The sequence below is a fragment of the Tauraco erythrolophus genome, chromosome 6 (assembly GCF_009769465.1).
Source record: "Tauraco erythrolophus isolate bTauEry1 chromosome 6, bTauEry1.pri, whole genome shotgun sequence".
In the NCBI taxonomy this organism is placed as follows: domain Eukaryota; kingdom Metazoa; phylum Chordata; class Aves; order Musophagiformes; family Musophagidae; genus Tauraco; species Tauraco erythrolophus.
In genome coordinates, this window is record NC_141470.1 from 63,007,142 (window position 1) to 63,295,499 (window position 288,358).

Below are 288,358 nucleotides of genomic sequence, written 5' to 3' on the forward strand. Positions count from 1 at the left end.
TGCCCTCGTGAGACCTCACTTGGAGTACTGCGTCCAGTTCTGGAGTCCCCAACATAAGAAGGACATGGACCAGTTGGAGAGGGTCCAGAGGAGGGCCACGAAGATGATAAGAGGGCTGGAGCACCTTTCCTATGAGGACAGGCTGAAAGAGTTGGGGCTGTTCAGCCTGGAGAAGAGGAGGCTCCGGGGTGACCTTATAGCGGTCTTCCAGTACCTCAAGGGGGCCTACAGGAAAGATGGGGAGAGGCTGTTCAGGAGGGCCAGTTATGATAGGACAAGGGGTAACGGTTTTAAAATAGAGGGAGGTAGGTTCAGGTTGGATATTAGGAAAAAATTTTTTACCATGAGAGTGGTAGAACACTGGAACAGGTTGCCCAGAGAGGTGGTGGATGCTCCATCCCTGGAGACGTTCAAGGCCAGGTTGGACAAGGCCCTGAGCAACCTGATCTAGTTGGAGATATCCCTGTTCCTTGCAGGGGGGTTGGACTAGATGACCTTTGAAGGTCCCTTCCAGCCCTAACCATTCTATGATTCTATGATTCTATGCAACCTGCCTGTCATCTCTCATGCCTATTCCATGATGCTAGTGGATTTAGATTTCTCTTTCATCTTTCTCCAAAACCAGTGCTTCAAACTCTGCCCGTGTTTCCCTGCTAGGCCAGTTTGCGTAGGGCAATCCCAGATGCTTCTCGTACTTGTTACTGCAGAATAGTTTAGGGACTCCACAGTTTTAGGTCCAGATGTCTCGTACCACTTCTACCTACTCCCAGCCACAATTGGATGAGTGAGATACTAACAAAAAGCTCCAGTAGCACGCAGGCTAATTAGAATGACAAATATTCTCATATCAGTGAACTACTCAAGTGCCATGTACACAGCCTGAGGTGAGGCGTCTAAACCGAACCAGAGGTCTTTGCTGGCCCCTTCCCTCGTTTAGTCAGTGTTTCCCCTGCTTAGTCAGCAGCTGGGAATGGGAGAAGAGTTGGGATGTATTTTGAAAAGTTGTCTTCAGCACTTCTATGCCATTCATAATTCATCTTGAATAATTCTTATTTGTGCTGTGCCACCAGCTGCTTGGTTTTTTATAGCAGTGTCGTTAGCTCGCGACCAGAAAATGACAATGAACACCAAATACAGCTGGGGTGTTAGTGTAGTAACATAATGCATAGAAAGAGATTGAGATCAAGTGAATATACAGAACCACTTGCTCTAGGGTATCCTAAACAATTAATGGCATCCTGGAGAGCGTTATTCTAATGAAACACTTAAGCCTTGTTGCAAGTTTTGAACATTTAAGAAGACAGTCTGCATTTCTTCTCACCTTCAAGACTGTGTAGGCATTCAGTATTTACTTTTTTTTTGTGCTGCACCTCAGTCATCACCAATGCTTGTTCAGTAAAAAGCTTATTTTTATTTTTTGTCCCAGCTCATATTGAGTGATGGGTCTTCCCATGTTGGCTTTCACCACACAGAAGACTTGCTCTTCTGTCTCTGCAGATAATTGATGAAAACCATCCGAAAATGCAAAACAGGCAGATAGTCCGTTCACACTGATTATTAGCATGACCATGTCCTACCTCAGTCTGTTTTGTCCCCAGCTGGTCCGCCACTCTGCTTTAGCCTCTAAGTCTAAGCTCTAATAAGGTATTTTCAAAGTCGTGCCAAGACAGGACTCACTATGTCTTCCTGGTTGTAGCCTCTCAGTACTGACCATGCTTCTCAGTTTCCCATGTGTGTTGTTATTTCCCCATCTCCAAGGTCATAAATAAAGCTGTCCTTACTGCTCTATGTCAATAGTACTCTTCATTTTACATAGAGCACTTCTATTTACATGAGAGGTGTTTTTTTCTTAAAAAAAAAATTTTGCAATGCCTTACTGTAAATAATGCAATGTGAGACCATATGCTAACATCTGGGTAGCGGCGTCCCCTAGCAGTTTGCTCTGAAATGGATGCTACCCAGCCTGGCAGTTTGTGCAAAATTTAGCTGATGATAAGTCTATTTATCCTTTTGCATTTCCAGCTGAGAATCTCAATACTCGCTTTTAATCAGAATTTAAAGTGAGTGACATGCAATCAGGAAGGGTTTTTAGAGAACAGTAAGATGCTTGTCGTTTTACTTGTGCACTTAACATGGTTTCGTTTTTTTTCACAAAATAACAATGGCACTCACAAGTGTAAGGAGCTACCAGGAAACACTCAGCCAGGCTGTCTAATGTCGAGCAGGACATTTTGCTGGAGAAAATTTGCGGTATTTCCCTATAGCTGCAGATTGACTACAACTTGGTGTAGTCACCTGGCACTCTGGGGCTGATGAGAGCTCATTGCTATCCATACGTTCTTTTGTTCCCAGTAGTTAGAAGATTAAAAGTGTTTTACAGGGTAATGGCTACTTCTGTTGCCATCTCACTTTAGAAGTCTGATTTTCAAGCTTTTTCGGTATTCAATGCCAAGAAGTAGGTATTTGAGCTGTGAAAGGAATGTGATCTCCAGGATGGAAAGAAAGGGTTTCAGCACTGTTATGGCAAAGCAACCACCCTTCAGAGGTAACCAGCCTTCAGAGCTGCATACCTAAATCCTCTGAAGGCTCCTAAGTGCAAAATATGTGTCACAGGGATCATAATAGAAAGGGAGAGGAGAGGTCTGAACAGAGGTTTCAGGAAAGATATACCAATGACTTGACTGGGGTCTACTGCCACACTGCATGGGCTCCCCCATGGCGGTTGAGGGTCAGTGAGCAGCACATTAGCCTTCACCGTCTCTGTAGGTTTGTTTCATCCCAGAGGGATTCAGGTTACCCAGCAATTCATGTGGTGGACAGAGTGGTCATCCTCGTCACTGACATGGCAGTAGTTGGATAGCCTTAGCTTTGCCGTCTGTGTGATGTGCTTGTCCTTGCTGCCCTGAAAGCCTCTCTCTTCTGGGAGATGCATAATGTGTATCGGAGTCAAAAGCAGCAAAGCAACAATACAGGCAAAGCAGACAGCACAGCACATATCCTTGAGTCTGTCTTGAAAAATGTCAGGCACCTCCTAGACTTTTAAAGATACAATGCATGGTAAGGAAACTCACAGCAATTTCATGTGCCACGTGAACTGGGGTTTGTATTTATGAAAGCAATTGTTGTGTTGCGCTTTCTTCGAAACTTCTTTTAAGTGTGTTTCAAGCACACTGTATAATTTGAGTCTATGCAGCTCATTTTCCCCATCGACCAAGCTGTAGATGTATACAACAGCATATTACAAGGAATCATACTTAAACCTATCAATATTTCCCAGTGAACCTGTATATTAATTCAAATTAGACCTCCTACTGGTTTAATTCTGTAACCTGAGTAAAACATTGTCCCAATGCATCATGTACTATAAAAGATACATATCCAAGATGCTGTTAAGCTAATCACTATTATTTTTCACTTGACACGCTGCATTTATATTTTTGATAAGACTTTGTATCATCTGCCTGTTTTCTAGAGCTTTGAGAAATACATAGATGAGATACATAATATCTCCAGAATCTGTATTTTTCATATATTGTTTTAAACTTCTGGAATATTTTAATGTTCTGATTAACTTTTTGGGGGGTCTTTTGGATCTTGGTGTATGTGTGAAGGTCTGGTAAGAATGAAATTAAAATAGTTTACTTAGAATTAATACTTCTCCTTCAGATGTATGGATACTGAAATTATTTGAAAAATCATGTTTCTTTCCTGGAAAAAAAAAGACAGTAGAACATATAGTTGCTGATTTCTGTGTATTAAGGAAAAATAGCCCTTTTCCTGGTTGGCCAAGTGACTTAGGAGCTTAAATTATAATTTTAAATCAGTAAAATTTATTCAGTGTTCAACACATAGTATATTCCAGATAAGAATTTTCAAAGGGTTTAAGAGAGCTCAGTTAATATTTGCCTAACTTTAACTCTTCTGCCTATAGGTATGTAAGTACATTGGGATGTCTCACAGTAGCTATTTTTGAAGGACATGTCTGCTCAATACACTTCTGTGGAAACCTTGGCTGCATTGACATGCATAAGATTACAAGAGGAACATGATTCAGGTAAGGCCACTCAAGGAAGACAAAATCAGCCAAAAACATATGTACATAATGCTGCATAAAACTTCCAACATGATTTTTTTCAACATATTTTGCTCCTAGCAATGTCAATCTTTATTCTCTATTTTCAATATTTTACCTCCCTCAGCTATTTATCTCCTTGCTCCTTGTGATGTAGAAAACTTTCTTTTCTTTTTTTTTTTTTTTGTGTTTAGAGCTTGGAAATATGGTGAGGATTGAACTGAGATCTCATCAGTCGTAAGGCAGCAAGTGAATCTCTGCAAGGATACAGAACCATACCAACCTGTGTCATTACACTGTGAGTTGATATTGCACAATGGGTTCTCTTAAGCTATATAAAAAAGGTTGTGGCAATGTCACATATGGATCACAGATTTTCTAAACCTAGTGTGGCTTTCTGCCTTTAGATAAAGGAAAGTGGAGGTGCAGGAGGATGAAGGGCCAAATAGGACAAAACAGAAAGCAAATTTGAATTGCAGGTAGGAATTGAAAAGCCCATAAAATCTGTTTAAAAATCCAAAGACAGAGGGGACAGAAAGTGACGAGTTTTTAACAGTAGACAGATTTTATGGCAAAGCAGCAAAGCATTTCTGTGTTTAACTGTGCTTACAATTAATCAACTCTTAATTCTGTTCATTAAGCTTCATTATTAAGAAGCAGTGTATTATAGTCACAAAGGAGTGGATTTGATTAAAATTTGAAGTGGAGCAATTCAGAAATAGTACTGCCACCTAACAGAGCTAAGATTCACACACAGGGGTTCTGCCACATTAAATCCAATAGAGATGCTCCCTCTTAATCAGATCAGAATTTGGCTCTAGTTCCTGGGACCTTCTTATTTGTCTTATGTGTATGTGTGGTGAATATGTGTGTGTTTATAAAACTATGTAGCATGGTTTCATACACAGCTAAAACATTGATTTTCCCTATTGCAAAGCAGCTCAGGTGGTAGTGCGATGGTGTTACGTTGTTGTGATACACGAACAATTTTAGTCAGCCCAACAAAAAAAGGTAAAGGGGCAATTGTCTCAAGGTTTATTTCCAGCAGGAAATTTCCTGCTTCAAGGGATAATTTCTGATGCATTCTCCTTTGATTAAAGCCAGTCTACATGTGAGTTTTCTTAGTGCCTCATTCAGTTTTCACTAGATCAAAAAACCCCAAACAAACCTGGACAGAGTATATGTGTTGACTTTCCTCACTCAGGGGTGTGATTAGCCAGCTTTGAGTTCCATTTCCAACTACTAATAAAGGACTTGCTATAACATTAAGGCAAGGCAAAGTATTTTGTTGATTCTTGATCCTATGATGAATCTGAATCCAAGCCCAGCCAGTACCTTGTTCCATTCTTATTGGGTATGTTACCACATCGGCCAGCTTTAATTGCTTTCACTCTTAATGCTCCTTGACTTGTTTCAGAGTTGTCCTACAGACTTGGTTCTTCTCATTAACAGTGCCCTGATCATGGAAATTCCCCTTGCAACGCACACATTTATTTGTCTGTTATCCAGAGAAAACCAAAAGTTGACCATTCTGGGATTTTCTTTTCCACCGCATGTTCCGTATTGTGTAGGATGAGACACTGGACAGTTTTTTAGGACTTGTTTCAAATCCTGTTTGCTTCCTGAACTTTATGCCTTTCAAGTGAATGCCGCAATTAAGAATGCACTTGGATGTTTGAAGCCAAACATAGAGTCTGGCCTCAGGAAATCCATGGCTCTCGTTTCCTCTGGATCCCTTGGGAAAATGTGCCTGTTGTGAAATCTTAATGATGTCCTGCCTTTAGGAATTGCTCCTGCTGCCTTTGTCTCACTTACATAATTACATCTGCTCTGTCGCAATCTGTAATGAACAATATTCAGGACAGGCCAAAACTTGTTTGCCTTATTGACACAAACAGTCTGATGGAAAGCCCTGGATTATTCATGTGAAGGAACTCAGCAGGGTGTAGCCCACTCTCTCACTGCTGTAGCACTCAATTTTGGGGCATATTCACAGTGTTTCACAGATTCATGTGCGCCTGAGAAGCATTCTCTGAGTGCACATACGTATTTCTCCATCTACTTCTTGTCTGTGAGTTCAGTTCGCTAGTCAGAAGATGCTGTTATTTGCTAAAAAATTGTTTTCTAAAGCAAAACCTGACTTCGTATCATGCCTTCAGATGGTGGTTATGGTCTTTCAAATAGTGCTGAAGGGGCAGGATCAGATCTCTCCTCTTTTGAGTTTGCAGTGGAGTCAAATATGTGTCTGTCGGCCCAGGTCAGTGCTGTCAAGCAAGGCAGTGGAGGCAGAGCTGGCTGTGAACTGCTGAATATTGAGATGGGTAACAAAGTGGACCGGCTCCAGCAAAAGCTCAGGAGGCTGACTGCTCCACCTAGTACCGTCATGCTCCTAACCCAGGGATGTTGCCATCCATATCGTTTTGTTAATTCTTGTCCGACTGGGCTGTCCTAGTTTTGACAGGACTCTCTTTCCAGAGAATTTTGTTTAGTGTCAAGAATGTGTGATCAAAACTTGTTCATTTCTGACAAATGGCAGTTTTTCTGGAAATGTGGTAGCAAATACACCTTTCAACCAGTTTTCCTACTTGCTATATGCTTTGAAACTAGTTCTGTCAGTACGCTTTGAAACTAGTTCCTTAAAGCCAAATTCTTCTCCCAGTTTAACAACAACAAAGCATTGGCATTTTTATGCCTAGATAGTTCAAAGCTATGAGGACTTTTAGATTAGCTTAGACTTTTTTCTGATTTTAGAAGCCCATGTCTGACTATATGTGCTATACTATAAGAGATTGCGGGTCTTTTATCCATGTTGGATGCAATAGAGGGCTGCATTGTACTGCCAAGACATCTGGGAAGAACTTGTTCTCAGGGAAATCTGTTTCCTTGTTGAACAAGTAGGCAAGCCTTCATGAGGTCTTGGGACATCTAAGGGGCAGAGTATAATACCTTATATGAGAAATAAGGAATAGTAGGAAGTTTTAACAACATGACTATTAAAAGATCAATATGTTTTCATGACATATTATTTTTATAATCTGCCATGAAAAAAAACAGTGGAAAATTGCCTTTTTCAACTCAGGTAAGATGACCTGGAGTTGAACTTGCACATTAGCACTAATGACTGGTACAAGCTAAGTCTTTCTTTGAACAACAACTAAAAAAGCATACAAAAGTAATGACACAGAAATTATTTTAGGGCTGAATTGTTGGTCAGGATGTATGGGATATTCAGTGTTCATGAAATCTCTTTCCTTGGATTTGTAACATGAAAGTAGAAGCAGGAATGGTAAACTATGAACACTCAGTTTATCCTTTGAAATCAGGGTGGCGAAGTTAGTTAAAGTAGTGTTATGGAACAATTTCCCCCCTCCCTAAATTACAGGGGGAAAAAAAAGAACATGAACGCACACAAAAAACAAAACACAGAATAAGATTCCCTTATAACTCCCTCCTTTCCCCCAGGACAAAAATGAAAACCACTTTAGAGGAAATTCTTATATTTATATAAAATAAGGAAATTTTTTTTCTACTACCATCTAATTTCCAATGAATAAGAATTACTTTCATGCTATGTCAAAGTCAGACGGGATTTTAGTGGAATTTACCCTGAGCTATATGAGTATTAGAAAGTGAAACCTTTTTTCCATAGATATGAGTCTGTTCATGGCTTGTATATTACAGTTTGCCTTATTACGTCTCATGGATTGAAAGCCTAAGGCTCTGTAAGTGAGTTGCCCAAAACTGAAGGACCCTTACAAGCTTTGACAACCAACAACCTGTATTAACAAATGATGTGGATATTTCATTTGAAGTGGGAAGAATAAAGAACACTGCTTTAAGTCAGTGAGGAAAATGAAAGACTTAATATAGGTTGAGTACAAAAGATGAGTCCAAACCTGATTGCTTTTGGTAAGAATAATTAAAAAGAAGCACTCTAAAAAAGATACACTGTTTAACAAGTTCCTTCTTCAAGTGTTTTTCATTTATTTTATCCGTTTCTTCTCATCTCTCAGCACACGCTGATCCACTGACTGCTGCCTTCATTAGAAGTTCAATTAATATAGTCTGACCAGGACATTTTTGCTGAAAAAAAATCTTGGTAGACTGTGAGCTGGTTTTGCATGGTGGTCACTTGGAAAAGTGATGTTCCTGTTTTCACATAAGATATTTGTACAGTGGGAGATTTTCATAAACTGCAGTTGTTGAGACATAAGACTTTTAGAGAAGTTTTGGGCATCTTCATTATTTGTCATGATTTTCACACAGGTTGAGTACCCCACTGCTTCCTTACTTGTGTCCTCTGCAGTCACCATCTCTGAAAACTGCATGAGATTTTGATGTGTCCTGCTATAATCCTAGAGGTCTCGTGGCACAAAACCTGAACTCCATTCTCAGTGACATTTAGAAATATGTTAGCTGTCCTTTCAAATAAGTGTATGATGTTCTAATTTCTCACGGAAAAAGCAAGGAGCTGGAATGGCTGTGAAAAATCCAGAAATTTTGAGGAATGAGGTGTATCAATCATCAAAATGGACCAACACACAAGAAGTAGAAGATGAATAAGGTGCTCCCCTGAGATTATGGAATAATCAGGTTCAGTTCATATACCATGAACTATGAAATGTGGTCACTGGTTGGTATTATCTGACAATTATTTTGATAAAATAGATGCTTTCTGTAAGAAAAAAACCTACATAGTGGGAAACATGTATTACTCTTATTTTAAGGGATCCCAGGATTCTGTTTTATATCAACTCTTTAATCACTCTTGCTGGAATGAACTCCACTCTGCTAGCACACAAGACCTACAAGTAACCGGAGCTAGGGAAGCGTTTCTGATTTTTAAGTGGAGTGTCAGAGCTCTCTATTTATTGATACAAGACACAGTTTTTTATAGCTCTTTGAAACAAAGAACTACTTTGTCTTTGAGGTTTCCTTTTCATGAGAAGCATGAGACATGAGATTCTTCCTGTGTAACATAAATAGTTGTCAAAAGGTTGTATTTTTTAAAAACAGAGCTGACAAACTGCCACGAGCACAACTAGGCCTAGGCAACTCAAGAGAGGGAGAATCTTCAGGACAGAAGATCCTTGTCAGGCAGCAGAGGATCTGCTTGTGTTTAGCTATTGTGGCCCAGGATACGGAGAACTGTACATAACGAATGTGTGCCAGGATTATAAACTCCTCTGAACATTCATTTTGAGGTACCATTTAACCCCGCTTTTTTTATTGGACCAGGTTTTTAAAAGATGTAAAAGAAATGTAAAGATATAGATAAATCCTGAGAATGATGTTTAGAAACAGCCAGGTGCCAAACTTCTATCGAATTTGGTAGTTGCTAAATACTGAAGTGCTTTATTTAGGTTCCTAAGAACTACTACAAATCTGACTTTTTGGATTAGGCTCTGCAACAACTCAAGTCAACAAGAGCATAGATCCAGAACTATAACCTCCTGGTTTCGTCATAACCAAGTACCAGTGGATGGAAGAAGGCTAACAGTAAAAAGCAGTATTTGAGCTTCAATCACGTAATTCTTGTGGGTTTTAATGACTTATAAAAGTTTATCCTAGTTTGTAGTCTAGGGAGAACCCAAACATCCAACAGCAAACCTCATTACCTTCGCCTCATTCTCCATCATACTCCTGAAAAGCGCTTTTGACTCTCAGCATCTCAGAGACCTAGTCCAGTGTTTTTGCTTCTCATCTCTTGTTCCCTGCCTTTGGAGGATCTTGTGTATATTTTTCCTCTAATCTTTTTTTCTGTCTCTATCTTTGATGTCACTGGCTACTGTGGTTTCTAGTAATGCTAATTTATGTGGCTGAGTATTGCAGGGAGATGGGTTTTGGCATGATTTTGCCTATATGGCTTAGATACGGTTAGTTTGTTTTATTTTTAAGAATGGAACCAACTTCTAGAGAAGAAATTCTTTGACACGCTTTAGGAAGTATCACAATAATGGAAAAGTTATGACTTGTTTATTATTCAGGATTATTTATGTCTTATATTATATATTCAGGAAGCAAGGACAGGTAGCCTGGGAGAAATACAGAGAAATTGTCTGAGCAGCCAGGGATCAGGATAGGAAAGCTAAAGCCCTGATAGAATTAAATCTGGCCAGGGACATCAAAGGCAACAAGAAAAGCTTCCATAGGTACATCAGTAATAAAAGGAGGACTGGGGAAAATGGGAAAATGTGGACCCTCTCCAGAAGGAAGCGAGAGACTTTGTTACCCAGGATATGGAGAAGGCTGAGGTTCTCAATGACTTTTTTCGCTCAGTTTTCACTGGCAAGTGCTCTAGTTGCACTGCCCAAGTCGCAGAGGGCAAAGGCAGGGACTGGGAGAATGAAGAACCACCTACTGTAGGAGAAGATCAGGTTTGAGACCATCTAAGGAACCTGAAGGCATTCGCGAGTCCTGAGGGAACTGGCAGATGAAGTTGCTAAGCCAGTATCCATCATATTTGATAAGTCGTGGCAATCTGGTGAAGTTCCCACCAACTGGAAAAGGGGAAACAGCCCCTATTTTTAAAAAGGGAAAAAAGGAAGTTCCAGGGAACTACAGGCCAGTCAGTCTTACCTCTGTGCCCGGCAAGATCATGGAGCAGATCCTCCTGGTGACTATGTTAAGGCACATGAAAAAAGAAGAGGTGGCTGGTGACAGCCATCAGGCTTCACTCTCCTATGAAGACAGGCTGAGAGAGTTGGGGTTGTTTAGCCTGGAGAAGGCTCTGGGAAGACCTTCTAGCAGACTTCCTAAAGGAGGCATCCAAGAAAGCTGGAGAGGGGCTTTTTACAAGGACATGTAGTAATAGGATAAGGGCTAATGGCTTTAAACTGAAAGAGGATAGATTTAGATTAGATCTAAGGAAGAAAATCTTCACTCTCAGGATGGTGAGGCACTGGAACATGTTGCCCAGAGAAGTTGTGGATGCCCCATCCCTTGAAGTATCCAGGGCCAGGTTGGATTAGTCTTTGAGCAACCTGGTGTAGGGGAAGGTGTCCCTGCCCATGGCAATGGGGTTGGAACTAGATGATCTTTAAGATATCTTCCAACCCAAACCTATCTATGATTCTATGAGTATTTTGCCAAGTGAGTAGGAAAAGCTTTCAGGCACTAGCTTGTTTTTCAGTCAGATCACATAATACGTTACCTCAATTATCACCAGCAACAATGTCTCTTTCTTTAAAAAGACATTTTTACATTTATCAGTTCCCATTGTTTAGTATTATTTCCTATTCTACACTGTAGTTTAAAGGCCAATGATAAAGTCATTTGATAAGTCATCCTAATGTTTTGGTAGTTTAACTTGACAAAAATGATTAAGAATTTGAAGTTGTTGAAAAGTATGAGAAAAAAAATGGTTCTTGGTTCTATTTTCATGTTCAGAACAGGATTTTGGTGAGGGTTTTTTGTGAGTGTTTTGTTTTGGTTGATGTTTTTTGTTTTGTTTTGTTTGTTTGTTGTTTGTTGGGTTTTTTTGCCCTCTTGAGTGGCAAAAAAGAATTTCGGAGCATTCTGAAAATTCAAAATATATACTGGTGGGACTTTTTCAAATTATTTTGTGAGCTTATCAGGATTTAACAAAGTTAACCTTCTGAACAGAACTGATAATTCAAAAACAATGAAGGACTCATGAGCTGCTGAAACAATTGAATATTCTGCACTCCTAGTGCATTTTAGGTAATGCTCAAGTTCTTTTTGAGGCAAAATCATAGCCTTGGGGAAAAAAAATACACTGAAAACTGGAAATATGGAGTATTTCAACCATCTCTTTACATTCCCACTTATGTTCATAGAAGATACAACCTGAATTCCAGATTTTTGTATTAACCTTAAGTATTGTTCTTTTGTTCCCTTAGAACTTGCCCCTAATTGTAACCATTTTACAACTATTCCATAGGAAAACATAGGTAAAGTAAAGATGGCACAGATTAGAGTACAAAATAGAAAGAAAGAGAGAAGGTGAGAGGACTAATAAGGAAGAGATGTGGACCAACCAGCAAAATTAATGTGTTGCAAAAGGCCAAATGGATGTAACTCTTGCCACTGTTGCATTATCACGTTGTACCTCAATCTCTTTATTTGGAAAATGGAGAGAGTGTTATGTTTTTTGCATAGCTAAAAAATATTGTCAATTTGGTGCACAGACAATTCATCTTCAATGACAGTCATCAAAGGGAAGGTATGATAAATGGGAGTTTTAAAGGATGTAGATATTGCTGGTAGGTCTAATTGCTGTCAAACTGTTCACCTGTAATTTGGGAGTAAATAGGAAAAATCTTGCTTTTAGAGTTGTGAGTTACAGAAATTCCACTTTATTCTATAGTAGTAAAAAAATACTGGAATTCTGAAGACTTAACAAAACACAGGTCTTGTTTCCAGTCAGCCCTATTTATAATAATAGATCTTCAAGAGCTGAATCTTATCAGAGTAGGATAAAGATGACTTCATTGCAGTGTATAAGTACCTTCACAAGGAGAAAATGAAGATACTAAAGAACTCTTGAACCAATCTAAGAAAAGTCTGAGAAGAATCAATTTCTGGAAACTGAAGCCAGATGAATTTAGATTGAATATAATGTTTTTAACTACCAGTATGTTGGAATATGCTCCTGGGACATACTGATTCTCCATTTCCCAAGATTTGCAGACCAAGGTGAAAAATCTTTTGAGAATCTCTGTTTTAGCTGGATATAAGCTATTTCTTAGACAATCACTAGGTATTTGGTGTAGTAACTGGATAAAATTTAATGGAAGGGATGGTCAAGCAATGTAATGATCCCCTCCAACCTCAAACAGTATAAGCCTTGGAAAAAAAAACCACTTCGAGCTGTGCAGATGAAAGCTCCTACATAGATTAGGACACAGCTAGGTTTACAACTGTGTTTTGATTGTGGCTAACACTGCTAACAGAAGATCCTGCTGCCACATATTGGTCTCAAACAAGCATTTATATTGGTACAGCAACTGTTTTTATCTTCTGTACAATGAAAACAAAATCTTTGAGTCTTTTTCTTTATTTCCTAGGTTTTCTCTGTCTTGTGTTTCACTTAGAGGATTTTACCTAATTGTCTTCTGATCTCCCTGACTCTCTGAGTTGTGCTCCTATCACTCATGATGCTACTGATCTCTGCTCTGATCTACCCAGCCACCACTGGATCAGTGGTGGGACTTTCAGAGGCTTTTCACCTTTTCCTTGAATTGCATGTTATCCAAAGGTGTCTTAAAAAAACGTCTAGATGTTTCATTAAGCACGAGGAAACCCCAGAGCCCTACCTCGCCTTTCCCAAAGTCTTAGCTGTTCCTAGACTTAACCCAGGTAAGGATGAACAGTGCTAAAATTGGTAAGTTTACCCCAGTTTCTGTGCCCTGCCATCCTGCATCATTTTTGTTCACCTGCCACTGTCTCTTTTTAGGCTGTTACCATCTTCTATGCTTTTTGCTGACTGGAGGAATGAATTGCATGTAACCAACGGCAGTCTTTTTTTTTTTTCTCATCAGCTAAACATGGGGTAATAAAAGAATTTATGAGTGAATTTGAGTTTCTTTCCCAAACATTTCTATTTTTTATGATACTACTTCATTTAAAATCACTATAATAATTGTGAAAGATTACTAGAATGCCATGACTAAGAGAAAGTTAGAAGGATTCTTTTTTTCCTTTACCTTGTTCATCTGTTACTTTAGATAGCTCAGCAGAGCTCATTACCATAATCAGGTTTCTATGCTAGGTTTGTAACTGTAGAGTTGCTGGAGTGCCATGCCCTGGGATAAGAGCAAGCGCCTCCAGGCTCCACAGTTCTTTTAGCAACAATCTAGTATCATTCTGCGCTGTTCTGAAAGGTTTGTTACACAAAACGACATCACATTTGCTAGGTAAGATAGAAAGCACAGCTTTGATTCTTCTTGGTAAAGGAGAAAGAAGAGATGACATAATTTACTGAAACGCTGATGTTTAATTATGTCAGTAAGAACAGCCGTGCCATCCTGTTGTGCCATGAAATGAGAATGCTGTCTGCTAAGCAGCACGCTTCACACATGCCTGCCCAGCTTTTGATCTTATTTACGTCAGTCTTACCCAGAGACTCTTTCTTGGCTTTACTGATGCTTCCTGAATGAAGAGTGCCACTTCTGCACCTAGAAAGTAAATTTCAACCTATGTTTTAAAAGTACAGATCTTTTCTTTCTGAAAAGCATTATGGGTGTAATTCCTCTTGCTGACTTCTGTCATTTACAAGCAAGTGTCTTGCAGAAAATGATTGCTAAGGATCTATTCCCAGATTGAGCTGCAGACACAGCACTCTGCGAACAATTGTACCACCCATTCAGTTTCCCTTACAGTTGTCAATGACTTTTACAGCAGCCCATTTTCTCTAATACCAGTGTCTGCTCTCCTGCAATAGAAGGCATTAGCATATTCAAAGCATCTCCTTTTATTGTTTTGTAAGACGACCTTAACAAAACCTCCCATCCTAAATGTGATGCAAGGGCTGAAAGAGCTTACTGAACAACTAAGGATCATTGCAACAGACACTACAAATACTTTAATTCACTGTTTAGAGCTACTTTGTTGCCTTCAAATGCTTGGTTTCTAAGAGTACAATAGGTCTGATTCTCTTCTGTTGATGGTTTTACATTGATAAACCATAACTGAACACAATTACCGATTTACTGAGTGTGAGTGAGCAGAAAGCACAGGTTCTATATAGTTAAAACAGGAGAATTCTTTTCATTTGTAAAGCTAAAACGAGTCTCCTATTTGACATGATTTATAGCAGTGAGGGCAGGTCTGATAACCACCCAGGTTCAGTCTATAGCTCCTAGAATGGATAGATTATTATCTTCTTTTATTAAATTCATGCATGGCTTGATATTGAAGCTGTATATTAAAAGGAAAACAAATACTGTATAGCTATATCCTGCTATCAATTCAATGAATAGACTTCCTACCATGCCTGATCAATAGGGAATTCGGTGTGAAATCGATGTCCAGCTCTGGCCCATAGCAGTCAGTTCTCCTGAGAACAGTATATCCATGTTAATGTCACATTCAAATAAGAGCAAATTCCTATTACCCTGGAAATCAGTGAACCCTTTACTGTTGATTTAAAGGTGGGGTGGCTGTGGGGGGTGAGGCCCTGACACTTTGAGCAGAGTTTAAAAGGCTGTTATTCTCTTTATCCTTAAAGGTATGACAACTTTGGTTTTGCGATTTGTCAGAGAGCTGAAAACAGCTGTATCACAGATCTGTTCCTCTGTGAAGTCAGGCAAAAGAAATAGGTTTTCTACCCTGTTGGTAATTTCCCGGTATCTGCTTTACTTGCTGACTGTAAAAGCTTTTTCCTTTTTAGATTCATACATCTAACAACACCTTTGCTAATACTTTTTTTTATTATGGATTGGAGGGACTCACAACGTTTACATGTCAATATCTGCTTCATTTCTTTTCTGACTGCGTGTACCCAGCCTGAATAGAAACCATGGCACCAGATGCAAACTCTCAGCCCTCTGTTTATTTTGACAGGTTGCTTCAGTGATACACACATGACATCATTCCTTAGGCTGTTCATTTCCTGGCCGGGAGGAGCAGAGCAGATAGGACTGCAGGGCAGTGACTAGTAGTCAGCTGGAATATCTTCTGCACATCTTCTGTTTCAAGTGACACCCTAGGCAGACTTGTACGGGTGTCATTCTGGGACTGTAACAGTACAGGTCACAGGAATATTGGAAAGGCTGACACATGAGCAGTGAAAACATGGCTTTCTAGGCCTTTGGCTAGAATATTAAATAGATTTCTTAAGCTCTCAAAATTAGCTAATTAGATACATATGCATGGCCTTTGCATTATTCCCTAGCACTCTGGTGTTCAAAGCACTATTGTGTGGGTTGAGCTGGTTATGGCCCTGTAGATTTTAAATGCTGTGTATTAGAATATATTTAAACAGCAGTAATCACAGGCCTGTGCTCAGTGACTTGGAAATATGAAAACTTCATGGGGGAAAAATGGGGAGATACACAATGTTAAACTACTGTCTTGAGGGTGTTGAAAATAACTAAAAATCAGCTTTAATGACAAAAGCTTGAAACCCTGATGCTATTATTCAACATTCCAGGTAACACAGGAGACAACAGTGAAGTTTTAATTACCATCATTAAAAAATATAGCCAATATTCAATATATTGTGCTTTCCTTTTTAGCAGTGCAAGCTTAAAGAAACTCCCGAGTGGATCCTCCACCTGTTTATCTCCCTCTGTTTCTTGACATCTAAGTATGAAGGCTTAGGAAGGTTGTGACCAAAGCTAGACGTGGTGTTAGGTTGCTTTAGTGCATCTCTGCTTACCTCTGCACGCAGAAGCAGTACAGATAAAAAGAGGAGTGGGAGCAGCTCAGACAAAAGAGAACAGAGAAAGAGAAAAAGCAGAAACACCGAGTCAAAAGCAGGCTTTGAGTGAAGACACTGCCAAAGCACTAGAGAGCACAACATTGAAACGTCCAGAGGAAAATACAATACAGGTTTTCAATAAACATACTCGTGGCCTTGGGTCTAGAAAAGGGACACAATGCGATGTCCAGTGCCTTTGACATCCCCATCCACACCACGTGCTGCAGCCTCCTGCTAATGAGCCCCATTTTAGGGTGCAATAGGTAGAGCCATTCAAAGCCTCATGCTTGATTAGTCAGTTGCCTTTGACACTGCTGATCATGAGACACTGCTGACCCGATGGTGAGGCCATGCAAAATAATGGGCAGCTGCTCCTCCCCTTCCTCAAGGTCTCTGACACAAGAAATCCCACAGGACTTGCCAGTCTTGTTTGATGTCGGTGGTCTACAATTAAGGGACACTGAAAGCAAGGGACATGACAAAGGAAGAGGTCTCTTGAGGTATAAGTCTGATCCTTTGCTACTGCAGATCTCCTCCCCATGTTATTCCTTTCACAGGCTGATGAAGGATCAGCTTAGAACTACTTTTTTCCCTTCCTGCTCCAAACAGAAAGCTCCTCCAGAATCAAATTCTTCTGAAGATTAGCAAGTCCAGCCTGAGGATATTTCTGGTTAGTCTCTGCTCATTAGTTCTTGTGACAACATTTTCCTTTAGCTTAATTACCTCATCTTCCTCCTCTGACATTTACCTCACTAATAAGTTTATAGAGAACAAATTATCTCTTCTCTCAGGCTTTCTTTGGCTGAGCTGACCTACACATACTTTTTTAGTTTTACCTCCTAATTTAAACTCTCCATTCCCTGGTACACTCATTTAAGCTACTTTTTTTTTGACTAAAGTTGAGGAGAGCTGAATGTAGATCTCACTAGTGCTTCATATGGTAGTACTACATCTTCTGGAAATATTGTCCTTTATGTGAGGCTTCATATTCCGTACTGCATTTGTGGCTGATACAGTAATCCTCAGTCCCAGCTGCTGCATTTTTAACTTTTATATTGTTTCATTGTTGTTAGAAATAACAAGAATAGTTTGTTTTCCTTTGCATTTCTAACTCTGACTCAGACTGACTTTGGCAGTTACCACTTCCTCTATAGTGGGATCAAATCAACACCACATTTTGATTTCTAAGACTAGTGTTCTTACGCCTTTTGAGTTGATTTTTAAGTACGTAAGAAATAGATCTGAGCTGCTGTTCATCTCACCAAAGGCTGTGTCTCCAGCAGTGGAGAGTGTGTTTAGAGGGAGCACCGGAGCCTGCCATCTTCTGCAGTCTGCCTCTGCTCCTCCTCTTCCGGATCTGTTCTGTCAGGGAAGTTAGAAGATATGTCCTTGCCCAGAATTTTTGGATCCACTTGTGGATGTGTCTGTCATCCATGAATTTTCCTAATCCCTCTCTAAACCTGTTGACACCTTTGCATCCACAGCCCCCTGTGTAGCAGATTCCATGAGTTCGGTGCCCTGGTGCAAAGCATACTCGTTGTCTTTCATCTCTTTTGTACTGATACCCTGTTAGTTTCACTGAATGTCCCCTAGCCCTCGTACTGCAGGTATGGGTGAACAGGATCTGCGTTCATCTTATCCACCACCTTTATGACTTTGAAATCCTCATTACATCTCCCTCAGCCTTCCCCTCCCCAAACCCAGAGTCTCAGCCTATTTCATCTCTCCCTTGACCACTTACCTGCCCATTTTTACCTTTTCCCTAACTCTGTGACACCCTTCTAGAGATGCAGGACCACACCAGTTGTAGCACCTGGTACTCACGATGGGGACTCACCACGGGCTTCTGTAGCAGCAAAATGACTCCCCTTGTCTTGTTCTCAATAACCTTCTTCATGGTGCCCAAGATTTGCTTGGTATTTTCACTTGCTGCTGCACACTGAGCTGACGATTTCAAGGATTAATCTTAAACTGATTCATCCAGTTAAACTAGATCAATCAAGCCTGAATACATATAAACATTTTTTCCTCTCTGCTTTGATTGCCTGTATTTTTGCGCATTTCTTACATTCCGTCAGCCTGCAAACTCTTGAGCTTGCCTGTTTAATTAGTTTCAGTCACTCTCTCCCTTTTTTCCTCAGTGTTAACCCTTTGGAAAATAAAAACTTGGCAGTCTTATTTGTTTTAGCTGGCCATTAATTCAAATTGAATTATATCTTACAGTTATTCATGCTCCATTATGTACTTTTGTTATTTCCAGAGGAGAAAATACTGCCTATGCCCATCTGGTGGTTGTCTGGTGTTTAGTGTGTTTTGTTTCTCTTATAATTTGGCACTAAATTGCTTCGTGGGAAAAGCTAAGAAATGTTGAAGACAACCTCAGAGTAAGAAAGTGTATAGCAAGAGTACAACTACAAATGTATATCAGACTGCAATTACCAGATCCCCAGCATCAGATGAGTGTACTACAAGCAAAGAGTTCACGACAACAGACCCTGAATTTTGGAATACCCAAGGTCAATCAGGAAGCATCCTTCCTATTTGACACTGTCAGCTACATCCTATGGAGTAGATTCATTTTTGAGCATGCAAGAGGGTATTCACAAATTTGCTCTTTGTCTCCTTCCAGCAGCGTCAGGTCTCATTCTTGTTTTTCCCTTCCCCAGGTCTCGCTCCTGCTGTTGCTACTCCTTCCATCCCTGCTTTCTCCACTGACAACATGAATGCCTGTCAGCATTATTGTTTTCCCACTGCCTCTAATTCCCAGACCCAAGGTAGAGCCATTTCCATGTTTGAGAGATCTCTGTGTATCTTTTTGCCTATTTAGCAAGTAACATTGACACAACACTAAGCAATAAAATGGTGTGAGCCATGCCTCAGAGGTAGTTTCCCTGTAAGTAAGGACTGACCTCGTGCAGAACACTCACCACTTTTCTATCAATTGTCCAGCCAATTCTGTATGATCAGGTCTGTATTACTCTCTTCCTTCTGAACAGGTCAACTGAATTTAAATGCATGCGAAGAAGGTCTTGTAGGACTGGCCCTCAGAACTCAGTTCAATCTTTGGTTACATAAAGCAGCTTTTATTCATTCTGGGTTGGAATAACAAACCTGTAACTGAGATCAAAATTAAGCTCCTTGTGTGAGGGCAAATTATGCATTTTAGCAACAAGCTTTGCTAACAATGCAGAGGCAGAACAAAATGATGGAGGGAGTAGAGAGCTCATTCTTCCATCTTTTCAGAATTTCTTTAGAAAATGATTGTACAAGTCCTAGTCTTTGACCTCTGTGCTGAAGTGGCAATCTTTAATTACAATAAATTGGCCTGCATGAAGAAGGGTAAATCAGTCACTTAGTATAACATGTTATCATCTTCCTGATATTTTCCTATCAGGAGCCGATTTTTGCTAGACAGAAGGATCACTAATTGTTCTTCTCATAATAATAATAAAAGAGCACCTAACATAATAAAAGAATCTAATGATAATAATTTTAAACCAAGATCTTTAGCCCATAGGTGCAGAAAAATCAACCCAAAAATTCTGAAAATTATTTCCAGATTTCAATGTTTCCTGGAGCCAGTCTAATGTTCTTGTATTTATGTCAGAGTTTTGGGTTCTTCTTTAGTAAGTCTTTGTTGCCTAGCACAAATGGATTTAACCTGCAAGCACAAGCCTCATTATTATAATAATGACCAATAATGCCCTTCCCCTCTCTACCTTTTTAAACATAAATCTTATTTCCAGGCATCTCAAAATGAACAACAAAAGCTTATTCTGGGGTGAAATACTTATTATGTAATGTCTTAGGGCAGGAATATTGTTTACTATTACTAGATTCGAGTTTCTGTCACGTTAAATTTTTGGAAAGAAAAAGAATCAAAAAAAGGTCTTTCAAGATCTTCTTCAAAAGAACCTGTCTGTTTTCTTCATATATATCTGATTGGGAAGTCTTCAAGTTGTGCAGTTGTCAATTTGATCCTTATGTTTATTTTAATCATTGCCACCCATTGCTGGACACAGAGGGAGGTAACTCAAGAGCTGATCGCTGCTCCCTATTTCACTACATCTGTACAGGGAACCTGCTCCATCCCTGGAAGTGTTCAAGGCCAGGTTAGAGGAGGCTTTGGGCAACCTGGTGTAGTGGAGGATTTCTCTGCCCATGGCAGGGGAGTTGGAACTAGATAATCTTTAAGGTCCCTTCCAACCCTAAGCATTCTATATGACAGTACTCAGTTTTTGGTCCTCAGTCTTTTACTGTTTCTTTCCTGGCCTTCCTAGTCTTCGCTTGCATTTGGGTTGAAGGCTTCTGCAGTTCCTTTCTCTTCTTAGGCACCAACAACCAAACCTGTTGTTAGGAGCAGTGGAAGAGGGAGACAGCTGGAAGGACAGCTTGGTAGAGGCTGCACAGCTGAAGCTGCATTAATCCCCAGTGGTCCCTCACCAGTGGTCTCTGACTATGGGAACAACAGCGTCTGGATAGTAGGAACACAGGTGGAGCAGTTCAGGGTACAAATAAATAATCCTTCTCTGAGGACCAAGAGAGGAGATCTGAGGAGAAGGAGGAACTGGAGAGCAACTGGGAACAAGATTGGCTGGAAGGTCTGACATGCAAACTGATATGGGGATGAGAGACACTCTGAAGGAAGAGGAGGAAAAGGAGGAACTGGGAGAAAATGCTTCACTGAAATTCTCAAGACGTCATTCCAGTGGGATCCAAGTACATTCCTCACTACTTTTCTAGATAGGATGAACATGGACATATATTTAAGAGCTTTGCTGAATTTGGGATCATGTAATCTATGGCTAAATAAAATAAATCAGGGCCAAGAAAAGAAGACAGTGAAAATGACAGAAATGTAAAGCTGGAAGAAACCTCAAGACATCTTCTCCAACTTCCTGCCTGAGGCAGCACCAGACACAGCCAGACTCTCTCAGGTGGTTTTTGCTATTTCGTCACACAGCCGGGGTAGGCAACTGAAGGGAAAGTTTAATGAGCCTTGAAAAAAACCAATGAATTGAGCAACAGGATAAAGCCACTGAAAATAAAAAAAGAGCAGACGATTCTTCAAGATATACCATAGAAGGCAAGGAAGAGAAAAATGCGTCCAAGGGGCAAGAAGATTTTAAAACAATGGAAAACCAGGCATCTGTGTTGAATCAAAACTTGAGGAAACTGTTCATAAGGAGTTGATTCTCAGTTGCTGCAAGAAGCTGCTGAGGATGAACTAAAGTTTTGGACAGCCATCACCTATGACCTCAGGGGAAGATGCTAGGAGAGGAACAAAAAATGTTTTCTGTATACTTTTACAGCAATGTGGGTTGCTCTTATTTGATTTTTTATTTTTTTTGTGTGTTTTAATTTTTAGAGTGAGTATTTTTTGTTTTGGATTTTTTTTAATCATAATTTTTAAAGCAAAAGAAGTTATTAATACTGAGCTCCAGCAGGTCAAGGACCTTCTGTTCATATGGTTTCATGGATTTCTTGCCAAATATGCCAAACTAAAGACCTTGCTTAATGTAGACAAGTGGAGTTATACCCATTTCCTTGAAGTTATGCTAGTTTACACCAAGGGGGGGCTACAGTAAGCTTTACATCTGGATACTACGAGCCAACACTAAATCTAAAGACCAGTTTGTGAATAGGAGATTGTAGTTTTTGTGTTTTCCAAGAGTGCGCCATTGTTTCAGCAGATGGAAACTTGCAAAATAATTCCCTTGTGGAATATTCTAAATTAGTTTAAGGAATTTAATATTTTGCTGAAAACTTTTATTTCTGACATTTCTCTGAGTAGACAATAAGCTGTTCCTTGAGAAGAATTGATAAAGCATGGTTTCCTGCACCTTTATGGTGGATTCTCTGCTGTTTTTCAAGATGGTCACCTAGAGAAACATAATTTGTTGTAGGAAAATACCTAAAGCCATTTTCCTTGTTTAGTGAGAGTTTAATTCATATTTCTGTCATTTTTCCAGTGGAAGCGTGACGGAGATCTTTGTTTACCTGGCTACCTTTGGTGATCATACCTGTGGAAGTGTATCTTTAAGGTCTCTACCCATCAGGCAAATTTGCTTGAAGATATCTAGTAGGTTCAGTGTGGAGAAAGACAGACAAATTCATGCACACACACGCAAATGACACAATTAAATAAGCCTCCATTCTTATAGAAATCGGATGAAAACAATTCTCTGATTTCATTCTGTTGTTTATTGCATCTCTGTTTTAAAAGATTTTTCCGCAGCGTTCCTTGAACTTCACTGTCACGCATTGCATTAGAGATGAAAAAAAACTGTTCTTATCAGAACACTCCTGCAAATTTTTCCTCTAGTGGCAATAAGTTTTTTCTGTTTGATTGTAGACTATAGCAAGGGAGTGAAACCCAGTCTGCAGCCTAGCACATAGAGCAGTGCAAACTCGTGTCTGACCTGTACCAAATGCAACTAAGCCAACGGTGAGGAGAGGTCCGAGAACAGAGTGTGTGTACATGTATGTGGGCTCCACAATAGCAACAAAAGGGTACTGTAGAATAATTTATGAAATATCTCTTGAATAGAGTACAGCCATGAAGTGGGCAGTCTCTTCTGCTGTGAAATGGAGTGTGTAGCAAGCAGTGCTAGCACGTGTATACGTGGAGAAAAGCGGGAGAGTAGAAAATTGCTCCATGCACCTTTGTATAGCCCCGTAAATCTCAAACTTGGATGGATGCACAATGCACAAATAATACTCTCTTGAGACCATTTAGCATAAGGGCCTACTGTGCACAGGCAGCAGAGTACATAGACTGCACACAGCATTTTTTTTTCAAATGGGCACTGCTCTGCTGCATCAAGATTCAGTAGAAGAAAGGTCTTTAGCAGCCACTGGCACTGCTCAGAGCCGTTATTCTCTATCCTGCCAACAGCCTGTGATTTCTAAGATAGCCCCAAATATTTCTCCTCATACTATTTTCCCTTTTCTTTAAAGCCCAAGGCCAAGCAAATACACAAAGTCCCACAGATATTTAGAGGAGAAATTCATTTTACTGTGCCCTGAAATCATGTGAAGGATGTAGCACTATTCAGCGGAACTGGAAACTTATGGAAAGGTTTCTGCTCGCTTCTTTCCTTGATGTGAAAATACATTACTGCCAGGCATTTGTGGATTTTAAATCAAACCATTCATGTTACTTTAATGTAGTTTGATGTGTGTTAATAATGTATACATGCCTAATTCAATGGGAACAGTACCACGTTTAAACTTGGAGAACATTAAATATATGCATGTTATTAATTTCTAGTTTATGAGAACAAAGAACTAGCTATTTTTTAAATTTTTTGACCTATCCCTAATATTTCATTTCTCTTGGTTCATTTTCTGAACTTACTTTTAGGGGTTTCAGTCCTTCTTTATTCCATTTCATATTGAACATATTATTTCCCCCTGTTGTAAGGTGCTTTCACATTTTTGTTATGTCTTTTTTTTTTTTCTGAATAGAACCAAGGCACTTCTGTTATGCCACAGCTTTACTGTTGGCAGAATGCCACAGTTACTTAGCCTGTAACTACAAACCAGATAAAACCCAAGTCTTCCAACAGCTTACAATGTACCTTTTGTTTCTTACTAGGTTTGTTTTCTGCTTCTTAATTCCTCAAACAATTCACATTTATGTTAACTGCTCCCATGTTTGAACACTGTATTTAGGGCAGCAAAGATTAATTGAAGCCAAAATGCTGATTTAGAAGCTTTGACCAGGCCATCAACTGTTCTAAACCAGCAGAGCTGGAATGGGTTTGGCTTACAGCTGATGGAGGTCTGGTTTATTAGATCCAGAAGTGGAAGGGAAAAAAGAAATGGGTGAAAGAAAACTGTTTTCTTTGGAGACTTCATCAGATTTCGGCATAAGTAGCACCATTGGGATGTGGTGAGTTTCGTGGGGAATCTCTTTAAACAACTGCTGTTGTCCTTTAAGGTACAGGATACTGAGCACTGGGCAGATGATACTGCACAGGGATTTACTGTATCTGGCTATCTAAAACTTTGACAGCCAGGGTGGGACTGTTGACCAGACAAAAGCGTAAGATGTTAGAGATGCCTGTGGCATCCTGCCTTACAGTGGCCACCACAAAAGGGTGCCGCATGACATGGGTAGGCTGTCCTGGGTAGTTCTAATACTCAACAAAGTCTTAGCCATGACACCTCAATCCCACTCTAGGCTAAGCTAGTTGTCCAAGAATAATCATGGCCAGTGGAGAGAGACAAACAAGCATATCCAGGAGGATAGATGGATCGAGTCATCTCCTGCATGCAAGGAGCACAGATGATCTACTTAGCAATGCTTCACTTTTAGATCAAGTTAGGTGAGATAAAATGTGTGCTGTATGTAATATTGCCCTGGTCCATCAAGACATTTGCTATTAGTTCACAGTTATGAAGTCATGGAGGTCTGATTTTCTTCTTACTGGTTATTTGTGAGACTCAGTGGGAAATGAAAGAAGTCTGGTACATGTTGAAGGAAGTATTTAGCACTGGGTTACATCAGGCTCAAATGAATATAGATTTGTCACATTAAACTCAAATTCTTGAAGTGGGGAAGGACCAATAAAGGTTTGTTAATTAAGATCTATGAATTCGAACTCACCATCAGGTATGTTTGTGAACACACTCAAGAGAAAGAATTTGGCGATGTTTGGACCTTATTGTGAATTCAGCTTACATCAGACTACAGCCAGCAAGGTGATTCATGGGCATCTGCAAATTTCTTCTGACCCTCATACCTCCTCTCTGTCTAGTTGTGCAGTTGTCAGTGAAGCAGCTTGGATGCAACAGTGCAGGTTACTGTGCTTAATATCACAGGTGTAGCTTCTTTGACATACAATCCTTCTTCGTCATAGGTGCTTCTAACAAATGTAAATTAAAAAGCCTCCCTCTTCAAGCAGAATGTGCTGTGCATAAAATGCATTTGCCAAATACTTTCAGCACTGCAATAATCCATTTCATGATTTAAAAGCCTTGTAAACATGTCAAAATGGTTGGTTGGTTCTACCATCTTTGTGCCATCTATTGCACTGAATAAATAAAGGGAAATGCAATTTATTCAGTGCTTTGGAAGCTCGACATTTCTCTCACTGATGTGTGACAACTATTATCATATTTATTGTCAGCATTACACTCCTAAGCATGCAGGTGATGCATTGTGAGTATTTCATACTGATAAAGCCATCAATAACTTCCTACTGGACCTTATTTGCTCAGTTGAATCTGTACAGCTGGCTGGGGTATTGGGAGGTAAGTGATGAGACATTCAGACAAAACAAAATAAAGATAAACCAGGAAATGCCATGTTGCCTCCTAGAATCTTAACTGAAAAACAAACAAACAAATAAAAAGTTTGTTGGGGCTTTTGAGGGACTAGCAGGAGCCAAAATTTGCAAGTCCTCTGTCTTCTCTGCTGCATGGGAATTCAGCGGCCTCTGGAAAGATGACAACATCAGGCTACAGGCGGCACCATGTGATTCTGAATAGGCTGCAAAAATATCTTGCAGCAGCTAATATAAACCATTTACCACCTAATCATTCTGACGTATTTATATTTTCAAAGGCACCACTGAAATGAAAATGAAATTAAAAAAGGCCTCTCTCACAGGATATAGTCTAGTGGAGGAAGCAGCTCTGCAAAGTCCCAGGGGTTTACTAAGTCACCGGTCTCTGAGACACTGAGGAAGAAGCTCTGCTTTTGCAGCCTGTCAGCTTTATGTTGAATGTTTGTACGGGATCTTTGATCTCTTATTTATACATATTTCTCCAGGACAGGGAAGCAAGCAGAAATAGAAATTCTGTTTATATAACTCTTTCTATATCCCAGAGGTCAAGAACAGCATTTCAAACAAAGTGAGGGAATTTATCTTTGCCTCTTAGTTTGCAGGAGAGATGCATATTTTAGATCACACCTCCAGAATGAGGCTCAGGCATACCAATATATGACTGAATGTGTTTTGTAGGTGACACCACTGTAAATTTTCTGGGTAAACTCGTGTATGTGACCCTGGGACACATTTTGGGTTGTCTCCAGAGTCTCCTGGTTGCCTCAGCTATTTTCAACCAGATTTCACCTGTTTCCTGACCCAGCAAAGAGATGAGCTAATGAACCAAATATAGGATGTTTAAAACTAGATCTTAAATAGTCAGTTTAGCTTCATCATTCCTGTAGTCACTGTAGCCAATTAGCAATTGGGATTAAGATCAATTGAAGTAAAGCTTCAAAAATTCCTCAGGAATTTCCTTGTTTCCTGGAAATAATTTCATTACACTGTGAGGACAAAGTAGCCAAGTGTCGTGGTTCTGTAATAAAAGGACTGAGGGTCAAGACAAGAACAGAGGGAGCACCCACCAACCATGGTCCTGGGCAAAACAGACTCATTTTTTTTAAAACCAAAACAATTTATTAACAGTTGCTTAAAAAGGACAAAGGGAAACAAAACCGGTTACTTGAGAGAATAAAGAGAAAACAAGGCCAGATCTTAAAAACAACACCTCCCCACCCCCCTTTCCCTTTTCTTCCTGGCTCTACCTCCTTCCCCAGTGGTGCAGGGGGACAGGGAATGGGGGAGTGCAGGTCAGTTTATCCCATGTTGTTACTGCCGCTCCTTTCTTAAAGGAGGAGGAGTCCTTACACCATTTTCCCTTGCTCCAATGGATCCCCTACTCACGAGGAAAACTCCACAAACTTCTCCAGCGTGAGTCCTACCTGCAGGACACAATCCTTCCCCATCGGATTGCTCCAGTGTGGGCTTTACCACAGTCTTGGATTCTTAGGGAGTTGTGGCCACTCGCTTCGGCGTGGGTCGTCCCACGGACTCTAGATGCCTCATGACCTTGTTGTGCATCCCAAGCTCCATTATTAACGGTTACTTGTCATGCATCCCATGCTCCACGACGTCTCCAGGGCTCAGGCATCTCTTCCCCGACGTGGGCTTCTCCACGGGCCGCGAGTGGGTCTCTGCTCCGCTGAGTCCATCCTGGCTGCAGGGGGGCCGCCTGCCATCTCGCCACCGCTTGCAAGGGGAACTCAGCTCCAGCACACCTCGTCACGTTCCATCGGCACTGACCTGGTGTCTGTGTGCCCGTTTCTCTCAGATCTCAGTCCTCTCTGGGTGAACTCGGTCCAGCGGGCACCCCGGGAGCAGGGCGCTCCCCGAGTTCCCCAAGTGGCTCCGTCGCCGCCATCTTGAGCACATGGTGCCAGCCCGGCACTGGCAGCCGTCCGGCTGGGACCAGGGAGCGGGGGCAGCGCCCTCCTCCCCTCTCCTTGCTCCTGGGCAAAAGCACCTTTTCTGTTCCTTTTTCCCAACTTAAATAGGGCAATTCACAGAGACACTGATTGGCTCAACCCCGAGGGGGATGGGAGTCCGATCTGGTGGCACAGGGACCACCAGAACCCCCTCCCCCACATCGAACTATCACACCAAGTTGCAAAAAATACCTAAATTCTTTGTTTCCTATATGAGCCGAACCTGAAGTGTGCTTCTGACAAGTCTTTCAAGTTGTCTGACTTCCGTAATTTTAATCAGGCAGGGATATACTGTCCTGAAGGGTTATCTTATTAAAAAAAAGAAACATAGAAAGCAGCCAGTAGCTCCTGTGGAAAATAACAATCTATCAGACTGGTCCTATTTTCAAACATTACCCGAAAATCCAAAGGAGGCTTCTGGAGCACTTTTTAAATAGGTAAATATAAAAATATGCACTGTTTTATTTTTAAGATACTTGTAGATCTTAAAGAAGTTCATGGGAAGTGTTGTTTAGGCTTTTTTAATTGCTGTTGGAAATGTCTATATTGGTGTGCATTCACTCTTTTTTTTTAGTAGTATCATATTTTCCCCAAATTTTGACTTGAAAAGTTGCTTTATTAAAAAGTTAACAAATGCTGATTTAGGTTTTCTTACAAAGGCCCTTCATGTTTTCTTGCAAACTGGATGTATCATAGAATCATAGAATGGTTTGGGTTGGAAGGGACCTCAAAGATCATCTAGTTCCAACCCCCCCTGTTTCGGTAAGATTCATTCTCATTTGAAAAATCTTTTTAAAAATAAAGAAGGAAAACTATTTGGATACAATTTTTTTAAGGCTGTCTAGGTTGTCGTGGAAATAGCTCATGGAGATGAGACAATATTCAATCCAAACAGTTATGATCACATGATGATAATTGAGGTGTCACATATACAAATATATAATAATTAGCAATTAATACAGTGAAAAATTGGCAATTAAAACAAAATGGACTAACATTGCTGAAGATCATAAAAACATCCCATCACAGGATGACATAATGCCATTGTTTTAGACGATAAAATAAACCATGAAGAGAATATTTCTATCATTTATGTGAAATCAAGTAGGTTAATCATTTACGATTTTTATGCTTCAAAGCTTATGTGTGCTACATGCTGTAGAGAGATCTAAACCATTACTCTAAAGCCCAATGTACCATGCATGCTCCCTGCTGCAGAGTCAGCCTCATCAAATTGGGCTTTGTCTAAAAGATATTTTAAATACATTATAGGATGAAAGGTGCTGCTTGATTATGCAAAACCAGCATAAGAATGCTAGTGAGCAAAGGTACATAGCTCTTGGCATTTATTTCCTCTGAGAGCTCAGATAATCAAACCTGGGAATACATATACAGATATGTGATGCAAACCATGTATTCCAGACGAGATGTCACCGAGGTTCTGGGAAGATGAAACATGAAGCTGCACTAAACATTTCCACTCAAATTGCTCATCTGAAGCAATCACTAGCTATTATATGCACCCTTGTCTCTAGCCGGGTAGCAAGACCAGGAAAAATTTCATAAAGGTGGAGGAGGAGAATGTAAACTGTATTAATGCACCAAACTTATAAAGTCAGATGGAATAAGTGGAAAAATCCTGGTGTAGTGGAGGGTGCCCCTGCCTATGGCAGGGGGGTTGGAACTAGATAATCTTTGAGGTCCCTTCCAACCCTAACCATTCTGATTCTATGAAACATTGGAAAAACATACAACACTCTCCTATATCTAGCTGGAGAATTTAGAAGCTTCCTTCACTGAGCTGACAGTCAGGTATTGCCTGTAGGTGAGCACTGATCCATGGCTCAGATCGAGCTGAATGATCATGTGAAGTGGCTCATGTTCCAGTGAGCAGGAACCTCTCCTCTCTCTGATCACATCTGTGTAAAGGGGATCTAAATTATTCCTGACCAATGTCCACCTAGCATTTTATTGATCTTCCGTGGTGGAAATTTCCTGGTGTTTGAGAGAAGTGTTCCATGACCAGTCTTCCACTCCGACAGGAAGGTTTCCCACTGACTTGACTAAGACTTGATCAAAACATTAGGTAGAATCTAATCCCCCGTCAGCTCCATACTCATTGTAGCTATCAGCAAAGGAAGAAAGACTTTTGCTTGGGTGACGGAGCGAGAAGGTGAGAAGGAGGCTGGAATCAAGCATAAAACAACTGAAATGCCAAGTAAAACCAGGTGGCTACAGTTCTTTTCAGGGTTACCTCTGGAGCAACCTGTATACAGAATGCAACTGCATACAGTGACATACACATGCCATAAATAATAATGGATCTTAAAAATGTAATTTTCTATCAGGAGTTTGCATGCTTGCGAAAGCTCATAAATAACTGGTGTTCGTTCTCCACACGGCACTTTTGCAGTAGCTGATAATAGCTGAGTAAATGGTAGAGGGGATGAATTCCTTCACTGATTTCAAATAAACCTTATGAGTTGGAGCAATAAAGAATGTTAAACAGTGTGCACAAAATAACATGCTGTTACATACCATATATGCTGCTTCAGTAAACACTAAAGCATTTTAATCTTGGTTCCAACATAGTAAACAGCAAGATAATAAGCTAGGGAAGAATACTGTTCTTTAAAAGTCTTTCAAATGCTTGTGCATACTGTTGCCCTGTGCTTGAGACTGCTGGCAGATGCTTCTGTGACTTTATTTCTGTGTCACTGCGATGAAATTGGCCTGAAGTTCAGATGAACATATTAATTTGTGCTGAAATGTATTAGTGTCACTTAAATCCCGGCTGGGTGAGCGCAGTTGCAAGTGTAGTTCACAGCACACTCAGGTCCTGTCAGGAACAAATGATAAAGAGGACCATGTCAGCAGCTAGTAGAAATTTTTTTTGTCTCACTTATGTCACTTGTTTTAAAAGAGCCCCCCACCGTCGCCCCAAGTACGCTTGCACAAACAGCCTATAGACAAAACCTCTCCAAGGCAGCAAGAATGAGGGGGACTGACTTGGCCAGGGGCTGGTCCGACCAGTTTTGGAGCCCAGAAAGCTTCTTACAGGGGTTATCTCTGCAGCCCCTCCTGTGCTACCACAACCTCGTCACGTAAATCCAGCACACACCCGCAACGAGTATGATGTGAGCAAGCCTCTTCATCCTCTCAGACGAGGCTGAAGGCTGCCAGATAGCATGTTTTTGTCTTGCTCTGTGGATTAGATCTCTCTGCTTGGCACTGTACCAGAGGAATGATGCAGGGAATAGGACCTCCTACTCTTCCACCTTTAACTGATGGAGGCTGAGATCCAAGCAAGCCAACAGCTTTGGCTCCAGCACAAGGACAGCAGATAGCATTACCATGATGTAGGAACAGGTATTACTGGGCAGCCTGAGGGTGAGTTTTGTGGTTAGGATACTGCTCTGGCAGGAAGAAGCCTGGATCTTCTCTCTGTGATAAAATCCAGCATAGCAGCAAAGATCAGAGCCCACCTGTAACCTCAAAATTATAGCCTAGGGCCCTCTTGCTTGTGCTTTTTTAGCCCAGGAATCCTATACTGTGCCTGATGGCCCACTTGCAACAGGAAGATTTTTCTAGAGCCTATGGTCAAGTGCGATCTTCTGAGGAGTCCAAATATTTGGTGTCCTAGTTCCCAGGCAAGTGCCCTAATCCCATAGTCAGGGATACCAATGCTCCTGAAAACCAGCAGGAGTTCAGATATGCTCTGAGCTCAGCATTTCCTATTGCCTAGCACCAGGCAGCTCCAGCTCAGCACCTATCTCTCTTCCCTATTTTGATTTCCCCTGCACACATAGGAGTTTTCCAGCTTTCCTCCTTGGCTTTATGATATGCTTCATGTTCTGATCTCCACACCCTCGAATCACCCTGTTGAGGTCAGCTGCCCCACTTTAGACACTGTGCTGTGAAAGTTGAGGATGATTAAGACACTTTTCTGACTCTCTTCCAACTCCAGCCTATCTTTCTGAAACTCTGAAGTGCCACAGGAAGATGTAGGAACCAAAAAGCTGGATGGAAGTCCCTTGACCTGATAAGAAAGTCGCTGGGAACACTGTGCCTGCTGCAGCTGGTAAGATGTTCCTCAGGTCCCCATGTATCAACACATACGCAGCTCTGGTGCCTGTGTACTGTAGAGGGCAGTGAGAAAGAAGATGTTTTGCCCTTAGGGCTCCACTGGTAGCTCTGACTGAGCAAGGAGTATGTCCTGTACATAGAAAGTGAAATGGAAACCATTTGGACTGCCACACACAAGAACCATGGATGGTGTTTGCAGCTCAGAGAAAAGCTGCTGTGTGCTGTAGCGTTTAGCACAGGAAAAAAAGGGGGAGGGAGGTGTTTAAGTCATTAAGTACTACTGGCTCTAGAGGTTGTAATATTTAAAAATTTTAATGGAGTAGTGACACTATTAGCCTTGTAATATGATGTGAGTGAGGTTCAAAGAATTGAGCTCATTTTCTGGGTCTTTGCCATTCTCATTAGCAGAAGTTCTTGAAAGTACTTGTGTTAATAAAGTAGAAATAGTGGTAGATGCATAAGGCTAATGACCACTGCCTATCCATTGAAGTGAATGAACCAAAACTCTTATAGAGTCAAAAGTACATGGCAAATACGTTAATCTCCAAGCAAAGTGGAATGCTTCAAAGCATTAGCATAACTTAAGGTGCAGTGTGAAAGGACACCTTGAAAATATGTGGGATGAATACTCCTTTACAAAATCTAGGAGATCTTGTACGTCACTGAGTTTATTGCAGGTTCTCAGCTCAGCTGGGCTTTACAACAGCATGGTTTGGCACCGGATTTAAAATTAACTCAAGAAGCAACCATGTGAGCTTTGTGCAGCACGCTACCGAGCAAATGCACTGACCTGCTGTGACGTGCGTTGAAATCTGTTCCCCTCTCTGATTTCATTATGCTGCAGTAATGGAGCATGTTCCTGGGCCTGAACTGAGACATGTGGTGGCCTCTCGTTCACTGAAATGGTGAAGGGTTGCCCCCTATAGGGAAGGAAAAATATAATTCAACCACCTTCTGTTTACATCAGGTTTCTTCTGCCGATGTCTGGGTGGAGCCTGGCAGGGGCTGAGCTTGGGAGTCCCTGAAGTAGCCTGTTGTAGGAGCATGCCTTGTAGGATCTGCCAGGCATTGAGAACAGAGGGAAGAGCCAGGGGAAAATTATTTCAATGCCCTAGATTTTTTTTATGGTCATCCATAATAAATAAGCAACTTTTTATTTATTTAAGGTGCACGAGAAATTCATAGATCGAAGATGTTTGCGAAAGCGGTGTAATGTCTTCAGTCAGAATAGCATGACTTCACAAAAATCTGGACCTTGGATTTAAGTGTCAAGCATGATAGCGAAGACACATAGGTTTCAATGTCTGCAATACTATATCCTACTTTAAAAAAGGTTGTCTCAAAGGAAATGGTCTTTACAGTTCAACTATCCCTATTCCTTTTGCATGATATTTGGCCAGCAAATGGTCTCAATAGTCCACTTTCATGACAGCTCTTTGAGAAAACCAGTCTGCGGGAGTGATGTCTTTTTAGTCCCCAACAGTAAGATGACCCTAAGTGTTTTAACCACATTCATATGTTGCCAGCAATTTTTATGTTATTGATACAGATGGTATGGATAAGATTCTCTTTATTCTTCCTTTACAGCTAAAACCTGTGCTGGTATCCGCAGTGTTTGAATAGTCTGGTTTTAATAGAAACATGAAAACACCATATGGAGCCAGACAACCATTTCCTTCCTTCAGTGTGTTTGGTGAATTTGAGTTTACTTTAACATGACATCTTATAAATCATGTATCATGTAGTGACCATATAAGGTTACCTTTTATTGAAAGGATATTGGTGTTGAGAGCCTGCTATGCTTGGGTATTTATTAAGGAAATGAAAGATCTCTAGAACATATTATACACCTTATGTTGCTAAGCATTATTAGTTTACCAATAGAAAAGTGTTTCTTTCTCTCACCTCTCTGAGCCTACAAGATAAACTATTGAAATAAAATTTGCCCTTGGATTAAAGTCTGATACTGTGTACATCCTGTTGGAGTCACAGACTATTTGACAGTGTGTTTTGAAATCACTCCCAGCTTCATGTTTTATGCAGGAAGGAAACATACCTGTGGAGATAGCCTCAGGCAGTGGTAATTAAAATATGACTGTGTGCCACATGACCTTAAGGCATACTACTGCTTCAACCCTTCACCTTGCAGTCGTTAAAATACTGGGCTTGGCTTATTAACAAAGCATCATCTCTACGTAAGAAATGTGCTGGGGGAAACAGGTCTATCTTCTTCCCCTTTGTAGGAAGGAAGCAGTAAGCGATAGCTCAGTTAGTTCAGTGACAGTGTAATATCTGTCCATTTTCTGGTGTGGCAGCTGCAGAATGCCTAAAGCAGGTGGTGCAACATAATGAATCCATCAGTTTTGGAGAGAAAACACAAATATAAAGGTAGTGGCAGAATAGAAATAGCGTAGTATAGGTTCCCATGCACCCAGTCTCCTAGTCCCCACAATTTTCTCTGAGGTCTCACAATAATCAAATCTGAAAAATGTGTCCCTGGCTTTTCCTATGTGTGATGGGCTGTTAACCAGAGAGGTCCACTAACTGTTTCAGGAAGAAAATCCTGATTATCTCCTGGGAGAACCTGCCACCTTGCAGGGAGAGGGGCTACTTTCATCTGTGACCCTCTTACCACCCATGAAACCATTTAGATACACATCTCTCAACCTGTATCTCATCAGGGTGTGTAATGTAAAGTGACAAGGCTTTTGCAACATGTTGGAATTGACTGTACCATGACAGCAATATTTGATTTCCTGGAGCTGCTTTTTAAGAAAACAGGATTTCTAAGCACCTCTCGCAGGCACTAAACTCATCACAATAGGAGAAAAAAAAAAGCCAAGACAAATAAGATTTTTCCTTTTGGTATCAATTAGAAATGTTCTTTACTAGATCGCTATTGTGTACGAGTAATCCTTGAAGTAGCTCCTAATGCTCACAAGGTAATAAATATCGTCTCTCTTTACAAACTGGGAAGTAAAGGCTTAAGAGAGCTCCCCAGGTACGTATCCCAACAGTATCAGAGCCACATGGTCAGGCACTGAGCCCAAACTTTTCAAAAGACTCAAATACAGGTCTTACAGATGCCCAGAACTTGGTAGCTCCCGGAGGGAGTGTTTTGGGCAGATCTTCCCAGGTTCCCCACACAGCTCGATGTATGCTCATGAGGAATGGTCTTGAGGAAAATCTGGATGAAGCAGGACTTGGTGCTGGGGTTGATCGGTCTGTGGGGTTTGCACTGTGTGGCAGTGCTGAATGCGGAAGGGTCTTGTGTGCGTTGCACTGATAGAGCACGTTTGCTTATGAATGGGCACGCTCTGGAAGAGCCCTTGTTTGGTTCCACATATACACTCACACTACAGCCATAAAGAGTGTAAATAGACTTGACAGAACAGAAGGGTAACCAGAGACAAAAGTGGCAACAGAATAAATAAATCATCTACTACCACAGCCTCTCTGTAGACAAATCCTTGATGTTTGCAGAATCTGAGGCCAGCAAATAAAGGGCATTCAGAAATACAAAGCATGGTTAATGACCGTATTACAAATGCTGACTGTGCTTTCCTTACACTCCTGTTTGTTTGCTTTGTCTTCTTTTGTTTTCTTGCTATTTCATGGAAGCTCATCTCATTTCGTTTACATTTGATTTCCTATAAATAGCTGTGCTCTGTTTTATGTATTCATGTTTAAAGTCATGTTTACTTCAAAGGCAGAGGGACTTCAGAAATCCTTAGTTTACTTCTGGCAGGGTACTTCAGAGCTAGGAGCTCCCAGGCATTAACTCAGACCACTGAACTACCTGCTTGAAGGTCGCACCTCTTTCTGAGATTGCCTTCTTCATCTATCCTTACCTCACTCACTTACTTTTCTGTTAGTTATCAGTCTGTCTTCACTCGTACAGCACCTTACAAGGACTGCAACCTGTGCAGTGACTCTGTGGTTAGACACAGATGAGCTAGAAGTCCAATCCCTTATTCTGTGACATCCCTTGAACATCACTTCTCCACCTGTGATGATTAAAATTTTCCCTTATTCAAGCATGGATGGAGCATGGACTTTCCTTACAATTTCTGAGCTTCTAAAGTGTCCCAGTTGAGGCAGATTCAACAGACTGTGTAAACTTGCACAAAGAACACCATCTTCTTAGCAGCTGATTAAATATCATACTTTTGCACTTGGGAAACTGCTAAGTGATTGTAAGTGCAGAGTCCAATTTAGCCTTGGATAGTTGTCACACTTTTTGGTTTAAAATCACTTTTGGAGGTGATTTTAGCTTCATTTGGACTGAGAATAAATCAAGTAATTTCCTGCAGAAGCTGAATTAAATGACGTGGGATTCATCAATCAACATGATTTTAAAATGCTCATTAGAACTAGAGACCATTGGAGGACAGTGGCCAGAGGTTATGTTCTGGAGCCATGATTAAGTCTGGCCTGACATACAGATATGCAAATCATAACTCAGGATTTCACAGTTTAAGTAGATGTACACCAGCTGAGGATCTAGCCGCCTTCTTTTGTAACATTTGCCATAACTGTCACGGCTGAAACATAGTAGATAACTCTAAAAAACTTTTGAAAGTAAAAATATCAGTCATTGCACCTGTTTGTGTTTGTCATCAGATTTACTAAGTCTGTCATTCCAGCAGTACGATTTCCTGATTTGCTCATGTGAGGTACCGAGATCCCCATAGCCCTAGGCAGTTCAGGGTAAACAAAGTGTTAAATGTGCAAAAATTGTTTCCCTCTTACTCCTCATATTCTAATAGAGCAAAAGGGCAGTGAAGAGAAGATTGAAAAATAAGAACCAATCCTTAAAACAGAGTTGTGATCAGTAGAGCGTAAGCGGCAGCTCAGAGTAAATTTTATAGAATTACAGGCAAAAATTCCATTCAGATATGCATCACAGATTAAACAGAAAACAAAAAAGCATACAATGAGCATAGAGTTATATTTTCCAAGGGAAAATATATTACCACAGCTTAAAATGACAAAATATCAGAAAGATTTCCACTTCATGGTATATTATTTTATATTAGAAAACTTTAAAAGCGCTTTGGGCTGAGTTCAGAAGGGAAATACTTGGATTCATTATTTGATACCACCTTATATCCTGTGGTAGTAAAACAGGGCTCACATTATCCTCTTGAGACTACTTGGAACAAATGTAGCTTGTGTGAACCCCATGAACTGCTGGGGGACAGGTTTTTACAAGGGCGGTTCATTCTGACCTTATTTTCTCTGAAGCTGAAACTCATTGAGTGAATTGGATAGTTTCACTCCAGACAGAACATAGTTGGTGGCTTTTGTTTCCCTCCACCAGGTTTTGCTCATCAAAATGAGCAAGAGGGCTGATTCCCCTATAACACAGTAGCAAACCCAAGTGAAAAAGAATAAAACCAAGGCATTTATATGAAAATGTATTATGGAGTCTGCTTGGTAATGCAAAAAGAAAATTAAACTCCTGGTTGATAATTTGGATTGCTTTGCTGGTATAACATTTTACAGCAATAATTATTCTTTTCCTTGAAATCACACTTTCTTAGGAAGATTTTAATTAGAAAGTTTCTCTTTCTCTCTGTTGTACTCATGGTATAGAAAGGAAAGCCCTCAGGGCCCCTTCCATCAACTTATAGATGAAGTGCTTTCTGCTTTACATAAAAAATGGATGTCTAACACTGAAGAAGAGTACAGTTTTGTGTTGTTTTCTGATTAGCTGATGAGGCCATACCACACCTTGTCTGCATTATGTTTATTTTAATTCTGGTAGTAGGGTATTTGTATGTTATAGCGAGAAGCTGTGAGTATAGGAATAGGATGAAAATAATTCCAAATGCCCTTTAAAAGTGGTCTGGAGTTGTGTTTTTGCTGTTCAAGACATATGAGGATTTATAAAGAGACATTTTGGAGACACGTATAGCTCAGAAGATTGACCTAACCTGTATTTCTGATGCAACCAATTTGTTTCTATAAACATAAACTACTTCTTCCAGAATATGAATCAAAGAATCTGCCAGTGTGTTGGAGTTACTTAACTATTAGAGGAGGCTTTCGGTATGTTAGTCTTTGTGGCAATGAAGTTTCCTTAGGGAACGAAAGCAAATTTACGGCCTATTAATACAACATGTTTAGTGTTTTCAGACATAGCTCTGGGTCTAGGGGATTATTTTTCTTCCCTACAGTTTAATTTATTAAACATAGCTAGATTGTGGTATTCATAGAATTCAAGGGATTATAAAAATGGATTGGAAGTGGATTGGAAGGGAGTGTCTAGAGGTCATCTAGTCCCTTCTCTACTCCAGGACAACATCAGGCTGTACATGGATCTTCTCTCAGTGATGGAGACTCCATAGCATCCCTAAGGAGTCTGTTCCATTGTTCAACTCTCTATAACACTGGACATTTTTTCCTAATGCCCATTCCTAAATTATAAGCCATTTGTTTCTTGTGCTGGTCACAGAGAAGACACTGTTCATTTTCTCTTTACAACAATCACTTACAGGTTCAAAGACCACTGCTGTGTTTTGGATCAGTCTTTTTCTCTCCAGACTATGCAGGCCCAGCTCTTTCTCCTAGATGCCCAGATTTTTGGTCATTTCTGTTAATCTCCTTTGGACCTCATTGGTATATATGTTCCTTAAAGTTAGGTGGCCAAAACCTAGTCTGGATGCAGCACCCTGAGATCTCACACGTGTTGATTATTTTTTATTCTTCTTAAGTTTTCGTGTTCATCTTCTGGTCAACTGTAACACACAGACTCTTGCCTATAAAGCTGTCGTGCCAAGTCAATTATTCTTAACTTTTAATGCATGTAGCAGACTACTGCTGGTTCATTGTATAATGTGTCAGTCACTTTTTTGACTTGCATCCTATTTTTCCTATTCTGGAACACTAGTCCTTTCCTGCAGCAGATGTGGAACCTTTCCCAGTAACGGACAATGTGCGATTTAATATCACCACAATCTCTTCGATCATCCAGTTCATTAGCAATAAATGCTATCAGGCCAAGAGAGACCTCTGTGGAATCCACTTGATGCAGCCCTTGACAGGGAGCCATTGATAATTATTCTCTTCAATATGGTTTTCTAACCAGTTGTGCACTCACTCTTTAATAGGTTTCTCCTAGTCCACATTTTCTTCTCTTATTTATCAGAATGTTATATGAGACAGTGTCAGAAAACTTACTAGGCTCAAGATATACGAGTTCTACTGCTTCTTCCATGTCCACAAGGTCTATTATCCTGTGGGGGAAGGAAATTACATTAGTGTGACACAATTTGTTCTTGAGAAATCCATGCTGGCCATAACTCATCTCCTCCTTATCTTCGAGATGGTTGCAAATAGTTTCTTTGATTATTTGTTCCAGCATTTAAAGTAATACAATTAGACGAATTGTCAATTAAACCTCTTCTTTTTGCATCTTGTGGCACATTCATTACCTGAAACTGAACTAAGATGTGAATTTTGTCAGTTTGTCCTTGTCCTAATAATGGTTGAACTAAAGCTGCAGATCTATTTCCTTCTTGCCTTGTGCACCGCTGCACATTCCCAATGGGAAAGTGCTGGTTCTCTGCATGTGCTAACTAGCAGCGAGAACATCCAGTTGCTGCCAGTGGAGGACCTGGCAGCCGTGTTCCAGGAACAGGGCTACTGGGATTGCGGGAAGGGTCAAGAGGAATCAGAAGGGGAGGGAAAAGTAAGGGTAGATAAAGCCCTGAATCATTTCACTTCCTTTGCGACACAGCTTGGAATGAAACATATGAGATTTCATCTGGCAGACTCATTCTTTCCTAACCCTGCTTTTCTTTAATCATCTAACAAGATACATACAAGCTGTAAGGCTTGTAAGAGCTCTTTGTTATTTATTTCTTTGCATTCAATAATCATCTCCGGTTAATATTTATAGCATGATGTGGCAGGCAGAACAGAGTGAAGAACAGAGTGACCTTCCTGCTCCCCTCTCTGCCCTCAGCCTCCCCTTGGAAGGAGGCAGACGTGGTACGTCCCCTGACGAAGAACTTTCCTCCAGCCCCCAGCCAACTTCAAAAGCCACTTGCTGTGATCTAAGAGGTTACTACCAAAACCACAGTGTAACCCTTGCCAATAAATCTCCACTAACTGGTCTTAATCAAGTACAGAAATGTTCTGCCTTTTCTCTGCACAAAGGAAAAAAAAATAAAGAGAGGCAACAGAGAAATTGTATAATGTACAACTTTATCAGTTTTCAGGGACTTTTATTGGGTGCTGTCCTGTATACAAACTTCTAAATTGAATACACTGGTATGCGTCCCAGCATCAGTCTCAAGGAGATAAGCAACAAGCCAATTACACACAATCCTTTTTGATAGGGCATATTAGGGTATATTTTTAAATGCAAATACTCAGAAAAAGTAAACGTAAAAGATAATCCATGTGGTCTACTCCACAGCCAGGCAAACTGAATGAAGATTTCTCTTCACCACCTCTCCCTTACACTTCCCAAACCTTCCCCACAAATTAGATTCTAGATTGTACCAGGTTTAAGATGTACGTCTAGACAAAGGGAGAGTAAGAAGCATCCTGCATGGTCATGTGTCTGAAGCTTTCTATTATTTAGCAGAAATCATTAACTATTCCTTTGTTAGACCACGCTGTCTGTGAAAACAAGTTCAAGCAAATTGGCCGCTATATCCAGTATGTTTTACACAAGGGACCTACAGCTGTTTGTGCAGATGCCATTGTACAAGCACTGAGTTGCTACCATTAAAGCTTTAGGCAGCTGTAAAAATAAGAAGAAACTGCATTTAGGGTTTTTTAATTTTTTTTTTTTATTTGTCTGTTTAATTGAAATAATTCCTGTGCCTTTTTGGCTACACCTTATAAAATTTATCTTCCTATTCCTCCACTTTCCCTATTTTTTTCCTCCAAGGCTTTGCAGATAACATGAAGTAGAGCTACTTCCATGTTCAGATATCTGAGGTGTCCCATGAACAGACTGAGCAAACAAGAATCTTGGAGACATATCAACTACTCTGCTTTTAGTTTTGCGAAAACTACCTTCCAGTAGAGGAAATCAAATATGCTTTCTTGAAGTTTATGTTGAGCTGCAGATTTGCATCTTCTAAAGGAGGCTAATGAGCTTCCTGGTTTTCTTTGGAAAAATATGCCAGACTGTTTAGGGCATAGATGGATTGCAATGAGAATTTTGGATGAATGTCAAAATGGAAAAGAATAGACAGGCCAACGCAATACATGGTCAAATTGACATGTTTGCTGTTGCATTTGGATTCTCCATCATATTTTAGTGGTACACAGCAGCACTTCTCTGACTCACATCTTGTTGGTGCGTTGGGCTTTTGAAGGAATGGAGTAATGTCTGGATCAGTCTTTGATAAGCATTGATTGCATTAGCTTGCTGTTTGGAAAGGACCTTCCAAATAGCCCCTTGCAGTTGTTAAGAAGTTTACCATAGCAGAACTGGACTTTTTTTTTGGCTTAAGGCTTGGTACATGAGCTGCAAGGAATCATTCCCTGGAGAAAAATGTTACCTTTTACTTTGAAAACAAGCTGCTGTGAGTAGATCACTATTTGAAAGTATTTGCTGTGTCACGTTTTAGATACTTGTGGTGTGCACATCACTTGTGAGGAGATAACCAGATCTCCATCATCTAGAGCTCTCCTTGCCCAGTTAAACAGGACCTAACTCCACCCGATAGCTAAGATGGTATCTTTGCCTTGGAGAATTGTACTCAGGACTACAGGTGGGATGTAAACCACTCTTTTTTCCTGTAGTCTGCTGTCTGAAATAGGTTTGCATCTGGCTCAGATGCACTGGTATGCCATAGCTGAAGAGCAAACAAAAAGATGAGACAGATCCTTTCATGGAACTGTCAGCACTATTGCGTCCAGGTGTCATCTGGGCCTCTTCAGGGAGTCGAAAGCTTACTGACTGCCAAAAGCTGTGAGGATGCTGTAGGAAAAGACCATCCTTAGCTTGCCTAGTCTTTTACTTGCCTCCTCTGGCACAGGAGAGGAACTCTCTTCTTGAATCTTCCTCCCACTCAGGGTAGCGTAGTTCTCACCGGAATATGAATGATCAAATATAGGAGCTCAGCCTTCCCTTCCTGCAAGTATTGCTGTGAGCAATTCATGAGCTTGCCTGCATGCTTGCAGAAAGCCAGTGTTCCCTGGGCTAAAATGCATGGGAAAATAATTTTTAAATTGAAGTTAATGTTAGTTAATGTTAGTTATTTTTTGCTGAGTTCATCATGTTCTTTTTCACATGCAAATCTCTCTCCTCAGTTCATGTAAAGCAGTTGGTTTTTTAACTTTCTTTTTCAGTAGGTATTTTCTCTCATTTCTTGTATATCTGACACACCTGACCACAGTTCCTCGTTATGACTAACGTAACACTTATAATCATGGTAATAACTCTTGTCTTCATTCACACAGCACCATTAGCTAAGCCTCCCAACCAGTCAGGGAAGGAATTAGGTCTTCTCATTAGGACGCTAACAAACTGAAGGCGTGACAGGACACACTATAATAACTAGAATATCACCAGCCTGGGAAGTGAATAGGTAAGCAGTGTACAGTGATTAGTCCCGGAGAGCTCATGCAGGGGGATTTCTCTGGAACTTCTCCCCAGGAAAAGAGAGAGGCCATTGAGAAACACACTGTCTGACATAGGGCAGTGCATGTCTGTGTATGTCTTCAAAGAGTAACTAAATGGCCAGCACTCCTCAGTTTAGTGGAAGTTAGATACTGAACTGTTCTTTGAACTGTTTGCAGGATGCCTGCTTGGGAGGATCGAGGGACACAGCCACGGCTCCGGCAGGTAAGTTCAAGAGCACATGAACCAGTTATATTTATGTGTTTGGATTTTCATTAGTGTCCCACGTAGGTTCAATGTTTGGACATGACAGTGCAGAAGCTTAATTCAATGAATATGAATGTTCCTGCCTGCTTTCGTTCACTCCTCTGGTCGGGATGACCTCTTTCCTTGTTTCTGCGTGACACCTTGTGTACTCTTTGGTTGTTCAGTAATTACGTTACAGGCTTTACACAGACAGCCAAGCCTTTGTTACCGTCATTAAAAAAAATTCCCATGCTGTTTCCTGCAATGCTTTAAGGCTATTTGCAAATTAAAGTCGGTGGAGAATGCAACAGGCTGCTTGCTCAGCAGCCTTAGCGGTGGGGAGCAAAGCGGAGGCTTCCTCGGCACGGTCCGTGCCGGCTCCGCACGGCCGGGGTGTGATAGCGGGAGCCGCTGCGCTTCCAGATTTCCCCGGGGCCTTGTCTCCTCCTTCTCGGCTTTGGCATCTCCTGCGGTGCTCGTTTATGCCCTCTGGGTGCACGTAGCCATAGGGCAGGGGCTATGAAGGCAATTAAGAGTGACACAGTAAATTAATATTTGGAAGAGTCACATCTAGGTCAAAGCTCTGCAGAGGTCAGCTCCTTGCGGGTTAGCAGCTCCTTCCTGCAGTGCTGCAAAGACCACCTTTGAATATTTTTTTCATGCTACATCAGAGGTCGAGGACAGCTTCCTTCTGCTCTGCAAAAGGGATTTTTTCCACCACCCATAGAAATAACTGCAGCACTTTTGTCTTTCTTCCTCAAAGTCACCCCTTGGTGTTCTGTTCTTCCCTTGCCTTCCTGCACCCGGCTCTTCTAGAATTGCTGGCTCCCAGTTTTACTCCCTGTCAGCATATTGCCTGCCTGTGCATTTTGTCTAGCTAGAGCCAAACTTATTATTCAATCAAAACTCAGCAGGAGTTTTGCTGAATTGTTGTAAACTCACTGGGGCAAAAGCTGTGCCTTCCTATTCAACACTGAGATACCATGCATATTGATTGTGGCTGAGAGAAAATAAAAATGAATACATTCATATTGATTACATGTGTTCTTACTCACTATTAGACTCACTGCATGGCCCCAGTAGATTTATGGTTTCCCTTTATGACTATTAGCAATAAATCAATTTCCTTTTTTTTTTTCCCCCTTTCGTTTTCTCTTCCTTTTTCTTTAAGTAATCTCGTGTTCTGCAGAATGAATTTGAATAAAGAGAGTCAATTGTAAAATAACTTGTGGGAAAGTTTGATGAGTTGCCTTTAATTTCCTGCTCACTTTGAAAAATCCCTCCTTGACACGTCTGAAACCCGAACATTCTTCCCACGTGCAGTTCAGATGCTCCGGGCTCACCAGGCGCAAGTTTTGTGCACCAGTGCACTTTTTCTAATAAGCATCTGATTTCTTCCCCAATATAATTACGACAGATACTACAACTGGGGACCAGACATGCAGAGTGATGCTACTCTTCCAACCCGGGAAACCACAGATATTTGCATAATTCCAGGTATGTATTGGAAATATCAATACGACCTTGCTTATTACTTTATTTTCGAAGGCTCTGTTCCATATCATAGATTTGCTGCAGTGAACAGCCTTGTGAAGTTTAGGCACACTGTGCAGACTTAATTTCTAGACCTTTGGAGAGCAAGGCTTTGGTTCATGAGCAGGAATTGAACAATCCAAGTGCGTTGTGCCTATATTGCAAAAATTAAATTGATGGCATAGAGCTCTGAGCCCTAAGCAAGGGTGACATTTCTGCCTGTCAACCACACATGACAGATTTGAACTGAATTGGCAAACTGGAGGGAGGCAGAAAAGGGTGAAAAGGGTGCTCTCCTAAAGCAGAAAGGAAGCGGATGGCATGGCACCAAAGATAGAATGACAGAGCTACGGTTTATGGGACTGAGCAATGGCTCTGGAGAAAGAAGCAGAAATACTAAAGGGTGTGAATATTGATGGAGGTACACTTACATAAAAAAGAACATAGCAAAAAGGAATGGACAAGGCAAAGAGTAAGTTCATGCCCAGTATTGCACAAAAGATATCCTGCTGTTGACATCTGCTTGGCTCAGGAGGAGTCTCCCTCAGAAAGATGGTGAAATCCCCTCACTCAACATGGTTAAAATTAAACTAAACACAGCCCATGGGCCGTAACTCACTACAGCAGTTGTCCTCCCGAAGCCTGGAAACACTTGCAGAATGAGATGGCTTCAGCTGAACGCAAGGCAGAAATCTGGTCCCAGTGATCCTGCATTGTAGCAGACATGGATGAGATGGACTATCAGCTGTTTTCATGACTGGAGCACTGTGTGGGCACATCTTCTTGGTATATACCTTCCTGCGTATGCATGAACTCTGGGGAAAGACTTAAAGCAAAGCATATACTAAAGTTCAGGACCTGGAGGGCTGCATACAGCAAAATATAGGAGTGCTCCATCTCACTTCCATTCAACCTCAACAGGGCTATGAAAAATGTATAAACTAACTTTCCTCCTTCTTACACAGTTCTGAGTGATGACAGTATCTTTATGATCTTCAAGAGGAAGTAACCATTTGCTGATAAACATCTCCTCTCCAAATGTACTTAGTATAAAGACACATTCTTTTGTATACATTTAATTACAGGAGAACAGATTTCGTCCAAATAATTAGGTAATTTAAACCATGCAGTCTTTCCCAAAGAACTATATTTAACCTTTGTTTGAATTTAATTTACACATCACAGTGCCCCTTAAGCAGTTCTGTAAGCCAAAACACTGGTCAAATATTTTTTAAATGTCAAATGTTGCTTAATTGTGGATAGCACTGAATTTGTTTTTAGAGACAGCTGCTTTTGATCTGCTGCTATTTTTCATCTTTCCCATTGTCATGTTCCTCTTCATCAGAAGTTGCCTTCAACTGTTTAATCCATACAACACCAGAGTTTCTAGACAACTGAAGAATTCAAAGAATATATATGGGGAACTCTTCAAAAGTTTCATGGAGTATTAAACAGGATACAGATTAGTGTCTTGCCACTACAGTCCCCAGCAGTTGGAAGAAAAAAAAAAAAAAAGCATTTTTAAGTTTAAGTATTATTAAAGGATTATAAAATTTTTGCATGAATTAAGAGGAGTGCTGTGAAAGATAATCTTATAGCACTAATATATGTCTGCATAGCTTTATCGGCTTTAGTGCATGCACCATGCACCTATTCTGATGAACACAACTCAGGATCTGGCTCTGTATATCTAAATGTATCTTACATGGCAGCGACATAGATAATTTTTTCCTGACTTGCTCTTTCCTATTGTCTTGGACCTGTAAATTATATATATTAGGTTCACAAGCAGTGCAGTAAAAGTAAACAGCAAGAGATGGAGTCTCACAGTTTCAATGAATTATAACACAAACTACAGTAGGTCTGACCTACATTAAACTAGTTCAGTAGAACAAGCTTTGCACGAAGTGGCTTGTATTTCAAGGTTGTCTCTAAGGTTCATTCTTAGTAAAAAAATAGGAATGATTGCAAACAATTGTCAGAGTGTTACTGGTCTCTTTGGAACAAACAAAAGCTAAAGTGTGCTCCACAGCTCAGCCATAAAAACAATAGTGCAGGAAGACTTTCCTGTAGCATCTCCCACTGGGTGGTAGCAGTTGGAAGTACTTACGATGATTATGATTAATTTCATTAGTGCTCGATTCACTTTAATACTTTTCTCCCTCTATCTCTGAATGCAGATAATTTTTCCCTGCAAGTAAATCCAGGGTGACAGTTTAATAGGCTCAGACATGCTTAGATCTGAAATGAGACTGTAATATTAATATACTATTGACCAGTTATGGATTAAGCAAACTGAGGGCACACTTAAGTAAATGACTTCAGAGGGACAAGTTAATGTGCTAAGTGGTTCACAGGCAATGATTAAAAATATTCTTCATTTGCTTGGAAATTAATAGGTTTCTTTAATTAATCTAATAAAGCTGGCCTATGATATGTTACAAATTTGGTGCATACTTTAAAGGAAGATGCCGGGTTACTGAATCTGGAAATCCCTGTGTTGCTTGTCAAAGAAAGGAAACAGTCATACATAAAGCCATCCTTGCAGACGGCTGGAGTTTCCAACAGGCCATCTTCTTCTCTACAAGTATTTATTCATTAAGGGCATTATGAATTTAGAAATTAAAAAATCAACATCATCAACAGTCCTATATACGAATTCAGGATTCAACCAAGTATCTTTGGGGATTATTAATATATTTCACAACTGTATCTAGTCAACTGAGCAGCTTTTTCCTCCATCAGCCTTGAATCTTTCAAATCCAATTGAACAACAAATTATAAAAAAATTAACTGCAACAAATTTTTTCCAACAACAGCAGCCTATATGCAAAGAAGTGTTAAAGCCTTGCGAAGGGAAAAGAGGCAGCGAGATGATGAAATAAGCTAAAAACTTTGCATGAGTTTGATATACCCAGAAGATGCTCAGATAATGTGGTTATCTGAAATAAATTAATGGTCCACCACTGCCAACTTTATGCTCTAGAGATTAATTTCAAAGGTAGTGTCTCATTAATAGGCTTACGGTGGTTTGTGTTGGAAAGGCACTGAGAGAATCCATTTGTTGAAAGTTGTACATATGTCAGAACAGGATCGTCCTGGCCCCCAGAGCTGTATAAACTCAGAAAATGACTCTATATGTTCTTGTACCTGGACAGTTATAAGGGAGTTCACACAGAACTCACTAGAAGCTCAGAGGTGCTCTGAATTTGCAGTAGATGATGGAGTGGCCAGCATTCATGGTCTTTCCTTGCGTTCTTCATGGCATGTTCACCTCACCCAGCCCAACTGCAGTTCCTCTAGTGGAAAGTGGTACTATTTCCAGAGTAAAGATAGGTTTATTCGACTTGACTTCATCATTTCCTGCTCTAGTGATTACCTTCTCTTTAGCACATCAAAACAGAAGCCTTTGTTATCTTTTGACACCTTTTCCCAGCATCGTATCATGCGATCATTCCCACTTCAATGATGTTGTCTGATCTGAGAGGGATGTTGTTGTAGTTCTGAAACTCAGAAGCTCTTTGATTTAGCCACTTCAAGGCCCAAAGCAACTACGAAACAAGGACCAAAGGTTCCACCTTCTCCATCTCCCCCCCTTTTTTCCCCTTGCCCTAAATACCATGAGATAGCATTCTTTCTTTCTGGTTTTCCCATTAGTTTTCACATGCACACAGCCAAGCAGGAGATGCTTCTCTGACATGTCTTACCTGTTCCTCAGCGAACCACACAAACTAGGGAAAATGGCAGTCTTCCCCTGACTCACTGGGGGAAAGTCATTATCAAAAATGTCAGACCAGCACATTTGTACTTCCCTGACAGAAGCTCCACATATTCAGTGACCTGGCAGCCACGAGGAGTGTCTGATGGAGCCATGCACGGATGTGTACAGTTCACAATAGCCATAGGAGGGAAAGAAGAGGAGGAGGAAGGGACGCTTGGGTTAGAACTCCACATTGAAAGTTCTTGCAGAACCAAGCTCTAGCTATTGTTTACATTCAGCCCTCTTGCCCCAAGAACGTTTGCATAGGAAAGCTTTCAAAATTCATTCATTCCAAGACAGTTTGAAAAAAAAATGCTACCAGACTTGAGAAAAAATGTTTGGACTCATTTAATTTATCATGTATGTGGATACATGTGTGGATGTTTGTGTAGCAGGCAGGGAAGGGGAGAGGGAAGGGCTTTCAACTTGCAGACAGATTCTCCAGTGGCTGGAGAAGGTGTTTGAAATCCATGGAGCCAGGTTGGGTTGCAACTGCCGGGGATCTGGCCCAGGCAGCTGTAATGTTGTGCAGAGCTGTGACTTGGAGAAAACTGAGCGTAGCTGTACAGAAGGAAAGGCTGAATGAGATGTTTGGTAGCCAGACCTGTTTCTTTCATGTGTGAAGGACAGCTGTGCAGCTGCAAGGAGCGATGCCTTCGATCTCGTTGTATATGTGCATTTTCTCTCTCTTTTGTGGGTCAGATCACAACAATTAACTTCTCTGAATGTTTGTGGTGAGTTTAATCTGAGGCGTGTCTGCTCCTTTGCATTTGCAGCTGAAGGTGGCAAATAAAATGGCTTAGTATGGCTCTAGGCAATTTTGTCACCAAGCCTGGAATGCCACTCTTCTGAAGTAGACCACAGGTAGACAGGGCTTGCTGCAGGCAGGCTTTGCAAATACGCCTTCCTTTTGGAAAAAGAAAAAAAGAGAGAATCACAGTATCTTGTTTCCTTCATGCCTGAAATAAACTGAAACTGGATGGCTTTGCATTCCTGTGTTTACAAACATGGCTATTGTGAAGACAGTTTATCCTTAGAGTTAGCATCATGGTTGTGATTCTTCAAGACTTTTACTCCAAATGATTGCTTCCTGCGCACGTTAGGGTTGCAAGGCCCTGCTTGATTGCAAGAGGCATGAAAGTCCATATATCAATGGCATGCGAAAACCGCATGAATGGGAGGCAAATTCTGGATTAGAGTCCTAATGACAGCTGTGTGTCTTCAGGGGACCAGCAGAAAATGTTAATTTGAAAACTGTGTTAAATACCATCTCTCATTCCTTGTCATCTCATTTGCGTCTCTGGAAAGCCATGCTGGTATAATGAAGAGGGAGAAAAGATGAGACTTCAGGTTTTGTTCGCAGCTCTGCTACTAACCTACACATGGACTTCATCAAGTCTCTGTCTGAGAGAATCTTTCCATAGAATTGGTATCCCTGTAAAACAGAGCTCTCCATTTTTAGTATGCCATTTATCTAGCATAATTTCTGTATCATATAACTATTCTTAGATACATGGCATTTCTTAGAATAAGTCTTCTTCATTAAAGATATCACAAGATATCATATTCTTGTCTTATAAATGAAGTGTGCAGACAACAAAAGCTGCAAACTCAGTGCAGTTTACTTCAGGTGATGATTTGGCCTTAACCTTAAAACCCCTTTTTCTAATTTGGTCAAGTAGAAAAGGCATTGCTTGTCCAGCATCATCTGACACACTCAGTTCCTCACCAGCTCAGGAATCCAGGCTTTACTAATGCTTCGGATTTGATTATGCTCACATGGCTAGTTTCTGAGAGGAGCTGGTAAACTTCGTTTTGCTTCAGTTATTAGTTTTTAAGGCTATGAAAGGTTAGGATAAACTGTCCATAAATGCAGCAGTGATTAAAACCTCGCTTAGCTTATTGCACAGTACGCAATTGTTCATCCTGTGTCACACAATAAAATCTGAGGGAGATAACTGCCTGGCATTTCCTTTCATTTAAAGAAACAGGCATACACTACATGTACTGTTGCCTATGTGCACATCAGTGCTGTTTCTGTTTAGATACAGCTGTATATTAGAATGAGATATTTGAATCTGGATGCTGTAGTGGTCTGTCACTCCGCTATTGCTAATTTTGTCTTATAGTTCTCAGGAGAAGGAAATAGAAGAACAAATGTAATAATAGTCTGCCTGCTGGCCATATCTTTAAAAGATGGCTGATGGCATTGCTTTGTGGCTTACAGGTTCTTCTAGTTGTGAGCAAAGTTGAGAAATGTCATCCAAGCATTTAGAGGTCCCATTTTCCTAAGAGCTCAGCTTTCAATTACTGCCAAAAAGTAGGAGCCAATTTTCCAAAGAGCTCCATATACTGAGTGATTCTGACATAACGTTGGCTTGAAAATGTGGCTATGATAATCCTGTTAGGAGCTATGCCGAATGGGTTTAGAAAAGCTGGGTGTGCCCAGAGCACCCAGAGCTGTTAAAAGTCTGCCATTGTGATACTCCTGTGCCATCCCCTCCTAAGTATGTGCCACTACTGTATGATTCGTTGCCTCTTTATGCCCTGTATGCTTCCATTAAAAACTGGCACTGTATTTGCTATCCAAATGCCCTCTGGTATTGCCTGCCCTCTCCCAGGTGAACTGGAATCCGGCTTCCCTCAGCCTCCTGTTGCTATGTAGATCATCACAGCCATAATCTCTCTCTTCTCTTTGTGTCTTTAGCAAGACAGTCTGCAAATGCAGAATCTAAACATTGCAGAAAGAAATCTGCCTCTTTTGTTCCCTGGACTCCTCTGACTTAGTCTGCCACTCTGCCAAAGCTAGTTACCAGCCTGGCAGCTGATAAATAAAGAACAGGCTGCCGTTCTCTCCGCGCTGTAAGTACTCTGTAGCTGTTAATGTATCCCTTGCTGCTGAGGCCACTCTCTTTTAATAAGTTCTCTGAAATAGCCAGGCGCTAACGTGGCTGCTACTGAGTGCCCACCTTTTGAAAGTTCATTTGCACTGCTTGCTTTGAAATCACTACTTCTGCTGCCAAAACCCACAGGGCAGGATATACCAAGGAAAGGAAGTCAAAAGGAAAGCTGCCAGCATTTCCAAAGGGGCTCTCGGCCAGCAGACAAACTGCTCTCCTTGTTGAGAGCTGGAGCAGAAAAGCGAATGTCAAACCCTGCCTTATGATGTTAGCGAGTGGCTGGTGACTTGCAAGGCAGGGGAGTTTTGTGGCTAATGTCTAGTTTGGTTTGCTGTAAGCAGTATCCTTCTCACAATGTGTCACCTTCTATTCAGCCTTCCCATGGAGATGTCTGCCTAAAGTCCCCTTTTCTCCCTCTTCACAAGTGTATCTCATGTCTGATGTTCTGTGTAGTCTGGAAGAAGGCCTTTTCTAGATCCTCACCCAAACCCAATGACCCAGCAGAGCTCTACCTAAGCAGATCAGAACCAAAGATCATAGAATCATAGAATCATAGAATGGTTAGGGCTGGAAGGGACCTTCAAAGGTCATCTAGTCCAACCCCCCTGCAAGGAACAGGGATATCTCCAACTAGATCAGGTTGCTCAGGGCCTTGTCCAACCTGGCCTTGAACGTCTCCAGGGATGGAGCATTCACCACCTCTCTGGGCAACCTGTTCCAGTGTTCTACCACTCTCATGGTAAAAAATTTTTTCCTAATATCCAACCTGAACCTACCTCCCTCTATTTTAAAACCGTTACCCCTTGTCCTATCATAACTGGCCCTCCTGAACAGCCTCTCCCCATCTTTCCTGTAGGCCCCCTTGAGGTACTGGAAGACCGCTATAAGGTCACCCCGGAGCCTCCTCTTCTCCAGGCTGAACAGCCCCAACTCTTTCAGCCTGTCCTCATAGGAAAGGTGCTCCAGCCCTCTTATCATCTTCGTGGCCCTCCTCTGGACCCTCTCCAACTGGTCCATGTCCTTCTTACGTTGGGGACTCCAGAACTGGACGCAGTACTCCAAGTGAGGTCTCACGAGGGCAGAGTAGAGGGGGAGAATCACCTCCCTCGACCTGCTGGCCACGCTCCTCTTGATGCAGCCCAGGACGCGGTTGGCCTTCTGGGCCGCAAGAGCACATAAGATACTCTAAAAGAGTGTAAATATTCTTGCAAAGTCTTTTATAGGTTAGTTCTGCTATACTCCAGAGTAGGAGTACTGCCATCTTGGCCAAGAGGAAGATGTCTACCTCCTACGTACGCTTGGTTGAATTTACAAAAGTATATGCTTCTCAGTTCCAAAATCCCCTGTGCCGCAGGCCTTAGTTCAACTAAACATACTCAAAACACACCTACCACTCTGCTACAGAGAGCTAACAATGCAAAACCACCTTTTGCATAATATGCTGATGCTAGCAAACTTTGCAGCCAGGCAGGAAACAGTTAGGAGGCTATCTGAAGAGCAAGCAAAAGAGAGTGCAACTCTGGACAAGTGTGTAACACTGTCATATTGGAGTGGAAAGACTTCTGCCTTAGCCATGGTCTTGAGAAAATTCAAGGAGCAGGAGCTGGAAAGTCAGCTCCTTCTCTTCCAACTGCTTACCCTAGTCTTAGGTGCTGGGCTTGGATTTCATCTGGCTTGTCCTCCCATGCCATGGCTTAACCATGAGGCAGACAATAGTGTGAAATATCCATGCTGCTTCCTGTGCCCCTAAATGCATGACTTGGGCATTTAAACAGGAGAAGGATTTAAGGATTTAAGTCACAGAGACATCCAAACCTCAGCTCTGGACTGGGTCCTTCTGCCTGGGAGAAATGCACACACCCCTCACACACCCCTCAGCTGGGCTTGCTAATATTTTCCTGTGAATCCCATTTCTCGGTGCGCAACGTGTTACACAACATAGTCATGCCAATTAGATTTTTCCGCTCCATTCCTGAACTGGATACCTGAATTCTGCGTTGTATCATGAAGCCCAAGTTCCTTCCTTAGGTTTAACCCAGAATTACCATTTCATACTCAGTCTTTGTCATCGATACCTCTTGATGAGTCCTGAGGTGAACAGCAGCTGTTCACAGAGGACTGGGGCAGCAGCTACAACAACTGTTATAAAAAGGTAGTTCAGGTGAGTGGCTGATGGCTACAGCTGGGCCCTAAAGGAAAAATGGACCTGGAGTGGAAACAAAACCTGCAGCAGTGAAAGCACCACAGAAACAGAACCTGCAAGATCTGATTAAGGCTTAGGGGCCACAGAGAGATTTGGAGGGACAATGGGCATCTGGGGACAGGGTGTGCCAAAAAAAGGAGATCAAGAAAATCATCAATTATCAGGAAGGAGCCTTGACACATTAGATCAATTGCAACTGTAGGATTTAATTTCCCCCCATGACAAAAACAATGAGGAAAACAGATGAGAGAGCCTAATATTTTGGCAGCACCTGCAGTCTTCTGAAGAGGCAGATGCTGCCAAAATGTCAGCTTCTTATCCTCTTTCCTCTTTCCTTTTGTTTTTCTGATGGATTGAACTAAATCTGAGGCTTAACACTGGATGCCCGTGCCAGGGCTCTCTGTTGACCATTTCATGCAGCTTGGGTTTGCACTCACATTTTTTCCCAAACTCCCTATTGCATAACCTGGCAAATGTTTTTTTCTTCTACAGCTCAGCTAAAGGACACATATGAGCAACATTTCTGAAGTGCAAATAGAGTTGAGGGACGTGAGCAAGAGAGAAGGGCAGAATATACGTGGCAGTAAAAGATGTTTTTTACTGCAAAACCTCTCTGACACCGTGTGGTAGTGGGGCCAGGATCTGTGTTCCATGGGGGTATGCGTGAGCCCCTTCATTTGTGGATGTGGCTTTATATGACTCCTCCGGGGCCACACAAGGATCCCAGTTAGGGCTGATGTTGGACAGAAGTTCCCCAGACCCTCTGAGCTGAACCAGTTCTGTACTTGCTTCCCAGCCTTGAAACCAATGCTGAAAACATAAGGGCTACTTTTTCAAACGGATGTCATTGCTGGAAGCTGGAGTTAGAAATGTCTCAAATCCATGTCTATAAACATTTCATACCATGTTGCATTTATATGATGTACAGCAGCAGAAATCCTTTTTGTTTCTCCCGTGAATGGGGAGTACTCATATGGAGTAGGTGAACAGACTATAGTACAATACTGAACCTAAAATACTTCTTTCTGTTGAGCTGGGCTAAGCCCCGGAATGACCTTTTATGGAATTCACAAGTATCCTGAAGTTTGGATTTGCCTTGAAAGAACCTAGAGGGGGGAACATGTCGCTGTGATTTTTTTAAAAAATAATTCTTTTCTGTTGTTCTGCAAAGAATAAGAAATTACTTATGCTTTTTAGATACAAAAGAAATCCCATAAACTTAATTTGAGGCACTGGGGTATCACTTGAAACAGTGGACTCTGGTGCAGATGTAGTATTTGCACTAGGCTGTGAAATAAATAGGCATTTGAAACTGTGTTAGGATGTGAATTTCCATAGTGCCTTGAGGGACGTAATTTTTGCATTATGTGAACAGTTTGGATGAGAAGACCACGCAGTGAAGCTGAACAGCTGTATCCTGCCCACACATTGTGAAGTGAGGGAGAGGTTGGGAGCCTGAGGGAATCCTTATAAGACACTGTGCCCCTGAAGTTTCTCAACAAAGAAGTTGTGCAAAGATGTGCTATCTAGAAGCGGAGCTGGTGGGACTAGCCCTCCCCCCACACTGCGCAGTGCAGCATAAACATCAGCTTCTGTCTATGTGCTTATTTATTATTATATGTCATGTTTATTTATTTTGACATTAAATACCGCCTGTTGCTTTGAAGTCCTGGGAGTGATTGGTTTCGTGCCTATTTTATATCCATCTCATGTTTTATTGCCAAGAGAGTAATGCCTGGCGAGGAGACAGTAACAGGTTGATGGAGCTGTGGGGTGGCACCAGGTCCCTCCTGTCCCTCCTTTGGTGAGCTGAGGGGCTGGTGGGGAACTGATTCCCTGAGCCCCACTCCATCAAACTGACTTCTACAGACTTTTCCACTTGATGGAGCATGGAGGAAATCTCATGAAAAGGGAAGCAAACTTTTAGCAATCCTGGCACTTCTTAGAGCTTGGGATAGATTTGTCACTGTGCATCTGGCAGCTGATTTGGGTTTAAGACTCTGAGCAGACCATAGCATGCTCTCTGTGAGTTAATTTGTTTAATTGAAGGATCGTTTTTAAACTAGGTGATAGATAAGCTTCCTGCCATTTGCAAGGGCTACTTCTCTGTGAAAGAAACCACCGGAACAGCAACAACAACAACAAAAGACAAGATTCTCTGAATTATTTAGAGTTGCCAAAGGTGTTGAGATAGGAGCTAATTAAAAAAAGCTATCTGCAATGAAATGCTATAAAAGAATAATAAAATTCAAATCTCATTTGTTCCACTCCACGTTCCTTGTATGCATAAACCTCTATAAAAGGCAGCATCTGTGTTCACATTGTATGCTGAAAAGATATCACACAACCACTAATTCAATTGGCATTTTTAGCTGTTCATTGTACCATATATTTCCATTTACCAGGGTTTTTTTAAGTCCTTTTAAGTGCATCATGTATAGAACAGGATAAAATAAGATAGAGCCGTTTACTTCCATAATGAGATTGGCAATGGGAACTGACAGAGCATTGAGCTGTCAGTTTGAGCACAAGCCATACTTGCAGGATTTAAAATAGTATTTGAAGCTTTTATACCAGCCAGTGATTGTATTTGTACTCTGCTAGTTACGTGGACTTGTGTTGCAAAGGAAAGCGTGATGGAGTATTATCTCATTTGAACCAACAATTTAGAGATCACTCATCTGTTATGATTTGAAATGATATATATTATAACATCAATGATGCCCACAAACCAATTGTTAAATAATAACGTTTTTCAGCTTTGGTGACAAAACTGAGGCTTTCTTTTAATTTTCAGTGGGAGGTGCTCAAGGGTGATTTTAACATGCCAAGATGCTTATCTAATGCAAAGGAGAGTTGAGGGTTCCTTTTTTACTGTTTTTGGTTGTTTGTTTTTTAGTGGGTTTTTTTGGTGAAGGGAGGTTCAGTTTTGGTTTTTTTCTACTTACAGCTACAAGGCAACCTTTTCTTCTGACTGTTGTTCCACATGGCAAATTCACAATGAAATCAATAGGAATGATTAGTTTTTAGATCCATGGCAGGATTGACTTCAAGCATACAAATGAAGCTGGAGAACAAAGTCACCTGAGCTGTCTCACAGGGAGGAGATACAAACACACAAGGCTCAGAAGTGGTCTCACTGTCTCCTTTGCTCTTTCTGTGTTGCCCCAAGGCGAAAGGAGGAAAAGCGTAGTGGAGACCAGCAGTACCTGCAGCTGGGGGCCAGGTCCAGGTTCTGCCGCCCCGGGTGCCAGCACCGAACAAAAGCTTTTCAAAGAAACCCTTTGTCAATCTTGGAAAAAGAGGCGGCTTTATAGAAAACGCAGTGATTTGATGGGTGGGGGAAATAGCAAAACATCTTTTGTGGTGAAAATAAAAGTGATTCTTTTTGTTTGTATATTTACTTTTTTCCACTTATAAACCAGGGCAAATTTCCCAGCTACTTTTTCGAAAGTCTTTTTCTTTTCCTCCGAAACAGGGGCAGGTTTAGAAAACAAACAAACAGCCCGACTGAGAAGACATTCATGCTCCTCTGTTTAAGCCTGAGGTGAGCAGCGTAAGTTTGGTGTGGAAATAAAACTCCCTGGAGTCCCTCCACAGTCCCAGGGGCGGTGCTGGAGCCCAGGGGAGGGAAGAGCTGGTGTCCTATCTACCCATCTCTGCAGCGGGTAGCTGTAGCATCTGAGGCAGCTTCCTACACAACTGCTTTTTGAAGCACTTAACTTGCTCAGTGCTCCCTGTGAGGAACCACAGGTTGCAGCCAGACCACCCACCAGCGTGATTGCACTTGGTTATCACATGGCTGCTTGAAAGAGCTGTGAGAAGAGACAGCCCAGCTGCTCTCCAGTCACCCACAGCCAGCCCCTGGCGAGGTCAATGGGGAGAAGAAATCGCATGGTCTGCATGGGACAATGACAGCAGCTGGCCCAGGGCAGCAGCGGGTTCTGCTCGGCAGTAACTCCAAAAAAACAGCCTGAAGCTGGGTGAGAGGGAGGAGAGGAGGCTCCTGCATTCTGTGAGAGAGCTGAGATTTCACAGAATCATAGAATGGTTAGGGTTGGAAGGGACCTCAATGATCATCTGGTTCCAACTCCCCTGCCATGGGCAGGGAAACCCTCCACTACACCAGGTTGCCCAAAGCCTCATCCAACCTGGCCTTGAACACCTCCAGGGATGGGGCATCCACAACTTCTCTGGGCAACCTGTTCCAGTACCTCACCATCCTCAGAGTGAAAAATTTCTTTCTTATATCTAATCGAAATCTCCCCTCTTTCAGTTTAAATCCATTGCCCCTTGTCCAGTCACTACATGCCTTTGTAAAAAGTCCCTCTCCAGCTTTCCTGTAGGGCCCCTTTAGGTACTGGAAAGCTGCTATAAGATCACCCCAGAGCCTTCTCTTCTCCAGGCTGAACAGCCCCAACTCTCTCAGCCTGTCTTTATAGCAGAGGTGCTCCATACCTCGGCTCATCTTCGTGGCCCTTTTCTGGACTCGCTCCAGCGGCTCCATGTCCTTCTTGTGTTGGGGACTCCAGAGCTGAACACAGTATTCCAGGTGCGGTCTCATGAGAGCAGAGCAGAGAGGCAGAATCACCTCCCTCGACCTGCTGGCCACGCTCCTTTTGATACAGCCCAGGATACGGTTGGTTTTCTGGGCTGCCAGCGCACATTGCCGGCTCATGCTGAGCTTTGCATCCACCAGCACTCCCAAGTTCTTTTCCTCAGGGCTGCTCTCAATCCATCCTCCGCCCAGCCTGTACTTGTGCTTGGGATTACCCCGACCCATGTGCAGGACCTTGCACTTGGCCTTGTTGAACTTCATGAGGTTCTCACAGGCCCACCTCTCCAGCCTGTCAAGGTCCCTCTGGATGGCATCCCTTCCCTCCAGCGTGTCCACAACACCACACAACTTGGTGTCATCTGCAAACTTGCTGAGGGTGCATTCAATCCCACTGTCCATGTCACCAACAAAGATGTTAAATAGCGCTGGTCCCAGTACTGACCCCTGAGGAACACCACTCGTCACAGGCCTCCACGTGGACATTGAACCGTTGACCACAACTCTTTGAGTGCGACCAACCAGCCAATTCCTTATCCACCGAGTGGTCCATCCGTCAAATCCATGTCTTTCCAGTTTAGAGACAACTGAAGGCAATTGTCTTTTCAGTTTAGAGACAATTTGATGAGTTGCTGTGCATCCATAGCAAACCACAGCTGTCACATGCAAGGGAATGTGACCAGTTTGGTCCTCCCCACACCAGGGTCAGGAGAGTCCTGCAGAGCAGACCTCGCTGCTTCAGGGAAGCTCTTGGACCTGATCATAAAATAACATTGTGTCTCCAGACAAACTCCTCTTGCTTTTGTTGGAGAATTGGTTGGCAGAGCTGTATCTGGCTTGCCCCCTCTTTCTCTTAAGGACTTTGGGAAAGACCTTACACTTTGCTGTCTGTCTGGCAGAACAGGTCTCTGCATCTGTTACTGAAACTGAATTATATTAAACTTAATCTACATGATCCTAATAGCCTTTTCTGGCCCTAGAATCTATGAAATGTATTAACCTCTGCTAGATGAAATAATACTTTCTAGACTAATGTCATAATAATTACTTCTTTAAATATTTTAATACCTAAAACTGGCAGTCTCTGACACTTTTATTCCTTTTTATCTTTCCCAGAATAAGAGTATATATTCAATCTACACAGAAATCCACCCTTAGGAATTTTTCTCTCCTCCTTTCTCCTCCACCCTCCAGGGACTCACCAGCTCAGCTGGCCATGATTTTTGATAGCTGTTTGATTTTATTAGCTACCACTGTAGGCCTTCGAAGCTTTTTGTGCATAAACTATCTTCTCAGCCAGTTACTTAGCTTCTCATGGTTATTTTTGGAAGAAAGTGAATTGCTTCTTTCCAAAGCTGCAGCTGTTGGCCAAAGAATATTGCATTAAATTTACTTAGCACAAAGCCATTACTACTGTCCTTGGCAAGGCTCTTTCCTTCTAAATCAATTATATTTGTCTTATACAGTGAAACCATGAGGAGTGAGCAAGCACATATACAATTCCCACCATCAGTGAAACCAACACAAGGTAAACACACCTAAGTGTACACAAACACACACATACACACCCTACTTCTTGCCAAAACAAGGGAAGCTGATCCTGAATATAAAATCAAACTCAAAACAGTTTTAGATTCATTAGTTCTGTTTGCTTGTTTACTGGGACTTGACGGTCGCTGGCAGACCTGAACACGGTCTGATGCCACTGGAAAGGCTGAGCACATGTTTTTACAGTCCATCAAGGAGCTGAAAGTAAGGACAATCTTGTCAGAAAAGCTGGTTTTGTTGTACTTCTAGCTTAATTTTAGAAATCTTCAGAGAGCTGAATGACAGCCCTGGAATAAATAGCCCATATTTTGGGGTGCTTTTTTGATCTTCCCACTGTTGTGAGTGATGCAGTTTGGCATACCCGCTCAAGCTGATCAGAGGACAACCAGCAATTCCTGAGGTTTCCAAACCTGTTTTCTTTCCACATTAGAGTAAAGGGAAAAAAATAGAAGTGAGTTGGAGGAGGGCTGTGAATTTGACTGAATGACCTGAAAGGATTAGGTGATGGAAGGGAAAGTGGGTGGGAGGGAAGAGTACCTGGAGTTCGGGTCTATGTCCTGCCCTGCCAAGAGCAGGTGGCCGCATATTTGGTTCTGGAGGAGAGACCCTGACCCTGGCCATGCTGGTACCTGGCCTGCTGACAAGCAGTCAGTCCCCTCTGGACTTGACTGCTTACTGAGGGGTGCTTTGGTGATATCATTTCACCAAATGTAGCTATAGTTCCTGTAGTGTTCGTGATGGTATCACTACAAAACTTTGATATCTTGATGCTTTTCCTTTTTTTTTTTCTTCTTTTCTGTGTACTCCACCCTTCTGCAGTCCTGAGTGATACATTGTCATGCAGAGCTCAGCGGTGATTTTATTTGGAAGCCATTACCATGAAACACCACTCACCAGAGGATGGCAACCACTTTCACCTCACTCTTTCTTGGAAATGTGATGCTTTTTTTTTTCCCCTTAAGTCACTCATAACGCTCCATGGTGTGAGTTATAGTTAATGGCTGTTTTTATGTTCCATGAAAAGTCAAATTGCTTCAGTAGGGGTGACAAAAAAATAGTCTTCCTCCATTCTTCAAATTTCCCTCATCCTGATGGCCCTTCGGTAACTGTACACAGCACGTTCTGATACCCTCAGACAGGAGAGAGCTTTGAACTCGTCACCTCTATCCTGTGTTTTAGCCAGGGTTTTAGTCTGTGATTTGGAGAGCAAGAGGAGGATGGGACTTCTCAACTGACAGGAAGACCTGGTCATGTTTGGGAAGAGACAGAGAGTTGAGGCTGAGTATGGATGCAAGCATCCAGAACCAAGCCAAGACCCCTCCAAAGGGTCTTTCCTTTCCATTCCTGCCCCAAACATTTCTTTCTGGTTCTCACAGATGAATCCTCTCTACCCTCTGCAGCATGCTGCCTTCCGTAGTCCTCTTCTTCAGTATCTGAATCTCCATGTCCATTTTGTGAGGATATCTATACAATGAATGTGAATTGGATAGGTGACTAAATGCTTAAACTGCGCCTTGTTTGCCACTGCATTTTGTCCTGTTCCTCATCCATAGTACACTGGACTGGGCTGGGGGAGAAGGGACACTGACAGGAGGAAGGGGATCTCTCTTTCCAGAACCGCTGCACTTACCCTTTTTGGTAAATGGAGCCAAATAAAATAAGACTGAGAGGGTCTGATTGGCAGGTTCCTAATTGTAACCTGCAAGCACAGCAGTTGACTGATCTTAAATTGTTTAGAACACAGTTACATGTCTCCTCAGTAATCTAGAAGACTGAAGAAAATATCATTAGTTACAACCAGATACAGCAGCGAACAGATTATCTTTTGACAAACAGTAATTTCATGCTTTGTTGAAGCAAAAGAGATAAAAAAAATAAGTGAAACAAGGAGCAGGAAGAACGAAAATGCCGAGTTAAAACTGAGGAAATGCTGTAAACTAACAAAATATTGCTCCAAAACATTAGTTACTGGCAGACTTGAGGAAACCAGCACTACTTATAGGCTAGAAAACTGTGTTTTAGGGAGCTGCATGCATAAGCTTTTCCAGATGTCATGGAGTTCCCATGCTTGATGTGTACTGAAGGCAGGCTGGGCCCAAGGCGAGGGATATGCAGAAGCAAATGTAGAGCCACAGGGGTTAAACTCTTCTTTTTTGGCTCCTGTCACCTGTTCGTGGTAAACAGACCAGCGATGGGTTTACTGGAGCTGCCCCACGAGCTGGTGTGGTGGGAGCCTCACGTCGCAGGAGGGAGAAGCCCCCAGCACCAGGCTGGTGGTGTCCTGTTGCCAGGAGCAAACCAAGCCAAGGCAAGGTCAGCATTTGCCCAAATTACTGCCCTTTTCTGCCACAGCTTGGCCTTAGGCTTGGGAGAGTTTGAGTCTAGCAGCTCACCAAGAGCGAACAGGATGGCTGTTTGCTGAGAAACCTTTTGAAAGCTGAAAGTCAAAACCTGACAGTGAAAATCTTGCTATTCCTGCCTGGCTCGTGGTTTGTGAGTGACTCAGTGTCCCATCAAGCCCTTTTCAGTCCAGCTCAAAATAGCACAGGCAAGGCAGCTAATCGTTTGATAACGGCAATTTTCAAAGCCTCAGCCACAATACAATCTGAGGGCCTGATCCAGAGATAACTGAAGTGTTTCCCTATATTGAATGCAAGCCTAAAATGGTGGAGCCAGAAAGGGAAAAATAAACTCCACAGAAATGAATAAAAACATTTTTTAAAATGAATCCTGGAGGCACCTCAGCCTTCGTGCGACCAGTGCCTTTCCGCTCCTGTTGACGATGCAGCGGCAGGTACCGAGCGCGCCGGGGCTCAGCATTATTGTGGGAAGAGAGGCTTTCTTCAAGCTGCATTGTTTTCTTGTCAGAGGTGAGCATCAGCAGTGGCTTTGTGCTCCAGGTGCATTCACGCTGCCTGGCTGCAGTGACAGGTTTGAGTGAGATGAAGCCTGTGCTCTGAGAGCAGAAATCTATTTTGCGTCCCTTGTAAAATTGCTGCCCCCTTTGCCTGTCTGCTTGCTTAATGGCTTTTCTCCCCTACCATCAGGAGCAGGTACAGCAGGGAGCAAACTTTGGGATTGCTGTGAAACTCACGTAGATTACCTGTTTACTTTTCCCACCAGGCTCAGAAAGTTGATTAATTTTAGATGGACTAAGGCTGATTCAAAGCCTGCTGAAATCTGTAATAAATCACTAAAATGAAACTATAATTCCACTTACAGCAGTGGCAAAATGCCCTTTGACATCTGTAGATGGGCCAAAATTCCACTTCAAGTACATGGATGCTGAACCACAGTTAATAAGGAAACAAATTCATTAGTAGTTAGAAAATACATCAAGGCAGATGAAAACCCACCGTAGAGATATTTTAAAAATATGAAGCAGATGTCATTTATCCCTGCATTTTATTTCTACTCTTTACACAGGATATTTTCCCGCTTACTTGGCACAAGAAAGAATCCCAGTGCATTTTACGACCTGGAGAGTTAAGTTTGCGTATCATCAGCCTGGAAGCACCCGATTTTAGCATGCCATAGAAAACATTCAATGCAGCTGCTATGTTTCTGCAACTGTAACGTGAGACCTCTAAACGTGCTTTGCTCCTGACATGAAACGAGTTTGCAATATTGAAGATGCGCAGTTTTCTGAGTAGGCTGTGTGTGTGCTGGGGGGGGGGACGGGACACACACACCTTTCTCCCATTTGCACTTTCATTTATGCAGCAGATGATGAGTCACATTATATAATTACATAGATAGAAAGTTATTTGATGTTTAATTTTGCCTAGACAAATGTTAGTTGCTTCCTAAGCAGTATTTTCTCCCTATCAGTATCTGCTTAATAGCTGTGGATTTTTAATTACTGATAATTAGTATTTACATAGAGCCTTTAGCAAACAATTCCTGAAGTACTTGCAGTAATTACATATGTAAATTGTTATGAAAGAAAAATGTTTGCAGCTTAACGAAAGCAAAGCTAGGGATGTAAGTAGTAAGCAGAGGTCAAGTTTCAGTGTTTGAAAAAGAGGCAGAGGTAGGACAAGGCGGAGGTAGGACAAAGTCCTGTGTTTTTCTACACTGTCAGATGAAACAGAACTGAACAATCAGGAATTTCTGTGTAACATTGTTTTGCAATAGGACAGAAGCGAGGACAAGTTCTGTTGATTCTGATTTATTGATGTTGACAGAAACAGTTGAAAAATATTCATGAGATGCCTTTTCTTACATGGACTTAGTGGTCATATACAAGGGTTGAAGGAAGTCTCTGTGTGATACTGTCAGAGCACAGAGGGATTTATAAAACATGACACAGAGGAAACAGAACTGAAGAATTTCTGCAAATCTCTCGGTTAAGAGTCCCTGTGCAATGCTGAGCTCCCAAAGTCCTTTCTCAGATTTTGGATGAGACTGAGCATCAGAAATATCCATCACAAACACAGTTCAGATGGATAAAGGGAGATAACAGACTTACAGCACATGTGTGGAGAGAGATACAGCCCTCTTTCTGTACAGACTGCGTAATTCCTGCCCGTCGCATCCAGCTCTTGCTTCAGTCACATCTCACAGACTCAGACCCACAACAGTGTCTGTGACCCCTAAATCTCTGGACGCCTCTTGGAGCTGAGATTGCTGCTGCCGCTGAGCTCTTCTGTGCTCACACAAGAAGGTTAGTTTTGTTAGTTTGTTGGTTTTTTTTTTTTTTTGGTGTTTTTTTTTTTAATGTTAGAAAAGGAAATTAGGATTCATTACTTATTACAGAGATAAAAGCTTAAGTTTTTTTCTCTTTGTGCATGTTTTAGGAACCTGCTGAGCTGATCAACTCTGCCATCTGATGAGCGCTCTGCAGAGACATGAGAAGTAGATGAATTAAAGGCTTTGTCTGCTGCTTGTTCTTACTCTCCCTTTTTAACATCCTACAAGTCCACCAGGGACAAGCAAATATGAGTCCAGCCCGGGTCTCCCCAGCCACATTCGCCTTGTCAACAACTGCCCAGAAGCAACCCATGTGACCCTCCCTAGATCATATATTCCATTAGTATAAATTATTAAAATGAAATATTTTACAAGTGGCTACAGTCCTATTCTAAATTAATCCTTTTATTCCATTATGAGGCAATAAACCTTTACATTTCTGAGAGCTCTTGTCAGACATGCTGCTTCACTCGGGAATAAATATATTCAAAGGTTGGAAGGCTCTTCCTCTATCCCACTACATTCATATTAATCAGGCTCGCCAGCGTGTGACTCTGCAGATAGCAATCATCAGATCTGTCTTCTTGGAGAAATTTGGTTTACAACCCCACAGGCAGCACAGACCACATTAGGCTCAGGCCCTGGTCTTATCCAAGGAGGTCTGAGTGCTCTGGCAGTGCAAGCTGGACCCATGGCTGAACTACAGTGTAACTTCACAGAAAATAATTTGCAGTTGCCTGATGGGTGCCTGTTACATCTGCAGTGGGAGCTGGTTAATCCAAAAGGCATGCCAAGCTTTCCAAAGCTGCAATCAGGGACAGGCTAATGTCTCTCTGGCAAAAGCATGGCAGATGAAGAGACTGAAGACTGAGCTAATTCTGGGCATCTGGCTTCCCCATGTCACAGGATTATTTTCTTCTGTTTTAATACTCTGTTGGCCAGCATTGCTTGCTGCTGTAAAGAATCAGGAAAGCGATGAACCAGCTCTATTTCATTTTATACTTATAGGTGAAGAGTTTTTCAAACATTGCCTGCAAGTATTCTTATTTGCTTCTGGTATGCAGGATAGTGGCATTTACACAAGCAGAATCTTCTTAGAGTTGAAAACAGAAAGATATGGATTTAAGAAAAAATCTGAGTGAGGGAGTTCTAGATTGGGGCTTTTAAAACACAAGTTTGCTGTGAAGTCTCACGCTGTGAGCACATGTGTGCATTCTTGCTCAGAATGGACCCTGGCGATAGGGCTCAGATTCATCAGGAATAAAGGAGCTCCCTGTCAAGCCTCCAAAGCAGCTTTTAAGCACCCTGTCCTGACAGGGCAGTGATCACTTGTTTCTGGAGAAGGGAAGAGCACAAGAAGCTTCTGTCATCTCACCAGACCCCCACGTTCAAATCCCCTTGCCCATTTCTGTCACCCTCTCGTGACAACACACCTGCAGGTACCAAGGGAGGACAGCAAGAGCTTGGCTAAGGTGGGCTTCTCACTTCAACACACTGCTCGGCCTCTCAACCTGGACAGGGCACCACTGCTTTTGGGAAAGCAGCACTTTCTTCCTAGCAGTTAATTAGCTCCCATAGTGCAACTATGACCAGCCTGTGCTGGAGGCAAAAGCTCAAACGTCCACTGACCATAAGTGCTGGGTTTACGTGATGGGGTGTTGGTAGCATGAGAGGGGCTGGGAAAATGGCCCCTGTAAGTAGCTGCCAGAAGCTTCCCCAGCTCCAAAACCGGTCAGATCAGCCTCTAGCCAGGTCAGATCCTCCATCCCCTCAGGCCAGGGCTGAGCCAGTCAGAGCCTCTGTGAATGCCCTATTTAAGACAGGGACAAAGGATCCCAAACCAGGGCTGGACCTACACTGAAGAGAGAAGGGAGGCAGGGACTGGACCCTTGGACTCCTGGGTGAGTGGTCACCCACGCTGGGCTGCTGCTACCTGACTGGAGACGGCTGCAGTGGTGCAGCTTGGAGATCTCCAAAGTGCCCCACTCCTGGGGCACCTACTGGGCCCAGTTCATCCTGCCAGGACTGCCAAGGTTCACCAGGTCCAGCACGGCTGCAGCAGAGAGAGAGGACTGAGATCTGAGAGAAATGGCTGCGCAGACATCAAGGACAGTGAAGATGGAACAGGAGGAGGTGTGCTGGAGCTGAGATTCCCCTGCAGCCCGTGGTGAGATGGCATCGGCTCCCCTGCCGCCTGTGGAGAACCCCATGCTGGAGCAGAGATGTCTGTACCTGAAGGAAGTCGCAGAGAATCATAGAATCATAGAATCATAGAATCATAGAATGGTTAGGGCTGGAAGGGACCTTCAAAGGTCATCTAGTCCAACCCCCCTGCAAGGAACAGGGATATCTCCAACTAGATCAGGTTGCTCAGGGCCTCATCCAACCGGGCCTTGAACGTCTCCAGGGATGGAGCATCCACCACCTCTCTGGGCAACCTGTTCCAGTGTTCTACCACTCTCATAGTAAAAAATTTTTTCCTAATATCCAACCTGAACCTACCTCCCTCTATTTTAAAACCATTACCCCTTGTCCTATCATAACTGGCCCTCCTGAACAGCCTCTCCCCATCTTTCCTGTAGGCCCCCTTGAGGTACTGGAAGACCGCTATAAGGTCACCCCGGAGCCTCCTCTTCTCCAGGCTGAACAGCCCCAACTCTTTCAGCCTGTCCTCATAGGAAAGGTGCTCCAGCCCTCTTATCATCTTCGTGGCCCTCCTCTGGACCCTCTCCAACTGGTCCATGTCCTTCTTATGTTGGGGACTCCAGAACTGGACGCAGTACTCCAAGTGAGGTCTCACGAGGGCAGAGTAGAGGGGGAGAATCACCTCCCTCGACCTGCTGGCCACGCTCCTCTTGATGCAGCCCAGGACGCGGTTGGCCTTCTGGGCCGCAAGAGCACATTCATAGATTCATAGATTTCTAGGTTGGAAAAGACCTTAGAGATCATCGAGTCCAACCATCCCTAATCCCCATTAAACCATATCCTCAAGTAGCTCATCCACCCTATTCTTAAACACATCCAGGGATGGGGACTCAACCACTTCCCTGGGCAGCCTATTCCAGTGGCTGACAACCCTTTCAGAGAAGAAATACTTCCTAACATCCAACCTGAATCTCCCCTGACTAAGCTTATGCCCATTTCCTCTTGTTCTATCTCCCATCACTAATGTAAAGAGCCCTTCCCCTAACTCCCCACCATCTTTTCTCAAGTATTTATAGGCCGTAATCAGGTCTCCCCTCAGCCTCCTCTTCTCCAGGCTAAACAGCCCCAACTCCCTCAGCCGCTCCTCATAAGTTTTATTTTCCAGCCCCTTGACCAGTTTAGTTGCCCTTCTTTGGACTCGCTCCAGGAGCTCAATATCTCTCTTAAAGCGAGGGGCCCAAAACTGGACACAATATTCCAGGTGCGGCCTCACCAGTGCCGAGTACAGGGGCAGGATCACCTCCCTGCATTGCCGGCTCATATCGAGCTTCTCGTCCACCAGTACTCCCAAGTCCTTCTCCTCAGGGCTGCTCTCGATCCAATCACCACCCAGTCTGTATTTATGCCTGGGATTGCCACGACCCAGATGTAGGATGGTCTCCATGAGCTGCTGGAGGCTGATGATGAGGTGGAGATGCATCTGAAGCCTGTGGAGAACTCCACACCAGAGTGGGTGTCAGCTCCCTCAGAAGCCATGACTCTGTGGGGAAGAAGCCCACGCTGGAGCAATCTGATGGGTAAGGATTGCATCCTGCAGGAATGACTCACGTTGGAGAAGTCTTTGGATTTTCCCATGAGGAGGGAATCCATTCAGAATCCATCCATTTTCTATTTAGAAGGAAAATTGTGGGCGAGCAAAAATCTGACATTTTTTAATGTTTGAGTACCATCTAAGGTAGTTTTCTTTAGCACTATGCCACTGTACATAGTTATTCCAACTTTTTCAAGCAATGGGAGAATATCACTAGTAACAATGTGAATATGATGAGCTAATGAACCTTGATGAAGTATGGTCTGGATGAGTCTCTTTTTCTCTGTTAAGTGTAAAAGAAGCACAGGAAGACCAATGAGCTTAGCTGGGTGGTCTCAACCCCTTATTCCTACTTGCAGGACCATCAGTCTCCCCTTTTCCTGGACTTTGGGTCCTCTCATCTCTGGAGCATGGTGAGACATTCCTGTGGAACTAGGATTCAGGACACAGTTCAAAACAGCACCCCGCTTCCCTTTCCTCCATCAAAATCCCCAAACAATTTGCTTGGGCACATGATTTCTGAGTATTCTGACAAAAAAACTTTTTAGCATCCTATAGGTCTGTTACCATGCACACGTAGATGTGCCACAACTTGGATGAGATGAAAATTTGGACACCTGCCTCCTACTCAATGGACTGTTAGGTGATATGAGCTGATTACTTCAGGCTCATGAGTTGCCATGAGGCTGTAACCCAAGCCATAACCAAGCCGTATCATGTCACCTGGTGGGGTTTTGCTGATGAGAACGCAGATATGAATTGGCTGCACTTGTTGCTGGAGTATATCTACCACCTGCTAAAGCTCTGCCTGCAGGCTGTGCTGTTCATTTATTTCCTTCCTACCCACCCTGTGAGCTGTGTGCACTGGGTCGGGAGCAGTGGAAAGAGACCTAGAAGTCTTATTTGCAGAGTTGAGATAATAAAGCTATGGAAAGAGAATTCAAATTTATAAATTTCTTTCCTCCTTTTTTTTCCTCAGCCCACGAAGGGCTGGTGGTCAGACAGCACACAGCTCTGCTCTGCCACTGGGGCAGAGCATCACACTTTGCCCAAAGTACTGTCTCGTGTTCTCCCACTCTTTGTCACTACTGCCACTACAGACCATAAGGTAGTTTTATCTTTCTGCACCAGGGATCAGTGGAGAGCCTCGGGCTGAGATTTCTAAAGCTAACTAAGGATAATGAGGATCTTAATTTGAGGTTTAAACGTGGAGAAACTTGCCTCAGAAAATGCTGAGCTGAAGGGTTGCTCTTAGAATTGAGGAGCACCATGAGTACCTCGTCAATGTGCATCATGTCATTCCTGATGTATAAGAAATTATTTTATTGATTTAAACAGAATGGATCTATTGGTCATTTTCACCCTTGTCCCAGCAGTTATTTACTGCAGTTTGTCAGCTGCTAGCAAAATAAAAGCACATGTAAACATGTAATGCTCAGTGGCTTCTTGTCAGCCTTGTATAGCTCTTTGTCTTACTGCACTTTACCTTTCTGTGGCAAAAGGAAAATGTTCCTGGACTTGACACCTTAAACAAACAGTATATGCAAAGATGAAGAACAAGTTCTTCGTTCCTATGGAGCATGCTTTGGACTCTTACTGACCTAATGTTGAGAGACTATGATATGTTTTTTAATGTAGCACCTGGCATCGACAGAGAGTATATAAAAAGTTGCTTCATTAACAAACACTTCATTCTCTTCCCTTTCAGCAGGTCCCTGCTCTTGGGACTGTCTTCATCATAAATTTTCTTCATCCATTCTACTCAGCTTTCGAGCAGTGACAGTATTTTTTTTTCTCTGATTAAAGTATTGATAATCAAATCAACATTTAGAAAATAAAGCCCTCAATGTTCTGAGCAATTTTAGGCAGCTGAGGCGAATTTTGCAGTCATGAGCTCTGATTCCTTTCTGTAGCAAACAATACATCTGGGTTTGAATTAAAATGAAAGCTGTCTTTGGTTTGGAGTGGGAATGTAGGCAGCCAGCTGATTGAAATCTCTTCCCATGGAAGGAAAGCAAGATATTCTTTCCCAAAGAGGATTTAGTAAAAAAAACAGGACGGAAAACTCTGTATGAGAGGGTGTTGGTGGTACATTCAATCATTGTGCATGAATAGTTAGTATCTTGTCATATTTACAGACAAACGAAACTCAAATGCATGTCAGCTATTGAAGTGTAATCAACTGAGTAGTGCAGCTCCTTTATGCTGAGGCCTATAAATCTTACTATGTGCCATTATGGAACAGATGTATTGATTATTTGCACCTTTGTTCCGACTGGGATATTTACTGCACTCAACTGGCTGCTAGCAAGAAAATATGTGTGATAAATTAAGATTATGGTACCATTCTATCTAGCAAGTGATTGCTTCTGTAGAAGACAAAAAACCATCATAGCAATAAATAGATTATTATGGATGGCTCAAAATTATCTTTAACTCATTTTTACTAGTCTGACAATAAAAAAGTTCTTGGAGAAGAATTATTCCCCAATAGGACTATTTTATTCCTGAGAAGACATGCATCTCCAATTAGTGTTTACTAGGGTATTTTTCCTCCTTAAAAAACAGCCAGAAAAAAAAGTTCTCAAATAGTTTGAAACAGAGTTAAGATACAGGGTTAAAGAGAAGCTTAATTAAGCTATACTGAAGTAAATTTACAGTGATCCATTTTACTAGCTGAAATACCACATATATATGTATCTGTGCGTGCAATTATGAATGAAAAATGAATGTTATTTTTCTTTACCTCTATGCATATGCTTATCAATTATCAAGATGTTCCTTACTTGATATACTGCATTTATATGACAAATTGCAAGCAGAATGACTGTTTGCATAGCTGAAGGTTTCCCAAGAGCATGCAAAAAACTGAATTCGGAACTTAAGGTTGGAGCAGGAGATCTTGCTGCTCTGCCAAGGGAGAAATTGTGAAGATAAAGAGGTGAATCAGTGATGGAGGGCTATGGAGAACCTCTAATGATGTTTCTGTAAGAGTATTGCTGCTTTTGTGGATGCTGAGAGAGTGAGGTGAGGAGTTGGTGATTGTTGTTTTGGCTTTTGGAGCAGTGGCTGTACAACACTTCGGGGCAGCCTAGCCCCATGGCTGCTTTGCCCCCTCTGGCACTGATGGCTTTCTCTGTTAAAATAATATTGTAGATCCTGTTTGTACAGAATCGGGGAAGGTATTGCTTGCTCCACCAAATATGGGAACTCTGAATAAAATGGACATGATGGGGATTCTCAGAAAAAATCTCACGTAAGGACCTGGCTTCAAGTGGGATTGCAACAGATGGGGTTAAAAGGGAAATATAAGGTTGAAGAGACATCATGAGCAGAGTTCCTCAAGGATAAGGTCTGGCACTGATTCTATTCACTATTTTCATTAATGAGCTTGGCAGGAGTATTAGGAAATTAACTAATATCAAATGCAACTTAGTGATGACAGGGTGCTGGGAGGTACTGTTAATGGAGAGAAGGAGTGGACTGGCACACAAAAACTGGGCTGACCTGAGCATTATATTCAAATGCTTAAAATTAAGGTTGTGCACAAGGCAATAATAATTCTTCTGTTGTATATTAGAAGCTCATCATTTGGAAATGACTGTGAGGAAGAAGAAAAAAGACTTCAGAACACTGTCATAATGTGGCAGTAGGGTGATCAGATCCAGTCCCAAGATGTAAGGATAGAAGTGTTTCTAGGAGCAAGACGGTATCTCAAGCAGAGCTGTACGAAGCTCTTGTACCTTGCCTGAGTACATTGTATGGTCATTATAAGGAGACATGATTTCTGACCGCAATAGGCACACAGAAGGGTGAACTGCAGGACCAGGAAAAGCAGGACCTACTTTATAAGAGGAGACCAAAAAACGTGGATTGTTTAGCTTAGGGACACAAAGAATGGTAATGACTGCCATATAGATGCATTTATGGGCTCAGCATTAGGAAGGAAAATACCTTTTCAATGTGAAGGACTGTCTTGTTATAAGCCGTATGGGAAAACATTTATTTTAGGATCAGCAGACAGCATCTGACCAACTCAGCAATCAGATTCTGAATTTGTTTGCAGTTTTGTGCACATCAGAAGTCAAACAAAAGGGATTCTTTCCACTATCTCTGTAACGGTAAACTCTCTGAACATTGGCATCTACTTTGGTTCTTTAGCAGTAACAGCTATGAATATTTCAAGTGTCTCTATTTAGATATACATTGATGGGTTAACTTGGCTCAGGAAAAGGTAAAGACCACATGCCAGAATATATTTCCTTGGTGTACTGTCCAGGAATAAAAACAGAAAAGTGCCAGACACGTAAAGAATGCCAGGATGCTGCTAATACCACTCGTCCAAAGCAAACCAACTGTTAAAAACTGAGATAAAACCAGGCAAAAGTAATAGAAATGTTATCTATTCCCTACCAGCCAGAAATCCCAACGTGCATGAGCTAACAATGTGAAAAATGTAAACCACATTATCAGTCACATTTAGAAATTATTATGATCCTCTTTCCGTCAACTGTGCAGACAGCCAAGTTCTGACAGCTCTGGCTAGTTAGCAGACTGAATCACTCATCGTAATTATGCATTACTTGCTCAGTAAACAGAGAGATATGTTATAGGCGAGGCTGGTAGCACAGCCCATTAAGGTTGCCTGGCACTTCCTCTTGTTAGATCCTGTTTTCAGATACTCACGACTTTGCCAATGTTTAATCTTTTCTACTGAAATTTCCCAGGCCAGGAGTTTCAGATGGCATGGGAAAAAAACGAAATCTCTGGATGTGAATTTAGAGCAGCACTCACAAAGGTGCAGCTTCTCCACTTATACTGGATCCCGAGCTCTGCAGCAGGCAGGGAATGGGAGCGATGAGGTTGCAGCGTTGCAGCAGCGTGCAGCAGTGGCTATAAGGAGAGATAGGGAAGGACAGAAGCATTTTCCGTAGTGTGCTGTGCTCCATAATGCCCTAGTTTTTGACCTATCCAGAAGGACTGTCATTACAATGAGTAACTGAATGGTTAAAAATGGCTTTTAGATCCTTATATGCAGGAGAATGCAGGGAAGGAGGGATAGAGGGGAAGGAGTGTCTAGCTTTAGCACTAGGAGCGTGCCATGGCAGAGGCAAACGTACAACAGGCGAGGTGGGGAAGAGCTGAGTGGTTGTGCAACTTCTCCTTTGCCATCAGCACAGAGGAGCTCAGATTGAATGTGATGATCAAAATTATCAGGAAAGAGTTTGCTACCTTGATTCAGGAAGCTCTTCTGCCAGCTTGTGTTGAAAGGACCTCAGCCTTCCAGTGTGAACTCTACGCAAAGTGAGAACTCACTGGGATCTGCAGGCAGTTAAAAGCGTGCGCTGCATTTAATGCTTTCTGTTTCCTTTTTTTGGGGGGGGGGGATCCTGAGCATTACTGTTCTACGATAATAAATGAATGATACTATAAATATTGATCTGGAAGGAAGCTGATAAAAATGAAGCATTGTTATGAGCATGTCACAGGGGTTTTAGACTGAATGTATTGACTGATATGCTTCATAGATTCCAATTACTGATATTCGCTGGTTAGTTTTCAGGGATTTGTAATCATATCTTCGAATCATAACAAATCAATTTGATACATAAAAGACTTCTAGGGGAAAAATCACAAGTATACATTGGAACAAAACACATAAGCTCATGTAAAAGTTTTTGGATTCAGAGTAAAATTTAAGACAGAAAATGATACAACATCTCTGTTCTTAGGACCATTCTGATGAAAAACTAGCTGTGCTTTAACTTTTTCTGACCAAGTGCTCAATAAGATAGCCTCTGAAAAGGGAAAAGAGTTTCCTTGCCAGAAAGCAAATAAAAAAGAGAAGCAAGAGATTGAAGGTAAAATTGAAAGAAAATAGGGAGAGCACAGTGCGCAGCAGAGAGTGCACAGCAGCACACAGCAGAGAGAGCACAGTGCTGGGAAAGATGGAAATAACTGAGAATGTTCCTGACCCTAACTCCTTAAGCATTTTGAGAAGCATTTCTTGGAATTCACACTGAAAATAAGCAAAATAATACCATAGGGTTGGTCTCCAGGTGTCCTGATTGATTGTTTGTACCTACAAAGCAAACAGGAATTAATTTGCTATTTCTATGGGCACCAGATTGCAGGCACAGTGTCTGAAGATGAAAAATCATGGCTACAAAAAGCAAGCCTGTGCCCAGCTGAAAAATGGAGACTTTATAATATTGCAATCATAAATGGTCTTTAATACACGTGTTGCATCTTCTAGTTTAGAAAAGAATAACATATAGTAAGTATAATGTCCAATTTGGCCTTGTCTTGTCACTTTCAAAGACCTGGGTCATCTGTTGAAAGGCACATAGTCCTCATTAAGAAAATTCATTTCTCAGACTCGGTTGAATGATGTCTGTGTCTCTGGAATTACCTGAGTTACCACCAGTAGATGTCCTTTGGGGTGGAGCGAGTAGGAGTAGTGTGAATGAAATAATCGGTCCTTTTTAATTTTGAGTACTGTGCAGCCATTATCTTGAGTGGGGGAGATTTTGTGACTTCCTTGAAGCCAGGTTTTTATCAGTTTCATTAGAAAATACTGTTAGTACAGAAATACTGTTTCATAATAAGGAAAGGCCTTCTGGACATCGTGCTCACAATACAATTCTGTAAAACCACAAGCTCAGTGAAAAGTTTGGGTTTTTGTTTGGGGTATGTGATGGTTGTGAAATGTGCTTGGTTTTGCCATTATTTTTTAGCTACGTGAGAACAATGCCTAGGGCATCCTGTCTTGGTCGCTACACAAACGCAGTAAATCTAAGCTGTATGCAAAGAACAGTCTCTGCTCCAAGTTTAAATACACAAAGTGGATGACAAATAAGAGAAAAGGGTGTAATATTGATACTGCCCAGTGAAGACGATGTAGGGAGGTGTCATTTGGTGGGTTTTACTGCATAACTGCATTGTGTTTCCCAGTGTAACAGTATCCGGGTATCTTTCTCAGGGTATAGTTCTCATGGTATTTCTGTGCAAAAGGACTGTCTAGCTGTCCATTCATTCCTGTGCTGTGAGTCCTCCTGATTTATGGCAGCTAACTGTTCACATTAAGAGCAAAACTGGTGTTACTTACTGAAAAAAAAGGGGAAATGTTTCTCTAAATAGTTGAACACTCTAGAAGTTACTGCTGTGCTTTAAAGAGCAGCCAGGGTAGGTGTGTGTCTGGGCACACACAGGCTGTTGCTACTCACTGTGCAGTAATCTCACCTTCAATCCTGCTGTCTCTTTTTATTTCCTGCTGTATTTGTTGCAAGAAGAACAAAGGCTGCCCATCTGGTTCACTTTCTGGTGGGATTAGGGAGCCCTTTTGAGGTGCTCCCTGTCCCGATTGAGAGACCGACTCCTTACTAGGAATCCCGTCCCATCCTTTGCTCCTCTCCCCTGCCAGCAAAGCATCAAAACATTTTCTAAAGGTGCTGCATTATGTGTATTTTTGCAAGTGTATTTTTATATTTTATGATTTTTAATTACATTTCAACTAAGAGTGAAAGCATTTTTCTTCTTGGAATTTTGGGTAAAAGGTTGAAAAGCATCTATTCCCATTATTGGGAAGACTCAGTCCCTCCTTCCAGTATCCTTCCCTCACTCTAGTATCAGAAAAGAGAGTACCAATTTACTAGCTTGGGAATAAATATGACTTGAACAATATGTTGTCAGCATGGGTGCAGCTTTACTTTTATCCATGCATCTCTGTAGCAGGTCAGTACAGATTAGTTTCCTACAGAAGCCTAGACAGATTCAAGTTAATTGGATCATTCATGCAATTGGTTCTTCTCTCTTGATAAAGCTGCCTCTGAATACGTTAATGGCATTCATTGAGGGCAAAGCTAAAGAATCTATGAGGTGTGGCATATGTTGATGTATGTCTCAGAAATCTCCTATGCTCACATTTGAAAGCATGTTTTCACCCAACACAATGTTTATATTTCACACAGCTTGTTTCATGGTATCTAAAATAGTAATTTTTTTTATACTGTTTCCAACAACAGCAAAAAGAAAAAAACAGCAAAAAGGAGAAGAGTTTGTGGATGTGGTTTATGAAAAGAGTAGTCAGAATAAATTGGCACAATTATGAAAGTCTCATTACTTGGCATTCTTAAAACTAGATTAGTTAAAACCATAAAAATTATTCCTGGTGGAAACAATTCTGCCCTAGTGGAGAGATGAACTAGTTGACCTAAGAGGTTGTTTTGATCTCTATCTTCCATAGTTTATAAAAATAGCACGGCAACTCATTCATAAGTATTCTGTTCCTGATGAGTGTATCTGCTTTCCTTCAGCCACAGGAAGCCTAAATCAGCTGATTTTCCTAACCATTTAATTAGCTATCATGGAACTTGGAGGCAAACCACTGCTAGCTGATAGGAAGGGTAGAAACTGTGGCAAGGAAAAGAGGAAGATTAGCTATTTAAATGACAATAGAGAACGACAAAGAGAGATGCTGACAGGACTAAGACTTGATTAAGATGGAGCTTTTCATTAATTTTCGTAGAGCAACTCTAATTGTTACAAAAACTATATTCAGCAGTTTTCCATCATTTTAATTTCATTTCAAGTGAGTTTAATTTAATTTATCCAGTGACTAATTTTTGGCCTTGAACAAGTTAATGAGTAGTCTGGTTTTCCAAAGGGAAAGTGGCTTTAGCCCCTGAGACATGGACTGACGTTCATTTGTATGTTTGAAAGCCTCTGCACATACGACCCATGTATAATTTCATACTTTTCTATATATTTACTTCTAGAATTCTGGCTGCCTATTTAGCTGAAGATTATTGGAAAGCATTATAATACCAATTTTGTGTTATAGCTTCCTATTGGTGTTTATAATTTCCCCAGCCAAGACTTGCAAAAATAATAGGAACTATCAAATTCTCTACAGTGCTTAAATAAATCTGTCAGACAATGTCACATTGTTAAATTGCTTTATGAAGTGCCAATATGAACCTTGTTAGTTAAACTAACCGCTAAGTTAAATTTGTAGATGTTCAGACCTTTATTTGTAAGTGTTCAAAGTTAATCTGAAAGCAATAAAACTTTGCGGAAAAGTCTCTCTGGGGGATTATGGCCATTTGCTTTAGGGTTGAAGACTCCCGAGACTGGTGGTGTCTCATCTAAACCTTCTTTCGACAAAAAGACAGTAGTGGACAACCTCCGTGGGTTGCTCTAAGCCTTTGAACTGCTGCACGGGAAGAAATATGCTTTCTTACTGCACTGTCCCTCTAAAATGAAACAAATTTATAGAAAAAGAAGGTGATTTACGCTTTGCAGAAAGCTGACACTTTGAGTGACAAGAGATACATGTTCTTTTCCCGACTTCCTTTGCTCACCTGCCCCATCTGGTTTTCTGCATCTAAATACAGAATAGCTGCAGGAAGAGGAGGAGAACCCCTTTCCCCATCCCCGCAATGGCAGACTTCAGATTTTTTTCTTTCATGTTATGCAGAATACCTCAGTAGGGTTATTCGAGAAACTGGACTTTACTTCTCTAATGCTTCCTGTGAATAAGACAATGGGAGGATCTAAAGGCACAGTGTGTTTTTGCCATTGTAGTTTCAAGGCATATGAATCATCTCATTTTTACTTGCAGTGAAGAAATTGTCCACAGTTTTATATTAGAAGGTCATGTAAATGTTGGATAGAGAATAAGCTCCTAGATAAAAATATTATCTCTGTACTTAGAAGAAGTTTCCATAAGAAAATTAAAATATCTGTAATTTTTCAGCATGGTGTTTTGCAAGTGTTCTTTCACAGAGTATTGACCTAAAAATTGGTTGCCACAAGTGTCTGATAATAAGAGTTTGAACTGTTTGATCTAATAGGTCATATAATTTGTATTGTACTGATTCTATATGTGGATTAGAGGAGCACATGCAAGGAAAATAATTTTAATGAGCAAAGGCCCTGAACCTCTGAGGAAGGATAGGAAGTAAAGCAAGACTTGGGAATGGTAACTTGCTTATTATCTTTTCCTTTTTAGTTTGTATAAGAGGAAATGAAAATTAGGCAATGTAAAGATTTACTGGCTGACTAGCATTTACATGAAATTTAATTCCCTTATAAATTTAATTCCCTTATAAAATATATATATATTATATTCCCTTATATCACTTGCTTATAATATATATTACTTAAGTAATATATATTATATTACTTATATCAAGTAACCAAACATGCATGTGCAGCTATAATTTTGCGATGTATTGGCTTGTTTTTGTCTGGACTTTACTGAAGAATCCTGGGAACTGTATTATGAAGAGGTGCTAATTGTCATGGTTCCCCGCACCAAAAATGTATTGAGATCATTACTGCATTTGGTGGGCTGTAGTTTTCTTTCATCAATATGGACACAAATTGCTTACCTCTGTGCTGGCTTCTCTGCGAAGGAGTCCAGTCAGCCTCTTATTTAGCTCATTTCCTCACTCCATTTGGGACAGGAGTAATTTTACAGCATAGGTCGTGCTTTTCCAGGACCAGAACAACAGTCACAATGGAATAGGAATTTAGGGTGAATTTTGGCTACGTCTACTTTACAAGAGGAGGAGCAAGCTGGGCGTAAGCATGGTGAGCTCCAAGAACTGAGAACTTTCAGCCCACATGTGGTTTGGGGTTCAAAGCATCTATGGGAGCTCAGGATATATTAACAGTGGGCTGGGATCTCTCAAGCCTTCCCAAACCCTACCTGCCTGGAAAGAGGATGTAAGGTATTGCCTCTGCTAAGGACATTTGTGCCTGATAGGTGCAGGAGCTGAGGCAGTTTCCTTGCAAAGCCATGAGGGTTTGCAGCACTGAAGAAAGTGTCCCTGGCACTGAAAGCAGCCTCGCATTTACTGGGTAATATTTCTTATTTGCCACATCAACCCTCTTTGTGAGGGTGCCTGTGTGAACAGAACTTGAACAATGGCATGTCTACAGAAAGCAACCGAGATAAAGAAAATGCCTATTAAAACTCAGGTAAATCCCAAGACAAACAGTATGGGCCTGTTTCAGGGGTAATTTCCAGGTGCTTCTTTCCCTTCCCTGGAGCTTTTGAAACGGTCATTTTGGTCAGGCAAAGAGTGAAGAAAATAAACAGGTAACACACTGTTCGGTTCTTGCCTGGGAAGAGAATGTGCTGTTAATTTTTGGCTTCTCTTTTCCTCACCCTCTTAAAGCTGCAAATTACACCTCATTTTACAATCTCTGCTGTGATGTGAAAGAGATATTAGACGTTGTTGCTCAGAAAAAGCTGGGGTTAAAGTGGTCTCTCTCTGTGCCTCTCTGCCTACAACATTTTAAGGCGTCTCGGGGAAAAACATGGTGGGTATTATCTAGTCTCGTTTTCTCGAGGCCACTTAAACACTATTTTGAAGGAGAGGACGGATACAGCAACACCCAGGATCCTATTTTAAGACGTCCATTAGTGCCCTGGAATGTGTGGAGCGAGCAACGCCTGGATTCCCCGACAGCCCGGGCTTCCCTGCTGTCCCAGGCACGGCTTGGCTCCCACCTTGCCTGCTCGTGAGTGCCCCGAATAATCCACTGAGCTCAGGGGTCATGGCAAGCAGACTGCAATGCAGCAGCAGGAACAGGGCTCCCAAATGGCTGTGCTCAGATTAAGATACTTTTTAGAAATTACGGTAAATGGAGACTCTCAGGCACCGCAATTTATGTGGTGCTGATGGGAAACGAAGGGGGCGCATAGGTGAGTGTGACACTGACACATGACCAGCTACTTGGTTTTAATATTTTCTGCTGTGCTGAAATCACTTTCTTCTGGAAAGCTACTTGAATGAATTGATTTACTTGTATGGAACAGAGCATAATTGCTTACAGCCCATAATGTGCACTCAGATAGATAAACCAAGCAATATAACCCAATAGGTGCCTTAATGTGATGTCCAAGTCATGCATTTGGACACTCAAATTGGTACTTAGGTGCATAAATCGACATTTACATGTTTAAGTGGCAATTTGGAGCATCCAGATTAGGGATTAAGTTTCCTGTGTTTGAAAACTGAAACCCTGCCTCTTTACGCATTGTTATCTGCTGGCTACAAAGCTTCAGTAAGCACAAGAAGAGTACTGGGGGATTAAAGGAATGAACACAAGCAAAGTTGTGCATTATTACACCAAATGATGCAATTCTTGTTTGTGGTCTTGACTAGCTGACTGAAGAGAATACGCACTTGCTTGTTTTAATGCAAGGATTTTGAGCCCCTCAAATATAACCCAAATATAGCTAACTGGGGAATGTTGCAACTAAAGTAGAAGTACAAAAATGGTGTTTGTGCGGGTGTGCCTTCCTACACTGCCTATATTTAGCAAGTTGAAATGCTACTCCAGTGTTTTACAAGTAAAACTAGTAGTGATACAGCCCCTTTCACAGCACTGAAAAATGTGTTTCTCCGAGGAAGCAAAGGACATCTTGTTTTCATTATGGGACTGATAGATATGATCAGCATTGTTAAGCCCCCTTATTGTACCCAAACAGTAAATTCTCAGTTTTATGGCTGTCATGTGAAGATCAGGCTCCACATGACAATACGACTCCCCACCCACCAGTGTCATCAGCATCAGGCCAGGAGTTATTTACACTGTTTGCAAGTAAGCAGAAGAAAGCATGATTAAGATTAGGAATATGTTTGATAAGCGCGAGAAAGCAAGTGAGAGAGTGACAGGCAGAGGCTCACCCATGGATTAACGCTCCTAAATTAAATGATAAAATATGCCTGGAATAAAAAGAATTCTCACTGGGAACTTCTCCAAGCTCAAGCCCATATGTTACTGGCTAATCATTTCACACCTTCGTCTGCCAGAGTAATTAGACAAAAGTGAAGCAGTACTCTGCTTATTTTTCTTGCTACTGTTTCATAATACCAGCTAAGAAATGATGGGTTATTTTAAGATCACCCCAAATATAGGGGCCCACTGAGAGTAGCTCTTTGGTACTCTGGCAATTGGGTTTACTCACCAGTTACAAACAACACAATAATTTTTGTTAGGGGTGATTTGTTTGTACTTTAACGAGAAAGAAAAATTATACAAATATATACCTGTAACGGAATTACAAATGTTGCAAATTATAGAATTGATTTTTGCTGTGTCACATGGACTCTAAGCCAGCGTAATTCCACTGAAACTACACCAGTGCAAAACTGGAGCAGAGAATCAAGTCAAAGTGTTTATTGGCAATTGAATAAAAATGTCATCTATACTCTTGGCATGAGCAGTGCTTCTAACCGATACCTTCTTACCTACATTAAATATAGGCATGGATCTGACCAGCAGCTATACTTCTTTTGCTGTCTCGGGCTTCTCAGCAAAATAATTGAAGCCTGTAGACTGAAGTGCACAAAATGATCACGGACGGGTCCCTTTCAGAGACTGGATAAGACTTACAATTTCACTCTCAAGCACAAAGATCCTTTTCACTCTTTTTTAAGGTGAAAGAAAACTGTTCCTCCTTTATGGCAGAAGTAGAAAGAAAATCCTTGTGAAGTTTGGAAATAGTGCAAAGGATTTATCGGGTTTATCCAAAAATTGACTCAGATATCTCTTAGCACATCTAAGTCCAAGACAGTCACAAGCAGTTCAGATTGGCTTCTGAGCTCTGGCTCATTACACAGTTGGTGGTGAGAAGGAGAGGTTGCAATCACCTCACAGGGACCTCTCCCAAACTGAGGTCCAATACTCACCTTCCCACTCCCTGGGAAAGATCAGGGTTAAATAGGTAGTCTCTATCCTTTATCACTGCCTTAAGTGTAGACATCACATAAACCCAGAGTCTGCCTTAGGTGCCATTGTCTGAATAATTTAGAAGTTTATATGCCTTCACTTTCTTCTTTCTTTTGTGTGCATTTAACACCAGCTTCCCTCACCAAGCAGCAGCATCCAGAGTGGATACACGACAGGTAGTCAGGACATAAAGTGAACCAAAACCCCAAATGCTCCATAGACTTGCCCTGGAGAAGGCCAAGCACTTCCCTCCTCAGTATGGAAAGAGAAATAGGCTGACATATCTTTGAACGCAGAACAACTCCTTGAAGACAGAATTGAAAGTCAAATAAGGAGCAGGCTCCATAGATGGCAATGGTATGCTTGGCTTTGTCATGGATAAAGTTAACGCTTTGGGATGAAGGCGCAAATACAAAAAGCGATTAGCACAGCTGCACCCTCCAGGGAGTATGAGGGTAGAAAATAAGGAAAAAAGATGAACTGAGACATAATGGGGAAGCCTCCGGAGCAGGAGATTTGGCAGCCAAGAGCTGACATAGTTGTGCTGTGAGGTCACATGAGGAAGGATTATGGTGTCAGCGCATATCGGCCCATCAAATCATTTGTATTTTAATCACACATGTTACGAAAGAAAAAGGTGTAAAATTAGCAATATGTTACATGCTTAATTTGCGTTGTCTGGAAATCTTAAAAAAGGGACACACACACACCACCCCACCCTGGAAAATATTGGTCATCTGATTTCTGAAGCTGGAATGTCCTGATTCACAGAAGCCCGTAGCTTATGCCTGTGCTTAAACTCTTGCTCTAGATACAGTAAAGCTGGTGCGTTAGGGCATTGTCTTACTTTGCAAGCAAGAGGAATCTGAGCAAGCTGAACACGTGTCAGTTGTTCTGAATCCTGGAAAGAGTCTGCTAGGAAGTTCAAACTAAGTATCTAAGTATCTGTTCATTTACATCCAGGAATGAAAAACTATAACTTACTGAAAAAAAAAAAAAAAAGAAAAAAAAAGCAACAATTGCAAAACAAAACATTATTTGATTATCTCATTTGCAAACAATAAATGTCAACAGCATTCTAGACCCTTGACAAAGGCTCCTTTGAGAATGCAAATGTAGCCTTTATCTTTCCCTGCCCTTTATTAAAACAACTGTATAGACTTTGCTGATAAACAAGACAATTAAATGTAAATGATGTCATCTCCTGGCATTAATTCACTTTAATGAGTCTAGCCAATCACCCAGTGTAAATAGCAATAGCTGGAAAGCAGTAATATTCAAAATCATATTAGCAGACAACAAAGAGAAAACGGTGACCTTTGTTTTTAACTAATGGCACAGCCTCGGCATGCTGTACTCGACGATCCACCAACTGCTTTTGTCATTTTTAAAAGTTCCGATTAAATTTAAGCATCAATGTTTATTGTACAAGCCCTAACAAGGTGACCATTTGTGGTGGTAGGTGATGGGTTTAGAGGTGAAGAAGTAGCTTGCTCATAAAGAAGCAACTCAAAAAGGCAAAGCTGCTTCACACTAAATCAGTTCCCCTCATCTCTGTTCCTTTTCCCTGTGATGGATTTGCTCTCTTACAACTGCTGTGAAAGGATGTGTTCAATCTTCAGCCATTTTCTGCTGAATAGTAGGTAACAGTGGAACTCAATATCCCTCCTCTTATCCTCAAGCCACCTCTCCCCTCCCAGGCATTGTTATGTCCTTAACACATTTCCTATGGACATTTCCAGAGTTTTCTTTTTTTTTATATGGAAATAAGGTACTGACTTCTCACCTTGCTCTTCCTGCCAATGACTTTACCCCATAGACCATCCTGTTCTGAGCGTTTTCAGTATTTGATGGGAGCTACATGGTTTCTTACCATACTCAATAAAGAATGCTTAGTGTTTATCAGAAATCAGAAAAATTCAGCACTTCCATCTTTGCCCTGCACCTACAAAATAAAGTCAAAGACCCTTAACAAATGAGTTACTGATAGAAAGTAAACGTTGGATTTTGTGATTTTTCTCTATATGTTTAGTCCATGTCATTCAGCTTGTCCTACCACTAGATGTGCAGAGCATCTTCAAAGAGCAAATAGCCACTAGATCTAGATGGAAATGTTCCATACAAAAGCACTTAAGAAGACCTTTTAAAGTTTTAAGAAAAAAAAAGGTTTAAGAAAAAAAAGCTTTTAAGAAACCAGTTCCTGTGACAAGGACACTAAAAAGAAATTTCCCTTTAAAGCAATTGCATGCAATTTTGCAGAGGATATTGCAACAGGAAGAGAAGAATCATTTACTGAATGCTTAGTTGAAATGATGGTCAGATCTTCATCAGGGAGAAAACCACAGCAGGTAAAGCCAACAAAGTTACCCTGATTTACTGAACTGAGGGTTTGGATCTCTGCTTTCAGTCTCACTGACTTCAAATTTGAAGACAAAAACTCCTGCTTTGTCTTTTTTGCTATTGGATAGTTTTGATATACTGCTGCATGGTGCCACCAAACTTCATCCATACAGTGCTGGCACCGAAAATTATGTGGGAGTTTGATGGCAATTTGTTCTCACGCACATACACACCAAGCACACATCAGCTGACACCTCATGATGTTTAAGTGCTTATGCTCAGGACTGCAAGTAGGGGAAGTATGGCTCAATGCTTTAGGGTCACAGAGGGTCATTCAGCTCTCTGCTGGGACACAGGCTGCGGTGTGGCCTTAGACACATGAGTTTACCATTCTTGGACTTCGTCCTTGTTTATGGTGTGATGATAGCAGCATGCATGACTGGTCAGCACTCAGGTAAGTGACTGAGCAGTATCACTGGCACATAGATACCAGACAGCTTCTATGCATGTTTCCTTCCTTGGCAAGAAAGAGGGAAACTATAAAAGAGAGTAGGGATTGTGAGGAGTTTGTGGTGCTGAGGTTTCTTCAGTGACAGAGGAGTGTCAAGACTTTAGGACAAATTTATTCCCTCTGATTTAGTACCCTGCTTGCATGAGTGTCAGGGTGAGAATGGGGATACCAGGCTCTGATACATGGACTAAGAGTTAGGAAACACTTTCCCTCAGTCAGAGTTTTTGATTTGATTTCTTTTTTTTTTTCTTTCCTTCCTGACATGTGTGCAGTGTAGATACAGAAAAAGCATGTAATTTATTGCATGCATGAGAGCTGATTATCCAATTCAAAATCCCTTGCAATTGCTATCGGGCTGTGCTCAGCCTGTCTACAGTAGATGCCTTACTTAGTTAGTTATGTCGAAGGGAGAGGAAGGGGAGCAATTCATATCACCACTGCCCAGGGCTTCCAGAGCTCAACCTTCTGCACACTTCTCACCTAATTTAAGTATATAGCCTACATACAGTATAGATACATATGCATATACATATATGCATTCACATAAATATGTTTATATTATGTGTATATGCACATAAATGTGTGTAAATACATAGTGCACACACATAAATGAAATAAGTATATACATATACAGTTACATACATATATATGTAAAAATTCTGGGACCTGGCTACCACATCTTTTCTACCATTGCTAGGGACACTTGTCATCATCAAAGAAACCCCAACCTTATTTCAGGTGTGTTGTAATGTCGAGTTTTGATTCACAAGCAGATTCACACCCCTGAGGGGCAGAGACTGATGCGGATGCATGCGAGTCCTCCATTATTGTTGCTGAGTGTGCAATGAGGATCAGACCTAAATCTTTCTAAAGGTAAATAGTGGATAAATGCAAAGCCTGGAGCTGTCATTTAAGTCTTTTCATCTCTAGAATAATCATGTCTTCCAGAAACAGGACTCTGGGTAGAGTTTGCAATCATTTCCTTGTAGCCGTTGATCTGTTTCACTATTTTACAGCAAGTAAATTTTCTTCTCAGTGGGTGAACTGCATGACAAACCGTAGGCAAACTTCTGAAAAACTGCAAACACTTACACTTTACTGCAAATGTAACCATAACAATTCAAAGTACTAATTTTCTACCTCATATAATATGTGTAAGTATGCCTTAGCAACACTCACGGGAAACATAATTTAACAGTGGCTCTATCTTCCTTACCTCGAAATGGGAAATTTCTGTCACATACTTAACAGAAGGCCGGCTGTCTGATCTTCCCATGTGCTTATCTGCACGGATTTTTCAGGAACATCTTGAGGGAGTATTTGTTTTTCTTTAACCCTTCGCTAGCTATGTGGCAGCCTCACTCAGCTAATGGAAATATGGTGTCACGGCTCTGAATCTCTCCCTGGGTTAAAAAGAAAGAGAGGAATGAGAAAATATGAGCTGCGTGCTCCACAGAAGAAGATCTGAAAATGAGGTCTTTATCAATAGGAGAGAAATAGCTGTCTGCTGCACAGCTTATCCCACATCAGGGACCACTCAACACACCATGAAGAACTGGCAGCTGGGTGGCTGCTTCCCCGTTCTAGCTAGCATTTATATTATTCATGTTTGTGTTGTACATAATGCCAGGTTCACCCATACAGGAACATAAAGACAGTACTCTAAGAAGCTTTTATTTTTAAAATAAGGGCAATATGAAACATGAGAAAAAGGAATTATTTCTATTGCAATTTATAGCTGACTATGTAAAGCACAGAGATTAAGGACTAGTGTCATTTAGGGTTGACAGTGATTTTTACCATTAAAATCACTAGCAGGTCTTGAATAAGTCATTTTATGAGTTAATTTGGATTCAAAAGAAAGAATAAAACTCCACAGTCTAATTTTTGTTTCACTCAGACAGTGAAGTCTGCATCGTAACACACCAAAATTTATCTTCCTGAGTCCAAGAGCTGATGTCCTAGTCATGCACAGCCAATAGTGCTCAGGAAAGGCAAAGTCGTGAGAAAAGATGATGTCTTCTTCTTTAAGGTCAGGTAAGAGACATTTTAAGATAAGATCCAGAATAGCAAGCTGGGAAATTAGCAAGTCAAAGGTCTACCTAGTTTAAATGCCTGTCTCTATCAATGAACTATAGCAGATCTTAGAAAAGTATGTAAGAATGAGGTGAGTATGCAGTGGCCTGTTCTTGGTGCAGTCTTCTACTCCACAAATACCATCAGATCAAAGGTGATGTCTTTTTACTCAGTACCTCCTAATTGATTTAATTCTGTGAATTTATTTTCCTGCATTTTAAATCCATACAAACTTTTGTCAGCTACAACAACAGCATGTCAATAAGTGTCATGGTCCACTCCACAGGTGACAAAGGCAAAATCTGTGTCCACAAACAAAATCTGTCTGTACTGAGCCTGTTCATGTGATAATTTCATTTGTTTATTGGTTTTTTCCCTACTCATTTTCTCCTTACCTATCATTTCATGTCTGAAATTCAATGTTTCTCCAGGATTCGGACGCCTACAGCTAGTCATGAATTCAGTATCTATGTAAAGCTGGGATGTATAACTCAGTCTCTTCCTCATTTAAGTGTCAAGCTGGCTGTTTTGGGTGAAGGTTGACTTCTTTTAAAGCACTGCCAGAGAAAAAGGAGGTGATACTTAACTCTTTATGTTAAAGCTTTCTGCTACGAGAGTTGCTAGAAAGTGGGACATACATTCTTTATCTTCTTCAGCTGTATAGGATCTTTGTCTTTTTCAGGCATTTTTTGAATATGACATCCAAATCCGCTTCTCCTGTCTTGATGAGGTGCCCAAACCACCACACTCTAGGTAGCTGTGACAAAGAGCAAGCCTTTCCCTTTACTAATAAAGCTGTGAGAGAGAGGAGGAGGGAGAGCAGCTTTGTCCTCTATTCTACTGATGGTGACTTACTACACAGCATGCAGTTAAGGAATAGTGAGGAAACCAGAGGGAACAAAGTGACATTGAGGCACGCAGCTGAGAGGTTGGACCTGGTCTCTGCTCTAGTGATGTATATGTGTATACGTGTTTCCACCCAAAAAGGTCTTTGGAGGAGGCACCAGGGAAGTTAAGGGTGAATAACTATCTGCACTGGGTGGGGACTAGGCAGGAATTTTGAGTACTGTCTTTTTTGGCAACTTAAGTTTTGCTAAGAGTACTGAAGTCTTATCATGCACCAGAGTTTGAGTTTTGGGGTATGTCAATGTCTGACCACTGCTGTGCACTTGCCAGGGAAACCCTAGCTCAGCCTGTCTTGATGACACAGAGATGGCAGGATGCTACTGCAGGTGGGCAGCTTTTGTGGTACCGAGTGCTTATGCCGAACCAGCCAGCCACCAGCTTTCCATAGCTGAAGACTTTGTCTTTGCAGTCAGAGCTGACAGTCAATATGTAAAATTTCCTACATGTAATCCCTTAGCATGCGAGTTGCTGGAGTAGTTATTGCAAACTCTCTAAGAGGAAGGATTCACAATGCAGTCACTAATACATGAAGTTTTGATCCTCACTAATTACACTTGTAATGCCCCCAACATTCATCAGGGAGTTCATTCCAGCAGTCACTTTTCCTGGATATACTTTGCTGGCAAAGCTGCACTTTTTATGGACATGAAAACATTTGTAATATGAACTGTTTCTCAGACATAGATTCTTGGACATAGATCTGGGCACAAACCCAGTTTCCCCTTCCAATAAAATTTACGATTAAAAAAAAAAAAATCCAAACTTAAGGCAAGACAAAGCGGAAATCTAGCAAATGTGCTTAGCCTGAAATCATGTCCCCAAACACAGACGTGACTCATCGAAACATTTCACATGAATGGTTTTGAGATATTTCACCTGAATTTCTAAGTAATCTTTTTGACAGATTCTTTTTTCTTAAAAATTAACCTGTATTTGAAAATGCAGCCATTTAAAGTGAGATTTTTAAAGAAAAAAGAAACCTTTGTTTTCCAAATTCCTAATGGACATCTCCTCTCCCTCCATCCTCATCCCCCACGATTCCTTCTGCTCGAGTAATTAGAAACAGAAATTTCATCGCTAAGCCCCGAATTAAAAATTTTATCTCTCCTAAGTAGTTGCACTGGATGACATTTTTGCTGTGTCTAGCACTGCCCTCAAGGAAATGTACTTGCTCAGACATTTAGTTCAAGCCAAGAACATTTTTGACACCCACAAGGAGTCTGCCAAGTGACTGTGAGCATCATACATTAGAGTGTCATTCCAGTCATAGGAAAACCTAAACCACATGAGTGGCTTGAACCACGATTTCCTCCTGTCTAAGAAGAAAAGAAATTCATGTATGTATCACAGCATTTTGGTTTTAACTGAACTGCCTGCAAGATTGCAAAATCCAGGAGGTTGAAGAGAGGAGCTTATTCACTACTGAACAATGTTAAAGCAAATATTCACTGCAACATCGGATGCATGATAAAGCTTTAAACCTCACATGCTTTGGTGAACCCAAGGAACCTCTTGTTTGAATGAGACACAACTCAGGCATTACTCAGACGTGAGGTGAGATGCAGTCCCATAAAATAATGGCATTAGTATGAAAAATGAGATGTAAAGCAAACTGTCCCCATATGTTGCTATCCATATCTCAGGAAGATTTTTCTGGAATTTTTACTGTAATGGTCATCCAGGGAGTTTGCACGCCCTGGCCCGGAATTGATATTAATCTAGAGAGGAGGAAAGGAGGACAAACTCAGCTATCCAGGAAATAGGGACAGATGTGAGATAGTTGAAACAAAAAGTATTGGCAGGGGAGACAGCAACACTTTCCACTGAACTGCATTTGGGTACTGAGCATGGTGTTCTTCTCATAAACACAAGGAAAACTTCCTGGGGTCCTGTGCTGCTCACATGCAAGGCAGTGGTCTATCCTGCTGCATTACTGATTACTTGCAACAGCTTTTTAATGTAGTTTGGGGGATACAGTATATGTATCATTTCTTTATTACAGTCTTTCAATCATCTACATGATACAAAGAGAAACCATTTTTCGGAGCAGATGCACTCTTTTATTTGCTAATATGTTCTTGGTTGACACTAATTTGCCACAGCAAAATTTAGCATCCATCTTCAAAATGCTGCTCACTAATGCCATTCCAAAAACCAATGGGTATGCGATAAACAGCATTAAACAACTCATAATAAAGCAGTTTTACTACAGATGTTCATTATGCACAGGAGTCTCTGTAGCAGCCTGTGTATTTTGGAGAAATGCTTGAAATGAGTTTGGAAAAGCAGTAATTAAAATTAGTTATTTCTCATAAAATTCAGTAAGATCAGAACCACAGACATGTCACAGTGCTCACTTCCCAGGAGTGATTCCCTTCTCCCTGTCCTTCAAAGCATGTTTAATAATTTCATTGTAGACTTGGGTATCATATCCAAAGCTACTATGGATTCCAAAAGATGTCGTGCTGGTCAGTAGCAAATATTTGGACTTTAGAGATTCAGTGCTATTCTCATTAGTACTGCTGAACACACTCCTGATTGCCATTTTCCCTAAGAGCCCATTGGTCACATGTAGTGAAGGCACTTCTTGCTGGATTGATTGTCCTGTGAGCTCATGCCCTGCATTTTGTACCCTAATTTCCTTGCGGTGCCGTGGAGAGCATTTATCATGTGCTGTGGCTCTCCCCAGTGACTGGATGTGTAAGTAGCTTCTGATGACATGAACTGACTTGCACTCAGAGCCTCACCACATGAACACAACTGAATCCACCATGTGATAAGGATGGCTTCATTTTACATTTTTTATTACAATTTTTAAATTCACGTTTTAATCCATATGTTCAGCTGGGTGGCTAGATAAATGTCTCCTGTCTGGAGTGCAAAGGTATCAAGATCTCTTCTGGAAGGATGCATGGCCTGGCTAAAAAAGAGAGGACTGTGGTCTAACTGTTCTCAGCATCTCTGTGCTCAGGTCACTACTTGTAGCACTCATCAACAGAAGATACCAGGATTTTTGTGAAATGATGAAAGGGGTTTTTTTCAGCATTTGATCCTTTCTCACCCAAAGTGACAGAAAATGTCTTTGCATTAGAGAAAATAAAAAGTATTAGTCAGATTTTTTTTCCCAGGCCTTTAAATTTAATTTTCATTTTCACATAACTTCAGATTGAATGTTGTTTCAACTAAACCAGTTTTGCTTTTTGTTTTTCCCTCCCATCCCTCATCTGAATGTGGAAGTTTTTTGTCGTGAACTCTTCTCTAGTAGCATGTCTAGCGGTTTAACGCGTGTGGTCCTTTGAGCTTGATTTGCTCATATTGAGAGGAAGCATTCAACATTCAGACAAAGCGAGCACAGTATTAATCACCTCTTGTGGTATGTGGACCCTGACAGGCTCTTCGGTACCCTGAGCAAAGGAGAAATGTGTCAGAATGAAATTGTCTGAGAAACACTGCTGGATTTGGGCAAAATTTGGATCTTAAATGTCAACTTTTTTTTTCTCTTGGACCCAACTTTCAAGGAGTTTGTGAGAAAAAGCTGGAAAGACGATCTCTTAGTGAGAATTGAGTGTCAGGAATAAGTTCCCTTCCTTCACAAAGCATAAGAGACTACAGAAGGAAGCAGCGAGAAGATGGTATCAATCAGAGTTGAAGGTAACCACAAAATAGCTGTGGAATGAGTTCCCGACATTGCCTGTGAGTTTTACATGCAGATGTGGCATTCATCAATTCCCAATGACATCAGCCTGTGTGTTGCAATACCAGGACATGAGGCATGATTGATTAATCTGCAGCTCTGACTCCATTTCCTGACCTAGTAATTCCCTCCTCTCCAATGCAGAATACGAAGGCTCAAACAAAAGAAAAAGACGAAAATGAGATCCCCTTACTTCATTCTTTTGAATAGGAAGATAAATGAGCTCCCTATTGAAAAGGGCAGAGATTTGTTGAAAAGTGCTAACTGTATTTGGGAGTACAGTATGAATTTACATTCATGAAAAAAGACATAGCTCTGAGCCACTGATATGTGGCAAGAGAGACATTAAGTGCAATTAAATATCATGTTAAAAACTGGTTCTGGAGTATGTCCATTCCTTACACGGCAGTTTGGCTTCTGAAATGACCCTGTTTCTGAAACCTATGCCTGCACCCTCCACCCATAAAGGCAACTTAATAAACCTTCCAGACCTGAAATGAACATTTTGATGACACTCTGAATACAGTATATGCTAAAGATCTTCCATTTCATTTTCTATAACCATAAACAGATACGCTTTAATGGTCTGATGCTTTTACCTTAAAAAAAATTCCCATTTAGTTCCCTAGAGCTATAATAAAAAAACCTGCTGACATTCTGTTTTTATTTTTTTCAGAGTGAGAAGAACCTGTCTTATAGGGATTTTTCTGTATTTGTGGACTGGCAAGATCAAGCCAGGTCTTAGAATCAGGCATCTTTGTTAAGAAGAAAGGCACTTGAGAGGGATGTGACATGGACTTTTAAACTTGACACAGGTGACAGCAAGTCTTTCAACACATGAAGCCTATTCATTTTTTGTCTTGAAAATAGCTTTGTAAATGTCAGAGCTTAAAATTCATTTTGTTCATCTTTGCTTTCTTTCGGCAGTATTTCTATCATTCTGAGTTTGAAGAGGGGACACATCCATTTCTCTCAGAACAAGCTCACTGTACAGACAGGGACTCACTTTTTGCCAGGCTTGCTGTGCCTGTTTCTGGCATTCCTTGGTTATAGGACTTCAGGTTCTGTTTTTTGAAAACCCTACATGACAGACAGAGAGAATAAGGCCTTAAAATTTTCTATTTTCTTTTGTTTTAAAACTTGAATGCACATAAAATGCAAAAGTGGGGGTAGTAGGTTGCATTGTGTCTAAGAGGGAAAATACTCTCTGCTGCAGAAACTATATCCCTCTCCTGTGACATATCATAAAACATCTTACATATTTGAACTCGAATCCGAAATGGCAATACAGAGTTAGACGTGGATGCAGCATTTTGCTGCCTATTATAGTAAGTGTTGACATTGTATTGAAAGCACACTTCTTATATTGATCTGACAGAATTCAATCTTCAGATATCTCAGAGCAACCCGCATGGGGTTATTCAGTATCTGCACAAACCGTATTCTAATAGTTTTCACTAGGAATGATCATGGCAACCTTTCACAGGCCTCCATTTTTCTATTTTTGCTGATGCTTCTTTTTATTTTTTTTTAGTATTTCCTCAAGAGTTTGTGTTCAAGCTACACTCATAAAGCCTTTGTAGATTTTAGTCTCTTTACAAAAGATATAATTCCTTTTTTTTTTTAATTTTATTTTTACCTACCAGGAACAATTCTGCTCTACTGATGTTGCAAGTTGTTTATTCCACCTTACACAGAAGTGCAGGAACAGTCATTGTGGACAGCCCAGCTCTGTATCCTGTGTTATGCAGTGTCCAAAAGCAAACATACCTAATGAGTACTGTAAGACTCAAGCAAGTACCTAGTGACACTCCCCGAGACAGACAGGATGTAGCTAATAACACAAAAAATTATTTTCTTTCATGGATTTGTCCTGTCACTTCTTGAACCCAAGCTACTACAAATGCAGTTTTAAAACTCATTTTTAGAAAGGAATGTGTAGCACTGAGGCTACAGAAAAATCACCCATCAATTTGTAGGTTGACTTAAATCACACTTTGAGTCATCCTTTTCTGATCAGTGTACTGGATATTAATAACCTGAGGCTTGTCTTGAACATTTGTGGCAGCAGCCATTAGGTCTGAACACTAGAAACCTTTGCAATCTGCTTATGATCTCCAGGGTCAGAGTTTTATATGGCTCAGGAAAAGGGAAAGAGAGCAGAAAGAGCTGTGAAACCACTGAAATACAGGAATGGTAGTGAAGTTGGTCACAGGAGCACAGGTCTAACCTTTGAGGTCATTAAATCTAGCTGCTTAATACTGGAGGCGGACAGCTCTAGCTGTCTCTGCATGCTGTGATGAGAATGTCAAATACCTGTAAGTACAGGTATTAGGCTTGCTGGAAAAAAAAAAGCAGCAAATGCTCTTTCTTATTTTATGCCTGAAGAGAGTGAAGCATAGATTGAGGATAGTATATGCCTGGACCATCATGGTCACAACACTTTCTACCATTGCAATTCTGTCAGTTAATTATTTTGCACTGCTAAATGCCCCTGAAGAGTATGTCAATTTAAATTACAAAGCACCAAGAGGAGCTTCAGGAAGAACGATTGCCCCTGTACAAACCTGAATTTTGTGCAATCTTCTAGGAAAATTTCTTAACCGCACTCTGTTATTTTTCTATCTTATTTCAGACTAACCTTCAGCTTAGTGTTAGAATGGAAGTTAGGTTTACAAATTCTGAAAGAAAACTTCATGCTGTTGATCTGAGAGCTGAAGAAATTCATGGTCAACACCAACCTCCTAAGATCTGGTGAACATGAGAGCTATGCTGTCATCCAGGAATGAGGGAGTTCTCAAGGTGCTTCTTCACATTCTGTAGAAACTTTTCTGAAGGAACTGACGCCCTGACCTAGTAAAATCTTTCTAGGCTGGGAGTCTGTTCGGTAGTCCCTTATTCATACTGTCCTCTAAGTAATGAGTTTTCTCCTCCTGAAGCAGAACGGACTCTCACAGCTATTAGCAAAGGAAGAGTTCTCCCCTTTTTCATGCTCCCACCCTTCTTAGCAGATGTACTAAATCTTTATTCTTCCAAGAAAAGATACATCAGAGGAGGAACCTTGGGTGCAGCATAGCTTCCCTGGCAGGCAGCTCTGGGGCTGATCATACCAAAGGGTCAGGTGCTTTTCCACCTCACACAGGCGGTCATGGAATAAAACTCATTACAGAATTGGAAATGTGAAAATCAACATTTTTATAGGCAGGGAAGTGAGACTGAGCTGGAATTTAGAGACAAATTTAAACAAAAACAGGGGCTGAGCAGGGGCTGAAGCCCAGATCTCCAATGCCAGGTTTAGACCTTGTCTGAGAGGTTACCTTACATCCTGGAATTCAAGGAGTGTGTTAAGGTGAATACCACACTGTTTAATAAACTTACTTTAATAAATTTACCTCCTGTGAAGACTGTTAGGTGTGGTTTCTGTAGCACATCTGTTGAGCAAACCTTATAGATGACTGATATTTATATGAAGGGTAGACTTTACAGTGCCAATTAAATAAATATTTGCTTTCAAATATTTGCATACTGATAGTTAGATTTATGAATGTGAATTCTCAAGATCCTTGTTTTTATGATCCCATTTCAACAAGGGCAATTACTTCTATTCTGTTAATGAGGAAAAGACATAACAAATATTAAGAGACCATGGGAATAGAGTAAGATCAAAGGTGCAGATTACCAACTGGAACGTATTTTCTCCTCATTTTTATTACTGGATGCCATTTGCATAAAGAAACATTTTTTGGTTTAAGATTTTTTTCTTTTCTTGCTACTGATTCGTACTTGAGGTCTTGATCCTCTTCCTGTGACATCACAGTTGATTGCTGAGGAAATACGTTATCAAGTCATACTTCAGTGATCAGAGGTTCGGGTGAGGGAATGATCAGCTCTTGAGTAGAAGATCCTGTTTTCATGAGTATGTCCCATGTATTAAAGTATTAATGCTGAAGGAAAACAATCCCCCATGCAGAATTTTTCCATCATGTGACAGCAATTTATGAAGCATTTCACATTATAAAGACAGTCACAATGATCTGTCCTTCATTATATTCTTAGGGCAGCACTACAAGACTCACAAGAAGGGAGTTTAAAGCAAAAATTAAACCTGTTAATATAAGACTTCTGTTGGACTTTCTAGTGTACGATGTCTCCCCTGTTAGACTGTAATCATTTGGGTCAGGGAACACTTTGATACTAACGTGTCATATTTCTGGCACTAAATAAATACTAAATGCTCATACACATCAATAGCTTTTTAAAAAATAGCCAGTTACAAGTAATACATCCTCTGGAACATTTTTCACTATCTTTTATGACTGTTAAACACCCAGCACCTGCATCAGCGGCTTAGGAGCAACCTGACACCAAAACACTGATATGGTGCTGCTAATGAATTATGTTCCATTACTTGATGGTTAAATGTAAGATTAGTTTATATGTGAAATAGATCTTTGGTGAATATACTGGAGACACAAAAACCTTTACTTGTTCATATCTAATAAAAGATTAGTTCAAATCAAATTAAAGGGGGATTTCATCTTGCATGAGTTTCCAGACCTGGATTACATTTTGTGTTCAAGTTTGACCATGCTTCTACAGCAAGCTAAACTAAAACCATCTTACAAACTCCTGTCCACAATTGGATGTGAACTTTGCAGTCGGTGTCTTCTATTTGTAACACAATAGGAAAAAATAATCCAGAGTGAGCTGGATATTCAGTTGCTTATATGATTTGTTCCATTCCCGTTTTTATAATTGAGATAGTGTAGTCCTTCTTGCTACAAGGAAAAGCAGTAGAAACAACCTCTCAAATGATCCTTCTCAGTCAGTACTTTGCCTCACATTTTATGGCAGCTCTTTTCCCCCACTCTTGTCTTTGGAGTGAAATGAACGCTCATGTAAGACATAGGACTGGGTACCGGAGAGTGCTCACATGTTCATAGTAATAAAGAAGTTGAACAAATTAGTTATTCATTTTCTTTTTGTCACCTGGGAGTTCCTCATAACGGAGTGATTCTCTGCTGCCATATGCCACAGCTCCATAAAACAAATAATTTATTCACAAGTTATAAAGATCACAAAGAAGCAAGAACATGCAAGCAATGTAACATCAGCTTCATGCACCATCAGCACAGATGAGAAAACTGACCCTCTGTGGAAACACCTTTATTCGAGGTCCCTGCAGGACTCACACACCTCTCTGCCAGGACAGGTAATGTTACAGCTGGGAAGAGGGATTTCTAAGAACTGTGGAAGCGGTCCAGGATGTGAGGTCGATGGGTATCTGACTCAGGGCCAGTTCAGCAAAGCACTTAATTTGCATTGACTTTGCTTCAGCGACACACATCTGTGTTTTGCGGAGTCCTTGTTGCTGAACTGCACCTGGGACTGAACACAATGGTAGTTTTGATCTTTCAGGGGATGTTGTCAGTTTTAAACACATATTAAAAACCCAAAACAGCCCCTGAACACTGAGTTTATTTTCCAGTGATACAGATAATGAGTTATTCAATTACAACTCAAATGGGCTTTCCATTTCCATTACTTTCCGTTCACTCTGCCAGATGACCACAGTTTGGTGATTCTCTGTTTGGGAAATGAAAATAGATTAGTCTGTCTCGCTTTTGTTTACAGCCTGATCCTAATAAATTTTACTCGGAGGTTCTTGTCTCTCAGCCCAATACTTAAAGTCTCCAGCTATAGTTGCCACAAGAGATATTAAAAAAGATAATTTTCACTGAGAATTAAACAAATTGCTAGATTGCTTATTTTAATCCAAAATTTTCCTTGTTATATAAAAAAAGTATTTCAGTCATGTCCAACTTTTAATTGGTTAAAAAAAAAAAAATCCTTTACTAACTTTTAGAAAGATTTGCTATTCTGTGCTCTAAACCTGTTTGCTTCACTCTGCCTCCAATTCACTCACCAATTATAAAGTCTGTAGCTATTGCATTTTGCTGAATACAGTGTGTGTCTGACACACCACCAGCACCCTGCTGCTGGGCAGGCTCCCAGTGCCGGCTTGTAAAGGAACGAGCAAATACACGAGAGGGCTCCAATCTGATCTGGCACCATTCCCGGAGCAGAAATGGAAGATGCTCTGTGACTAATTCTGGTTCATTTTCCCTTCTATAAAGAAAGTACACTTTTTCACTTACTCCATCAGGAAGGATAAACTAATTTTGTTTCAGACCTGTATTACTATATTTCGATGTATAAATTCATTCCTCTACTATGGGCAAATATCTGTGATACAGGCTGTATTTATTGCTACAGAGAACAAACCCTTTTATTCACTGCACATGTTGAAGTAGTCAACAGTTTCATTGTATCATTAACATAATTTCAATAAAGTCTCTTCACAAAATGATTCCAATTCACCCTTGCAGAAGTTAGATATTTCTTGATTCACCATCTAAGGAGACTATTAAGATTGATGACATTTATTTTTTTTCCTTTTCTTTTTCTTCGGCTAAAACTCTTCTCTGACAGAAATTAGGCTTAGATTTCCATGTAATAATATGAAAAGTTTTCTATTTGCCACGAAAATCTTTGAAGTGTTCTTGAAAAGCTAAGTATCCAAAGTCCCGAATAATTTGGCTACTTGGAAATTATTACTGTCTTATACCATTACATTTATCAGTTATTTGGTGATCTGTTTGTGTCTCTGAGCTACATTTCTTAATTAGAATACGCACCACATAGTGCAGCACTTTTCTTCCCCAACAGAAAAGTCTCAGGTATATCACAAACCATGTTGTCCAACAGGAAAGCAGGGCAATGGAGGAAAACATCCAAACTAAATAGTCACTTCAGGCTGAAGTTCCCATCCAAATGACATCTGCTTCAGTGCAACTTTATTGCCTCCTTTCTCCTAGAGGAGAGAGATTATATTGTGGCATGTGAAATATAGGGAAAGCCATGCTTAAACATGAAGGTGGGAGCAAAAGGCAGGAGGACTGCATTTCCAGAGAGGAACAATCTTCCCTGAAAATGTTCAGTGCTTTAATTAAAGTCTAAGGCTGTGGGCCAAGTTATGGGGGAAAGATTTAGAAATTCTAGCGAAAGCCCATTTTTCAACCAGCTTTAAAACCCTGTTTACAAATCTGACCTTAATGCTAGTTATTGACATTCTTCTCCCACAGGACATTGATCCAGCAGATGCAGTGTTGGAAGCGTGCAGAAATCTTTAATTTACAACTAAATTGCTTAGCCAAGTTAGTGGGGGGTGTGTCGGTGAGGAAGGACTACACATTTGGGGAAGATGCTCCAGGACAGATAACTTTTGCTTTTAAGTTCTGACAGAAAACGTTATGACATTTGTCAGGAATACAGACACACAGCTGGGGTAGAATTGCAAGATATTGCCAACGTCAAGGCAGGACAGTCAGAGCAGCTGCGCTGTCTCAGAAACAGGGCAGAAACACGATCCAGACACTCCAGTTGCCATCTGACCCTCTGTGTCCCCCTTGTTCCAGGTGTCAGAGGCATGGTTTCCTATATGCCCAAGCAATGAATGTAAAAACCTTGCTGATAAATTATCTCTCAAGCGGGTTTTATTCTACAGATAGACACACTGCAGAAAACAGGGCAGCTCCTGCCTGTAGAGCACAAGAGCCTTCTGCTGTCCTTTGTGCAATGCAGATGCAACCTCCAATTAGCTCAAGGGAAAAAGTACTCTTAATTCATTTGCTCTTCTTAAAACAATGATATTCCTCTGCACCTCAGCTCCTTGCTCCATGCTGGGACCTTGTTCTGGTCTATCAGCAAAGAAACTGGTGTCTTGACTGCATCCTGGCTCCCTGTACTGCTGTGTGGAGCCCTGATGGAGTTCATAGGCACTGAGGCAAGAGAGCTCATGGAACTATCATGGCTCAGGCACATCAATTTCTATAATTAAGTCACAGTGGACTTTCAGAGGCCTCCGCTTCCCCTGGCTGAATGATCAGAAGCATGTGTACAGCCGGCTTCAATAAGAAACTCTGTACTAGTCCGAGGCAAGGCTCAAATTCAACAGTTTAACTGGAATGAGGTGTTTTAATCCCTCTGCTTCCATACTCTTCCACGAGCTTTCACTGACATAAAGCTCCATCTGGGCCTTGCCCAGTGGTGGTTGAAGGGAAACTGAGGGCTCCTGCTCCCTTGTGACTCTTCATTTCCCATGTGAGCATGTTGCGGTGTGTGTGGTAGATCACACTTTAATTTCTCAGTCACCAAGAAGCGAGAAATAACATGGAGCTGTCAGAGCGGTATGCTACTCATGGAAGGGGTGCAGTGCGGGATCCAACCCACGTCTCCCTGTTCCTCTGCCAGCGCAGCATCCTCCTGACCAAAGCCACCCTGTCCGAACAGGTGCCGCTGAGCCGCAGGACAAGCATGTTGGGTACATCAGTGTGACTTCCATGACCCCTCAGGGCTCCCAGCGGACCCTGGCTCTGCTGTCCTGTTTATGCCCTCGAATCCTCCCAGAGTTGCCTTTTATTTTTTTTCCCATTTCCTCCACCACCCACCGTTTCCCTTCCGACTCTCTCCCTGCCCACACCCCCAATGAACACGTGTCGAGCTGTGGTTATTTGGATGGCGCAAAGCATTTCAGCAAAAACGTCTTCAATAGCAGAGCTGTACGGGGTCCATGAGAGGAAAGACCTGTGGATAAGGCACCAGGCAGGAAATCTGCTGTTTGGCTTCTGCGCTGACCCGTGGGCTGGCCCGGGGCCACCCTGTTTGGGCTGTTCTCTCCCAGACGGGTCAGTGTGGGTGAGGAGCTGGCTCTCCGCAGGGCATGGGGTCCCCATGCGTGGCCATGCCATGGGGCAGAGCCACATGGAAGGCGTGGGAGCAGCGGGCTGAGCTGGTGGTCGTCCCTTGGAGGCCGCTTTCCCCTTCCTCTCAGTCTTCCTCTTGTTTTTGAGCTGGTCGGATATCCACAGGCTCACTGCAGTGTGCAATGTAAATAGAAGCTTAATCCCATTAAACACAAATGCAAGGAAAGTCTTCATTACGCCCTCTTCTCCAGCGTGAGTGACTTTGGATCGCTCCCTACTTGGAATTGAAACCTACGCCGTTTTGCACCAGTTTACACCAGTTGCAACAGTTGCATGAATGACAGAGAGCCACGGAGCATGGCAAAGGAACCAGCCCAGGATCCCTTCTGGGTTTGCCAAAACGCTGCAAGGATATAGTGCAATTAAAAAGTAAGTCCTCATTTGTGTCACTGATGAGTAACACTTGCAGTTACTAAAACAGAAAGGACTTTAAAGGACTGATTTATTTTCCATTAGCCGGGTTGCTCTGTATTCTTTGCAGTTCTCTCAGGCTGGGCCGTAGAAATAAACCAGTCAGGTTCACTTTTATTCAGCGTTGGTTTCTAGTCAGGGTGCTTTGCTAGGCTCTTGGGCTCGAAACAGCAATAACTGGGCTGTAAACAATGAAAGGAAAAACAAGAGGGAGAAGAAAGGAAGAGTAGGGAAAGTTAAAATCCCCAAACCACTCCTGCTTTTCCTGTATTTTGCAAAGGGTTGTTTGGAGCTAGATTTTGGGCCAAATTGGCTTCTAGCAGCACACTTTGATGATTTTTTTTTAACGTGAGGTAGAGGAAAACAATTTCAAAATGCCAAACAGCACTGGTAAACTCCATATGCTCTGACAGAGTTGCTTCTCCTTAGGCGAACTGACATGCAACCAATTCTACTGAAGAGCGTGTGGTAGATTTACTTGTCCACGGTACAAAAAAAAAGCTTGCCATGTTCTTCCCTTGCACTTTCTTTCTCCTCCAACAAGAAAAATACTTGGTCCAAAAGTCCTAGCCTTAATGATCCTCTGACTACCATAAAAATGGTAAACATGCAATTAGAAGTGGCACTTACCTGGCCAAGTATGCTTATGCTGTGGCTTGATTTGCATTTTAAGGAAATCTGGCATAAGTTTTGCATCAGGTTGGCAATCTCTGTGCTCGACTCTTATTTCTGAGCACATTTCCTTTCGAGGCAAAACAAGGAGGAATGCATCACAACCTTTTATCATGCAGTTATCTGCACTCCTGGACAGTGTCAATGTCTGGTGTGTGTCTCTGTAAAAGCTTTATGCTTCCGTTAGAGGCCTCTTCTCATTCTGTTTTATTTTAGACAAAATTAAGCTCCAATGAACTTTATTTTTTAGAAGGAGTCATGACAGAAATGGGAGGATGACATACTCTGGGGCAAATGTGGCCACATCTCCTGTCTGTCTGTAATTTTATTACTGAGATGTAGACACCTGGAAAATCTAAACCTGCTTACAGAAAAATGAAGCTTAAATAGAGAAGAAAATCCCTGTTATTCATTACAAGCAGTGATACTTGCTATGCACTACAGCTACTGATGTACCCTGAATGACCATGGATACAGAAATGTAAGTTGTGCTCAAACCAAGCAATAACTTGGAGGAGGTAAAGTAAAAATCATTTAACCTTTGCTTATCTGACAAGTCAACTCTAATTAGAGGGTCAAATTAGTGGGGTGCCTGTAAACCTATTAAACTGGTGAAGTATCCCAAGGAAGGCAGATTTGTGTTGTTATGCTGTCCTGTGGTATTTCTCCCTTATGCACCAAGTTACCAGATCAAACAGCTGCAGCATCTGAGGGTGCAGAAGGATAGATGGGAGATGGGTGGTCTCTGTAAGAGAAGGGTAGCGTTAAAGCTGAGTAAGATGTGCAAGGTAAGGTAGTGTTTAGGTCTGCATGTGTAAAGGGAAGAATAAAGGATATTTTCTGATAGGTCCATTAATTTTTAATAGTGGTTTTCCTTGTGTTGTGCTTGAGGTTTCACTGTTTCACAAAATTATTTCTATGCTTTGATATATGTGATGGGTAAACCTTGACAGAAAGCTTAGTTTTGATTCAGTTCTGCTAAAGATTTCCTAAACATGACTAGAACCTGGTCCCTACTCAACATGTCTGGACTATTAATTTAAAGAAAAGGTACCATGAAGGGATGCCACAAGACCACACTTGAAAATACTAATTTTCTCTTTCATTGAGGTACTACTGGATCTAATTGACAGCACAGGGAAGTTTGATGCAGTTTGATATTCAAAAGAAATGCCCACTTTGTGCTTGCTTTATGCATCTCTGCTGATTGCCATTGGGTAAAGACAGGGTAACAGCAGGACTTGTTTGTCTTGATCACTGAATCAAACATAATGCCATTCCATAGGATCGTGAACAACGGAGTAAGTTAAGGAAAATTAATAATACTGGGCTTCAGTAACAGTCATACAGGGGCCAGAAGAAAATAGTTCAAAGGAGATATTTGTGAGAAAGGAGGGAATAGGGTCAGGGAAAGGTAATTCATGGTAAAGATAACCAGAATCTGTGACAGTCTTTCATTGCAAGAGGAATCGAGGGTATAAGGGAAATGTTCACACTGCATAGGAGCAAAGACTGATAAGACTTGCACTGCAGAGATTAAGGTATCAATTTCCAGCCAAAGGGATCTGGGGATTGGATCATTATTGTGCTATTAGCTGTTGGCTGGAGATAAACAAAACAAATGTTTATTCCCAGAAGAAACAGCTCTTAGGGCTTAACTGACTTTGCTAATTTGAAATTCCCTTGAGCAAGAAGGCAGTCTCTGTATGGAGCTGGAGTCCTCACGAGACAATTTCAGGATGATAAAAAGAATGAAACTATTTCTTTTTCACTACGCAATATATGATGATTGCTCCCTATCCTCTGCAGGATTATTTTTTGTATCACTTATCTTGTATTGCTCAGTCTAAAGGAAATTAATATAGAATGCTCCTCAACATTTAGGGGGAACTTGCCTGAGTGTGTGAACTTCCAGGCCCTGAATGATGTCTGCATGAGTTCTTATTATCCTAAATCTGATGCTAGCTAAAAGGCTCCCAGAGAAAAATGACTAAACCTCTTGGTGGGAGTACAGGGACATTCTTGTACAACTGGTAAATGTCATGGCTGTGCAGAACTGGGGCGACACCAGAGCTCACCAAGGCCAGACCTCAGCTCTCAGAAGCTGGGGAAATTCCACTGCAGAAATTCCACTTCTAGCCAGTAATTTTTCCTAGACGTTCACCTGTGACCTTTCGTGAGAATTATCTTTGGAAAGCAACAATTAAAAAAAAAAAAAAGGAAAAGCAGAACTGGTGTCATCTCTCGTTCAGTTCAGGCTGAAGAACTTGCTTTCAAGAGAGGAACACCGAACTTTGAAGCTTTGTGCTGGTGTCTGTTAGCTGCGAGGCAATAGTTGAGGATATGCTGGCAATGAGAAAGCCTGGGTTTTTGCACCAGGAGGATCTTTGAACAGAAGATGCTAAAAGTCTCTGACAACACTCTTTTTATTTCCAGACTGCTGTTCTGCAGCAGAGGAAGGAGAGAATTGCTTTCCCACAGTGAGGAACAAGTAAACTGCCCAGTAAGACAAACTACAGCAGTGTGTCACTGATACAACCAACCCAGCCAGAAAAAGAGTCCGGATCGTGCAATCACTTCCAGGAAACTAAATGTTCATTATAGTAGAAGTGATTTTTTTTCCCCTCCTTTCTTTATAATAGCTAATGCCATGATTAACATATCGGATTGTAAGTGGAGTCTCAGCACAAGACATCAAAGGTTTTCCATGCAGGTTCTTCTCTTGCTCTGTCTTATTAGCCTGTATGGTGCCCTGAGGATATAACAAGCAGAACTGCAGAACGCCTCATGAGCAGTTTAGATCTGAAGCTGAAGGTTTGCTTCAGCCCCAGGACAAGCGAGAGAGACCATTGTTTCAAATAAGAGCAACTTTCAGGAGCCCCAACACCCCCAGGGCACCTTTAAATAATGTAACCCAACCCAAACAAAATAATGAAAGCAAAAATTAATTTTTTTTCCACCCAAAGTCACATACTCTTTTAGAGACTCCCTGCCACATTTACGCAGCAAAGTGTGAGTTTTTAGGCTAGACCATGAATTCAGCAGTCCTCTTTCAGTGTCATCAGCAAGCTCAGAGTATCTTGGCTGGAAATACCAAAACACTTTGGCAAGGCTATCTAGCAGCTTTCCTACATCCTCAGACAGGGTTGGATGGGTGCACAATGCATTCTCATTCTTTAAAATTGTTCAACTGGTCAGTTCAGCTGCTCTAATTTTGCTGTTTTGAGCTATTAAAATACCTTCTTTACTGTCCACAGAAGAAAAATCATCCTGACTGCATTTGTGGAAGTGGCGTTTTGCTTTCTACCTGTTATTGTACTTATTTGTCTCCAGCAGCAGTCAGCATGCGGGTGGTTTGGAGAGAGATTTACACGCTGATATTTTATTAAGGTTCCTTTTTATTCTGTAATTTAACTGGGGAGATTGAAACATTGTACATTATTTTGCCTGTGGTAAAATAGACCTATTTTAGATTCTTTTTCTCTCTTCTTCTGATTGCTCATTAATATTCAGAGTTTATCTTATCTATTCTCCTCTTCATTTGGTTTGTAAATGATTCCTTTGCTTGTTCCTTTATTTCTAAGCCTGTTTTCAACTTTTGTTTAATCTTCTTGGTGGCTTTTTTCTTGTTTGTTATTAAATTTTGAGCTAGACTTTTAAGTGTATCGCTTTTCATATTAATTCCTTAAAATGCTTGCTGCTTTTTTTCTCTGTCTTCTAGAGAGACTGTGTGAACACAGAGAACGGAGCTGCTCCTCCAGCACACTACAGATTGCTGATTTTGGTCTAGCTTTCTCAGGTGCCAAAGGCAGCAGCAGGGCAGACGTTACCTTTCACCCCTCTCAACAGCTGCCATTAGACGTATCATCTCAACAAGTAGAAAAAGGTGCTAGTGTATGAAGCCTTTGTTCAGGTGGTGTGATGGCATAAAGATGTGCATCACAATAGCAAGCCTACGGAAGCTATCTCAAGGTATATTTTGAATCCAGACATTTTCCTTCAGTTCTCATTTCCTCCAGACTTCCCCATTGGCATCTCTAGTGGATCCACACTTTGGTGTACTTGCTAGTGACCTGTAATTACAGTTACTAGCACGTGTGCTGAGGTGTGTGCTCTGTGTTATATGAGCTGCAGATACCTGAGCTAAGGCTGGGGGGTTCCTTTGCTCTCATGACACATTGGCTTTGCACCATGTTTTTCTTGTCTTCCTGTCCCTTCTGAGCAGCAAAGGGGCAAGGACTCTCATTCCCTATAAATGGCTCTACCTTGGTGTAGCTATGCTGACTCCAGAGAAGCTATCCCAAACTTAGAGCACTCTCAGGCAAGCATTGAGCCTGCCTGTCCTTGGCTGACTATTTTATCGGGGCCTGTTTAGTTTCACGTCATACATATTTTAATTAAATTCCATTTGTTCTGTTTTGTTGTCTTACTTGTCTCATATCTTAGCAGTCCTTGGGCCTATTGGCTTTCATGAAGTCCTTTTCCCTCTTCATTTCAAATAGTTTTTAGATCTGACAAAAGTAAAATTTGTCTTGTTGCTAGCTTTGCTTCTCTCCAGTTTCCCCAAGCCTGTCCCAATGGTGTTCAGTCTTTGTCAGAGAACTGCATAGAAGATGTCCCACTGGGCTCTGTGTTTATTTTTCTCTTGTTTTCATCTTAATTCCTCTCTATTTTGTTTTCTGTCTTTTGAATTTCCTCTATTAACCACCACTGAGCCAATCTAACTTCTTTTCTCAACTCCCTTTTCAGCATCTTCAGCAAAGTCATACATGCCCACAGCAGGCATCACTCAAACATCATCCTGGTCTGGCACAAGGTTGAATTCTGAATTCACCTGTCATCATGGTATGAAGAACAGTTTCTCCCTCGGTGCATGATACCATTCTTTATACAAAAAATGGACTATCTTGACAAATTTTTCACCTATGTTTCTAACCCACTGCAACACAACAGACATTTAAGTATGCAGGTGCACCTGACCTTGTGCCTTGCTGTCTGTACCATGCAATGTCCTGTGTAGGAAAGGAGCTCCAAAAATAGTGTGTAATAATCAAGTGATTGACGAGCAATACATGGTGAAGTTGACATTTAAAGGAAAATGGAAAAATTTAACACAGGAATATTATGTTATTTAGCAATGGAGGACATATGAAAGCCGAGACAGACAGATACAATTCTTCTGAAATGTCATACAATTTGTTGGGAGCAATGACAATATTGGAATCTTTCAGTGGCATTTGTCATTGTCAGAGCAGGTCAGTAGACTACATGGAGCCAATTGTGATCCATTATGACAATGACTAATCCCTTAGGGACCAAAACAGTCATTGGGTTGCTTTTTATACAATTATTACAAGCCCAGCTCGTGCCGGACACCAGTAAGTTACTGGTCTATGTTTTATATATATGGTCCACCTGCTGAAAACTGAAAGAATATTTTTTGTATTCCTAATTTGCTTTGACTATACCTGATTCATTTTTCTTCTTCCTTCTGTGGATTTGATACATCCAAACTCCTGCTTTTCAATTGTGTGAAAGGTTGTGTACCTCTTGATGCAGGTTCATAAGTGACATTAAAATTTTTATATGTAGGGGTTTTAATTCTCAAAAAGTATCTTTTGATTAGAATGTGAAAAGAGATTTTTTTTGGGGGGGTGGAAAGGGGTCAGATGCTCAATTCTGTGAAATAGAAGCAGTGTATCTTCTTGTCCAAAACCAGTGCTCGGGACCTTTCTGAGATATTTACTTTTTTGCTGACTCAAATCTGTAGGCAAGCAGCAAAAGAAGATAAGAAAGAGGACACAGTAATACATCAGATTTTCAGGCTGCAGCCTCTAGTGTTTATAAAGTAGATATTATGTGAGTTAGCTTCAAAAGCAAGAAAAAGGAGCTTGCATGACTGGGGAAGCTGAGTCAACACTTCCTTTTTGGTACTGCCTCTGCCAGGCTTGATTGTATTTCTGGAACCTGAGTTTAGATGACTTTCCAAGGCATAACCTTATCTAAAGGTGAGACAAGTAAAGAGTTGCTTCCACTTGCTGCCATGGGTTCTGAGTGATCAGAGCTGCTATAGGCAGCTGTAATTGAAGTGTTTAGTGTTTGCTAAATATGGTTATTACCTGAGGGTTCTTGAAATACTGTTTGCATTTTTTATGGTCATTGGATTCTCCTGATTACCAGATGTAATAGTCTTTTTATGCTACAATGCAACTGTTGAACATTGTAATTGGAATGCCATGTCAAATTTTTAAATTAAAAATCAAATACTCAAAGCACCAGTGCTTTTTTGATTACTAAAATTAAAACCTAATTGAATTCTCCCACCAAAAAATATCCTGTGGAAATTTAATTAGAGAAGTGTAAAAGAGCTGATTTTTAAAACATATTATTTTTAATTAGGAAAAATCTGAAAGGCAAATTAGTAAGTTTTAAATTTTCCAAAATATGAATATGGAGATGCCACGTGGCACAATGAAGAAAAGATCCAAGGTCTACCTTCCTAAATGAATATATATCACAGGGCTTGAGTCCTACTTGAATAAAATAAAAAGTGATGGATACCTGTTTCCGTGGTGGATCCTCATAAAACCTCTCCATGTATGTCAGCACATCATAGGAGCACAATGAAAAGTTAAAGTAACTTCAAATGAACATTTGCAGTAGGATGCAAAGAGAGAGGTCAGCAAATTATTTCCAAGTAGTGTAGAAGGTCCATGCATGTCTTCGATGTTCAGTTGTTGACTGGCAAGACAACTCTTCAGTCAACAAGTCGGTTGGTTTAAATCTCATCCTCAGGTGCTTAGCTGCCCCGAAGTGTTGCAGTGTGTCTAACACCAGGGCTCAGCTCCAGAGACTAGGCACATCAGAGCTAGGCATTGCATCACTCTGTATTGCCCTGCTTTTGTTTTGTTTACCATTGTACACCCAGGAAGATTCACACAGCATTAATAAGGGCAAAGAAATCATTGACAGTCTAGGTGGGCTCAATTTGGCCTTGTCAGGACATTTCCATTTCCCATTGATTTTAGTTGTTCGTGACTGCACTCAAAGTATCAGAGTCAGCGAATTAGAACAGGTGACAAGGGCCCTTGGGAAAGGACGACACCATCATTAGTTAGGTAGACTGGAAATGCTTACAGCTCTACTTCTTTCTTAATAATTTTTCTTTCTTAAATGTATTTATCCCACAAACTATCTCTCTGTTTTGTGGTGCTGCGTAATTTCATGATACAGCAGTTAAGATATAATTTGATTTAAAGAAAAAACTAAAAAGACTAACTAAGCTCTCTGGAGACTCACTGCTTAATGATATACACTTAAAAGTATAAGGAATAACAAAATGAAGAGGAATGGTGCCTGCAGGGTACATTCAGATCTGGGTTATCTCAGCCTCTCACAGCTGAAGCCAGGGCAGCGTGCGACAGTCGCTCAGGACTTGTGCTCAGCAAGCCGGGGGAGTTGGGGGACACTTATCTGAGCAGACCCCGCGGGGTATGAGCTGACTTCAGTGCACTCCAGATCATGCTCCTGTGTTCATGACTTGGCACATGGCGCCAATCCCATTGATGGCTTGCTTTTATCTCGGAAAGCCTTTCCTGGCTTTGAGAACAAAGAAGAAGGAATCTGCTCATGGTTAAGATGCTCAGCTGGGAGAGGGAAACTGAAATGTGAACCAGAAATCTGTTGTTTTTTTTTTTTTTTTCTTTTTTCCTAAACACTGAATTACAAAAAAAGGCTATTTCTTGCCTGACTCTTTTCTTTTTCCACAACTTGCAGACTTGACACTTATGCTCTTACTCCACTTGAACTGGAGAAATCATACCCTTACCCATGACTCCGGTGCTAGTGGTATCTTTCTGGGAAGAAGGTGAGATGGAGGAGTTTAAAATACTCATCTCCGACTTCCTGGATGAGTGCTTTAGCCATTAGCCTAGTATGCAAAAGGAATTATATGCTCCCTCTCAACACACCTATATGAAGGTGAATGAGGCAGGTGTGCCCTGCTCCTTTCTGAAGACTGTACTATTCAGGTAACCCTGTGAGTTTTCTGAATACTTAGAGCAGATTTTTTTTCTCTAAATCTGAGTTTGGTGCCAGAACCCAAATTCTGGTGCTTTTCTATACGTTTCTGTTTTTCTAGATATGCCTACACTGTCTGTAGTGTTCCAGGCACTTTTCTAGATTTCAACCTACAGCCCTAAGCCTTTTAACAGAATAAGTTGAAGTCATATACACTGGAATTCCGTAAAATGCTAATTCTTTAATTTAAGAAAAATGATCAAAAATATTGTTAAGTTTCATGGTAACTTTGCAATCTGTATCCTTCCCACGGTGATTTTACAGACTGATAGGCAATTGAAAATGAAAGAATGAAGGTATGATTTGGTTATCATTTAGGCTGATGAACTGTCTCTCTTCTTCAGGTGACATCTTTGAAGTCACTTGCAATTAAAAAATCTTGTTATCTTTCACATAATTTCTCAACTCGTACTTAGGCAATCTGCTGTCTTTAAGAAGTTATTACAACAAGCTACTTGTTTTCCAGTTATACATAGTAACAGTTTACTCATTCCTCAAAGATCAAGACTTATTTTCATTTTTCATAACAAAATGAGAAGCAGAAAGTCTATTTATAGAAGTAGCTTTTAAACAAATCTGAAAACTGAAATGCACTAAAGGCTGAGAAAATCCTTTGGGGTTAGAATACTCACATCAGGATGAAGATGTGGATGAATGTAAGGAGTTCATGTGGTAGATGCTTGGTTCACCATGGTACAAACACTTTCACACCGGATAGTGATTCAAGATGTTACTGCTTTCTGTTTACTTGATAACTGCCTTCACAGCTGAGCCTTGTTAAACAGTGCAAAGTCAGTGAGATTAGTTTAAATAGCTTTCAGATCTGCAGGGATACATCTGTGCACATTCTCTGTGTTTCATTTTGTTAAAAGTCAAATTTAAAAATAAAAATCAGAAAACATATATTGTTGTATAAAACCTAGAAAGTTCCATTAGATAAGAATCCACATAATCCATGTGAATCAAGTTTTTCAATCACTATCAGGAGGAGATTAGGATTTACGGCTCCCCTCCTTTCCAGCCCAAAGAACAAACCACCCAGCCCTTCTCTGAGAAGATTATTGAGTTTCTGCCCAGTGCACCTCATTCCTTCAGGACACAGAGTGCTGATAAGACTGGCAATTCATCTGATCCCATGTTGCAAATCTTGTATTACCAGCCCTGAAAGCATGGAAATGTCAATATTAGAGAAAAAAAACAAAAACAAAAACAAAAACCTACACATGGAAGGAGTTTGGAAAGGGAAAAGCATCTGCAAACTATGCACTGGAAAAATCCTCCCTTAAGGAAGAAAGTTAAACAACAGCATGTGAAGCATGCTGGAAGGTATGCGAATTTGGATGTAGGCTGAACATGAGTCCTTCAGCAACCTTGGCTGCAGACACAGCCCCATACCGCCAGGCTGATAGTTTGTGATGATGTGCACTATTCCAGCCTCCCTTCTCTGGATGGCATCTTCAGTGGACATCTGTTAATCTCAGATAAACTCTCATGTCATACTGCTCCCCCTCTGCATGGTGGGAGCTACTTTGCAGGTGACTCCTTTAAAATCAAACTGTCAGATCAGCCAAGTTTGTAAAAGACTATTCTCAATAGGTACTCGTGAGAGAGTCACCTGTGGTGTCTGAAAAGGTTTAGAATAGAGTTTGAACCAGAGCGAGCTAAGCAGAAAGCTATTGATTAGTTTCTTTCACATTAGCTTAATTTGATGTTCGTGTATCGAAGGGTTATTTGTAGTAGACTAATAGGAAGACAGCATTGTGACATAAAAATTTCTAGCTGAAATAAAGAACAGGCAATTACAGGCTGTCCACTGGGTTGATGTAATAATCTCTCATTTCAGAACAGCTGAGTTCTAGACCCCAAGTGTAACCCTCTAGCAGATGCCTCTGTCAGCAACAAGAGGCATCTAGCAACTAGAGTAGAAATGCTGGGAAAACATAGGTTTTGGGTGGAAAAGAAATAATCTTTTCAGGGAAGAGATTTTTTTTTTCCTGGAATAGAGAAAACTAGGAATTGTTTTCTTCTTTCTGGTTACAGCAAAGGAACATAGAATTCCTTGGGCTGCCTTTCCACTGTCAGGAACATGGATGTTGGAATTTATTTAGAAAAAAGAATCCTAAGAAACAAACAAGTGCTACATACATTATTACATAACTAACAAATCCAGACAATACATTTGGGTGCTTTCAACATTCGCAAAAAGATAACTACATTAATTTCTAAGATCCAGAACTCTTAAATCTCACTAAAATTTATTGGGAACATTATGGCAATTTTTTTTTTTTTTTTTTGCAAAGAGTGTTTGCCAAAAAATTTCTCAAAAATATATCAGCTTAAGTATACACAAAGAAGATTTTTAAGATCCAGAAATACAGTTTGAATACAGTTTGGCATGAAGAAGGATCACCTAAAATCAGTCCCTGCATCATCTATCACTTGTCTATAGTGCTGAGATTCCTGCATCTTCCTGGGATATGCAAGACCTCAGCTCAAATCCCTTCTCTAACAGACTTGAAATTCCATGCCTTACGTTTCTGGGAAATGCCAGCTATTTAAGTTACAGATCTGATTTCTCTGCCAAAGGCTATTTTATTCCCTTGTGATATAATCTTAAGAATGTATCTCCCTCTGAAATCAAAGACAGTCTGGGTTTGGCCTTTTTGGAAATGCTTGGTGTCAGGGTGACAGCGTCTGATCAAGCATAGACATAACATGGACTTTGGCAGATGGGGTGCAAGGTATAGCAGCAGAAACACAAAAGTCCTGCTTTTATTCAGGATGGTCCCAAAGAAACAGAACCTCTACCCTTTCCTGCAGAACTTTTTGTCTCGAAGCTACTTTTCAAAATAATCCCAGAGATTTCTGAATATAAAAAAATGAATAATTTACCTTTTCATTTTGGAAATTTTATTCCCCAAGTCTGCAGCTGTACCATTCATCCCCAAATGAACATCCTCCCATGCTGAACAAACCTCTAAAATTTCCCATCTGCCAAAGAATGGGATACATGCTAAATTTTGTGCTGGAGGAGGACTGAGTTCTACTGAAGTTAACTGTCTTCTTTTGGCTACATGGACTTAAATCTATGACTAATTGCTCTGCCTGAACCTCAGCTTTGAGCATGAGGTTAACCCTATTTACTGCAGTGGGTTAGCTAATATTCTAAAAGCTTAGCATATGCACTGGAAAAAATAGAAAATGGAAGAGGCAAAAGATACGCAATTCCTGAGCTAAACCTCAAATCTTAAAAATATACACCAAAATATGAATACTGAACAAAATATAAAACAGTCTCATGCCTGTATTGTATAAAAGACACCTCACAATAAATAGATCAAGACTCAAGCACTGAAGAACAGTGAACTTTGAGGAGTTAGAAACACAGTCATGGGCCTATAGTTTGCAAACTGATCCTCTTTCTATTAAGCGCAGTATTTGTTTTGTAAATTAAACCATTCTTTTTCAAGTGTCAGCTCTTTCAGAGATTGCATTCTGGTTGTTTAGTATTGGTTCATTGAGTACTTTTATCATTTTAACAATAGAAACGCAATGCATTTTATTTTAGATGCATTCTAATGAATTTTATAATTAAAAGATTTTTACTTTTTTATTGCAGGAATTACTTCATGCTTGATAGCAAGAGGCCCTGACACACATTTAATGTTTATTTATCAAAGTGGCAAATCACTGATAATTTATGCCGGGTCTAGCTCTACACAATAAGGTTACTGTCGCCGTAACAAATTTTAATTAAACAGGGCTAAGTTAGGGATCGACTGTGTTGTGGTATCAAACTCGTATTTCATTATACTCCTGTCAATTCCCATGTTGTGTAGTTGCTTAATACAGAACATAGGAGGGTGAAGAGATCTGATGACTAATCAAAGACAGAAGTTAGGTCTGGCACAAACAGGGATATGTTACAACTCCACACACTATTTGTACAGCAGAACGTTAAATGTTTTACCTTTAGAAATGATGGAGATGGACTTTTCTGGGCTCTGCCCTGGGCTCTAGCCGACATGGTCATGTTTGGTAGTCAGTCATGCCTGCAGCAAATTCATCCTGAAGGACCATCTCTTGGAAAGAGAACTGCATGACAAATAGGTAATGTGGATCTGGGACAGATCCTATGGCATAAAGCAGGTGAGAGGGGATGGTGAAGGAAGAAGATACATCACTGACAAGACCTCAGTCTTGCACAGGAAGGCAAATTCCTAGCTTTGAGCAAAGTGCTGATACAGGTGTAGTTGTAGTGCTTGAGAAAAAGCACAAAACTGGTAATACTTTTGAAGCTTGTCTTGTAGATTCAGGCACTTTGTTTTCCAAAGTGACTTGCACCACTGCCCTAGGTCTACTACGGACTTTCATGATACTGCTGACGTGCAACTGCCAAAGTTGCTTCTGAAAATGGGAGTAGGGCTCCTGTGGAGTTTTGCACAGATAGATATTGAAGTAGAGGAGCCCAGTCTGCCCAGTCTGCCTCACCAAGGAGCCCAGTCCACCTGCTGTGCATAGCCCAGCTCCAGTACAGAAAATCTGTTGCTTGCATCAGATTGGTTCTAAGCTGACACTAGTTTAGCCTGCCATCCGATGGCATCTAGGCTTATGTCTGTCTGGATCCCCAAACACAAGCCTGCACACAACTGCCCAAATGCTTACAAAAATGCAACCCAAAATAGTAGGCATCAGAACTAGAAAACTGTTATGTGTCTTACCCCAGAGCAATGGCTACTTTTAATTCTGGCATGTCTCAACAGAAGAGGAGGAAGGCAGCTAGATATGTGCTTCAAGCTGTGCTCATCATGACGTGACCGTGACTAACAGCACAGCTCCCACATACAGCATGCCGACTCCACAAAATCTGACTTTTCACTTCACAGCTCAAACTTTTTTCTAGTTGCATGAGAAGCACCATTAAGTTGCTACACATGAAATGCTCTGTCTTATTTGCCACCTAGTGAGCTTTCAGACGCGGTCCTGACTCTGAGCCATTTCTTGGGTGTAAGGGATCTTGTCATTAACTCCAGTGAGTTGGGTCAGGCCTTCAACATCTTGCCTTCATGGAGAGTTTGCGGTGGAATTGAAAGGGCGAATGTCAGCCTTTAACCTTTGACTGCGTACAGTTATTGGCCATGATTCCTCCCAGTTGCTGGACATGGTGGTCCCTTGAAGGCTCAGCTCTGCATAACCCTACTCTCCCATTGCTCTGGCACTCCACACATTTGCAGCAGCTTCCACAAGGAGTTCAGCCCCAGCTTGCTTCCTCCCCCTTCCTCCCTTGTGCCAAAAATGTGCCAGTTACAGAACAAAGGAAACATCACAGAGTCAGTTCGGCGGCAGAGCTACAGAGCCCAGCAATTACCTGCTGTTATCACCGCGGCTGTGCTTTCTGTCATGTTATATTTCACATTTGCATAGCTGTGTGTATTTGCTCTTTCATCGCTGTTGTACGCAAGCTGTAATCAGTTCATTTTATGGCTGTCTTCGGCTAAATTCTTTGTTGATTTTAACATGACAGAAGTTGAAAAGATTACATATTATAAATAGATAATTAATATATCAGCACAGCTTGTTGCTCTCTGTCTCTCCATCTCTTTATGAGAATCAGTTTTAATGTTTCCTCTCCTTTTCTCTCCTCCATGTAGACTGCCCGAGAATTAGAATGAAGCCTGACAGCTTGATTAAAATTTCGCCTTATATAGTTCTGTTTCAATAGAGGATTCCTCTGTCTCAAATAAATTGATCACATGTAAAAAATGAAATCACCGATCATTTCCAAGTAGGGTAATTTTTACCTAATAATTTTTTTTTTGTTTAGTTTTGACCACAGCTTTGGCAAATATTTATATTGTAGGATTTGCATTATACTAACTAATAAGCATTTTATAACATCAGTGAAATTAACTTCTGCATGTCATTTTCAGGAAGAGATGTACCATTTTCATTTCTTGAATGGTAAACTGAGGCACTGGGTTGCCTCACTTGCAGATGAGGTTAGAATTAAACTTGTGTATTCTGAGACCCCAGTCATCTCCTGAACATCCTTTTACTCCCAAGTCACAAGTAATACCCACAGCGAGCAAACTGCTTCAGTTTGTGGAAGTCTTACTAATTGTTCAATAGATACAGAATTTCTGCAAAGTAAACTTAAGCCCTCTTAAGTCTGCTTTTCTTAGCTACCTTTCATAAATCTCCTTAAAGTATCTGATGGATCCTGAGATCTTATGGCCCTGCTATGGAAAACTAATGTAGCACAAGCTGCTTTCTGGGGCTCACAAAGACATTTCTGCAGCTTTAAATGGAGAGAAAGCATCATGCATAAATCTGAGAAGGGAAGTAGAGAATAGGACAGAGATATCTCTACAGCCTCTTTATAATTCACAAGTCAAGTCACTTTGCAAATGCTGCGCTTGTCAACATGAAATTTTATTTCTTTTTCATACACTCGTTTGGGAGCACATACTTGTGTGTGGCAGGAATAACTCCAAGGTGTCTGAGGGAGCCAAGAGGGAACAGAGGGACCTTAAGTGCTTAGGACAAGGGATGTCTGAGAGTATATGCTGAGGCAGATTTATCAGGACCTATGAATCCTCTCCCCTCCAAGCCACATATTAAAACCTTTATATGGCCAAGACCTCTAAAACAAATACCCCTCCACTAAGAAAGCTAAAGTGGAGCAGTGGGTGGGCAATGACAGTGAGAGGTCTGGGGATGGGGAGCAATGAATGTATTTCCCTGGGGTCCAACTAGTGCTCCGAAGGCAGTTTGGGAAAGAGTCCCAGCACCACCGCTGAAGCCATCCTCAGCCTTCCCTGCACCTTCATCCTTCTCCATAGCACCGGGTTCAGGAGGAGACTGACAGAGTCTCAGAAGGCTGTGCCTGATTTTGAACCCTGGCCAACTTTTCCTCCTAGTGAAGTCTCCCTGAATTCAGCTGAGGTGTCAGTGCAATAGGAGTGTTTCTGTCAGTGCATGTGGATATTTCCTTACAGAGCAGAGCACACCAACAACAGGTAGAACAAAAATATACGACAAGGACCTCAGCTAAAGGGCACTATGCAGAATATTAGAAAAGAGATTTAAATATGGGGAGGATTTACTATCTGAGGAAGCACAGCAGGGAAGCTGAGCACTGTGTATTTTCCTTCACACATAACGGGATGCCCAAGCCAAAGCTCTCACCATCTTAAGCAGATTTTTCAGAGGTGAACGTAATCTAAATGGTCAGGATTTAGTTTCGATTGACTACTCTTTTCCTTCTGGGAGCCAAGTCCTGTCCAGAATTACAGCCTGTCTAAGTCTTTCTTGTTTCAATGATGCAGCAGCTAAGTAACAGTGAAGATGCATCAACCTAACACACTGACATCACAGCATGTTTTGAATATAATCCCACTAGTATCAACACTCGACTTCAAAATTTCTAAAAATCTGGAAAGAACAATCACATTTCTAACACTTGAAACAAGTGCAAATTTAATTTACCTCTGCTGGTAGGTCCCTTATACACTGTTAAAGCAATATAAAATGCGCAGTGTAAATTGTGATCAGACTTGGTAGGTTTTAATGATATTTTGTGGCAGTTTTTCAAGCATTCTTCTTTAACAAAAAATCTTTTACATTCCAAATGCAAAATTTAGATGTATGAAAGCACACTGTATGAATTTCTGGTTTAAAAAAAATCCCTAAATACTGCTGCATAATGTCACTCACAAGACACTTTGGAAACTTTCCTTTTTCTTTAATGAACAAAACATTTCAAAAAGAATCTCCTGAAAGGAGCTTGCATTTGTTGCTAATCCTTTTGGCCTCTGTTAATGATTTTGCAAATCTCTGATGCACTGTAGTTCAATAAATGGGAAACCTTCTCTGTTTTTGTGTTTTGATTCTTTTGTCTTTAATGTAAGATAAAACAGCCTGCTTGGTAAGAAGGGAATTTCTGAAGGTTCCTGGAAAAATAGAGAAAATGAGAACATACATTTTTCCGTAGTCATATTAAAAAATGAACACGAAGGGCTTTTGGTTGTTCCTAAGCACTTGTAAGATCTACTGAAAAAAATGTGTTTGTTTTTTTTTTAAAAATACAACAGTTTTTCTGGATACATTTTAAAAGTTCAGAGCTGTCCTCATTATACCACGAGTCATGATGATGACGAGAGCAAAATGTTGCAGTGTTCTTTAAAAGTGCACTTCAAATATTTGGTGCTATTTACTTATTGTGCATTCAAAATGGACTTGAGGGCTAGTCTAATTTATAGAGCTGGTCAAAATTTGGAATAGCTTTTAAAGGAGAGGCAGCAACATTTTGACATTTATTTTCTCCTAAATCAAGGAATGAAAACTGCGAAGTTTTCCACAAAAAAATGCCATTTCTTAAGAACTTTGGTTTGGAAATATCAAAATGCTTCATTGAGATAGTTTGTTTATAGAAGATTGAAACACTTCGTTGAGACTTCAACATTTGATCTGGATAAAAGAGACTGATATAGGTGGAATGAAGCAGCACAATAATCATTAAAATAAAGGGCTCTGATCTGGTTACTCGGAAAGTCAGCACCACATTGGTAAATTCCCATCAAGTGTGTTTTATTGAGGGTGGGAAATCAGTTTTAGCAATCTGGAAATGCATTTTATAAAAATCCTGTGAACACTACAGTTATTTGTAGCTTATGAGCAGGATGTGATAAAGACAAAAGAAAAACATTGGAAATTGTAAATGTAACACTGATTTATCTCTGGCAAAGTCTTCTTTGAGCTAGCTGATATCCTTACAACAGGTGAGACGTTTCTTTTGGTATTACTTTGTTTTAGTGGTGAAATAGTGAACTAGAAGATTTACAAGAATTGAGGTTGGGTTTTGCATCTGCTATTAGTTCTCAATGTGTCTGTGGCAAAAGATGTAATCTTGCAATAATTCATTTTTGCTTTCAGAAAAGTAGAAGAAACACTTCTGTAGGGTCTCACAAGATCAGTCGTGGTCTCTATAGCATGATCTGTCATGCCAGCCCACACCTTGGCTCTGGGATGAGATTTGCCTGGAGCCTTACTGGCTGTAATGTCTCTGGCATTTTGGAGAGATAGTTTGCCTATCCTGTAGTCCCGATGGGAAGCAGCTGCAGCTTGGGGCTATTAGAGGACATGGAGGTCATGGTGACCTCAGAGAGAAGGAGCTGGAGCTGAAATACCTCTTCCTGCTGAAAGGACACTTGTAACACTGTCCAGAGGTAGATAGAGCTGGACAGAATTGCTCAGCATACATCAGTAAAAATTCCTGTAGTCCTCCGCTGTGTTAAAATACAGTACAAATTACAAATAATTCCAAAAGCTGATGGACCTCATGGCATAGACTGCAGTACTGAAATGAAACTATTATTTATTTTCTCCTCCATGACATAGTGAAATTTCAACAAAAAATTTGCATGCTACCATAATAAGACTGGTAGCTGATTAAGAAAGTAGTAATTGTGTGTGAAGTTTAAATTTGTGGCACAGGACCATGTGTCAGAGTGCAGAGAAATCTGACTGCAGCAGGAGCCCAGCACAACCAGTGGCTCGGTGCTCACTGCTGCAGTTTTGGTGAGGTAACAGGCAACCGTCGAACTGACAGCGAGGTACGTAAAAGATAATTTAGCCTTGTAATTAAGGAGATATTAAGTGCATAATCACATTTATTCATTTAATTAAGTTTGGCAAGTTTGTCCTATGATGTTAGATATCAATTGCTAAAGATACACATTTACATTTAATAAACGTAATTTCTGACTTGCCTTATTTTGTTATTTGCCAAGCGAACACCTAGAGAGCCCTTATAAATGGATTAAGCAGGAGTATAAGCTTAATGCATTATAAGAGCATAATTGTACTTTTATTGCTCATTAAATTTTGAGTTAATTACATAGCAACCAGGTTTATGTTTTATTATATCAAGCCTCAATCCACGGGCTCTTAGAAATAGTCTGGGGAAAGAAAAACAATTTCCAAATGTACAGTATAAGTCCTATTTCAAATATATTTATTTAAGTAATCCCATAACTCTATATTCAAGAGGAGGCAGAAATCCACTGCCAGGTCCCTCCATCTGGATCTGACCAGTGGAGCTCTCCTGGCAGCTCCTGCTGACTGCATGATGCTTTGAATCTGCTGTTAATCATAGAATCATAAAATCACAGAATAATTTGGGTTGGAAGGGACCTTTAAAGGTCATCTAGTCCAACTCGCCTGCAGTGAGCTGGGATATCTTCAACTAGACCAGGTTGCTCAGAGCCCCGTCCAACCTGACTTTGAATGTTTCCAGGCATGGAGCATGTATGACCTCTCTGGGCAACCTGTTCCAGTGTTTCATCACCCTCATTGCAGAAAATTTATATCTAGTCTAAATTTACACTCTTTTAGTTTAAAACGATCACTCCTTGCCCTATCGCAACAGGCACTGTGAAAAAGTCCCCATCTTTCTTATAGGCCCCTTTAAGTACTGAAAGGCTGCAGGAAAGTCTCTGAGGAGCCTTCTTTTCTCCAGGCTAAACATCTTCAACTCTCTCAGCCTGTCTTCATAGGAGAGGTGCTGCTGTCCTCAGATCATTTTTGTGGCACTCCTCTGGACCCACTCCAACAGCTCCATGTCCTTCTTGTGCTGGGGACCCCAGATCTGAACGCAGTACTCCAGGTGTGTTCTCACGAGAGCAGAGCAGAGGGGCAGAATCACCTCCCTTGACCTGCTGGCCACACTTCTTTGTATGCAGCCCAGGATACAGTTGGCTTTCTGGGCTCGAAGTGTACATTGCCAGCTCATGTCCAACTTCTAATCCACCAGTACCCCCAAGTCCTTCTCTGCAGGGCTGCTCTCAATCCCTTCATCCCTCAGCCTGTATTGATACCAAGGATTGCCCCGACTCAGGTGGAGGACCTTGCACTCGGCTTTGTTGAACCTCATGAGGTTCACATAGGCCCATTTCTTGAGGTTGTTGCCATCCATTGGATGGCATCCCATCTCTCAGGTATGTCAACCACACCACTGAGCTTGGTGTCATCTGCAAACTTACTGAGGGTGCACTCAAGCCCACTGTCCATGTCATTAATGAAGATATTAAACAGTACTGATCCCATTATGGACCCCTAAGGGACATCACTCGTCACCAATCTCCATCTGGACATTGAACTGTTGACTACTATCCTCTGGATGCTACCATCAAACCAATTTCTCATCCATCAAGCATTCCACCCATCAAATCCACAGCTGTCCAATTTAGAGAGGAGGATGTTGTAGGGGACTGTGTCAAAGGACTTACAGAAGCCCACATAGGTGACATCCATAGCTCTTCCACTGTCCACTGATGTAGTCACTCCATTACAGAAGGCTACTAGGTTGGTCAGGCAGGATGTACCCTTGGTGAAGCCATGTTGACTGTCTCAAATCACGTCCCTGTTCTTCATGTGCCTTAGCATAACTTCTAGGAGGACCTGTTCCATAATCTTCCCAGGTACAGAGATGAGGCTTACAGGTTGGTAGTTCCCAGGATCCTCCTTTCTACCCTGTCTAAAAACAGGTGCAATGTTTCTCTTTTTCCAGTCACCAGGGACTTTGCCTGACTGCCATGACTTTTCAGATATCATGGAGAGTGACTTGACAACGGCATCAGCCAGTTCCCTCAAGACTCTAGGATGCATCTCATCAGGTCCCATAGATTTATGTATATTCAGGTTCCTCGGGTGGTCACAAACCTCATCTTCTGCTACACTGGGAGGGATTTTGCTCCCCTAGTCCCCACCTTGCAGCCCATCTACTTGAGAGATGTGGGAAAAGAGGTTGCCAGGGAAGATTGAGGCAAAAACATTGTTGAATACCTCAGCCTTCTCCTTATCTGTTACCAGTTTGCCAGTCATGTTCATTGAGGAAGTACACTTTCTTTGACCTTCCTTTTCCGGCTGACGTACCTGTAGAAACCCTTCTTAGTATTCTTTGCATCCCTTGTCAAGTTCAGCTCCAGTTGTGCCTTGGACTTCCTGATCCCATCCCTACACAACCAGACAGTGTTCCTATACTCTTCCCAGGATATCTGTCCCTGCTTCCAGTGCCTGTGCGTTTCCTTCTTGCCGTTTAGTTTGATCAGCACGTCTCGACTGAACCAGACTGATCTCCTGCCTTCCTTGCCTGATTTCTTACATGTGGGGATTAAGAGCTCTTGTGCTGTATGGAAAGCATTCTTAGAGATCTGCCATCTCTGTTCCACTCACTTGTCCCTGAGTGTAGTTTCCCAGGGGGTCTTATTGACTCAGTTCTTGAACAGCTGGAAGTTTGCTTTCCTAGAATTCAGGGTCCTGACTCATACTCTGCCAGACTCATATCCTTCAGGACTGCAAACTCCACCAGTACATGGTCACTGCAGCCCAGGCTGCCTCCAGTCTTGATGTCACTGATTAGCTCACTTGCATTGGTGACCATCAGGTCCAGTATTGCATCTGCTCTGGTAGGGCTGTCTATTACCTGGCTTAATAAGTTATCCTCAATGCACTCCAGGAGTCTCCTGGATTTCCTACAGCTTACTGTGTTACTTTTCCAGCAGATGCTGGGGTGGCTGAAGTCAAGAGCCTGTGAGCATGATGTCTCCCACAGCTGAAGTAAGAGGCCTTCATCAAGAGGCTCCCCTTGACTGGGCAGCCTGTAGTAGACACCAACCACAAGGTTCCTTTTGTTGCTTTGGTCCCTAATTCTTACCCATAAGCTTTCAACCTGCTCATGGGTATTCTTCAAAGATAGCCCTTCACACTCTATCCATTTCTTGATGTAGAGAGCAATGCCTCCACCCCTCCTTCCTCACCTGGCCTTTCTGAACAGCCTGTAGCCATTGATAGCTGCACTCCAGTCATGGGATTCGTCTCACCAAGTTTCAGTAATGGCAACCAGGTTGTAGCTTTCTAGCAGCACAGTGGCTTTCAACTCCTATTTGTTGCCCGTGCTGCATGCATTGGTGCAGAGGCACTTCAGCTGGTCTGTTAGCCATGTCATCTTCTTAGAGGAACACCCCTTAATTCCTTTGAATTGGTGTTTCTGTGTTGGAGTCTGTTTCCTCAGGAGTCCCTGGCTCATCTCTGTAAGACTTAACTGTGCTCCAATGCAGCCAGCATCTCTCAGAGCAACAGACTCTTGCTAGCACCTCATCCTTCTAACCTGGCGTGTCATCCCACAGCTTGTCAGGGGCGAGGTTAATATTATCCCACTCCCTATTAAGGAACCTCTTTGAGAGATGCAAAGGTGTCTTATTGTGGTAGATTCTCCTTTCTCAGGTGGATGGCCATGTTTTCGTCTCCTTCTAACCAGGTTTTGTTATGTTTCGATTCTATTTTTTTCACTCTCCTCTGAACAGCTAAAATAATCAATTTTCCTTCCTGTGGGGAATAGTCTGACCTTGGTAAACTCCTCTTGCCTAAATAGCTATTGGAAAGTTCAGGGTCTAGTCTAAAGAAGTTACCAAAAGTCACTGAAAAGGGAGTCAAACATCCAGAAAGATTTTTTTCCTGATTATCTCAGGCATCTCTTCTAGCATAGGATCTCCTTCTGTCTTTTTATTTAGAAGAAACTCCTAGGTAGTCAAGTTGAGGTAAATGGTTTATGTTAAGACAGTCAAAGTTAATGGAGAACCATCTTCTTTGCACACTACTGACAACGCCATATGAGGATGGAAGAGAGAGGGAGAGAGAATTCTGATCAGGGCTGTCTCAGGGAAAACAGAGTGAGATCCTAGCATCTCCCCAGGAGCTCCCTAGTTCATGAAGTTTTGTCTATGGATTTCATTAGGTTTTAGATCAAGCCATTATGGGCTTGTGCGTTTCACTTACTTTGAATTTCTTCAAACTACGTGTGCTGAATATGGAACATGGACCTTCTACCTGTATTTCACTCTCCTGCACTGTCCTGGTGACAATGGGCTGGGAAATGCTGTAAGGTGTACGAGAGGATGAAGCAGCTCTAGAAGTTTGCAGTAGTAAAAGTTGTGGTGAAATTTAAAGAATATCCTCAATGAAGAAGTAGATTTATAATTTCCACACATAAATGTTTGTGGCTTCCTTTGTACAGTTGGAAAAGAAAGCCCTCATTTCTAGAAATAAACTTTTTCCCATGTGACTCATTAAAAAAATTACTCAAGTGAGTGCAATTTGGTGACATCCCATGGGGATACATTTTATGGGACAAGTATCTGGAAAGATTCAAGTTTAGAAGTCTCTAAATGTGCAAGATTAAACTAAATTTGGCTTTATCTATCTTTACCTCTTCAATCCATTTTAGAAACACATCTTTTTGGTGGAATACTTGATAAACTCAGCGGCCTGAATTTCACTATTTGAAAAAACATTTTGCCAGATTCTGTACATAGTTGGCATTACTGAGGGAGACTTTAAAAAAGAAAAGTAAAATTGTAAAATCTCTTCTAACTGCAAAATGGCATGTGAATGCTGACAAAATCCTAATGGTGAAAAGCATGCAGAGTCCCTCACATGTAAGTGTTTGTTGGATGAACCTCCCAATCCAGAATCTAGTGTTATCTGATTAGGTGTGAACAGAGTTGTCAATGAAGCAGAAAACAGGACGTAGCTGATAAAACAGTAGAGTCAAATAAAGATAAGGCAAAGCCAAAAAATTCCCTTTGAATGATTCCAGCGTAGTAGTTTTAATCCTGCAAAACTTAATCTCTTGGAAACGTAACCAGAATGAATTTTCCTGTCTCCAACTAACCTGAGTTTTGTTTTGCAAACTATGTAGGGTTTTATTAGGTTCCATGGAAATAATCTCTTTAAAGTTATTCAAACTACATATTTATTATTACGTCTAGGATTCAAAGACTTTAACGTTTTAAAATGTTGGTTTAAAATCAACATAAAAAGACAGTTGCTTTGACCTCCATTCTGGTAAGAACTTCCACCAAAGCCAGTGCTCAGTTTTGCTTCAGATTCCAGGTTCACACCTAAGTACCACTCCACAAATGCATCTCAAATAACCTTTTATTGTGGATGAATTTGCACATAGATCCATTTGCAACCCACACCTTAAAAGAGTATGATTGTGAAATCAAACAACCCTGGAGCAAGGTCATGGATGATATAAATTTCTGCAATAGCATGTATTTATGACAATTTATATCAACTTAAAACATGACCATCTCTTTCCTTAGGAAGACAAGGTTGTGCTTGACAGTGGAGCACCTACAGGCTTTTTGGAGTTAGCTTCATCTTGCACCTCAAGCACCAGAGGAGTGAAAACTAGGTGGCAGTGGCTTGACCCTTAACTTGTCACTTAAGGAAGTTCTCAGAGTCTCTTACAAGACTGCAATGTGCCAGTATGCTTTCACTCTTGCTGGAGATGACTTCACTTCCCATCTTTGATGCCCAGAGCCCTGAACATTTTCTGATAGAGGAAGCAAAAATGAGTGAGTTTTCCGGCATCATCCTTTGTGGAACCCTCAGAAATAGTACAATGGTTGTTATTGCTATTAATGCCTTAATTGCACCTTTTACTGCAATGGAAACATGCTGTCTGTGTGCTGAGAGTCACCACATTGCAGCCTTTCCGTTTCAGCCTGGCTTGGTTGTTGTTCAGCAAATTCTATTTCTTCTGCCAGGTATCAAAGACTGCGTCCTCACCACCTGCCAAGATGCACTCCCTCTTCTTCTCCTCCCAGTACCCATGACCGCATCGATAGAATCTGGCTCTGTTGGCAATGCCATCCAGGATAACTTTGCTGCCTCCTGCATTTCCGAGGGACAGAACAACAGCAAAAGAGTGGTTCAGGGTATGTGCAGTTTTTTAATGGTGCTTTTTCCTTGAGCCTTGATGCTTTATTTCAATTACTTGAAATTAAATTGGAAAAAAACAATGACAGGAAAAGCTATGGTGATTTTGATCCTAATACCAGTACAATATAAGCAATATACAAATGGCAGAAGGAGAACACAGAAGTGGAAAAGAGAGGAAGCGTTTCAAGTAGATCATCCACTTGTCATGCACATGAACTGGACGTGTACTTGTTGGTGGCTTACAGACCACTTCAGTGCTCATGTTTCCTGAAGGCCTGGATTTAAATCTCCAGAAAATCACTGTGGTTGTAAGATTGGTAGAAGGGTTGGGATATTGGCAAGAATTTGGATCACATTATTTGTAGACTCTGCTCCCTGTGATTGCACTAAGGCAATGTTAAAATAATTTCATTTTCACCTTAGTCTTATTGCTGATTTTATTAGTGTACTGCAGCGTCTGGTGTTCTGAGCTGCTTTTTCAAGCTCTTCCCCAGATATACTTTCAGCTTAGGTCTTAACTGGTACACAATGATAAACAGAGGTCAGCTGGCAAACAGATTAGTGTCAACATTATAATCTCTTGACAAAATGGTGACTTCTTTGGTCAGCTGAATTTTGCATGACGTGATTGGGCCATTCTTAAAAAAATTATCTGTGGTTAGAAATAAGACAGTCTCTACAACACCAACATTGTGCAGTCACAGCTCAAGACGTTTTGGGTGAGAAAAAGAAATTAATTTATTGAAAAGTAATAGGAAGATGATACTTAAAATTCAACACATAGGTATGCAGTTTAAATGGAAAGAGTGATCTATCTGGCTGTTGCTGATGCTAGATCAGGAACCTTATTTACATTCTTTATTTTGCTGATGCTGTTAAGCTCAGAAAGAATGTACTCTAATATGGAACCGATAAAAATTCTTGGTATAAAATTGAGAAACTTTCACAGTGACTGGTCAGCCGCTGACAAAAAAAAATACTTGGAGCAGAATATCAAATGCTCTGCAATGACTTGTGGTAGGTGATGGGAACTGTTCACTAGCTCAGCAGTTGTACTAGAATTGACAAACTGTCACTTATTCCCATCTCATTTTCCTTGTTTTTTCCCTCCCCATTTGTCCCTTTTTTTCCCTCCCATTTACCAATTGGTTTTCTAGCTGTGATGAGCACTGATAAAACAGCATATTCCCTAAGCTACGTCATTTTCCTTTGCCAATTTTTTTCCGTATCCTCGCTAGTAATATGGTGCAATGTACTAGCTTTCTGTTAGGCTTTCTGTTAATATTGCCACCCCTTATTACCAAGGACCTGCTTTGTAGAGAAAGGAACGAAATCATCAGTCTGCACTGAACTGTAAGAATATGATAAATTCAGATCTGATATATTATCAACAAAAAAAGTTGAAAAACTGAAGGATAATTTCTCACTATCTAATCTCTGCAGCTACACCTGAGCACTCAATATTTATCCTTATTTAGTCATTAGTGTGCTGCCTGGCATGGTTTTAGTCTGTACATACCAGTCCTGGGCATGGTCAAGAATAGGGCATGGACCAGAGACAGTACCAGCTTTTGGATGATGATATCCTTTTTAGGGGCCAATTTACTCTGTGAGCTGTGCTGTGCCACTTGCCTTCAGCCATTTGTGCTACTCCTGGATTTTGGGAGGAGGTTTTGTAAGTGGAAGGACAGGAAAAGACCAAGAACAGTGAGGAGAAGAAAGCTGGGCTGGGTGTGCCATTTGGAGCAAGGAAGGGGTGAAGGAGTCTGATGGAAGTGCTTGGTGCAGGTTGGGACAACCAGTGAGTCAGTGCAAGGCAGAACAAAAAAAATAATACAGCATCCCAAAGAGAAAATGAATAACTGAAAATCGCTGTGCAACAGAGAATAGGAACTGAAAGACATTTTGTTTTATTAGATTTTAAATCAAGTTGTCCATATAGTAGGGAGATCAGCATTGCAAGTGAGTTTGTTTTTTTATTAACAAATTGGGATGGTTTATGTACCAAAATGGTGTTTTCTTTTAAAAAAGAAAACATCATTGCGACAAAACTTCATGAAGAATGCACTAGGCAACTGATTTGAAAAAAAGATGGTTTCACTGAGCCTCGTGCACAGTGACAGAGGTGACAGGAATTCAGAAGATAGATCTTTGGCTGCTGCAGTTCTAGCAAGGAAAGTGTTAGGGCTGCAGGGAGATGACCAGGTACTGACTGAGCTGAGGTTTAGTTAACTGAATAGGATGTGGAAAACCGCTGGACATGACATGAGAAATGGCTGGATGTTCCAGGTAGCAATGTGAGAAGCCGACAGAAGTTACAGACAGCTCCATGGAGGATGGTTGTATTGTACAGGTGGTTAAGGGGAAGCTCGACTTCACCAAAAAATGAAGAGTACTGGAGATCTTGGAGTAAGTCAAATCTTGTAAGTCCAGCAGGACCTGGATAATCATATCAGTAATATTATATAAGAGGTACCAAATTTGGGTATGGATGTGGCAAAACTGAATCCAATGCAGAGTAAGTACGGGCAAGTTGTTTATTCGAGATGTGACTGGGATGGAGAAAGGTGGTCATGTTTCAGATATTCCAAACCTTGTCATTAGCTGCTAAAAGAAAACACACACACATAAAACCAAACCCACTAAAGATTTAATGTGGGATTTAACATTAATGCTAGAGTGATGTCACAGCACTTAATCACACTTTACTCTATGAAAGCAATTTAAAAGTTTCCGGTTTGCTTCAGGAACTGAATTACAGGTTGAGTGAGCACACTGCAACTTTTTTTGAAACAGGGCTCCTGAAAGGAAAAGGAACGGCGAGGAAGAGAATGAAAGGAAGTGTGCACAGGCAAGATTGGAGAAATAAACTCTGTGGGAGGAAATGAGGCTAAACTAGAGAGATTTTAATTTAGGCATGTGCTTAAATACCTTGTTTAATTGTACAGGACAAAGTCCAGGAAAATATTCAAACATTTCAGTAGCACAACCGCATATTTTCATTTATCTCCTACCAGTCTTTTTTTTTTAAGTTTCTTCCAGCTTCTGTAAGAGAAAGGCTCAACCCAAATGTCATGTCTCCCCTCCCAAGCATTTTAATTCTCTAGACAGCTTCTGAAGTTGCAGACTGCATGTGGCCAAACATGCCTGTTTGAAATGCAGATTACTAGAGTAAGAGCTATGTTAAAGGACAGGAAGTAAAGTGCTGAAATGATGACACATAGCTGATGATGGATTTTCTTTCTAGGAAACTAAAAGAGCTTAATTGTAGAGTTAAAGTGTCACAACATAACATAGCATTTGATGAAAATGAAAAATGTCTGGTTTTGTGCGTTCAGGCAGTTCATGAACATATCTAGATGGAATATGTATGAAATTCATACTTTTATTAAAAGAAGCAGTAAATATAGCTCGACATTTCAGATTAATGATCAAATTCCATCTGATTATAATGAGCAGCTGCCTTACTTGAAGCTGATATCATGTCACATCTCATAACTAAAAACTCAGGGTCCATAAGACTTTTAAATTGCTAGAAGAAGTGATATAGATAATTCAGTAAGCATTACTCTTTTTTCCCCTAAAATAAAATTAAGCATCCTCTCCATTATGGAGTTAACAAGTTTGACTTTCTGGGATTGCCATCAGCAAAGATGTAAAACCTAACTCACAGTAACTGGTGTTCACAAAGCATTAAACTGCACTTTAAGAGTCAGAGAGTAAGGATGGAAATCTTCTTCTCATTGCATATTGAAAGATTACTGTCTGTTTGACTGCCTTACACTTTCAATGAGGTGGACTAGCAGTCTTCTTTTCTGATCCAAAGCTCTCAGACAGAGCGGCCATGTGCTGTTAAGCAATCATATTCCTTTAAGTGGTGCATGAAACAGTCCCAGCTCTTGCTTTATTAAGTGCTTTGGGGAGGAAAAGTGTTTCACAAAATTGAGGTATCATTGCAATTAGTACCTTTGGTTTTGCACTCATCTTGCTCATGGACTGGGTTGATTCAAAGCTGGTAATTATATTAGCTGAGCAGTTCTGCTACTATTTCACTGCTGCCGAAGAAGAGAAGAACGTGAAGCAAAGCTCATTGTGAGTGCAGCATCGTGTGTCTGGTGTCTCACCACTGACATGCTGACACATCAAAAACTGTCTGTGCTCTGTCACTGCATGGACTCTATGAGTGAAGTATTTGATTTCGTCTGATAAGCAATTGTATGACTCGACAGGTAAAACACATACACCCTCCTGGGACATCCCTATGGTTTGTTTTGAACTCTTTCAACTCATTGTTTATTCGGATAGTTTGATCTAAACCTTTGCCTTTTGTGTACTGTCTAGAATCACTTGCCTATTTGTAATTCTTCGTTAAAACATGTCTGCTTGGATTGATCATTGTCTCTTCTATTTGTCTTTTATCTATTTACGTATCTGAACACACTGGTGTATTTGCACTACAAAACGCAATGCAGAAAGGTAAGTTATCTTTCGCTGTCTCATTAAATGAGTTGCATATAAATATCTGAGGCAAGTGCATTTCATCTCCATGCATAGCGACCTTTTGTCTGCAACATTTCGTCAACAAGATCTAATTATTGTGAAAGTTTTTCTTGGCCATTCTGTGGTGCGAGAGCTGGAATTAGAAATGTCACATTGATTATTAAATATGAGGAACCCTGATTTCAGACTTTCTTATTCCTAACCCAGCCTTCTGAGGAACTACCATATGTAGACAGCTGCATGAAAGTCCACATACAGTACTGGGGACAAAATATTGTCACTAGGAGATAAGTGGGAAAAAATAAGGTTGTCCAGACATGATTAAACATCCATGACAGGTGACATAACAGCATCTCATTTAGGTTGCAGTTCTTTTCTATTGTTGTATGGGTCTGAAGAGCTAATATTTAACAAGGGGACTTGCCATCCATTTTGTCTTATCCCACTGATTGTTGCCTTAATTATTTTATCTGAGATGAGCAATTTTTCCCCAGGTTCTATTTCATTCAAAATGTTGATTGGTCTTCTGGAGCACATCCATTGCAAATAATTGTGTAGATTCAACTCTTTCTGTGCAAGGCTGGGTGATGTAGCATTAGCTGCAATAGTTACAGTTGCTGTCTTATTCATTTTGCTGTTTAATATATTCACTACGCTTCTGTATTTTAAACTGAAGGGCACCTTGCCGTGGAAACAGCCTCTGTATTCTCAGATGAAAACTAGAATACATGCAAGCAAACATAAAGCTGAAGAGACAGCTTCAAAATTTGCAGCTCCAAGAGCTTTTAAATAACTAGAGGACTGGTACACATGTTACAGTAAACCACAAAAAAACATTCTAATTAAAGGCTACTCTTACTCCTTGGACTTCCACATGCCCATCAAGGGGTCTTTCTCAATCAAGCCTTGTCATATTTGGTTGCTCAATATTTCTTTTAAACTTGCTGAAGGACCGTTTATAGAAACAACAGATTTATGCGAGATGCAGTAGAGTTCAGCAAAACATTAGGCAATAATCAAAGTCCTCTTGTGATGAAACTCTTGAGGGACTCTGCACTACTAGCAGTACAGCTAGTAATTACTTTATCATCAGAAATATTACTAATTTTCACCTTAAAATGACAAAAAGAAATGCTTCAGAAAATAGCTTGGTTAATCAGAAAAGGTTTATCTGTTTTTTTTCCATGGACATCTACAGACGCTCTGTATCCAAGCGATTTACACAAGCTTAGAAAAAAAATCCATTTACACGGTGATTATTCCTTCTACAATAAAAGATGACTTGCATGTCTATGTCTTTCTTTCATTTTATTTTTTGAATTTTTTTTTTAGGATAACCATCAGGCGGCCAGGAAACCCATTCTGCACACAGCTCATTTCGTCTTCTGAAGGAGGATGGGGTACCAGGCTGCCACCCTAGGTACCTCCTGAGCAGGCCTTGAGACAGTGGATGACAAGGTTTCAGCACCACTGAAACAACAACACTGTTCTGTACCACTGTACAGAAATGAGACCAGCTGATGACCAGAAGACCATCTCACAAAAATAGCAGGTAAGTAGCATGGGTCCCCTCGTCCAGCGAAGCACTTGCATGTGTGCATCCTCAATGTAAAAACCAGCTGGGTGTACAGTTATGAATTTCTCTGGACTGAGATATCCAACTGATCACCTGAGTTGAATGATGGGGTGAAGTCTACCACAAATACTTCAAGGGTGACATCCTCCTCATGAAGGTGCAGGTCTATGCAGAGGTCTAAGAAGGCTGTAGGACCCTTCTTGTCACTGCCTCTCTCTAATGCTAGAATACCATCCCACGCCTCCCCTTGCTCTGGCATGGGGACAACCCACTCCTTCCTCACTCCACCAGTGGTGAGATTCAGCCCAGCTCACTACGCTCTTGCAGTGTGGTCTCTTCATTTCTTATGGATAACCTGTGCAAGAAACAGAGGTAGGATTTGGCTCTGAATTTCACATCTCATTTCACAACTTTTTCCATGTTGTATCTCACTACCTGAAATAACTCAGCAAGCAACTCTATAATGCTCATGTAAAAACTAATCTCCTGACTATCCTTCAGATTAATATCTTTATAAAAGATATCTTTTTCGTTTTTACTGCAGGATAATTTGAAACAAGGTTATTTCCTTCTGCACTCTGAAATCAATTAAGGAAAAATAACAAACAACAACCATAAACTGAAGTAAAACAAGACAAAAAATCCCTGATTAATATTCCAGGCCATCCATTTTATGGTTAGAAAAAGCCTCAGTGCACAAATTCATGCTCACAGAGTCCCAGGAAACATTGTTGTTCGGCTGCCTAGAGGCCTGCATATAGATCATATTTCTCTCCAGAAGGAAAGTATGATTTTATTTTTCTTAGGCATTGTTAAGGAGTATTTATTGTTCTCCTGGAGAAAGGAGGAACATAAAGAGAGGATTCTGGAAAAACCCTGGTATCGTTAAACTAATGCTGCTGTGCATTACAATGAAATGCTGTACTTGTGAAAGTATGTGACATTCAATATCCAGCAAATTCATTGTTATTACTGTACACTGAATGTCAAATGAATTCATAACGGTGGTATATTGAAGGTAAAATATTATCCTGGATTCAAATGACGCAGTGCCATTGAAAACTCACACCAGCCATTAGGGCAGTGGATGGCACTTTCAGAGCTCCACTGACAGGATTTTTTAGCGCTGCTATTAGCTCACTTATAAAAACAAATGGCCCCGGAATGGAAGCATGATCCAAAGCCGCATGAGGTCAGTGTGGGTTTTTCCTTTGACATCAATGGGCTGAGGATCAAGTCCACAGGGTGGAGAGGGGAGGAAGGAAGGAAACAATGTTAGAAGAGACATCAGTGAAGAGAAACTCTCCATCACACTTCCCTTGGGTATTTTCTCATAACAGCTTTCTGGCTGGATTTAGCACTCTGCAAAGGGGGAGAAAAAAACACAACAGCAACTTGCTACTGCTGGAGAAGGACAGAACGATGTTAAAAACAATTGCTTAACACAACTACAGGAATTAAATACAATCTCTGTTTCCTTTTATTTACTTACATCCATCATAATTGAAACAGTTTTGGGGAGTCCTCTGAAAGGAGAAACTGCTTTGTGGTGTGTATGGGCAAAGCCCTGTTATAACAGCTGCACCTGTGTGAAGAACTTACTCGGCACCTCCACCTCCACGTGGGAGGAATGCAGTGTGTACAGAATACCTAACAGGGGCTGTAAAAGGCATTAGCTCTGAGAGTGAAACAATTTAGAATAAAGTTTATTCCTTTCTGCTGAAAAGTGAGACTGGTAGGTTATTCTGGATGATTTAGAGCTTTTTGCTCTTAGTTCATTATGTCATCAAATGGAGTGGGAAATTATCTAGATTGTGTCAGAATGATTTTCTTTTTTTGCTTAAGAATATGGATTGCCTCATATACTTGCTGTTGAAAAAAATATTCAGCAGGCAAAATAGACTCAAATAGAATCTTCTTTTCTTTTGATTTTATTTCATGAGTCTCTTTATGTGCTTTTGAGGGTTTTTTTTTTCTCTCTTTTTCTACTGTCTTTATTTTTCTATTGTCATTTCCCTTCTTTACTCTTTTTCTAGGGCAAACATCGGTGCAGGCTTCTTGTTTTCTCCCTCCACTCCACCCAAAGTTCTAAAGTACTCCTAATTTTTCCTATGTTCCTTAGTGATGTTCTCTGCAGTTTCCTACTGTCGTTGGTGTCTCTCAAAACTTCTTAGTATCAATAATTCACCAGTGGGAGGGGGCTTAGCTGGCCAGTGTACTACGAACAGATGACTCTTGATTTAGGAGGGTGCTATCAAGTACAAAGTCATTGATTCACTTTATACAATTCTCAAACAGCTTCCCTCTATTTGTTGTTTCAGGAGCATTTAAAGCATTTAAAGATCAATAAGTATTAGACTCCAGTTTTCCCTTCAATGACGAACATGCTGTCTGTGGCCTTGTTTGTCTTAACTGTAAAACTGGAAGAACAGAATCTGCTCTCCATGGCATCGTAGTAAATCTGGAATTGCTTCATTGTCTTCATTGGAGTTACACCAGCTGTATCCTGATGAGATGTAAAATAAAATTTAGCCTAAAAGTGGAGTAGATTGTGGAAGACATAAGTGCTCATTCCTAGGGTGGAAAAGTGATATTTACACTGCCAAGAAGTAACTTTCTCATTGGTTTAGTAAACACTGCTTAACAATAACAAAAACATCCCTATATTAGCAACACTGTTTCCAGCATAAATCCAAAACATAGGCCCCATACTAGCTACTACGAAGAAAATTAACTCTATCCCAGCCACAACCAGCACATCCATGCTGGTGGTTAAAGATTTTTTCCTTTATGGTACAAGACTAACCTGAGTCTGATGACCTGAGGCTTGATTGTTGAAAGCAGAAAGCCCACTCAGTACTTCAGAGACTTGTGAGTTACTTATAAAGCTGCCTGAAACAATCTATGGTAAGGAAATTCTTTGCATATTTGCCCCAGGTGGAAGAATGAGCCTGCAACTCTATTGATATTTTCATTTCCATCAAAGGCATATGGTTCATATTCCATTCAAAAGAACTCACAAAATCTTGGCCCTGCTGAAATCAGAGGGTGTTTTGACAATGAAGGTGAAATTTCACAAATACTGTCCAGAATGAAGAACCCATGCCAACATGTCACATCTAAGGAAACAAGATATGAATGAAAATTAGTTCAGCACAATACAGTACTTTGGTGTCTACTGTCCTCCTACAGTACGCACTGGAATTGCCATGACGGGTCACATCAGTGCTCCCCACAAACCAGAAACTGTCCTCAGCCCTGGCATTTATTCAGCTGCTTCAGAGAAAGCTCATCATTTTCTTGAATATTCTTAGAAATAGGTTTACAATAAGGGAGGGTCAGGCAAGGTGTTATACTTCAAACAAAAGATTTGAAATTTAGAAAAAAAATGGCTACAAACTGCAAAAAATGATGGATGAAAAATTACCTTCAAGAAAATGCATACTAAACCAAATCTGTTGCCATGTATTCATGACAGTCTACTCAAGGCAAGAACCCTCTTGTGCACTCCTGTAAGCCAGGTATAGACCTTCTGGATTAGGAAGGTATCACATATCCACTCTACTGCAGTTGAGTGGGATAACCCTCCAGAAAAAGCAGGTGACAAAACATCAGGTGTGAGTTTGGACAAAATAATTTCTTTGTTTATGAAAAACATAACAGCTTTCAGGATTCTAGCTATTTGTGGGAGAAGGCAAGTGGAGTACAGAAGAGAAATCTTCTGATTGCTCTAATCCAAAAATTAAGACATTTAGCAATCCACACAGCCAGAAATGTGGAGTTTATAATAGCATTTCTCAAGATATGTCATAGAAGGAAAGCACCACAAGCAGTATTTTTGTCAGACAGTGAGTAAGGTCAGGACGCACTTGGATTTGAAACCCTCAAGGGAAATGCAGTTTCTGTAAGGAAGTCTTGACTCTCACTCTAGTGGAAGAACATGCACTGTAAATCTCTGTTTTGACAAAGTGAGCAAACACAGGCTTTGGGGTCAGTTCCTAAATAACACTGTAAGCCAGTGCTAAACAGCAGCCCAGCATGTTGCTAGAAACTGCGCTACAGGAGGATCAGAGCTACTGACTTCTCGCTTAAGCTCTTTTTTTATTGAGATTTTTTTTTGCTGTTTTCAAGTGAGGTTATTATGGCATGTGTAAAAATGACATTTGTCTAATAGTACAAAATGAAAAACCAAAATGTAATGAAGTATAGTGACTTATAAAAAGGGATGTCTAGTGCAGTCTGGATCATTTGAGTCTCACTCAAATGTTCTTACCACTGGATCAGACATCTACCCCTCTTCTCCTAGCTTCAAGGAAGAAATGATCTTTGAGTACTCTTCCAAAATGCTTATAAAATATTGCTCTATTGACCCAGCTTATGGTCTCACCCTAGGAGCACTTCCGTCTGGACAATTTAAGATTGGGAGGCAGATGAATGAGTGTCAACTCTTAATCAAGATCTGTTTCTGAGTAACAATAAACACTAGGGGTTTGTATTTCATAAGAGGAATTAAATTCAAACCCCAAGAACTTGCTAATACTGAGTTACTGATTTCAGGGCCACTTCATCAAAACCATGTAGCAGGCTCAAAATCCAAAATTTTGAATACATATGGAGCCAATTTTCAAGTAAAATCTGAGTATACCAAGGTTTTGAATTCCCCCATGTAGCAAATTTAAGTTGGACTGAAGGAGATTCTGTCCCCAGTAGACTTTCCAGAGAGTCTGAGCTGATGTAATACTAGCTCTCTGGCAAGTAAATTCATGTGAGAATGGCCAACCACTTACTATTATATTCCCTGCCAGCCTTCAAAAACGTCAGTTACACAAGCTCAAATTCCTTGTCAGCATTGTAGGCTGCTGGTGCCTTTCCAAGGCAATCACAGGGGGCCTGAGACAGTCTAAATTGCTGCAAGAGGAAGCCTCGCTTAAGCCTAAGTATACCTTTCACTAGTAAGACAGACTTGCACTGGTTGTAACTCATAACCTAAAGTCGCTGGTCTCTTGGGTACCTCTGTCATCTTTCAAAGAGCACGCTATGGTCGTTAGTTATGTTTATTGTATTTGCTGCCAAACAGCAGTGTTGCAGATGGCACACATACGGGAACGGTGTAGAAACGCTAACTAAAAATTGGTGACACCAAACCATACCTCATTCTTTTTACCATCTTTGGCTTTATAAAATTATCTTTCGTTTTAATAATAAAAACCATTATTTCGAATGATGCATGTTTTTCCTTTAATATTACATTTTGAACTTCTATTTTAGGGTTAATAGCTTTCTTCATAACGCCCCACCCACTCACATGCATAGTATATTATCCTCTGGAGAAGTGAGAGAAGGAGGACAAAGTCTGAACGTTGAGGACCAGTTGCTGTAGATAGAGTTCCCTAAAGACTTGAAGGGCATCTCAGACCTAGTCTCAGTCTCCTTTTGACCTAGGTATTAATGATCCTATTGGGAAATCAGCCATTCTTAACATACCAGTTTCTCTGATTTGTACATCCCTTCACTTATCAAAAAGAATACAAGAAAGACTACAGAAGGTCAGGCCAAAGCTCCACCGAGAACAGTGTCTGGTCAGTGTCAACCAGCTTCCTGGACACATGCAGGGATGGGAGTAAATATTGGGGTCACTCTGATTTGTGTCTCCTGCTGGTTTCTGGTTCTAATTTTTCAGATACGTGACCCATACACTTTTTCCCTGTATTAACTTTTTTGTGTCCTGACGTCATTTGGCTTCTTTGTGTTTCCTCTGCTAGGTCTTCCTTTTCTGGAGAGGTTTGTGATGTTTTCTTAGGGATGACTGAGTGTCAGTTTGATAATATAGACAATGGTGATAAGAGATATTATTTAGCGAGAATGTGAGGGGCTGTCTGCAGCACTCATAGTTGCGGATTAGCACAGGGGAAGGACTGGGTCAGCTCTTTATTTGCATTTAATAGTCCCTGATGGATTTTCCCACCAATGATTGACTGTTATGCAGCACTTCTTATCCCGTCTCAAAGAGCTGAACACGTTCAGGCAGGTTTATCAAGAAACTTATAATCCATCTGAAACATCAGCAATTTGAGACATTTACATATCTGAAAGCTCTAAGCCTCCTTGTCTACCTCCAGCTGGTGAAAACATACTTAGATGGAGCAGATTCACGATGCCTTAAAACAGCTTTACCACATATGCTAAGTATCATCATGTTTGCGATCATCCTTGACCTTCTGCCTGGAGTTCAATACAGTGCTGAAGCTGGGAGTAACTGCGACTGATAAGCAAAACCCCAAACAATCTAATGTGGGTCCTCTAATCTTCACGCAAATCCACCTAACACACAGGCCTCACCTCACCCCACACTCACTCATTTCCCAGGCTGTTTCCAGATCCTAGTGCAAGCCACTGAAATCTTCCTCAGGTAGTGGTCTAAACATAGTAGGTGATTCCTTTCTTATTACACTCAGCTGAGATAACTGGAGACACTGAAAACCATTTACCTCTGGCGTCGCCATCAGAGTAGGGTTCAACTTAACCAGCGTCACTTATGTGCTTTACTGTGCTGCTCCAAAACCCAGCACCATGAAGGAAATGCTAAACTGAAGTGTTCAGGATGGCAAGGGAACACAGTAATCTGCTACATCACCCTTGGTGCTACAAAGAACACAGGATGAATGAGACTGTAAATCAATACGAGGAGTTTTGTCTATATACGTGAACAATATATTGTCCTAGTTAAAAGCTGTTCTTAATCCCTGCTACATTTCATATTTCAGCTGTGCTTGAGACATGACACATTTACCAGATAGTCTTTCCTTATCAATACAGCCCTGTTTAAAAAGCTCTGTGGCTCACCGTTGGGAGGGCGAGATACTACAAACGAGATCGCTGCAGTAGGCCAGGCTGTATTACCAGCCGGCAACACCGACACAACACGTCCTCATTAGAAGAGTACAGCACATTTGCAAGGATAGAAATGTCATCTCTGTTCTGCGATGTAGTGTGCTAAAGGACACTTCGGAATGAAATGCTAATTTGAAAAGACGGCTCTACTGTATGCTTTTGCATTAACCCCTGCTGTTGAAGACAGTGTGATCCTGCTAGTGCCCACCCTTCTCGGAATGCGACTTGCAAGAGAGTTTGTAATGTTACTGGGTTCTTCCTTTCCAGATAGGTCCTCCAAGGGTGAACTTTAGGGAAACTTAGTGTGGGTTCTGGGACCTGGCTTGCACCAACACCCGACACAATCCAAAAGCAATGGAGACCACCAATTCTGTGGCAGCAGAGACCACAGAGAAACTTGCTTTCTGTCGTTCTTTATGCTTGTGAAATGAGTCTCACTGCTTATCTTTTTCACAGGGAGTTAATACTGCATAATCAATTAGCAGCAGCAAGCTTGACTTTTTGAAATTCAGTCTGATATTCTTAGCCAGGGCAGCGTTCCTGCTGCCGCTGATGGAACAGTAAGAAGCACAGAGTCAGACCCCAAGTATTTACACCTCACGTGCCACTTGATAGCACAGTCAAGGAGAAAAACCACAAGGTATAAAGCCTTGCCATTCGGCTCTTACAGTAAACTAATTCCAGTCATAGGTTCTTTGTGTGATAGCATAGAGACATTTACTCTGTCCATCACCTCTCTAACTGTCCTAAAGATTGAGCATCTTCACTTATGAAGAAAAATCCAGCATTTTGACTTCCAAGTAGAAATGCTTTTTGTTTCACAAACCTGAAAAGGCAATTTTCACATGATAAATATTTGGAGCACAGTTGCTTTGTCCTTTCTGCATCTTGACTGGAGCTTGGCATTGTTACTATTACAATGATCTTTCAGAGACAGGTATGTTAGGAATGAACTATCAGCTGCCAGTAGATAATAAGAAACATGTAATTAGTTGAACCTGGATGGATCGTGTACAGGAATCAGACCACTCCGATCACCACTGATTTAGGGCGATAAATGACTCAGCACTGGTTGATTCTGTTGCTGGACCTTAAGAGCAGCTGCACAAAGATAACCTCCTTCCACAGCTACAACTGTGTGACTTGCTGTGTACAAACAGTTAATCAGTGCTGGGAGAATGACTGCCAGATAGTGCCTTGACCTGCAATTCAACCTCAGTAGGTGCCTGCCTTGCTCCTGCTGTTAGCCTCAGAGCAAAACTTGACCTAAGCTTTTCAGGGGTGGAGGCAAAGCTGAGTTTTTCTGCCCCAAGAGGTGTTTTGGCTACAGAGAAGGCTGAGATAGAGCTGGGAGGACAGCTTGGTTTTATGAGAAGGAGTGGGAGATAAAGCAGCTGGGCACCCCTTTCCCGCCCAGATTAGCCTCTACTCCAGCACATCTCAGGTTCTCCTTCTCAGCAACAAGAAGCAACCAGTCTGGCACAGACCTAACTGGCTGTCATGGGGCACAGAGTAATCTGCATGTGCCCTGGAGCTGGCTCTACCTCCCTCAGCTGTTGGTCCTCGGCAGTGGTTGGGCTTTGCATCAGGCTAGAAGCCAATCAACAGCCTAGAAAGGGGAAGGTGAGACTTCACCAAGATTTAAAACACAGGCATGCAGAGGGAAACGTAGGAAAAATTGAAATGACAAGGTTCTTGAATTAATGTCTTGGCTGACACCCAGGGGACCGGCTCTGCACTTGACTGGCTGCTGATGAAAATCCTAGCTACTGCAAATACCCCATAATAAGACCAAAAATTGTTTCTAGCACCCAAAATGTGAGACATAGCCCCCTTTGAACCTGGCTGTGGTGTATGGACAGACATGCCAGGGGGCTGATTCTTTGTGAGCTGTCAAAAATAGAGAACATAAACCTATGGCATAAGACATGCATTTTGGGTGTGTGGTTTGTGTGTAGCCTGCATGGATACCTGAAAGACTGGCCACAGAGAACCAATGTACATGCAATTACTCAGGTGTCCACTTCTGCTTGCCAAATAAATGGCAGAACATTTTTTAATGAAGAATGCTGCAAGACATTGTGCCGTTTGTAAATGGACTCTGTGGAAAGCTACTCAGTTGCCTGCTTCCAACAAGGAGCCATCAAGGGGAAAATTCACTAGAGGCATTTTCACTAGGTCAGGCAGAAAGACAAAAATCATCTTGGTGTGGATCTGCAATACTTCACAGGTTCATAACCTCTTCGGTTTCGCTTGACAAAGGTAATAACCTTGAGGAGTAAATGTAAAGCAGCTTTACGTGCTCCCAACAGGATTGTCCTCAACTACAGCGGCTAAACAAGCTGAATTTTGTAAACTTTGTATTTCCAGACCTCACAAATAACGTTCCCCATCAACCTTGATTTTTTTTTCTCAAGACATTTTTATTTATAAAGGTCAGATTATGAATGCTGGGCCAGAGTATTGGGAATTTCAAGACTATCTTGCTCTGGTCCTGAACCTCTGTAGCATATTGAGATTACGTTATGAAAAATGCTCTAACACTTTGAGCCCATGGATTTTTTTTCTCAAAAAATAGTAAGTAAATAAATAAAAAGGTGAGATAACTGCCCTTTCATGTGAAACTGCCCTTTGAATCACCAAATGAAAGGTATGTGGCCGAGTGTAGAGGGCCACCAAAGGACATTTACAGCTAAAAGTTTTGAATGGATGAGAGGAGAAAGACAAGGATATGAAAACAAGCAGCAGGAAGAAGAGGTTTGAATAATCAAGGTAAGAAAAAAACTCCTGCCTAGGAATGTTTTATGGGACAGTCATAAAGAAAATTATACATGTTTTGTGAGATGAAATCTTAGGTGAATGACTCCCACAGAGTCCATAAGAGTTCATACACCTTGGTTGTCACTTTCTATAACTTGATGGCGGATTTCTGGCATAGCTGTAATATCAAATAAATGTTACTCCCTACTTTTCACCAGGTAAAAAGTTAGTGTGCTTGTTGAAGACAACAGCCCTCACAAAGTACGAAGTATCACACCAGAAATGACCCTGTCTGTTCATTTGCCATGGGATGTTCTTTTATGGAAGTACGACAGAGGATGCTTTGCCTTCTCCTCCAGTGAAAGAGAGATCCTGTCCCTGTCATCCATCAAAATTAAGTGATTAGTAATATCCTGAATCCCAGCTAAAGCACAGCTCTCTGGCTTCTTCTGTTAATCAAGCTGCAGGCTGTATTGGAAAGTTTAGCTAAATTTATTGAATGAATGGATATTTCTGATAATAAATAATTTTGGTTCCCACAAGCATTTCACATGTAGTTTTATTTTAAGGCTGGTTGGCCAGCTATAGCCAATGCTGAATAAACAAGCTATCTGCCTCTGTAAACAATGTCTGGGACTTTCCTCTTCTGCAATAATACAACACATGTACTGCAGGTGGAATTTTCCATGTTCCGTAAAAATTATTATTTAATGTGATTTTCCACCAGAAAATGGAAAACACAGTACAAAACAGGGATTATTTTTTTTTTACTATTTCTGAGCATCTGAGAACTTGCTAGACAGTAGTTCTGGAACCATATTATTTGTTTCCCTTAGTTCCGGACAGCACCGTTTCTTAAAGTAACTTACATTGACAAGTAGATCTCAAACATGTGGAGGTGAGAACTCCAGGACCTCCAGAGTTGAGGTAGCTCAGATTGAATTTTGCATTGCAGCAGAAAAATCAAGCTGAATGAGAACGTACCTGAAATTTGGGAAAGTGTGGACCGAATGTGATATATCAGAACACTGTGCTGAGAGTCCTGAACTCCCCATTAGAGGTTAAGGTCACATATCTTTTTTCCTCTCCTTTGCCAAAAGACAACAACTTTAGCACAGAAACACACAGAAGAGCTGCCATGTGACTTCTTGTTCTCCTGCAGTGACTAGACCCATGTCCTGTTCCCTGCAAGAGCTGTAGGAGAGGCTTTGACTTCCAGATTAGGCTTCTCATCTCCTCTCATTCTTTTGCTGCAGAGGTGACCCTGGTTGTACTGCCATCTCTTTGAAACTCTTTGGGCAGATGAATTGAACATGAATGATGCCAGCACTTTGGCATCTAAATGAAGGACAAGAAGTGTAAAGTCTCCTTGTGTCTTCTGATAAAAAAGCATGATTACTGTTATTATAATTAAAATTCATTGTTTTCTTTGGTGTTTTTGCTGAGTTTGGGAGAAAGGAGATGGAATTGTTATAACAGGAGACCTGCAAATTAATCTATGACACATTTACTCAAATCATTCAAGCCATACCAGGCAATACCAGATGTAAACCTGATCTCTAGTCTGAATGGTTAAATTTTTTAATCTGCAGGGAAAACCAGTGATGAACAGTAATTTTTATTTGGCATTGAGTGGCTCTAAGCATTTGTACAGACAGGCTTCATATCATCTGCGTGTCATCTGGAACTACTGAATATACCATCTGAAACCCTTGCAGCATGAAGCACTGGCTACTCCTTTTCTGCCAGAAACGTTAGCGAAGCCACTGATGTAGACACTGGGATATGTTCCAGTGCTTCCTAATAAAAGAGAGAAAACTAAGCTCTCAAGACGAGCCGGCTCGCTGCTGGGGCTAACTTGCTGTAGCCACATGATTTTCACATTTTCTGCAGAACTAATTAAATGATCCACATCGAATATCAACAACGGGTGTAACTCAATCTACACTTTAAAGAGCTAGTTGAAGCCCACACTTCCTCTAGCTTCAGGCACTGATGACTGATAGCAAGACTTGTAAACAAACCGGGAGAGATAGCACAGTCCTGTTCATCTTCAGTTCCCTGCTGTCGCAACTCCTGCTTTTTCCTGACCAAGATAATCTTTATTTTAACCCAAGTACCTCACCTCTCTTATAGCCAGAAAAAATCATCCTCATGTATTTCAAATGAAGCAAATTGCTTTTGGCTATTATGGATAAATTACAGATGAGCAAGAGTCCAAGCAAGGGATTTGGCTCTAGATGTGAATTGCAAATGCCTATAGAATTGTAGATTTTTTGATTTCTAGGTTCTTTTATAAGAATAGCCTTCTTCAAGAAGAATCACATCATATTCTCAAGTCTATTTTGATTCAGGATGGTGAGTAAACGTTGTCTGAAGTGTTGCCATTGTACGGACGTTTTTTTTACATCAAGGTCAGCAAGGAATGGCTGCTCTCTCAACCTCTTCACCAAGTTCATGGTTATGGTGAGTGGAAAACCAATGCTTCTTCCTTGCATTTTGAATCAGACTGAAGTTTGAATAAAAAACACTCATAAGCTCTGAAGCACCAAAGCCAGAGTGGTAAAGGCAACTTCATTGATCTGATTTGGAGAGATGATCCACATCCCCAGTGTGACTGTGATTCATCACCAAACAGCACAGAGCAGGTAATCTGGAGCATTTAGTTTTCTGTTCTGTGATGGATGCAAAAACGACAGGCTACCAGGACTCTTGCACTGGATTTGACTGAAGATCGTCAAGCCCAGAAAGTTTTCTTAGTCCATGTTGTCTCAAGAAACAAATGTTTTTCAACAAAACTTGGATTTTATCTGAAAAAATCTGGATCTATTTGTGGCTGTCTGTGCTAGTCTCCTGGTTCAGAAGGAGCTTCTGCAATGATTGATTTACTTCTTAACTCAGAGACACATCTCTAAAGAAAACTTAGAATAAAAATACGGCTTTCCACTGCCCATTTGTGTTATAGACTTTCCAAGGCTATGGCCATCTGCTACTTCACCGGGGTAAAGAGGTCACGTTGTAGTTATTCCACAGGCACTTCTGTAATATCCATGGTTATCATTATCTTCATAACTAACAGCAGATTTACAAGGCTTTGAAGTTTTGCTTTCTTTGCTGGCTTCGGAGAACAATGGTGAGCAACGTGGGCCTGGAGGTTTCTTCAATCTCTCTTTAGCAGAAAACTGCAAATCAAAAGCCAAACTTGTGGAGAGATTGTCAGCTGTGAAAGAAGCCAGCCTACATTCACTCGAATCCAGTGATCCTTATCCAATCTTGTCTTGGTTTCTAACAAAAACTTAAGCAAACTGACCTTTGCATAGTCTGAACTTGATTTTTATTCTTGTAGCCTAAGAGAAAAAAAATCTCTGTAGAATAGTAATTTAACTCTTGCATTGACATTTGGTTAGAAATTAATACTAAGAACACATAAAATGTGATTTCTCTTAGAGAATAGTTTCCTACAGCTGACAAGCAATTAGAGGAGCTCCTGAATTTGTTCTGTTGTGCTTATCACCTAGAAATCACAACAGAATGGTATTTCAGATTTTTGAAAGCATCATGAATCCAAAATATGCGTAATTGCTCTACAAGCTTCAAAAAACACAACGGAATATCTTTTTACTTCTAGTGGAAGAAGGGTGACTCCGTATTAATTTGAGCCTGTTAGGAGCCCTTTGCTGAAAATGCAGACTCACTGAAGCTTCTTTTCACAGGTACATGCAAGGTTTGATGAAATTTTCCTTTTGAAACTTTTTCGAGAGCACACGGACTTGGTCAAAAGAAATGAAACGTTAAACTAGGTCTTAGATTAAAAACCAAAATATGAACAAGACAGACCGAAGCACTGTGCTGGGGTCTGTTTTCACTCTTTTGTTTTCTACAGAAAATTTCCAAATATCTCTGTAAAAAAAAAAAAAAAAAAAAGAAATATATAAAAACTCTCAAGAAGTTCTGAATTTTCTTCCTGGCTCCACTTTTAATAGCAAACAAGCCAGGCTGAACAACACTTAAAGACTGGATACAGAGAATGCCACAGGGAGAAATTTACCCTGGCACAAACATGCTGTTGCTTGTATTTGTCAAGGACACTGGAGTTAACCATTGCTCCTCCTGGGAATATCTCGGGATTTGATGTGAATGTAAATGTCCGTACAAGATGTTGAATCTCCGCGGTTATAAATACAGCCTGTGCCACCACCAGCAGCAAGCTGCTGCTTCCGTGCTCAGCCTGTGCACTGAGTCATTGGCGAACACTGCAGGAGGAATAATACTCATCATGGCTTTTTGTTTAGTAACAGGCAACCTGTGAGTTTTGGATGGCTGCAATCTAGTGGTCATGTATGAAGGAATATGAACTCAAGTACGCAGAAAATCTGCCTGATGGCTCTGCGGGGAATATCCTCTGTGACAAACCAGCTGCTTTTTTTAACCTCTTCATCTTAAAAGATTGAGTGGTAATTTTTAATTGTTACTTTTGGAACAAGGTGAATACTGCAAAGCAACGTGTAGCAGCGTCAGAAGAGGTGGGACAGCCTATAGTTGTTGGCTATTTCTTTTTCTTTTTTCTAACAGAGGGGATAACATAGATGGTGCTCTGCAGCTCACTTTTCATTTGTAAAACCTATCTGGTGCTTTAGTAATGGAAAAATCATTTGCAGCACTTTGTTTCCTCTCAAATGGAGGTCAAAATGTGCTAATGTTTGGTGGGAAGGGCTGCAGAGTCTAAGTCATTGTGATAGACTAGAAGAGCCATTAAAATGCAGGTAAGGTAGAAACAGCCCTGCATTGTACAGGGCTAGATTCCTGTGATGAACTGCGATCAATTACTAAGGTGATCTCATAGGATTTGAATAGTGATAAATCACCAAAGACTGGTTAAGTAAAGATCAAACTAAACACAATCATGTAAACAAGATAGTGTGATTGGCACCCGGGCTGATTTCCTAACAGGAAAATATTTGAAAGAGTTTAGTAATGTTTTTAGAGGTCCTTAAGACAAAGCAATTTATTTAAACAAAGCAAAAAGCTGCCGTTTGCCATTCAGGAGCTTTTCTACTTTTGGATATTAGCAGTGTAACTCCAATAACTTCACTACCCTTTGAAGACACAGTCCTGCTGAAGAGCAAGCCCATAACGATTACATATGTTCTTTAGTAATGCTGCCTCTTATTGCACTGTGCCTCTCTCCTCTGCCACAGGGCACATCAGCACAGAGAACCTGGAATGCACTGAAAGGAACACCAGAACAAAGTGGTATGAAGAGGATGCAGATCATGAGGGCAAAAGGAATCTATATGGGACTTCCCCAAACCCATAACTTTTTTGTGGTATTCGCAGATATGTGTAAATGCTCCTACCCCATAAAACATTCTGGAAGAGGCTGGATTACTCGAGCATTCAGTGTCGTTACTCACACAGTCTTTTACAAAGCAGTGAGTAATCTGAGAGACAAAAATAATTCACAATCTCGGTTAATCCATTTTGCAGCTGTTGTCAGCTTTGTCTCTGATCACCATCCGGGATGCACAGCCTGGGGAACAGAGCACTAGGCAGATTCAGACCAGTAACAGGCAGAATTTCCATCATTTAGCCCATTTCCATGTTGGGGCAAGATTGCTCCTTATTTGTACATTGTACTATTGTTTAATTTTAAACATCTCACTAAAGGGGTTCTTACCACTCTCCCAGAGACAGTGCCTCAGACAAAACAGGACCTTTCCACAACAATCAGCAGGAAATTTTACTTGTAAAAATGTCAGCTCCCTATCAGTGCCATGGTAAGGAGTACAAAGACCAGATTTGTGGCAAGCACTGCAGGGAGGAAGGGAATGATAACATCAGCAGCATCACTGGAGGGGGACCAGCCTGTGTGGATGGGCTCCTCTTAGGATCCTCAAAAAGTGCTCTGGGGGTTGTAGGGCAGGTGTATCAGGAGTGTCCTCTCCCCTGTGTGAAGGGTTGAGTGGTGTCTGAGCTATTGCAGCAGATGAAAAGAGAACCCAGCAGTATTATTCCCTCACTGGTAGTTCAGATTTACAGTGGCAAGGCGAGAGTGGAGGCAGCTTGGTGTGGGTCAGATATCTGTTGCTGTTGATTTTAGGACATGTCAAAGGAGGACAACCTCATCTCCTACTGTGGCTGACTACTTTAGATGCATTGAGAGGTCATGAGAAGAAGAGTCTGTTAATTTAGAAGGGCAATTTTCAATGATTATCATTAGCAAAATCTTATAGAGAAATTACAGTCACAGCTGGCATCATGAGTTTGGAAGGAAAACACTGACTGGAACTGTCTGGGCCAGTGTTTCTTGCCTTTACATTAACAAGCTGGTTGTTTTTTCCAGTGATGCATTGAAGCAAAAGTAGGAGCTGAGATCTGGGCTGCAAATTGACCCTTAATGTATTTTCCTGATTCTGCCTTCCTCTTTTCAAGTGTGTTGCAATCTTTTGTATCTCCATCATTTCAAGTGAGCTCTGAAATGGGCATTCATAATGGTAACCAGTTAAACATGGAGTTGTTTCCTGTCCAGTATGAGATTTAGTATCTAGTTTTTGCAGCAGGGCAGTATGGCATGAGATTGCAGGGGCAGGTGAAAAACAAAACACCATTGCACTGCTCAAGGAAACCCAGCCTACTTCTAGCTTTTAGTTCAAACAAATCACCTCTCTTATAAGACAACTTTTTCCTCATTTGGGAATGCTTCTTTTCTTTTATTTTATTATTGTAAAGAATAATGTCTGGAGCCCTCCGTCACTCATGGTTTTTAAAATAAACTCGTCATTCTGGCATTTGGGACACTTTGAAATGCACCATACCAAAAGAATCCAGACACAAAAGGAGAGAGGTTTAGTGATATGATTGTCCACTTTCACAGCATTATTGTTCCCACTCCCAGGTCATCATATTAGGGTTGTTTCCAGTGACTACATGAACAGCTTATTGCCAACATCTTTGTTAAGTACAATAGTTTAAACATGCATCCATGGTACAAGTACACTCAGTAATTACATTTTCAAGACATGGGCAATCAATTAGGAACCACACTGGCATGGAGATATATTGACAATACTAATTGTCTTTTGTTACTGTCACTGCTGATTCTGCTCTGTTTTGCTCATTCTCTTCATTTTCCCAGAGAATCCAGATTCACATGGGGGACTGCTGGGCAGCTGCAGGAGTTGGATGCCAATGTCTGGAGTGCATTTCCTGGCCCCCTCAGCTCTGGTATGTAAGTGACAGGCATCCTACTGACAATATCCACTTTTGAGGGCTCAGATACAACTCTGCTTTGGCTGGCTGCTGGAGCTTTGGGGACCAAGTATAAACCAGCATGGGATCAGCTTGAAATGAGTCATGGAGCCACACTGAATAATGCTTTCCCTCAGCGCATTCTGAATTGTGAAAGTGTCGAGTTCTCTGGGATTCCATAGGAGATGCAGAAGTGAAATACCTTTTATTTTAGCTTAAAATAACATATCACCATGGCATGTCCCAAAAGATTGGAATGTACCCATGTACAGCTTCATTCCTGGGGAACTGTGAAAGTGTGCCCAACTTCTAAGGAAGCTTATTATTTCCTTATTGGAAAGAGGACAGTTGTGTTTTTATAGGCTGATTATTTTAAGTGTATATGCTGTCACATTTAACCAATTACCTACTATTTTTCCTCCCTCCTTCCTCTCTCTTTCTTTTTGCTTTTTTTAAAAAAATCAGGGGAGTACGGTGTATTTCATGAAATCAGTGCAATATGCAGAATAACCTGGAAAGAAATAGGAGAGGTTTGGGCAGTGCAGAAATAAGGATCATCAAAATGGAGACCAAAAAATCTGCAAATAATTTTAACTTAATATACTAGTAAAGAGGAATTATCAGGAGGACAAGTTTGCTGAACTGTGTAAAGAGCAAGGCAGATAAGAAATCTTTCTTGAATTGCCATTAGAGTGAAAGGCAGTGATGGTAAAGTATGTAGGAAGGAAAAAGTGAGACTTGAATGTGCTTTAGGTCAGATATTAATAAGGCTTGGGAATAAAGGAGGAAAGAGGCTGGAAGAATTTGTAAGTGGACTCTGAAGACTGCAAACAAGATTGAGAATATAATAACAAGAGACTTCAGAAGAGAGATAGAGTGAAACTCTAGAGGGAATGCACACTCAGTAGAGGTTTAGCAGTTTGCAAACATAATCTTTGTGTGGGAAATTACTAACCAAACACAAATTCTCAAAGGACGTCCACACATCATCCCTCTACTCAGTGAACTTTTCTCTCACCATAGTGTCATGCTGTGTCAGTACTGGAAATGAGGCTAGGAAGTCCAGGGATATTGAAGAGTTCATACAAACTTGTCATCTCACAGACAGGCTCTGCAAATGGAAAGACGTTGAGAAATGAGATATTCCTCCTTCTCTACTTTGACCCTATTTGAATTGCTACTGTTATTTCTACATGCCCCAACAGCAAATAAAAACAAAAGAAAACAAAACAAAAAAACAAACCCCACCTCAAAACCCATACTCAAATGACTTTGCACAAGCCAAAGCTCTAATAGACACATTCAGTTTACTTTGGTATGACCATCAAGGCAGTTGAGTTCAAATCTTGGAATTTAAGAGGCAGCCCATCATGGGCAGCGATGAGACTGACGTGGAAAAACAGCTCTTTCCTGGTCTTGGAACTGTTTTCTGGGCCAAAAAAAAAAAGGCACCTTTCCTCATAATGTCTTTTTTTATGTTGCAAACATCCTCTGTAAATATTGTATCAGAGATGTCTAAGGAGAGATAAAAGGAAATCTAGAAAGAATAAATGCTTGATAGAAGTTCAGCAGCTTGCAAATACAGTTTTTATGTAGGGAATTACTTCCCAAAATGAAGTTCAAAACTAATATGTATATTGCTTTCTCTTTTGCTTTGCTCCATGTAGGTGTCTGTATATAAGACATAAACTCCATTCTGTCAAGGAGATGACATATACCCCCAAGTCCTGTTCTCCCAACAGCAGAAATCCAGCTATTGACCTAATTATGGGACTCTCCTTGCTGAAGGCGAGGGAATGACCTTTTCTAAGTAGGAGAAGATTGCATATCTCTGCATATCCCTTCCAGCCTGTTATCTGAGGGTTATCTGTCAGTCTCCCTAACTACTCATCATGGGGGTAATCTTCTCTGACCTGTACATTGCTGGGTAATTCAGGTACGAGGTTGCACAAGAAAGGACTCAATGGTTCCTGACGAGCAGAAAACTAAGCAGTTAGGGCAAAACTCTGCCTTCAGTTGTAGCCCTGAAACTCTAATGAAAGTGAATGGGAGTACATGAGTACAGAATATGGATCTTCCGTTTTAGATTGTGCTTGACCCTATCTCAATTCTGAAGCTGGCAGTTTCCTCTCTGCCCAATGCCCTTTCTCACAGGACTCATATGTCACTGTCTGGGCTCTAGCTGATGGGTTCTTTCTCATCTCATTGTTTATACTCTTATGACCTTTTGCTGTTCAGGTGTCAAGAGCCCTCATTATCATTTTAGACATGAGGTCATGCTTCTAATAAACCCTTCTCCCTTATTCAATTAACATTTCCAATGTTTTTAAATTAAGCATATTGGTCCACAGGCCAGGGAATTTCCTTCCAATTAGTACCAGTAGTGAAAGGCACATATCAAAGTTTATTTGCTTGTATCAGTACTCTCTTTTGAACTATGAAAGGATCTAGTGAACATACAATTAAGAAGTTCCTCCTAGGTATCTTTCCCCAAAGGATCAACAATACCTGCCGGGATCTATTAGCATTTCAATATGTTTCCCACCTCAGGAAATGTCTCTGCTTCCTTGCCTGACTGGTTAATGCAGCTGCATATTTTGCATTCGTACTACTTAAAGTCCCTGCCTGCCATTGCTGAGGCTCGTTATCCTCCATATTGCACAACTAGGGATTAGACTTGCATTCAACCTTCTTCACCTCCCACGGGAGGGTCAAATGTGCACAGCCATTTGGGAAGGGTCAAACATTCAATGCTGTCAGAGAGGGACCAGGAGCATCCACGACAGGCAACAAGACAGTGACAGTGCTCTGTAGGAAATGCTTGTATTAGACTAGCAACATGCACTTTTCTTGATGTCTTCACAGGCTTATCTCTGAGATGTGCGTGATTACCAGGCCTTGTCTACATAGCTGCTGGGCATGTGGACTGAACAGAAGGGTGCTCAGAAGGCATGAATACTTCCTGATCTCAGCCTCAGATTACACGTCTTGGAAGGAGAGTAGAATAGCTTGTGGGGAGGATATTCCACCATGTTATTGCTTTTAAAGTACTGAATGCTTAGTGCAAACCCGAACATGTTAAAAGCAAACCGTTTTAATGAGACTTAGGAATAGATCAACTCTGCCAGAAGTTATATGGGAGTATAATTGCCTCAACACTTGCCTGTAGCAACACACCCCGTGTCTATGTCTTGACCTGGTTTAAGCACGTCTAAAGGATTCTTTACCCAACTGTTGGCTCTCACAGTTGCCAGTCAGAAGCAATTTCCCATTTGAACCCAAGAAGATCACTATCTGCATCTTGCCAAGGCCAACCTGTGCAAACACAGCTTGTAATGAGGAGCTTGATTATAAACAGAGATAATCCTAGAACACTGAAATTCAAGGCCCAGTTCCAACTTTACATCCAGGAGGTTTGTGGAAGTTTTCTTTGCTTGAGATCTCATTGCAAATACCTCATGGAAGGGTGACGTAGGAGTTGGAACTTTTTATCCATTCTTCCCCTCTCTCTCTTACCTGCCCCTGTGAAGAATGAAAATTCTATGACTACACTGCCTCTGACATGTCACCACATTAGCGTGCACTGGTGGCTGGACTCAAATGGGTTAAACATGCGCCTCTGGGCCCAATCCCTTCAGTGCTGTCGCACTGAATCTTGTAAGTACAATTTTGTAAGTACAGAATCTTGTAAGTACAATTGTTGTCTTACTGTCTCCTCTGATGTTCATTACAATTCAGGTAGCTTTTAATTTGTGGAGATAAGTGGTTCAAGAACAACCCTGAGTTCATTTTTCAGTGGAGGAGATCCATCTTGTGGTTTGTGGTCTTGCAGGCCGAGGGGGATGTGTGTGTTCTGTAGACCAATCTGGAGTAAGCATCCATTACATTTTTTGCTGAACTACAAGGGATGAAACTCAATGACCCAAGTTGTCCTCTCTAACTCTATAGCCCTTTATGTAGTGCAGGGACCTAGGGTTTTTTCCAAAGTGCATTCAAGTGTATTTCAGACTGAGAGATCAGTTAGGAATTCTTTCAGGAAAGGGGTTTCAGTTATCTTAACAGTTAAAGGAATTTTAAAAGACAGGGAGAAAGCACTTACTGACATACACAGCAAAAGAAATACAGAAAGAATACCAGTGGCAATATTAATGGGGCCAGGAGGAATCTAATCTAAGCCTTTTAGGTGGAGACTGCTGAGTCCTTTCTTGCATTTATCAGCGAAAATCAGAAGTAACTCCCCCAAAGTCAGTAGATTTATGCCAGCATAGCCCAAGGAAGCAGACTGCCTGGAACCACTGCTAATTTGAACACAGACCAATATAAGTCTGTGGGAATAAATCTTACAGAGTGGGTATTAAAGTGAAATGTTTGTGTCAGCCTAACCTGTTCCAAATGTCAAAGTCTGAAGGATACTACAAACTGGGAAGATCTGTTGCAAGAGAGGAAAAAAAAACCCACCCCAATGTGCCTGAAAGTATTCCTACTGAAATCAGTGATGGTTTTGGTGTTTGCTTCAAGTGTTGCAGGATTGAGTGCACGGAAGACTATGATAACAGGAATTTTTAGAAAGGAAAACTTAATAACCGACCAGCGAAAGAAGGTACTGAGTTGAGTCCCAACATGCTTCCCCCAAGATCATAGGCACAACTGGACAAATATTGAAAGACAGTATTGAAACAGCAGGTAAAGTTTCTTCCCAGTTTACATCGAAGGCAGATGTCATAACTGTGGGATTGGTGATGCTTCTCCACCCATCACTGGCTTTGTAGAACTTTGCAGCACAGAGGTGAAAGCTGGGGCTGGATGGTGTGCAGACCCAGACATCCCTGCTCCTCACACTCTAGTTTAGGGTTGCGATAGGGAAGTGCAGAGTTGCTTTCATCTCAGGGGTGAAGTCACCTCTGTAGAGTAACTTTGTGAACTTGGGATCCAATCCATCATCCAGCAAAACTAGAGAGAAGTTTCTATGTGACTACAACAGCAGGTGAATGAGACTCATGTCTTGTGAACACATGCACTGTACCTGAGCTAAGAACCTGAGCGTTGTGTACCTCTGATTAAATTCAGGATCATCCCTCTTTTCAGTACAAAAACCTAAATTCAATTTATTTGTGCACTCAGCAGGACTGGTAACTTTGCAACCCCAATAGGTCTGGGAAAAACTAATAAGATTTGATTCATTTATCACTGTAGCTTTGGATTTAAATGTCACAGTCACTGACTTTCTCCCAAGCGGCACTAAAAATCTTCAGATACTGGTATCAATGTATTGTCTGCACCACTGTTTATAAAGAAATCCTGTTGTCACACACTGATCAATAAGAGGCAGGTATGCCTTGGGTTTCTAATCATTATGAATCCATTTAGAATTCAATGCAATAGCAGCAATCACATCAAATTCATTAGGGGATTTGCAAGGATGGCTTATGTAGTTCCACAGCAATTCCCTTGTAATTCAGCACTAATTAAGTATTATTTCATGCAGGAAATAATGAGCTGTGGAAACACTGTTAGTGCCAAATAATGGAATAAAGGTGTGTTTATATATTATAAACACTTCACGAATGTTTGAAAAGGTTAGAGCAAGTCTTGACTTTTTTACCCCAGGGAAGAGAAAGGATCCTAAAGGAGTCATCTTGCTTAACTCAGTTGAGTATAGCCTAAATAAATATTGTGTTAGAGAGGAACACACTGGAAATTGGAAAATCACTCTGACTTTACACATTTGAAATGTCAGTGGTTTAATTATTAAATTGCTTCCAAGTCACTGCCATTCCTGAGAAGAGTTTCCTGGCTAGTCAAGACACAGAGAAATTGATATAGCAGACCTTATTATTATTTATAGTGGGCAATAAGATTCAAAGCTTTTAATCTGAAGAGAAGTTTTGACACAAGACTTACAGAAGATGCGGGTTTCCCGCTTTATTTAAGACTAGATTTCTAGGTGCTCAACAGTGACAACTTTCCCAGAGCCAATACACTGTGGAGGTCCCAATTTTCCCTCTGTATTCCCTCATCTTCCAGCCAGGGCTTGGATCTAGAATAGGGTGAAAACAAGCTACTCCCTGTTTCATAGGGACATTCCCATAATCCTTTCATCTCTAACAGTGCTTACTGTTCCTGAGAAGGATGAGACCATGTTCAAAGTCATGTGGATCTGCTTTCCGAAGAGCAGATGCCACGAAAGCCCTGGGAATGGCTCTTCAGTCCATTGCTGAGATTGTCAAGGTGAGGCTGGGTACCACAACACAGCACGTCCTGACACACTGATGTGGTAGAGTGGGATTTTATGGGGAGTTACAATGTTCACATCCCAGCAATTCTGGCTTCAGATCACAAATTAGACCCTTGGAAAACAATTGTATCTGAACAGCTCAATTAGAAATGAGTTTATCAGACATGCAAGCCTTTTGGCTGGCACCATGACATATCAATACTTGCTACAAATATTTTCTCCTTAACCGTGAAAGGCTCAGTCATTAAAAAAAGTTTTTGAGAATGGAGTCTTGTTTTGTTTTACTTTGAAAGATCAGCAAGACACCCAAAACATCAACTACTTTGAAAAACAAAGGTATTGGCCTGTGGGGTGAAAAATTAGTTGAATGAAAGACATTTATGTGAAAAAAAAAAAAAGCCCACAATATAATTTCTGAAAGAGGTGCTTAGTTATTCTGAGTAATTACATTAGACATAGTTATTACAATTATTTAAAATGTCTTCTTGTTGCTTTTATTGTAAAGGAAAGCTAGAATCTGAAGGGAAAAACTACTGAGACTTTCAATGGCTGTAGCGTGACTCAACAGCCAGATACTTTTTGAGGCTCTGCTATGTACAAGGATGTGCTGGGAAGAGACACCAGCATTACCGTGTTGAATGAAAGTCCCTTTAATGGCATTCTGTTGCAGAGTATCTGGAAATGGATCTGCTGAATTTTATCCATGAAGAAACAGATAAATCACATTATGAGGGCTAGTAACTTGTCTCCTAGTTCTCTCCATGAGAGCAGCGAAGGAATTGAAGGACAGATGTTGGACACATCATACCAGAACTGGCTGAAGGCTTCTCAGTATTAAGCTGGATTTTGGTGTCCAAGGAAAAGGGAGAAATAAGTATGCCGTGCCTATTCTCCTGGAAGAGCTGCTGGCTGGAGACAGGAGAGGTGTCCCCCCTGGTCCCCTGGACTCCGCCTGGGGCTGAACAGTGCCTGTATAGAAGCCACCAGAGAAGGGGTCAGCTGCGCACAAAGGGAAACCACAAATCTCACTCAGTCCTGAGGTGCTATGAATGATAACATCTAAGAGAGTAGCTCTTTGGATACTGTTTTCTGTCTGCCACCCTTGTTGTTTATGGATACCCATCATTTCCACGGAGCCACCGCATGATGAGGAAAGCCTGTCAGAGCATCACCGAGGCTGAGAAATCTTTCTTTTGCAGTGGAACCTCTGAACCTTCTCCATTGTGTGGATTTCTGGGACAAATGGTTAAATATTACAGCTCCCAACATCTCCACGACAGGCAGTCTGGGCGACAAGGTCAGGGAAAGGAGGAACTTGCTCCTTACAGTGTTTGCTTTGTATCACTGGTTTTGCAAGTCCATCTTTACGACAGTGGAGGCAGGCACTGTGTTAGTCCTTCAATCAGGCTGGCATTTGCCCTAACCTGTATTGACTTGTGAGACCTCTGAGACCTCTTCGAGGCCCTGAGCAACCTGATCTAGTTGGAGATATTCCTGTTCCTTGCAGGGGGGTTGGACTGGATGACCTTTGAAGGTCCCTTCCAGCCCTAACCGTTCTATGATTCTATGATTCTATGATTCATTTCCTCCTCTGGCTCTCCTTGGTCTCACAGCCCTGAAATACAACATACAAGAAACGGGAATGCAAGAAAGCTTGGAAGTCTAAGCTAATCAGGTGTTGTCAGGTGGGAGCTTTGCGACACATCAAGAGCACCAGTTTTATTTTTCTCATTCTTCTGGAAATACTGTTTGTGTTGGATTCAAAATGCAGGTCAAGCTAAAGAGGAAGGACTGGCTATCGAAACTCTTCTTCTAGCAACATCTCCTTTGCTGTCAAGAGGAACCAGCCGCTCCCCAAATGCTTCTAAAACCAAATTCAAACTCCTGCCCGTCCAATTCGATGATGACACTGTGCAAAGCTAATTGCTTGTTTGTTGTGTTTCATTTCTGCTGTGACTGTGGCTGATTTGTGTAGATTTTTTCCACCCCTTTCCCTTCAGAGCAGCAACTTTCCTCAGCAGCTTTGGCTTCAAACAAAAGAAGATGCTGCAGCTTTAATGAAAATTTAAAAGTCAATGAGACATACACAAAAAAGAGACATGACCCAGGATGAGCTCAGTCCAATGAATAAATTCAAACCATTTAGTGAATGTTTGGAAAGATCAGAAGGGCACCTTTGCTTGCAGCATTTTAACAACCCTCCATGAATTAGCAAGAGGCCTGAAAAATGAATGGCAGTGGTGGGGAGTAATTCAGTTGTGATCACTTGAGGGTGATGAATGAGGAAGTGACATAGTCTGTGTGAAGACAAGTCATCTTTTCTAAAACAATTGTGCTTAGCCCTCATGGCTGGAGATTTATATTGCAATGGTGGCAACGCTGGTAATTAATGAAACAGTTCTGGCTTTTAGGGGGAATGTTAGAAACACAAGGCTGAAGAAGGAACAATGTGAAGACCCAAAAAGATTTTCTCAAAAGGCTGAAATATTCCTAGACACTGGATGTTGTTGTACTAGAGGTTGATAAATTTGTCTTTAGCCTGGGAGATTGAGCATGGTTTAAAAGGTCTGGGGAAAAAATGACTTCAAGGCACGTTTTAAGGTAGATGGAGGATGAATTAAGATTAATGAGAGTCTTACAAGTGGGCTGAAACTAGCAGTCCTGATATGAGAAGAGTGATAAAAGCCAGCAAGACCAGCCTTAGAATGTGAATTACTTGCTTTATTCAGTGCCCCTTGTGGTTTTGTCTAAGCCATTTGTGCGTGCATGTGTGTGAATGCATGTATGTACACCTGACATCCATTTCACATTAACCATGCACAAAATCTCAGTGGCCACCAAGGCAAAAGGAGGTAAAAGCATCCTTAAATCCCAAGATGCAAGACTTTTTTTTTCTTTCCCTCCCCCTCCCAGCTGTAAATCAAAATGCCAATTGTGTCCTGTTCATAGTTAAATGTGCTGTAAGTTAAATAGACCTAACAAGGCAGTTTTCAAACAAGAAACCTGGTAGGAGTTTAATGACATCTTACAGTACACCCATCCTGGCAATATAATCATTAAAATTTGTCAAGTGTAAAAACGAATGACAAAACATTACCCCAGAGCAACTTACTGTATAAATGCAACAATGAAGCTGCTAAATGGTTTCTCTGGATATTTACTTCCAGATCTGAAGTCATATTGATTTGGCTTCATCTCCTGAAGGGCACGGGTTCATAGTTTTATGGAGAATGCAAGATTAGAAAGATTCACCTTACATGAGAGGTTTCCAAGTCTGCACTGCAAATTGGTGTAGAATTATTAAAAAAAGAGCAGCCACATGACTGAAACTGTCTTGGAAACACAGATATTTTTTTTTTGTCTGTTTGTTTTTTTTTTTTTTAAATGCGCTAGAAATAAATAAATTCCACACTGAGTATCCACACCACTGCTAAAATCTCACAGATCCAGGCAGGACATTTGCTGCTTGGAGAAATTTCGCTGGAGAAGAGATCTTACTGCTGAAAGGTCCTTAATGCAAAAGACGTTCATCATGAAGATGAGAGCTAAAAAAAACCCTGTACAAATGTATGCAAATATATTCAGATATTTGTGAACATTAAATCCTAAACTCCAAGGGGATGTCGGAATATGAGACATTGCCATGTGGCTTGCCTGAGGTCGCAAATGGGATAACCCTATGGATTGCAGTGCCCAGTGGGGACAGATTACACCAGAAGAAGAAATGAAAAGTCGTTTGCTAAAGGTCTTTATAATGCAGTGTGTGCGTGTTTGCTCTCCAACACCTTTTTACACTATTGACTACTTAGAGGACCCATGTACTGCAAACACTTGTACTCTTACTATGAGGAGAGCTTGCATGCAGCATCTTTCAATAATGTGTGTAATTGTTATATCACTTTCACAGTACCCAGAACTTGGGGCTGAGTGAAATTCATAGCCCTTGCAAAAGGAGATGCCTGACTTCTACGTCCTTAGGTGACAACTATTCTACATAGTTTCTGGGAAAGCGAATAGGTCTTTGAAGGCAAAGGAACTACTTACTAACTTTGGTATACATGGATCCAGTTAACAGCAGATGGCAGGACTGTAACTGGGACACAGTTCAAAATATGAATGACTTCTTTGTATCATACCATGTTCCCCTTTATGCCTCTTTTGTAGTGCAAAAAGCCATAACTGTAATGTATATTAACTTTGATATTGTGTTACACCAGCAGCATAATATAAAGGGGCCCTGATGAAACTCAAACAAAACTTACTGAGTGGCAACTGGACCTAAAGAAATTTTCTGATTAATGAAAGAACCATTCAGTATGGATCATCTTGAGGCTGGCTAAGCATTGTCAGTATGCTCTGTATTTGAATGTGAAATCACCAGGAAATAACTACATGACTTTGGATTTCACTATTTTTAGGCAAAATGTTCCTTCCAGAAAAATAGTCTTTGTGAAATTTTTACTCACCTCTTTGAAGCAGTGGGAAAACCGTTCTTAGAAGGAGTGAGAATGTCTTTCATACACAAATATAAGCAAATTCTGACTTAGAAGATAGATAACATCCTTTTTATTTTTGTTTGTTTCTTTTTAAAATAAGAAGTAACACCATGCCAAGATTTGTGAGTTTCCTACAGTTACCCATACGCTTGCATACTTCATGAACACAGTCTTCCCTGTGCATGGGAGCTTGGTAGAATTTTTTCAGTTGCTATGAGGTTTTTCAGTAATTTTACAGTGCTGTAATGCAATAATTCCTTATTGATGAAATTCTGTAATTCACATTATAGTTTCCATACAGTTTAGAAGAAAATCCCATATCTCTTCAACCCAACATTTTTATTCTGCCAAATGTGTTATTGGGTGAACAAAGCATGAGAAAAAAGTTAGAAGTTGGCCCACAGAGAACCTTAAAACCATGTAAGTATATGCATGAGGCATTATGTTGTCAAAGACGAGAGTTGCTTTACACTCTGCCCTGTGCAAATACCAGACAGCAGCTGTTCTCACCCAGGACCAAGCCTGAAGATGCATTTTTGCCCAGCATGTTTTTGCTTTTTTCAAGCTATGAGTTTTATCAGGCAGCTATTTAATAAGGAGAGCAGATCACTGTTGAATAGAGGCCTTGAAGGGAAGGCAATGACCCAGTAATCACGAGGTTGCTGAACCCCATTTCCTTTCATTTCCTATCTGGTTCTTTCTTTCTCTTACACAGCCTGGACCATCTCCCTGTGTGTCTTCCTGTATTACTTGGTGACTGGAGGAATTAGGAGATGGAGGGACTGGATCCTCAAAGCAAATATTTTAAATGAAGGCATCAGAAAGAGAGTTCAGTTTGGTTTGTCCTGGAATGGAGGCATTCATGTGCACACCTGGGAGGAAGTTTAAGATGAGAATCTCCAGGAGAAAGAAAACACCTCCCAGTACAGTTGAGTGGGGTAGCTAAAACCTGGAAAATTTGAGACATCCCTGAACTCTGCAGTTCCTGTTAGGTAGATCAGGTATTGTTGACCCTCTTGCACTCACCAGCTTGTCTGGGTCCGATTCACAGCACTCATTTCCCTGTAGTATGTGGCAATCACCCATCTCACTTGGACCAGGAGAAATATGCACATAAATGGTGGCTATTAGCTGCCCACCCTCTTGGCTCACAGGTCTCTGTAGCTCACTGCACCCAGCTCCTGGTGGTGGTCCCTTTCTGCTCTGCTAAATACTGCCAACTCTGGGGGGCCAAGCAGGAGAATACAAAGTAGAAGGGGTTAGCTCTATTAAGTAAAGCCTTTGACAATTTAACTCCTGTAATTAAATACTAATTAAGTGATATTCATCTGCTACTGGATGTCGAGTTATGAAAGCCAGCTAACCAGCCCTGTGTGTTCTCTTGGTGTGTTTCTTCGTGCTCGGAATGCTACAGCAGTGAAGACCCAGAGAGACCACCCTGCCGCTGCTAGGTGTGTCGCAAATACCAACACAAGTGCTGCTGGGTTTATCAAGTCCAATCCTCTGCAAACACGTTCAATAGATGGGTACTGTAGAAAGCTTCCTAGAACACATCTTTCATCCACTACCACCTCACAATTAGAATAGCAAGACCCATGCGTCTTCTCTCTGTGTCTGTTAGTATACTTCAGTACAGAGGTGAGATCCTACCTAGAAGGGCTGAGAAACCCTGCTGTGCTAGAGCCTCACTGCCTGCTCGTGTCCCCTTCTCACAAATAGGTATCCAAGTTCAGTGACAGGCAGGGGAATACAGATAAAGTCTCCAGCAATGTAGGACAGCATTTTAGCTATCAGGTAATTTGAAAAGAGCCCTTGCATGCTCATCTTTTAGAGTAATTCTACTAATATAAATCTCATTTTTAAACCAGCTTGCCTTTAAAAATGAAAACTGCATCTGAGACATGCTTTTGTTCACTTTGAAATAGACTCTTCTATAATTTATGAAATAAATGTAAAGCCCTTTGCATGTAGAGCCCAACTCAATCAGCTTCCTCAGATGGCTATTTTCCACTTGATCTAAGCTACACTGAGGTTATAACCACAGAGCTCTCTAGCACCATAATAACAGGCCTATTTTGGCATTATTCCTTTTAAAGTTGATTACTTTTTCCTCAGTCATTAGCACATACATTTTCTAAGCTAAATCCTGTTTCATGTCCTCCAGCTTCTTCCAGTCTTTTTGTATTTTTTTTTTTTTTGTTCTCTTCGGAGTTTTTGACACCTTCCAGTGAAGTGTCAATTGCAAGTTTAATTAACACATCCTCTACCTTCTTATATCACATGAGTAATGAAAATACTGAATAAACCCAGAGCCAATATCAGTCCTTTGGTACCCCAAGTCCTTCTCTTGACCAGATTTGACTTCATAGACTATTATACATGTGGTGTTTAATTTAAATCCCTTAGACACTCTTTTGACCTGGTAACAAAATACGCATTTATGTTATTTCCTTTTTCCCCTGGTAAAATCACTGTAGACTTTGACTTTGAGTTTTAGCCCAGGTCTGCCACTTGAGTAGGTGGACTGGAATGAACTCCATCCACAAACACTGAGCAGAGAATCCCTTGGGTACGAGGAAATTCCCAGCCAACATAAAACTGGCAGGAGCAGACACTACCTCAGCCATCTCATGAAGTACCAACCGTACCAACCTCATGAAGTTTAACCAGGCCAAATGCAAGGTCCTACATCTGGGTCGTGGCAATCCCAGGCATAAATACAGACTGGGTGGTGATTGGATCGAGAGCAGCCCTGAGGAGAAGGACTTGGGAGTACTGGTGGACGAGAAGCTCAATATGAGCCGGCAATGTGCTCTTGCGGCCCAGAAGGCCAACCGCGTCCTGGGCTGCATCAAGAGGAGTGTGGCCAGCAGGTCGAGGGAGGTGATTCTCCCCCTCTACTCTGCCCTTGTGAGACCTCACTTGGAGTACTGCGTCCAGTTCTGGAGCCCCCAACATAAGAAGGACATGGACCAGTTGGAGAGGGTCCAGAGGAGGGCCACGAAGATGATAAGAGGGCTGGAGCACCTTTCCTATGAGGACAGGCTGAAAGAGTTGGGGCTGTTCAGCCTGGAGAAGAGGAGGCTCCGGGGTGACCTTATAGCGGTCTTCCAGTACCTCAAGGGGGCCTACAGGAAAGATGGGGAGAGGCTGTTCAGGAGGGCCAGTTATGATAGGACAAGGGGTAATGGTTTTAAAATAGAGGGAGGTAGGTTCAGGTTGGATATTAGGAAAAAATTTTTTACTATGAGAGTGGTAGAACACTGGAACAGGTTGCCCAGAGAGGTGGTGGATGCTCCATCCCTGGAGACGTTCAAGGCCAGGTTGGACAAGGCCCTGAGCAACCTGATCTAGTTGGAGATATCCCTGTTCCTTGCAGGGGGGTTGGACTAGATGACCTTTGAAGGTCCCTTCCAGCCCTAACCATTCTATGATTCTATGATTCTATGATCTCTACTGTATGTGTGGAGAGGAGGGAGTGTGGAGGGGAACGTATAATGCTTAGTGGATCTCTCTCCTATATTTCCTCAGCTGGCACAGAGTAAGGATAAATGCATCAAACAAATGCTCCACTTAGCTCTATCTGGCCAGAATAGTGAGTCATTTCCTTGCTCCTTCAAACTTCTCTTGAAAATGCCTTGTTTTTCCTATTGCCTCTGATTAATTTATTTAAGCATTTTGCACTACTGTGTTAAGAACACAGTAAAGAATAAAATATTTTAATATATAATAATTACCTATTTACTCAGTTATCTACTTGACCATACAACTACTATAAGTTTAATGTGCTTGGATTAATAGCCAAGGGCCCATAACTTTGCAGGTAAGACCTGTTTTCTGGAACTTGTTCAGTTTCTCTGTAAGCTGAACTGACAGACAGAAGTTAATAGCAGAGGAGATTGAGAAAGTGTTGGATCTTCTTTACACTCTGTTAAGTATACACACCTGTGAAATGCTTGTGTTGAAGGACTGCCACTGGAGCCCACATTTTGGGAGGAACTTGCCTCATCTAGGTTGGTCTTCCTCAAGAGGATGATAAATTCATTCTGCCCCAATAACCTGCACTCAGATGGGAGAAAATGCCTCCTATGGTGCCAATCTCTTTCCATTGACCAGAAGTCTCCTTTTGAGCCGGCTGATGCTGAGAGGAAGAAATCTTCCAGTTATGGTGCAGTTTGTAGTGTCTCTAGATGAACAATCCTACAAGTAACTTCTAGGTGACTCATTTCCCAGATTGCAAATCATAGAATGTTTTGAGTTGAAAGGGACCTTAAGGATCACCTAGTTCCAACCCCCTGCCACAGGCAGGGACACCTTCCACTAGACTTAATACCTACTCTTGGCTCTTTCCTAAGGCTTCTTCTTCACTCTGTTTACCAAGGAGTGTGTAAGACACTTCTAACAAAAGACTGAAGTTTTAAATTAAAGTCCAAGGTTTAGAGACTTGCCTTACAAATGCCTGTGCCTCAAAAACAAGCAACAGAAAGGTAAGAGGCATTGCCTTACAGAAGCCCCACAAAGTGACTAGAAATAATAATTTTGCCAGATTCTCTCACAAACCAACATATGCATAGCACTGGTTCAAGCACAAATCCCAGGTAACCACATGAATTTTAACTTCTCCATGAAAAGGGGTTATTCTAATCCTGTTTTATGTTGCTTTTTCTTCCCAAGCTCCTCAGCACACAAAGCTCTTTACCTCAGAAGCTTGGATAGGAAGAGATGAAGCCCAGAATCCCTTGTGGTACTCATTTTGCACACTACTGTACAGCTCCTACATTTCTGTGATTTGCATTCCCCTGTGAAGCAGCCAAATGAATAAACATTGAAGATAGAGACTGAGCACACTGAAAGAACAATATTCTTGTTAAAGGAGCTCTCTCTTTCGAAAATCAATGAGATAATATCCTTTTAAAGCTATTTCCAACTGTCATCTCTCCTGATTTGGCTCTCTGGGAGTTGGAAGTATTGGGGAGATTAATGACAGATTTAACAACAGAAGGGTTCACCTTATTTCGATCTGATAAGGTTAATGTCCTCTAATGCTTTGCCCATGCTGTGAAACCAGACAAGAGGCCATCTCAGTGCTTTTATTTGTTCAGGTAAAGTGCTGGGTAACTGTGACTTTCTGGATTATTTGGGGGGGGGGGGGGGGGGCAACAATTATGCAGCTGACAGAAAGTCAATGGCATCACCGAAAAGCATATTGTCCCCAGCAGGCTTGCCATCACTTTCTCCTAGCCACCAAGGAGCAGCCTGGTCTCACCTTGCTAGCGCGGTGGTGACAGCCAGAGCCCTCCTCCCTCTTAGTCCTTCTGGCAGAGCTGGCCAGGACGCACTCATATCATTTCAGCTGCACAGAGGCACCTTGCTGGCTTCTTAGGGCTCCAGCTTCACAAACCATTACAGGAATAATAGTCCTGACAGGATCATTTCTAAATGAGTTGTGAAAATAGATTAGGTATATTCAGTTCAGGCAAAAAGCATTTTTTGATAGGCTTTGGGCAAACAATCTGTTCCTTTGATACATCTTAGTACTGAGTTTCAAAGAAACCAAATTGATGAAGCTGTGAAGAAAGCAATTTGTTAAAAATTAAGTCTTTTTCTTTGGAGATTCAAGTTGAAAGAACATCTCTGTGGACTGTGCCTAATCAGAACCTTTGAACACTATCAGGCATGCCCCATTAGGGTTGCCAGCCTTCCAAAACAAATTACTTACAGTAATCCCTCGCCTGATGTATGCAGTAAAAGACAATAGTGCAGCTCAACAGCACTGTCATTGCATGAGATTTATAGTGTGCGGCTGAGCAAACTTCATTCTATACTTTATATCACAAAGCGGCCATGAACCTCACTTCTAAACAAAGAATATTACAACAATCAAACTTACTTAACATAACCGGCCAGGTTCTCAGCTGATATGAATTGGTGCAGCTCTGTCAGCTTTCACAGAGCTGTGCTGACTTACACCTGATGAGAATCCAGCATTGCCCTCCTCCCCGGAGTTTGGAAACTTCTGAAACCAGCCCTATCACAAGGGACTTCGAATGGACTAAGCAGCATTGAAGAGAGTAAATTGTCCTTCCCTTCATCCACATGCATTGCCATTGATTACATTTATTAAGTTGTTTTGGTGAAATAACTCAACAGGTGTAAATGGCATAGTCCTACTGAAAGTGAACTGGTAAATCCATCCATTCAGTCCAATTTTTGGTGTGCATCACTGTGTGTTTAAGCTCATTCCTTAAACAATTATTTTCTTTACACACTGAGCATGATCTTGTTTAATCCATTCTGTGACCAGCCATTTGGATCGTCACAAAGGCTTCATAATATCATTAAAACATTCAATTGGATCATAAAATAATTCTGAAGTAAATGAAGCACAGTAACTTCAATTATTCAGTAACTTGCAACTGTGGAAATGTAGTAAAGGGACTGTGTATTTGATGATAATTGGAATATAGTAAGCAATCATCTAACAAAAAAAAATGCAGTTTGGATAATCACATTTCATAATAAAGTGTCCGCAATGTCGTATGTCTTACAGAATGGAAGAGAAATGATGCCTGCAGTATGAATTATGGTAAGCACAAATCTAGCTAAGTAACTAGGTCCTTCACAAAGCTCAGCTGAAGTGACTGAAGGGAACAGCAGAGCATCCACAGGAACCAAGAATTCAGCCCTACCAAAGTGCTGCTGATACCTTGCAGAACCAGCTTGGCAGCTCTAGCGAGGGCTCAGAATACTACTCAGCCTTTTGGACAGCTGAATATTTAAGCTTTCCTTCCCCGGGATGTTTGAAAAAGACCTAAGTTTAAGGGAGGTGTTCCAGGTACTTGGGTGACATTCTGCTCATGCTTCAAGCACAGTTTCTTCTTATGGATCAGGCTCTTTTATAGAGCTTGGACCCTGACTTTGACTTGAACGCATCTCACTTCTGGGACAGATAGAAGAAAAACTGTTTTCCTTTTTTGAAGGGGGATTGAAGTGAACTTGGACCACAATACTCATCAATGGCACTCTCAGAAAGAGAATTCTGAAACCAGTGAAGTCTCTTTGCTGGTTGCTCTACGTGTAAAGCAATTAGCTTAACATTTTTTGGCCTGAGCAACACTGCTCCCTAAAGTTCTGTTCTTATTGGATTCTTCTTTGCCTATTCCCTCTTCTGCCTCTTCCCTCCAAAAAGAAGATTAACTCTGAGGTAGAGAAATCTATCTCTTCACTTGAGGCATCAGTGACAAAAATATAAAGAAACAACCTACAAAATATGTCACAAGCGTCCTCACCTGTTTCTCTTCCCAAACTTAATTTTGCAGTCAATTTTGGTTTATAGAGATGAATGTGGATGTTAGAAAAAGTGTCATTTAAAGATTTCAGAGATTTTTGTAAGAATGCTTTTAGGATGGACAACAGAGAGAATCTTCCAGAAAAAAAATATTTCACATGCGTAAATAAAATCCTCTTGATCTCTGGAGAGCTTCTGTCTTACTAGGAGCAGCAAAATTTCTCAAACCGGAGAACATCACTCAGTCTGCCTTCTCATTACGATTTGTATTGTGCTTTTTGTTCATGTTCACTTACGCATCTCTGTAGCCTTCAATAGTTCATCTATGGAACCACAGTGACCTGATGAGCTCTTGTAACTTGTATGTAGATACTTATACTGCAAACTGCCCAGCTTTGTAGGTATTGCTCAACATGATGGCAAATGAGTGTTTCATTTGCCTTAAAGTGAGCTGCCTTCAGCAACGTTTCCATACATGTGAAAACAAACAAAACAATACTTCAGGTGACAGTTTGCAGAATCCTTGCCTTTGGTCTAATTTGACCACTGTCAAAATCAAAGAGGGTTTGCCACCAATGCCATGCAAATAAAAGTTAGCCAAAATTGTACACTTTTAAAAATGACGGTACCTGAAACTTATCTTTTGTGCACAATATCTTTTGAAGTAAGTATTCTTACTTTTCTTTAGGGGAGAAAATCTTCCTTTCCTCTTTCTCTTTTGAAGGAATAACATTGTCTATATAATAAAGTTTGCTGTCATAAGTTAATTGAGGCAGTAAGTCTTTGCAATCTTTTCTTTGTGCTGGCCTCTAAAACAGTGCCGTTTTTCTCTTCCGTTAAAAAATAAAAAAAATACAGCGAGGCTGGACATTGAAATAACAATTCTGTTCTCTGCATGTTCACATTTGTATTTTTCTTCTATGACACTTGCACTGAGGGGAAAAGAAACGGATAGATTATAAATATGACAATACTGCTACCATATTTTTCCCATCGTATTCCTGTTGCAGGAAAGTATCTGTACACTTTCAATTACCAGCTTTTTGAAATTCAGAGAGAGAGTTGTAATTAGGCAGATAGTGATGTGAATGATGAGATAATTTAGGTCAAAGTCCAAGTGAAGGGGTGGTGCTCTGTACTCCTGCTGAGCTGAGGTGGGAGCTAAGTGGCATACAGTGTATTGAAGGAGGAGCTCAGGATTTTGCAGGTTTGAGCATATATGCTAAAGGCAACCATGGTACGTTCCTATCCTTCTGACCCTTATCATCACTCTTGACCTCTGGTGTTAATGTCGTCTCCATTACTTTTGATTCTACTGTCTAAGCTAAAATAGGCCCTGATGTCTCAGTTCCCACTGCTGTTGAAGACAAAGCCAAAGTTTAAAGGGTTGCGTGCAAAATATTAAGGATAAGATGCAAACCTTGAGAACATGATGTTAAGATGCACAGCACATTATACGAATTTGCAGTACATGTTCTTCCAAATCTCTTTGACATTCAGGTGACTATTGATATAAGTCTTAGGATTTGATTCCTGATTGCAGCAGAGCAAACAGGAGCAAGAATCTTTTCAACGCAAGTGGCTAGAGGCAAAAATCTGATGCCATGAACAGATAAACATATTTGACAAAATGTATTCACTTCTTCAGCTCATGAGATAATAAATCTCAATGATAAATGCTCCCTCCAAACAACATAACAATGGGATGGCTATCAATGTTTATCCACACCCTGTAAACATACAAAACTCTTACACATTGGAAAAGCCAGTAGTGCCTAAATTGATGGTCGCCTATTCAAGACATTTCATTTATAACAGTAGATATGATGCAGGCAAATAAAAGAATGACCAAAGGAGGCTGCTAGGTGGAGAATAGGAGGATAATGAGGTCAGATAAAATGTCTGTGTCTCATTAATCCCAAAGAGCAAAGAGCACTTTCAGTGGCAGTTCTGCAAAGATGGTGAAACACAATGAACAATGAATCCACACTGACACTAGTGTTTCCTGGTAACCTGAACAGAAGTCTCCATCTTGTCTTTGTAAGTTGCTGAGCAAAACACAAGGGCACTTTGTAGTACACCTGCAGGCAAAGGCTTTGTTTATTGCACAAATACAAGGTGGAATCAGTGAGGTGCTGGTTTCTCCCTGCCCATCTACTACTTTATACTCCAACAATGTGAAATAACTCAAAGACTTGAAATGTGTGGAGATGCTGCTCTTAAATATGCAGGGCCAATGCCAACAGTGAAATCCTAATAATAATATTTATATTGGGATGGAACTGGGATGGAATTGGGACAAGCAAAAAAATAACTACAGGTAACTCCTTGCCCTTCCAGTCCCAGTAACTTTTCCTTTTCTTTAATAATTACCACTTTTGAGGATTCCTTCTCTTGATTGTCCTATCATTGTCTTACAGACATCTTTAGCTCCCTTTTAGAAATTACTTGCCTAATATCTCACCTAAGTCTCTGTTCTTGCAAATTTAGTCCCTTTCTCCTTTTCCAGTCTCTTGTCAATATGGAAAAAAACTGATTTCTGCCTCTTTCAGAATATTTTGTGTAATGATAAGGTGTTACACAGCTTCTGTTTTCATTATCTCCCTATAGGCCTCATATTTCTCTTTTCTTGATTTAAAAAAAAAAAAACAAAACCACAAGATTTGATTACTTTCCTATAGGGATGATGCTTTTTTATCTGCTTGTCATTTTTGTCATTTTTGTCATTTTTGTAATTGGTCTGAAGCATTGTTTACATGCAGCACCCAGACTGGGCTGGTGAGATACCAACCAGTGCTGAGTGAAAATGGACTTCTACTATTCTTCCAGAATCTCCACTTTGTTGTTAATTTTACAATTTTGCCATCCACTAAAATCTTCAGATTCTTTACTGCATACCATGCTCTAGTCAGACATTCTCCATTTTCTAGATTTCCTTCCTAAATACAGCGTCTGTATTAAATTTAATCTTATTGATTTCAGGTCATTTATCCAATTTATTGTGATCATTTTGAAGTCTAATTGTGGCTTCACAAATTCTCATGAGATTTCCAGTAAGATGTCATCCACAAATTTTATATGTCTACTCTCCATTCCATGATCCAAGTAATTTATAAAAATATTGAACAACAATGGAGAGCGGACAGGCTCCTATGGGGCTTGCATGACGTGACCTTCCAGTTTGACAGCAGACTATTGATAACTACTCTTTGCATAAGGTTTTTCAAGCATTTGTGTATCAGCCTTGTAGTGATTTTATCTACATCATAATCCCTCATACGTCTGGCACCCCTCCTCCCTCCCCCAAAACCCACTGTGCATTATCTACTTCATTGTGACAGTTCTCTCTTTAATCACCTGGTCTATTGAAATTGCCCTCTGTTGTCAATACCTCTTCTTAAGCGAGTAAATACAACTTTTCTTTGTAAACATTTTTTTTGACTTTGGTGTTTTCAGACTTGATCACTGTTGCTCTTTGTATTTCTTCTCCTTTAGCATCAGCAGCTGGAGAAGATCCTAGTTATCCGCTCTGCCTCCACTTAAATGGAAGAGCTGCATGTTCTTTTCTCTTTTCTTTCCCACTACAATATCCCCTTCTTTCTCTTCCCAATGCCACATATTCACCTCTTGTGAAGTGGTGCAGGTCCCAGGTTTAATTAATAAATTTGCAGAACTCTAAAACTTTTTCACTGATGATAAGGTATTTTATGACAGAACTGAAAAAAAAATATATATCAAAGTAGATTAAAAAAAAAATGGTGCCATCAATTTTCTTAATTTTCATGTTATCAGTGACCTCCTGTACATGTTCAGTCAGCCATCGTTCTCATCCAAAGGATTCTGTTTGGAGGATGAGTTACAGTTTCCTACAGCACAATATTTCTTGGAATCATATCATGAATGTTGTGCAAATTTGCTTTCACCCTACAGCCTCTGGAGATGTTTCCCAACACCTCTTCAAGAAAGCAGGAGATTTTATTCTGTGTGAAACGGCCATACCAAAGCTCAGAGCTCCCTTCACAAACCGCTCAGAAGACTACCGGAGCTGGAGTGAGTTTGTGGCTGCCTATTTGCATTTCTTTCACTTTAGGTTTCATTGGAACAACTTGCCAAAAGCATCTTTCACAGATTTTGTAAAATCCCAGGTGCTGTCAGCTGGGCATGGCTGCGGGGTGCTCTCCAGAGCAGAGAAGAAATGGGCAAGACCCCACCACCCAAGCGGGGATTGCAGAGGTGGAGGCTGCAGAGCCACAGGAAACACAAGACTGCTCTGATTTGCAGCAGCTGGAGATCCAGCCTTGAATCCGAAATGAACTCTTTAGCGTTCACCCGAGGTCTGGCTCACGTTCAGTTGCAGCAATGGGCAACATATGTGCACAACACAGGGATTTGTATTGCCGTGGAGCTACTGCTCCATCCCCAGCCGCGGGTCACACGCGAGAAGCTGTGCGGTCCCCGTGTGTCTCTGTTCGTGGTGTTCCTGCCTCCCCTTACTGGCATCAGCGATTTGCAGCACTGGACAGAGGTGCCATGTGTTAAAACAGATTCCTCAACACATTTACGCTCACAAAACACCAACACTTGTAAAATGCAAGCACAATTAGCGTGTGCACTTCTGTTTCTGTGTGCTTTGAGAGAGGCTGGCAACGCTAATTGGTTCTGGTCTGAATCAGCTTCCTGGTTCAGGGCACACTTTTAAAAGGGATTTCAGCTACACATTCAGTGCCAAATGTAGCAGATGGTGGTAGGATAGTAAATTACTTTAAGGAATACTTGTACAGTTTCTTTACCACTTTTGTAGTTGAAAAACAAACAATTGAGTTGCTTAGGGTAATGGCAGATGCAGTTTTGTGTGTGTCTACCGTCCTAGTAGTTTTATGGAATTATCTCAGAGAATAAAGAAGCAGGTTTAATAACCACGGAAATGATCTGAATAATCCTGGAGCGATCATCATTTCTAGTTTAGAAGTTTATGTTCCTCTGTTGCTAAGATTTGTGTTTCCAACTCCAAGTATTTATATAATCATATTCTGCATTATATTTTCCAGAATTTTTCCTCTTATTTATACAAAAACATTTCTGCAAACAGCTTTTAGCCAACTGTAAGCAATAAGTGACATCCCTGGGTATAAGTGCCACCTGGTTGTCATGATGTATTGAATCACTTCCTATTTAAAATAGTATTTAAACAGTCATGTTAGTTTGGTATTCAGTTCTGCCTCCTTTGTTTACCAGTTTCTACATCTTCTTTGAAACACTTTTCAACAATCTGATATTTTAGAAACAGAATAATCCAGGTTGGAAAGGACTCTAGTCCCACCTCCCACTTAAAGCAAAATCAGCTCTAAGATCAGACCAGGTTGCTTAGGGCTTTGTCCAAATGGGTCTTGAAAGCCTCCACAGACCGAGATGGCACATCCTCTGTGGGTAATAAGCTCCACTGGTTCATTGTTCAAATTTTGATTATAATATCAAGTAGAAACCTGTGGTTTGAATTCAACTCTATATTCGACATGATTCTATATTCTGCTTAGCATACTGCAAATGAAAATGTCAAAAGACAGCCTATTTAAAATTTGACAGAGGTTCAAGGAAAAAAAATAATTTATCTACTTGAGTAACAGAAATTGGATATTTTTTTCAATAATTTGTATTGTTCATAATAAAGTGGATGAGTGAACAGATGTGCATATACCGGAATATCCATCAAGTGGTTCTTCATTTGTGGTAGAGGAAGAGACTCGGAAGAATCCCTACAGATTTGTGATTTATTTTCTGTTCTGCCAGGGCAAGATCTAAATTAGAGTTTCCATTTTTGAGGGCCGAAATATCTCATTCCATTACTATACTGACAGTTCTGCACGCAACTTGAGGAAAGTAACCTGCCAGAGAAGAAGAGTCTTGAATGTGAAAACAATAGTTGTCAACATCATGATAAAAAACAAGAACAGCTTTGTACAATAAAGTGATGAGATAGGAATGTAAATGAAAAAGTAAAATTGTAAAAATATATGTTATTCATATTATGTTCTGGTGAAATAAGGTTAATTTATCTCTTTTTTTGTTTTGCTTTGATCTCATTATTAACAGAAAGTTAGGCAAACTGGCTGAACATTTCAGTTCCACCTTCTGCAGTGATGGTATCAATCATGTTAAGTTTGGGTTTATAAAAAGCAAGATGGTATATGACAGAAGCACCTTCTCTTTATTTACATTCCCTAGGATTTTGAGTGTAAGGGTTAGGTATCTAACTTTTGACATGTGAGTATATTATTCAGTTGCAGGCAGAGGGGCTGGTCTTTCCTGCAACAATAAATCACACACGTCTGGTGGAACGATCATGCGCATGATCTAGGTGTGCACTGTTGGTGTCCTTGAAATAAGCGGACCAGCTCAGAGCTGGCAATAATTCACACCAAGAGTTTTCAGGTTTTCAAGTAAATGCTTGCACGAAAGCTCCATGTTCAGAATCAGATCATCTCTACTAAGAAGTCTTGTCCTGCTTCAGGACATCACCTTCGGAAAAAGGAGGCAGGCAGACTTTTAAAATGTAGAGGTCTCGGGTGCTATAAGTGATGCCTGGAGGGGGACAGGTATGGGGAGAGCGGGTCTGGCTTAATCTTTACTTGGCTGAGGAGTTCTTGATGCAACAGAAATTTCCAGGTGGCCCTTGCTTGGTTTGCCAAAGGACAATGACAGCGACTGGCCTACTGAGTCACGCTCTTTTCAAGAACAATCCTCTTCCATATAGAGTTACTTTTATAACTTGTTTTTTCCTTTTTGTTTACGATAATATACTTCTTTAAGTTCCTTTCCTGTAAATGAATGTTAACTATCTTTGGCCCGAAAGGTTCTCACTTATTGTCAGGAATAATGAGCATTCCTAGTTATATTTAGTTCTTTACATTTCTTTTGCCTCTTAAGATCCCCTCCTGCCCCAAAAGCAGAGCAGAGCTCTGCCATTCCAATAACAATTTTTTTTCAGAATTGTACGTTAATGCTCTCAGCAAGGAACAAATCCAAAGTATCTAACAATTGTTTTTAGTGCAGGGTGGTTTTTTTTTTTTCGGTTTTTAGTGCAGGGTGTTTTTTTTTTTTTTAATCTGTTTTCAAATTTCCTGTACTGGCCAGCGATTGTAATAAATAAAGCTAGTGGACAATGCTCTGTCTGCAAAGGGGTATTACCAATTCTGACCTTACAGTAAGTCAGGGAATATTTATATGCGGTTTTCTGGTAAATCAGCCCTTTAGCTGCTCAGGAAAACGAAGGGTGCTGCTTGCTGAACTAGTGTTCCTGCACTTAAGGCACCTAGTGGAAAATCGTGAAAATGCATCAAGACTTCATCGTACATGAATAACTGTTAAAGCTTTCAGTTACTAAACGTACAGAGAAAGAAACGTTCGAGAAGATCTCACAGGCTGTTAATGAGCCGCAGGAAAGACATGGTTGAGTTCAGAACTGATTCAGTGCTTAGTCTTGATGGAGTTTTCTTTGAAAGAAAAAAACATCACAAAAAAACCTGCACAGCACAATTTCCTTCCTTCGGATGAAAAGGTAACTATGGTGACTGGGAAGAAAGATCAGATGTTATCATTTTGCAGCAGAGTAGCATAAATATCTTCCAAGACTATTTGTAGTGGGGGTGAAGGGGTGTCACGAAATCTTTCACAGTAAGTCACCAAACGCAGTGCAGACCATCAATGGTCAAAGCTGCTGTTCGAGGAAAGACCTAGAGCAGTGTTGGGGCTCTGGCAGCTCCTGGCAGAGGCCACCTGAGAGCTTGAGTCCTGCTCAGTCACAGCTCAAACTCACCCTTTGATTTGGTATCCCCTGTCCTATGACAGTGATGCTGCTAGATTTGGGGCAATCTACAGGTTTTGCGTTTGTCTGTATTTGTTCAAGGGTGAGGCTTGCTCCCTCTCCACACCACAAGTTAACACTTTGTCTGGTTCTTCTAATACATATTTTAAGACCTGGCTACTGCATTTTAATCAGCTGAGCAGCAATTCAAGCACTCGAGCAGGTGGCCTGGTGGCTTTATAAATACAATTATGATGACTAAAAGGCACATTGCACTCGGCACCATTCTTCAGTTTTCCCCAAGGTCTGTGATTGGCTTCTCTTGGCAACAGAGCCAACCTTTGCAATCTCCCTGTCCACCTCCCACAACTCGGGCAACCAGAATTTACCTCTTAGTCTCTGCAGATCTGGTATTCCTACATGGAGACAAAACTGATATGAGATTTTAAATTCAAAAGAGCAAAACCTAGTCAAACCAAGCCCAAATTGTTTTCCAGCTTAGATTGACAAGAACCTCAAAATAAGAACATGGAAATGAACTGGAAACAGATTGAAAACTAAGCTCAGGATGGATAATTCTGTGCTAAATACCATTTTTAGTTAATCCAGTGTGTATTAAACTGTGAGTCACTCAAGCTATTGCTGTCATTGGAATGGAAAAATAAAATATACTGTGGCTGGGACTATTGCTTCAGTGATAACAAACAGGTTTCAGTGGGTCTGAGTGATGCCTTTACTCCTTCTTTCAGTATGTTGTTACCTTATTTAGAGCTTGCAGACACCCATTGAGTTACTCAGTTTGTCTATTCAACAAAACCCCTAGATAGCATACTTAAAATTAAGTACATTTACATCCCACTGAGGTAATATAATTAGCTTCATGATTATTTCAATGTTTATATTCTCTATATAGCTCTGTTTCTCTTTCATACCATGATACATGGATGAGATCTTCAGTACGCATTGAGCTAGAACTCTGTAAGGGGCCAGCTGTAATCTTGATATTTGCTTCATTTCCAAGTGCTTAAGTATCTCTTCTTTTAGAAGAAAAATCAATAGACCAAGACACTTTTTGCAAAATAAAATGGAAAACATTTTGATATTGAAATTAATTGTATTATGAATAATTGAAATGTTCTAAAGTTTGTCTAAATGGAAAAGTTAAAATTCATCAAAGTATTTTTTTTACTATTTTCTCAGAATGAAATAACAAAATATTTCTATAAGAAAATTTTTTTTCACTGACATGAGACTTTCTGTCAAATATCCATGACCAGCACTAGACACTGTCATTTGAGAGGCTGTTTTTCTATCTGGTCTGTTAGCATAGAGGATGAGAGTCAGATCTTGGAAAGTTTGACATTGTGTTGATTTCAAGAAAGCTATGAGAGTTTACACAGCCAAAGAGCCCAAATCTTCTTTCGGTTTCTTTGGGCAACCATCGTGGTAACTGAACAACCCCCACTCCAAACACATTGCTGTCATAACATTTTATGTCATTGTGGACTGAAATATAGAATCATAGAATCATAGAATGGTTAGGATTGGAAGGGACCTTAAAGATCATCTAGTTCCAACTCCCCTGCCATGGGCAGAGAAATCCTCCACTACACCAGGTTGCCCAAAGCCTCATCCAACCTGGCCTTGAACACTTCCAGGGATGGGGCATCCACAACTTCTCTGGGCAACCTGTTCCAGTGCCTCACCACCCTCAATGTAAAAAATTTCTTCCTTATATATCCAATACTCTGCCCAGCTGTGTTTAACCAGCACTCTGCAGGAAGTATTCTGCAAGGTATATGTCCTAAAAGCTGAAGATTTACAACAAATCGGTGTAGGAAGATGAAAAAAACAAACAAACAAACAACAAACAAAAACCCAAAAAACAACCCTAAGGAATGCCAGCGGATCACATCAGGATGGAACAGGCACGAGACACCAATGTTGTCAAGATATGTGCATCATGCCACAGATGGAGCCTGAGCACGTCGCTTGCATCAGAATGCAGATTGCATAATTCCCTCCTCCTGACGTGGTGTGTACTGTTTGCACAGACACGATTGAGTTATTGGCCACATGCCGGTACGGCAGAGGCGATTCATCACACAGACCCTGCTTTAGGGGGTCCGACCTCCTCCTCCTCCGACCTCTCCATCGCAGAGAGCCACCCACCTCCTTTACATGCCCTCTTTTAGGAGGCTCAGGTTTGAGCACAGTAACCTGCCAAAGCAGGGCTGCTTTCCAGAGTAGCAGCAAGTCCGTAGCACAGCAGAGAGATGCCTGACTCCCAGGCAGCCTGCGTTTGATGTGCACCCAGCCATAGAGTTTAACCAAGTCCAGCACAAGTGGACCATGCTTGTAAGAGCTTTCAGGCTTGTTCAGAAAAATCTTACATAGCCCAAGGCAGTTTCTTTTAGTCAAAGATGCCTTTCTGTGTGAAAAGATGGTCCTCGCTGCCCTGATCAATGGTTTAACTGGTGAACGAAGCTTTAAAGAAATAAGCAGCCTTCTTTCATCAAATCAGTCCAAGGAGCAAGAATAACTATAAGCAAAACTGCTCAATGTCTGTGGTTCTGCCACCTGTGAAAACTGAGAGAAAAGCACCCAGTACAGTAATGATTCCACCAAGAAGTGATCATAAAACATAGATTTGCTACCCAAAAACCTTCTCTGGAAGACTGCTTCACCTCTAGCTTTCATGTAGGGTTTGCTTAAGCTTTTGTCGATAACAGGACAATGAACAAATCCAGTAACATAATAACACCATGATTACAGTCTTTAGACTTATCGCCATCTAACTAACCTTATCTACTAGGCAAGTGAGAATTTGAGAACGTTAACTTATACTAAGCTTGCTTGTTTTGCATTAATATTTCTTTCCTAATTAGGAGCATTGTATTTTCCCCTGCAGAAATCTATTTAATAAAACATTGAATTTTAATGTTTTTCACCGGGGAAGGTGCAAGCCGTGTGCACTCCTAAAGATTAACACTCCTCTTTATTTTGGCATTGTTGAAGCACGTTATTGGTGTTATGATCCCCCTTGTCCTCTTGGAGCATGCAGAACCCAATGAAAAGACTTCTGTTGCTCTCTGAGACCTTGATTTTACAAATAGCACTTCTATTTTAGAGCCAAGATGTATAAACTTAATAAAGATGTTATCCTCGGTGACTCATTTACGATAGCAGATGTGCCAACTTCTGTAAATCTGTCTGAGATAGCTTTTGGAACGATGACTGAATTGTAGAGTTTTCATACACAGGCATTAGTGAAGTTACAAAAGTTCCTTATTTGTATTCTGCAAAAATTTGAAGCTTTAATGAGTGTGATTTGTGGGCTGAGCTCATAGCTTGGAAGGTCTATTTGTGGCTTGGCTGGTGACATGGTGATACAAATTATACAGCTTTGACAAGGTAAGGCAGAAATAGTTTTAATATAGGCGAGGGAATACTTCACTACTCGTAACCTCCATTGCTCATTCCTGAGTTCAAGTCTTGGCCAGACTGGCAGCAGCAGAAGAGGGAAATAGGACAGTTGTGCTCCGAAGGCTCCTGCATTCCTTCTGTCTGCAAATCCTTGCACTTGCGTGTGCAGACAAAGCTGAATCCACAAGCCAGTAGGCACATATATGTGCAATGACCTATTCTGTGTACTCTTTTGTGAGTTTTTATACATCAGCCAATTTTGCCTTCTTAGAAATACCAAGCTACATGGTCATTGACCAGCTGCCTACACAAGTTGAAGGCTTCAAGTCAGCTGCAGAGGGAACAAGTACAAGCACCTTGATTGAAGAGAAAATCTGTTTTTCCACACATGGAGATATCACAGAAAAAAGAAATATCAAACTGGGGCAAAGTTTATGCAGGAAATAGTTGTGTCCTTAGGTAGAGCCATCCTAAAACAAATAACTCTTTGACAGTACACGAATTAGTGAGAACTTCCTAATAAAGAACATGGAACTGGAAGTGACTGATTGTGTCAACTAATTCAGTCTCTTGCTCTTAGAAGCAGCCAGGGCATAAACATTTAAAGCAGATGAAATTGTAACGCACCCTCACCACACATAGAGACTTTATTCCTGTCAACATCTGATAACATATTTAGGACAACTAAGACAAATGCCAAGAAACAGACCATGCCAAAGAAGGTTGATTTGTTACTGTTATATTTTGTATGTCCTAAAGAGAGGATACTGTCTTTCTATAGCAGTGATCTTGAAAGATTTCAGAACACTGTTTCTGAGGCCAGGTTAATATCTTGTGTTTATATTAAACTCCTTTGTGTGGAATGGCACAAAAAGGGCACTACTGGAGCTAATGAAAGAATAAGATGCTCGGTTACAAAATATCCTTACAGTGATAATCCAGAGCAAAAATGTCCAGCTGGCAGCTTTTTGGCAGGATTTATCCAATATGATCAACCCAGAAGGCCTTTGGCTCTCAAATAATTTGAAGGACTCCTAACAACCTTAACAACACTCACTTAGTTGCTCAAACTGTGCCTCATATACGATGCATCCAACTCACAGACTTAGCACACTGGTCAAGACCTGGATTTGAAACATGCCAAAGCTTCAGGGAAAAGACCTGTGGTTCTGCTTTGAGGTATTCGAGACGTGAGAGATTCATTGCAAAACGTGGAGATGAGCTGGGTTCCGAGGCTCCCAAACATGCTGGATCCAGGACTTTGTGCCAGACTTCACTAATTAGTGCTGGGAAGTGTGAGAGGCAGGAGGTACAAGGAGAGAGTGTTTCATGTTAGGCTGGCTTCTTGAATAGCATGACATAGAGCACCGACAAACTGCGATGATGAAATACTCTCCTGAACTTAGAAAGTAAAGAGATACTGGCCTTGCTAGGGACCAGGCAGTTCACTAAATCACAGTGCATCTCTCTCAGCTGAAATATAAGCTCGCACAGGGATAGCAACCACATGTAGCTGTGGTTTTCCAGGCTGAGGACAGGACTTTGGGTGCATGAATTTGTTCTGCTGATGACATGGGATGTACACAGTAGTTTTGTAAGAGAAAATGCTCTCTCTCCTGTGTATACATAGGAATGCAGGCAGCATATCCTGATATTTCACTGCCAGGTGCCATTAAGAATAGTGACTGGATCTTAATGGACACAGCCCAGCATGTGTCTGAGTTCCTGATAAACTAAAGCAAAGCCCTGATGATTCTCATGAATCAACACTTGCAAGTACTGCTCGATTTTCTCAGCTGCCTTCAGTAATGAAGAAACAGTGAGGAGGAATATAGCCGAGTGGGTCTGGGAAGGTAATGTCAGGAAATGGAGAGAAAGTAGGAGAATGAGGGAGCGTCATTGTTTGTTTTTCTCCATGAGGAACTGGGAAATTCCTGGATTTCAGACCTTCTCCACATCGCTCCCTGATAGCCTTGGCCTCCATAGAAACCAATGGTAAAACATCTATTGATTCAAGATGAGATGCCCCACAGTTGGATACCTCCCTGCTTGCCCCCTTCCACCTTCCTTCCCTGGTCCCCATCCATCCCCTGGCCTGTGGCTCCTGTGACAACTCAGTGAGTCTGTTCAGCTCACTCAGTCGGCAAAAAAAATCAACGTAGCAGAAAGATGCAGTTAGAGGCCAAAGAACAGCCTTGATTTTTTTTCCCCAGGAAATAATTTGAATCTCTTTCTATATTAATGGGTGTGGAGAGTCTTTCTTTTTCCTAAAACGAATTGGAGGTGAATTTTTATATAACATCGCTGCGGGACGTCTGGGGACTCAGGCTGCTGACCTTCTGCAAGACTATTTAAAAAATACCCTCAATAATTTTACAGAGAGCAAATATCTTTTATTATATTGTCTAGTGCAGTAAAACCCCTCTGAAGCGTCTGAAGAGATAATTTTCTATTATCTGCCAGAAGCTTTTTAGTAAAGGAGAAAAAGAGTGCTGCACAGTTGTTTTACTGGCTGAGTTTCATCCTGCAAACACAGAGAAGTACCACCTAGGGCTCTGACAAACAGGCATCTTTGAAGCACTCTGGTATTGAAGCAGCCCCTATGGTAGCTCAGTATCCACTTCTGATTGTTTTAATTTTACATCATGCTTCGGAACGAGGTACAACAAGTTTCTCCCTTTCTCTTTCTCTGTTTCTTGTTGGGAATAAGGATGGGATCAGATCACTTGGGTGCGCTGCTGTAATGAAACGTTCAAAATGTTATCTGCATTCAGTCCTGCCAGTCTCCTTCCTTTCTTTCTGGAAAGGAATTAAGTAATTACTGTTCAGTGGGTGTCTCCAAATATCGCAGCTAACACTTCCAGATGTAAATCAGCAGGATGTGTAAGTGTGAAAGAAGGAGGGAAGGGAAAATAGTATTGTGCCAGAAGAGGCCAAGCTTTTAAGTGGTATAAATACTTGAAAATTCACTCTATTTGAAAATCTAGCATGCATTTCAGAGCAAAGCTTGAGGGACCTTGCGGAAAGTCGCATCAACTTCAGCAGGGCTGAGATTTCCTCCATGCTGTTTTGATGTACCTGGCCCTGTCCATGGCCTGTTAAAGCCACCGCAGTCCCGTCCTGTACAGGCTCTGGAAACAGCTGGACTTTCGAAACCTCCTTGTAATGCCTATTTCTGCAACAGAGATTTGTAACTTTTGCATGTCCAATCTGTGGACCTCCGCACTAAGGGGAGACAGTATTCAGAATATATGTAGGTCTGCTACCAGTAAGTTTGCTTTTCTTTATTACTTTCCTTGAACACTTAGAAATAGCCCATGGACCACAGGTTGAAACCACAAGAATATGGTAATAGGGAGCGATACTTTTAGTATCTACAGCCCAGTCTTTCCTGTACCCTGCTGTACCCTGCCTGTGCTTCCCTGGGAATGCCAGATAGATCCTTATGGAAACTTCCTAGACTGAAAGAGTATTTGGTGATCTCTGGTGCTACTCCCTGTATAAGATACTTCATAGTGCTAATGCTTGGGCTGAGTTTAGGCCAAAGCTCTCAGTGCCCCAGGAGGTTTCACCACTGCGAGAGCAGCAAGCTGGCTGGGAGCGAGTTCTTGCCTTCATTTTGTCCTGGAGCTGCTCTTTGCGGAGGCAGAAAAGTTGCAGAAAGCTCCACCTTGCACTGTCTCTGCTTGCGAGTCCTGTAGTGTCTCAAAGCCTTGATTTCAAGTTCTTTCCCCTCCTTTTGGAGGAGGGACGCAAGACTGACTTTAGCACTAAAGTTTGCTCGGTGAAGCTCCTTTTTGTACAATTTTTCCTCCCTTTCTCTTCCTCTTTCCATGATTCTTGTGTTTAGGAAGCAAGCACAGATTTCCCTGGTGGATTTTTTCAACATTACTGTAATAATTGCCTACACTGCTAACTATACCAAAAGCAATATTATGGAGGTCATTTATTAATTTTTTATGCATGTTAACTGTATAAATAATGATTTGTAAAATTAGGCAAAAGTTACATTAAATTGAGCAGTGGTTAAATCTTGACACTGTTTATATGTATCTTCTAAGATAATTAAACCTCCTTTTCATTTAGAAGACCATGTCCAGACAGTTGTAATATGTTTAATATTTTTATAGCAAGTCATTTAATTCAGAATTTCACTAAATTCATCACAAAGTGTAAACTTTATTTAAGATTCTCCGAGTGACCATACAGTTATATGGTAGTAAAAAATTAATACTGCATATCTTCAGAAGGGCATTACCTTGAAATTGTCAGCCAATTTCTCATAATATTCAATGGTGAATCATTATTTAAATGTTAGGTCATACTCCAGCACACTTGTCCACATGCCAGTAGCTGAGAGACGGTGAGTCGCCTTCATGTCAAATAATCTGTGACGGATGGCTGTCTTCATATTCCAGAGCCAGCAAAGCTCAGCGATGAGAATGAAAGGGATAAAAGGAGGGAGAAAAGTACGAAAACAAGTACCAGAAAGGAAGATTTTCAGACATGCTTAGAACTGGCCCTGAAATCCATCCTGAAGCAGGACATAGTGTAAAACAAGACATTGATGTGCTTCTAGTGAAATACTGAAGATGTGCATTAATCTGTGAATCTGAGGGAGTTATATGTGGATTCGGCGCTGTGGGTCGAGTTTGGTTTCCTAACTGTGGTGCAGTGGAAAAGACAACCACTGTCTCTATACCTTGGGGTGAGGCAGATGCGAGCCCTGGGCAGAGCCCAGGCTGGGAAACTGTATCTCACCAAGCTGCATTAATTCGTTCCTCTCAGCCCTTGCCAATGTGGCTTCTGGAACACAGAGACGTACCTGTGTGAAAAGCTGCTCCTGACTATGAAACTCACCCTAAAGTTTCCCCAAAAATAAATGTAGGGCTCTGAAATCGAAGGAGACAGAGAAAAGGAGAGAAGGGCAAGTAATATGGTCAGTGTCCAGAATTTGCAATGAGATCTCCGTGACATCTCGTGGGCAGTGCTGGGATCACAGAAACTTTGCTGGGAAACGCGAGGCGCTGAGTGCAGTGGTGCCAGGTGAGGTGACTTTCTTCCTTATGACCTGTACCCTCAGGTTGGCTGTTCCCCTTTAGATGCCAGATCAAACGTCTGTGAACAAATACATACCAATTCAGCCTAGACTCTGATAACCAGTCCAGTTTGACATCCTGCCCTTCCGTGTTGGGCCCGGCCCTCTTCAACATCTTTGTCGGTGACGTGGACAGTGGCATGGAGTGCACCCTCAGCAAGTTCGCCGATGACACCAAGCTGTGTGGTGCCGTCGACACGCTGGAAGGGAGGGATGCCATCCAGAGGGACCTCGACAGGCTGGAGAGGTGGGCCCGTACCAACCTCATGAAGTTTAACCAGGCCAAGTGCAAGGTCCTACATCTGGGTCATGGCAATCCCAGGCACAAATACAGACTGGGCGGAGAATGGATCGTGAGCAGCCCTGAGGAGAAGGACTTGGGAGTACTGGTGGACGAGAAGCTCAATATGAGCCGGCAATGTGCTCTTGCGGCCCAGAAGGCCAACCGCGTCCTGGGCTGCATCAAGAGGAGCGTGGCCAGCAGGTCAAGGGAGGTGATTCTCCCCCTCTACTCTGCCCTCGTGAGACCTCACTTGGAGTATTGCGTCCAGTTCTGGAGTCCCCAACATAAGAAGGACATGGACCAGTTGGAGAGGGTCCAGAGGAGGGCCACGAAGATGATAAGAGGGCTGGAGCACCTTTCCTATGAGGACAGGCTGAAAGAGTTGGGGCTGTTCAGCCTGGAGAAGAGGAGGCTCCGGGGTGACCTTATAGCGGTCTTCCAGTACCTCAAGGGGGCCTACAAGAAAGATGGGGAGAGGCTGTTCAAGAGGGCCAGTTGTGACAGGACAAGGGGTAATGGTTTTAAAATAGAGGGAGGTAGATTCAGGTTGGATATTAGGAAAAAATTTTTTACCATGAGAGTTGTAGAACACTGGAACAGGTTGCCCAGAGAGGTGGTGGATGCTCCATCCCTGGAGACGTTCAAGGCCTGGTTGGATGAGGCCCTGAGCAACCTGATCTAGTTGGAGATATCCCTGTTCCTTGCAGGGGGGTTGGACTAGATGACCTTTGAAGGTCCCTTCCAGCCCTAACCATTCTATGATTCTATGATTCTATGATTCTAAAATGACTCAGAATCCTTCAGCATCCTTCCTGATTTTCTCTGTCATATTCTTTCAGAGTGTTATTTGACTCTGATTGATAAATATGAGATGTCATTTTTTCCTCACAAGTGCCTGCATTGACTGGCAACTTGAAATCATCTTTACCTGTAAGTCTCTGCCTAAAAGCTCTCTGGACAGAGAAGTTCTCTCTGAAAGCTGATGTTATTCAGTAGAAGAACTTCGTGCCTTTTGAGTTTCCTTTTCACCCTCGTATTTCCTCTGTCTCTCAAATCCAGCTGAGAGACTGCTGTTTTTCCATGGAAGTCTGGACATGCTTAAATCAGGGAGGGCTTTTCTGCTCATATGCCTTTAAAGGTAGAGAACAATAAAAATGTCAAGTTTCCGAAGAAAGCCAAGTCTGTTTATCAATTAATTTCCCACAGCAAAGGGTGATGACTCTGAATGACCTGGAGCGGAAGCACGAGTTCTCCATGCACAGGGTGTATACATTGATTAAAAGCCTATATAAAAATTTAATGAGAACACACCCAAATACTTTGAAGACCAATAATGTTTATGATCTCATTTAAAATTCAAGGTGACATCAAACATTTTTAAATTCATTAGACACTTCCTGTCAAATCAGATGTTATTTGAAAGGCAAATAACTGCCTAGCATACTCCTTTATTTGTGAGAATACATAATTTCAACCTTAAAATCATTCGATCACAGTGTTAGGCACTTTTTTATTCACTTTCAATTCTGTAATGAAATGCTTGTGGCCATGCAGAGAGATCTGTTGAATAAAATACTCAGCATGTAAAATGTACAGAAACTCCCTTTTCCCAAGGATCAGCTGCTGCAATTGTTTAATGAGAAACTGCAAACGGGGAGCAAACACGTCTCCTTCCCCGTGTTCTGGCATTGCACACAAGACTTTTTCCTTTCCCCCGAGGTTAGCACAGAGGGAACAACATCATAATTCAAAACAGGTGCAAGCAGCGGTTTAGCAAATTCCTTCCATTTTCAGCTCTCAACAATTGGCCCAGTTTCATATGTGCTTAAACTCTCAAATTGTAGGCTTATCAGATACTGACACTGGTTATATTTATATACCTGAATACTCAAGAACATCTGCTGTATTGAAATTCATCATTCAAAAGACTTAATTAAAATAATGCTGAATTGGAGACTCAGCATGCATTACCAAAGTGTGTATTTGTTTTGCTACAATCAATTAAGACTGTATTCATGAAAACAACTCCTGCAACAAAATCTGTATGTTTAATCCTTATGCTAATCTCCTCAGAACTTGTACTGTTTCAGAGACAGTCAATTGAAGACTTTATTTTCCTTAATAAAACTGCATAACATGTTTTCATTAGCTCAACAAGAGGTAAATCAGGATTGATGTCTAGTATAAACACTGAGAGAGAAATCTAGATTAAGGCATCTTGGTAATAAATAGTAACCTATACTTCAAACTAGCTGAGTGTCTTTCCAGTGAAGATATTACTGAGTATTAAAACATACTCATTAAAAACTAGGTACTAAAAGATACTTTGCCCTCCAAACACATACTGTCTCTGTTATCTACTATTCTTTCATTGATTTAAGAGATTAAGAAATCTAAGCACAATCAATAACCCACTCACACATAATCTGATTTGTCTCCATCACCAATGGGGTGTCATTTATAATGTTACAGCCTACCACAGCCGCTTGTATTACATGCTGTGCTTGAATTAGAATAGCAACTGTGAGCAGTGTTTAGGAGTTGATCATTACCTTTTTCTTTCTCTAATGAGAAAATGTGTATACACATTTGCTTTCTTGAAATAATCCAACATTTGGAGCTACCATTTGGAAATGAAAATGTTCTGCTTTCTTACAACAGAAATGTTGAGACGCAGGTTGTGTCGTAACTGGGAGGTTTAGAGAAAGGGAGGAAGGATCAGCAGGGTGAATGGAGAGGGGAACTGGAAAGTGATTGGGATTTGTTATAGAGTTAGATAAAGGAGGGCAACTGAACTTCTCACTCATTCCCTTTGGACACAGGACCTTGTTCACATCCCACTCATCCTACCCTAAATGTACAACCACCCTCATTCCTCATTTCCAAAATGCTGCTGCAAGTAACCACTGACCCACATGCAGCCAGTCCTCTGGGACCAACAGTCGTGGCAAAAACTTCTCCAGACAGCAGGATTGCTTGTTTTGGGTAGTGTGGGGGACTCTCTCCTCCTGAAACACAGACAAAGTCTGTTGCTCAGGGCATCTGCCTCCTTGGCTATGCTGCGAGTGTTTTGGTGCTGGGATGTGTTGTTACAGATTAAAGCCTCACTCAGGTCAGACGGCAAAGCAAATGTCTAACAGTGATCAATGATGCAGGCAGCTCCTTCCTGCCTACAAGATGTCACTGAATGAGAATCAAAAGGGACAACCCCTCTAGAATCAAACCTCAAATAAAGTAAAACTGCTACTGTTCTTTGTATGATCTCTATGGATTCAGGTTTTGGAAGGGCCCTTCCTGCCAGAAACATGCCCAGTAGTACTCTAAGTGTCCAGCAACATATGTTAAAGGTGGGCTCATGGACACTCAGCTCTCTGGGAAGGCACCTGGGGCCATGTGTGCACACATCCAGACGTGAGGATGAGCACGAGGGAGAGGTGGAAAAGCCTTGGCTGAACTGAGAAATACATGAGACAACCCCTGGGAGCGAGAAGGAGCAGCAGGGAGAAGTGCAGCTTGCCAGTATGGAGAGCATCTCTCATTTTAACCGCTATTTTTCCTGGGTCTGCCTTGGATGAGGGTCATGTCTGAGGTTTGCACTCATAGCAGAGGAGATCTGCTTCACAGACCAGAGAGAAGAATTGCCCTCAGTGGGAAGTGGCTGAGAACCACCGGGAAGATGGAAATAGGAATGACAGAATTTAATTGCTAGCTTTGCGGGAAAGGAGAAGTAATGGCTGTCTCTCAGCAGTGGAAATTAATTTAATGAACAATTCATAAAAGACTGCACTTGCCAGCAGTTGTCCAGGGAACCATTGCCTGCACAGCTTCCATGGGATGCTTATACCTGTCAGCAAAGTCATCAAATGAAGAACTTAGAAGAGGGCCATTTACTGGCCTTCACCTTTGAGACTCTAGGGGCCAATAGGATTTGGTTCAAGGATTATATCACTTTGTGTTTGCCCTCCATAAATCATCAGTTCAGGGCCAGTGGCTTGCAGGCAAAATTTTACCTCTTGGCAAATAAAATTTGATTTATTTTCATTCCTTTCCACAATTTTGCACCCAAACTGAAGAACTCTTGGCCTCCTGTGACTATTAGAAGACTCATATATTGCAGGCTGCTTTGTAAGGATTTACTATTTGCAGGAAGGTGAGTACTTGCATCCCTGTGTGCAGAGGATGGCAGTTTCCCAGCATGGGGAGGAGGAAAGAGCATGAGCGGGCAGGCCAAGCAAAATGAGAGCACTGAATGAAGAGGTCTGAGCTGTGAGTGTCTCGCTGTATCTCATGCTTTGGAGAAAAAGTCAGGAGACTAATCAGCAATCACAAATAATTTGTTTAATTTAAGTTTTCGTGAATCTGTCCAGTTCTGAGGCTCCCATGAAAATCCAAAAAGTTTATTTTCGAAGGGGAGGATCTAAATAGCAGCTTCTAATTCTAAGCCAAACACTGCTGCCCTGAATGATACAGAACAGATTGCTTAATCACCCTCCAATCCTGAAAAGTCTCCGAGTACCTCCAAGCTCATGATTCCCACAAGGAAAGAGCCAGCATAGACACTTCTGAGAAGGCTTTTCCCAGACAATTCTCTCTGAGCAAAGTGCTTTGAAGAGCGTTGAGGTTTTTCTAGGAGGTCTGGCAAGTCTCTGGGCTTGGGTGTGGAAATGTACCTGTTTGGGGGTAAAGCCATTCTTGACTGTTCTGATGTCATTAAAATGCTAACAGACAAGGACAGATAGGTCCTGGGTCTAAGCTAAACAGTGGAGAAGAAACACCTTTCAAGATGTAGGGAAATTTGATAAATGAAGGATTCTAATTGGGAAGAGTTTTCTTAGTTGGTTTGAATAACTTTTGCAGACTCAGCTTTAACACATGTGAAATCAGCAGACATTGAAAAATACAAGAACATTAAGAACTTTTTTCACTTTTCATAATGTTATAAAAATGATCATACAACAAAAGCCTCTCTATAACTTCTCATTAATTATGGTCGGATGTTGGTATTTTCTATAATCTTAGCAACATATGATTTATATCAATTCTAACAAATGAAGGATTTTCTTTGAATTTTCCCAAAATTCTTTTTGTGAGAGAATCTTGATTCATGTTTTTGGTTACTATATTCTTGTAATTGCAGGTTCATGAATATAGGTAGAGAGTATTTGTAACCTATATTAGACGAGGAATTTATTAACTATTGCCAGTAGCTACCAACAACCACAAGGAGAGGAAGATTCTAAATGCAGAAAACAGGTAGAGAGCAAGACAATTATTGCTGCATCTGCATCAGAGACCAGTCTGGTTCTGAAGAAACAGATCCACTTACTGATATTACGCATGTTAGTAGTTATTTACAGCCCAGTTATTGAGTATTTCACCTGAAACTCCTTCAACATTGAATTCTACAAGCAAACTGTCCACATGAAATGTTATTTGTATATGTTGCAGATTTATGTACGTTTCACTTCCTTGCTCTTTTATTAACCAGAAGGTATAAAGACTTTAAAAAAAGATAGTGAGAATAAAATCAATGTAAAGAGATCCCATTTCAGACTGTCCTTTTTATAATTGCTGTGCCAAGAAAATGGCTGGATAAATGAGAACATGTTCCAAGCTGTTAAAGTGACAAGACATATTATTCCTGGGGACAAGTGTTTACTCTAGTTGATCTGTTACTTTCCACTTCAGTGCTTGATTTGAGTTCCTGATAACTCGTGTTCTGCTAGAATAAGTAGCCTGAAGTTAATAATTTTTCTTTCTGCTAATCTTTCTATTTAAAACAATACCAGACATTTGGCATTTTCCTTCCCAACTTGCAGTATCAGATTGGAAAAGGATTAAGTCTGTACAGCGATACTATGAAAACACAGTAAAGACAACTCAAAGGAGAAATTAAATAAAAATGTCTTGGGAAATATAAAAATAGATTTCAGCAAGATAAACAATAATAGTATTTTGGAGGATGAGTGGTTTCCTGAGTAAAGCATTAACCTTTCACCTTCAGGATATCAATAAACAGTGAGATCCTATGACAAGGATTGATTTAAACTTTGCTCCCTCCTCTTTCAGCCCAAACGGTTGCTATGTTGCAGATCCCTGGAACAAGAGAACTCCTCAAATGTAGTGCCCTGGAGATGCAACATCTCCTTCTGGCAAAAAGCACTGGGCACTTCAGAGCAGGGTTGAAGGTGAATCATGTTATTATTGGCTTTAATTAGCACTTCCACAAGCTGCAGAGTTCTTTACCTGCAGCTGAATTACGCTTGGAAAGGTGTGAAAGCCCTATTGCCTTTGTAAACATCAAAGAGATTCATTTCTATTCTGATCTTTTTAAATAAGCCCTCCTGCAGATCAGAAAAAGTGAGGGCAAACACCTCTGAAGAAAAAAAACGAAGGGACTCTAGAATATGAGATTTATTATTTATTATTCTAGATTGATATGTATTTATTATTTAGTTTGTTAGTTCTCTGGGACTTATGCCTATCCTCTTGCACCTAGCTCGCAGTCAGTGCTATATAAATAAGTCATTATTGTTAATATTTCATAAGGGTAGCTGAAAGATCACTGTGAGCAATGATCAATAAGACTTCTTGATTCCCAATTCTGCTTTGGCTTCCACCACTTTTACACCACTGGAATTCCACCTGCTTCTTTGGGATCACTCCTGCCTTGCAGCAGAAAAAGCAAGTGAAGATCAAGACATGTCTGTCTAAATGGTATGGAGAGCAATTGATAAACACAAGCTTTTTGAACTCCTATGCATGTGGTATGATATGAAAACATAAGTGATTAAGTGTTTGATCCACAGCAAGTGAAAATGGAAGTAATTTCTTTGGTGTCAGCAGGGCAAATGCTGGTTTACACCAGCTGAAGATCTTTCTAGGTTGTTGATGGATTCAGCCCTAAAAAAAATTACCTCCTGGGACACTCCTTTTCTAAGATGCTTTGTGCAGCCTATTGTGCAACCAGGACAGAACAGGCTAGCTGGCCAGTGTAATAAGCAACAGAAGTCTTTATTGTCCAAGCCCTAGGCAGGATGAGCAGTTTTAAGATCAGAGGCAGCTAGGAGCTCCCCTGGTGTTTGCAGAGCCCTGGAGCACAACAGCCCTACAGAGGTCCATCGGAGGTCCATCCGGCAGGCAGCCACGCAGCACTGCTTACTGGTTGACACACGCTCTCATTCAGGAAAGCAAGGGGCAGTTTTAAAGGGAGCTTTCAGCTCAAACATGCCTCTCTGGCTGACAGCAGCATCCCAAAGCCACTCAGAGATGAAGGTTAGCCAGATCCAACACCGTTTTGAGATATCTCCCTGCCACAACGTCCCATCTACTCTTAATCCTCCAGCATCCTATCTAGGCAGTGGATCCTTTTACCTAGAAAGAAGACCCAATTTGTCCTTTCTCTTGTGGCAGTCAGCCTGTACAAAGAGATGCATTTTCCAGGACAAAACCCCACTGTCTCTAAACTTGACTCTCTGTCAACATCCTTTTACGTGTGAATGGGAGGGAGGCTCTGGGATTTCCTTTAAGACTAAGAGTAGGAGGCATCTACAGGGTTTTTTTTGGATCCCAGCTGAGCAGTCTATGACAAATGAAAGACTGCTCTGTCCTAATCCTTTTGTGCCTTAGTGCCTTTTAGCCTCATCTGCTTTTTGTTCTGAACAAAGCCTGTATTTCTCAGTTGTCTCCTTTATTTCAGAAGACATGCCCAGGGCCTTTCCGATTTGTAGCTTGGCCAGAGAGACTGGAGAGCTTCCCTGAAGAGAAGATCCTCTTTGCTTTCTTTCCCTGCCTTCAATATCTTTTGTATTTAATTAGAGATGGAGAAATTGTAAAAGCATCTAAGACAATACTGGTAAAGGCCAAAAACACAGCTAGCAACAAAAGCTTTTCTGACATGTTCTTCTCAGGATGTATTCTAAAAAGCAAGTATTCCTGGCCTTCGAGTTCCAGCAGGACCCTTCTTGGCCAATTTTTGGAGGCCTTTCACTGAAATTGATAACAACACTAAGTGTAAGGTGACCAGCGAAGCAGAAACAAAGAGAAGGAAAGAAGCACTTCTTCCTGCTAGATCTACTCCCTCTGGCTGCTCCATGGCTGAAGACATTTTGATTAGGCTTTGATTAAGTCTATCATGTTGAGGAGTATTGGATTTGTCATTAAAATTAAGATGAGAAACCTGAAAATGTAAAGGTTGCACCTTCCTGATGCATTCCAGAACTGCACAGTGTAGAAAATTCTAGTCCCCACCTTGGTGGGGTTCCTCAGGCTCCTTGTCATGTAAATTCCACCTTGTCATCCACTTTCACTGTTTCATTTAGGAAGCTGTCTATCTAATACCTATCTGTATTGCTTACCTTAACTCTTCTGGGCTGTTGTGAGCCCTGTGCAGACAAAGGGAAGATGGAGTTATCAGTTGTTTGGTAAAGTCCTTTGCACTCAGAGGAGAAAATATGCTTTTGGGAGCTCAATTCTCTGAGCTGTTCACCTGGTTTGCCTGAAGCAATTCCCCAGAGCTAGCAAAAAATTGTTTTCCCTTTCCTACCCTATTTCCTCCCTTTTGTAGATATACTGAGCCTGGGAATTCTCTGGGCTTTGTTCTATGCACACACAAAATGCACCAGTCACCAAATACTGATCTCTCTAAGCTAACAAGGATTTAAACTGGGAAGAGTCTTTATGTTTATAGAAAATATTGGGTTTAGTTTTCTATTTTTCTTTCTTTCCCTCTTTTCTGTTTTTCCTACTCCCCGCTCTGCCCCCCGCTTCCTCCCCCACACTCCCCCTAGTTTGCAATGATCCTTGCATGTGATTGCGATTCCCAGAACTGAGGCTCTGACATTGCTGAATTCACCAGGAGGAATTTCCACCTTCTTCTGATTTTATACGTGCTACTAATTAGTCAAAGAAAGAATACAGCATATGTATTTTAGCGCCTGGCTCTGCTCAGAACGTACCCTATCATCATTTCCTTGAATGTAATTTCACTGAAGGCAGTATGAGTTTTGCACGGATGTGAGTCCCTGTTGAATGGGTAAATAACAGTTATTTGTTCATAAGCTGTTGGACGTGAGAGGGGAAAGGCTTATTTTAGGAGAAAACAATGACATGACACATCCTGCTTTTGCTACTCAGGCCGTCGCATGCGTTTTACATGATAAGGAGAGACCCTGTAAACCAGGAGGTCAAGGAAAGATGCCTTCTGTTTCCTCACTGTATAATAACACTATTCAAAGTAAAAGATCAGTGATGGGTGTTTTTGCATTTAAAACTCACTTTCAGAGAGAGATCCATTATGCTGTATGAACCACATTACATTAAACAGCGCAAGCAAGCATTAAGCAGGTGTTTGCAGAACGCCTCAGCAAGTAATGTGCACCACAAGCCTTCATCTCCTTTGTCGGAGCTGACAGCAATGGCTAAAGGAGTGGTGCCTATCCCTATCACACTGCCCGTAGCTGTGCTCCTTCGAGTTACAGAATCAGACGGCATTAGAACATGAACTCAAGTTGCAGAAGCAGTAGGATGCAGTGACTGATAACTCCAAAGAGGGTCCATCTGGCAGAATGGCTGTACTTATAAATATTTCAAATGTCAATTCACAAGGCTACAATCATCCCAAGCTGTTTTCGTTATTCTGAATAATTGCTAGCAAACTATAACAAAATATTTGTCATACTAGAATAACACATATAAATTTAACTGCTGTATGCACAAAGATTTTCTCTAGATAATATATTTTATTGTGTTAATAAAAACAACAGAGGCAGCATGGTTGCAGGGAATTTGCAAATAATTACCTATGAGAAACCATTCATGCATTCCTTTCCTGCTGAAGAGATTGTGGAACTTCATGTCTTTTCCCCAGTGAGGACAGGCTAGTGTGACAGCAAGCCAAGATCAAGGCAATCAGGGCCTACTAAGGCATTATTTACTTTTATTTTCCTCCATTAGCATTTGCACATGTGCTTATTGGATTTTATTGGCTGTCATCAGTAATTACTAATGCACAGCTGTGTGGATGCAGTGACAGAATGCAGGGAACATGGTGTTTTCCACATTGATGCCTTTGAAGCACGTTGGATGTTTTGTGCAGCTCTAAGCTCTGGGGTGAGATGAGCTGCACTGAGAGTGGAACAGTTCACAAACAGCAATTCCCACAACGGCACTGGAGGGGGTAAGCAGGATCAACTGGAGCTCCCCAAAAGGGTTGGCTGCTCTGTTACTGATAATGGGCTTATTTAGTCCTCGCCAGTCATGGTGTGCTTGTGGAAAGGTTAAACAACTTGCAGTTGCTTTACATAATTTAATACTCCCCTTCCCTCAGTTTTGAAATGAAAATACAAGAGGATTTTGGAGTCATATGGTATCCATGGCATTTTGATACAGACTTTAATCAATTCTCACCTTTCAGTTGCTTATTATGACCTCTAAACTGCTGACACTTTTGTAAAAATTTCAAGACTATTCCGGGAAGAGAAATGACAGAATTGTACATACAGCCAGCAAAATTAAGACCCATTCATGTGATAATCCTTCTTGCACAACCCTGTATATAATCCTAGTAATTCCAGGCAAAGAGGAAGGTATTTATATCTTGACAAACTTCCAAGGCTATTTCTCTGTCTTCTGACAACTAAAGCGTCAAACAGTCATTGACTTACAAACGTGGAACAACATTTTACAGCAAGAACTGATGTTCCTCACCGTGCTGAAGACAAAAAGGCCAGCTAAAGGCTAAACTGTCCAGAACTCTGAATACGGTTTAATATCTGTGCATGGCTTGCAAAGCTTTGCATATTGAGCATGGGACCTGCTCTTATCATCCCATCCTCTCACTTCCCTCCAGTTGTTCTCACATGTTCCAGCATGGCTTATCCCTAGATTCGTGAGTGGATCTGAATCCTGGCTCATGGAAGAAGTAGAGGCACTGTGCAGCACCATAGCCTTTCTCCATCCAGAACCTAAAACCACAGTCAGTAGGCTTCTGTCATGTAGCCCAATGCCTCACATGTGAGAACTGCAGGACATGCAAGGTCAAAGACACGCTCTTGGAAGGACAGGTTCGTGCAGAGCAAGAAGTAACCATCTGAGCAACTGTGGCCTCATTGCAAGTTAAAACTGCCATCCTAAGAAAGAGGGATCTGGTGCCAGACACAGGAGAGTGCAGAGGAACCTGGTGTGGCATGCTCAGCAAAGGGTGCTGTGGGAGTAATCCCAGCCTGCTAGTTTTTCTAGTGATTCAAGGCTCGTTTGTGCAACGCTTGGAGGGGACCAGAGGCTCTGCTAACAGAGCGTGCTGTCACTCTTCCCGTGATGTACACAAGAGTTCACAGCGTGAACAGCATATGTTCAGCTTCACCGAGGGACAGAAAAACGGCATTTAGAGCACCCAGTATATATGGGAATGAATGTTTTGGGGTGACATTCTCAACCCTGGCCCACATCCTAAATCAAAGATAAAGATTGGAAGAAACTATCCCATGTGAAATGCCTGGCAAATAATATCATGCTTTCAATGGCAAGGACAGTGAAGCACAGCAACAGATTGTCTGACAAGATTGTGTAGTCTCCAGCACTGGATGTCTTTAAGGGTAGATGAGACAAACAGCTCTCAGGAATGACTGAGGTGCAATTCTCTCTGTCTTGAGGCAGAGAGTTGCACTGGGTGAGTTTTTCCAGCCCTATTCTTCTCTGCATCTATGATAAGAATTTGCAGAACTGGGGTCCAAGCTCCCACCAGCCAGTGGGAGCATCAACCAGGATTTCAATGTTATACAAAATACTGTCAGACTCTTCTCACTACCATAATACCATGGCTAGAGTGCAGCTGCTCATCTCATCACCACTTTCTCACAACCCTGGTGTGACACTGTGGCAACAGGAGAGAGTATTAAACAGCAAATGTGTATGGGCTATAGCCACTATGCAAACGTCACAAATATGCTGGGGGTAGGAATAGCACGAAAAGATTACACTGATGTTGCAGCCCACAAAAGATGTCTTCACAAGCCCGCATCAGCTCTAGCAATGAAGGCGGAATGATTACCCACACAAGCACTATTAAAAGTCATGAATCTTCTCACTCTACTTCCTTTCCCTTTTATTGGGATTAGGCTTTGCATCACTTGGGTTGTTAAAATCTCACATATCCCTTTGGGATGAAGTACCATTTAATCACTTAAGATTGTGATGGTGAACTTTTTTCTTTCTGAGTATGAGATAGATTTTTCAAACTGCACTGTAACACCTATCTTTTTCTTGTCCAGTGATAGAGCAGAAAAAGAATCATAGTACTGAATAATGCACTTCAAAGCAAACATCACTTTTTCCTGAGGAGTCTTTTCTAGCCAAAAATCTTTGAAAACAACACCCAGGCAGAGCTGGAAGCATGAGGGCCAGGGAAATGCAGAGATCTTAGAAAAGCCATAGTGGGACTCTGTGACAGGAGTGCAGAGGTGTACACGGCGTAAACGTCCTCCTTATGAGATATGGAAATTCCTCTGTACTCCAAGAGATACCAGATGCCACAGGGACACAGGCTTTGCTGCTCCTATTTGGGGTCACAGGTTTGCTGAAGCAGTGCTGAGCTTCTGTCATTCAGATGGGTGTACAGGAGAGCAGGGATCTCACCGCAACATCTATTGTTTCACTTGGAGGCATCAATGTTCCCACCCACCAGGCAGTCTGCTGCTCACAGGGAGATCTGTTAATGGAGTCCTTCAAAGTCACCTTTTCATTGACTTCACTGGCTTCTTTGACTGGGCCACAATTTAAACTTCTGATGTGGAAACTATTATTTCTGAAGGGGAATTTACTTGAGTCTGAGATTGTGGGCACTGTATAATATTTTGACCATATTAGAGAAAAAAATGGGTGTACTAAAGCAGTTCAAGGGTAGAAATAAGCTTTTCTTACTGGTGGACTTTGGATTGACACTGTGTGTGCAGATGTCAGATGATAATAAGTGAAACATCAGTTTCTCTTTTAATAGGTCGAGCAATTCAAAGCAGCTCCTCTAACATATAATTTAAAGGGGTTGGAAGGTTCCGCCCAATAACAACAAACAGTGGTATGTTTAACTATAATAAACCATACGTTGTTTCTACCCGAAGTCAATCATTCCTGCTCTCAAATTGAGAAACTTAAAATCTGCAGCCACTTACCTACTAAAGTGCAGTAAATGTTAATTTTCAGAGGCTAATGTATTATTAATACCATAGGAAAGACATCTTAATATATTTATAGAGATACCCTGTACTTTTTGCTAGAACATACGGGAAAGAATACAAATACTGTACAGATCCTTAATCAATACCAATGATCATTACAGCCCTATACAATAGACCAGCCCTTACAAACAATGAATTCCAGCTTTTGATCGGACGACTGAAGTATTCATAAATCTGTTTCATTCTCTAAATGCAGCAAAAAACCTACAGCCGCAACCTGCAAGACATCTGTGATTTATTCTTTTGGGCTTCCAACGATGAGATCAGAGTCATTACAGTCTAAGGCAAGGTGGGTGGCTAATAAATCTATTACTTATTTACACATAGATCATCGTGCTGTTGCATTGCTAATTTGCACAGAGAACAATCTGCAATTGTGTGCAAAATGGTGTGCTGTGGTTGTAGATGGAATACGATCCTTAATAGGATTTAATTCTCTATACTATGTGTATTGTTAAGGCTAAAAGCCTATGCCACACTGCCAGAAGCCAGGTAAACACAGAAGAGACAGTTAGGATGTTCAGACCGCTTGTAGGAAAGGAATATGTGGGGAGCAATAAACAAGAGAGGGACTTATCTATAGGGCTGTAGGCCCCAGCTCGTCTAGGAAAACAAGGTAGACCAATAGAGATAAGGAGGTTATTACCTGTGAGAAAGACAGACAGGCAGCTCCTAGTTCAGAGAGAGGGAAGTGAAGAGGCAAAGAGACCCTATACCAGATAAAGAAGGAATGTGGCAGGTAACCTCGTGAGGTCGTAGTTATTTTAAGGAACTAAATAACAAGGAATGGCAGGTTTTCAGGAGTGACAGATGTCATTGCACCCTGAGGAAATAACAGGATAAGTAAAGTGAGTTCCTCTCTTTATCACCCTGTACTTTGAATTAACCAAGATGGGATCTTAAACCTCCTCAGGGCTGGATGAGTTGTAGATAGGTCACCCGTGCTTGTCGTTGTAAAGCTATACGTATATCTAGCTTGCACAGGAAGGCTTACCATCTAGAGTGGTTTCATGGAACATGCTGGAAATCACTGTTTCTTTCCTTACAACCACCAGACAACCTCACTCCACCTGCACCACAGCAGTGTGAACTTGGGCTGACTGAAAGATGAACTGGTGCCCATGTCTTTCAGTTGGTCCCTACACAAAGAGAAATGCTTAAGACAGTGATAATGTAATGAAGGCAGATTTCCAAGAAGCCCAGAATCATGGAACCTTCCGAAGACCTCTCAGACCCATAAGAGTCTGATATTTAGGAAGACACAGGTAACTGAAAAAAAAAAAAAAAAAAGATGTTTGCAGGCATCTCTTCTGGCAGAATAATCCAAAATTATGTGGGTTCCAGATTGTCAGACTTGTCAGCAACACTGTCATTCATGTCTGCTTTCCATGCATTGCCTCATGCACACCAGCTTTGTGCCAGCAGCCTGTGTAGGAGAGAAAAGACTGTCTGCATGTGCCAGTGTATAGGAACATAAGTGTTATGGTATCTAGAGTCACTGGTGACCATCTCTGGGCTGTACCAACACTTTTATTCCAAATTGGTTGTGTAATAGACTTTTAAAAGATATGCAGACACGATGGAGCTATATGTGTTAAAGACATATTTCCTCAGCTATATGCTCTCATGCCAGATGTTGAATCAGTTTTTAGATGCACTCTGCACCCCAGACTCCCTGAAACTGCAGCTGCATCCATTTTATCTGTGCATTTCTATGGTATTGCTGATGTAAAGAGAGGTGTTTATGTTCCAATAGCATAGGCCTTTCTGGCCTTGAATATGCATAAGGAGCTTTCTCAGACTGAAGGGTTTCTGAGGGGGTCTGCAGAAAGAGAAGAGGGGTCTCAGTGCCTTCCCCTGGGACTTTGCCACAGCCTTGTGTAATGTAATATTTTTGTTCTGCTTGCCTTAAATCACAATAACCACAACTTTAAAGCATCACATTTGGGAAAGGCAAAAAGGTTATGGTCAATATAAAAGTGCTTTAAAAGAATAACTGAACACAAACCTGCATTGAAACTCCCTGTGAAATTGTCCAACTCAAAATGAAATCAGGACTTTCAGACCGTCTCCCAGCTGGACAATCATCTGTATTACAAATATCACAGTGCCGGCTGGCACTGTTAGGTGATATCTCTTCAGGAGAGCTTTGAGCCTGAAATTCAGTCAGGATTGGAGAGTATAACATTCGCAGTCTTCACAGGCACAAGCATCAGAAATGTGCAAATGCTCAACCCATAATGTGCATCAGAAAGGTCATCTGCTAGTGGAGGTCTCCCAGGTACAGCTTTCCGGCAGCATGCATGGAGCTGCTCATGGAGGGCAGGAGTTTCCTTGGGCGACTGCACTCCATACCTCTTGAATTGTGGAGGTCCCTCTTCTCCTTAGGCAAGGTGAGGCTGTCCACAGAGCTCCTGCATGCAGAGAGCTGGCAGGGCTTGCAACCTGGATATACCACTGTGGGAAAGCAGTGGAGGGAGGATGACCTTGGAATTAATTTTTTAAGCAAACAAAAAGTCTTTGTGTTACCAGGCTCAAGCATTTACTCGCCATTACTCATCTTCCTGGCTTCCTTCAAACTATGAAATGGGCTTAAACATGAAATATACACACTGGTGGATTTTCTTTCATTTGCTCATTTCTGCTTTTTATTTGGGTGATTACTGAGCTTTTGTGATATGTGCACTTAAGTCTTGCCTTGTCTGATCCTCCCCCATTGGCCACACACAAGTAAAACCACAGTGGCTTTGAGCTGTAGCTTAAAAGGACGGAGAATTTCCAGTACTGCTTGAGAGGCAAGGATGTGGTTTGTCACTGAGCTCCACCAGGTCACGCTCCCCCTCATTCCCATCACTGCCAAACTCGACAGCTCCTACCACCTTGCCCAGAAATGTCCTTCCTTTGATCCCTGTCTTTGCAAGGAAGAGCCCTTGCATTGCAGAAACTCCAAAATATCCCCTGTGAAACAGCAGGAACCTGAGGAAGGATCAGTGGTCCATTGCCAGACACATGAGGGAGGTGGCAATTTTCAAGGATTACAGAAGACTGTTCCAAGTCATAGGAGAAATCCGTGGCAGAACTGAGAACAAAACGTTAAAATCTTATGGCATAGGTTTCCCTATGGAAATAGGGCTGAGGAGCCACCCACCCAGTTATATTGCCATTATGTTACAGGGCCTGCAAATGCCCAGTTGCTGCGAGTAACTACAAATGAAGACTTATTTTGGCTTCAGCACAGCCTGAGCAGATCTCAGTGATATTGGACTTCCTACGGTGTGCTTATAGCACCCAAATGAATCCGGCAGACATAACACCATATTTTGCCCAGTATTTAAAGTTCATGAGGCAATTTTCTTTAACTGCTCCCTGTATTACATAGTGAGGAGAAGGCTGATCAGCTAAACCTTCAATCAACAAGCAGTTTCTAATAATCTCTTCTGTAAGATGAAACAAATGTGGGCAAATAGACAGACAAATCCAATCTCCAGCAAACAGCCAGAGTAGGGTTGGAAGGGACCTCAAAGATCATCTAGTTCCAACCTCCTTGCCATGGGCAGGGAAATCCTCCACTACACCAGGTTGCCCAAAGCCTCATCCAACCTGGCCTTGAACACTGCCAGGGATGGGGCATCCACAACTTCTCTGGGCGACCTGTTCCAGTACCTCACCACCCTCAATGTAAAGAATTTATATGTAATTTATACGCTGGGACATTTCTTAGGAGCATGGATATATTGAGAAGTACTCTTCCTTTAAGGCACAGTACCCCTAAGAAATATAGAAACAGCCGAAACATTTGAAATATATGAACTTCTCCCCAGCCCCATGCTCTTTCCTGTTATTTTTGAGACCAGGGTATACCATTGTGGGCTGTGTTGCATTTTGCAATATTCACCTCAGATCACATGTTTAAGAGTTATTCTACCATCCTGAAATGCAATTCCCTACACAACGAATGCCACAGATTTCCCTTTGGGCTGCACAAGGGCTTTTGCTCCCTGGGAAGAGGTGTACCAGAGCAGGCTGGCACATGGCAATGGGTGAGAAGCTCTGGTGCTGTGCACTGCTTTCTTCCTCTTAAAACTAGATGCATAAGTTGCACTGAGGATGTCTGCCGTGTAGAACCATGCCAACACACCAAAAGCATTTCCAAGAGGTTCAAACACATGAAAAAATAATTCAGCGCAACAATATATCCTGGTAGTGTCTCTACCGTTGATTTAAAAAAAAAAAAAAAAAACAAAAAAAAAAAAAAAAAAAAAAACCACAAAAACACCCCAAAAAAAAACCACAAAAAACCAAACAAACAAACAAAAAAAAACCCGGAACAAGACAATCCCTAGAAATCACAACAAAAGGCACTTATGCAAATGCCTATATAGATTAGGGGCAGCCCTCCGGCTCTTGGCAAATTGCCAAAGCAGCCTTCAGCACTCTGATGTTCGGGTCCTCTAGTTTTAAAGCAATGCAAAACACTCCTTTTCCCCCTCAGGCAGCCCTTCCAGGGAGCAGAGGCTTCCTCTCAGTCCTGACTCCCGTCCCAGAGCCGCAGTTCAGAACATCTCCTCCCCATCCTCTGGGCCAAGCCCAGCTGGAGCCACCGTCCCCTCCCCCAAGAGTGAATACTCCACCTTTTTACAATATTTCCATATTTTTCATCATCAGCTTTTCCTTTTCACTTTAGAAATCCATCCCCCTGTGCTTTGAGTATCCAGCACTGACAGTGAAGAGAAGGGCAACCATGTGAAGAAGGGGCTGGTTGAGGTGCAGCCCTGGACGTGGTTCCCAGCTGCAGTGCTGGCTCCAAGGCTTCTCCTATCCTGCGTCAGGCCCTTTCCAAGGACCCTTGGCTCCAAGTCAGCAAAGCACTTAAATGGAGGCTTAGCAAATGCTAAAGTCTGCGGGATTAATCACGTGCCTGAAGCGTCACTCAGCTGGGCTGACCTCTACGTTCCTTGTCTGGACTGCACCCTGTGTAGCTGCCTGTCTGTCTGTCTGTCCAGCGCCTAACAGAAAGGGCTTCTGAAGTAGAAAACATTAAATCTCGTAGGCAGGACATACTTTGATCCTGCCTGTACGATTGATATAAAAAAGTGCACATCATTAGAACTTGATCATATGTCTTTTAACAGCCACGTGTCAGCCAGCCAGTGTTACTCTCATTTTGTCAGCAGCCTGCCTTGCTCTAAAAATAGAGGGGGTTTCTATCACTTCGTTTAAATTTTTCCCTTTGCAGTAAATGTGACTGTAAACAATTAATAATTCCAATTAGTGGGGGTTTTTTAGTACCTCCGGCAGCTGTCTTTTCACAGGTTTTCCTAGGCTGCTGCAGGGGCCAATCAGATCATATAAATGTGCATATTAACAAAGGTTCATTAAGTGACTCTGTCTTTCTAAGCCTCTGGAAAAGAGGCAAAGCAGAGACGAGCCTTAGAAGTGCACTGAGTTCTTCACTCAATTCGACATCATATTGAAACCCGCAGCTTTTTAATAATCTGCATTTAAGATGCAAATGTTTCTATTTGATAGAAAAATCTAACATATGAATAAAGATTCCAAATTGTGTTATCACTTCTTGATTGCTGTTGGCAAGGGGGGAATTATCATGCTAACAGCCTTGTTGAAGGAAAGCCATACGCCTGAACTGGAGGCAATGCTGAAGTTACAAGTTTAGTGAGATTAAGTTACACGGAGAAAGGTTCATTTAAAGTAGCAACTAATTAATGACCTCAGAGGTAACCCCACCAGCTACCACACTGGTTAGAGAGGTGAATCCTATTAACAACCTCCTAAGTGCAGTTTCCAATTACTAATCTTTTCAGCAGCATTATGGTGTTAAGAGAAATGACTTCAGACCCCTGCTCCCATCACAGGGTCATCTCATTTTGCTTTCAGTCTGTGCTACAAAATGATAGTCCTATGGGCAGCCTCTGACAGCCAAGAGGCTACTTTAATGCTGCCAGAGCTCAGCAAGACATTTACATTTGAAATTCAAGAAATGTAGACTGGCAGTTCAGCTCTTTTCCTCCTATCATACCGGTTGCTGAAGTTGTAGAATAATTACTCTTACCCCGTGGATTAGCCAGGGAGTGAATGGCCTCAGACTGTCCTGGCTCTGATATAAAGGAGACAAGGTTGCAGGGGGAGACCAAATCTTTCATTAAAGTAACAGACACAGTTGGGAAAAGGGACAAGACGTCAGGCACACAAGCCTTTGGGAATGACCAAAGAGCCTGAAAGTTTGCTCAGTTTTTCCAGCTATGTAAAGATATATAGAGTACTACTTCTCTGTACAAAACCTCCCTCTTTAGACCACTGTGGCTGCTGTTGCACTACTACTTCACTCTACTATAATGGAGTAAAGCTGCAAGGGGGCAGATAGGCAGAGAGAAATGGGCTATGGCTGTGGCCACTTGGTTGCCTGGTAATCTGAGACTGTGCCTTGTCTCATTAATTGGTGTGTAATAGCTGTGTACGCTGGCTCACTTTGGGACGTCTTATCAAAAGGGGAGAAAGAACTCGGTTTAATTTAGCTATACAGAGGGACTGCATCTGTTTTCTTAGCCACCGAAGGATTATAATTGTTTCTAGATGACAGCAGGTCACATGCATGTAGGCTTTTTAATTATGACTGAAATTTCTTTTCAACCTAGGGAAATAATTTAATTTCAACATTATTATTATTATTATTATTTGGCTTCATTCTAACTCCCCCAACTCTTTTGCTCTCTTACTTGCAACATAAATCTTTCTCCTTTCCGCATAACTGACCGATTCTCTTTGTTCCTACCTGTCACTGTTTTTAGTTTTGATTCATGCAACAATTACATAGTTCAGGTTTAAAGGTTATGAAAACTGTGTTTTGGCATTCAACCAGTTTCATCTCTGGAAACATTAGTCAAATACTCTTGCTTAAAATTTCCTCTATAGAAGGAAACATTGCCACCTAGGTCTCTGCCTGTATTTCATTTTTTCTCTCTCATTGCTATCTGACCAGATCTTGCTTTGCACAATTCAAAATGCTCAAATCTCATGATAGTGCAGGGCTTACAGTGTTATGCCATGACTTGAGATGTTCTGCTTTATTCTGGATGTCAGTCATAACTCACCTGCCCAGTATAAACTTGTTTGATGTCTTTGCACAGTAAAAGATGCCAAAATAAAAGTGATCCTTAGAAAGAGAGTGACAGTAAGAAGGAGTACAAGGTAGAAGGCCAGAAGAACCCAAAGGAGAAGGTTCAAGAAAATGAACGTTCTCCATGCCTGGGCACCAGAATATCCAGAGGTAAGGCTGATGGTAGTCCGTATCACTTTTACATTTTTTCAGTCATCTCATGAAAAGTCTTCTCCACCAACACCAAGAACAAAGAGTGGGCCAGCCAGCACAAAGTGAAACCTGGACCTCCCTGGGTGGAGAAATGGGTGGTAAGGAGAGTATTCCTGTGAATCCAACAACTTTTTGAAACAAATAGGTGAAATAATTCCGGAAAATACAGAAGAGAAATACGCATAGGCAAAATCTCATATACCCTAGAGGTATGTAAAACCTAAAAAGGCAGATGGAAAATCACTATTATCCTTATGCTGACCAAGTTAGGCTTAAAGGAAAGGACAGTGGAGATGACTGATTTGGGGCTCTAATATTGGCCGAGAAGGTTATTAAAGATCTGCAAGAGATGAAAAGCAGGGGGACCTGTATCTTCTTAATGAATCCTCAGGGGTGATCAAAGCTGATTATCCCATGGTTGGTCAAAAGAAGGATCCCACAGAGCACTGAGGAAAGCTGTCCAATCCTGATTCCCAGCCCACAGATAGTGAGCGAATGAGACATGTTGGCAAGCAGATGTCAATCATGACTGGAAGAGGGTTTTGTGATATCCTTAAAATAATTCACTGTCAGATGGGCTAACACTTGCTAACGTGTCAGGGTAAAGCTGGTGACCCAGCGTCTCCTGCCTTTAATCTGTTGGGCAGCTGATCTGCAAGCTGGGGCCTGAATGGGATGGTTCATATGGCAGGAACAAAATTGCACCACTGACATTTGAAGACTTGCTCTAACCCTGCTAAGTAACTCCTGAGTTGCAACGAGCAACAACCTCGATACAGCAGGTCTGGAAATGCAAGCCAAGAAGTGATGCGGATTTCACATCAAAAACGTTTTAACACATTTAACAACTGTGAAGGCTGAAAGCTAAGCACAAAATGCTAAACATGCCTCAGATGAGCCAGAGAATTAGTTAGGCATCTGGATGAATCAGTAGATGGGACTTTGAAACCAGACCTTACTTCTGAGCTAAGCTCTTGGCTGGAGGGTGTCAAGTAAGCACTTAAACCTGCAAATACAGAATGCATTCCCTATGCCAGAGGTCACATATGTGCTAGACCACCCTCATCTCCTTGGATGACAGCAACTGAAAGGCAGCCAAGGAATAGATCTATCATCCAGTGCACGCAACTGCCTTTTGTACTCAAGATCACAGACCTGGGATTGATAGTACTTGACAACTTTTTTCCCTTTGTGGAGGTGATTCACCACAGAGGCTTGCTCACCTCAGGGACAGGATGATCTACCAGGTTCCTGATTCCCCTTTCCAGAGAAAAGCATGAGAAACTGTGTCTAGAACCAGAGGTAAGGAAAAGAAGAGACACTGCCATTACTGCTAGCCCATCTTGGCTCCCACAGTGCTCCAGCCACAAGGAGATGGTAAAGTTGCTCTCAAAGAGCAGAAATTTGTTGTCCCCAAAAGTGGGCAATCTGAGCAATTGTAGGAAAACCAAATTTCACCAGTGAGCAAAAGCTACAGAACCAGGGATGCCAAGGAGAGTGCTTGGCAGACGGCTCAGTCAGCAGTGACTGGATCAAGGAACACCAAGGAATACTTGAGGTACAACATTTTGTAATGCTGAAGATGCAAGTAACTACATCTATTCTCTCCAGTGTGTTGTTAGGCTGGAGCCAAGAGAATAAAAAGAAAAACTACAGGCATTAAACACTCAAGAGACTGGCTACCACAGCCCTGGTATCCTCTCAAAAGTACAGTGTACATCACAGGGGAGGACAGAGCAGGCAGCAGTGGATGATGCACCTTAAAACCCACTTCAGAAGAGAGCAATGAGCCGTTTTCTAAAGATAGTTGACATGACTTTCTGTTATAGGTGAAAATTACCTGTACTTCTTGTGGTGACCTTAGGGAAGGATAAAATCAAGACTCAACAGCACAAATTGAAGACATAATATCCATTTAACCATTGCATATTTTAATTTTCCCAATTAGGCGAGAGGAGAGTGTTACATGGCACACAATCCTACTGACACCTGGCAGCCAGAAAGTAACAGTGAGTGACCCCTCTCCGATGCTCAAGCCACAAAGACCAAGATGGAAAGGAGAACATTAGGACCTTGGTCTAAATTTATAGGAGAAAGTAATTAATGAGTAACGGGAGTGATCCTTTGTTGTGTCTGCTCAGTATCGTTAGTGTTTTCTGGCCTTCATGATGCATAGGAACTGGCAGAAGAATGAGAGATGGTGGTACACGCAAGCTAGCTTTTCGGATAAGTTTCTTGGATGAGTACAGTGTTGCCTTGAAGCAGAAAAAAAAGAGGCAAGGAGGCTGAGGCAGGGATTTATACTGAATACAAAGCGACAGCATTTTCTAAGTTTCTCGCTGGTTGGCTACATAAAGCAAGCTAAGCGAAAGCTGGATGAGAGCTTTGAAATTTAAAGCAGTGCGCTTTGGATGTACATCTAGCCTGGGGCAGCTGGCTAAAACACAGCCAAGTAATCTAAGAAACTGCCTAGCTGGATTTTGCCAGACAATTTAGTGGAGATTTCAGACAGTTGCATATGTATGTCTACAGTGAATGCTCAAAATGGGTCTTTGGAAGCATAGATGTGAATCTTAAAACACTGGTAAAAGCAAACAGAGAAAAAAAATCTTGCTATTCCACTAGGTGTTGTGCTTTACGGGAAGTGCTCATGTAGCTTTTGGATATGAGGGTGGAACATACTGGGACATGCCCTCCTAGCCTCACTGCTGGTGCTAAATAGCATAAGCTGTTATTATACAAAATAACAAGAAGCAACTGAAAGCTAGTTCATAAAATGCTTCCTCTGGGGTCATCCACATTGTTGCCATCAGTAAATGAAAAAAAGTTTTGGAAACCTAAACAGGTAGCATGGATCAAGAAATGTAAACAGTGCTGTCTGAGCACAGATCTCTGGCTGACATACCCATGTCATGTGGAGAAGTATGTGCCCAAAATAACAAAAGTCTGCTAATATTTTTATTTTAGCAATTCTGAGTTGGAGGACCTGTTAATCACATGCGCATTGGCTCCGATATGGTATTACCTCAAAACAATAGACTTGCACTTTTCCATCATCAGCCTGCTTTACTTTCTAACATGAATGAGCTGCCTCTGATCATGTAAAACCACCTTTTGCAGTGGATTCTGTACTGGTTGTGTAATTAAATGTTTATTTTTGAATATGGAACTGGCAGGGAAAATGGCAACATCCATAATGGATTTTATTACACCATCTGCAGAGCAGGTCAAAGAATAGGAAAAAAAAAAAGTTGGAAGTAATTGTTCTGCAGGACAAAAACAAGTGCTTTCACTGAGCATTATTTTCAAGGAAGGATGTTATGGTGGCTTGAGCAGGACAAAATGCAGTAGTACTTATGTCTTTAGGAGAAGAGCAGATCGAAGTACTGTCTGGGTTTTTAAACAAAAGTAAATTGGAAAGAAAATGTTCAAGTTCTGGGAACAGAAATATCCACAGGCAGCTGTAATATCACCATGACCTACTTAAAAAAAATCAAAACCACACCTTGTTGAAGAGATTCAGGTAGCTCTGGATTTTCCTTTGTTGTTTGTTGATCAATAAGTCAGAATTTGCCTTTGTATGCCCTGATTCTTAAGGCGCTTGGATCCACCTGATCTTGCATCACAGACATCGAGATTTTACAAATAATTGTTATTTAAATAAGACAGTTGTTTTAAATTAGTTGATGCCCGTTGTGTAGCTGATAAACTATTTCAATGAAAATACTGAGCATCTCAGAATAGCCGTCCATTTGACTGGTCTAGCAAGATACAAACAAGCGTTTACTAAGAGGAAAGTTAAATGACAGCATGTTACCATTTCTGTTCAAAATAACACCCCAGATACTTCTGTGAATAATTGCTCATGAGCAGCTGTTTGTTTCCATTCAGTACCCAAAATGAAACATGTAAGAAACTTTTCGTAGACGTTGTTAGCATCTATTTTTTGTTTGAAAATATTTTATTTATCTTTTTTTGTGCTGAAGAAGGACAAAGCACTGGAGCAGGTCTGTAGACAAAGACACCAACCAACATCCCATAAGCAATTAATTGAACAATTATTAACATTGCAATCAAGTATTTGAATGGAAAATGCCTTTGGGATCCTACCCTGTCCTGTGTATTTCATACATGAACACATCAGGAAAAGCCATATCAGTTTTACATAGAAATGAAGTCCTGTCTTAGTCACATATCAACTTCTCTTTTTTTTTTTTTTTTTTTTTTGGCTTTTATCCCTCCCTCTCCTTTCCCATACCCCTACAAAAGGTCCCTACTTCCCCATTTGCCCTCAAATTTTCCTTCTTTTTCTATACTGCATGGGCATCACCACTAGTAAAGAATACAGATCTCTCTTCTCTCAATTTCTAACCTTTCTCCTACTGTAGTCTCCAGCTGTGAGCCGAAACAAATTGTAAGGAAATTCTGCTCAGCCATTACAGCCGTGATAACAATGCTTAGTTACTCTATGGAGCTGCCTGAGCATTTATCTAGCAGATAAAAGAAGGGACCGTGCTCAAGGCAGATGGGCTCTTCAAATACTTTAGCTTCCAAACTCTAGCAAGTCTTTTATGAGCACGTATTCACTGAGTTAACAAATCAATAATCACCAGGTAAATAAAAGATACGCTCTTGACACTGGAGGATCCAACCTAATTTTCAAGTCCCGCTTCCCCCCTGTAGTGATACAGGAGTTTGCCAGTAAAACAGATGTAAATTTTTTTTTTTACTCATCAGCAAAATTAAAGTATATTTTTCTCTTTCCCTTTGTTCTCAGAGATGTAAGAACCATTTTAGCTGAAGCTTTCTCCAAAAAATATTAGCCTGAGGGCACTTCTGGTAAGAGAAATTGCATCCTGAACTTGTTTGCTCTGAAAGCTAAAAAAAAGATCTTTTAATAGAATTTGTCAGGCAGCCTTAACTATAGGCAGTGATAACTCAAGCACACAGCAAGCTTCTGAATTTCATTTTCTTCAGTTATCATCTAATACACACTTAAAATGTACTGTTTTGATGTCCTGTGCCTCAGCAAAATAATTGCGTAAGTGTTCAAGTATGATTGATACAGGAACTAAGGTACAGAGATCTGGGTTCAATTCTACTTACAAAAGTAGCTTCGCATCCCACCGTTCACTTGGTAAAGTCACTTAATGCAAAGATTAGTGTTTCATTAGGGATCTATGGAAAAGCATAGTTCCTTTCCTCCTTGTTATCTGTTCACAGTGTGAAACCTCTGGAAAATGAATTGCCATATGTTTCCTTATAATGCAAAGAACAGTGGAGTCACCAGCAGTTGAAGAAACGTGGATAAACAAAACCACCTTAACTGGGTGTCCCGGTTCAGCCCAGCCGCAGCTCAGCGGTCGCTTGCTCACTCCATCCCCTCAGTGAGGTGGAGAGGAGAAAAATGTAACAGAAGGACTGAGGGTTGAGATAAGAACAGGGAGGGATCACCCACCATGGCCCCTGAAAAAACGGTCTCAGTTTGGGAACAAATCAATTTAATTCGTTAACGGCTCATTCAGAGAGGATAACAAGAAACAAAGCCAGATCCTAAAAAACAACACCTCCCCCCTCCCACCTTTCCTTTCTTCCCGGCTCTACCTCCTCCCCAGCGGCAGCGCAGGGGGACAAGGAATGGGGAGTTGCAGGTCAGTTCATCACACTTTGTTTCTGCTGCTCCTTTCTTAAAGGAGGAGGACTCCTGACACTCTTTTCCTCTGCTCCAGTGGACCTCCTCCTCATGGGACAGTCCACAGACTGCTCCAACGTGAGTCCTTCCTGCAGGATGCAATCCTTACCCATCAGATTGCTCCAGCACGGACTGTTACCACAGAATCACAGCTTTTTAGGCAGCTGCCACCCTCTCTGACGTGGGGTTCTTCACAGGTTTCAGATGCCTCTCTGCCTCATCGTCAGTCTCCAGCAGCTCACAGAGACCATAATCTATGACCTCCCTCAGGCACAGGCATCTCTGCACCAGTGTGGGGTTCTCCAAGAGTTGCAGGTGGGTCTCTGCTCCACTGTTAATCTCCACAGGCGGCAGGGGGACTGCCTGCTGTTTCATTACCAGTTGCAGGGGAATTTCAACTCCAGCACATCTACTCCTGTTCCATCTTCATTGTCCTTGGTGTCTGCGTGGCCGTTTCTCTCAGGTCTTAGTCCTTGTGACGAACACCAGCAGTCCTGGCAAATTGAATTCCTCCCAGAGGGTACTCTGGGAGCGGGGTATGTTGGAGCTCTCCATGCTGTGCCGCCACGGCCATCTCCAGTTGGGTAGTGGCGGCCCAGTGTGGGCAGCCGCCTGCCCGCTGGGCCAGCCCCTCGCCTTTCCTCTCTCTTCAGTGTAGGTCCAGCCTCCTTTTGGGCTCCTTTGTCCCCATCTTAAACAGGGCATTCACAGAGACACTGATTGGCTCAGCCCGGGCCTGAGGGGACGGGGAGGGTCTCACCTGTCCGACCGGTTTTGGAGCCACTGAAGCTTTTCACAGCTACTTACAGGGGCCGTTTCCACAGCCCCTCCCATAAACCCAGCACACTGGGTTCAAAAATCAAGAATTCACTAACTTTATGAGCAGTAACATTTATCCAGCTCGGCTCCTCACCTTCTATTTTAAACAGATTTTGATTGTTACCTGCAAATGTCATTATCACCCTGTTACGACAGAATCATAGAATCATAGAACCATAGAATGGTTTGGGTTGGAAGGGACCTTAAAGATCATCTAGTTCCAACCCCCCTGCCACAGGCAGGGACACCTTCCACTAGATCAGGTTGCTCAAAGCCTCAACACAAAAATGAGGTATATTGTACCACTGTTTCTTTTTGATTGGAAAATAGTCATGTATTTGCTGACTGTAGTGGCACTGTTATTAGTGTAAATGAGATGAACATATTCAGCAATGGCACCATGTACCCACAACATCAGAAATATCTCAGGGGAACTGTCTGGCATAGGCAACTACGCAAACTTTTAATAAGCCATCATTAATTGCAATCCTGTTCTTTGTTACCTGGATGAGATGGGATGCAATTGAAAGCAATGGCAGTATCTCCACCATAGTTGTCAAGTGATCCCAGTGAGACAGCAAGGGAATGGGAAGAGAGAGCTTTCTATCTCATCTGTTAATTATTTCCAAGATATCTTTCGGGCCAGAGTCAACATGCAGAGAACAGGTAGCAGTTGCAAGCTGATGGTGACTTAGAGAGATGGGTAGGAAGGAAAACCTGGTTGCTGTGCAACTAGAGTCCATATATCTAGAAGCAATTACAGAGAAGGGAGAAGTTTAAAACTGCTCTTTGAGAAAGGTGAAAATTTGAAACTTTCCCCCAGGTAGAATTTTATTTAATATATAACCCTGCTCTAGGTTCTCTTTAAGTTCAATTAAAAATAACATCCTCAGAGGCAAACTTAAATGGTAAAAGAATCATCACAGAAGGAGAAAACTCCTCTTTCCTATTAGTGGTTGTCGTAAATTAAGGTTCTGCTATCCAGTGGGAAATACTTTCATTCCAATATTTGTTTATGCCTTGGTCAAAACAAAACCTAAACCAAAACACAAAATCTTCAATGCTGAAATGCAGGATTCCTGCACTTAGGTTCATCTATTTTATTATCTTCCCATTTTCTCTTTTTATGATGTCATCATCTATGCTACAAAACACAATTTGAACTGAAACAAAGAAGAGCTTTATGCTGATAAATAGAATGTTTCAGTCTATGAAAACACCTTTACTACTTGATAGACAAATGTTTGATTCTTCCACAGGAAGCTATATTTCCAAAGCCACACATATTCTGGTGCTAAAGTAGGCCCTCAGAGTACTTTTTACTGGCTCTACTTTTTATCTAAAGATATACATAGGTAGTTAATCTCAAGGAAAATCTTCTGAGTTAGACAACTATGGCTTGTCTGGACATTTTAAAAATATCTTTTAGCAAAACAAAATGGAGCTAATTAGGTTGCCCTTCACTTGAGGATTGAATGCCGTTGATTACTTTTGAAGGGCTTTTGCACGTGTTTTTCCTATACTACTTCTTGCTTTTAGTTATTTTCTTCACGATCAAGTTTTAGCTAGAAAAGTCAATCCTGTCTGAAAAATCAGAGTTGATTTGTTTGGAAGAGAAAGTGATATGTAACTGAAACCTGTAGGAGAAAATCTTTGTATATTAGAGGTCTGTTGTGAATGACATGCAAAGCTGAAATGGAAAACCACTGGTGTCATTGCCAGTTAGGGCTGAACTCCCCTCTGCCTGGAAATGGAGCATTGTGGAGTCCCCAGGAGAAGCCCACTCTGGAGACTGAAGAAGGCATGTCGGGGTTCACCTCCTTGTTCTGCCACAGCCTGTATGTGTGAATTAGAAAAGATTCTGCAGAGTTTTTTGTGGATTTTTTTTTCTTCTAAATGAGCAGTAGATGCTTATGTGCTATAAAAACCCAGCTGTCCTGTATCTCACTTCTCCTATAAATGAGGAAAGTGCTTCCTTACCTCTCAGTACTTGCTTACCTCCCAGGTATGTTGTAAGGGGAACTACACTAAAGAGTAGAAGATACAGTATGAATGGAGCTATATTAGTACATTAAGAGATAGACAAAAGGATGAATATCATCCCTGAGGACCAACATCACCTGCCGTTCCTGTGACAGCTACAGAAACTACTGCAATATATTTAGCAGCTTACACAATAGCAAAAGAAAGCTATTAAAGTAGGGAAAGCTGGCCAACAGATAAGCCCAAAGAATCTCTGTTCGAATGCAGGTTTTTGTTTGCGTTTGTTTCTTGTTTGACATCTTCACATTTTTGCTTTTTTAACTTTATGAAACACGGTCATTCTCTTTGTTATATGAATTCTAGACTTAATGATGTCTGGCTTTCAAACGTAGCATCCACGCAGAGAAACGGGGAGTTAGACCCACATGTTGCACAGCACTAGCAGAAAAGCCCAGCTCGGAGTCGTCAGTGGCGTATTGGACTTATGGCCACCACTTTGGGTTATAACTGTCAGATGAACTGGAGCTGGTGGGGAAGCAGATAGATCAGCTGCTGGGTACCCCACAGCTGCTGACTAAGCAGGGACTGCCACAAAAACCATGTCAGCTACCTGAAACCTCCACAGCTAAAGCCGAGGTACCTTTACTGATTTGCAGGTAGAAGACCAAGCTCTGTGGATAGGATTTGGAGAGGGACTTTTTACAAGGGCATGTAGTGATAGGACAAGGGGCAATGGATTTAAACTGAAAGAGGGCAGATTTAGATTAGATATAAGAAAGAAATTTTTCACTCTGAGAGTGGTGAGACAGTGGAACAGGTTGCCCAGAGAAGTTGTGGATGCCCCATCCCTGGAAGTGTTCAAGGCCAGGTTGGATGAGGCTTTGGACAACCTGGTGTAGTGGAGGGTTTCCCTGCCCATGGCAGGGGGGTTGGAACTAGATGATCTTCAAGGTCCCTTCCAACCCTAAAGATTCTATGATTCTATGATTTTTAATGGATTCAATATGCCCTGTAAATCAACTGGAAGTGTCCTGGAACACAATGTACGCACTGAATGGTGCTAACATTTGCAGAGGGAAAGGTTTTGGAGAGTCCAGGGCACATGTGACTCACATGCTGCACAAAGTAGCTGAAATAGTCAACATAGTGCACTTTCCTGACTGAATCGGGATTATTCATGGACATTATTTTGAGTCTAGTGGAATGAAAACATGTAAGAGAATCACAACTGTTCGTAGTGAATATATTCATCCATTTCTAGAAAGGAAATTAGAACAATTTTTTCCCTGGCTCAGTAGTTCTTTAGTAATAACTGCAGTTTCCCGATTATCTGTCCTCACTCTCTTTCTCTTCATCCCTGAGAAGAACAGAGCTGATGTCAGAGTTATTTACAGGTGTATACAGGTGTATCTTAGCAGCCTGGAGAGAGACTGGAAGAAGTGCGTGATTCACTGATCCTGTCACTAGAGTCTGTCACATCTATTCTGAACAGATATTCTGTATAACAGGTACAGTATTTGATCATAAAAAGTGTGTCCTTTATATCACAGCTCTGATGCACTGCTTTATGATTTTATTACAGTGTTTCACGCAGAGGAAACTAGAATGATACTCAATAAATTCCAACAACAGGAGTACGATTCAAGCTCCTAGCAATATTTAGAGATCATCGTTTTAACGAATAGTACGTAATTTAGACGACTGACATTTTATGCTTGCAAACACCATATTGTGAAGAGTAGTGATGTTTAATATGTACTGTGCCATGTCTATTGGACAATATACAGCCCCACGTATGAACATTAAAAACATATAGGCAAAACATCCCAAGTCATCACCATTTCTCAGCCTGCAATAACAAACACCTACTCAACTGTTGATCCCACTCATAAGCAGAATTGGTAAGGCACATTTTACACTTGATCACAAAGGCTGAGAAATTTGTACGACATAAGGAATAGACTCGGGCATCTTTTACAGCACCTTGCTTACTGCAGAAGATAGCTTAAATTTCACAATAAGAGCAGATAAGAACAAATCTGATGAGCCTCCTTTCTTCCTTTTCCTGAGGAAAATATGAACCATGACATCTGCTGACAGGTAACTGTGTCCAGTTCTATCAGAACGGGAAGATCCTTCTGCTTCTCTTGTTTCATATCCTTGGACTGGAGGTGGAATGGAGATAGACTTTGGTGCTTCTACACTAGCACTTCAGCTCACATCAGGAGAGTGCTTTTAAAGTGAATCCTATCATCCCCACTCATGCATACTCTAGTTTACTCTACAGAACAGCATTGGAACATGCAAACCAAACTCCCTTCAGAGAAAGCTAAAACAGAAGAAGAGCTCCAAGAGTCTACCTAAAGTATTCCAAATGCTTACAGGTCTTACTATTCAGTCTTTCATTATTCAGCCTCTTTATCTACCTGTTGAAGATTGGTCTTTCTATTTTCCTTGATGCCTATCCCTAAGGAGTTCTGCAGGCTGCTGAAGGCATGTGTGGAAGCTCTATGCTCTAGAAGAGAACGGGGACAAATACTGTGACACTTAGCTGTTCTGGAAGCTATCTCTCAACTGAGTCCCAGGATCCTAGCAAAGCTATGTTAGTGTAAATGTATTTTGCGTGCTGCATTTAAAATGTAACTTTTGCATGAAGGTGACCTAAGTTTTTGAAGTCAGCTCTGCTTGTATCTGTCTGCACTGATTATGGGGACAAGAAAAATATTAGAATGTGTCAAACTGGCCACAGGTTTACCAAAACTAAAAGCAATCTAAACAGTCAGCAGTCAAAAAGGGAAGCAATAATCACTGTGAGCTGGTACTCACCTGTTCCTTTCCTTCTGTGCTCAAATGTAGAGCTGCTCCAATTTCTAGGATCTGATTTGCAATTACAAGCACACAATGCTGAGCCTTTGGTTTCATGAAGAAAAAACCCAAAAAAGTCAGATCTGTTTCCAACACAAATGCTTTGCACCTCCTCAGCTACTATGTGGAGGAGTGAAAGCCTCACATTTTGTACATAAAGGCATGAATTCCCACTTCACCCTAGACTCTGGTGAGAACCTACTTTGCCTTGACTGAAAACATTGGGAGCTAAAGCTCACCAGTGTGATGTTAGTCACACATATCCCTACTGGCTACAGAACTGATGTACTGTGCCCAGTTTGGGGCTCCCCAGTAGAAGAAAGACATTAACATCCAGAGTTGAGTCCAGAAGAAGGCCATTAAAATGAAAAGATACATGATACAGCATGCATTATCATAGAATCATAGAATTATGTTAGGAGGGGTAGTATGGACTGGGTTTGTTCAGCCTCAAGAAGAGAAAGCTAAGAGGGTTTCTTATTTCAGCCTTTAACTCTCTAATTCGAGGCTGAAAAGCATGATTAAGGGACAAGTTACAACAGTCACAGTTTATTACAAAGGAAACTACGATTAGATATTAGGATTATTTTTTTTTTCATTATGAAGAGGGTTAACCTTATTTTTTTTTCATTATGAAGAAGGTGCCTGAGGAGTAGAGGAAAGCAAATGTCACTCCGGTCTTCAAAAAGGGCAAGAAGGAAGATCCAGGTAACTATAGACTGGTCAGCCTCACCTCCATCTCTGGAAAGATAATGGAACAACTTATCCTTGGTGCTGTCTCTAGGCATATCAAGGATAAGAGGGTCATTAGGGACAGTCAACATGGCTTCACTAAGGGGAAGTCGTGCTTGACAAACCTGATAGCCTTTTATGAGGACATCACCCAGTGGGTGGATGATGATAGAGCAGTGGATGTGGCCTATCTTGACATTTCCATGATTAAAGATGCTCGAAATTTGACAGAGAAAAGCCTGATCTAGCATGACCGTTGAATCTACCTTCAAATTTGGGCCTAGTTTGAGCAGAAGATTGGATCAGAAGGCCACTAGAGGTCCTATCCAAACTAAAATATTTTATGGTTTTTTGATTCTATTTTTATTTACAATGCTAAGCCAAGAGAGCAAATGGGTGTGAGACAATTCCTGGCCTTAGGTGGATTTAGGAATCTGATGGCTCCCAAACCAGGGACATAGCCTCTGAAGCCAAGATAAAACACACATTAACATGAAAAATGTGAAAGGCAGGCAAATGGATATGAGTACTAAATGGGGCACTACTGCACCAGCGTGCACTATGAAATGCAGCTGCTGCAGTCATTTCGAAGTCTCCAAGATAACAGTACAAGCAATTACTGGAAGAACAACACGTTGTCCAAAATCATTAATATGGTTGTTGTGCCTCCCTCATGCACTAACCCAGCACAAGGAAAGAGTTTTCATAGACCAGATTTGCTGATTCTGCTGTTGTTTGTTTAATGACATTGTTTGGCATCTATCCCCAGTTTCCTAAGTGGACTCCAGTTGTTATTTTGCAGCTCATAAGTAGACTCAGCGAGAGCAGATAAAAACTTCTGGTTTGTTCTGTGACTCTATGCATTACTGTCTGCAGTGAATGCCTTGTCATGTTTATACAGCATTTGTGTCTCCAAGGACTGAGGGATAGCTGTCATTCATAAACCTCACATGAGGTCACGTCCATCTCATCTGGAGCAAAAGGGCTCAGTCACAGTAGAGATGTCTGTGACCCCCATCACTGAGTAGGGAGGTGTTGTTTCTGTTTCATGCCCTCATGTACCAAAACCCTAACCTGTCCTTACATCTGTAAAAAGGAGGCCTAGCTGCCTTTCTCTAAAAGGTACTTTGTGATGAGTCTGGAAGGGTAATTCCTCCTCTGAGATCTGGCTTTTCTACAGTCAGTGCTGAGGTGACCAAGAGCGTCCTTTTCAAGGGGAAAGACTGCTAGTTGTCACATTGAGCATCTCTTTAACATAGGCTCTATGAGACAGCAAGGGCAACTGAATACAAAATTTTCTCATGTATTGTAAACACTAGAAGATAGCTACAAGACTCCCAGCAATAATAGTTCTTCAAAGTTACTCTTAATTAAAATATACTAGAAAATCTTAGTGGTTTATGAGTTGATATTTTGAAAAATCAGAGGGCTGAATCACCTCTCCTATGAAGACAGATTGAGAGAGTTGGGGTTGTTCAGCGTGGAGAAAAGAACACTCCAGGGAGACCTTCTAGCAGCCTTCCAGTACCCAAAGGGGGCCTATGAGAAAGCTGGAGAGGGCCTTCTGACAAAGGCATGTAGTGATAGGACAACAGGCAATGAATTTAAACTGAAAGAGGGTAGATATCGATTCGATCTAAGGATCGAATCTTCTTCACTCTGAGGGTGGTGAGGCACTGGAACAGGTTGCCCAGAGAAGTTGTGGATGCCCCATCCCTTGAAGTGTTCAAGGCCAGGTTGGATGAGGCTTTGAGCAACCTGATCTAGTGGAAGGTGTCCCTGTCCATGGCAGGGGGGGTTGGAACTAGATGATCTTGAAGGTCCCTTCCAATCCAAACCGTTCTATAATTCTATGATTCTATGATAAAACAGAGTCAGGAAATAATTTCTGGTTTCCTTCCCTCTCATTCTGACTTCGAATCATGATTGCGGTGCTCTTTGGCACACACTTTAATTAAACTTTACACCAACTGATTCTAAACCCTTAATTAAACTTATTCTTTTTCCTAATCTTAAAATGTGCAGGATTTTTAAGTATAACAAATTACGAAAAAATTAATTCAAGTAATCAAGGAATTATTAATCCAAACTAATAGCGAAAATGCAATAATGATTATAAATAACAGAACATGTTGTGGGATCTTTTCAAAAGCACATTTTAGCAGCTCATTGAAACATTCAAAAAGTAAAGACATCCCTGCAGCATTTGTAGTCCTAAAACCATGTCCTAGTACTACACTAAGGTGACATTATGATGTAAACAAATCCTTAGTACCTTTCATTTGTAATTCTAACACTACTGAACAGGTTGCTTGGCAAACAGTGTAAGCTCTTTAATGCCGACTGATTTTCTCCTTAGCATAAGAACGGTTTGTAGTTAAGACAGAGTTTCACAGCTCTGCAGCCTCCGGAAGAGGAAACAACTTGGTTTTGTTTGGCCTGAACTGATGCTACTGTTGAATCACTCAAAACCAACAAGTTTGGTCCTGGCACGAGGAGACAAAGACACTGCTTACTTCTGCAGCTCACAGTGGCTTGACAGAAAACACATCAACACAGTGTCAGCTCAGGAATAATTTATTTATTTATTTATTATCTGCCTCAGAGTAAGAAACAATCGAAAATATGCATGTCCAGTTTTCCACCTGAATTTCTGCCCACTTGTATTCACATTCTTTGGCACAGGATCCAAGTGCTTCACATTCATTAATGTATTTATTTTCCATATCTCCTCATGATACACTAAAATACTGTATCCATTTGGGGAAAACTGAGGCACACATGGGATGTTTGTGGAAAAGAGGGCCTAATCAGTTCCTTTCGACACAGCTGACATACTGCTTATCCTTCCACCTGGAAAGATACTTAAATTTTATTCCTAAACAGTGAAAAATCTCTGAGTTTATTTCTTTCAAAACTTCTTTTCCTCTCTGCCATCTGGCTTATCTCCAACATATTTCACATTTGAGATGTTGGTTTCCATTCTAAAGCTATAGATTAGAGGGAAAAAAACACCACTTGCATATTTTTAAGCACAGATTGCAGAGAGTTTCAACATACTGATTGTTCAGGGTGATGAATCATATTAAGTCTGATGTTCGCTAGGCTGTATTGCACTTATTCGATGTGGCATCCAGTACCTGGGATGTGGCAATGATCTGATGCAACACATCGCTGCTCACTGACACACCACCAGAAACACAGAGACACCTGAGGTAATGTAGTTATATTTGAATTACTTTTTTAAAGGAGTTTTGAAGCTTTAATGTCTTTTCTGTTAGTACTTTGTCATTGATTCCAGGAGGCTGAACCACTCATCTGCCTCATTTCCTCTACAAAGCAGCCCTTAATTTAACCATTGCCGTGCTAGACTTCCTACACAGACTTACTTTTGTACTTTGACACTCGGTAGACAAAAATCAGTGACCAGTCCTGCCTATATAGGCACAAGAGAGAAAAATGGAGCTCCATCCCACCATCGGGCAACCCAAAGAAAATGGGTTGAAAATAGCAGCTGAAGAAGATCTGGGATTTGAAAACATCAGTAAAAGCAACTGAATTCTAGATGTGTGATGGGTTACTGACCATCATCTGAGCTGTTTCTCATGCATTTCCTTTACGTATCATTGGAAAAGACTCATGCTGTATTTTCCCTTCTGATTGGGGCAGATTAGAAGGCTATATGTCAAGACTTGAAAAAGATTTGTGATAATCTTTTAAATTTTGTAACCAAATCACATTGGGCTGGATACTTGCAGCCCCAGTACCCTGACATTCTGATTCAAACGAGTCTTTGTATTGACTTAGTGGGGATCTGGATGTGTCCTGCACTGTTGACGGTGAGTCTGAACGCTCCTTAAACAAGGACGTCAGTGTTCCAGTTGCTTGCTTGCATCAAATACATAGAAATACATATAAACTTCTCAGGATCTTTTTTTTTTTTTTTTTTAAGGCTTTCGTTTCCCTGTAAAAATATTAACAATAGTATTTTTATTTCATTAACGTTCCTAAAACTGCAAAGTTACCTTTGCTATGAAGGAATGTGCAGAGTTCAGAACTTCTGCAATTGGTTTCTTAGAAAACACCTCTGTGAATAACAACAGATCACCCACAAGAGGAATCCTGGAAAAATAGCTGCAATTTAAGTACTGTCATCAAACTTCTTCAGCCCATTAAGTTGTGCAATTTTGCATATAATCTCCAGTATACTTAACAGAGGAGGGAAGCACCTGGACAAGGAATGGTAAATATAAATCAACAGATAATGATATTCCTTCTTCAGTCACACTTATTACCAAGAGCACCAGAGTCTTTATACTTATCCTTTTAGAATAATATTTGCCTGAACAGATACGGCTGTCAGTAATTACAGGATACAAACTAATGGATTTGGAGTTGAAGAATTTTCCACTGTTTAAAAATGTAAAAGCAGAGAGGTAGAAGGATGTTTTCCTCCTCATTTATTTATCTTCTTTTTTTGTTTGCTTGCCTGTGTCCCTTCCTCTCTTCTCATTTTCACTGATTTGGAGATGCTGTGTTTCTGCTACTGCCTGGCCTAATGATGCTGCTTGCATTTTTGGAGAGGTTAAATGGCACTTTTTTTCACCTTCTCTTTGATATGCAGAGATCTGATCAACACAATAGAAGGGAATCAGAACTAATGTGCCAAGATACACAGACTCTCCAAATTTCTACTTGAAGTCTTCAGTAACAGCATTGTCTGTGGAGGGCAAAAGTCTCTAAAGGATCACGTATGCTACTAAATAAGTTAGTGTTCCTTATTATAAACACAGTAGGCTGTTTCTTTTTTATAAATGTTCCTAGTCATTACTACTATTTTCTTGTTTTGAAAAAGACAAAATTCTCATTGCTCCTGCCTACAGAACGAAACATGAGCTAATGATGCTTTGCAAAGAAGTTCAGTCTCACTGACACGGGAGTGACCCAAACTTAACAATATGTCAGATTCAAAGTTATCTTTACTGACATTTCCGAGAGATGCTACTGGCAATGTAATTCTGGACGTGGATTCACTTACAGTTCTTCAAAATGCTGTTTAAAATCAAGACACTGGGTTAAAAAGGCAATCCAAAGAGAAGATTCTTTCTACTTTTAAACACATCCTTAAATCACACTAATGGAGTTGCAACTCTCAAAAGCGGATCTGAATATGGCCGTAAGCATTTTTAACAGCTACATACCAACTCAAGGCTTGATCCTCCACACTCTGTGCATCCAAACCTCCCACACAGCTGCCTGATTCATGAAAGCATAATCAGAAGAGCAGAAGAACAGCCCAAGTGCTCGATGTTAAGACAGTGGAAGGCAATAACAAACCCTAAACAAGAATTTAGTTTAGATGGTTACCAAATCCACCATTTCTATAAATCACCTGAATTCCGAACTCTCCTCTTTGTGCACTGTCATATATCTACGTTGCACTGATGTCTTATGATACAGGCAAATTAGCGAAGGAATTGGTATGAAGCAGAATTTATTTGGATTTGAATCTAAGTCTGGATAGTTATAGACATTAAACACAAAATGTCCCCAAGCCCAACTGAATACACACTTTCAAAGATTGCCTCAAGTTCATTTCTATTTAACTGGGAACAAATTCATGTGGTACAAGAGACAATGCTGAATATTATATATGTCACACAGCAGGTTACTATCAATACTTAAAATTGGAATTGAGAGATAATACTAAAGGCATCACTGAAAATCAGAATGAGATAAATGAATAGAAATTACATTTTTCAGAGAAAAACGAAGACTTCAGGGCTCATTCTGAGCTCACTGTAGTCATGTACTGCTGCAATGCCATTGACATTGGAGAAGCTATACTGGATATCCACTGTCGCAACTGATATCCAAATTGGTTCTTCAATATTAATTAAATTGTATGACAATGTGAAAGGACATGATTATGACAATTTGAGGCTTTATCACGCCTGTTTCTTAAAGGACGAGAGGACAAGAGAGCTAATGAAGGAAAGGAACTTGATTTTCTGATTCAGGTGCAATTCTGCTGTTTTAATTCCCTCCCCACCCTCCCAACCAAGAAGGATTCAAGCTGGATGACTTCTTCACAAAACCTCATGGAAAATATGAAACTTTGCAGGAAAACATCATAAATAATTTTTAAAAAATCATTTAACTTCTTTTTACTTCAACCTTTTTCCCTCCAATGGAAATATTCGTAATGTGCTGGTTTTGGTGTGTTCCCAGAGTAGATGGTACTTTGTGCACACCTTTTCCCGTGGCAGTAAGCTGCATATGGTGGAACCACTGCTGAAACTTGTTTTACCACAGCACAATAAGTGTTCTCTGCAATGCCAGCAACCGTCATGAGCAGGGTAGGAAGGCACATGGAAAGCTGATCTGAGGCACATGTGGGAATTGCAAACATGACCTTGAACCCACTTTATTATTATGATTATTATTATGATTATGATTATGATGATTATTATTATTATTATTATTATTACTATTATTATTATTAATAATAATAATAATGGAGGAGTTGAGGTGTAAAAAGCATCAGAACCCAGAGAGGAGAGGAAGGATCTTGCCCAGCAGAGATAGACACCTCCCACACTCCATGCCTTGGATGTGTGGTGGCAAATCTGATTCTTCAGCTCTGCCTCTTCCCCACAGTGTTTCTATAGCTGGTCTGTCACCATCACCACCATCAGTCATTTTGGATGCAATTTGTCTTGCTGAAATCTAGGTCGCTGCAACAAAGTGACCTGCTGTCATTGCAGCCAGATAAGTCTTGGTGAATATATTCAGGAGAGTTAAGGTGTGATTCATAAGATGAAACGCAGGTGCCTCCTTTGGGGTGAGTTGAATATCTGGCTATCCTCTTTCGCTGAATTGACTAGATGGGATCTTGGAAAACTAACTGCGATGTAGACAGCTATATTATAGGCACTCACCAACAGATGAGCTGAATCTTGTTGTTGAGCTTTTTGGCTCAGGAGTTTGCAACTTCAAAACTGGTAAGAAAAAAAGTGTCTCATTCAGAACCAGTTATGCTATCTTATGGTAAAAATCAACTATGAAAAACCTCATTAAATGTAAACCTTCCTCCTTCAGGGCATAATTCAGTATAAGAGATTTTTCCTTTTCTTGTTGCTAAACCCCTTTGTTCAATTACCTACAGAGAGAAGACACCATCTACATGTCACCCTGTGAATTCTTCTCTACAGGACTCTCCTTGTCACTGGGTGGAATTACATATATCCTTCTACAGTAAGGAATATTTTGCCCTTATAGAGACACCATGAAATCTCTTACTGGCTCAATGTTTCCTTCGCAGTCACCATGAACAATAGTGCAATTTTATTTTGTCATTAAAGTATTAAAAAATTACTTTCATTCATCTACAGTAATTTCCTTGACCTCTGCAAAATCCTGGCACTGATAGCAATATTTTCTATTGGGTTTAGGAATAAATTAGTTGCCTCTGAATGAAGGATGTCTCTGACTGATCTCCACTAAAGCAAGATTTACCTGGAGATTTATTGCAGCTTTGCCTTTTTGTTTCCCCATGGGAAAGTTCACAAATGATGTGGCAATCTTGTTCCAGTAATACTGTGCTTAAACACACTTCACGGATTATTTGGTATTCAGGACATTCTTTCCTGCGTGAAGAGAAAAAAAAATAGCCAGTTGGTAAAACCAGACTGAAATTTTCAAATAGTATGACAGTGAATGTTTAACAAAACAAATCTTGCTTGCATCTCATTCAAACAATAACCACTCGGAAAGTACCTGCAGTGAAATAAATGCCTTAATTGTTAGGATTTTAAAGCAATAGAAAAGGGTGAGTGGAATCTCATTGCATTCCTGTGAGCAACAATTATTTGCATTTTATTGGTGAGTAATTTAAATCACACTAGTTCAGTGAGTTACCTCAAGCCACGATGAAATCATAAATAATTACAAGAATCCTAATTCCTCATTCTCTTCTTCAGTAGGTTGCTTTTTGGATTTCTGGCTCCTTGTAAGGAAGAAATTGAGGCCATACCTCCAGCACCTGGCAATCAGTAGGAGCATGGCAAACAGACCCAGCCCGCGGTTTGTCCATGCACTGCTGTGACCACTGCTCAACAGCAGCCGAGCTGTGCCAGGCTGGTGCTCTGCACCAGTGAGCAAACTCAGCCTCTCAGCAAGGCATTAAGCCCATTAAGGGCTTGGTACCATCCTGGGAACTGCATTCTGGTGAAGTTCTCACCAACTGGAAAAGGGGAAACATAGCCCCCATCTTTAAAAAGGGAAAAAAAGAAGACCCAGGGAACTACAGGCCAGTCAGTCTCACCTCTATGCCCGGCAAGATCATGGAGCAGATCCTCCTGGCAACTATGCTAAGGCACATGGAAAATAAGGAGGTGACTGGAGACAGCCAACATGGCTTCACTAAGGGCAAATCCTGCCTCACTAATTTGGTGGCCTTCTATGATGGCGTTAGATCATTGGTGGATAGGGGAAGAGCAACTGACATCATCTACCTGGACTTGCCCAAAGCATTTCAGCTCTGGAGTCTCCAACATAAGAAGGACATGGAACTGCTGGAGCGAGCCCAGAGGAGGGCCGCGAAGATGATCCGAGGCCTGGAGCACCTCTCCTATGAAGACAGCCTGAGAGAGTTGGGACTGTTCAGCCTGGAGGAGAGAAGGTTCTGGGGTGATCTTAGAGCAGCCTTCCAGTACCTGAAGGGGCCTACAAGAAAGCTGGAGAGGAACTTTTGACAAGGGTGTGTAGTGATAGGACCTCTTCATTCTGAGGGTGGTGAGGCACTGGAACAGGTTGCCCAGAGGAGTTGTGGATGCCCCATCCCTGGAGGTGTTCAAAGCCAGGTTGGATGAGGCTTTGAGCAACCTGGTGTAGTAGAGGGTGTTCCTGCCCATGGAAGGGGAGTTGGAACTAGATGATCTTTGAGGTCCCTTCCAACTCTAACCATTTTATGATTCTATGATTCTATGATTCCCAGCTAGATCCTTACGCTGTCTCTGCCAATGTCCCAGCTACCTTGGAGACATCTGATTTGCACTGTGGGCTCCACTTCAGAGGACTTTTCAAGTTCCAGAACTGCAACCCAGACTGTATCCGTCTCCACATCGAGGTTAAAAAGTATGTGAAGACTTGCCACTTTCTGTGATCCTCAGCAGATCACAGCAGTCAGTCCCCAAACAAGACCCATCTTCCCAGTCTTTGATGATAATATTTGCTATAATGTGATTATGCAAGAGTGTGGGTTTAAAATCTGACTACTGCTGGAACCAATGGAGATACTTTTGAATGCTAAGTTTTCAACAGCTAGAATATTTGGCTTGAAAGACGAAAGTCTTTCAGTTTCAAGTGCCATAACTCCTGGAAGGTGAGCAACAAACCCAATACCCTCTCCCTCTCTGCTCCAGGTTCAGAGTCAGTGAGTCCAAACACCTAAAATCTGCTGGATTTGGTTTCCTGAAGTCTTCCAGCTAAAACTGATGGTTTGAGCGTGACTTTAATCTCGGTACTTTCCACCTCCCAGTTTCATTTATTAGTCACCTTTCTGTATTGTAGATAGCTTTAAGCTGTAATATTGCTTGTGGAGAATGAAAACAAAAGGCTTAGTCCACAGAGAATAGTCCTCATGTACAGCTTTTGTTGGGACTACATGGGGGCATTAGGCTTTTTAACGCTAAAATGCTGATGCCTTTGGAAAGAGTGAAACCATTGCTCTCTGTGAAATACAAAGGCCCTGATCCCAATTTTATTTATAATGAAGTAAATTAATAGTGACTGACAGGAACTCAGGAATTGCTGTCCCACTTCAAGCCAGGAATCCAGCTCTTGCAGCGCTGTCTATGACCTTGGCCAGCACCAGTTACATCAGAGGACGTGACGAGAAAGGCTTTAGAAACAATTACAGGATGACCTCTCTATAGAGAAGACTCCTTCCTAACCTCAAGTTCAAAGGGTGGTTTGTGCCTTGAAATACGAGCATCTGTGTCCATCTCTAAAGGCTCATATAGGTTACTTTTAGTCACCGTAATTTCAACTTCATTTTCTTATGTACAGATTCTTAAATTTCAGTAAAATCAAGGTATTACATCATCGTAGCGACCATAAAGTCCCATATTAATCTCATGAGCCTGACAGAAACTATGTATGGCCTGACACATGAGATCTGAATGAAAAAGCAAACAAAAGACTTCCAGGAAAGCAAGCGTGCCCTTATTCGATCCCTAGGTTAGACAGGCTTTGTTTTACATGTGCATGGGGACACACTTGTTGTGTACATAGTAAGATTGATCATATAGTGAACATCTGGAATTCATGCAAATTCCTCCTCCATCAAACACTAAAAGCCCTGTTTTATAGCATTCCGCCAGCTGTGTTAGAACACATCTGACATCATATCTGCACTCCAGCTGCCCTCGTGCCCACAGGTCTCTCCTTCCGCAGAGAGACACACTGTCTCTCTTTGCTGAGGCAATCTGGAGGAAGAAAATGGGAGAGGAACCTCCTCCTGCACAAAGAAAAACCAAGCCGATCATAAAACTTGTTCCCTTACAAGCAGCTGGGAAAATTCACATATGAATTATGGTGGTTTGCTTTTGCAGAGATTTGTAGGAACGTTTCCTTGAGTGTCAAGTCACATGGATTTAAATGGTGTTTAGCTCTACGACTGGCTTTAAGTGATTCTCAATATTCAGAGAGTACCTTGGGACAACCGTCTTCCTTTCATATGGTATCAAAACCAGCATGTCAAATCAAAAGTGTATCTGTCTGACAACATTTGGGAGACATGTTACAGGGAGCAGAGCAGGGATGTGGCCAGAAAGGATTGACTGGGGCAGGACCATGTAATGGAGAAACTACTATAGGCTTATGGCTTAGAAGTGTTAGCAGGGCAACTTATCACAGCCCTGGTCTCCCATTTCTGCTCTCCTGCACCCCTGTCCAAGTCCTGCCTCCATATCTCCTTCAGCTTCTTTCCCCGCTCCGTTCCCAGTGGTCCTCAATCTCTGCTCTCTGGCTATGTTTCACAGGGTACGTGTCCTAGTGGGAGAACTGCTTTCCCAGTACCGGAGGATGGAGGGAAAACAGTGGGGAATTGGACTGAACATTTCCTGGGCAGGGGACCTGAAAAAAGGTCTGAGAATCCCACTGCTTTAAAGTGACAGCTGTTTTCCAAAATGTTTATGCAATTCACAGCATAGCATAGGCCCTCTACTAAAAAAAACCGAACAATCTGTTAGTCGGAAAACAAACATATATTTTAATAAACCTATTTTTACAACAGATGGAAATGTTGAGGATTTACTGGAAAATAATAGAAATTAGAAACTGGGGATTGTAAAAAACTGGTAAGAGGAGGAAAAGAAGAAATACATAGCCTGCAGAATTAAGGCTAATAAGAACAAAAGAAATACTAATGATGACACAGCTACTTTACCAGATAGAAATGAAGGGATAATCTTATCCAATGAGGAGGAAAGTGTTTTCTATCAATTAGTAAAAAAGGCATTAAATTAAATTAAAGTTGAATACTGCATCTGGATTACTTGCAAGCAAAAACCTTAAAAGAGCTGTCTGAAGAGATTGTTGTATTGCTGATTGAGAAGATCCAGAAGGCTGAAGGGAAACTAATGCTGGTCTAATATTTGGAATAGAGTAGATGATACTACCCTGACATTCATCCCAAGCAAAACAACAGCTGGTTAGTATTGGTTTCAATTAACTTAGAAAGAAAGGAGGCTAAAATAACAAGGCTGAGTTAGTGGGAAAGGAGTCTTGTCAAACTGACTTGAAGCTTATGACTCCATGAACTTACAATGTTGATATAACGAACCATGTCTAGATGCTCAAAGGACTGTAGTTTGACTGTTGGTCCCCCAGTAACATGGCAAAACATACGACATGGTAGTTACAACATGACTCCAGTCACCCCTTCCCTAACGCTGTATCAGGACACGGTCGCGTATCAGGTACTCAGGCTTCATAAGGCATTTGGCTTGGGAATCATGTTACTTGATAAGTGAAAAGAATGATTAAAATCCACCTGACACACCTAAAATGGATATAAATGGCTGTCTCACAGTATGATTATAGATGAGAAACCACTAGAAAGAAAGTATATGAATTTCTGATGCAGGACTTCTGAGAGCAGTTCATCTTCCTAAACTCTTGATGATTGTTGATGATCTGAAAGAAAACTTAAAATCATTGCTGATGGAATTTGCAGATGACACGTAGGATGGGGAGATGATGAATAACAAAGCAGACAGATTACTTATCGGGAGTGATCTGGATAGCATAAGCAGATTACTGCAAAAAACTATGTGTTTTGATACAGTCAACAAGCAAACCAGACATTCAGCAATGAAGAATGAAAGTTCTGCTTCAACACTGGGAAGCAGTCTTTAAAAATGGCTCCATGATTATGACAAATGACCATCTGACAACAGGAGTGGCTATGAGAAAAGGGACAGAGTAGTTCCTGTCTGGGTACATAAAGTAACTGAACATGACTGAAATATTAGACATGCTCTTGTAAACTAGATGGGTACTAGATAAATTCACATTTGAAGTAAAGGATATGATAAGATAGTGAATTATTCACTGTAACAACTTGTAAGGTTTGTTCTTGACTCCTTGTCACTGAAAAAAATATATCTAAAGGATGGGGTCAAACATGAAGTCCCATGGTCAGTATTCTGTTCACGGCCAGACTGCAAGATACCTATTGATTCGTAATCTGTGAAATCTGCTTGGGGGTGTTAGGTGTTTTTTTTCTTCCAATATTAAATAAGACCAATTCCTACCTGTCCATCTTTCTACAGAAGTGGACACCATTTCTGAAATTCAATACAATTTCTTCAACTATCATATAATACTAAAGACACTGTTCAAAGCCCATGGGAATTAGAATTTTCCATCTTCTTCACTGGTCTGTAGGCCAGCCTTTTAAAGGGCATCCCAGGGACAGTTGTTTCACCAGTCATTCTGTAAAATATCAACCTGGCAACGTGGGCTTCTGCAAATGTTACCCCATGTCACTGAGATACAACAACTGTATCTGAAGTTTATGATGGCTTATGACCAAATCTTCAGATGAATTACAGGCCAGTACTGACTTTAATATTTTCTGTGATCTTGCATTTATGATTTTATACCATTTTCTTACACCACTGAAGTGTAAATTTAATGAATAAATTCTATTATCTCTGGAACTTCACTGATTAAAAAAGGAGCACATATATGGTTTCAAAATAGTTAAATTCATTCTTCTCACACATTCTTCATGCAACACAAGAAGAGTTGCATGAACAATTCGTGCTGAATAATTTACTCAGTAAATTTGTAGTTTTAAGGTGACTTTTTAAAATAGTCACCTAAGTTATTTGCCACTGCCAGATGAATCTTTTGTGGCGGCATATTTGCACACATAGCTGATACAAAACCCATTTCCTCTGAGTCTTTGTGTAAGCATTCGATATTGGCACTGTGGATCTGATCACTTAAATAATTGCTGATTGTCTCTATTCTCTCATTAGATTCCTAAACACAACCTCTGCCCCATCCCCTGCAAACATGAGCAGCCTTAATACGTTTTACTGTCTGTGTGGTGGTCAAAAAATTTGGAACATAACTGCATACAATATTTGGATCACTGAGTCCATCCTCTGATTTTTCAGACATTGTATCATTGAATCTCATTCAGAAGTGGACCAGGTAAAACACTGGGGGTTCGAGGTTGCCTCTTCATGTCCCACTACATAGTTGTTGAGGAATCTGCCTTCTTGGGTAGACGAGAAATTATCAGTTTGGAGCCTGTTTCATTTAGGATGCTTCTTTCAATTTCACAATTATACTTCTTGTGCAAACCCTGTCCTTCACCTTAAATTACACCCTTTCTTTCCTAGCATTTACTTTTCCAATATTTTTACAGTGAACAATCCTACCTACTTCTCAGCCTTTGTTTTGGTACACATGCTTTTCCCTAAAATTGACTTCTCTATGTCGTCTTAACAATTCCTCTAATCACTTAGTTGGGATTAAACTTCTCTCTTGACTGCTAGCGATAAATTTTATTCCAGATGAAATCTTAACATTTACTTCTAAAATAACAACACTTTCCAGTCTTTAAGTACCCTGTCTGAGACACAGTAAATGGATTGCATTTGTTTCTTCACAGCTGCACTACATCGAAGGCCTGTATGGTTATTAATGACTGACGTGTCTAAGAGAGATAATGGATGGGTGCAGTTCCATGTTTTAATTGATCTGATGACAGAGCTGGTTTAAGAGATTCTTACAATCCCAGACATTTGTTTTTGTGGGTTATTTTTAGCAATGCTGACACAGACTTCTTGCTTCATGCTTACTGCTTCTATTCCAGACCAAGAGAAGTATTTTCATTTCATTTCAGCTGTCTCTCTGAAATGCCTGTACACCAATGCACGCAGCATGGGGAATAAACAGGAGGAGTTAGAAGTCTGTGTTTGATCAGGGGGTTATGATCTTGTAGCAATTACTGAGACTTGGTGGGACAACTGGCATGACTGGAACGTGGTCATGGATGGCTATGTCCTCTTCAGGAAAGACAGACCAGCAAGGCAAGCTGGTGGAGTTGCTCTTTACGTGAGGGAGCAACTCGAGTTCTGTCCAGGGGTGGATCAGGAGCAAGTTGAGAGCTTGTGAGTGCGAACTAAAGGACAATCTGGCATGTGTGATATGGTTATTGGCGTCTATTATAGACCACCGGATCAGGATGTGGAGGTTGATGAGGCCTTCTACAGGCAGCTGACAGCAGTCTCGCAAATGGGCCCCTCAGTTCAAGAAGCTTGAAGAAGAGGAGACTGTGGGGGCACCTCATTAATGTTTATAAATATGTAGAGGGTGACTGTCATGAGGATGGAGCCAGGCTCTTCTCACTGGCATCCAATGATAGGACAAGGGGAAATGGATATAAGCTGGAACATAGGAGGTTCTGCTTAAACATGACGAAGAACTTCTTCCCAGTAAGGGTAACAGAACACTGGAACAGGCTACCCAGAGAGGTTGTGGAGTTTCCTTCTCTGGAGATGTTCAAAACCCGCCTGGATGTGTTCTTGTGTGATCTGATCTAGGTGGTCCTGCTCCGACAGGGGGATTGAACTAGATGATCCTTTGAGGTCCCTTCCAATCCCTAACATTCTGTGATTCTGTGAAGTATCAGGTGCCCAGCAATTGCCATTTTTAACAACTCTCCAATATTGCTTCTTCCTATGAATCCTTTCTTCTGCTACATCCTTGATTCATCCAAACCTTTTCCCCATTTCTGCAGTTTCTAGATAAGGAGCTCATAGCTCACTGTAGAAATTCTTCTAATTTGTCCTTCAGTACAGGCATTTGCACTTTATATTTTTGCATTTTCTCATATTCCCTGATCGATTTGAGTATGTTCTGAAGACCACACAAATCTCCCATCTTCTGTTAGGAGTCACTCCATCATCAGCAAATACCAGAATCAATTGTAACTCTATGCCAACAGTTTCAAAGAAAACATCAAAAACTTTCAACTCAAACCTATCCAAAAAATCTTCCTGTCACAAATGTCACTGGTAACTTCTCTTCAGTACAGTAGTTCCTATCTCAGCAAAAATGGCGCTCTCTCTCTTTGGCTTGTTCCTTATCCGTGTTATGATTCCTCTATTAACCCCTCATCTTTCCCGTTTCAGTTTCATGTGGCGCTATAGAAAGTCAACCCACATACACAAGTTTTCTCAGAAACTGAGCAACTGAAATAAAGATGAACAGAAATACCACTGAACAATATCTACTGGAATAACACTATCTTTAGCTGGTCCAGGAAAACGCTTTCATTTATTGAAACTCTCAGGTCTTTATTACTTGGCATGACCACCTAAGTAAGTTTGACATAATAACCTCTTCCCACACGACTTATGATGTTTTCTGTTTTCAAGTGTTTCTTGGTATTTGTGCCTGGAACTAGACTCCGTGGATCCTCTGCGCACTTAGTGGCTGCCTAAAATTACCAGATAGCTAACACGAGCAGAGCAGTGACTGCGGTGAAAATGAGCTTCTTCCCTCACTAGCAAATTGCTAAATTATACTCATGAAATTTGGGGAAAATCACAGCCTTCATAGGATAGTTTTAAGTGCAAACAGCAGCAATGCGCTTTCCCTAGAGCTTTGAATGCCTTCTTAAGCTTTCTTGGTCTTGACTTCATTTCCCTTTAGGCATACATGCAGCCATGGGGCCAAGGGTTTCCTTCTAAGCTCTTGAATTGACTCTCAGAATTTACAGCTATTCATTAACCTACGCTTTAAACCTTTCATCTGCGACATATTTTGCAGACGATAGAATAATGCATCTGCACAGCAGTGTATCCTACTTAACAAACATGCCTGGAGATAGAGTGAGCATAAAGATATTTAAGCAAACTGATATGTGGACAAGTGGGTAAACATTTGACTACATGATTGTCAAAGCTCATTGCATGTTTTATCGGGAAAGGATCTGTCTCAGCAGCTGACAGGAACTGTCAAAAACTTGCTGTATTTTGCATATAATAGCTTAATAATGATCACAGCCTGGCTGAAGCTCTATTAAAGTTCAGGCCAATCAGACACGCAGCTTGTAAATTAAACATCTCAGGAATGATAGCTCACTGAAAGCAGAAAACTAATGCCTTATTTTCTTTTTTAAAGCTGCTTAGTGAACAGTATTATTCACTGCGATTTTTTTTTTACAAATAACCAGAATCAAAAAGTCTTCTCCAAGCGTATGTAAAGGCTGATCATATTCCAGAAGTGTATAGAAGCTTGCCCACAAAAGCTAACAATGGATAATAATAAATGACTCTCTGGTTGTGACTATGCAGTTCAAAGTTTTGTCTCTGGAGTGGTAGGAAGCCCTGTGAGATCTGGCTCCTCTACAGATACAGCCTCATGGATGACCTGTCACCAGACCTACCCTGCCTGGTGCTGTGAGAAACCAACCACCCATGCACATTCAGACTCGTGAGGCCTTGCATGCCCTGATGACAGTGACTGACCAGGGATAAGATTGTATGTTTGACATGCGAATGGCAGCAAAGGTTAACCATGCAAGCTGGTCTCACATGATGGGCAGTGTGGGTTCAGTCCCTGTACTCACTGTGCTGGCTTTTCCCGTGATGCAGGTAAGCCTTGCAATGTCCACCTCAACGGGACGATGAGAATTTATTCTTCCTCTAGCAAACGGGGTGCAGGACAGGGTTCAAATCAAATCAATTATGCAGCATTAAACTCAAAATAATACAATAGTGTACAGGTTATTATGAGTCAGCAAGGTGCAAACACATTTGCTGTTACAGAACCATGTTCTTATCAATCAAGCATTAAGATGGCTAAAGAAGAGAGAAAGAAGACATTGCAGAAGAGTCTCTACCACCTCCTGGGATAATCTCTGCTTTCAATTGCTTCTATTATTGCTTAAACATGTGCAGTGAATGCGTATCGGTATCTCACCCTCTCCTTTGAACCAGCTAAGGCTGCAGGACATCTCATCAGGTATCAGTCCCAATCTCCACTGCTGTGGGCTGTTGCTCCATGGGCTCAGTGAATTGTTCTTCCACCTCGGACTGAGCAGCATCAAGCCAGAGCAGATGTAGGAACATTACCTTGATGTACTCAGTTGTTCCACTTCCAGTGGGGAAAGTGTGACTGGAGACCCCCTCACACTGGTGATGGCAATATTCTTGCTGAGGTGACAGCCCCATGCATGCAGCAATCATATTCTCAGGGACTGCAGTGAACTCCCCGATATCATTTGCCCAGTGTAACATGCAGGACAATACCACCCAGATGTGTAAAATTCACATTTGAGGGAGTAAATTAATGTGTCAAGGTGTAAAAGGCCCTTTTGGAGACCTGAGCGCTTGAAAATTCTGATTTTGTGCTCACCTTGAAACAGAAACTCAATGCTGGTCTAAGGCAGAAATGAGATTTGTTTCCCTTTTATTGTGATCCCTCTTACATTGAGGGTGGTGAGGCACTGGAACAGGTTGCCCAGAGAAGCTGTGGCTGCCCCATCCCTGGAAGTGTTCAAGGCCAGGTTGATTGAGGCTTTGAGCAACCTGGTGTAGTGGAAGATGTCCCTGCCCATGGCAGGGGGGTTGGAACTAGATGATCTCCGAGGTCCCTTCCAACTCAAACCATCCTACGATTCTGTGATTCTATGATTCTATGATTTTTCAAAGACTGAGAATTTGAAATAGATGAATGTTGCTAAATGTAGATGAATGGTCTTTTATAAACATTCACTCTTCTTTTTTACCCCAAGCAACCTTTCACAGCTGATTTGAAGCACAATCATAATACTTTGCCTTCGTAGTAATCAAGTTTCCACATTTTGTGTGCTTGTTTGTTCGTTTGTATTTCAGGGTAGGGATTTTCTGTGTAATAATATCCATTGATCATATTGAATTGCAAAAATATGCTCAGTACTGTCATTTGATTGCTTGGCTTTTGACTGGCTTCTGGTTCTTCTTAGCTGAGTTATGAACTGGAGAGGTCTACAGCCTGACTCTTCTCCAATGGTATTTGGCTACCTCTTCAATAACCCTTTCTTTTCATGACTTTTCCAATCAAAACAAATGATGAACTTAGTTCAAGCGCTAATCCAGATTTTGTTTTATTTTTCCTGAGAAGGGCATAAGCATAAAGAACACTTAATCAGGCATAACAGACAAAAAAGTTATTTATTTTTCTGAATGATTTATAGTCTGGTTTCTTCTTTTGTTGTTGCAGAAAAGGAGGAGGAATTAAAAGAGAGGTTCATTACTCAAAATGGCAACAGTCCCATTAGGGAGGGACAGCAGAAGGAAAACATAGCCATAATTTTACTTATTTTACGAGAGATGAGCTCTTCCATACTTCTCCGAGCAGATGATGGTAAATTCAATATAAAGAAATACAACACCAGTACAATAAATAAGAAAGAGAAGAATTACTGATATTGTCTCAGGAGCATCATATAGAAATAAATTCACTCTCTGTTACATTCTGATGTGTTATTCACATATGCTGAAGTAGCACACCTGGGAGGGCATAAGGTGAAGAAGCTAGAGTTGGGAAGGAGGTTTCAGCCGTTCTCACTTTTGTAACAGGATTTTTTTTGGGTCTACCCACACCGCAAGGCAAAGGGCAGGCTCAGGCGCGCTGAGCCCAAACATTCTAGTCCTGCTGTTGGCTTCAGCTCGACAGTAATATTCCTACAATATATAGTATCCATCCCATAAGTCTGAGAACTGTGTTGTCAGTGCAAAGGGTTTCCCTTAGCTGCTTTCTGGATTTCTGTGGTATTTTCACCCCAGCACAAGCCATAGGGGAATGAATACTCACACATATCTACGTCTCTGCAAAATGGCTTTGCCAGCCGTGTTGTGCAGAACAGCTCAAGTCACGCTGAAACTGCCTAAAAAATGGGTTTGATATTCAGAAGAGTTTATTTGAAGGACACCAAGACTTTTTCAAAGTCTGCTCACACGGCGCATAAATGCACCTATTAAGTACTTACAGATATCTGGTCCTTCCTGTAGGAACTGAACACTTGCAACAGGTATGTTGAGTGCCCTTTGAAAATTGGTCCCAGAGCAGAGGTGCCTAACACAGAACGGCAGCTTTGCATGGGCTTCCTTTGTTTGTGGCTACTCAACTCTTGCAACATGAGTAACCACAGACTGGCAGCTTTTTAACAGATTTCCATAATTTCATTAAGCGCAACAATAATTATGTGAAGCGCTAAAAAATGCTTTGTTTGGCTTGTCTGAAAGCTGCTGTAACAGGGGAAAGAAAAGCATAAATAAGAGGCTTTGTTTCCATTTTCAGTCTGTTTGCTAATTGTAAAGAAGCAAAAGGGTCTAAAACCCCCTTTATTTGATCGTGTTATTGTCTGACAGCAAGGGAAATGTCCTTGGGAGGAACAAACAGTCAATCTGCGTATAAAGACAAAGCAGAAAAAATTGCAACACTGATAAATTACTGCAAATAATTATGAAAATTGAAAAATGAGAAAAAAACATGATTACGGTTCAACCAGAAAAAAAATGTTTTTAGGTTTTATCAGCAACGGAGGGAGTACAGCAGTATGCAATCGACTCTTAAACTGACAACTCTGCATGATTCCTTATTGTAATTTCAATGAAGCTGAATAACCTGTGATTTACTAAACTCTCTCCAGTTAGCAAATCTGTTCAGGGTTTCCCAGCATATCAACATGGTCATACCAGTGTGTGTCGGCTGCAGATTATCCTCTCGCTCAGTTCTGAGCTGTGTGGATATGTGTATGCATAGCTGTGGATGTAAAACAATTTCTGCCCCGTCAGGCAAAGCACACATGAAACCAGCCCAAAACTGTCTGAACTTAGCTTATAACGACTGATGGAAAGAAGCAATCATTCTGTTTATTAGTACTTCTTGACTAGAAACGGGCAGTATTAGCAGTGCAGGGAAAGCAGCAGTTTTAGAGCTGGATGTTGCAATACTACTAGAGTTGATGAATATACTGTCGTGGTTTAGCTCAGCCGGCAACTAAATGCCACGGAGCCACTCGCTCACCCTTGTCCACCCCCAGGGAAAGGGGAAGAGAATTAAAGGGGGAAAAGGTTGAGATAAGAACAATTTAATGACTGAAATAAAATAAAATTAAAAGTAATATTGATTAAAATAACAAAATTACAATAGCATATGATACTATATAAAATCATAATAATACATACAAACAAGTGACGCACAGTGTAATTGCTCACCATTTGTTAACCAACACCTGTCCCATCTCAACAAGTGATCCCAGAAACAGAGAAGTCCTGAAACTGCATACCGGAAGAGCGAGAAGCCCGAAAAGAGAGCGAGACAAAACTCCAAGACTCTGAGAACCAAACTTACTGGTCAACCCTCATTTTTATACTAGGCGTGGTGTTGCATGATATGGAATGCTCCATTGGCGAATTTGGCACTCGATCCTAAATCTAAGCTCAAATCATAAGGGGAGTTGTGGGCCCTTTGTCTCACTACGCTCGCCCCCTGGCCTGTTGTGTCCCACACGCTGGCGAGAACATGGCAAGCTGAAAAGTCCTTGGTGTCTCAGTGCCAACTATAAACCTCAGCGTGTTATCAACACTCTTCTCATAATGAATCCCACACTGCAACCAAACCACAGTGCTATTCTAGCTACTAAAAAGAAAAAATAACTCTGTCCCAGCTGAAACCAGGACACAGAAATTGAGAGTTGTTTTTTTGTTTTTAACTGGGTCTGTTGGGTTTATTAAGGAAAAAAAAAAAAAGGTGTGCAGATAAGGTTGGAATCAGGGAGATGGAGCCAGGAACTGAATCCCTCTCTCAAGATGTAGGCTAGCCTCTTCAATACCAGGTCATTTTCCCCTCGAAATAATGGATTAAGAAATTATAGTGCATGAAAATAAAATAACTGTTAATTATGTTTGTGTGGTTCTTAATCACTGCTCCTGACACAGCTGATACCTCTTTAGCAAAGTTCAGGTTAAGGAACTGTCAGTTGCTCTTCAGCCTGCAACGTAGAATTTGTGAGCTCATACATTCATTTCCACTATGAAAAACTGTGATGTTGCTATTGAGAATTATAATTTTATTATATGATTTATAATTTTATTATATGATCAAGGAACTAAGTGGGTTCCTAAAGCAGGAATGAATGGATTAGATGATCTTTGCAGGTCCCTTCTGACCCAAACCAATCTATTATTCTATGAAAAGTCTGGGGCTATGTACTTTGCTTTGGTGATTGCAAATTATTCTATCAAAAAGACCCTGCTTAAGTAGAAGTATGTGCCTCTAATTTAAAAACAGTCTAGGTCTTTCTGATTGATGGATGCCCTGGATCTTGTGAAACAGGTAACTGATATCTGGTAAGGATCTATGCATGAGTAGGTTTGCTAAGCGAATTAATTACAAATTCATCATGTTAGTTGAAGGAGGCTTAATTGTTTGGTGATATGTTGTAAGTGATGGTAAACAATCATCCCCCTCTTATAATACAATAACAGGATGCTAGGGAGTGAAGGAAACATTCCCTTGCATTTGTTCTTAACTGATAAACTGTCCTATTTGGCTCAAAGGATAGTGAAATATATTTACCCTTCAGGTATTTGTGCCTGTTGTCCAAATTGATTGCTATAGGATAGTTATGTTAAATGATGGAATCTCTGTTCACTTACATTAAAAGGTCTTAATAATTCCCAGCACTTCCATCATTCCCCCAGCAGAAGATGGGGATGTTACAGCTAGATTAAGTCTCTTTGGTGTGAACAAAGAGAGGGAAGATGCAGGATAGGAAACAGCAACAGGAGGACCGAGAAAGCCTTTCTCTCACTTGCAGCCTCCTCCTGCTCTTGCTCGTGGAGCTTGGCCATTGGCTTCCAGAGAAAACACAAACCTTCACATCACTCTTCAACAGGCTGCCTGTGAATCTCTGCAGGATGAACTGAGTTTCATTTTGATGGTTTGTGTTCAGTGCACCCTTAAAAACCTGGCAACCAAGTTTATCTTTAAAAACATTATCTATGCACATTTCATTTATTTCCCAGTGACTGGCTATTTTCAGTGAAAGTGTCATCTTCGATACTTATCTGAGCTTAAAGCTCCTTCCCTGCAAATACTATAAAAATGAGCTTAGATGACATGGTGAATTTGTGATGATTTATCTTCCACAATAGTAGTACTTAATCTGTTCAGACGCTGGCCAAATAATATCCAATAAAATGTATAGGGGTAGGACTGAGTCATCTTCATTATGGCATGGGAGCACTTTATTACCCAAGTGCCAAGTGGCCTTTTGACTTCAGTGGAACTTCTTGTTGAATAAAATGCTGTTACTTAATATGAGCAAGTGTAATCAAATCATTCCCATTGTTATTAAGCACATTATTATATCCTCTAACCATTTAGATGCTTATCTTGCCAAGCCAATTTTAACGAGGTGAAAGGTTCAGTTTTAAGGAGGATAAAAGAAAACAAATGCTGAAAAGATCAAGTATGTATCTGAACCTCGTCCATGAATGTCAGTGGGACTATAGGATACTAGAAGAATCTGAGCTTGGACCTTAATACATTTTGATACTTGAATTGGGATGCAAAGTAAATTTTGATACTTATTTGGCATTTAAGTTCTGTTGGATCTACCTTGTCAAGTGACTGGTAACACTAAATAATTTTTTTTTATTATTTTCTTTGGAAAACGCTGTTAAGATTTACACATTTCAGAAGAACACAGCAAATTCTCAAAAAGCTTCATGGATATTATCGCTACATTTTCTTCTTCTTTCTATTTTTTTCATGATGCTGTTAGATGGTATCATATGCAATAGATAAATAGGATAAATTTTTGAACTTTGACCTCAGTTTGGAATGGTGTTTGATTTTGAAACCTCAGTCTATCATATAGAATGTACATTCTATCTTTTTGGCCACATCTAACACAGAAAATCCATTTTTGTATTGAAACGGTTAACTTATTCCTTTAGTCAGTTCTTAACTTGGTATTTACTGAGGTATTTTCATAAGGAAGGATTTCTTTTGGATGTGGCCATTAGGTCATGCATTAGCTATCTTAAGAAAGAAAGCATGGCATACAGGTGAAAAATCTATAAAAGATCAGGTGACTTCTCTCACCAACCAAAGCACCAAGCTTCCTCAAATATGCAATGCAATTTCCAGTGCTGGGCGACGCATAATTCCAAATGTTCCTGACTAATGACTAATGGTAGTTTATGATACCATTTATGGAAAAATTGCCTCCATTCATTTTATACTGAGAGGATTATCAGCTTTTGGATTTAGAATAACAAAAACTAATTTCATGGAAACTAGGGAGGTGTAGAAATGTTATCTCCTTGTCTGTGTTTATGCAGTGATAGCATTGTTTAAAGCCCATGATCCTGTCTGCATCTGCCACCGCAGCTGGCCTAGCAGGCTCACCAGTCTTTATTTCGCTGGATATTACAGCAGTAACATTTCATTACAGTTGTGCTTGGAAGAAGTCATAGTCCATTGGTTTTATTGAAGCTCACTTCTAGTTTACTTCCATTTCAGGGAAAAGGACAGCTGTTTTAATATGTACTTGGTGGAACACCTAAAGGGTTTTAGTGTTAATTAAGTTGGGAGGAACTGTTTTTAACAAGCACCTTTTTGTAAATGTCAAGCAGCTCAATCGCCTTTCATTGTTATTATTCAAGTCAGAAATTAGCCAGCGCAAGCGTCGTCGTCAGGCTCAGAGCACCAAGTGGTGCTTTGGTGTGCGACTCTTTGAACACCGAAGAGTTGGTTAAAACAATGGGGTTCCACTGAGGAGAGGGCACATCTGGCTGAGAGTAGCTCCCGTCTCCCTGCTCTCTCTGGTATGGGGACTGAGCATATGAAAAAGGATTTGGTGTGAAAAAATAATTTCCCATTTCTAACATCAATTTTAATAGAGCCCATTCAGCTTGAAGTTCAGCATGAAACAGAATGTAACTTGCTTAACACCATCCTCTGTTATTTGTGCATTGCCTATAGCAGGCATACGACACCATAGCTTACGCGTCCCTGTTCTTTGGCATGATCATCTAAAGTTTCAAGCTCTAGCACGTCAGCTCATGCACTGTGCAGCTGCACTATGCTGAGCGACTTGCTGTTTTAAGCCACAAATGGGTCAGAAAGTTAAATGGATCTACAACTTCATTGAATGCCTTCAAGCCAGAGCAGTGTGGTTTGTCTCAGCGGATATTCTCCTGCAAGACTCCAGCTCATGGGTCAGACTGTCCTAACTCTCTCCTAGCTGCTGCTCAGAATCATCAGGGGTTTGGGGGTGCAAAAAAGAGCAGCTGTATTTTTTAGGCATTCAAATGGGTACGTGAATCGTTGCCTATTTTTCTCCCCCGCTTAGCCACCTGATGGTGCTATTTAAGAATGCGTGAGGACAGACTAAGTGCATGAAAGAAGGCTTGTAGCCCACATTCAGTAAAAACTACAGATGTCAATGGGAGTTTCGCTTGACTAGTAACTGCAGTTTTGACCCTAGGATTTGGTGCATGACCACACGTTTTTATTGCTTCTGCATAAATGCAGAAAAATGGCCACCTCGTCTACTTAATCACATGAAGCACTTAAATCTGTCATCTCCTCCTGCATGTTCGGGGGAAAAAAAATATCACATTCACCCATGACTGCATGAAATTACTCTGCAAAGCAGCTGTATAGACTTGCTTTTGTGCAGCTCACATTGGAACATTTTTATCACTTAAGCTCCTGGTTTACGACTGAGACCTTCAAATCTGTTCTCATCTTACTGGAAGAGACGAAATACAGTATATGTATATTGAATCACCTGAACACAACTTCATTTGTCTCTAATTGCTGATTCACACTGTATTTCCATAGCATTAAGTGATCAAGTCCTGCTGTTGCAAAATGATGTAGTCACAGAGCTTCACCTTTTCCAGCTGCTTAGAGTCTAGCCCTAGTGACTATGACGAAAGGGGCAGTGCACGTCTTTTTTATTGTGCTTGTGGTACTGTATCATCTATTTGATAATTTCTTTATTTAGTGGATGAAATAATGGTTATTTTTAGTATAGTCTCAATTTAGCATTATCAAAATAAGAGAATTCAAGACCTTAAAAACCATAAAGAACAGGATGCCTTTTGGCAGAATCAGAGATAATTAATTTCCTACTGTAATTTCATCATTTCATCCTCTTTGTATTTCTAAGCTACATCTCTGAACCCAGCTAGCTACTTCAAGTGAATCACACACATGTGGAAACATCTGTTTATGTTTATGGTCCAATGGCTTCTACTTACTGGGCCAGGAAACCTCTGTTCAGGTCTCAGCTGTGTAATATTCATTTGCCAAGATTGCAGGGTAGAATTAAGTAGATGGGTGACTATGTGAAAGTGTAAGTGACTCTTTGTGCTTGAGTGCTCCATGGGCATCAGGAGTAGGAGCACTGTCAAACAATTCCCTTTCCGTGCCTCAGGGCCACAGTTGGACACAGTCCTCCTTCAGCTCATTCCAGACAAGCCTGTATTACAGCCTTTCATGCACCAATAAGTACTAGCTGGAAATATTTTATTTAACACATATTTTCCTGCTCTGAACGAAAAAAAAGTGAGTGACATATTCATTTCCAATACCAAGCAGAACAGCTAGCTTCTCAATATGATTACTCTTTCCCATTGACAGAGGATTTTTGAAAGTAACAAACCATGCTCTTCTCTTTGCCTGCAGAATTGACGTTATTTCTGGAGCTTTCAAGGGATTTCAAAGCCTTGAGCAAGACAAATAAATAAGAGTCTAAAAGATAATGTATACAAATAACCACATGATCACTTTAGTTGAATGTAGATCTAGGACAGGCCCTGTACTTCTGAAAATTCCAAATTCATGTAGGCATGTAAGACAGGCATTTCTTGAAGTAACTGGAACTAAATGTAATCATCTATTCTTAAAATATTGTCTGCTTTCTGATAGGTAGCTGAACTGCAAATGTATTAGGAGTGCATATGAAGAAGAGAAAGGTTACAGTATGAGCTATAAAGCTGAACAAGCATCCTTTGTCAGTGCATCATGAGCACACGGTGCTATTGCTCATGTGTTACGATATGACCTTGGTCTTACGTTGTAATTTTTTATTGTCATATAGAGTGATATAAAGCTTACCCAGCTTTTTGAACACAGTCCATCAAATAACCGCCTCTGTCTTCTCTTCACATTAAAATCTACAGTGATTAATTTCACTTGTAATGAAGTTTTATAAGAAACTTAAAAGCAGAACTGGTTTATCACCTGGGTTATCAAATCTTTGTTAGTGCCAGTGGAGGAGTTTCAGAATATAAATCTCTGAGAAACAGATAAAACAAATCATAATAATCTAAGATCAAGCAGGGATCCACAGACTAGGACAAATAAAGTCATCCTGCAGATAAATACAGAAGGCTATCATAAATATAATTTGTTTTGTGTGAAAAGGTAATACCAGAGATTGACAATTCCATTTGAGTTTGAAATAAGCAGTGATCTAAAACTTCAAGCAAAGCAATACTAGTCTTCGTTGATGGCCTAATGAACAAACCAAAAAGCAAGTTAACAGGTGTCCTGTCCTGTCAGCTTCTGAGAAAAAGATGCAAGATAAGACTCTGATGAAAGAATTAACCATCAAGTGAGGAAGCCTTGGGGTTCACTGGGAAACAGCTTTTTTGTTCTCTAGAATCCACTAATTTCGCTTAATCTAAAAAGCCTATCAGAACAGTTTGTATCTGGATCAACCTGTTGCCTTGAAGCCAAAGGACTGCACGATTTTGACAGAGACCCAGGCCTCAGAATAGCTCAGGATTAAATCTGAAACATTCACTCTGACTTCTTGCAAAATAATTTTGTGTTCGACTTCATGGAAATATGAGTATCCTTGCACCCTGCTGTCTCCTGTGCTGCATCATGTCCTCCCTCCCTCTCTGCTGGGATGGTGCCATGCAAACAAAGCATAGGCATCACCACCAACAGAGAATAAAGCAGGCTAGACAGGCTTTTGATATGACCCCTCAATATAATTTTTGAAATGCTGACCTACATTCAGTTTTCTCTTTTTGCACTTAGGCAAAAGTCAACATGTTGATAGCGCAACTGCAGGTTGTCTTCTGCCAGCTCTGTGCCAGCCTTACATCTGGATCTTGCTTCTGGTTCCTAAAACTCAACAGTGTGGAACGAGGTGAAAATTCACAGAATCATAGCATGGTTGAGGTTGGAGGGGATCTCTAGATGTCATCTGGTCCAACCACCCTGCTAAAGAAGGGTCACCTAGAACTCTTAAAAATTGAGACACCTCTGCAGCAAAGGAACCAGGAGGTTTATAAAGCCATCATCAAGGGAATATATCTTCTGTAACCCAGTAACTGCATTGACTTCTCCAAATCAGGTCAGAGAAAGGAATGTATTGCTGGAATATTACAATCTCACTCCCTGGATTTGGATGCTTTAGGGCAGCATCTACACATATTCCATATAGCTATGGGGGAAATACCTCATCATGGATGGGGCATGGTAACATCCAAAAGGACCTTGGAGTGTCCATCCAAAATCTTCAAGTCCTCTCCTCATCCCCAGTAGAAATAGAGATTTATGATAGAGTAGAAGTAGACTGGGAAAAGCTACACTGATGCAAGTATTTGTAAAATTTTAGCTCAGTGTTTCTCTCTTTGAGATAAATAGGTTCCCTGTGACAACTCTTTAGCAACAGCTTTGGGGCCTAAACTGAATTTCCTAAACAAAATTTGTATTCATACCAACATTAAAAAGGCATTGAAACTGCAGGTATTCCAGCCTCAAACTTTATTAAAAAAGAACAACTGGTTTTAATATGAACATTTCATTTTTACGTAGCTGTACATGAGACATTTGAATAAGAAGAAAACTGTCTTGTCTAGGACCATGGTATAGACTCAGAAACTAATAAAATGACACCTGAATTTTAAGACTTAATTATGGCTTTGTTACAGACTCCTCTCTCAGATTTATGGCTAGTGATTTATAAGAGCAGCTGTGTACTGAAAAATGAAGAAAAATGGAAAATTTGCTAATTTATTGCCAGAGACTAGTCAGTGGGAAGTAAATAAACTCTTTTCTTTCCATATTATTAGCAGGGGATAAGCTCTTTGTATTTGTGTTCATCTTTGACTATACCTTTTGCCAGTTCATTTTTCAGAAGGGGAACTTTTCCCTATCCCCTTGCAGCTCAGCTCCCAGCCTGGCTCATTCTGCGTGCATGGCACACTGAAGGACAGAGAGCATCCGAATACCTCAGCCACCTCCAGCTGCCAGGGGAATTCGAGGTAAGCTGAATGTAATTTGCGTACTGGAAGTTGGCCAGCACACCAGGACTATTATCTTCAGTTTTGCAAAAAGGACTATGGGAATGTTAATTAACACAAGTGCCCAAGACCTTGGTTTTATGTGTCTTCTGGAGGAAGGACATGGGGCTGGAGAGAGGTGCAGAATGCCTAATGAACACAGAGGGTGGTTAAGTTGTTGGCTTTCATCTGGGATGGTCATGTTGTGCTCAGAGGCATATGGCACATTTCAATGATGGGAAGAGAAGGGAGAAATTACTCAGAGTCATGACCGCCTCATTTTATAGCTGATTAGCTAGATGATGACTTACCTGCAAGTCTGAAAACAAGTAGCTTGAGTGGGAGTGATTTAGACCAGTATATGAGCATAAACCACCACTCCAAAATTCCAAAATATGGCACCTATATACGTGGTACATGCAACAGAGAGGCAGTTTTGGCTATAACTCTGTAAAGCTTCCCAGCGAATGCCTGGTGCCCAAATCCCTAAAAAACCATTTTGTTCTCTGAGCTGTTTCCAATCTTTTAAAGAAAAATAACAAATATACATTACAAAGCTGTCTGATGGACTTGAATTTTGGCCTCTGTCTCACTTTTTCTGTTAGTTTACCACCAAACTAATTTTAGACTGGAATTCCACATTTTCCTTCTTATGTATATCATGATTTTCTGCATGCAAAAGCCAGAGTTTGGTTGTGCTGCAATAGAGAATTCAGGCAGACTTTAAGCATTGTCAGGAACTAAAGAAAGAGAAGATACCTCAAAAGAAAGATATACTTATAAATGAGCTCTCTTCCATATAAGTGAGCTACATTCCTGTTCATGACAGGAAAGTAGAGTTAGTACCAATACATAGACTTAGTGTTGGAGGACGGACACGTAGATTAAGCCACTAGAGGGAGATGCAATATGCTTTTGGCTGGAGCTAGAAGAACAGAGTGCTTTATACCATAAATTCCCTTACAGCAGTTATAGACAGCATGGTATCAATGATCTTTATGTCAAATGAGCAGGGCTTTAATTTTTTTTTTCCTAACATGTAAAATATATACATCTATCTAAAAAATAGAAATGCGTAATATGTAACATGTAGAGACATAATTGACTTTAACAATGTGTTTGAGTTCATGTTCATGCTAGAATATGCTCACATACGTGCACAGGTCACAGCTCCTACTCTGTGTCTTTGTGGGGTGACCAGCAGTGGGGCTGTGATGACATGGTGGTTCCTGGGTTAACACAAATTCCTGAATTCTGGAGGAAATGTTGACAGCTATGAGCTTGGGCCATGCAGCTGCTTCTTTCTGTGTCCAAAGCCATCTTGATAATGACATACTGGGCTTCTTGAGAACCTGTGCAAGCCGTGATGGACGTTGACCTTTCTCTCAGCTTTCCAGGGCATGTGACAGGTGTCTTACATCTCTTGGACATATACTTTGTTAAACTGCTTACAGGTTAAGAAGATTACCCCCTAATTTGAGGCATGATGGCAGGTCTTTAGTGGGTGAGTATCAAGCACAGTGGAACTGCAATCATTTTGAGGGACAGGATTAGAATTTAAAATCTGCTTGACAAATGGGTGAAATGAGCTGAGAAAAACTGGATGTAGTTCAATGAAAACAGAGAAAAGTGAATGCTTCTAAGTGAAGATAATGAACTGTGCAAACACTGGATGCAAAACGTCTGCTGGGCATCAGCCCTCTGAAACAGGATCTGGAGGTTACCAAGGTTCACAGACTGAACTTGAGTCAACATTGTCACACGACTGCAAAAAATAAATATTATAGTGGGCTGTGTAAACAGGAGAGTTGCACATAAAAGTCACATGAAGTAATCCTTCCATGTGGCTACGCAAATACAGTGCTTCTCACTTGATACCCTTGGCACTGTACTTTAAAAAGGAGGTGGGCCAATGAAAGGATATCAAACGGAGAGCAACAAAAATGTTCAACAATCTAGAAAATGCATCCCTTTTGGAAGAAATCAGTAGCTTCAACTAGAAAAGAGAAGATAACAGATACCAAGGATGTGAAAAGTTGCTGCAAAGAGAGAAGGAATTGTTCTCTTTGTCCTCTGTGGCTTGGACAAAAATTAATGAGTTATTGCCTAACTTGCAGGAAAGAAGATGTAGGGTAAACATCAGGAAAAACTTTAGATGACAGATAGCTGGGCAACAGGAGAGATTTGCATGAAAGGTGGTGAAATTTCCCTCATTTGACATTTTCAAGATCAAAGTAAACAGAAGTGAGTTGATCCAGCTTCAGGAGGTAGAGAAACAGACTAGACAATCTCAAATGGGACCTTCTAGCCTTACTTCTTGACAGTATGACATGTCTTCTTGAAAAAAAAATGGGCTTCAGCAAATATTTGTATGTATTAAAGCTACTTATAAAAGCAGCAGCATAAAATTAGAATTATTTTTGCTGTATATAGTCAAATCCTCCTGATTACCAGATACTTAAAGATAAAAAATATTCCAGAAAAAAAATGGTGGAATTGGGAATTATTCAGATTAGTCCAGAGACTGAAGTACTGAAGATGTATAGGTATCAATCTTGTTCTGGCAGTCAGACGAACCACACAAACTAGGAAATCCTTACTTATCTAAATTCTACAACAAGGTGATCCCAGCACATTACTTTCTCAAGTAAAAGTAATGGCCTTTTGTTTGTTTTTTGTGTGTCTGATTTGAATTTAAAGCACAAACATCCTGGCACTACTGTACCCTGGATCTCCGAGAATAAAAGCTCCACGCCTCCCTTGTTTACACCCCTTCCTGGCAAACTCCCAGATGCCTTGGGTCCAATCCAAAAGCACTTCAAACAGAAACCATACGGCTGTGGGGGGAATATATTTTTTTTAAACAAACATTTCTATGGTAAAATTAAATAAACATTTTTTAAGGTTCACTATTAAATTTTATTAGCATCCTACTGAGTAATACAGCCAGTTGGACTGCTTTAAGCAGCAAACAAACAAACAGTGTATTGAAACAAACAGAAAATCCAACAGGACATATTCCAGGAAAGATAGTTCTGAGTGGAGCAGGCATCATCGGTAGGGCTGCAATGCTCCCAGCTGCTACGTCCCACCACATACGCTCCATGTTCTGAGGCCTTTTGTTCTTCCTCTTTTAAAAATAATTATTCATTGTGCTTGTGATTAATGAATCTCTTCATTTGGGGATGTCAGCTTTGGTGGTTCCTTTATATCCTGCACAGAGATTTGTTTAATGAATGACAATTACATGTTATTCCATTGTCTCAAGGAATGAAAGGCAGAAAAACATTGTTTGCAATTTTCCTTTTTTTTCCTCTTTAAGATTAGTAATGGAATCCAGAAACTTAGACCCAGACAACTTAACTCTGGTGGAAACCAGTTCAATGTTGTTATTAGCTCCATTCAGCTCCCTGGAAGGAATAAAAGGTCGCTCGTTTTATGTTACAAATCTCACCCCAATTTATGTATATCTGACATATTGGCTGCCTTGCAGGGAAGAAGCTGAGGGTGGAGGATCCCATCCCCTGTGAGGTCGGCAGAGCTTGGGGAGCCCCCACCTAGCTGGTGCTTGGGTCCACCTTGCCCAACCTCCTCCTCGATGGAGCCCGGAGGCCATGTCCAACACAGCTGCATGGCTTTGGATGAGCCTGAACCTCAAACCTCACCACTGCAGGGGATGGAGTATAAGTCCTTGCCATGCTTCAGCTCAGCATCATGGAGGGAACGTTCACCAGGAGACTAGGCTGTCCCCTCCTATTCAACCCCAGAAAATGGTTGCTCCTGGATGGGAGCACGACCTCGCGCAGACACATTTGTAGGCAGCAGGACTGCTGTTGCTTTTGCAGTATTTCTTCTGTTTGGGTCTCACTTCAGCAAGACTAGAAGTTGCCCCACATTTGTGGGGTTTGGCTGCCTCAGATACATACTGTTCACTCAAATATAAAGGATAATTAAAGAAGAAGAAAACAAACATGCTTTTTTTCCTAAAAGCATCTTCAGTTCCTTCAGTGAGAATACTGATTGACTGGCAATAGAAATTTAAACAAAACAAGAAGAACCTCCAGAACTCAGATTTTAATAAAATAATTCTTTTCTTTTAGAGAGAGAAGTTTTCTCCCGTGCTCCCCCTTTTTTTTTTTTTGTCACAAACACTGCCAGACAGCTGCCAGCTGTAGAACTACACTAAGACAAGCCAACCACTTTTCAGATCTTTGGAAATGAATGTTGGAGGTACTTAGTTATGCTTAGCTGATTTATCTGGACACAAAAGGAGCACAGCCACTCTGATGTAGATTAAACAGACATTTTAGTGGTAGAGATAATTTCAATGGTGCTGCCATGGGATTCATTACTTAGAGTTATCCATCAATTTGACGAGCCCAGAACTATGAAAAACAAACAATCCACAGTCTGAATGAATTTCTAAAAAAAAATAAAATTAAAAGAAAACAAAACAAAACCGAGTGAGAAAGAAAAGGAAAGGGAAGGACACAAGCACCTGCATCACACCGTACTTTAAATTCAGCCTAAGGATTCTACTTAAGGTAATGGTTTGAAACCCAGCGTTTCGCAAAGTAATTTTCTCAGGCACTGTACCGACTGCATCGTGGCAGAACAATCTCATCAGGGTATGAGAATAGTGAAAATATTCTGCTTTGGGCTTTCCTGAATTACAATGAGGTGCAGAGCAGGAACCCAGCTGAAAATCACTCTGATGTCTCGGAGAAGAGAGCAGGTCACTCTCTCGACCAGGGGACGACTATGGGATCCCACGCAGAACCAAGCTTTTGTATTTCTAACAGTTATCTGCTTCCCAGGGGCCACCTAATTGCCGTTGCCATCAATCCCCTTGCCACCTGCAATTTCAATCAGTCTCCTAAAGTTTTTCCTACCTGGGTTTTCCCTGTGGTGTTGCTTTCCCCTTGCCAAACGAGCCTTGGATGCCATGCCAAATGCTTACGCGATCGTTCCAGGACGGCCGGGGAGCAGCAAACTCTTTGATTATAGATGGCCTGTTGTATGTTAGATTAGGTATCTGCTCCACTGTGAAGCTAAATGATACAATGCAGGGGCTGAATAACTCCTTTCAGTCATGGTCTGGGGTTGCTGTAATCCTTTTTATTTTTCTTAAACCGTGACTAGCCATGTGTTTTCAGTTACAAGTAAATGCAAATCAATCTGTGTGATGCGGACGTTAGGGAATCGTGCAATTTTCTTTAATTCGTATTATATTAGCTTTCACCCACAGGATAACATGTGCACATGAAATGTGGGCCGAGGAGAAAGGCGGGGGGAAAGGAAGGCAGCAATTATCCATGCTGTAATTGCTCCCACCCAATATTATGGCATGCAGTGCATTCGATATGACTGTAACTCCACAGTAGCATGACATTTTAAGCAACATCAGCATGTGCTTTGCAACTGGCAGCCCCCTCCCTAGTCTGCCTTTCCCCACACGGAGCTCATCCACTTTTCAGACGGCGTTGCTTACCAGTGGCTGCAACAGCGACATAACAAACTCACCGTCCTGGGGATGGGGCGACGGGCTCTCAGTCTAAATTTCAGTTGACAGCTCCCACACGAGTTGTTTCATGATTAGCTACCAAACCCACACCCAGCAAGGGCTGCTCTGACTCCAGGAACGCTCCCCAGGAAGCCTACGGGCACGGGAACCATAGTCCTCAGCAGTGCTGAGAGAGACAACACTCAAACATGCCCTTCTTAAAGGAATGGATTTTTAATAATTTCACAGAACAGTTGTTATTTTGACATTTGGACCACCGTTTCAATTGTTTTGAACTTTGTAATGAAAGAATAAAAATTCAAGCTAGAGACTTACGGAGGTAAAGTGCTGTAGCTCCAGTGGTCTTGATGGAGCTGGGTGGATTTGTTCTATCCAAGGACATGGTCTTAGAAATGTTGCATTTTATGCTCCTCTTTGGCAAAGCCTGGCACCAGGATCAACATGCAATGCAGCATTTTAAGGCAGTAGAAGGTTCATACTGTGCTTTTGATTCCTCTTGGGAAGTGAGGTGTTTATCTGAAAGTCTAAATTAAATAGTTGAAAAATAGGGGAAAAAAATGTTCTGGACTAATAAAAAATGTGGAGTAACATCTGCACCTGGGCTCACTTTGCTTTGCAAGGGGAAGCACTCACACACGTTGCTGCAAGTGTAAATGGCACTCGGAGACCCAGGAGGTTTCTTCTCAGCCAGCGTTCCCCTGCTTATCCTGTTAACTTCAAAGGAAATACATATTTTGTCTCACTATTATCCTCTATTAGGTGGACAGCGAATTTTAGGTATTAAATTCCCAACTCACCACCAAGAAGTATCTCATTTTCTGGTTTAAGATGTCTGCAATTCAGATGTTTCCTCCCTGATGCTGTCTTGACTTGGTAAGTCTCTACAGGTTGGAACAAGGATGATTAGTGCACCTTAAAGAGACTTAGTAGGACTTTCTTCGGCTTTCAGTCACCGCTGATTTTGGTCCAAGGACACAGTTTTGCTTTGTAAGCAAAAGAAACCACCAAATAAAAGTCATCAAAATACCGAGCTCATATTTATTTAATATACTGATAGATGTCAAGAGAGGATTTTATTTCCGGGAGCTGAGTTACAGGAAAATACCAAGAGTTTTACCGTAGCATTTGCCCGGATTGGAAGTGTCTTCAGGCTGACAGGGGTATAAAAAGAAGGTTGAGTCTCAGAGATTTAAAGATAAAGGGAGAAGAACTAGAGCATAACGTGATGGAAAGATGATCTATTAAACAGAGCAGTGGACTTGTATAAAACTGTCACCTCTATAGGAGAAGGATAATGCACACGGCTGAACAAAACCTGCAACTGTCTGAACAGTGCCTATACCCAATAAGGTCAACATTAGTGAACAAATAGTGTTCCAGTGATGCAGGAAATAAATATCTCATGCTTGAGGTGGAAGGCCTCAGCTCCTCACTATTAACCATCTCCGTGGCAGGCTGCGCTCCTTTGTTTATTTAGCTCTCTCCTGTGATTCCCAAGCACCAAGTGATTCAATATCGCCCTATCCAGCGAGTAATCCAGAGTAAAGTACGTCTGATTTTTCAGATGGAACCACACAATAGTTACTTTTTAATTGCATTTGACATTACTGGTAATGTTCTGTGCAGCTCCATGCATAACACACATTTAATTGTACCTGTGTGGTAGTGATAACACTACAGCACAGTCATTTTCTGTATTTGTAGCATGTGGGAACCAATTCATTCTGGGTATTTCAATGCAGTTTATTAACTGGGAAGATTGGGTAACTGGAACCTCCTTTATTAAAGTTATTGGCTGCCCTGTAGCAACGGAAATAAATTGTGATAATAGCCAGAACAAATTAGCTTGCGTATGAATTAGCCCTTAAACGAAAAGAGGAGGGGGAGCTACTCTTCTCTTGGTACATAAAATGCCTTTATTCAGGAAGTGCAAGGATATTGACAAATACAAGTTAGCTTCTCTAATAAAGAAATTCTCTCTTTCCAGGCACCTGGCAACACATGAACATCACGGCTGAGCTTTGACTGATGTCCCATGGACAGGCATTGTGGGGAACTAGGGGCACTTCCACTTTGGACAACCCAGGTCATCCAAGGGCAGTGTGGATCAGGGCTGTGCCTGGGGAAAGCTGACCTCCGGATGGGAAGAGCTGGGAAGAGTCATGCAAAGACAGTTCTAGAAATGGTATAAAAAGCTCCGGGAAATGGTATGTGAGCATGGTGCTCAGGTGCATAACGCATCTCCTCGCAGTTCTTGGGAGTGCGTGGGAATAAAACAGGAAAGGACTGACAGGGTCCTTGAGGCCGGGTCTCTGCAAGCACAGAGCAGATTGCTTAGCTCTCTGGAAATGCTGCCTGCACAAACCACAAAGTGGTCCCCAGTGCCCTCAGATGAACAGAAGACCAAAACTTGCAGAAACAATACATTTTAAGAAGAGAGCAGGGTGAGCAAGGCTGTCATTATTGCCATTGATTTAGATTTAGATTTAGATTTCTAGGTTGGAAAAGACCTTAGAGATCATCGAGTCCAACCATCCCTAATCCCCATTAAACCATATCCCTAAGCAGTTCATCCACCCTATTCTTAAACACATCCAGGGATGGGGACTCAACCACCTCCCTGGGCAGCCTATTCCAGTGGCTGACAACCCTTTCAGAGAAGAAATACTTCCTAACATCCAACCTGAATCTCCCCTGACTAAGCTTATACCCATTTCCTCTTGTTCTATCACCCAACACTAATGTAAACAGCCCTTCCCCTACCTTCCCACCATCTTTTCTCAAGTATTTGTAGGCTGTAATCAGGTCTCCCCTCAGCCTCCTCTTCTCCAGGCTAAACAGCCCCAACTCCCTCAGCCGCTCCCCATAAGTTTTATTTTCCAGCCCCTTGACCAGTTTAGTTGCCCTTCTTTGGACTCGCTCCAGGAGCTCAATATCTCTCTTAAAGCGAGGGGCCCAAAACTGGACACAATATTCCAGGTGCGGCCTCACCAGTGCCGAGTACAGGGGCAGGATCACTTCCCTGCTCCTGCTGGTCACACTATTCTTGATACATGCCAGTATCCCATTGGCCTTTTTGGCCACCTGGGCACACTGCTGGCTCATATCAAGCCGGTAGTCAACCAACACCCCCAGGTCCTTCTCCGCCAGGCAGCTCTCCAGCCACTCTTCTCCGAGCCTATAGCGATGCTTGGGGTTTTTATACCCCAAGTGAAGGACTCTGCACTTGGCCTTATTAAAGCTCATGCCATTGGCCTCAGCCCAACGATCCAGTCTGTTCAAATCCCTCTGAAGGGCCTCCCTACCCTCGAGCAGATCGACACAGCCTCCTAGCTTGGTGTCGTCCGCAAATTTACTGAGGGTACATTCAATCCCCTCATCCAGGTCATTGATAAAGATGTTAAACAGAACTGGATCCAGCACTGAGCCCTGGGGAACCCCACTGGTGACCGGCCTCCAGCCAGATTTAGCCCCATTTACCACCACTCTTTGGGCCCGGCCATCCAGCCAGTTTTTAACCCAAAGGAGGGTGTACCTATCCAGGCCAGCAGTTATCAGTTTCTCCACCAGAACACTATGAGAAACTATATCAAAGGCTTTACTGAGGTCAAGGAAAACTACATCCACAGCCCTTCCCTCATCAACCAGGCGGGTCACCCTGTCATAGAAGGTGATCAGGTTTGATTGGCAAGACCTGCCTTTCATAAACCCATGTTGACTGGGCCTGATCACCCGGTTAACCTGTATGTGCTCATTAATAGCACTCAAGATAACCTGTTCCATGACTTTGCCCGTCACCGAGGTCAAGCTGACAGGCCTGTAGTTCCCCGGATCCTCCTTCCGCCCTTTTTTGTAAATGGGGGTAACATCCGCCAGCCTCCAGTCCAGCGGAACTTCCCCAGTGAGCCAAGACTGCCCAAAGATAATGGACAGGGGCTTGGCAATGACATCCGCCAGCTCTCTCAGGACTCTCGGGTGGATACCATCAGGCCCCATAGACTTGTGGGCATCCAGCCGGAGGAGCAGTTCCTTGACCCGTTCCTCTTGGATCACAGGAGCTTCGATCTGCTCTCCCTCCCCGCACTCAGACACCGAAGGCCAGCTCACCTGGGAACTGCTGACCTTATTATTAAAGACTGAGGCAAAGAAGGCATTAAGGACCTCAGCCTTGTCCTCATCCCTAGTGACTAACGTACCCCCTGAGTCCAGTAGGGGCTGGAGGTGATCTTTAGCCCTCCTTTTGTTATTAATATATTTATAGAAAGACTTTTTGTTGTCCCTTACGGAGCTGGCTAGTCTAAGTTCCAATTGGGCTTTTGCTCCCCTAATTATCTCCCTACATGCCCTAACTTCCTCCCTGTATTGATTCCTGGATGCCTGCCCATTCTTCCAAGACTTATAGACATCCCTTTTTCTTTTGAGATGTTCCCAAATCTCCTTTGGCATCCAAGCTGGTTTTCTACCCCGGCGGCTCGACTTCCGGCACACAGGGACAGCTCGCTCCTGTGCCTCCAGAATTTCCTTTTTGAATAGTAACCATCCCTCCTGCGCCCCCTTACCCTTGAGAGCTGTCTCCCATTGGACTTTGTTAACCAGACTTCTAAACAGCCCAAAGTCAGATCTCCCAAAGTCCAGCTTGGCCGTTTTAGTGTTCCCCATCCTAACTTCCCCTAGAATTGAGAATTCTATTATCTTGTGGTCACTATGCCCCAGGCGTCCTCCACAGAAAATCTACTCAGTGTCACAAGCTCAAAAAACGGACATACTTGAAGAGAGGGGGAACAGGAGACAACTGAACCTGCCAATCTCCCTTGAAGGTAGAGTCATTCCTCATCCTCAATTTTAACTTTGAACACACTGCCACCACACACTGATCAGGTTTTGTGGTGACTTTTTCTCTACATCCATGTGGGTCCACACAGTCTGTGCAGCACTGATTCTGTCTCTGGGGGAAGACAAAACCACTGAGGAATGGACATGAGGGGAACCGGCAGCAACACTACGCTCAGCGCTGCTCAGGTAACTGCCGTGGTTCAGCCCCGCTGCAGCTCAGCGGCTGCTGGCGAATGTAACAGAAGGACTGAGGGTCAAGATAAGAGCAGAGAGGGATCACCACTGGGCAAAACGAACTCAGTTTGGGAACAAATTAATTTGTCGATGGCTCATTCAGAGAGGATAATGAGAAACAAAGCCAGACCTCAAAAACACCTTCCCCCCACTTCTCCCTTCTTCCCGGCTCTGCCTCCTCCCCAGCAGCACAGGGGGATGGGGAATGGGGAGTCGCAGGTCAGTTCATCACACTTTGTTTCTGCTGCTCCTTTCTTAAAGCAGGAGGACTCCTGACACTCTTTTCCTCTGCTCCAGTGGGTCCCTTCGTCATGTGACAGTCCAAAGACTGCTCCAACATGAGTCCTTCCTGCAGGATGCAATCCTTACCCATCAGATTGCTCTGGCGCAGGCTGTTACCGCAGTCACGGCTTCTTAGGGAGCTGCCACCCACTCCAGTGTGGGGTTCTCCATGGGCTTCAGATACATCTCCACCTCATCGTCAGCAGCTCACGGAGATCATTCTCTATGACCTCCTTCAGACACAGACATCTCTCCTCCAGTGTGGGGTTCTCCACAGGCGGTGGGTGGATCTCTGCTCCACTGTTAATCTCCATGGGCTGCAAGGGGGCCGCTGCCATCTCACCTTTAGGCTCCGGCAGGACATTACTAACTGTTTTATTGAGGGGAACATATTCAGAGTACCTAATTTTAGGTTATGAACTGAGGTGTCTGAATTAAAAATTGGTCTCCCTCTGGCCACTGCCCCTTTTCTTCCCCTTCTGGATGACAAATTAACTCAGAAAACAGCTCATCTTCCTGTTTGTGGCTTAGTTTCCTCTTGTCTGAAGTATCTCGGAGGGTGAGATGCGGAGTGCCAGTGCTGACATGAGGCAGTGCCTGGGAGTGCTGGGAGTGGAGAGGAAGGAACGGGCACTGCTGCTGTGACACCAATATCTGTTAACTCAACCATGCATCCATACCCTGGGGAGCTCTGAACTTGCCTTTGGAGGAGTCTGTCTTTCATCCGACTCTCTAAGGGAATTTAAGGTGTCTAGCCTCCTATTTCAGACCCAAGGCAACAATGTGAATACCTCCCCTGCCTCTCTCCCAGCATGGCAATTCTGACAATAGCAAACTAAGGAGCAATGGTAAGAATTAGCATGGGTATTTGTCTGTTCTTGCTTGTTCCAGAGGAATTGGCTGGCATTAATTCCAGCACAGTCTACCATCACTGCCATAAATCCTTTTTTTTTTTTTTCATTACATCATGAAACAAATGTCATTGACAGGCCTGAAACTAATTCGCTACCGACAAAGACAATGAAACGCACTTGTATAAAGCAAATGCACAAGGAATGAGATGTCAAATCCAACCTAAACTAATGTTGCCTGTTTTCTCTTTGGTGATCTGCATGAGTGTCAGTTTTGTTAGATCACTTTCTGGCAGTTTTCAACAGGGCTCCCTTTTACCAATAAAGACCCTCAGCAGTGCTCACATGCCTAAGATTCAACCCTGTAATAAACAACATAGTGTGGCCTTTGGATTGGCAATGACTCTTGTTCCATTGCCTCAAGTGGGCAGACCCTTACCTTCCCACACAATGCATTTTAGACTTGCCATCAGGCATTTCTTTTAGCCTGCCTTTTATAGCAAAGACATCTGCGTGGCCACTGTGTCTTGCCAGTCCTCCTCCCCCCCGGTAACATTTGACCACACTCAAGTAAATTTGTCAGATGTACAGAGCATCCTAAAAGGGCTGTGAAAGTTGGCTTTCAGATCAGCACCTCAGATTAGTGCTATATGGAAGGAAAGGCAGTAACCACTCAGCACTCTAGTTGTTCCTGCCAAGAGGTGGCAGGAAATTTGCAAATCAGGGGTGCGTCAGATGGCCAATTAGCAAAAATGAAGTCATTTGCCTGCTTGACAAATAAGTGGGCGTGGAAAGGAGATCAGGATTTGGAGAGAGAGAAGAAAAATTAGCAACAGTGCTCTGTCCTTGGAAGAAGCAGTGTAAATTATATACATCCAACTCAAAATTATTCTCAATAACAAATAAAAATACAAAGGATTTATAAATAAAGCGTATTTGTTCTAGCATCACAAGCACTCTAACAGGAGTTTCTGTATTGAAGAGTCAGTTGCTGTTGTATGCTGGTCTGGAATGCTGAATTTTCATGCTTAAGTGGAGTTTGCTAACTTTGTATTGTTCCTACTTTATTGGCAGAAAAAAATCCCCAGCTATTTAAATCAATAGTTTCTTTTCATCCAGAATGTGCATCATCACTTGAAAATGGAAAGCAGCAGAGTGAGGTTGAAGGGCTGTGGATTCTGTCCCTGGCTCTGGCAGTGACCTGCTTTATGGTCTCAGGAAGGTTACATCTCCTCCACACTTGACTCATTTGGTCTGTCTTGCCTTATTAATCAGTAAAATATCTTACCATGACATAATAGTGCCTAAGCACAAAGAGACCTTTAATTTCTGTTAGAACCACTAGCACAGGTAAATAGCAAATTAAAGTAGAGATTTTTCAACATTTCAAGTGTAAATCTTTTCAGAGGGTATATGAATTAGAAAAGGGAAGGAGTGGAGTGTCAACACCATTGGTTACATATGTGGGAACACAACAGTAGGAGGGACTTCTAGTGTTAATTTGTCTCAGCTGATTTCTTCTATTCTTTATCATTGAAATAAGTTATTTTGGGCCCAAAAGAAGAAATTGGTACAATTCAGAAAGTGTCTGTTAGTTTTGGGGATTTTTTTGAGTCTTCATGGTAACATGAGATCATATTTAAAGTCCATAGCTGGATTACGCAAACAGGCTTCTACTTGGTCTGTTGAGAGACTTTTTTTCCCCTGAGCTTCTGAAAGCATTCTTTGCAGGAAATTGCAAGATCTGTCATTTTCCTTGGGCTGTTTTGAGAACTTCTGCCAATGACAACACGAAACAAAATCCAAAGAGTGACCTCTACAAGGATTTAGCTGGGTTGGTTAGGCAGAGACCTCCAGAGTAGCCTCTAATTCTTCAGAGCACCATCATTATGCAACACATGATAGTCCAGCCAGAAGATACTAATATTTAAGGATATAGGTGGAGGCTGATGTAAGCCTTTTATTGGTATTTTCAACATTGTAAATGTCAAGAGACCCTCATGTGAAATGTGTTTAACACCTCCTAGCATCAGGCACAGTATCATCACATAGTTCAACATATTCCCTAGGGCAAAGAGCTTCCTCTTAAAACCCAAAAGGCTGAAATAGCACAAAAATGACCTGGCAAGGTGATAACCAGAACAGTGATTGAATCCCAGGCTCAAGAACCCCCAGTTTGTGGGGTCAATCAAACAAGACATTGCTGCTTACCAGTAACGTAGGGAGGATTGTGAATCCAGTCTCAGACATGGAAAACTCCAGGCAGAAAAAGGCAATATTGGCAGGGCACCGTTATTAGCAGTGTCAGGAGGCCAAGGGGTCAGTCTTGCCGATTTGCTTGCTACTCCCCTCAGAAGACAAAGGAGTGCTTCATCTTTACTCATCACCTCATCCAGCAAAGCTAGTTTCAATTTCATGCATCACTCATTTTTCTTAAAGCAAAGATAAAAATCACTTTTTCTTTCCCCTCCCCCCCCCCCCCCCCCCCCCCCCCCGAATATTTGGGAATAATGTTTAACTGGGGCTTCTTTAATTTCAGAAATCGGTTACTTGGAGTGAATTTCAGTTTGCTCAGTCTAGGGGAAAATCCATGAGCAGGAGAAATTGGTTTTCTGAACTGCAAGAACAAAAATGAGCTCTTTTATAAAATAATGCAAATGCTCAGATTTTAATCAGAAGAACAAAACAGAGAAGGAAACTGGCATCAGAGTGCCTTTGTGCCACTCAGGCGGGTCAGAAGGACCCTGAGGATGCTCTGAGTTGTTGCCTATAATTCCTTTTCAAGGTGCAGATTCTCCTCTGATATAACACTGTGCAACTTTCTTTCATCTGCCCACTTTTTCTTCCCTTTGCAATGGAGATACTGGGGTATTTTATGGTAGGAGGGGGAGGGGGACTTGCACCACTTGTCTCACATAGCAGTGGTGGAACATTTGTTGTAGAGAAACTTATAAACTGCCTTGAATCACAGCTATGAGATCAAAAAATTTTCTTTGCCTCTGAATTCTGCTTGAGAAAGCTGAGATACTGGGCCACAGCCTTGCCACAAAAATCAGCACCTTTTGTGCTTCGTTTCAGCAAATAGATGCAAAAAAAGGTAAAAGAGGAGAGACCAGAATATCAAAAGTAACCTGTTAAGTTGCAGAATGACAATGAGAAACTGTAGGAATTTCCAAACTTTCAGTATTCCTATTCAGCAGAAATTATACAGTGACTTAAATGATTAGCTGCGAAAATAAATATGTTCAGTATTGAGTGAGGGGAGGTAAAGGAAGTCACCCCAAACCAAAAGTAAACCCAAGGAAGAGCAAGCCAAACAACATTGTTACCCTAAGAATATATAAAGCTTTCTGGCTTAGACCTAAAATAGGCAGTTAAACATAACAATGTCACCATTGTATGTATTTCTGCTATAATTAATTTCAACGTCAATAAGTGAAAATGCAGCTGACAAAGGAAACATTATTTTTAAAACAGAAATTACTGCCCCATAATGTATGCTGAAGAACGTCAGAAAAGTTACTTTTTGCATCAGTATTTGCTGTACACCTTAATCGGTAATTTTCTTTGCATAAGCGATTGGGAAATTTTATGAAAAATACATTAATTTTTAAAATGAGATATTACAAAAGTTAATAGCATGGCATAGACAACAACATTTATTGCTGGTAAGAGGAAAGGAAGGCCAGACATGCAGGGAAAATGGCTATGGGAGACACAGAAATTCAAAGGCGAATGAACATGCTGTTTTAGCTGGCTTTAGCATCATCTCTCATTAGGAGACTTTCTTTCTCGTTGCCATTCTGGTTTTCATCCTTTTTTCCTACCACATTTGTCTCTTCTGCCTGAATTATGATGGCAGCTACAAGGCAGACTTCAAAAAGAACCTGCAGACTTCAGGAACAGATCCAAGATGAGAGAAGGGAGATGGTCTGCTTTGCTGGGCTTGTTGTGCTCTGCTATGCACAACAGAGCAAACATCCTCTCTTAGGTTTAAAATTTCCAACACATTACTTAAACAGCAGCATAAACCAAATTGATTTTGAGAAATCAAAAGGATCTCTCTTAGGATTTTTGTCTGTCAACTGTTAGACTCGAGTCTGTTGGAGAGTCGGAGATCCATTTCAGTTTGTTACTTTATGAATTCTCAGTATTTTCTGAGTAGGAGGAGCTGATCTGAAGGACAAATTACCCTCGTTAACTGGAGAAGATTGCTAAGATGTCTTGTGACACAGAGCCAGCCAGGATGGAGTCAAAACCCACACCTATCTTCATTGATGTTATTAGCCCTTGGGCTTTCAAGGTCTGAGCCCTTTGAAGTGGCTCTGCTTTCCCTCCCACTGCCCTTTTTCCTTACCCCCACAACAGCTCCTCACCTCTTTCATTTCTGCTGGAGCAGCTTCCCACTCGCTCTCCACAGGGTACCCTCCTCTTTATTACCCTCCCGAAACTGTATGTGTCCAGAGATCAACTCCAAAAGCAACAGTGACTGCTTCGGGGAAAGAAGAAGTCGTAAAAGCACCGCTGCCTGATAAGCGACAACACCATGCGTGTAAGGAGGTGGCCTGGGACCATCCCAGCTGCACATGGTGGAGGCATATCGACCTCCTCACAACATATTTCCATACGTCTGACTGTGTCCTGGTTTCAGCTGGAACAGATAGTTCTTTTCAGTAGTCAGAAGGGCTCTGTGTTTTGGTTTTAGTCTGGGATTCATTATGAGAAGAAGGTTGATAATGCCCTGATCTTCATAGTTGGCACTGAGATACCAAGGACTTTTCAGCTTGTCATGTTCTTGCCAGTGTGCAGGAGCACAGCAGGCTGGGGGGGAGCTTAACTGGGACAAAGGGCCCACAAGTCCCCTTACGATTTGAATTTAGACTTAGGATTAAGGGCTAAATTGGCCAAGGAAGTATTCCATATCATACAACATCATGCCCAGTATAAAGATGAGGGTTAACTGGAAAGAAGGGCTTTAGCTCTTCTGGAGGCTCTCACTCTCAGGCTCTTGAAGTGCTCTCTCTCTTGTTTGGTTTTTTTTTTGGGCCTCTCACTTATCCAGGATTGCGGTGCCAGGACTTATCTGTTTTAGGATCATTAGCTGGGATGGGACAGGCCTTAGTCACCAGGTGGTGAGCAATTACACTGTGCATCATTTGTTTGTATATATTATTATCATTATATATATATCCATATATAATCATTAAATTGTTCCTATCTCAACCCACGAGTCTCCTTCCCTTTTCCACTTAATTCTCTTCCCCATCCCGGGAGTGAGCGAGGGTGAGCGAGCGGCTGTGTTGTATTCAGTTGCTGGCCGGGCTAAACCGTGACAGATGGGCACATGAGCACATGACCACTGCGCTGGTGCTGGGCATGCGCCTACAGTCAGGGCTCTTGTCACCAAAGGACTTGGACTCTGCTCACCCTGGTTTTCACTGGCTAAACTCGTGCATGTGCTATGTTTAGTGCATGGGGACATAGTTATTTGCTGCTTTCGTTTAACACCATACAGCTCCTACTACTATTGGTCTGGCTATGGAGAACTAGAGAGGATTAGGAGGGGCAGTGGAGGAAGAGTCATTTCCATGGGGTATGGCTCTGACATTCCATTCTGCTCATCTCCCATGGTAGGGCAAAGGGAGGATTAACAAACCAAATCTCCTAGCATTTTTTAAAACAAGAAAGGAATAATCTCTATGGTGGGTGGCATTAACTCCTCAAAAGCCCCAAAAATTAACTCCTTCAAAAGCCCCAGATTTGGTAGGCTGAAGGTGTCAGGGGAGACTGATGAAATCTAGGTCATCCACCAGAGCCCAGCTGCGGTCAGCAAATCATTATCATCTAATGGTTCTCAGGTAGCCTATATGAAGTGAGTTGGTCTCTTTCAGGCTCCCGGTGGGTAAACATTCACCCTACAAAACTGCTGGTGTAATTGGTGTTAATGGTCAGTGTCAGCAGAGGCTGCGAGGTCCTCGTTGCATGTCAGGGCTGAAGCCCGTGGGCAGAGAATCAGCAAATGTGCTGCACCCTGCTACAGATACTGAGTGGACAAACCTGAGCTATCAGTCCACAGGCTGTCAATTCTACAATAAATACGTAAATAAATAAAATAAAAATAAAAAGTGAAAAGTCCCAGGCTGCATGTGAGCTGTAATGGCTGAAGTGTTTCACCAAAGCCATTGCCTCATGAGTGCGATGGAGGTGCTGTTGAGTTAAACAGTATCATGGAAAATCCAAGTCTTTCTGACCAAGGTGGAAGCTTCTTCCAGGATTTTGAAAAAGATACATATTTAAAAAACAAGCTCAGAATGTCTTCCTGTGAGCAGAAGTGGTTTTTCCCATTACTTCTTCCCATTGGTTTTGAAATGCAGGGAAATGCTGTAAGAAGCTCTGACCCACCAAGGCTGGAAGAACGCTTACTGTGAGTGGCATGAAATAAATGGAAGACAAACAGAAAACTCACCTGGGGCATAAGATTAAGCAAGGACCACTGAATATAGGGTGAGCTAGCCTGCCAAACACAAAACTCCCTCCTTCTCTCCTGCTAAATGGAGGAATGGGACAGTATCTATGGCAGTCCCATACGGCCATGGTGTTTGTGTTCACCTTCCTTTTGCTCCTAATCAAACATCAGCAGCTCTGCTGGTGCAGCCCTGAACCCAGCATAAGCAGCAACCCAAGGAAGTCGGTGATTGCCTTTGCTGGCAGAGCCAAGTCTGCCTCGGTGAGGGGGTATCGAGTGTGGTTCGCCAGGCTCCAATCGCATTTGGTCCCTGCCTGAACACCATGGTCTGTGAGGGTGTCAGTATGCCAAAAGGTGGTTTCTTTCGTAATAAAGGTGTTAAATTATTATCATTTTAGAAAGATATTAAAGTCATTATCGGATTGCAGATGACTATTATCAGCATACAATTGAGGTGCATAATGACATCCTAGGGCAAGACAGAATTTAGCTCTCTCCAATAAATAATGCAATTTAATTTTATAGATTCTCCTCATTCACCTTTGGCCATGTGTCTTGCTGTCCAGGGCATTTTGGAGATGGCTTATATGACTGTGTGGAAAAGGTTCCCAAAGGGTAGAGGCAGCAGCATGGTTTTTCCACAGCGGGCACTACATGGACATGTCATACCACTGGGTTAGGGAAAGGCCATGGTAGGTTTGCCTGGTTGTGCTCTAACCTAGGCTTGCTGTTTGCTGCAACATTTCAGATCCATGAGAACAGTGGGTGAGTTAGTCCTAAAAGGTTATGGGATGCCAGCTGGCATTGTAAAACTGCTCCTTACCAGCCTGACAGCAAAATCATCCGGCTCTCATTCACATTGATTGGGGCTCTTTTTTGCTAATAAGAACACGACTCTATCAAGTGTGATCCGAATTCTGTACAAATTCTGTTTGCCACTTCCACAGCTAACGTGCTCTGTGTTCTGGTCAGAAAGCAAAGCAAGGGCAGACACAGGTTTACCCCTCCTCCCCCTGTTCTCAGCTCTGTGCCCTTCACACATAAGAGTTTGTCTTTGTAGGCTAAGCCATAAGAAGCAGAAATGATAAAATATTCAGGAGGATTTTCACTGACCTCTGCTGTAAGACTCCCCTCCATCAAGGTACCACAGGCTCAGAAGGGAAGAGTGAAAGAAAAATGAGTCTTAACGATTAGCTTTTCTGATCAGCCAAATAAACGTAATTAGTTAATGCCACTTCATAAAGGGAAATGTTCCCATCTGAACAAACACAGCCATTAGATGTCCTGGCCTCTCCATTCACAGTCCTGGAGGAACGAGAAAGTACATAAGCCTTTACCACCCCTTCTTTTGCAACTACTGAGAAGCAATTTGAAATATAGTTAAGGACCCAACCCAGGGCACTGAACTTTATGGAGAATCAGGACACCAATGAAAAAAGTAATGCTGCAAAAGCCAGTAGGACTTCCAATCTGCTGGAATAAACCATTATAGCAATAGAAAGGATGCTGATTTTGTTTCTTGTTTATTTTGCTGGGCTTAAAAGCTATTTTCTTCCTCTTCCTTTAGAGAGAGGAGCTTTGTCTCGGAAGGTTCATCTAGAGAACATACAAAACTTAGTTATAGATGGCTACAATTTGTTACCTTCTGGGAAGTCTTTGCTGGGAAAGTAGCTTTTGGGGTTTTTTTTCTGCCAATGGCTGCTACAAGACACACAACAGCTTGTACCTGTCAGCAAAACCAGTCCTTTTTCTTAACTGCCCTGCTGCTCAACACTCTTATTTCACAGTGTCAGGCACTGTGAGCACTTTAATCTGTTAAAAGGGCTCTTTTTTCCTTTTAACACTGAACCCATGTTTTATTTATCAGTCTTTGATTTAGAAACGCTTAGAAGGCATAACACGTTTTCTAAGATGGATGACTCCTCCGTGGCTTTTGTGCGTGCGCGTGTCTGTGCGTGCGTAGGTGTTGTCATTGTTGCTGGAAGTCCAAAGGAAAGCACCTTTATAAAGAAATGCTCCCTGGCATGTAGTCCGGGAGAACTGCTACTCGCTAACAACAGCTCTCTGAGCACAGAGACCTATAGAGCTGTTCTGTACAGGGCCATATTCAGCTCTCATTGAAGTCAATGGGAGTTGCTACCTTGGCTTTAGTGGGCTTTTTTCCAGGTCCTGCTGGAAGAGAGAGAATCTGTGCTGAATAAGGGGAGATGTAAAAACTGTGTTTTGTTTCCGAAAAGCTTTAAAGTCATACGAAAATAGTTAGATTTATCATCTCCAGCTGATAGCATAAAACTCAGTCAAGGGTTACAGAAAATTAATTTCCTAGCTAGAGAAATAAAATCCCCCTCACCCACCCACCGTGTTAAGTGTTTCTTTGGGGCAGCATATTCCAGCCCCACAAGCTGTCCCTATCCTGATGGCAAAGGCACAAGCTTCCCCCGGCCCTCCCACCGCCCTGTGCGAGCTGTGCACCTGTGTCGAGAGAAACCTGGGAAACCTCATCTCCCCATGTGGAGACCAGAGAGCTCCACACCGTGCGTCACAGCAAAAGACCACACTGGCCACAGAAATTACTCGACGTATGTGTCGAGGCCAGCCAAGAGCAGCTGCTGTATCCACCAAGAGACCGAGTGTGCAGCTTGCAACACGTGTGAGTTGCTGTCACAGAGCAGGAGAGCCTTTAGCACCACTCACTCTTACACATGTGCCCGGAGAGGATCCAAGCTCCCTCTGTCACCCGCAGCACCACATCTGTGCTTCATTTCACAAAGGATGCGCATCCACATGGACATTCACGTATGTGCTCTCTATACTGCAAGTACCTGCACCCTGCAGTGGAGCCTTTCTTAGCTTTGCAATACTTTGAACATTAATCTAGTGTATAATTAGAGGTGTGTTAAATATGGTCTGGGAAAGGGAAAACACGTGCTTGTTCAGAAACTGGAGTGAGAGGACAGCTGCTCCACTGCAGGCTACCTCTGCCATGGGGAAATCCCATGTCGAGGCTGCCCCTGGGGACACAGAGGATGACGGATTCTCTGGAGAGCAGCCTGGGGTAGGAGGTGAATTTTGCTGCTGCCTGACAGCAGCTGAGGAGGTCCCTGGGGTAGTGGTAATTGGGTGGCACAACCACCCTCTAACACCTTCTCCTCTCGGCATAGCCAGCTGAGATGCTATATCTGCAGGCAGAAGGGTTGTTGCGTTGCTCTGACCTTTTCCAGGTAAGACTGATCTCCTGGCTGACCTGTTCTTAAGCGGGAGAGCTGGGAAGTCTGGCATCGCTTTCAGGCCACTCGTTATAGCCTGATTTACACAGTGTGATTTACAAGGACAAAAGTCAGTTCAGGATCAGATCTGCTTGGAAGGAAAGCAGGGTTAGGGAGCATCTCCGGCAGGACAGGAGTCGTCAGGAACACTCCAGCCACATTATCTGTGCGCTCAGTCCCTGAAGGAGATCATCCCTTTTCTTCCAGTCTAACAAAACTCCCTCACAGCACCCATGGATCTCACCGATGTGTGAGAAAATCCAGGGATATCTGATGAGGGACAATAAGCCCCATGTTCTCAAAAATCAAGGGATATTGTATAAGTGCTAGGTATGACACAGCACTGGTAGGAGTGACATCCTTATTACCGGCGTGGTAAAAGTCTTGTGAGGAAATCAGCAAACCACTTCACTTGCCCTTCAGAAGCAAACCAGGCTGGGTCATGTCCACCACTGTGCCCCAGTTAATAAAACCAAATTGTTTTAAATATGCAAGAGGAAAATTGCTGAGGTATCCATCAGTTCCTTGTACTGTATTTTATTATTGTTATCCTTATTTACAAATTTTTCTTCTGAGGTTTTTTCTGAAAGCAATGTCTTTAGGCCTGTGTTTAAATGAGAGATCTCTGCGGCTGGGGTGCCACCTCCCTAGCTCGATAGGCGCTCCGTGCTGCCAGCCTGGCAGCTGCCGCAGGGTCTGTCAGATGGTGGTGGGGATGATGAGACGTCTAGACAGCCTTGAAGTCCTGATGGCTATTTGTCTTTCACTCGCATTTCGCTGGGAAGGAGCTGTTAATATTCGATTGCTTAAACAGAAGATTCTGTTCAAAACCCTCCCTCGATCCAAGCATACTGTGCATTGGTCCCATCTCCAGTAGCAAAGTGATGTTTTTGCCCTGAAAATATGGTTCTTGCTCTACAGAGACAGCTCCATTACGTAATCCTGTCAATCAGCTGCCAATCACTATGGTAATTGGGTGCTAAATACAAATGCAATATCAAGTTAAGCATTAAATAGCTGCCAAATGGGGTCCTCTCTGTTCTCACCATCTTAAAATCTTCATCTTCCTTTTCATCTCTCCCCTTTTCTTCTGCCTGCTGCTGATGTGCAGTTTTTGCTCTCCTGACAAGGTCTCTGCAGCGAGTCCCTGCTCAGTGTCCTGCAGCTATTGAGATATTGCTGAGGCTGGAAAACAAAGTTGGCTCAAATACATATACTTTTCAAAAGTATACAATACAGTACTTTTCAAAGAAATACAAATCACACGGATTTTTTTTTTGTTTGTTTTATTTCATTTCATTTGGAGTCTATTGTTTCAGTCTCCATTTGCATGAGCACATCATGGTTGCTTTCCATGTCCTCTGACCAGCCAATGACACAAGGACGAGGTCAGACCAAGGATCCTCTAACCCGTTATCCTTCCTCCAACAGCAGACAATTAAGGAAAAACTTTAGGAAGCAGAGGAAATATAGGAATTCTTCCAGCAATCTGTAGCTCAGGGACTTCCTGAGCTGGAGGTAACATCTGGAATATCGTAACTGCCCCTGATAGACATCCTACATCAAATTTGTTGATCCCAATTTGAACCCATTTGTACTTTTGGCCTCCTCGACATCCTGTGTCAAAAAGTTCCCCAGTGTAATTAGCACAGGGTGTGAAAAGTGCCTCGTCGTGTTTGTGCTAACCCTGCTCTTTGGGCAATTCCACTGACTGCCTCCTTGAGTGTTACATGATGAAAAGTAGTTTAATTCCCTGTTCCCCTTTCATAATTCATGGGTCTGGCACCTGTTTTTTCGGTTATCAAAAACCATGGAAATGTTTTGTTTCCCTGTTGGTTTCCACACATGGCAGGTTGAAAACATTGAAATGTTTCCGTGTTCAAAAGGTTATAAATAACCTTATTGGAAAATTCTCCCCATGATGTTTTGAACCCAGTCAAAGCAGAAGAGAAATGAAACTTACTACTTCATGTGAAATTCTGTCATTTTTACTTCTTTTCCAGGTTGAAACAGAGTAGGTATATATTCTGCAAAAATTAAACACAAAGTCACTTTGGAGAGCTCAGCATATTACGTTCCAAGTAAGAAAATGTGTCCAATTGCCTAAAAGTTGGAAAACAAAACCTGCCTTTAGAACAGTCATCTCACAGTGAAAAACAGGAAAAAATAATAATAATAATTAAAAAAAAGCTTTTATGTCAAATATTATACTGTGAAACTTGGTGTTTTAACAACATCAAACACTTTGAGATTTTTGCCCTTGAACTGAAATTTCATCCACTCCAAATAAAAATCAAGCAACTTTCTCTAAATATATCTGTTTTGAAGGAAATCATGCAGGTAAAAGTTTTCTCCCAAAGTGCTCCACGTTGCGTAGGTTGATCTTGGGAAGGAGAAAAGTGACCAGGATTTTATCCGTGACTCTGCCCTGTTGAAAAGTGTTGGTTTGACAGGCTGAGTCTCAGCTTCGTCACAACCTCTCGCTACGGCCGACGTTCACGGAGACCCTGCGGCCCGGAGACTGCCATGCCAGGGCATCTCCATTGCTCAGTGCCAACTCGGATCTGCCACCGCGTCCCCTCAGACATCCCAACCAGCTGTCTGGGACTGCAGTCATCTGGAAATCAGGTTGCTAGTGGCTCCCCAAAGCCAGGAACCATGTACACTGCACGGCTGGGAGAAGAGGGAGGTGTTCTGCAACAAAACAGCATTTACAGGGCCACAGAGGCTGGTTTCCTCCATGCCCTACCAGTTGGACCACGTTCATGAGTAGGCGCAATGCCATCCTGACAGGTGGCCTTAAGTGTAGGCAGCCAAAAGGTCACATATGTGTGTAAAAGACATTTGTTGAAAGCAGATGCCCTGAGCCAAGAATAAGAAATAGTCCGGAGCTCCCACACATCATTAATATGGCATCATCCTCACCACTGGGTTAACAGCAGAAATACACATGGGAGCTTTGGGCTGCAGTAAGTGAGATATGACTTTCTTGATTACAGGCCAGTGGTTTATTTTATTTTTTTAATTCCCTTTTGTCTTTTTTTCTATGGAATGGGCAAAAAGGGCCTTCCCAGACTTGGTAACATGTTTTGAGAGTTGCCTGTGTCATTAGGGTAGGGGAAAAAAAACAACTACAGCCCAAATGTGCTTCACAGCTTTGTATGTGGATACGAATACAGATTAATATGATATTAATGTAATGCAATTAAGAAAAAGCTGATGTTGTTGTTTGAGACAGACATTATTTCCCCATAGAAGACTAAATCGATTGCAATTATTACACTTTCTGTAAGAATTTTCACATTTTACTCTAGGTAAGGTCTATTACTGAAATGAGATACTACTATATTTTAGCCAGCCTAAACAATGGGCAGAGGCAGTGACAGGTACAACATGTAACTAATCATGCTACGTGCGTAACTATTCAAGAGTTAATGAGGGACAAACTAAACCTAAACACTCTCCTGGGTCTTTACATTCTTTAAAAATAAAATAAAATAAAAGCAAGCTGGGGAGAAAAAAAAAAAAAAAAAGACTCCAGCCTCTGTCTGCTTTCCACCAAAGCAGCAGTAACACAAATCCTCTTCTGGAGCTATTTATTGCCACCAATCTTTGACACGTTCACACCATGACCCCCTGCACCTGTAATGGATACACAGGCAAAACAAAGGCATGAAGGGAAAGGGCTCAGCTTCCTCTCCTTAATTACTGCATGCAAAACAAAAGCCACCCAAGGGGTTGTTTGGAGGGGAAAACAATACCAAGCACCCTTGCAGTTGCTGTGGACAAATGTATGTAAGTAAAACTCCCAGCCTGGAGCGAAGCCAGGGGACACAGGTGTCACCAGCACCCCCCTCCTGTCCCCCATGAAGAAACAGAGAAATGCTTTCATCCCTTTTGGGCACCAAAATAATTCGCTTTATGGATGGCTGTTTTGGTGTGAGGGGAGAGCTGGAGGCAACTTTGGGCACGGTGGAGACTTGGGGGAGAGACAGAGGGGGTGATGCAAAACGTCTCCAAGCCTCGTGTCTGAGAGCCAGATAGGGCCAAAACGTGCTTGGAGCTGTCTGGAAACCAGACTGGCCAGGAGAGAGTATGTCTCAGCTGTGCTCTCTTAATGGCTTTCACAAAAAGAGGTTTTAGGGAGTTGTGGCACATTTGCTTCCCTGCAAATTACTTGGAACCAAAAACTGGTTACTACCGATTTTTGATTGCACTGACCTTAAGTGCCCAAGTGTTTATTTCAGGATAAATGTGAGGGAAAACGTCATTAAGCTTAAACCAACAGGATTCCCTGGGCTGTGTTCTTGCTGTGTGTTTGCAAACCTGAAGCCCGGCTGGTGGCCCAGGGCACCTGTGGCATCCCACTGGGCATGCACGGTGTCCTGCAAACAGTCACCACGGGTCCCAACTGGGAGGCAGCAGGTTCTCAACACACGGGGACAGCTGTTGCCACTGCCTGGCTCAGACCAGCGCCGGGATGGTCCTTTACTCACCCAGTGTGAGCCGTGGCAGGATTGAAGCTGGACTCGTTGGCTTGATGCCGGACAAGGGTGGAGGAGAGCTTCTTGCAGAGCACCGGTTTCTGCTAAGAAGGAGTTTCATTGCTGCCTCCCGGCTATACACCGCAGCATTTCTGCGGCAGCCCGTGCGAAAGCCACCTTTCCCCGCACCGCTGCCAAGCACAACCCAGAGGTGGCACTGCAAATTTCATAGCTAGAGCTCACACTCTGGGCTGAAAGTAGGTCTAACACTGTTTTTCCACACTATAGAAAGAAACTTGTACAGGTGTGTGGGTAAGCTTAATAGAAATGCCTGGTATTAGGAAGTTAATTGCCAAAGTGTAAAAGACACTATTTCTTTGTATCATACATTTGAAGACTTGATGGTGTGCCACTATACTGTTACAGTATCTTCAGCACTAGTATGTGTTTTCTTTTTTTTAAACAAGCATCAAGCAGTTCAAAGATCATGTTTTAAAGCTCTTTCATTCAGTCAGAGAAGGGAAAGACCTAAATCATCCCTGTTGTGTTTTCCCACATTAAAGAGCAATAACTAAGAACAACAGGAGCTAATCTATTCCACGTTTTCATGTCCCTCTAGCGACATGTTGCAGGAATGGCTTTAATTGACACTTTGTCCTACAAAAAGCAGGCTTTCAAAAGGCACAAAACCATACAGACACCTAACTCCACAGAATGTTTTCTCTGAGACTTCATTTTTTTGTCAGGAATTCTCAGAAATCACCACAAATACATTAGTGACAACAACCCCCTTACTTGGTTGAACAGGAAAAGTCTCTCAAGATTATGTCCTTTTGACGCAAATGTGTAAAAACAAGCAGCTAAAGGGAAATCCCTCTAACATCCCTCACCATTTCCCATTGCCTTCACAGCACACCTTTACACTCCATCAGGATTTCAATCTTGTCTCCAGCCAATAAAATAATTCTCAGCTATAATGTGTTTTCTCCATTTCTACAGAAGGTTAGTGTGAAGCATCAGGCAGACACAGTGAGGCCAACCACTGCCTTGTCCCAGCTCTGTGTCCTGCTCCTGAACGTCTACCACTGCCAGCTCCTGAATGCAGAAAGCACTGCAAGAGACCTGCAGCCTGCCCAAATCGTTCCCTGCCTCTCAGGGCTACCCAGGAGGATCTGCCTGTGACACAGACAACTCCAGGAGTACCCAGCTAATTGTTTAGGTTGGGTTTTTAAAAGATACGGGCTGATGGAGGAGCTGGACTCAAGACATCTCCTTTCTGACGTTCTACAAACAAGCTAACTCCCCCGGCCCCTGGCTGGAGAGGGAGATGCATTTGTCCCAGTAAGGAGCTGAGGTTCATGCTGTCCCCGAGAGCGTTGGAGGGAGCCAGATGTGTTGTACAAACTCTCTTGGCCAAAGCAGGATACCCTGTGACCAAATCGTCCTGCATCCAGGTCCTTGCCCAGCTCTCACTGTTTTCACACCTACGCACACACAACCCCCTGTTAAATCTTTTTTTAAGAGGCTTATTTGTGGCTGTCACATGCCATACACCTCTATCCATACCCATGGTCTCTGTCATATCAAAGGCCAGAGCCAAACTCACTACCCCTGAGGGAGTCACAGCCCCCCACAATATGCACCCCCACAGCAGCTCCCATCAGGGCATCGTGGATGATGTGCACAGATGTGCACGGATGCATAGAAGCAAACGCTTGTGTTGAATTACATCAGCCATATCCACATTTTTTGTGCATCTCTTCCAAATGATGTTTTAGCATCCAAAGTCAGTATCCAGGAGCTTCAGGAGGAACTTGTTTCTCCTGACCATTACAGACAAACAATAGATAAAAAGGAAGAGGATAATTTTTCCCTCCTTTTGCTGCCTCTGCCCCTGTCAGTATAGGGAAAGAGGAAAAGGAAAGTATGATCTACACAGAGCTACTTCAGACCATCCCAGCTGAGACTCCAGACTTGAATGCCTTGTAAAACAAGCTTTTAGCTTAAAAAGCCCTATTGACTGTATCATAGAATCATAGAATCATATTGGCCTTTATGAATATTTCATGCGTTCTCCCTTCTCCCCACTCATTCTCACATTTATTTGTTAAGCAGAACTTATTAAAACTGAAAAAAAAAGCATTTGAGGAGCATTTATTTTAAAGACTTACAGCATGATGTCGTCGAAAACATGTTTTAAAGATTTAGCAGAATCAAACAGCAGAGATTAAAGCAGGGAGAGAGCCAATTAACTATGTTATATAGTAACAGGGCAGTCAATAAGTCATAAACCCATCAAGTTGTCTTGGTGCTGAAATGCTTTTAATCACAACTAGATAAAAGGTATTCAGCAGACATGCACTAGGTATTGAAAGTATCTTTAATGCACACATTTTTTAACTGTACTCTTTAAGGTACAGAGCTTCAGGTCAGTTTACTAAAACAGAAAGCCATCTTTGTAAGAAATTCATATATATAAATCTTTCGATTATATCTCAACAAAATGGAGAAAGGACTCAGCAGTGCAGAAACTGTAAATTCAAGACAGACTGAATTCACTATAAAGAGATTTTCTTCTTATTTGAGCTCCACAAGGTGATCCTAGTCTAAAATTTATACTGTAGGCTTCTCTACTAAGTATGGATTTGAGCACAGCACTTTCATTTCTAGTATGTGATCTTATAGTGACCGTAATCTGTATCAATAACAGCATTGACAATAAGATTAGACTGAAAGTTTTTGCAATTCTGCATGCCCACAGCTGGTGGGTGACAGAACTTCCTGATGATGAGGGTAGTTTTTGCTCTTATAGCAATCTGTTCCACAGTCCTCTGAATTGCACCATTTTCATATTCTTCTCTAAGCACTGGTGAAGTCAGTCCTGAGTGAAACCTCTGTGTGGAAGTGTGGAAGGAAGTCTGGATGCAGCACAGATTATGAAACAGGCCTCTAACCCAAGTTCTTCTTGCAGAAGACATTCCAGTAACAGAGCAGAAGGGATGTAAAATTATGTATTCCAAAAGCCAGAGGAGATTTTGATCAATTAACTTCATTTTTCCTCCCACTGCACTAAACCAAAACCCAGCTTCTCCAAAAAGCATCTATGGAGTTATACCAGCACATTGATGGTATGGACTAGGGAATTAAATTTGCTGCGCTTTAAGGAAACAATTGAGGAAAATTGCAAAAGGAAGGGCAAAACTCAAAGTCTTCAGCTATCATTAAAGCTATTAATTTCCTTAGCAAGGCAGAAAATCTGATAGCTCTCCTTCTGTTCTTAATTTAATGGCTTGTGTTCAGTCACAGCCCTACCTACCTGCTTAAAGCAAATCACACGTAGCAGTGATACACATTCATTACCATCCTCTCTCAAGATAATTTGACAGTTCCGTGGCATGGTGCCACAGTTGGTCGCTATCTCTATCCCCAAGTATCGCACTCTCCTGCAAGATGTTGCAGTGACAAAGAAATGGCCTGTAGCTCCATTTGGCTTTCTTCATCTGGTCAGCATCCACTCCAAGGGGAAGTGCTCCAGGGATTTTATAGAGGGATGCAGGCATCAAACAGTCTCACTGCATTTGTGTTGTTTTGTTTGTTTATTTGTTTGGGGTTTTTTAAAGATTTAAATATTCCCAGAAGCATTATTTCCTGTTAACTGGAAATAATGAAGTGGAAAAAAGAACCTCTCGCCCTTAAATACTGGAAAATGCCCCCACTGCCTCCCACCAACTGGCTGCTTCTTACCTGCTTGTGACTTTCTCAGAGGAATGAGGGAAGTCAGTAAACATCTAGAGGGACCATTGATTGGTCCTCCTTCTTCCCAATACAAGTTTACTCTTATCCCAGTATGCTCCACCACCACGGCCTTTTCCCCCTAAGAGGTTAATAGCTTATCAGTCTAACGATAAGTTTATTACAAAATTGATGTTAAAAAAAAAAGAAACAACCTCCAACTCCATCATTTTCTGCGTTATTGTCAAATGCCCCATTGTTTAGATGTGATTTGCATGATTTAACTGTGCATATGTTTTTTCTCTGTTTCCAAGCCCAGAATTATCTTCTATTGAGGCTGTATCAGCTGCTGGTGCTTGCAGATTGTCTTTGTCCTTTCCAACCTACAAAATATCATCTGCAGAATCCAAATCACTGTCTGCCTATTCTCTTATCTTCTACTTCTTTTACCCCTCAATAGCCAAGCTGTGCTGTTTGGTAACTATGACATATTGTAGGAAGGAACTGATAAGTACATCAAACAGCATTCAGAGACTACACACAAACATGCGCCACCGACATTTTTTATTGCCTGTGACAAGTCACCCATCTCCACTCAGTCTTTCTAGACGCATAATGCAGATTTCAAGTCTGTGTCACTGTAGGTACTCTTTATTATAAAGAACTTATGCATATATAATCACAGCTAGAATTTGAAAACCATATGCAGACAAAAAATACATTTCTTTCTAGTATTACAAAAAAAGAGGTGACTGAAACTATAAAAATGGAAGAGCTAAATTAAATATTTAAATAAGGAGTGGTCAGATAATCTCCAGTGATTTAATGGAAGCAATTTAAGATTTCCCGTTAGCTAAGGTGTAGTAACTGACCTTGTGTGACTTCCAAGTCTATTGCTTTGCAAAGTAATATCCACTTTGTGCCAAATTCATACCACTGGTCTGGCTCGTGCTCCAGATGACAAGGAGTTCATGCACAGATGGTTACTGAAGACTACTACTGAAGACTACTGAAGATGGTTACTGAAGCCACGAAGATGATAAGAGGGCTAGAGCACCTTTCCTATGAGGACAGGCTGAAAGAGTTGGGGCTGTTCAGCCTGGAGAAGAGGAGGCTCCGGGGTGACCTTATAGCGGTCTTCCAGTACCTCAAGGGGGCCTACAAGAAAGATGGGGAGAGGCTGTTCAGGAGGGCCTGTTGTGATAGGACAAGGTGTAATGGGTTTAAAATAGAGGAAGGTAGATTCAGATTGGATATTAGGAAAAAATTTTTTACCATGAGAGTTGTAGAACACTGGAACAGGTTGCCCAGAGAGGTGGTGGATGCTCCATCCCTGGAGACGTTCAAGGCCCGGTTGGACGAGGCCCTGAGCAACCTGATCTAGTTGGAGATATCCCTATTCCTTGCAGGGGGGTTGGACTAGATGGCCTTTGAAGGTCCCTTCCAGCCCTAACCATTCTATGATTCTATGATTCTATGACTAGTTGAAGAGGGGCATCTCTTTAAATGACTTGCTTTTTTGTGACCTACTCATTGTCATCTGAAACAATCTCTGTATTTTCTGAACACATACAAATTTCCCTGTGACCGCAATTCTCTTATTCAGAAGCTCACAAAACTTAAACTTAACTAAAACTTAACTTTCATCTGTTGGATGAAAGTTACTGCAGAAAAAGTGATCATAGGAACTCTTCTTTAGATTGAGGCTGGATTTGTAACACAAACATTAAGTGTTATTCACTGCAAGCAAGGAAAATATTTATTGGGCTAACCTGGTGTGCTCAGGAGAAAAAAACAGGTCAATTTCTCAATTCATGCACAGGATCCCCATGAGATTTGGGTAACTGACCTAACTTCTGGTTATGAGTTTCCCTCTATCAAATGGCATTCATTCTTACCCAGATGCTATTGTTCAGGTTTTTTGTAAATAGCTAGAGAAACCAAACCAAGACTAAACTAAATGTCACTACCCTAATGAGACACGTACCTAATCCAGTCAAATTTAGGTTTTACTGCAATATATCACCTAGAATATAAATCCTGTAGCAATGTATATTACATGCGTGCATTCAGTATTCCCGCAGTGGCAAGACTGGAAAAATGTGATACAGGCTTTAATATTAAGTCAAGATTGTTGCAGATTAGGTTTCACATATGTTTTGACTATGGTTATATTTTTCATTATTATTTTAGTTTATCATATTCCACACACATTTAAAATGTTAACAAATCTCTTGCAACTGTTAATCTGTAATCATTTCCCCATTACCAAGCCTTAAAAAAAGGACTCTGCAAAACATGGAAAGAATTATGAAAAGTAGGTATCGGCGCCTGTTTTTTAGGTTTGAGCTGTGACTGACAAGCGGTTCTGTTGTTCATAAAGGGAAAACATCTGTAAAGATGTAAGCCATCAGGAACGATAACCTCTGAACTCTTCACCCCACGCTGAGCTCCAGTAAATGAGTGCTCCGATCTCTCCTGCCAAGTGTAACGCGATACAGATGTGAAGTTTGCACCATAGTCTGTTTGTCTGGCTTTGAATCTTGAAGTCAGATTGGGAGGATTCTTAAAACAGCAAATATGGGATCACAACAAATTAAAAGTAATAAAGTGAGAGGAGCAACTATGTATTTTATGTCAGTTTTGAAAGATTAAAGATTTTTAGATAGAGAAACAAAATACACACCAATTATTACCCGGGGTTTCAAGAAAGATTCCAGCTGGGTCTTGCAGAATGATATAAAGTCACCAGCTTCTATGTAAATTTTAAAAATTCAGACAAAAAAAGAGTAAACTGGTTTTATCTGGATAGGCAATTAATACCTGCTGTAGCTGAACTGACTGACACGTTAATGCAGGTATTAACAGCATGCAGTATTACAGATAATGAAACAAGTCAGCCTTCAGTATCACGAGCCATAGAAAGCTCTGTAGTTGTGCTCAGATAGCCACAAACTACAGCTGCAAATTCTCCTCCAGTACTTTTCCCCCCAGGCCTGAGGTTTGACAGGAAACACATTCCACAAACCCTTTAATTTAGCTTGGCCCTTTTTAATGAGAAAGGATGTTTTGAAACAGACACGTGCCCTGGTTTTCCTTCCCCTTCTAGCGCATGCATCAGCCAAATAAATATTATCAAAGGATTAAATATCTTGTGTGTCTCTAGGATGTTTCATCTGAGTGTTTCCAAAGTGTTTTACAAACTTTAATTAATCCCCCACTGAGAGCAGCACTGACAGAGGCGTTCTGCAGCTGAGCAAGCAGGTACGAGCGCGTCTCAGGGCCGCACGACGAGCGAGAGCGCGGGGCAGGCGGGGGGCTCCGGCCCTCCCCTGCTTTCGTGGGTTTTCTGCTGAGTTTTCTCAGGCTTTTGCAATTTATGTCAGGCAGCAAAGACGACGATTTCAAGCTCGTGTAGGCCATGGGCACTTCAATTCTTTCTCCCCATTTAGTGAGACCCACAGTGTCTCTTCGCTACCGCGACTGCGGTGAGAGCTGTCGCGTGCTTCAGCTGGGCACGCGAGTTCCCGCAGACTCCGATCTCTCCGTCCGCCTTCCCAAGGCTTTGACCTTGGGTCCCAGGTATGACAGAGGAGGGCAGCGGGCTGCAGCTTGCAGCAAACCAGCACGGCAAAGCACTGGGTGTCTAAAGCCTGTCTTCTGATGTCTCATTTAAGGCACCCGAATTACATTATTTCTCTGGATGTCAAAAATCATCGCCAGAACTCATGTGATCTCTCTGTACCTAAGACTACAAGGGTTTGGGCAGCTTTTTTTCCTTTCCTTCTTTACAAAAATGTGTCAAAGACATAATTTATTACAATGAAACTGTGAACATACAAAACAAAACTGACATCTCCTCACTTCGAATGTCTTTGTGCCTAGAAGACAGGAGATAAAAAGGCAATTGATATGGGCAAACAAACCCATATTTTATGTCTTTCTTCTGTCTTCCAGGCTGTAATGGGCTGCAGTCTGAAGCTCGGAGGACTTCTACCTGATTTATACGCATTTTTTAAGCAAGTCTCACTCTTTCAGGTTTGTAGCACGACCAGCAGCAACAGGGACCTGTGTTAGGGGGATCAGGTCATTAAAGCACACAACCGTGTGCTGTTCCTCCCCGGGAGCCAAAGAGCGAACAGTGGCTGGGGTAGGAGTTTTGGAGCATCTCGGTATGGCACTGCTCACTGGGAGTTTTTTGTGATTCATTGACAAGCTGGTCGCCATGGAAAACAATGCTGCTCCCAGCATATTTCTTCGGTTTGATGTATTATTAGACTTGCCTCCTTTCCTTGGCTTCTTGTTTTGTTTTGTTTTAATGGCTGTTAAGTATGTTTCTGCTGAGCCAGCAACACTGGCTTCTGAAGCAATATATAATGCTGTACATATAGCATCAGCCTGCAGGCCCAGGCTCTGCTTCAGCTGGGCTGTGTCTCTCTAGATGTCATGAATAGACAGATGCCAGGCAGGAGCATCCAAACGTCCTTTCAGATTTACCAAGGGAGGACTGTGCAGTTTATTCCCATGTCTACATAAGCTCCTGGGGTTTTTGGAGAATCATGAACCACAGGATGGTAGAACAAGGAGCTACATGATGACAGAATTATGCGCAGCATAATTTTTCCACTTGAATCCTGGATAATGAAAGCAATGAAAGGGATATGCAGTCATCAGTTTTCAAGAGTTCTGGATAAAGGATTTTCATCCAAAATGTGGGCATTAAACTCACTGGAGTTTTAAAACTCGTAGATTAAGCTGCCAAGACTCTTGGCTTTCCATTCTGAAATGCAGAATGTGACTCCCCAGAGAGACAGCTTGTGCTAGGGAATGGTTGCATAAATACATGTATATGTGATCAATTTGTCCTGCCAGGCTGGTGGACGATGGCTGTATAAGCCTTGGCATAGGCCTACTGGCACTCTTCAGGAGCAGGCATCTTTGTGGAGAGAGGCTATGGCATCATCTTTGGTTTGAGCTTTTTGATAAGCCTGGCATTGAATCTGAATCGTGAATCATGGCATGGAGTAGGTTGCAGCTGTGCCCTGAAAACTGGGTCTGGCTCTTGATGATGGGTATTATATTAATGTTACAGTGGCATCACAGCTCTAAGTGTACTTCGTATCCAGTGATGGTGGGGTGGTATCTGGGATATTAGTCTTGCACCTAGCTCTAGAGAGCCAAGGTCAGCCTTGCTGGGATCTGAGTCTGTTGTCTTCACTTTGAGGATTTGATGCTAATGGGAGGTCAGAAGGTTTCGTGTCCGCTCTCAGTCATGCATGCTACATGACTACGCTAAACCTGTGCATGTTTTCTTGGACGTGAACAATAGCATCATACTACTGAATTCTTGGGGAAGGAAGGAGACATTCTCTGATATATCTATGCTGACAAATAGGTGTAAAGAAAAGCAGGCAGCTTGTTTTCTCTTCTGCATTTGCAATAGCATTGTCCTTGTTGACAAGGTGAGTGACATATTTGCCCGTGTAATTCCTGGCAAATGCAGCAGGAAGAAGAAAAGGTTGAGCCAGAATCCACATGGAACACTGTTCTGCACCTTCTCAAGTTCACCTAGCCAGCAGCCTTCTCAGGAAGTACAAGCAATAGTCTAGGAAGCAGCAGAATGCACAAAACATCATGCAGGCAAAATGAGACATCCAAAGCAGGATACAATACTATATTTATAAAGGGCAATTATTAATCTTTTGTGTATGTTTAGCAATTGCTTTGCTGAATGCTGTGTAACATTACAAGGAATATAAGTATTTGGGGAGTCTTTCCTAAATTGCAAACTCAGGCCAGATTCACTGAGGACTTCTAACTCTATATTCAATTCTCTAAGACCATTTTTGAGTCTTAAATGAAAAACTATAAATCCTTCTGTCCAGACTGGATTACGAGACCTGCAGAACTGCAGCCAAGATGTGGTTATGGTGATGATCAAGTTTCAATGGATGTTTTCCAGTTCATTGAAATCTGGACAAGTCAAAAATTAAAATAAACCAAACTGTCCACATCGACTGTCACCTAAGAGTAAGCCTGAAGAGCATCTACCATTGACACTGCAGGATTGGTCTACTAGTTCTTGCTTGACCCCATTTTTTTGAGCATTACTAAGTCTCAAATCAAGAGACTTTCCTACAGCAGAGCTGACAAAGGATAGGAAGGATCACCTAAATACTTCTGGAGAGGAGAGAGGGGAAATGCAGGAGCTGCTCCATGCTCTTATGCCTCCAGGGAAGCTTCCTTTGGGCCTGTACATAGTTGTAGGGAGATTTGAATTCCTCTGGCTACAATTGGGTCAATAGAAAGGAAACTTTAAGCTACATCTGTGCCCCTAGCTTGACACTGACCCAAATCTGGGAGTTTTGGAAATAGACACTGCCTTTTGTTTGAGATACAGCACTTTCCAAACTTTCATGAACGGGAGCTGAGGAGGACAGCTCTTGCTGTAATTGCATGAAGGCAAGTCCTTCGGTGTTTACCATGAATGGCATGGGCTATATTTTCACTAATATCTGCAGCAGAAATGTGAAAATGTTCTGGACATCATCACCATAATTGAGCTACATGCTCTACCATGTATTCCCAATCATTTCTCAGACTTTTGTAATCCGAAGACTACTTAATTTTTTGATACAATCTCTAAACTCCCTTGATTAGTGTTTCTACAGTGGATTTCCTTTATGACTAAACATAGATCAAGCTAAATTTTGGAGATAAGCTTACTACTTCTATTTTTTCTTTCCACTTTTCTTGCTCACTGACAGGTGGATCTTTTGGTTTTCACCAACTGTTTTGCTTATTTCTGATGCCTTATAGTTTGCTAACTCAACAGTTTCCATGTTAAGAAACGTGTAACACACCAAGCTGCTGAAGTTCTCTGCACTCTTACACTCTAATCAAGGGTGTCAATGGATGCAGATGGGGACGAAGAGGAACAGCCAGATTTTCACACGGAGACCAGAACAGTGATGGGACCTGGAAGAACTGTAGTCTGACCTGGTTATTTTGTCAGTGGTTGACACTCAGCAGTAGAAAGCTCATGCATTCATTGCTATTCTTAGAGAAGTTGCTCCTGGCACATAACTCTGCAAGTCAGAAAAAAAAAAAAGATGATCTGTTTTTTAATTAAATTTATAAACAAAATCGTGGGCAGTAGTTGTGTTATTGTAGCAAGGCCAATCATACAACCTTGTAAGTAAGGCAAAAATTATGTACAGAAGTTATATTCTTTTAGCCAGTGATGAACTAAGAAAACCTTCATTGGGTGAAAATGATAACAAAATCGGGAGAATTGCACTTCAGTTCCACTCCATTTCTCAGCTCAAATAAGGTTATCTTTTAATAACAGATCATTTCCTGCTTTTGAAAGATAGAATTGGTCAAAATATCTTCCTCAAATTCACAGGTGAACCTATTGGTTATTTGCGAGTTTTATAGCATTTTAAAGTGGTCATCTAAAATATTTGTTGCCCTTAGTTTAAACCAAAGCATAAAATGATCCTGCTGTTAAACTTGCCTATAAAATAAATTAAAGTTGCTTTATCTGGTCTTACTGTGTAGTATACGCGAAATTCCTGAGCAAGTTTCCAGACGGGTTCCTTTAGCATTCAGATTTTCCTAGGTCATTATGGAATGACATGCTGAAGAGTAACTGTAAAGGAAATAAATGGACACTTCTCCATAAAGTAAAAACAGGTGTTCAATAGCGCCTAGGTCCTACTGAGAAGATCAGAACTTCATTATAGTAAGCACTATAAATGCTTTTTCCTAAAAAACTTCTTTATTGAAATTGCCATAGACAAAACAGAAAAGATCGAAAGAGAAATGAGGTAGAATTTCCTCCAAACAAAGCAGATCAGGGACAGAACCTGGAATCCAACACAAGTGGTTGGATTTTCAGCACCTTACAGCCTCACCTTTTGAAATTCTTGGTCCGTCTCTTCTCAGGATGGCTACAATGAAGAGCTGGAGTATAGAAGAGATTCACAAGTCTGTAGCAATGAATGCAATTGTGCCCATTGTTTAAACTCACAACGGCCGTGCTAATTCTTGCTAGATACCTAGAGCTTATTTACTCTTGGATCATTATCAAAGTGGGTTACAGAATTCAGCCATTTCCCTTGTTTCCGTATTTTTTTCCCAGTATTTAAACAATAGTCATCTCTCTTATTTCTAAAGTTCAGTTTTGAAGGGAAGACATATCAGTTATGAAATCTGCTTTTCAGTGAGAGCTTGGGGTTTTTTTCCTATTTTTCACTAGAGTTGGTGGAGACATGAGGAAATCAGATGATTTATACAAGGTCACAAAGTAAGTTCTTCAGGTGATACTAGAATGAAGGATTCTCTTGACTTAAAAGCAGACAGTTTAACTGCTCAACTCCTGCTAATGGTTTTTTTCTTTCTCCTCAACCAAACAAAATACTCTTCAGAATTTTCTTAAAAACATTTTTTTGTGTGTTTTTAATGAAAAATAATTGCTTTTAAAAAGACATAAAAATGCAAATAGGAAAATATATCCATAAATTGCTGCATAGCTTTATTTGTCATTGTTATTTATTACAGTATTTGTGTTAGTTATTCATGGAGTTTCTGGACCTGGAGCCCATTGCTGAATAAGGCATTTAAATTAGCTGTTCTGCTCACCCCTACCCAATCTGAAGCTCCTCTATTAACTCCCATGTCATGGGCAAATCACTAGTTTTCTCTGTACCTCAGTATTATCCCTGTTCTACTCTCGGGGAGCCATTTCCTCCCCATTTTGTCCGTCCAGCCTGATGGAGCTTGTAAGTGCAAGACAACATGTTTCTTCTCTGTTTCTTTTACAGAACCTGATATCTCAGCAGTCTTTACATGCTGCCGTAACACAGAGATAATGAGATTTAAAAAAATGAAAGCAAATCAAAGGAAAAAGTTATCATGCATCATACAGTAGAGTAGAAAGAGGCCTAAAGGACTGGTCATTATCCCCTGTACTATTTGTAATTAATGCTGAGAAAGAGGTGATTTTTCTCCATCAAAACATCATCTATGACAGCATGTTTAATTGCATCAATTCAATCTTCTGCTCTTGCCATAACTTTCATTTTTCCAAGTAACTATCAAGCAGAGGCACTATTGGGATGTGCTGGCAGAACCTCCCCCCACTCTCTCAGGGAAAAAAAATGTCCCTCCCCAGGCTTTTTAGGATGGTAAGTACTTTCAGACATGTAAGCTATGCAAGCCATACATATCTAGCAATATGGTAAACCGAAGCCAGCTGTCAGATTAGAGAACGTGTTTCCATTCTGCTTTTAGATTAAGGTGTTTCAAGACTGGGAGGTTGAGCAGAGCACAGAAACCATGGAGAGCAACAGCAAGAAGAGGACAGGGATTAGCTGTATCACTTCTCTAAGGACCGTTTCTGAATTGGAGGCTGTACTCTGGGAATGCCATCCTTCTGCCGTGACATTTATTCAGTGGCAGGCTGTCCTGGGACTGAGCTGAATGTGTAGGACAGGAAGTCTTAAGCTATTCCTTGGTTTGATCCCTCCTAACTACTTCCCTAGCTACTACATTTGCCTCTCTCTCGACAGCCATTCCTCGATCTTTTCATCACAGGCCCAAGATCACCAGATGTTTTGCAGCCTTTGTCTCTCAAGAGCATTTCCTACACTTGCTGTTCAAGCCAAACAGATATGGCTTGCCTCTTTCTTTCTCCCAGTTAATTCTCACCCAGTATTGTTGCATTTAACCCTGCCTTCTGCCTTTTGCTGTTCTTCCTACACTCCGCTCTTGTCTGTGGTGATCTATCATTATTCAGCAGCAAAAGGTTTTCGTTATTTCCATTGCCACTTCTTGTTGAGTTCTGAATTCTGAGGTATAATTCATAAAGACCTGCTGCCTGTCAACTTTTAATACTTCTAATTGCCTGTCTGCTCAGGTGTAATCATAAAGCCTTTTAACATTTCACTTTCCTCCCAGGAAAATGTATCCTAGTCTCAGAAATGTGACCTTCAGTTCCTTTTGTGAATGCTGAAGGAAAGAAATCATTCAGACTGTTAGCAACATTATCAACCCAACTGTCCCTAACTTGCCCATCATGCTCTTTAAAAGCTAGATAGCCTCATTACCTTGCCGTTTACTTCATCCTTCCTGGGACAGATAAATAAAAGTGTTTATCTTTAATTCCCTTGGCATTTTTGTTTCATGTGTTCATGTCAGCAATCCTGATCAACCTTCTTCAGGTCTGTCTTTTGAGCAGACCTTGGACCTTGGGGCTGGACTAACGCTTTGTGCTCTCCTCAGCTTCTGCCTTTTCTCAAAACCAAATCCTGATTAGATACAAAATTCAGTTTGTTGCTGAGTATCACACACATCTTGCCTTACCCACACATTAAAAAAGAACATAAAAACAATCTCTGCAGCATGGTTTTCAGCCACTGTAATACTCCAGAGCCAGATCCATGCTTCACCTTTGCTCTGAACTCAATCTCAAAATTCAGGTACCCCTTGGAGGTTTATTAAGAGCTTCTGAACAAACAAGTGTGGAACCAAAGATCCTTCTTGACGTCTCCATCGTGCAGCAAGAGGGGAAACCAGCTAGGCCAGTCTTTTTCCAGACCATTAGTAGCACAAATGTTCAACATACAGAACATCATATTATTACATATTATGGCTGCACACAGGTAACACCCACCATCAAGGCAAAGCTCTGCCCAAAGGCAGGCAAGGAGAAGGGAATGGGAGAGATGTTACTTGGTGTGGGAATAGGTTTCCCTAAGCATGTAATGGGAAGGGCCAGGCAGCAGAGTGCAGAGCACTGCACTGTTGCCAATGCCTGGCCAGCACCGTTCACATAGGCAGTGATGTTACTCAGGGTATAAATGTATGGTCATACCAAGAAGCTGTTGGTGAGCAGAAGGCTACAGTAATCCCCTTGATCTAAGGTCTTCTGTTCCAGCTAACCATCCTCTTACGAATCCCCTCCATGCTTCCTCAAGTGGTAGCAAAATAATTTGTAGCTAAGCCTACGTGTAACTTTGGAGCAGCTGACAAGATTGGTAGAAACAGCAAGCAAATCATGGCTTGAGCATTATATCACATCAATCAGGCATGTAATATATCTTAAATATAAAGAAAATTTGAAATTGGAGGTGATGATCTTTACAGCATAGAATACAGATATTCTGTAAACCCTTGCATCTGTCACTTACTTGCATCTGACTATAGAAGTTTGGACTTGGCATCCTACATGGATGCCATCCTACCCTGGCTTCCAGGTCTGGATCCCCTATCCACAAATAGTTCATGAGTCTTATATTGTTACTGTTCTGTAGTACCTGCACTGCTGAAATGAGCAGAGAACACAAACAAAAGGAAAAGGGGACAAGCACAGGAAAATAAACAAATTTGAACCAACTCCTGAGCACTGAGAGGGAATCTGAAGAGTTCCTCCAAGTAGGAGGTGGAGAGATGTCAGTCTTTATGCATTGTCACAAAAATTTGTGGACTTTTCTTCTGCCTTCAGTGGTCAGTAGATCTATGAGTTCCAGGCAGCACAAGAAAGTTTCATCTTACACTTGAAGAACGGGTTATTTGCTCAATCTCTGACAAATGAGAATACAACCAGGTGTAAGGCAAGCCATTTATCAAGTCCAGATATCACTGAGCAGTCAGTGTTCATTTTAGCCCTCTTGCTTTCTATCGCCTTTCTCTTTAATGCTTTATTTGATTTGCCTTACACGGTATCCCAGTTTGCTATTTTGAAGCTGATTGTTGGGGTCCTCTCTTTTGGTTCTCTCTTTAGCTTTGATTGCCATTTTAATTCCCTCTGTAGTCTATTTGTGACCCCAGCTAATGTACTGAAGCCCAGATTGTCCTCTAACATTACTTCGTCAACCTCCTCTCCAAGTTACATTCTAACCCAGCCTGATTCCTTTGCCTGTCAACTGAAGTCCAGATTGAATTAGAAAGCACTCTCATTCCAGATTTAGAAATATATTTCCTCTACTTAATGCAATCTTGTCTGTGTCTGGGTAATTAAAATCATCTATTACTACCACTCAGGTTCATTTACATGTTTTATCTTTTAAAATTTATGCAATAATTACATAAAATACTATGTTCCAATGGGCCAGCTGGATGGAGTACAAATAGTATGGCATATCTTATTATGGAAACATACCTCCAGCTACAAGGACTGACTCCACCATTTCCAGGCTTTGCTATGATCACAAATGAATCGTCCTTGTCAAATAAATCGACATACGTTTGTTCGTATATCTGCTTCTTTCCCTAAGGACTAACAAAATTTCTGACTGAGTGTTCCTGAAGATAAGGACCTGAGAAAGTTCAAGAGGCCTGAATGTTTTATCTACTGAGCTGTTCGACTGCACAGCTAAATCAATAACTACACCTACTTCACGGTGTAGGAGGACATTGTGGAGAACACAGAAATCAGGGAGCTATTGCTGAACACATTACACAGGCTTCTCAGCATGAGGGGAAAGTCAGCTATTGCTCCTTCTTACTATATGTCTTTCTTATTTCATAGATTGCACAGTAATTCTGATTTGTTTTTCACAATTTAAATTTTATTTTACTCTTCAGCAACTATGTTTCTTTCTTGTTTGCTCTTCTTTTTTCCCCTTCTCATTTTTCACCTCCTTTTGTACGAGCTCACCTCACCTCTCTTTTCCCTATGTGCTGCTCAGCCCTTCCCGCAATCTCTTAAGCAGTTTTCAGAGCCAGCAGAGCGAAGGCAATGCACCCTTTCCTCCCCTGATCCTAAGTGAGATGAAAATAGAAGCATTGAAAAAAAAAACCCTGAAGACCCCACATCTGGAAGACACACAAATTTGATAGCAAAGTACCCAAAGTTGGCAATGGCAATTTCCAGAACAAAACATCATTTCCCCACAACTGTTGTTTGCCCATGTTCCAAAGGTGATCCTCTTCACCATAGGAATATTTTTTATTTCTACTGAAGTAATTAACTGCTATTATCAACTTCAGTGGCTGCTTGCTGTTGAGACCTTCCTATTAAAACAGATTGGGACGAAATTCTTTGTACACTGCTAACAGTAATTAAAGGGCTGGCTTTCTTTTGTGTGGAGATTATTGTGAAGCTAGACTATTTCAGCAATCAACATGAAAAGATACTAGAAAAATAATTTTCTTAAAGCTTCAGTTTCTTGGGCATTACAGTTTCATTGTGAAATGTAATAAATTATTTCAGTTTTTAATGACAACTCCTTGCTTTCCAGCTCTAAAGTTTAAAAAATATTTTTCCATACATGCAGAAAAATTGTAATTAATTTGGTTTGAGAGGCACTAAAGGTAGTAAAACCATCTAAGCAACCTTAATTATCGAGATATTCCCTGATACAATGCACCATATCTGAAGTGACTGAAATGTTTAGACTTTCCTTGAAAATAAATTGGCTTAGAAGCTTATGACAGGTACACTCAGCCTCCTCTTATAGTCCACCCCACTCCTATTCATTCAGCTTTGCACACTAATGAAAGAACAGGAAAAGATCTCTTTGTTGAATCATTCAGCTTCTTTGTCAAAATATTAAAAGATCCTCATGCACCGAGGCTGTATGAACGACTTTCCAAAGCAGGAGAAACATCTAGCCTGTGTACTCAAACCTCTTTAAGCAACAGAACAGAAGGTGTGAGAAAGGGAGCCTGTTATACACAGGAAGTTTGTACTTTGGAGCTGAGGTCAGTTCTGTTTCTGAAGCTTGATCCAAGCCAGCGCAGATCCATCTGCTGAGCCTGGTAGAGGCGGAACATGGAAGCTGGAACGGCCGTATCTGTTCCATTAACTTGTGCTTGTGTTTTACCAAAGGACTGCTAGTTAAAATATGCATCTTTTCTTCTTCAGCTCCTCTCCTTCAAAGGCACAGCTATTCATCCTCCATTCCTTTTACAAACATGTGATGAATACAGATCCAAATCCGGCTGCTTTTCTCGAGATCTGATATTCCCGACATCAAATCTTGCGGATCAAAGTAAAACATTCATTAAGTCTGTCCAGCATTGCCATAATGATCTCCTTAAATGGAATATGATACTTTAAACATCAAAAAACACCTTTCTCATAAAGTAAGGGAACACTCACTTCTTTTATTTACCTGATGGTTTGAGATGTTTGTCAGAAGTTTTACCAAAAGCAGGGAAATGCAAATACTGTTTAGATATCTTAAAATATGAAAGGGCAGCATGCTTATTAAACAGACAGCCTTTTATTTCCTTACCAAAGTATGCTATCATGTTCTGGGTCCTCAGGGAGACATCTCCAGGAACCATAAAAAATGCAATTCCTAGAACTAAGGATTTCGATCTTTCATCTCACTAGTGTTCAAGAAAACAACCTTTACAAGAAATGTAAGCCTGGGTGTTAAGTGGCAATTGACACTTGAATATAGCTGATTTTTTTTTAACATTTTGATTAAATCTATCCAGGTCATAAATATATACCTGTATAACATGGTAGTGTGCAGCTGAGGTACAGTTCAGAAACCTACAATTAATTTGCAAATATAGAAATTATTATATGATATCAGTAAATTTTTTTCATGGCAGAAATGATGAGAGGGAGGAAGACATGTTGAATATCGTATTTTTCTCTTTCTTTGGTAAACATTTATGAAGAGAGTGAGGCCAGGGTTTTGCACATGTGGTCTGTTAGATATGTAGATATTATAACTAGAGGCCAGTTATAAATATAAGCAGTGACATCTTACAGCAGGGTGTGGGGGGAACATCCTGGGTAATCAATTTAGGCTGACAGTCAGTATCACGAGACATATGATATTAGCTACAGTGACAGTGTTATCTGGGCGAGAGGAGGGTCAGTTTCCATTAGGAAATCCTATTTTCCAGATATTTGGAACCTGACACAATAATTGTTAAAACTTGG